This window comes from Molossus molossus, unplaced genomic scaffold, assembly GCF_014108415.1.
Source record: "Molossus molossus isolate mMolMol1 unplaced genomic scaffold, mMolMol1.p scaffold_m16_p_17, whole genome shotgun sequence".
Taxonomy (NCBI): domain Eukaryota; kingdom Metazoa; phylum Chordata; class Mammalia; order Chiroptera; family Molossidae; genus Molossus; species Molossus molossus.
This window is the reverse complement of record NW_023425352.1, coordinates 13,645,265-13,931,723: the sequence shown is the minus strand read 5'-3', so window position 1 is coordinate 13,931,723 and position 286,459 is coordinate 13,645,265. Positions and strand designations below refer to the sequence as shown.

General features: G+C 48.5%; 1 protein-coding gene across 12 annotated transcripts; it reads left to right on the top strand.

Moving 5' to 3' along the window:
• The first annotated feature begins 69,487 nt into the window (after positions 1 to 69,487).
• TCF7L2 (transcription factor 7 like 2) lies at positions 69,488 to 259,148 on the top strand. Of its 12 annotated transcripts, none has more exons than XM_036264601.1 (15): positions 69,919 to 70,195; positions 70,472 to 70,538; positions 70,749 to 70,873; positions 140,578 to 140,679; positions 232,804 to 232,936; positions 234,806 to 234,908; positions 236,871 to 236,957; positions 242,581 to 242,721; positions 243,275 to 243,434; positions 243,830 to 243,937; positions 249,782 to 249,830; positions 250,368 to 250,418; positions 251,696 to 251,768; positions 252,374 to 252,446; positions 256,955 to 256,998. In XM_036264601.1, the coding sequence occupies exons 1-14, from the start codon at positions 70,007 to 70,009 to the stop codon at positions 252,414 to 252,416; spliced, it is 1,431 nt and encodes a 476-aa protein (XP_036120494.1). In that variant the 5' UTR covers positions 69,919 to 70,006; the 3' UTR covers positions 252,417 to 252,446; positions 256,955 to 256,998. The 12 variants fall into 12 exon arrangements, with proteins under 12 accessions (XP_036120491.1, XP_036120496.1, XP_036120492.1 ...); XM_036264596.1 differs by lacking the exon at positions 252,374 to 252,446 and adding an exon at positions 186,975 to 187,115 and having other exon boundaries at positions 69,984 to 70,195; positions 256,955 to 259,148; XM_036264598.1 differs by lacking the exon at positions 252,374 to 252,446 and having other exon boundaries at positions 69,488 to 70,195; positions 242,596 to 242,721; positions 256,955 to 259,148.
• Positions 259,149 to 286,459: the final 27,311 nt, after the last annotated feature.

The window sequence follows — 286,459 nt, the reverse complement described above, 5'->3', positions numbered from 1 at the left end:
GCCTTTCTAGCAGGAACTATATTTCAGAATAACTAAACCGCTGCTATAGGAAAGTTCTTATTTATAGAAGATTTTCAGCCAATCAATGCAAAAGGAGGACAGAATTGGAGGACCGCCTTTTACAACCACTGATGAGAAAATGCACGCAGGCCATGGCCAACAATCGCTCCGCAGATCACTCAGGAAAAACAGACAGGAAACCTCCACTGAGTGGGTCGGCTGGCAGCAGCTGGGGTCACTACCCCTTGTGCCAAGTAGTACACGAACACAGGCCTATTTATGGAAGAGTCTTGCCCAAAAATCAAGCCTGAATTGGATCTTGTTTCTAGCTCTAATAACCCATTTGCAGAAATTATAGGGGACAGAGGAACATGTTAAACAGGACCCTGGTCACAGTCAGTAAAATCCAGAATGTGGGAAACTCGACAAGACAACAACCCAGATTTTTCAACAAATAAAGTTCAAGAAAAAGAAAAGTGGGAGGAATCTGTTGATTTAAAGAAAACTTAAGATCAGACACGACAGATCACTTATATGATTCCTTTATATAAAACATCCAGAGTCCGGCCAGTGTGGCTCAGTGGTTGAGCATTGACCATGCACCAAGAGGCTGCCAGTGCGATTCCCAGTCAGGGCTCATGCCCAGGTTGTGGGCCCGATCCCCAGTGGGGGGCATGCAGGAGGCGGCCAATCCATGTTCTCTCTCATCGATGTTTCTACCTCTCCCTCTCCCTTCCTCTCTGTTTAAAAATCAATAAAGAAAAAAAAATTTTTTTAACGTCTAGAATAGGAAAGTTCATAGAGACAGAAAGTAGATTGGTGATTGCCAGGGGCTAGGGGCAGGAGGAACGGGGCATCATTACTCACAGGGCACAGGGCGTTCTTCCCGACTGGTGAAGGAATTTTGAAACTAGAGAGGTGGCAGCTGCCCAACACTGGGGATGCACTAAGTACTAGTGAGTTTCATGTTAAAATGCTTAATAGCATGTTATGCAAATTTACTTCAATTTTTTTTAAACAAAGACTTAAAAGGCATATCAACCACATATAAATGTGTGAGCATTACATGGTCACCATTCAAACTAACCAACTATTTAAAAAAGGACCAGAGGCCCTGGACGGTTTGGTTCAGTGATCAGAACATTGGCCTTCAGACCAAAGGGTCGCAGATTTGATTCCCAGTCCAGGGCACGTACCTGGGTTGCAGGTTTGATCCCTGCCCTTGGTTGGGGTTGTGCAGGAGGCAAGCAATTGATGTGTCTCTCTCACATTGATGTTTCTCTCTCTCTCTCCTTCCCCCTCCCTCCCTTCCACTGTATCTAAAAATAATAGAAAAATATCCTCGGGTGAGGATTAACCAAAAAAAAAAGACCATGAACAATCAGAGATATCTGAACACTGAATACTTGCTGGTTTTTTCACAAATTATTGTTATTTTTAAGTTTACTAATAATATGATGGTTGTATTATCACAAAATAAAGAATCCTTTTATATTTAAAATGTATACTGAAAATGTGTAATTGACATTATTTCGGGGACTTGTTTTGAAATAATCTGGTATATTTGTGTGAAGGAGGAAGATGTAAGAGAAACAAGATTGGTCATGTTTTGTTAAATGTTGAAGTTGGTTGATGACCACATACTGGATCGTCTCTACTTCTGTTATTTTTTTTAATTTCCATTAATAGAGTTAAAAAATCAATCTAAAATGTTGGCCAACCAACATTTGAAAAATAGGTAACCTCCCTCGTGATCAAAGAAATGCAAATTAAAATGACTTTCAACCTATCAGATTGGCGAAGAATGCGCATACTCCTTTCTGGCCAGGGTGGTGGTGAGGCGCTCGGCCTCTCTGGTCTGTGCGCCGTGGCCCTGTGCCGCGTACTAGAAAGCGTCTGGCAATATGAATAAAAAGCCTTAAATATGTGGGTGTCCTTTGCCCCAAAAAGTCTACATCTAGTAATTTAGTCAAAGAAAATGATCAAACAAAGGTACAAGCTATCTTGTCCAAAATGTTTATTACAGTATAATTATAATAGCAAAAGAATTTAAAATAACGCCACTGCACACCAATATGAAAATGGTTTAAAGACTAAGAAATAGCCACATATAGATACAGCCATTAAGAACTATGACACAGTCCTGGCCGGTTTGGCTCAGCAGTTGGAGCGTCGGCCTGCGGTCCAGAGAGACCCGGGTTCGGTTCCCGCTAAGGGCATGTACCTCGGTTGCAGTTTGTCCCCAGCCCTGGTTGGGTCGTGTGGGTGGCAACCAGTCGATGTGTCCCTTTCACGTCGATGTTTCTCTCTCTCTCTCTCCCTCCCACTCTATCTGAACAAAAAAAAGAACTATGACACAGATGTGTATTTAATTAGCATGGAAAGATGTGTCGTAGATATATCAAGAAGGGGGGAAATTAAGTTCAATGGCTATCGATAGTAAGATACTTTTTTTTGTTTTTTTTTAAATATGGAAGGAAAAACTGTTTACAATGATTATCTCTTGATGATGAAAACATGAGTTATGTTTATTGCTTTTCTTTTGCTTACCTTTATTTTTTCATTTACCTAAATAAGTTTTGAGTAGTTTGGGAATTCTAAATAATGAATTCTTTGTAAATAAAATCACCTTTGCCTAATGAAATGACATGATATCTAGAAGTTATTCCAGAGTCATCTGGGTTTGGGCATGGATGAAACAAGTTGGCTATGAGTTGACAGCCCTTGAAGTTGGGTGACTGGGTACCTACAGGTTCGTTTTAGTTTGTTTTCTACTCTGAATATGTTTGGAATTTTTCATTCCAAAGTTCTGGGTTTTTTAAATAATCTTTTTCAGTAAAACATGGCATCTTGTCACCTTTGGTCTCTGACCCTCCTACAACGCACCCCCAGAGATCACAAAGAGCCAGCATTATGCTCAGAGACATTAATACTGTCTGATATTTTGATTATTAAAATGACTGACCTCCCCTGTGATCATAAAGACATTAAGTAGGAAATAATCCTCTTGTGACATTCCACCGCCAAACCCCCCCTTCCCACCACCTTTTGTACCTATGCTGCCTGGGGCCAGGGGCACACACTTCAGCCGAGAACCATTGGCCCGTGCAAGTAAACAAACTCACAGCCTTAGCAGCTACATCTGTCTGATTCCTGTGTCACTCTATCTGCAACAGCCTGCCATTGCTTCCTCCTGCATGGGGCCAACTCTTTCTCAGGGGAGGGAAGTGTGAAGAGGGTAGTGGAGTTGACATTCCCAACCTAAAGATGGGTTCTTATTTGGCTACTGCCCGATGCTTTCTTACCCAGGCATGTTATATGCCCTTGAGAATGAATGGTCTTCTGGCTAGTCTCCCTGGAAAGTGAATCCTTCTCCCACACTTGGAGTCACTTGGAGATTATTAATAGCAGCGGCCAGCAAATCATAGCCCATAGGCCAAATCTGATCCACCATCTATTTTCATAGGGCCTGCAAGCCAAGAATGGCTTTTAAGTTTATGTAGTTGAAAAAAAACCAAAGGAATAGTATTTTGTGATACATTAAATTCAAATTTCAGAGTCCATAAATACAGTTTTATTGGAATATAAGCCACATGTATTCGTTTACATATTGCCTATGTCTGATTTCACGATACAATGACAGAGATGAATACTTGCAATAGAAATCATATGGCCCAGGAAGCCTAAACTATTTATTATCCGGCCCTTTAGGGAAAATGTTTGCTGACCTCTGGTCTATAGGCTTGAGGTTCTCTTGTGATTCCCTCTTGTCTAATAGAGCTGAACTGCAATGCCATATATCACCAGTAGGTGATGCTGTCCTCCATACATCAGCCTAAAACCACCCACATTGGAGGCTTTGAGTTTTAGAAAATTCATTTACCCACTCAACAAAAATGTAATGAATGTCAACTTTGTGGAACAGTTTTAAGTTCTGGATTTACAGCAGTACACAAAATAAGCAAATACCTCTGCTTTTGTGGAGTTGAGGAAAATTGACCACAAATAAGATGAATAATAACACTCAGTATGCTAAGTGGCATTAAATGCCATAGAGAAAAATAAAGGCAGGCAGGGGATACAGAGGGTCAGGAAACAGAGAGTAGCAATTTTAAATCAGATTAGGAAAAACTTTGTTATCAAGGTAACATTTGAGTAAAGAAGGAGGTGAACCCTGGGCAGTTTTGTTCAGCATTTAGAGCCTTGGCCTGCAGACCAAAGGGTCATGGGTTCGATTCCCAATCAAGGGCACGTACCTGAGTTTCAGGTTAGATCCCAGCCCCAGTCGGGGTCGTGCGGGAGGCAGTCAATCGATGTGTGTGTCTGTGTGTGTGTGTGTGTGTGTGTGTGTGTGTGTGTGTCTCACCCTCCCTCCCACTCTATCTGAACATCAATGGGAAAACATCCTTGGGTGAAGATAGAAGAAGAAGAAGGAGGAGGAGGAGGAGGAGAAGGAGGAGGAGGAGGAGGAGGAGGAGGAGGAGGAGGAGGAGGAGGAAATGAAAGAGCAAGTCATGAATATGTCTAGGAGAAGAACATTCCAGGCACAAGGAACAGCAAATACAAAGGTCTTGATATGCACTGGGCCTATCACATTCCAGGAATAGTAAAGGCGGTGAGTAGTGGAAGGGGAGGTCAGGGAGGCAAAGGGTGGAGAACAAATCACTTGGGGTCTGGCTTTTATTCGGAGTGGGACAGGAAGGCAAGGGAGGAATAGAGCAGAGCAGTAACACCACCTGGTTTCCAATTCCTTACTTAATATCTGTCTGAAATAGCTTACAACTTTATATACATGAGGCACACCCTCCATTTTATTCTGATTTCTTCCGTTTAAAAACAGAGTTGAAATGTATGAGGTCAGTTATAAAAAATGGAATGGGGAAAAAAAGAGTGTCCCAGTTATCCATTGCTGTGTAACAAATCAACCCAAAGCTTCGTGGTTTAAAAAGAACAATGGTGTATTATTTCCCATGATGCTGTGGGTTGGGTGGGACCCACTGGGTGATTCTGCTGCTTTTTTGGCATCAGCTGAGATCGCTCATTCAGCTAACCTGGGCTGGAAGGAAGGCTTTGCTCCCGTAACTGGAGCGTCCTTGCTCCTCCGCCAGGCCTCTCCTCAGCCGGCTCAGGTTTCCTCACAGCGAGGGGGGGGTCTCGGGGTCTAGAAGATTCCACAACTTCTCCCAACGCAGGCTTCAGGAGGAAAGCAGAGCCACCGGAAGTCTAGACCCAGAACAGGCACAGCCTCATTTCTGTCCCATTTTATTGGTCAAAACAAGTCCAAAGCCAACCCAAATTCAAGACTGGGAGGAAAGAGATCTCATGTAGTGGTGCTTGCTTGACGGGTTGGGTTGTGTGCGTACGCCTGGAGAGAAACGGATGGTGACCGTCACTGGGCTCCATCAGAGTGGGCAGGAAACACTGATCCCCCCCCCCCCGGATCCACAAAACTCTTGGGGTCTCCTCCTTTCCTTTTGAACATGCTATTGACACCTTTGATTGGTGAACTGTGATTAACTCTATCTTCTGGAATCGTGAGACTCCCTACGTCTTGGAAACCATTCTGAGTACCATCTTGAGACCTATGTCCATTGAGCCTATGTTCACCCTCCTGCCCAGCTCTGCGGGCCTGCATGTCTAGCTGAGTCTCCTTGACGTTCCTGGACCGTCACACTTCAACAGGCATCCAGGCTGATCTCAGAAACGGACGACAGTCTACAGAATCCAGGGAGTGTGATGCAGAAGAAGCCAAAGAGGCCCAGAGTGACCGAATATGCCCCTGACCCACGCCAATAGTCTCAGTGCCCCGCCCTTCCTCAGGGAGAAACGGGGAGCACTGGGCATTTAAATGACCTCTGGACCTTAAAAGTAAAACAAAAACTGTTTTTGGAAATAATTTGACTTACAGGAGAGTTACAAAGACAGAACAGACTTCCCTTCACCCAGTTTCAGCTAATGTTATCAAGAACCACAGTGCATTATCAATACTAAGACATTAACACTGGGGTGACACTATCAACTAAACAGCAGGCTTGTGCAGATGTCCCCAGCTTTCCCACTAATGGCCTTTCCTCTGTTAGGAGCCCACTTGGGATCCCACATAACATTTAGCCATTATGTCCCCTTCGTCCCCTCCGATCTATGACCGTTTCTCCATCTTTCCTCAGCTTTCATGACCTTGACCCCTTCAAAGAGTAGCGGTCAGGCGTTTTTTTGTTAGAATACCCCTCAACTTGGGGTCGACTGATGTTTTCTCGAACTAAACTGAGGTTATAGAATTCGAGAAGAATATTAGAGAGATTGTGTGTCTTTCTCGTTGCATTGTGTCAGGAGCACATGACATCAGCCTATCTTATTCCTCATGATGTTAACTTTGATATCAGCCACAGTGAACGTGGGGTTTGTGAGGTTTCTCTGCTGTAAAGTTAATACATTTTCCTTTCTGTCTTTTGTTCCTGAGAGTCCAGCCCACACTCAAGGACCAGAGAATTGAGCTTCTAGAGGGAGAAACTGCGGAGACTTTTAAAATACACAGCACACTAGGGCAGGGTTGCCGGCGAGGGAGGGCCTCCGGCCTGCCCACGGACTTGCTGGTGACCTTGGATGAGTCACTGAGACTCTCAGATCTGGGCCTTCCCTCCCTCTTGTAAAATCCAGGACGGCATGCCTGCCCCACGGCTGTCTCCAGGAGCCTCAGGAGGTGTGAACTGGTGACCCGTTGAGCTGCTGGAGTATAGATCTGATGGAGAACATTTCCTAAGCCTGGTGGTCATCATCCCCCCAGCAGGAGCACCCCCTAAAAGTGATGAGGACATCACTATTTTTATGAAATGGTCTCATGTTATTAACATGCTAAGGAGGGCTTGGTGTGGAAGGAAATACTTCAGGGAAATATTTTTGTCAAGTGAAGTATTATTCTGTAAAGTAAATAAGTCCCCTGAATTAGCCTTTTTGTATAAAGTCACCTTTCACTTATTGGATTTGCTTTAACCCAGAAGGTCCAGGAATTCCTTCCAAAGTACACACTGTCTTCATGCAAATGCTTGTGAACAGACAGAATGTTTTCTACATTGATGGTGATGAATTACCTTAAAATTGTCAATTAGAGTAATTATTTCAGTTCCTTGGAGGTTGATTTTGCTGGTGGAGAATCCTGGCCAACCTGTATTTCTGACACTCGGCAGCAGGGAGAACTCAACCCGCCCAGGATTGCCGTGCGGTGGTTTTGCTGAGATGTGGCGGGTGCACCGTGTTTTCTGAGGGTGGGTGTAGCTGCTGGAATTGGATGCCTTTTTCCATCTCTTTGGAAACCATAACATTCTATCTGGGCCACCATGACGGGGTACACAGGCTCTGCCCTGCACAACTCAAGGACATCCTTCAGGTGGGCTCTGGTGTGGATGGTGCCCCCTGGAGCTCAGCAACGTGACAGCCCTGTCTGCCGCCTGCAGAGAGCATGAAACCAAACTGGCATTGCCACACTCACCCAGGGTCCAGTCCACTGATGAGCCCAGAGTAGGAATGCCATTTGGCCAAGAGGTGGCTGTTATCTCCAGATGTAGCTCCACAGTCACTGAGGTTCTGAACTAAGACGAGAGACGTCCTTCCTCCTGCACCTTTTCCTCGTGGGCATGACCGGACCACACAGCTCCAGTGAGACGCAACGACACAACGTCTACATCCTCGTGCGGTCTTGAGAATGGGACAGTTACCTGGGTTGTGTCGGGGGGAGGGTGTTCAAGTGTTTCTTTCTTGAATGTAAAGAGTTGAAATAGATAAGGCTGTTTAGTACACTTTGGGCATGTCTTCCTTTTACCTTTCAAGAACCTCCAAAGTGGAAGTGACCGGTGTCATCTTTCACCCCCTGAAGGGCTCAGGCCAAAAACTCACCCTCACCGTCTGTCTTCTGGCTCCGCAGCCCGTGTGGCTCCGCTCTCTGTCCCTGCGCTCCCCCTGCCCCGTCGGAAGCCTCTCCCTTCCTCCCTGCGGATCTAACCGAGTACTTTGCTTCAAGACTCCGTTCATCCGCGTGGTCTGTGGGAGCCCTCCAACCTCACATATTCTAGGACTGTCTCTTTGAAGGGAACAAGCCCCCTCTTATCTGTCGCCCCTTCTTGTTAAGTGCAGTGCAGCGACGGACGTGCGTTGTTTTTGTCAACCAGTGTCCACTCCCCTTCCACTGGGAAAGGATCCACTTCTCCTTTAGGATCTACTTTTACATCTGTCTCTCCTTCCTCCGTCCCAGCCCCGTCCAGGAAAGCACTGTGCCTCCGGCCAATCAGGGGGTCCCATTCCTCTGGTCACACGGTTGGCTCTGGGGCTGTCCAGAGTCACCTTAGGGAAATGGTCCACCTGGGAATGGAGCCAGGTCAGGGAAAGCAGAGGAAAGAGAGTGACAGACACCCAGACGGATGGAAAGGGAGATGATGGCCGTGGCCGAGACCCTGAACTCCGCCGTTCCGAAGTCAGAATTACACTTCGGACGTTTCTGGGAGCTAAGCCTACATGTTCCTCGTTTGTTTTAGCCGCTTGGGTTTCTGCCACTTGCTGTATCAATCACGTCCTTGGCAGGCAGGGGTTGTGTCTTATCTACCTTGACATTCTACTTAGGGCAAGTGTAGTGCTTTGACTGTATATAGTATGTGCTTCATAAATGGTCACTGCAGTCCAGGGGGAAATACACCAGCCTAGACCATTCAGAGGGGGAATTTTTATTTTCTTAAAAAAACAAAAACAAATCACAGTGGGTTTTGTTTGTGTTTTGTTTTTCACCTCTCACCTAGTGACTCGGAGGTCAGGGAGGTCACCAGCAGCCCTGGGTGCTGCTCTCTGCTTCCCCACCCTGCACCCCTCTGGACGATGGCTTCTCAGTTAGGCTGCGGGTTCGGGAGGCCTGGCCTGGAATCCATGTTCTGCTGCTCATAAGACCTGCGTCCTCGGAGCAGGTACTTAGCCTCTCTAATCTTCAGTTTCTTCGAATGGAAAATGGAAAAAATAATAGTACTTATCTCTTGGGCGTCATGTCAATTAAATGAGCTATGCCTCATCAGTAGAAAGGGGTGACTTAATGTTATTATTATAATTCTTAAAACACCAACATCTTTTTCCGTTCCAAACCCTTTTGCCTTCCCCTGTGGCCTTCTAGGTGGGACTCTGGGGCCGGGCCACCGGTGTGTGGAGAGGGGTGGGAACGGTGTGAGACAGGGGAGAACCGTCCCAAGGCACAGATAAAGAAGACGCCGGGCCCACGACTCTGGTCAGTCTCTGCCAGGAATCAGGACACCACATCCTCGGGCTTTACAGACCTTTTGTTCTCCTTATGGCCAAGGCAATAGAATGGATCTAGAGCAAGACCGATGGTTCAAATTCCAGGTGGTCCTTCACAGCACTAAGGCCTCCCCAAGTCCCAGTTTCCTCTTGTGTAAAATGAGGGTTATTTCTTACCTTTAGTAAGGAAATCACTTAGAATAGCAGGTGCTAGGGTTGTGATACAACACGGATGCTCTGGGCCTGGTCAGTGCGGTCGACCTCTGACACATGACAGTGTGAACAGTACACCCGGCCCTCTACCCTCCAGGACCTTAGACTGATGATAAAGAGAGTCATCAGTCAACAAGCTCCAGTAAAACTTGGTGAGTAATTTCATAGAGGAAATACAAGGAACTCAAGAACGTATCATGGGAGGTTTGGCATACATTAAGTATTTGAGAAATGAGTAGAAGAGGAGGAGGAGTTGAACTGATAAGGAGCAGAGAGTATAGAGAAAAACAAGGAGAGTCATAGGGTGTGGGACATTATGACCATTTCTCCAACATCCATTCTGCCTCTCCACCTTGTGCTTTGAAAGAGATAGCTCCAGGTATAATCCAGTAATTGGATGAGGTAGCCCAGACTTAAGCTAAGCAGCACCTGGCATTCCCCTGGCCTTAGCAATTAGTTAAGGATGATACAATTAGAACAAAGATAAAAACTCTTTTATCCCCTAGATACGGCCTATAAAGCTTCATTTATTGTTGGAAGCCATTTTACAACCATCAGGGAAATCAGACTGAAGACAAAGGCAGTACATCATCAAAAGCAAAGCTAAGAGAATCGCAGAGCCAGAGCCCTGATCAAACTGTACCTGAAGACCACTTACCACTGGTCTTTTGACATATATACAAGCCAGTAAATCCCCTCTGTTGTTTAAGCCAGCTTGATCTGAGCATTCTCTCACTTTCAATGTAATTGCTCTAATACCCAAGGGAAGAGTAGTTTGAAAAGTAAGGGGCAAGGACAACAGTGCCTGATAGCCACATGTCAAACAAGACAAGGACCAAAAAAAAAAAGTCCACTAGATTTAGCAACATGGAGGTCATCTGTGACTAAAGTGAGCTCAGTTTCAGTGGTGAGGTCGAGGTGGCAGGGAAAAGGCTGTGCCGGCTCCTCTGGATGCTGAGTGGGCAGAGGACCCCTGACACCCTGAACCCTTGGCCACTTTGGGACAATTCTAGTATCTGTCTCTACAGAGCAATTAAATATTTAAGATTTTAGACATTCTATCCTATTGTCCTCACTATCCATCAAAATATTTCCCCCCAGCCCTGGCCGGTTTGGCTCAGCGGTTAGAGCGTCGGCCTGCGGTCCAGAGAGACCCGGGTTCGGTTCCCACTAAGGGCACGTACCTCGGTTGCAGTTTGTCCCCGGCCCTGGTTGGTCGTGCGGGTGGCAGCCACTCGATGTGTCCCTTTCACATCTATGTTTCTCTCTCTCCTCCTCTCTCTCCCTCCCACTCTATCTGAACAAACAATGGAGAAATGTCCATGGGTGAATTAAAAAAAAAAAAAATTAAAAAGAAAATATTTCCCCCAAAATCCTTTAACTATTTGGGTTCTGTGCTGTCCTGTAGGTTCCATTATAGAAACAACAGGATTTAGAGTAAACTGTGCAAGAGGCTTCCATCACAGTTGACCAGATGGATTAAGCTCTGGCTTTTCCCCTCAAAGGTAGTTACTGCTTCTTAGTTCTTTGGGGGCAGGGAGTCACACAGCCCTTGGGGAACTATGTCTAAAACTATGAACCCTCACCCTGGTCAGTCTGGCTCAGCGGTAGAGTGTCGGCTGGCGGACCACAGAGCGGCACGTTCGATTCCAGTCAAGGGCAGGTACCTTGGTTGAGGTTCGTCCCAGCCCTGGTTGGGCTCATGCAGGAGGCAGCCAGTCTATGTTTCTCTCTCTCTCTCTCCCTTTCTCTCCCTCCCACTCTGTCTGAAGATAAATAGAAAAATGTTCTCAGGTGAGGATTTAAAAAACTGTGAACCCTCTTCATAGGAGGGAAAATGCCCCAAATTCTGCACACAGTTCAGGCCTTGGTGACTCCGGTGAAGCTGGCCCGCAGATGACGCGGGACACTGGCCACGCGCCCTCTGCCCTCACAAGCTCTAGTGAACCAAAGTTCCCTACCTGGGATGTTGTTCAGATGAGAAAGGATTCCAACCCATCGAACTAGTCCCCTCTCCTTGCCTGTAGCTCCCAGAAGCCCAGCTCCCCCTGTAGCCTTCAGGAATCGGTCAGGGAAGGTTTTCTCTTTCATACCCTGTCGACACTCACACCAGCATCCCCTCTCCGGTTCCTCTCCCAGTCCGTTTCCCACGGCTCAGCTCTCCAGTCAGGGCCTTGTGAAGGCTTTGGATTGAGAAGGTGTGTGTATGGTGATGGCTCTCATTCGTTCGTACCTTTATTCCAAGGATCCTACCTGCAGCGTGAGCCCCGGGTCTCAGACATCTGTCCACACAGCCCCCGGGCACCAGCCTTAGGGGTCAGATGGTGGCGAAGACATTCAAGTCCCAAACATGACCTGCACCTTCCCTGCCTACGACTTCAATATTTCTCCGTATGATGAAGAATTCTCATCAGCATAAAGAATCCACTCGTCCCGAAGTGCTGGTTCCAGCCTCGTGCAGGGACTCGCTGGTGAGGGGTGAAGGGGTGAAGAATCTGAAGGCGGCTCTGGTCTGAAGCAAACTCCTTTGCCCTAAAGGTGCACACTTTCCACCGGAGCAGGAGAAAGGGTCTAACATGTTTTGTGTTAACCTCTATTAGCATAATTATGCCCTGATTGTTTGCACACTCGCCAGCCATCCTCACTAGATCCTGGCGGATGAATAACTCACCCTTGTGCCCTGCGGAGTTTCACAGATGATAACATTAAGGAGCTGAGCTCCCTCTGCTCTGAGAAAGAAGCCAGCTTCTCTCCCTCACAACACCATGCAGGCCCATCTACCACTAACCCCACTTACATTTTTTCTAATTGTCACTTGCAAATAAATTCAGACTTACAGAAAAGTTTCAAAATTAGTATAAGGAATCCTCAAATTTCCTTCCAGTACCCTGCCCCCCATGTTAACATCTTGCATAACCACAACAAAATAGTCCAAATCAGGAAATTAACTCTGATACAATCCTATTAACTCATTAACTCTACAGACCATATTCAAATGTCACCAATTATACCACTACTGTACCTTTTCTGGCACAGAATCCAGGCTCTCCTGTTCCATGTGGCTGTCATGTCTCTAGTTCCCTTTCGTCTGAGACAGATCCTCATTCTTTCCTTGTCTTTCAAGTCCTTAACCCTTTTTTTTTTTAGATTACAATGGAGTTTGCGCTGAAACAGATGTAAGACATGTGAGGTGGGGAAAAAATACAAATGAAACTCAAATTGGGTTGGATATTTAACACTTTTGAAGAGTATTAGACTATTTGTAGAATAGCCTCCCACTGGGATTGGTCTGATGTTTCCTCTAGATTAGATTCAGATGACACATTTGGGACAAGAATACCGCGAAAGCAATGCTGTGTCCCTTCTAATGCATTGTGTTGAGTGGTACGAGATGGCAAAATATCTCATTACCGGGAATGGCAACTGTGGTCCCCAGGGATGTGGTGTCTTCCAGGTTTCTCTAGTAGAAAGTTGCTGTTGGGCCCTGGCCAGTTTGGCTCAGCGGTTAGAGCGTCTGCCTGCAGTCCAGAGAGACCCGGGTTCGGTTCCCGCTAAGGGCATGTACCTCGGTTGCAGTTTGTCCCCGGCCCTGGTTGGTCGTGCGGGTGGCAGCCACTCGATGTGTCTCTTTCACATTGATGTTTCCCTCTCTCTCTTTTCCTCTCTCTCCCTCCCACTCTGTCTGTACAAAAAATGGAAAAATGTCCTCGGGTGAGGATAAAAATAAAAAATAAAAAAAATTAAAAATTAAAAAATTTAAAAAAAAATTTAAAAAAAAAGAAAGTTGCTGTTGGTTCTTTGTACATAATACATATCCTGCGGGAAATACCCTGAGACTATATGAATATCCTGTTTCCATCATCCTTTGGCTACTATGTCAGCATCTATTGGTGATCCTTGCTTGAAAACAATTACTATTGTGATATTTCCTTTTATATTGAGAATTGAAGATCTTAGGAAGATCTTTCCTCTTCTCCCTTTGAGTTACTTATTTACTTATTCATTTACATCAGTATAGACTCCTAGAATATCAGTCTCACTTTTCAGGTGGGAAAACGGAGGCTGAGAGCTATTAGACCAGGCGCACAGAGCTACGACGCGAGGATGAGGGAGAGCCAGGGTCTAGTCGTGGCCAACCTGAGTCCTTCACCGCCGCATCCTGCCTTCCGGCGTGTATCCGGTCACTCGGCCGAGTCACCTTTCTTGCTTTGGTTACCACGAAGTTCACATTTGAAGCACCTTTAGTGATACTGCTGGTTCTCACAACATGCAAACTTTGCCTCCAATATCCTCGTTTTATTAGATCCTACTTCTCCCCTGCTCCCATGTCTTTATCTAGGTTTATTTTGTTACCCCTTTTTGGGATTATTTTTTGTTTGTTTGGTTGGTTTTGGTAAATCACCTTAAATCCCTCTTTGACAGAAAATTAGTAATAAATAAAAACATCTCTGAGACTAGAACATAGTAGACTTTTTATTATTGTTTGAAGTAAATCAATATGTGTTGAAGGATTGTCTCTTGACATCAGTGTCCGCGGAGAGGTCGTTAAGACTGGTCCAAGTGGACAACTTCACCAGCAGGTAGAAACACACACCTTCCCTCTGTGCCACCAAGTAAACGTGGGTGCCCAGATAGGGTTATCGGAGGGCGTAACTATGGCGGCTGGGTACCAGGCGCTGAATGCCTGAAGGTGACATGTGGAGGGACCATCGACAATGCTGCCCAAGCATATTTAAAATAAAACTCCAAATGGCTACTTGTGGGGCCCCGTTTGAAGACTAAAGGGCCTGAGGAGCAAGCAGTGAGCTCTCTGAGGTTGCATGTATACAAGCAGAGGCCTCCAGAAGATGAGATGCAGGGGCTCTGACAGGGCATGGCGTGTCGCTGGGAGGACATGGATGGTGAGCCTGCGCTTTGCTTCCAGGATCCGTGTTCCATCCTTCTTGGAAGTATGTCTAAGTTCCTCTGGAAATGTATCTCTCCTTCACTCTCAGCTGTGTGGTTAAGGTAAGCTGAATTCACTCACAGTGCCAGGCGTTTAAGCCAATAAGCCTAACCCATCCTCTGCCATAATGACTGTTCAGGTATGGGCAGGTGACAAAGTCAGAGCCAGAGACATGGCAGCCAGTTCCTGGGGCCTTCGAAGAAAGAGGCGCTCATCTCCTTCATGGGACTTTATGAAGAGATGCCTCTCTTCTCCAGTGATGGGGTGAGGGTGTGAGGTCAGGAGCTACTGCAGCCATCCTGTGATCCTATGATGGTGTTTGCCCGAGAAGAAGAAGAGACCAGAGAACTGGAGCTGAGAAATGGAAACGTGGTCTGGGCTGTGTCTCTAGCTCCGTCAGAAGCCAGATTATCTCCTGACTGTTATGAGAGCCAGTGGATTGCCATTTTTTTATTGTAACAGTTTGGGTAAAGTTGTCTATTATTTGCAAATAAAAGAATCCAAAATGATAAAACTAGATGGACTAAAAGTCTGATCTAGGTTTAGAATCACTGGGGGAGTTCATTAAACACACAGATGTCCAGAGACACTGAGCGTTTGTTCAGTAAACACCGGCAGTAATTCTTGCGCACACCCAAGCCTGAGAATCTCAGATTTCTGCTCATACACATGAGGATTGGCCTTTAGGAAGTCCTCAGTGTGTCCTTTCTACTTCCTACCCTTCCCCCGCTCCTCTACCAGGTAAGAGACCCCCGGGGGGAGCCCTGGCCCAGCAACAGAGCTTCAGTGCTTTCTATTTATATGGGAAATTACTTGCATTTTCATAGTTAGTGGCAGATCTGCCTTTTGATGTTAATGAGTTTGTGAACCCAACAAAAACATAAAAGCCGAGGTTCCTCCAAAGAGAGAAAACAGAAAATAAAGTGCCATCCAGATGGGGTGGGCTCGAAATCCGCCTTGAATCTTCCCAAAGGGCCCCTTTCATCCAACTGCAGAAATCAAGATAAAATGCCATCCTGGTGAATATCCTGCAAAACCAACCAATCTGATTTGTCCGGACAAAGAAAATGAGGAATTTGGCTGATCAAAGTGGGCACGGCTCCCCCTTAAACTTCTCCCACCCCATCAGCGCTCCTGTAGACAGAGACAGGTTTCTCACGCCTCGGTGCTACTCCAGGACTCATTTCAAATAGACCCTTACATCCCGGTGCAAATCTCAGCTGTCTCCTAATAACCCACTTTAGGACATGGATGTTCTGATCTGATATTATGAGATGGAAAGTAGCTGCTTTCTAATCTAGAGAGAGGCAGGGCATTTGTAACAGCTAGAATCAAAGGCCTGGTCTCTTCTGTTCCTAATTATCAATAGTGTTTTATAATCTTATTAATATTGATACTCAGTATACTGAAGATCTGTTAAGGCGTAATGTATGTGGAAGATAATTAACAAGATCCGAGTCAGATCAATCGCCTATTTGACAGCCAACGGTGTGTGGCTTATAAATTATACATATTCTAGGTATTGCTCAAAATGTTTCAAGTTTCAGCCCGATCCTTCGGCTCCAGCGCTGGGGGAAGGCGTGAACCTGAAGGCACCGTCCCCAGCCCATTGGAGCCGCCTGCGCACACGGGACTCACTCTCACTTACAAATCAAAGCACTCCATTAACCACCGCGATCCACACGCATCCACACGCGGCGGAAAACGCGTCCTCTCCTTGTAAAGTGCGGAAAAACAAAAGGTGAAATCTTGTAAGAAAAAAGATGATTAATAAAAGGGAGGAAATCCGCCTTTTGAATTCTGGAAGAAGGTAACAGTTGGATGTTTCAAAGGGCAATGCCGATCTTGCCTGCTGGTGCTAATTTGTAGCAGGGCGAGGTGCCTGGTTGCAGTAAATACAAGGAATAATCCCAATTAATGTGTATCTCTAGGTAGGTTTAAGAGCTTAAAGTCACTTGTCAAGTACAGTGTGTGTGTGTGTGTGCATGCACGCGTGTGTGTACGTTTGCACACAGGTATTGTGAAGGCAGTGAACATTATTTTTTCTCTCAGACAGCATCCCTTTAGGGACACCCCAACCCCATTCTGCAATAATCCCATTCAGTCCACAGGGTTGAGATGGGGCTGACCCTACCCTGGCCCCAGGGGCAGGCACGTGCCCCTTCTCGTGATGTATTTTTCAGAGCCATTGGAAAGGATGGGTCAGTGTCCCACAGGGTCTTCAGCAGGACGGGCACGAGCCTCCTGCTGCTGGCAGTCACCTCGCCACAAGGTCTGAGAAGAAGCAATCCGGAGGAGAGCACAGCCATGCCGTGAGGGGACTGAGTCCTGCCGGTATCACTTGAACCCCTGGAGTCAGCTGTACCTGAAGCTCACACTGGGGCTCACTATTATCTGAGCCAATCATGACTTCCCTTTTCTGCTTAAGGAACACAGATTAGGTTTCTGTCACTTAACTGGTGGAATTCTGGCTGACACAAGCAATTAAGGCAAGATTTGGGGCCCCTCGACTCCCCTTCACATCTCAGATGAGAAAGCTAAGCAAGACATGGAGGGTCAAGAAATAAGGGTGAACCAAGAAAACATAGGGTTCAGCAGGCTTACCAAGATAGCAGGCTGTGATGAAGAAGCTTCAACCTGGTGCTAACCCTGGTGCTAATCTTGGCATCCGTCAGATTTAACTGGGGAGACTGAGGCATTGGACTACGGAGCTTACAGCTCCCATCGGAGGGGAGTCAGGGACCCGGGGAGCCCCCAAGTCCTTGAGCTGAGGAAGTCACAACTCCAAAGGGACAGCTCCAGGAGCTTAGATACTCCTTGGGTCGTTGTGAGGACATTGAGTGCTATTGGGGTACCCCATACACACTGGGGTTAGGCTCACAGAAGATGGCCATGACGATACAGGGAGGCCTCATCTTAGTTGCTGGCCAGGCTCCAAGAGCAGTATTAAGGTCCGAACCACAGAGAGAGGACAGTGTGCTGCTCCCAGGGCCTTTGCACAAATTAGAAAAAGGCACCCACGCTGGGCGGACGAGCTAGAATAATGGTGCCCCTTCTGGACAGAAGAATGAGCAGGGCTTGGAAAAACAAGCTCTGGTGCAGTCTTCACCTCCGTTGCCCCATCAGCTGACGCCGTGTGAAGTCAAGAATCTTTGGGCGTGGATGGAGACACATGGTTCCATACAGCTGTGTGAAACACGTACGCAGCTGTTAAAACTCGTCGAATTGTGCGCTCTGACTAGATGTCATTGACTAGATGTGAATTGTTTCTCCATAAAGTTGATAAGAAAAATATTATGTGTAAGCGAGATGATACGAAAGAGCGGGGAGCACAAAACGTAAAATTCCTCCACGGGTCTCGCGTCCTGATGGTTCTGCAAGTGTCTGCGGTCTCACGGCGAGATCCTCGCTTTCAGAAAAGCAGGAGGGGATCTGGTGATGTGCAGTTGGCTTGGGCAAGCAAGAGGAGCCGGAAGTGCAAAGAGCAGACCCAGCCCCAAGGAGAGCCTTGGTTCCACATCAACAGGTTGGCAAAGAAAAGGCACATTTATCATGTCGAAATTTTTCAAAGTGTTTAAACTTTGTATGACGTATGTCTACGTATTGTTTCAGAACGGTTCCTCATTTCAGCTGCCGTTTTTGTGATTAACTACCAACTTCTGGCCAAGTCCCACCAACAGCAAGCCTCCCACAGAGGTCTCCGTCACCCTGAAGGCCCTCCAGCAGTCCTTGAAGCGTGCACTGGTGCCATGTTCCAGTAAACCCAGCACAGCCTATTTTTCCTCCTTCCGAAAAGGGGCCCGGGCTGCCGCTTCTCCCGCTGATCTTGTGCACGCTGGCGCCCACCCTCGGTGTGGTGAGGTGCTGGCACTGTGGGCAGCCTCTGACCAAGCCCAGGCTCGCCCAGCAAAACACAATGAGCTCTACTGCTCACGCTACACACTGGTGCTGTCTCTGCATCTCTCTCTCTGTCGCCGAGAACTCGTAACTCCAACCTTTGTATAATCAGAATCCACCACGTGTCCTCTCACATACAGCAGCTCATTCTTTATTGCTTCCACCAGCTCCTGAGTACACAGTGGAATGCCGGGATCTCCCACTCGGAATCACTGGGCATTCACAACGGGAGTGTGGTCAATGAAGCATTGTTCCCGAGACTTCCCTCCCTTACAGCAAGTCCAGCTCTCGCTCCCATGGCGTCACAGGCCACACTACCTCTGCCTCAACCCTGGGCCGAACCACCGAGTTGGCCAATGCAGACCGGCCATGAGTAGGACTGACTGCACTTGTGCTTCCTGCCATCTTCTGTTTCCGCCCTGTGCCGTGAAAGCCACGTGCCCTGGGAAGCCACTGGTCCAAGGAGGGCAAGAGACACACGAGGCAAGCCGAGACCCACCCCACTGCCTGGAACGGGCTGCCTTGGTCAGCTCGTTTAACCATGAGCCAGACAGAAACACACTGGTGGTTGTAATCCAGGGAGACTTAGGAGGCATTTCTGGGCAGCATTGTCAAGTAACGATTTAACCGATACAGAGTGATGATGGTGATGGTGGTGATGGTGGTGATGGTGGTGATGGTGGTGGGGGTGGGGGTGCTAAAAAGCTTCTCGTCCGATCCACTGATTTTATAAATGTAATTACTTACTAACTCTGTGATACTGGGCTAGACAGTTTCTGGTCTCAGTTCTTCAATCTGTGAAATGAAAAGACAGTACCCGTTTCACCCAGCTCCCAGGGATGTGATAGGGATACAGTGATAACTTTGAGAAACTTGGCCTCACGTCATCATCACCAAAATGCCTCTGTGGACACTGCGCGGCTGCTAGCTCCCCATTGCCTACAGAGCAAAGCCAGCATCGCACACCGCGACAGCAGTCCCCCATGTCCGTCCTTCCTCCACAGTCCCCATGTCGCGGTGCAGCCACGAGAATCATGTCCTGCTCCCCAGACGGTCTGTGATCTTTCTTCTCTCTGTGCCTTTCCTCCCTCTGGACCCTTCCCTCAGGATGCTTTTCTCGTCACCTCACCTTTTGGAAATCCCCACTGTGTCACTTAACTGTCACATCCTCCAAATGGCTTCCGCAATCCCTTTGGCTCGAACCAAGTCCTACTTCCTTAACACAGTTGAACATATTGCCTTAACCTGTTACACATAACGCATGTCAGTCATGTTGCAGGCATTGAACCCAAGTCCGTCGTCCACGCCGAGTGAGAGTAAACTTTCTGAGCACAAGGACCCATTTTTGCTTATTTCCGTCTCCCATGGCCCCAGCCTGTGACGTACGGTACATATGCTCAGTGTGCATCGGTGTGAAGGGAGGTATCGTACCCCAGCTCCAGGAAGCGAAGCCACGCAGCAGACTCTGGTGGTGTAATTCTGCCTTGTTCTAGCACATGTACTCCACAGTCAAAACAAAAAAAAAAAACGGTGGTGATGCCCCTGAAAGATGACCTAAATACTGTCACTTATTGAACACTTACTCCTAGGACAGGATCTGCACTAAACACTCTGCACACCTGGTCTTATTTAAATCTCCCAACAGTCCTCTTTGACATTTGCCTCACTCACCCACGACGTGGCAGAGATGCTATGAATGTTCCCTCTTCTCCCTGGTGCCCAGCTAGACCACGTTTCCCAGATTCCCTAGCAGTTCCGTGTAACCATGTGACCAGGTTCTGCCCAATGAAATTCGAGAGGAGGTTGCATGTGCATTTCCAGACCAGGTCTCTAAAAATCTCTCCTGCACTGCTCCCTCTTCTCTTTTGATAGTAGATGTAAAGGACCCAACCAATGACCTTGACGCCTACAGGATGGTGGAGCCACAGGACGAACAGAGCTTGCCTTCACGATTCATGCTCCGGGTGCAAGGTCGCCTGCTGAGTACTCCTCTATGGGACTGTAATGTGATTGTGAAATAAATGTCTATTTGGTTAAGCCACTGAGATTTTACTTATTTGCAGCTGTTACGTGAGGAAAATGAGATTCAGGTTAAGTGACTTCCGGTAAGTTACATAAAAGTTGGAGGCTGGAGTTGAACTCAAACCTAGCTGTTTCCAATGCCTATGATTCTAACTACTCTGAATACTACCTCTCAGCTACGGAAAAAATACAGATAGACGGAAACAAACCTCCTACTGGAGTAAAGTCAAGGTTTCGCAAATCACGGCGTCCTGTGATTCTGGGATGTACACCAGTATGGTTCCCATGAGGTGTTTTGTAACGTTACGGCATTGCCTACTTCGAGGCAAGGGAGGAGCCGAAGGGAAATGATGTGTACTGAGTGCCCGCACATGCCAGGCACTTGATACATGTGCTATCTCATTTACTCTTCGCAATAACCCTCCGCCAAGGTATTATTATCCTCAGGCTCAGAAAGCTAGTGACTTGTTCATGGTTCTACCACTAATGAGCAGCAACATTGAGATTCAAACCCATGGCCATCTGATTCCAAGTCTAGTACTTATTCTTTCCATTATCACCCTAAGGCAAACACCATTTCAGGGTCCATTTCATCCATCCATCCATCCATCCATCCATCCATCCATCCAATATTTGTTGGGTGCCTACTGTGGGCCAGGCCCTCTGTGGTCTCTATGGATGAAGGCCAGGACTAGGTTGGTGCAAGAAGGGCATGAAAAGTACTAAATTTAAGGAGGCACTAACTGTCGGGTGTTCACCCTGCACTCCCACGACCCTGACAGTGAAGGCCTCCTTCAATTTTGTGCCTTAGGCACCTGGCTTACTGCACCCTAGTGCCAGACCTGATAGAGCAGTAAGCAAAACCAGACATGGACTCTGCCCTCAGAGAGCTTACAGCTTAGAGTAAAAGACAAGCTACCAACATTCCAGTAATTGTAACTCACCCGAATGTAGCACCACAGCGCTATAAAACTACACCATTTTATTATGTTCAGAGTCTGTGGTCAAGAATTCAGACAGGCACGGAGGGAATGGTTTGTCTCTGCTTCACGATATTTGGAGATTCAGCTGGAAGACGAGAACAGGGTGACCAGAACAGATCCAAAGCTTAGTCTTGCACAGATCTTGTCTCTTGACTGTGATGAATCGAGGCTAGGCTGAGCTGAGACTGTGTCAACTGGATCATTGTGCGAGGCCATCGCTGCCTGTGTCCTGGGATTCTGGTTCAATCAGTCATGAGAGGAAGAAACAGAGCCCCATCTTTCAATGGAAGGAGTATCAAAATATTGGTAGCCATTTTTAAAACCACAAACAATAATTTTTAAAAAATGAATGACTAGCCCTGGCCAGTTTGGCTCAGCGGTAAAGCATCGGCCTGCGGACCAGAGAGTCTCAGGTTCAGTTCCCACTAAGGGCACATACCAAAAAAAAGAATGACTAAATCTTCTTATAAAAGAGAGGAGCAAAAAGGCAACCTACTGAATGGGAGAAGATATTTGCAAATCATATATCTGACAAGGGGTTAATATTCTAAATACATAAAGAACACATACAACTTGTCCTGGCAGGTTTGGCTCAGCGGTAGAGCATTGGCCTGCGGACCAAGGAGCCATGGGTTCGATTCCAGTCAAGTGCACGTACCTCGGTTGCGGTTCATCCCCAACCCTGGTCAGGGTCATGCGGGAGGCAACCAGTCGATGTGTCCCTCTCACGTCAATGATTCTCTCTCTCCCTTTCTCTCCCTCCCACTCTATCTGAGGATAAATGGGAAAATACCCTCGGGTGAGGATTTGAAAAAAAAGAACACATACAACTCAATAGCCAAAAAAATCTGATTATAAAATGGGCAGAGGATCTAAATAGGCATTTTTCCAAAGACATACAGATTGCCAACAGACATATGAAACGATGTTCAACATCACTAGTCATCAAGGAAATGCAAATGAAAACCACAATGAGATTCACATCTGTTAGAATGGCTAGTATCAAAAAAAAAAAAAAAAAAAAAACAAGTGTCCGTCAGGATGTGGACCAGAGGGAACCCTCAATGCACTGTCGGTGGGAATGTGAACTGGTGCGGCTACTGCAGAAAACCGTATGGAGGGTCCTCAAAAAATTAAACATACAACTACCATATGATCCTAGCAATTCCACTTCTGGGTATTTAGCTGAAGAAAATGAAAACACTAATTCAAAAAGATGTATGTACCCCATGTTCATTGCAGCATTATGTACCATGGCCAAGATATGCCAATAACCTAGGTATCCATTGATGGATGAATGGATAATGAAATTGTGGTGATACACACACACACACACACACACACACACACACCATATGATCTCATTTTTTTGTGAAATTTAATAGACAAAACAAAAAATGAAGCTCATAGATACAGATTGGTGGTTGCCAGAGGAAAATGGGGTGCAGGAGGGGGCTGAAATGGATGAACAAGGTCAAAGGTATAAACTTCCAGTTATAAAAGAAATCAGTCAGAGAGAGATAATGTACAGCATGGAGACTATAGTTAATAATATTGTATTGCCTATTTGAAAGTTGCTAAAAGAGTAAATCTTAGAAATCCTCATCACAAGAAAAAAATGTTTGTGACTATGTACGTTGATGAATAACTAGACTTATTGTAGTGATTATTTTACAATGTATACAAATTGAATCGTGTTATACACCTGAAAATAATATAATGTTGCATGTCAGTTACACTTCAATTAAAAATATATATATAAATAATTTTTAAATAATAAAAGTTGGAAAATCTGGCACTTAATCCAGGACATATAGACAGTTATTTGTCATGACTTAGGACATACAGACAGCTGTTTATCATGACTTTCCTCTTCAGAACACAGTATAACAAGCAATATGTTTTATTTTAATTTTATGTATTGATTTTGAGAGAGAGAGAGAGAAAATGGGTTTGCTCTTCCACATATTTATGTATTCATTGGTTGATTCTTGTACATGCCCTGACCGGGGATTGAACCCAAAACTTTGGCATATTGGGATGATGCTCTAACCAACTGAGGTACCGACCAGGGCTCAGTTTTATTTTGATCATTATTTTCAGTAGTTTGGCTTCTACCCACAAAAGAAAGAGCAAAATAAAAGATTATCCGGTCAATTAGTTGCAAGAACCACCACCATATTTTCCCAAAAGTTATTGCATAGATAGAGGGTGTAGCAAAAATAGGTTTACAGTTGTTCATATGGAAAATAATACAATAATTAATAAATAATAATACAAGAATATACTCTGTGTTTTGCATACTCACAACTATAAATCTTACTTTCGCCGCACCCTTTATGTATGTACAGGTACCTTCCTAGTCAAGATTAGACAGGTAGAACTCAAAAGCAGAAGAAAGGAGCATTACTCTATGAAAATGAGTCACAGGGAATTCTTGTAGGGGGGCTGAACTGGTAACAGCCACCACGCCTCGTTTATCCATCCATTCGTTCAACCAACAAGCTAACATTTATCGAAGACCTACCAGGCCCCAGGCCCTCACTGGTTACCAGGAGGAAGATTCTGCCTCGGGACAGGAGTGCAGGGGCTGCCCTTCCTGTTGTGTGGCTTGTTGTCTAGCCTAGTCTGACAGGTGGTATTGACCTATCATGCAGGATGGGTTCAAGTGCATATGAAAATTGTGTCCGAGTCCCTCACATATGCTTGCCCTGGGAAGTGGATGAGGGTGACACAGACCTATAGCCCTTGACCCTGGAGAACTTTTTTCCTGCTGCCTCAGCCCAGGTGACAAGGGTTTGGGCCTGGAGTCCAGTGTTATCACCGGCAGCACTATTGTCAGGAGTGCAGTGCAATCGATGGTACTTGGACGACTTTAAAACCTGGCGTTTGTAAGGAAAGTGAGCACCAAAGCCGGTTCACATCCCCCCCTCACCACAAACCCGCAGGGCGAGGAGGACAGCATCCCTCACACCCCTGTTTCACAGATGAGAAAACTGAGCTGTCAAACCCAATAAGACAAATGATGGCAGTTCTGCATTGGCCTGTGCCCGCAGGGTTCTCAAATTCTTAAGTCCCTTTTCTCCCAAATTCTTGTCTGTTCCCTGCCATTCCTACACCTCATGTGCCTTCAGGGCCAACCACTGAGAAGTAAAAGGATCAAGCTACTCGCACCTGTGTGCCAAGCATCCGAAAAGCATGCAGCCTATACTAGCTCATGAAATCTTCAGGACAGAGGTAGACCTGCTGTGGACGCCAGCTTATAGGTGGGGGAACCAGGTTTGGGGAGTTAGAGTTGACTTTCTCAAGGCCACCCCCAAAAGAAGGACGTTGTACAGGGAAAACTCAAGCCCCCGGTCAGCCTGACTTGAAGCCAAGTCGGCCACCTCTGCACTGGGCAGTGCCCAGGGCTGTGCCTCCTCCACCTGCAGCCCCAGGGAGGCTTGTTCCCAGAAGTGCCGGACTGCGGAGGGTGCTCAGCACCCCAGCCTAGGCTGTCCTGCCCGTCCCTGTGACAGGGTGAATATTCCCTGGCATTGCCAGCTTGGGGAGAGAGGCCTGGCTGATGTTATCCAGTATACATGGTCCTGGGCGAAGCCTGCACCCCAGGAATTGAGGGAGAAGGTCCTTCCAACGGGACAGTGGAGCCCGTTGCGTCACTCACCTCTCACTATACTTTTCTCCTGCTGCCTCAGCCCAGGTGACAAGGGTTTGGGCCTGGAGTCCGGCGTTGTGTGTCTCTGCCAGGGTGTGTGTTGGGCAAGCAACAGCTGGACTTCCACTCCCGGTGTCTCAGCACACAGGCCTGGCCAGTAGCCTTGGCGCTTCCATTCACGTCAGGCCTCATTCGAACCCATAACTCGGATTTACACAGATGTAAATCAGGTCCTTAGCACCTCACAGTTTGGCCAGGAGGCGTGGCCAAAAGGGGATTCAAGGGCGGGACTTAGGGGGTAGGGAGCAAACTTTGAGCCCGATTTAATGTTTAACCTCTCTGACAATGGGATTGCGAGCTTCCCTACCCTTATCCCGGGCAGCTTTTCCGGCGAAAGGGTTGATAGATACACGCAGAAACATGGGGCTGGGGGCGAGGAAAGGGGTACTAAACCCTACATCGGAGGCTGGGGGAGCCAGCCTGGGCCCACAGGGAGCAACCAGCAGAGAAAGGCTAAGAGCCTCCACAGGGCCTGTCCGTCTCCAAGGGAAGCCCAGTGCGTCTCACACTGTAGAGTCCTGGGAGGAGGGGATGTGGAAGGGGAGGGGATATTACAGGAGGAGGGAATGAAAGGGAGACCAACGAGAGACCCATTTCTGGTAAATAATTAACAACAAATGTCTCCCTAAAAAAAAAGTGCCCTGCAGAACTTTCAACTTCTCTAATTTGGAAAGTCAAAAGTTCAACTAGGCGCCAGGGTGCTGATGACAAGACCAGGTTCCAGCCCACTCATGTCACCACAGCTGTGCCCATCTCCTTCTGGGGAAGGGTAGAGGCCTCCAGCCTTCCCTCGGGGGTGGTGGGCGGAAAGCACGACTTCGGTCCCCCGCCTCCACCGGACTAGACGAGTCTCAAATCAAGACACCGGATGCATCCGTTTTGGAGTCAAACCTGGGTTTTGATTTTGGCTTGGCCATCACCTGCTGGGTGACCTCGCACAAGACACTTAACTTCTCTGGGCCAGTGTACTGAGCTCTGGAATGGAACCAGCAGAACTGCTTTTGCAGAGTTGATGTTAGATACAATGTATGTCAGGGGTCAGCAAACTATGGCCTGTGGGCCAAATCCAGCCGCTGCCTGTTCTTTTAAATAAAGTTTTATTAGAAAACAGCCCCATCCATTAAATTACTTACAGTCGATTGCTGCTTTCATGCTCCAAAGGTCGAATTGAGCAGTTGCGGCAGTGACTGTATGGCCCACAAAGCCTAAAATATTTACTCTCAGACCCTTTGCAGAAAAGGGTTCTGATCCCTGGTATATGTAAAGAATGCAGCCTGGAGCCTCATAAAAGTTTGACATGCAGTCCAGCCGGTATGGCTCAGCAGCTGAGCATCGACCCATGCACCAAGAGGTTGCAGGTTCAATTTTTGGTCAGGACACATGCCCAGGTTGTGGGCCCGATCCCCACTGAGGGGCATGCAGGAGGCAGCCAGTCGATGTTCTTTTTCATCGATGTTTCTATTTCTCTCTCCCTCTCACTTCCTCTCTCTCTAAAATCAATAAAGGAAAAAATATTTTTTTAGAAAAGTTTGACATGCAGTAGAGGCAGAAGTTAATTTTGTTGATATCATCCTCGGCATTCGAGAGCTGGTCCTTCACTTTCAGAAGTGTGGGTCTTGCTTCTCTTGCGTATCTCTCTCCTGTTGGCCCTGGGCCCTTCCTCACAGTGCTGGTAATTGCACTGGGAACGGGGTCTTTCCTTATGTTGTGGGGCACGAAGTAGGTGCTAATAATAGCACCCGTCACCCTTGTTAGGACCAGGAGGGCCTTGGCCCTTAGAAGCCACCAAGTCACTTGACAGATGGCACCACCGGCACAAGGAAGAAGAGACCAGGAGCAGGTGAGAGCGGAGCAGGCTCCGGAGGCCGAGCTGCGGACTCAGTTTGGCCACAGCTGAACTCGGGAGCCAGTGTTTGCCTTGGGATGAGGGTCGCGAAAAAAGAAGGAAGCGGCCCAGTTCTCTAGACCAGTCACTGGAGCACAGCAGGCTGGGCCGCTCCGGCTGGAAGTACAGTGCAGACCCCCCTGCAGAGGAGCAGCGCCGGCCCAGGGCCAGCACCACCCACACCGCGCCTGCCTTTGAACCCAGCGCCAAACTCGGCAAATCCCTGTGAAGTCAACTAAAGCAACTGTTGCATTTGCCCCCTGAGAAAGATCCTCTCAATAAACTCTGGTGATTAGTAGTATCTCCTTTCCTTTGCACGATGTGCCCTGCCCACCGGGGTGTCTCATTTCGTTCTCACGGCACCTCCGGAGGTACACATTGCCGCCTGGGGAAACTGAGGTTCGTGCAGTTGAGACCAGGACCAGGCCGCAACATTCAAGTGGAGGGCCTGGAAGGCTCGTCGGCCGCCTTTCTCTGTTTCTGCTTGCTTTCTGCGATGCTATGCACTGGCCTAGCCTACACGAATGCTTCTCCCCCAGTAGCAACAGAAACTTGAAAAGTAGCCTCGCCAGCCCTGCTGGCCCACAGATGCCTCCAGGTGGCTCTCCCAGCCCACTGGGCCTGCTGCTGAGCTCCCCCTGTAGACCTCCGGGGAGAGACACGGGCACAGAGGGTGGCCAGGCGAAAGAGTCTCCCATAAGTGTGTTTCCACTCCCGTAAGTGTGTAAGGCCCACACACCTGTCCAGTTATGCCAGCTGGAAGTGCCAAGTCCCTGGACCCTAACCACTGGCCATTGGCACCATAACCGTCACCTACCATGTTTGAGGTGTTACATTAAGGGCTTTGGCACACACGAGTACAGCATTTCTTTTTTTTTTTTAATTAATTTATTTTTGTTACAGATGTTTCTCCTTTTCCCCCCACTGATTTCCCCCCTCCCTCTCCCTCCCTGCCCTGTCCCCAGTTTGTTGTCCATGTCCATTGTTCATGCATACATGCATATAAGTTCTGTGGTTTACCTATCCCCCCCAACCCTCTTCTGGGGATTGTCAGTCTGTACCCCACTTCCACGTCTCTGGGACTACGCCATTCCTCAGACGGTTATGTTCATTATATTCCACAAATAAGTGAGATCATATGATACTTGTCTTTCTCTGTTTGGCTTGTTTCGCTTAGGATAATACTTTCCAGGTCCCTCCATGTCATCTCAAAGGATAAGAGATCTTTCTTTCTTACAGCTGCATAGTACTCCATTGTGTACATGTACCACTGCTTTTTTATCCATTCGTCTACTGATGGACACTTGGGCTGTTTCCAGATCTTAGCTATTGTAAATAGTGCTGCTACAAACATGGGGGTACATATATTCTTTCTGATTGGTGTTTCAGGCTCCTTAGGGTATATTCCTAGAAGTGGGATCACTGGGTCAAATGGAAGTTCAATTTTTAATTTTTTGACCATATTGTTTTCCATAGTGGTTGCACCAGTCTGCATTCCCACCAGCAGTGTACTAGAGTCCCCTGTTCTCCACACCCAGTACAGCACTTCCTAAAGTCCCTAAGACCCTCTCAGGGATCTGAGAAGTCAAAGCTATTTTATAGTATTTTTTTTTTTTATCCTCACTCGAGGACATTTTTTCATTTTTTGTTCAGATAGAGCAGGAGGGAGAGAGAGGAAGAGAGAGAGAGAGAGAGAGAGGTGAAAGGGACACGTTGAGTGGCTGCCACCCGCACAACCCAACCAGGCCGGGGACAAACTGCAACTGAGGAATGTGCCCTTAGCGGGAACCGAACCTGGGTCTCTTTGGACCACAGGCCGACACTCTAACTGCTGAGCCAAACCAGCCAGGGCTATTTTATAGTATTTTCATAATATCGCTAAGGCAGTATTGGCTTTTTTTCACTCTCATTCTGTCTGAAGTACGCAATAGAATTTCCCAGAAGCCACATGATGTGTGATGATGTCATCACTCTGATGGCCAATGGGATGCATTTTCTAGAACTTTCTCAAGGGAGGTCTGTGGGGTGCTCAGTAATTTTTAAGAGTGCAAAGGGGTCCTGAGATCACAGTGTTTGCAAATGGCTTTACTATTGTTCTTTGTTTTTTTATTGTTGAAAGTGTTACAGATGTCCCTCCTTTTTCCCCCATTGATACCTTCCTCCCCGCTCCCCCCCCCCAACCTTCATGGCACTGTTGTCTGTGTCCCTGGTTATGCGTATGCGCATTTACATTCTTTGGCTTATCTCTTCCCACCTGCCACGCCCCTTTCCTCTGAAGTTTGTCAATCTGTTTCCTACTTTTAATTAATTAATTAATTAATTTACTTATTCATTTTATCCTCACCTGAGGACATTTTTCCATTTTTGTGTTCAGATAGAGAGAGAGAGAGAAAGAGAAAAACATTGACGTGAAAGAAACACATCGAGTGGCTGCCACCCGCACAACCCAACCAGGGCCGGGGACAAACTGCAACCGAGGTACGTGCCCTTAGCGGGAACCGAACCCAGCTCTCTCTGGACCACAGGCCAATGCTCCAACCCTGAGCCAAACCGGCCAGGGCTGTTCCCTACTTTTAAACCCTCACCACAGCCCTGTGCAGTTGGTACCATCAGCTCTAGTTTACAGATGAGGAAACTCCCAGAGGCTAAGTGACGAGCCCTAGGTCACACGGGAAGGAGGCTGCTGAGCTGGGATCAGAAGCTGGTGCTGGGTGGCCAAGGATAAGCTCCTGTGGTCCATACGGGACGACCTTTGTCCTGCTGCCAGAAGACCCCACTCTGCAGGTGGAGATCATGACTCACGGAGCCTGAAGTGGTTTACTTGGCTGGTCCTTCCCTTCTGGGAATTCAGGAAATGCCAGACACTTTGCCTGTTTTCTGCTCATTCAGACAAGACAAGGGGAGTGGTTCCTGAGGTGACCCCTGAGGTCCTTTCTAACTGGAACTCCTCCAGGCACAGAACTCAAATTGCCATCCTGTGAGGACAGGTCAGGGCCGACGACAGAAGGGCCCGCAGGGTGGGGTCAAGGAGGTCATGAGAGCCACCATATCTGCCTAGTGTTGCCTTCCCTCCGAGTTCAACTTTCCTTTTTATTTATCCTCACCTGAGGACATTTTTGCATCTGTTTTCAGATAGAGCAGGAGGAAGAGAGAGAGAGAAACATCGATGTGAGAGAGACACATAGACTGGTTGCCACCCACAGGGCCGGGGCTGGGGACAAACTGTAACTGAGGTACGTGCCCTTAGTGGGAACCGAACCCAGGACTCTCTGGCCCACGGGCCAACACGCTAACCACTGAGCCAAACCGGCCAGGGCAACTTTCCCTTTTTAAATTTATTTTATTTTATTATTATTTTTTGGTTGTTAATCCTCACCTGAGGATACTTTTCCATTGATTTTTAGAGAGGGGAGGAAGGAAGAAGGAGGGAGGGAGGGGGTGAAAGAGACACATCGATTGGTTGCCTCCTGCACAACCCTGACCCGGGGCCAGGGATGGAACCTGCAACCCAGGTGCATGCTCTTGACTGGGAATCGAACCCAAGACCCTTTGGTCTGTGGGCCGATGATCTAACTGCTGAGCCAAACTGGCCAGGGCAACTTTCCCTTTTATAAAATTTGGATGCAGAGTCTAGTCAGATTTCAATCCAGTGGCTTTGCCAACAAGGAATTACTTTATTAAAATCATCAAAACAAAAGCAAATCTTTTCACCATTGAAAGGTTGGCCCAGCCTTCCCTGCCCTCCGTTCCCTCACTGCTAATGGCTGTCCCCAGCAGCCTAGGCCAGCACTCGGCTTTGTCCCCGGCGTGAATGAGAGAGACCACCTGCTCGTCTCTTACACAAACGGCACCATTTAAAATGGGCACCCGCGTCATAATGGTCTAAGGAGCCCGAGACGCGGCGTCCCTGACTTTTGTTGGGGTGTGTGTGTGTGTTTCATGTTGTTTTGTTTTGGATATTTTGTCATTCTGCATGCTTCAAAAGAGGCTTGGGTGGCCCCGGGAAGGCCAGTGTTCTTAGCTCGTTTCCCTCCCATAGGGCTTTTGTAGACTTGCTTCTTGTGTTGGTCTTATTGTTCTTGCCCGGAGAGTCAGACTGCAAAATGAAGAGACTGGATGTTTCCAAAGGGAACAAATGTGGCTGGAAGGGAGGTGCCCTGAGCAGCTAAGTCACACCTGCAGACGTACCGTCACCGGAGCCCCTGGGGTCTGCGTCCTCTCCGGCCAACGCTGCCCCGTCCCCCGGTCAAGTCAGCCTGAAACCTGGGACTCACCTCTGACCCCGCTCTTCCTCACCAGCCCCTTCATTCCGCTGCCAAGGCCTGTGGATTCTGACTCCTTCATTGGTCCTCAGCGTTCGATGTCACAGGAAGAAAATGAGTTTTGACATGAAACAGGCCTGAGTTTAAATGTCAGTTGGCTCCTTCAGCTCTCAGCATGACCTTGAGCAAGCATGACCTTGAGCAAGCTTGCCCCGCATTGCCCCAGCTCACCTTCAAGTGCATCCACTTGACCGTCTTCCCCGGCAAGACCCAGGGTCTCTCTCTGCTTGGTGGCCAGAGGGCTTTGCCTGGTACCAAGGGAGCTTGCCCGACCCTGCAGCCGGGTGACTGACGTGCTCTGGGCTCAGCCCCTCCAGACAACACATCTCCCAATGAGAGAAAATGGCTGGTAGCATCTCAGCATCTGTGTCCCTTTGGGGGTTGGAATGATACGGGGCACAAGTTTGCTCAGAGGGGCCCCAGCAGGCTTAAGCCCCGGCGGTACGTAGCAACGCCAGCATTATCTCTCGCACCTCCTCACTCCCTCACTCACACTTCCTGAGGTCGCCTCCCAAATAAACTGCCTGCTCCCAAGGCCTTGTCTTGAGATCTGCCTTGGGGGTGATGCCCAAGCTATCGTAGCAGGTTACTTAAACTCCACAAACCTCAGTTTCCTCACTCGTACGAGGGCTGGCAATCCACCCTCTCGGGATCGTAAATGAGTAATCATGTGGAAGAAAACTTACAATGGCAAAATCCAGAAGTGCACCCCTGTCTGCTGCGGGCTCTACACAAGCGAGCTGGGGATTTATGAAGTCTCATTATCTCTTAATCACTGCGGGTTAACACCGGTGCACATGCTCTTGGGTTTGGAGACTCCGTGTTACACGCCTGTGCCAATGTACTGATGTTCTTATTTGGGCCCCTGTGACAAATGAAAAATGGCTACTGTAGCAGAGAAGGGGAATGCAGGTCTCCGGGTGAGAAGACAAATTCACTATGCATTTGTCAAAAAGATTTCTGATCCTCTCAGAAGTAGCATGGAAAAGCCGAGAGAGGGGGGGTGAATCTGGCCCCACCACTTAATGGCTGTGTAAGTTTGAGCAATTTATTTGCTGAGTTTCCGTTTTCTGCCTCGCGGAATTGTCGTGAACATTATAAATAATATCTCTAAACCCTCAGAGGCAATTTCATCGTGGATAGAAATGAATGATATAGTCTCTGCTTTCGCGGATCTTAGAATCAGTCTCGCTGGGAGATAAGATCAGACACTGTGTCAGCAGAAGCAGGGTGTGACTGGCCTCCTGGACACCAGTTTACCGAGACTCTACTACCCCCGGGCACTGGAAGGGAAGTGCCTGCCGGAGGCACCCTCCCGGAGCATCCCTCTCCCCTACTACCGCCTCGTGAGTCTCCTTTGCTCCTTCCTCCTTCCCGTCCCTCCCTCCCTTTCTCTCCTGCCTTTTTTTCTCTCTCCCTCTTTTCCTCTTCTCACCCATATCCTTTCTTTCTGTTCTCTCCAAATCTGCATTTCACTTCTTTCCTGCCAGCATCACAGGCGTCTAACCAGTGACAGTACTTGACCCTTGAGGAACCCGGAGTTTAGGACATCCCAGGCCTGGTAGGTCCCATCCCTCTCTCAGTGTAAACTGGGGCAGGCTCCTTCCACCCCCAGGGGACTTGGATGGCTGGAAACATTATAATCACTGAGTTCATCAACTGTCTCTTGCCGGTTACTTTGCAAACAGTGGTATGCTGGAGGCAGCTCATCCTGGCTTAGAAGAGCTGATTATTACGTGTTTAGGAATTTTGCAAGGAGTTGATTTCACACTGAGCGCTTGGAATCGGTCTTGGTGGAAGTATTTGCACTACAGAAATTGGCAAACACTGCAGATCAGGGACTTCTTTCTTCTCAGAGAGCCGGTTGTTAAACATTCACCAGCACACTGCGGTGTAAAGGTAGCTAACAGAGCAGGGATGGATTTGTACAGAAACACACCCTGCCTTCAAGGAGCTACATAGCAGCCTTGATGATCACGTGGAGAATGTCACTGATTGAAGTTAGCAAATACATTTTTCGTTCCAGCTGAGTGACCCAGGGCAGGTCACTTTCCTTCTTTGGAACTCAAGTTTCTTGTCTGGTCCTGCCGGTGTGGCTCAGTGGGTGAGCATCGACCCAGGCACCAAGAGGCCGCCAGTTCGATTCCCGGTCAGGGTACATGCCCAGGTTGTGGGCCCGATCCCCAGTGGGGGGCATGCAGGAGGCATCCAATCAATGTTCTCTCTCATCGATGTTTCTCTCTCTCTCCCATCGATGTTTCTCTCTCTCTCCCTCTTCCTTCCTCTCTCTCTAAAATCAATACAGGGGAAAAAAATTTTTTTTAAGTTTCTTGTCTGCTAACTGGGGATTCTAGTGACACCTCCTGCCCTTTCTTACTGGGTTGTTGGGTGACTCGCCAGAAATTATACCGAACAAAGAAACCCCATTGTGATCTATACAGGGCTGTTCCAACCATCATAGAAATACCTGGACACTGAGACTATCTTCTTGAGTTCCTCCAGGTAATGACCGAACCACACACAGGAAACCAAGACAAACAGCAGTCCGGTCTCATCTGCCTGGGCCGGGCTAGCAGCAGCCTGACAGCATGGCCCTGGCCCGGTCTGTTTCTTTGTCCTCCTCAGTACCACAGCTGAGCAGATGAGGAAGGACGAGGGCGTGGGGACCTGTGGTGAGGCCACCCGCAAAAGCTGTGCTCACGGGTCGGGGCAGAGAAAGTTCTGTCCTCTGGTCCTCTGTGGGGTGGCTGTGGGGTTCGCGCAGCTATCTGAAGGCTTGAGTGGGATGTCCACAGATCTGTAAGCGTGCGGCTTTGCTCCGGAGTCTGTTTTTAAAAATGCTGATCTAAAGCGCGAGGCTAGAGTGATCCACCTTAGCCCTTGCTGGTGTGGCTCATTGGTTGAGGGTTGTCTGTGCACCGAAAGGTTCCTGGTCAGAGCACACGCCCAGGTTGTGGATTCAATCCCCAGTCAGGGCGCATGCAGAAGGCGGCCAATCAATGTTTCTCTCCCACACTGAGGTCTCTCTCTCTCTCTCTCTCTCTCTCTCTCTCTCTCTCTCTCCCTGTCCTTCTCTCTTACTTTTTAAAATCAATTTAAAAACATTAAAAAAAAACGACTCCTTTTATAGAGTGGGATCTCTCCTTGGATCACTGGTTTAGCATCATCTCTAAGGTCACGCAGTCAGTCACCCGATGGCCCCACTCACCTTCTCCCAGCCCCTGGCACCCAGCCCCCAGCCCCCGGCACCCAGCCCCCAGTACCTGGCACCCAGTCCCCAGCCCCTGGCACCCAGCCCCCGGCCCCCGGCCCCCAGCCCCCAGCCCCCGGGACCCAGCCCCCAGCCCCCGGCACCCAGCCCCCAGCACATGGCACCCAGCCCCCGGCACCCAGCCCCCAGCCCCCAGCCCCCAGCCCCCAGCACCCACTCTCCCCTTCACCACCGAAAGCCTCAGGCCGAGGTGTTTACGTTGGGAACCACGCATTCTGCAGTTTAATTATAAGAAAGTACTTATGTCTTTTTCCCTAATGATTGAATAATCTGTCTTCCCCACTCAATCGTACACCCTCCAGGGCATGGCACACTGTCAACTGGGCCTGTTTCTCCGAGCTTCTCTGTGGCCTGGGAGAGCTCAGCACTTCCTGGGAGCGGCCACGGGAGGGGACCCCACTTGCACTTGGAATTAAAAAATGTTTTTAATCCTCACTCGAGGATATATTTTTAAATTAATGTTGAGAGAGAGAGAGAGAAACATTGATGTGAGATGTGCCTCCCTTATGGGTCCTGTCTGGGGATCGAACCCCCAGCCCAGGCACGTGCCCCCACCAGGGATGGAACCTGCCACTTTTTGGTGCACAGGAGGACGCTCCACCCGACTGAGCCACCACCAGTGCCCACTTGGCACTTTGGGTGCAGCCTACAGGGAGCTCCGAAGGCAGCCCACCTGACTGCTGGCTGGTTCTGCAACGACCCAGAGGCGGGAGGTGTACGCGGGTCCTTTCTACGGCCAAGGAAACTGAGGCCTGGAGAGGCCCGAAGCATGAAGTGGCAGAGCCAGAATTCAAACTTCAGTCTTTCTTAGAACCCCACACTCTTAGCTACCGTGTCGTTAAGCAAAACCGAAGTAAAGCCATGAGGTTAATGAGTAGCATCGTGGAGTTACCCCGACATCATGAACTGAGAGACGAAGGCAGCGGGTGGGTAAGACCACCTGCCCGCGCCTACCGGGCAGCCTGTGCCCACCGGGCAGCCCGCGGGCAGGTGTGGGCAGTTAGTACGAAGTACAAAGAGCTGCTGGGAAGGCAGGGCCAGGAAGTCGGGCCGAAGGTGCTGGAGTCTCAGCGGATGGCACTTGGGTGAGCGGGCAGCGTTTCTGGAGGGGGGCTGGGGCTGGCCGGCCACGTGGTCCTCTCGGGCGGGTGGGCACGGAAATCAGTGTGACTTGCTGCAAACCTTCCTTTTGGATTTTCTTCCTTCCCTCCTGCTCTTCCTCATGGAGAGCCCACGGCGTTTTTCGTTTTATGTGTTCTCACTTTCTCTCCTGCACTGTGTGACCAAGGCAGAATGTTCTGGAAGCATTCTGTCAGAGGGCACTCAGTGTGCTCCAAGGCCTGGGTATGCGTAGGTAGGCCTGGCCTCCAGACGAAAGTGGAGCTGGTGGGGGGTGGGGGCAGCCCAGACCCTGAGGGCAGCCCCTGAGGCTCTGGGGACAGATGGGACACCAGGGTGTGGTGGGTGTTGAAAACCCAGCCACCCAGCAGGGCCAGAACTGAGGTGAAGGTCAAAGACTCTGCATCAAAAAGTGTCATTTCTCCCCCGCCTGCCCCTGCTCTAGGCTCCTCCTCGGCCAGCCAGCGAGGTCCTAGACCAGTCCCGGTGACTCAGTGTCTCCCTCCGGTCCCCCCCCACCCTCCCCGCCTTCTCTCAGAGCTCAGTTCCCAGCAAGGACACCTGTGGCTTCCTGACACTCCTGACAGTCCAGGCCCTATGCGAAGTCAGGACACCCAGTTAAACTGGAAATTTCAGAGAAATAAAGAATAGTGTTTCATTATAAATATATCTCAGATATATTTTTTAATTTTTTTCTTTATTAATTTTTTAGAGAGAGAGGAAGGGAGAGAAAGAGAGAGATAGAAACATTGATGAGAGAGAACATCGATTGGCCGCCTCCTGCATGCCCCCCACTGGGGATCGAGCCCACAGCCTGGGCATGTGCCCTGGCCGGGAATCCAACCAGCGACCTCTTGGTGCATGGGCCGATGCTCAACCACTGGGCCACACTGACCTGGCTGTCTCAAATATTTTGTGGGACATACTTATACTTAAAAAAAAAAATCTATTTATTGTTTATCTAAGTTCAAATTTAACTGGGTATGCTGATTTTTTATTTTTTGTTGCTAAATCTGGCAACAAAATCCTAGGTCTTAACTCAGTTAGTCCTCACAATAACTGTACCATTAGTTACTATTAATAATTTCATTTTACAGAAAAGAAAACTGAGTACAGAGTTAGAGCCAGGATTGGAACCCTGTGTGTGTGTCTGACTTCAAAGCCCAGGGGACATCCCTTTATCGGGAGGACCTCAAGGATGGCATTGTGTCCTGATTAAGCCTGAGGTCCCTGAAGTCAGCCTGAAGTAAGAAACCACTTTCTGCCTCAGTTTCCTCACCTGTAAATAGTGACCATAGCATCTGCCTCATGGGTGTGAGAATTGAATGTGTTCATACATGTCATGGACTTAGATCCCAGCCTGGCCCATGGTAAGTGCTCAATAGATGTGAACTAAAATTGCCTCTTTAAAACAAGACAAAGATTTCAGAATCCTCACAGCACCTTGCGGAGGGAGGATGAGCAGTCATTACCCTCAGATTCTTTTTAAAATTTATCTTTATTGTTGAAAGTATTACAAATGTCCCTCTTCTGTCCCCCCACTGACACCCTCCTCCCCACCCCACCCCACCCTCAGGTTTCTTATGCGTGGGGCACAGAGCAGCTGGGTGGGGTCCATGGAGATTTGGGGCTACAGCTGGGATTAGAGCCCCATTGTAATATTTCCTGGTCCAACCCTCATTTCCCTGTAAAACCACCAGGAGCCAATATCTTTGTTGGGCCAGATGAAAAGGTATAAAAAAATGGAAAACCATCATAGGAGTCCCCTCCGAGTGAGGAGAAACAGTCGCGATTTTTCTGTCTCACATTTCCCCCTTGGGGGTGGGCCGCGCATGTGTGTATCCACAGAACTAAAATTCGAAGTAAAATATGAAGCAACTTGTTGGGCTCAGAAACAACTAATCAGAATGGACCCTGGGTCCAGAGCTGGAGCAGTTCTGAGACTCCTCCCGCAAGCCAGGCGTTAACCCTGCAATGACTAGACACGTAGGAGGTCTGGAGGGGGGGTCCAGGGTGAAGGGCAGGGGGCAGCGGGGCCCTGGGGGCAGTGGCCCTTTGCCAGCCAGGACAGACAGGTTTCAGTACTTGAACAGCCAGCACACTCACAGCCACATGTGTTGGTGAAGCTGAGACCCATATATCAGGGTGTTCACCTAACGAGTGGTCTCCCCCCACCGAAGAAGAAAGGTCGAGGGCTGATGCGTGTGAGCCACGCTTGGCTGCGTCCCCCGTGAACTGTGGCGCATGCAGGCGCCATCCTGAGGTCCTTGCCATCACGGTCTCATAAAGCACCGTTAGCTCACGTGTGATTTCCGCAGATCTAGGGTGACCGTGCCGTGCTGCCTCAGACAGGAGGGATGACTGTGAAAGGCTTTGCGAGCACCCTAGTTAGGGCATCAGGGGGCTTGGATGCTAGTCCAGTTCTGTCCCGATCATGAGACCTCAGGCAGTCCATCCCCTGACTTGGGCTTGTAGAATGTGAGAACCAGGTAGAATATAAGCTAGCTACGGTCCTTTGGTCACAAATGAAAAACAACCAACTCAGAGAGGCGTAAGCCCCAAACTGGATTTATCAGCTCACGTAACTGAAAAATTCAGAGATAATGTTGGCTTCAGGAACAGCTGAATCCAGGGGCTCAAATAGAACACCTATGACTTGGTCTTTTCCTCATACTTTCCTTCTTAGACATGCTCATTCTTTGTGGCGACTCCAATAGCTCCAGCATGACGTTATCCTTACAGCCAGCAATTCCATCACAAATAGACCTTCTATATCCCAATAGCTCCAAAAAAAAAAAAAATCATTGGACTAATGTGAGTTATGTGTATATCCGAATATGCCCATTGGCCAGGCCTTGGAGCCCAGGGATAGGCTGATCCTATCCAGTGATCAAAGGGTGCAAGGGTGTTGGTTTCCCAGAGAAAAATCAGGGTCCTCTGAGCAAAAGGAGGGAGAAGGGGTGTTGGGAAGGCATGACTAACAGGTGTCCGCTACAGATGGCTCTCAGGTGACTCCCAGCTCTAGGAGTGTGTGATGGTAGGGAAGCAAGTTTCCCGCATTCTGCCCTTTGGGAGCTTACGAAGAGTAGCAGAGGGGTGAGAGGTAATGTCTTTTTGGCTTCTTATCCTACCCATTTTATCACTGTCATGTGTCCCCTTGAGAAGAGAGAAGTAGAGGGTAAAATGTCAAAAAGCCACTCCTCCGTGGGATTTATGGGAGACGCTCTGGATTATCCTTCCTGAAAAGTGGGTTTCTGCGCAAGCAGCTGCCGTACTGATCATTACGCACAGGGAGGGTGGCCTGCCTTCAGCACCCACGGCCATCTGAGCACCCACATTTCACTCGGACGGCAGCAACGTCTGCTCTTCTCCTGTCCCTCAGCATTCGCCTCTGGTCCTTAAATCAGCTCGGCCTGATCGCTGAGCCGTAACGGTGAGATGAGCTGGCTGCCTATAGCCAGATGCAGGCTCCGCATCGTGAACTTGCTGAGGTTCTGTGAGCAACGGTAGGAGGAAAATGTTAACCAAGGGCAGTCCGCTGAAGGGAGGTTAAATACCTGCGGACTTCTCAGCTAACCCAGAAACTTCCCTGCATTCTCATTAAAAACAAGAAAAAAAGTTCTCTGTAATCTGATGTTTTCCCTCATTAAATGCTGCAATCTGAGAAACAAGAAAAGGGCTGAAATGAACACTGGCCCTGGTTCGGGTCCCCGAGCCTGCTTCCCCTGCAGGAAGGGCTCACACAGTGGAGGGAATAACTGGGCCGGGCTGGAGGCTTCCCCCCAGCCAGCCCAGGAGCCCATGGCCCTCCTCCGCCACCCCCCACCGGTCCACCTGCCTCTGGGGGCCGATTTTTGAATCCTGGTTCCAAGACTAACAAATACAGAGGCAGTCGGCAACTCTTCTTCGGAAATGTTGACTTCCATTTATTCTGCCTTGTTTTCTGTACGTCTACTATTATTTTCTTCCCTTCCTCAGTCGTAGTCTTGAGATTTTTAAATTTTTTTGTTGTTGTTGTTCAGATAGAGTGGGAGGGGGAGAGAGAGAGAGAGAAACATCGACGTGAAAGGGACACATCGAGTGGCTGCCACCCACACGACCGACCAGGGCCGGGGACAAACTGCAACCGACGTACGTGCCCTTAGCGGGAACCGAACCCGGGTCTCTCCGGACCGCAGGCCGACGCTCTAACTGCTGAGCCAAACCGGCCAGGGCAGCCTTGAGATTTTTAATAAGAAAATATGGGCCAATTAAAAAATCGATGTAGCCCTGGCCAGTTTGGCTCAGCGGTTAGAGCATCGGCCTGTGGTCCAGAGAGACCCGGATTCGGTTCCCGCTAAGGGCACGTACGTCGGTTGCAGTTTGTCCCCGGCCCTGGTCAGTCGTGTAGGAGGCAGCCACTCGATGTGTCCCTTTCACATCGATGTTTCTCTCTCTCTCTCTCTCTCTGTTCCTCTCTCTCCCTCCCACTCTACCTAAACAAAAAATGGAAAAATGTCCTTGGGTGAGGATAAAAAAAAAAAAAAAATCGATGTAATATACTAAGAGCCATTGAATGGTACACTTGAAACGGGTGAATTGTGTGACATGGAGTTTCTATCTTGATTAGAGTTTTTTAAAAAGGGTGGGTGTGCTCGGCCAGTGTGGCTGTGGTTGAGCGTCGACCCATGCACTAAGTGGTCGCCGGTTCGATTCCCGGTCAGGGCACATGCCCAGGTGGTGGGCCAGATCCCCAGTGGGGGGCGTGTTCTCTCTCATCGATGCTTCTGTCTCTCTCTACCTCTCCCTTCCTCTCTCTCTAAAATCAATAAGAAAAAAAATTTAATAATAATAATAACAAAATAAAACAAAAGGGGTGGAGGTGGGGTAGGAACTACAGTCTGGCTGATTGGAGACTGAAGCTGCGTTTCCATGGAGAAGACTGAGGAGTCACTCACCACCCACATCGAAAGATGCAGAAGGTGGTTCTCTTGCTCCACGGAGAGCAACTCTCCTTCTTTCTCCCTTCCAAAGGCCGAAATGGCAGGTGACTTTGGTTACAGCCAAAATGGGAGGGAGCATCTGCGTGCAGAATATATTTCTGTGGGTGCAGTTTCCCACCACTACATGAAGTCCTGTCTCCTGGGTGTTTGGAATCTGAGAGGTTAAATTCGAGTAACAGTGGCTTCCCTTTCCCAGAACTAGGTGGTTAAAAGGTGCATGACTCATGTCAGGGACAATTTGCTTTTATCTGTCTTCTTTTCCTCGTTGACATCACTTCCTCCTCCTTTTCATTTCTCAGAGGTGGCGATGGGATTTGGCCAGGTGAGCACAATTTACAGGGAAGTTGCACAGTCTCTCGTTTGGCTGCATGGCATACCCAGAGAGGTCTCGGGGCTCCCTCGTGCTACCCCAGGCTTCCACACACCACCTGCCCCGACTCACACACTCTCAGCCTTGAATAGGAAATTCACCACTTTATGGCCTCGCGTAAAAGTGCCATTCTGAATAAACACGAAAGCAATCAAATGCTCTTGAGTTGTTGGTCTTAAATATCAGTCATGCTTCATCGCAGGCATACGGGACCTGTTCCTTGCATGATATCGTCATATAACGAGTGAGGGCCTTAGGGGCATCTTAATGAGGTGATAACGAGGAAAATAATGTTCTGGTTTGGGGGGGCCTGGTATTCACTATAACATTCAAAGTGGGTTTAATCTTACATTGGACTCCTTTCTGTACAGTATTAAGAAAGAGGAGGCAGCGCTGGCCGGGTAGCTCAGTTGGTTAGAGCGTTGTCCTGATACGCTAAGGTTGCAGGTTCAATCCCCTATCAGGGCACCTACAAGAATCAACCAACGAATCCATAAATAAATGGAGCAACAAATCAACGCTTCTCTTTTTCTTTTTCTGTCTCAGATCAACAAATAGAAATTTTAAAAAGCCCTGGCCGGTGTGGCTCAGTTGGTTGGAGCAAAATTCGGGGCACCAAAGGGTCTTGGGTTCCATTCCTGGTCAGGGGTTCGATCTCTAGTTGGCACAAATGCATGAGGCAACCGATTGATGTTTCTCTCTCACACTGATGTTTCTCCTTCTCCCTCTCTCTTCCTCTCTCTCTAGAATCAATGAAAAACATATCCTTAGGTGAGGATTTTTTTTTTTAATTAAAAAAAAAAAACAAACCACAGAGGAGGGAGAGGAAATGAAGATGGTGTTGAGGTAGGGGTGTGTATGTGTGTGTGTGCGCATGCACACGCACACAACACACACTCATGCAGTGTTTTGAATTTTGTTTTGTTTTTTTTATCCTCACCCGAGGACATTTTTCCATTTTTTGTTCAGGTAGAGTGGGAGGGAGAGAGAGGAAGAGAGAGAGAGAGAGAAACATCGATGTGAAAGGAACACATCGAGTGGCTGCCACCCACACGACTGACCAGGGCCGGGGACAAACTACAACCGAAGTACATGCCCTTAGCGGGAACCGAACCCAGGTCTCTCAGGACCGCAGGCCGACGCTTTAACTACTGAGCCAAACCGGCCAGGGCAGAATTTTGTTTCTTAATCTGCCTTTTATTGTTCTTGAAAACCTTCCCATAATGTCACGTAGGCTTTTGTTTTTACAGAGTACCAAGTCCTAGCGCCATGGCTCCAAGGAGCTTCCTTCTCCGACATCCAGAGCTCTTTATTCCCTTCCTCTACATTCTGCTGCCTTCCTTTCTGCATTATGCTGCTGTTGTTTTCGCTTTGTTTCCTAAGATACCCTCTGTTACTCTTGAAGATCTGCCATTATTTTGAAACCCTTTCTCTTTATATGATCCCTTATGGAGCAGGAGGGCCAGGGAGCTTCCAGTTGCCATACAGATGGTCTTTATTCTCCCTTCCCGGTTCTTTCTTTTCAGACACTTGGAATAACCAGATAGTCGAGAAAGTTCTTTGAAATGGGAAGTGACAAACTCCGTTCTTTACTGAGTGATTTAACCTCTTGCGGGGAAGATTGCCTAGAAACCAAGGTGGCATTGTTGTTACTGTTGAACAAGAACAATATATGAGTTAAGTCATTCCTTCATTCATCGGTAACTTAAATACTCACGTGGGGGTGGGGGCTTCGGAAGTCTTATTTATATTTAGGCCAGAAATCATGTTTGATCTGAGTCTACACCCATTTTCCTAACAGGATTCAAGAGTCTGTGTGTGTGTGTGTGTGTGTGTGTGTGTGTGTGTGATTCTCCTATTTCAAGAATTCCAGTTTCCTTAGTCATTCCCCCACATCAGTCCTCATTTTTGTTCCCTTGCTGCTGTTCGAGTTAGTTCCGCCCACACTCATCCATTTAGTCATCCAGCCAGCCAGCCATCCATCCATTCATTCAACAAATATTTACGGAACACTTAGTATCAGCTAGGTACTCAGCTTGGTGACTTTTTAGGGATACAGGGGTGAGTGTGGATATCTACCCTCTAGGAAGATATAGTCTTGTGAGGAATACAGACAAAGACATAGACAATATGGTACCAGGTCCAGTGCCACACTCATTGGGAACACAGATAAGGGGAAGCTGGCCAGAGGGTCTCAGAAAGCTCCCCTAAGGAAATTCTAATTAAGCCTAGACCTAAAGCATAAGGAGGAGGAGAGAGAGGAGTGGGACGTTTTTATTTATTTTTATTGATTTTTGAGAGAGAGGAAGGGAGGAGAGAGAGATAGAAACATCAATGAGGGAGAACATCGATTGGCCGCCTCCTGCATGCCCCTCACTGGGGATCAGGCCCACAACCTGGGCATGTGCCCTGACTGGGAATCCAACCAGCGACCTCTTGGTACATGGGTCGATGCTCAACCACTGAGCCACACCGGCTCAGCGAGTGGGACCTTTTTAGAAAAAAAAAAAATATCCCCCAGCCCACCAGTGTAACTGCTACTCCTACTGAGCAAAGGAATTTATCTCCCAGACCCATGAGCCTCTTAAATAATGATGGATTTTCATGGAATAAGAACTTATTTTTGGAGACAAACAGATCTCAGTGACTTAGAACAAGTTGCTTCAACTTTCCTGGGCCCAGTTGTCTATTTGTAATACGAGCAGGATAATTCCTGGTTTACAGTGTTGTTGGAATAACTAGATGTGTTATAGGCAAACCCCCAAACACATGAGAGGCTTTCACAAATGAGGTGGGGGTGGGTGGGTACTCCCGGGAAGCTTTCAAAGAAAAAAGTAAGAACAAATAAACAAACACACCCAGACTCCAGCCCAGGAGATGGTGAGTCACTAGGTCTGGGGTGGGTCTCGACATCTGGATTTTTCTAAAAGCTCAGTAGGTGATTCTGTTATTGGCCATGGTGGTGAACTGCTGCCTGTTCTCCTGCATACAGCTGCCACTTTAAGTACAGTAAAACCACAACTGAGAACCCAGTAACCATGATTTACAGTAACTATTAAACAGAGTGGGAATCGCATGCTGATGACCAGTAACCGTCCTCCCGGGTAATTGAGAAGGGACGTACCAATCAGTGAATGTGAAACGGTAGAATTTCTCAGTTCCTTAGAAATGATGTCTGTAAAAATGTCTGGCTTGAGCCAGTCAGCATGGAATTAGCTGTCATATTTCTCTTGACTGACCACCATAACCCTTTGGTGATTGATCTAGTAAATTAGTAACTCATATCATAACAGTAGCTTAAACTTTCTAGAGTTCATGATCGCTTGCTAAAAATAGACATCTGGCAGGAGAATTTGCAGCATGACTAGTAAAGAAGAATCCAGACAGGCATTTGCTCATGAAAAGTCTCAATATTTTAATCCATGTTCTGAAATGTCAGTTGTTCATGGTAAAATTCTTAAGGGTCTGTTTGTAAATGTTCCCCTAATGGAGGGTGTCCTAGCTGCCTGTCTCCTTTCTTTTTCTTTATTGATTTTAGAGAGAGAGAAAGAGAAAGGGGAAGAGAGATAGAAACATAGATGAGAGAGACCATCAATCAGCTGCCTCCGGTACACCCCCAATGGGGATGGGGCCACAACCTGGGCATGTGCCCTGACTGGGAATCAAACCGGGGACTCTTGGTGCATGAGTCGAGGCTCAACCACTGAGCCACACCGGCCGAGCCTGGCTGTCTTATTCACTCCCTCCCTGGAAGACAATACAATTCAATATGGCTGAAGTTCAAATTTGCCTGGATGGTCACTACCTACACATTGCTGGAAAGGTCTCAGGAATGAGCAAGCTTTGATCTTCAGAGGTGGCCTTGTTTCTCTGGAGATAGAATAAGAGGAGACAAAATATTCTTGATTTGGCCTGAATCAATCGAGAAAAGAAGAAGCCTAATATCCAACTCTGTCCAAATATGGTTCAAGAAACCTGTTTGAGAATCACTTGGAGGAACTCGAGAAACCTGTGAATTCCTGGGCACCAGCCTCAATGAATCTGAATTTCTGGGGATGAGGGTCAAAGCCCCCCAGGTGATTTTTATAGTCATAATCACTTTATGAGGCGGTGAAAAATCTCTTTTCAGTATGCCCTTAGTTTGGTACATTTCATTTTGGTATATTTCTGCATTTAGATGTTTTAAAATGTATGTGTTGAGGGCGTGAGACCTGGAGTCATCCACTTCTCCTCCCTGTTTCTTTGCTAGTTTCCATGGCAAAGTCCCATTCATGTTTTGGACTTCAGTTTCCTTTTCCATAAATGGCACTAATAAGTATCATAATTAATAGGGGAGTTATCATTCCTGTCCTCCTTACCTTAAAGACCAAATGAAAAGATGGGTATGAAAATACTTTAAGCCCTGGCCAGTTTGGCTCAGCGGTTAGAGCGTCGGCCTGCGGTCCGGAGAGACCCGGGTTCGGTTCCCGCTAAGGGCACGTACTTTGGTTGCAGTTTGTCCCCGGCCCTGGTTGGTCGTGCGGGTGGCAGCCACTCGATGTGTCCCTTCACGTCGATGTTTCTCTCTCTCTCTCCCTTCCTCTCTCTCCCTCCCACTCTATCTGTACAAAAAATGGAAAAATATCCTCGGGTGAGGATAAAAAAAAGAAAAAAAGAAAATACTTTAAAAACTAAAAATACACAGCTCTAGCATTACAGTCACTTTCCAAATGAAAGATCTACATTTCAGATGCCCAGCTCACATTTTTCCTGGCCAAATACTAAACACACTCCTCAATCTGGCTGCTTTTACTTTTATACAAAGGGAGAGGGATGTTTCAATGCACGGTGAGCCATCTAGCCCTAAGCATCAATAAGAAGGTTTAGATGTCGCAAAGAAACAGGTATCACTAAAGACCTTAACATACCAACCCAAGATTGCATAATTCACATCTAGAGCCCCTCCCAAGGGTCAGGGGGCAGGCAGCTGACTGTTTCCAGAAGCCTATCATGTTATCCACATCCAGGATGCTGCTGAAGCCGGGGTTTCTCAAACCAAAGCAATGTCCACTATCCTCGACTGCTTGCCTGCTGAGATTTCTTTTCTTCTGGCAAATAAGTACCTGGCTCTAGAACAAGCCAGCTTGATGCATTTTGTGACAGCTTTCCTAATATTCTAATCTCTCAGGCCCCAGACATAAGTCCTCAATAGAGGTAGAAAGATGTTTGTCTAACATTTAATTGATATATTAAGAACCCTCTATTATCTGCCTTCAATTTCCCACCAGAGGCTCCAGTCTGAAAAAGGAGGCCTCCTTGACATTTTTGCAAGTTTACAAGAAGGTTGACGGAGATGGGGCGATGCACTCGATCGTCCTGTGTACAGCTCACGTTTAGGCCGCCGAGATCTCAGTACTCGGTCTCCGGCAGAACTGTCCAATTTCTTGCTTTGAATAGATCGGTTTCTCAGGCCTAAGGGAACAACCACTGATGATGGAACTCTTGAAAGGTCCTACCCAGGCCTGGTAGAAAACAGGCTGGAGGGCAGGGAAGAGAAAGGGATGGGGACCCCCTGCTTAGACTCTGGAGCATGAAATGATGGCCTGGACTCCACGGAGGCCTCACATTCATTCCACTCATCCACTCGGTCATTCACTCCACTCGTTTGTTCAGAGGCACAGAAGAGGGGGCTCTGCTCTCCTCCAGTGACTGTTGCTTAGCTCACTGCCATGGTCAGGGTTTGTCGCTATAGTGTTTACAAGCTGGGGAGGTTTTCCTCTCGCTTTGTTTGGGAGAACAAAGGCCTATAAGACAAATGCGCTGAAATAACAGAAGAAGAATATCCAGTTCCACCTGGCTTCTCCTTAAAAGGCTGCTGCCCCACTCGGGGGCAGATGCAGCAGTCAGAGCCCCTGACCACTGGCAAGGAAAGGAAGGCCCTGGGGTCACTGGATGCCAGTTCTTAGAGCTGCTTTTACCAGGAACTAGAGGTGCCTTCCAGAGACTTAACCCTTTCATTCAGGGTGCAAGACTTTCAAGGTACTGAGAGGACACACAAATGAACTTGAAAAAGATGATTCTGATAAACAGCTCCCATTTACTGAGCCTTTACCACATGGTAGGCACTACGTGCATTACATGTATGATCTCATTGCATCCTCACAACAAACATTTGAAGTAGATGCCGTTATTATCCCCATTTTACAGACAAGAAAACTGAGGATCAGTAAAGTTAAGAATCTTGTTCAAAGTCATGCCACCAGTAGGTGATAGAGTAGGCCAGTGTCTATTTACCTTCTCTGTTCCTTGGGTCCACAGGGATTATAAAATAAAATGTGCTTCCTTCTCCTTACCACCCCGCGTGGCTCCTACTCCGTTTTTCTGCGTCAGGTTATCTGGAGTTTTCTGCATGGCACACGTGCCCCTCAGGTCTGTTACACTTTCTTGGTCCTGGAAGTCCTCTCATGTCAGTTACTCAGTGGTGAAGGGGGACAAAGACAATGTGAACTTGGAGATTCTTTTGTCAGAGTCTTGAGGACTCCCAAGGACCAGGCTAGTTCTCAGCCCTGCAGACCCAACAACTCAAGATCCCAGTGGGATAATTTCAGGCAGTGAGTGGCATGAACCAAAGAACAGGCAAGGACAAAAGAGGAAGCAGGGAGGAAACCCATGCGAGCCAAGGAGAAAGCAGAAAGCAGAGACTGGCCCGAGTACCAGCACTACCTCTTCGCAGATTCTTCAGTGGTGACAAGTGGTGCTCTTTTCAGAGAGGGAGTTGCCTTCAGAGCGAGTCTGGTCAAACAGGCTGGGGAGAGAGGTGAGAAATGCTGCCACATGTTAAACGTCTTTTTAATTCATGACAACTGATGAGTTCTTAAGAAACTGTGAACCAGGGCACAATTCTGGAATGAATGTTTGACTTCCTTTGAAAGGAAACAGTGTCTACCCAGATATATTACATGGGTGTCTCTGTTAACAGACTGAATGTAAGACTCCCATGTTCTGTCCTGTTGGAAGTAGAATGCAGGGTTCGTAGACTAAGTACCTGACTGAGGACCGGAGAATGAACAGATACTCCCTAAGTGTGTGTGGTTTAAACGAAGAGCACAGCGCCCTGGCCTGTTTGGCTCAGCGGTTAGAGTGTAGGCCTGCGGTCCAGAGAGACCCGGGTTCGGTTCCCACTAAGGGCATGTACCTCGGTTGCAGTTTGTCCCTGGCTCTGGTTGGGTCGTGTGGGTGGCAGCCACTCGATGTGTCCCTTTCACTTCGATGTTTCTCTCTCTCTCTCCCTCCCGCTCTGTCTGAACAAAAAATAGAAAATGTCCTCAGGTAAGGATAAAATAAATAAATAAAAATAAATGAAGAGCACAGCATTTACATGGGGAAGGGATTGAGCTTGGGAGATGACGGAGCAGCCTAGGAGGACCTAGAAGTGCCAGCGAACAGGCAGCCATGGCCAGGCCACTGACGAGGCAGGTAGAGAAGGATTAAGTGGATGGTCTCAGGTAGAAGGTTCAATGGTGTGAGAAAAAGTGACAGGGAGCATAAGTCTAAGGCATGAGGCCAGATTGTGAGCTGGGGATCAAAATAGAGAAGGCCATGGTCGTGCATGGATATTAAGGAAGGACCCAGACATTATAGTGTAATGGGAAGAGTCTTGGTTGTGGAGTTAGACAAATCAGGATTGAATCCTGCCCCTGCTATTTGTTGGCCTGAGTCTAGTTATTCCTGTCTTCAACATAGAAGTAATAAAGCAAAGCTATATTAATTATTGTTGGGTAGCCAAGTATCTCAAGAATTTAGTGGCTTAAAACAAGAACCATTTTATTATATCTTGCAATTCTAGGCAGCACTTGGCTAAGTAATTCTTCTGTTTCATGTGACATCAATGGAGGTTACTTTGATACGATTGAACTAGTTGATGGTAGGCTGCTCTGGAGGGTCTTGATGGCATCATCATATGTCTAGAGCCTTAGCATGGATGACTGGTAGGCTGGGTTCATCTGGGACTTCCAGCAAGAGCACCTACACCAGGACTTCCAGCGTGGTAGTCTTAGGATATTGATCTTCTGACATGACTCCATGAACCGGAGAAAGTAGCACAGCTTTTAATGACTGGGCCTTTTACTGTATTCTGTTTGTTGAAGTACTCACAGCTCTATCCAGATCCAAGAGGGAAGGACATAGACCCTACCCTTTTTTTAAAAAGGAATCATTTTATTTAAGAGAAGAATCCGATTGGTATGATTTGTACATACAACTTCATAAATCATTGTTGAGCTCTGTGATTATAAAATTTAATGGATTACATATGAGGAAAAAGATTAGTTATGAAAGAATGTCCCTACGTCTTGATGGGAGAAGGATGAAAGAATTTGCGGCCATGTTTTGAAACTGATACAGTACTTCACAGTATGGATTAAGTGGAGAGTATTTAACACAACGTTTTGCACAAAGTAGGTGCTGACAATGTTAGTGTCTATTCCTTATCTTCTGTTCATAGGTAGAAGAATATTTAAGTATATGATCTGGGATTTCAAAACAAGAGAGCCTGTATAATTTAGGATGTTTTAGTCATAAGCAATAGAAAATTTACATAAAGTGATTTTAAACAATAAGATCATTGCCCTGACTGGTGTGGCTCAGTTGGTTGAACATCTTCCCATGCACCAAGAGGTCCAAGGTTTGATTTTTGGTCAGGACACATGCCCGGGTTGAGGACTCAGTCCCCAAGAGGGGGCAGGAGACAGCCAACCCATGTTTCTCTCTCTGCCTCACTTTGTCTCTCTCTCTAAAATATCAATAAAAACATATTTTTAAAAACCAATAAGCCCTAGCTGGTTTGTCTCAGCACTTAGAGCATCGGTCTGTGGACCAAAGTGTCAAGGGATCGATCGCTGGTCAAGGGCATGTACCTAGGTTGCAAGTTCCATTCCTCGCCCCGGTCAGGGTCGTGCAGGAGGTAACCAATCAATGTGTCTCTCTCACATCATGTTTCTCTCTTTCACTCTATTCAAAAAGTCAGTGAAAAAATATCCTCAGGTGAGGATTAACCAAAAACAAACAAGATCATTTATCTTATATAACAAGTAGGCTACAGTTAGAATGAGTCCAGGGTTGGTAATTTCATTGCTCAATGATAATTTCAAGGAAGCAGGTAATTGTCATCTATTCGTTTTATTATTCTCAGCCTACTAACTTGTCCTCTTAGGTGAGATAACCTCATAGTCCCCCAATAGCTGCTATAGGTCTGAGAGTCTTATGAGAATGAAAACATCCACTAAGCAATCCGTGTGAACATTGTGGTGAGGCTCTTGTGTTCCATTTCATGCGCAAGGACAATTTCCTGGGAGCGCCCCAGCTGACTCCTCCTAACATCTCATTGGTTCGAGTTGAGAAAATTCATTTGGCAAGGAGGAGGAGACACCGGAACTGGCATAGATTAGTGATTTTCAAAATTTTTCTTTTTCCTTTTAAATATTTTTATTAATTTTTAGAGAGAGAAGAAGGGAGAGGGAGAGAGAGAAACCGTGATGTGAGAGAGAAACATCGATGTGAGAGAGAAACATCGATGTGAGAGAGAAACATCCGTCTGCTGCCTCCTGCATGTCCTCTACTGGGGATGGAGCCTGCAACCTGAAACCCAGGCGTGTGCCCTGATGGAGAATTGAGCCATCAACCCTCTGGTGCACGAGACAGTGCCCAGCCAACTGAGCCACACCAGCCAGGGCTTCTTTTTGCAAGTTGACGACTTTGCTATGTCTACTACAACACACTATTTTTTATTGATGACACTATTACAGATGCCCTCCATTCCCCCTCCCTGGCACACATAAACTAATTACTAAAATTCTGCAGCACACCAAAAAATATGTTTGCCAATCTGATGAAGAAAATAGACATAATTTTGATTCATTCACGCCGGACGGCTATTGTTGTGTTGGCTGTTGTCATTTTTTAATTTGACAGTCTAAGGGACAAGAGGTCAGTCCCCCGACTAAATGGTAAGGTACTGCATGTTTTAAAAATTCTTGGGGCACACCGGTTGAAAATCGCTGGCTTAGACCAATCAAGCGTCAAAGCCCTGGGCTTGGGGAGGAGTCCGACCTTCTGGAAAGGTTGTAATCACCTGGGTAAGGTGGACAAAATCAGGATTCTATTAGCCAGGAAGATAGGAGAGGGTGGCATTGAGCAGACAGCCAAAGTGTCTCCCATAGTCCACCCCACGGTTTCTTCAGCACTCACTTTGTTCCGCGTGTGGCCTCATCGATCACGGACCACAGCTTGAACATGTTCTTGGCGGGCACCGGAGGTTGTTCTCTTAGTGAGCAGGTCACAGGAACAGAGACGGAAGGGAAGAGAATACAAAGGTCAGAGCAGAAATCTGAACCCAAAGTATCGAGACATGGGGTCAGACCCACGCCTTGAAAAAACCAAGGGACCAGATTTCAGTATGATCTTGATCTTTAGCCATCTTTTATCTAGTCTGGGTCAGGCCTGGACTGAGATTAGTACATAGAAAGAGTGAGTCTGTAAGTGGGGAAAATTACCCCCTCCTTTCATAGAAGGGAAATATTAAAGAACAGGAAGCTGACTTTTCTGGCCCCATTTTCTCCTTGAAAATGACATCTATGGACAGTAGCCATTGGAAGTTTCTAGGGAGCCGCTGAACGTAAGTGGTAGGAATCACGTCCCTGGTCCCTTTACCTGGTCCCCATAGGTCCTAGAATAAAGACCAGCGTCCCTGAGCCCACCTCTGAGGCCTTCATGATCGATGTAGCCACGGCCCCAAGTGTGATGGGGTCAGTAGGCCCTGGACAGGCGCACTTTGCCGAGGGGTGAGATCCAGCCCTCACTCAGATGGCAGACCACGAGCCTCAGGTCTTTGTTGGTGCTGAGGGGGCTGCTTGGGCCCTGCCCCGCTCCCTGGCGTATTCCCAGCTCCCGAGGAGTGCTCTGAGCTGTGTGTGTTCTTTCCCACTGGCCTGGTCATCCCGCCCTGCACGCTTTATCCACACTACAGCACGAACACCCCGACACTTAGTGCTTCAAAACGATGACAATATGTACTGTGCTCACAGTTATGCAGTTTGGGCAGGGCCTGGTGGGCCAGTTCGTCTCTGCTCCCTTTACCTTAGCTGCAGCTGCCCAAAGACCGGGATCATCTGAAGGCTGGTTCACTCACGTGTCTGGAAGATGACACCCTTTGCCAGCTGGGTCTTCAGCTGGGACTTGTCCGTGTGGCTGCATGGCTGCTGCACAGCATGGTGGCTCGGTCTCAAGGGACCAGGTAGAGGTTTAGATTTAGTCTTGAAAGTCATATGGCATCTGCCCTGCTGTAGTCAGAGGCCCACCGAAATTCAAGAGGAGGAGACATGGACCTCCACCTCAGAGTCACGTTGTAGGAAGAGCTGGGGGTATCCCGTAGTGGTGCAGTCGTCATTGAAAAGTACAGTCAGACGCACACACCTGCTTCCTCAGCCCACAGGGCCTTTGCACATTCTGTTTCTTCTACCTGCAACATCCCTTCTCCTCTTTCCCTACGTAAGGCCTACTCATCCTTCATTTCTCAGCTGAGTTATCTTTTTTTTTTTCAGGGAATCCTTCCCAAGCTCCCTAGCCAGGTCAGTTCCCCCTAATTTCTGATTTGTAGCACAGTTCTATTTTACATATGTGTGTATGCAAATATATACAGGGTGGGGCAAAAGTAGGTTTACAGTTGTTCATAGGGAAAAGAATATAGTGGTTAATAAATAATAATACAAGAATAAACTGTGTTTCACATACTCATAACTGTAAACCTACTTTTCCCCACCCTGCACATATAATTACATGTATGTATAGATGAGTGTGGACAGACATACACACGAATGTCTGTCTCTCAGTTAGATAGATGGTAAGCCCCACATAAAGAGGAAATGCAGAGTTTGGTTTTGCTCATCACTCTGCCCTCAGTGCCTAGAACAAGATCTAGGATAGAGCAGGTGCTCATATATTTATTGAATAAAGAAAAAAAAATGCATTGCCCAGCTGATGTGGCTCAGTGGTTGAACATCGACCCACGCACCAAGAGGTTGCTGGTTCAATTCCCGGTCAGGGCACATGTCCAGGTTGTGGGCCAAATCCCCAGTGGGGGGCGTGCAAAAGGCAACCAATTGATGTTCTCTCTCGCCCATGTTTCCCCCTCTCTCTCTCCCTCTCCTTTCTTCTCTCTCTCTAATCAATAAAGACAAAAACATTAAAAAAAACAACAATGTGTGGATGTCCAGGCTGGATTTTGGAGCCCTGTGTGCTAGGCTATGATTTGCTATGGCTGTGTCAGCCCTGCGGCAGGTCCATTAAATCCAGGCAAGAAGAGAGATTCAGAGAAAGATGCTTCTGAGATTGATGCTGGAGTAGCAGTTTAGCTCAACTTTGGGGCTTTCTCAGTGTTAACCTCTGCAGAATGAATCCCTCCTGCCTGGCTCTCACAGACCTGCTTACAAAGGCTAATGTGTTCATTTCATTTGTCTGTACAAAGCAGCCCAGGTAGTTCCAGTCTTCCAAAAGGAATTAGAAGAACCTTGGAATACTAGGCAAAATACAGGACTAATGAATGGTTTCCAGGTGGGAGCCAGCCCTGCCTCCAGCTCCTTTGTCAGTCAGAGGCAGGGGAGACCTCCAACCTGTTCTGACTTTGCACCAGGATTAACAAAACACCCTGTGCTAGGGTGTGTGTAGATTCCTTCACCAGGCAAAGGATCAGGAAGCTTAAGCACTAATTATGGAGGAGGGGAAAGTGGGCAGAGTTTGCATTGGGATGGGGTTTCCAGGAGGGGCATGGAGAGAAAAGAAGAGCTTCGTCGCCAGTTTGCTGTGAAATTAAAACTCCATGATACGTTTGCCCACAGCATGCAGAAGATTTACAAATATCTCTGCAAGAAGCAACGGAGACGCAACCAACGCAGAGAGACATGGTGCAGTGTGGAAATCTGGTTCCTCCTACCCCTACCCTGGGGGGATACTCAGGAGCCCAGGCCTCCCAGGGACAGGCTCCTGTTCTCACCCATGCTGGGACCCCAGCTTCTGAGGGCCTTACAGCAGAGCGGGCCTTGTCTCGCCTGTCCCAGGCAAAATCTGTGCATGTGAGAAAGAAAGAGACAAAAAATACATGTGAACTAATACCTGAGGTGTGAGCAGCAGTTCTTAACCATTTTTTGTGTCATGGTCTCCTCTGGCCATCTGGTGAAGGATATAGACACCTTCTCAGAGTCCATATTTTTGTTTAATGCATTAAGTAAAATATATATCATTGATTGCAGTCTTCTACTACTGACCAAGATTGTAAAGGAATCAGATTTACCCCTTTGCCTGAAACAACTAAAAAGCCACACAAAGTAGGTGAAACAGTAGTTTTTAAAACCTTGACTCTCAGTCAACGAAGGGCAATGATCCCCGGGAGCTGGGAATATGGCCCAGCTTACGGCCTGGGGAGTTTCCAAACCCTGTGCCAGGATAGGGAGCTGGTGGTGCCTCTGAGCTGAGGGGAGAAGCTGGAAGAAAGGGGAGGCCAAGGTGGCCAGTTTGCAAAGCAGAATACGCAAGAGAAGAGAACTGTGTAAGGACAGACCTCGAGGTCCTCAGAGCATCTCCCGAGTCTTCAGCTGAACGCTGACCAGCACCCTGAGTGTGAAGAAACTGCTCACCCGAAAGGATTAGAGGGAACAATTCCTGGAGCTCACACAGGATCAGGAACAGTTCCTTCCCCTACCTCGTCATCCAGACGAGCAAACTTCATAATCCACAGAGCACCAGGTAGTGTACTCAGGGTGGTTTTGTCTCAGTGGTTGGGGAAATCTTAGCTTTAAACTAAATGCTGCTCTGTTCTCACCCAACAAAGCTTTAAAAAAAATCAAACTTGGCCCTGGCCAGGTAGCTCAGTTGGTTACAGCATCATCCCAATACACCAAGGTTGCTGGTTCAATTCCTGGTTAGGGCACATACAAGAAGCAACCAATGAATGCATAAATAAGTGGACCAATAAATGTTGCTCTCTCTTTCTCTCTCTCTCTTAAATCAATAAATTAAAAACTTTTTTTTTCCCTTTATTGATTTTAGAGAGAGGAAGGGAGAGGGAGAGAGAGATAGAAACATCCGTGAGAGAGAACATTGAATGGCCACCTCCTGCATGCCCCCTACTAGGGATCAGGCCCACAACCTGGGCATGTGCCCTGACCAGGAATCGAACCAGCGACCCCTTGGTGCATGGGTCAACGCTCAAACACCGAGCCACACTGGATGGGAAAATTTTAAAAAATTTTTTATCAAACGTAACCATGTCTTAAAGCAAAGCCAAGAGTATTTAGAATATTTATAAGAATACCAAAATAGCCCTGGCTGGTTTGGCTCAGTGGTTGGAGCATCGGCCTGCGGACCAGAGAGTCTCGGGTTCAGTTCCCGCTAGAGGTACATACCAAAAAAAAAAAAAGAATACTAAAATATCCGGTATCCAAAAAAGTAAAATTCACAATGTCTAGCAATTGTGATAAAAAGTTACCAGGTGTACCTCAAAGGGAAAGGGGGTGGAGGTGGGGAAAAAAATAAACCAAAGAACTTACATGCATATATGCATAACTGATGGACACAGACAATAGTGTGGGGAAAGGCAGGAGGGGGTGGGAGTGGGGAGGAGGGCGTCAATAGGGGGAAAAGGAGGAACATCTGTAATACATTCAACAATAAAGATAAGTTAAAAAAAGTTACCAGGCATGCAAAGAAGCAAGAAAATACAACCCATAATGAATCTAAAAATCAATCAATCAAAACTGATTCAGAAACAATACTGATGATAGAATTAGTATACGGGGACATTAAAACAGCTATATTCAAGAAGCTATAGGAAAGATTGAGCATATTAAGCAGAGACATCAAAGATATATATAAAGAAAGACCTTATTTGAAATTCTAGGGATGAGAACTATAATGTCTGAGATAAAAAATACACTAGATGTGAGTGATAGCAGATTACATACTGCCGAGGAATAATTAGTGGACTTGCAAACAGCAGTACAAACTATCTAAAATAAAACACAAAGAAAGAAAAGACCTTAAAATATAGACAAAGCATCACTGAGCTATGGGACAACTTCAAGCAGTCCAAAAATATGTAATTAGAGTCCCCAAGGAATAAATTATTTGAAGAAATAATGATCAAACACATTTCAAATTTGATGAAAAAAATAAACCCAAAGATCCAAGCTCAACAAACCCACACACAAGAACCATGAATAAAATTACACCACCAAGGCATATCTTAACAAAACTGCCTAAATCCAGTGAGAAAAAAGAAACATTTAAAGGCAGCCAGAGATGAAAAAACAAAAACACATACTACTACACAATAGGAACAAAGATAAAGATAATGGTAGAATTCTTTCCTTGTCTGACACAATACAGGTCAGCAGAAGACAATGAAGCCAAAGCTTTTTTTTTTTTTTTTTTTTTTTAACAACTGAGCCATACCAGCCAGGGGTTTCTGACTATTTATTTATTTATTTATTTATTTATTTATTTACTTATTTTTATCCACGCCTGAGGACATTTTTCCATTTTTTGTTCAGATAGAGTGGGAGGGAGAGAGAAACATCGACATGAAAGGGACACATTGAGTGGTTGCCAACCTCACAACCAACCAGGGCCGGGGACAAACTGCAACCAAGGTACATGCCCTTAGTGGGAACCGAACCCGGGTCTCTCTGGACCGTAGGCCGATGCTCTAACCACTGATCTAACAGGCCAGGGCTGAAGCCATGTCTTTAAAGTACTGAAAATTAAATAAAATAAAATAACCCACACTGGCAACTTAGAATTCTATACTTGGCAAAAATATCTTTCAATGACAAAACTGAAATCAATACCTTTTTAGATATGTAAAAGTTGGAAGAATTCATCACTAGCAGACCCGTATTACAAGAGGGGTTAAAGGAAGCCCCTCAGGAAGAACTGTATCAGTTGGAAATCCGGATCTGCCCAAAGGAATAAGGAGTAACAGAAATGTTAACTACATAGGTGAATATGAGACTTATTCCTTATTAAGTGTTTTTAAAAGATATTTGACTGTTTAAAGTGAAAATACTAATAATGCATTGTGAAGTTTGTAATAAATGTGGTGGTAAAATATTTGACAATAATAACACGAAGCCTGCATGAGGAGAAATGGAAGAATATTATTGTGTTTTATTGTAAGTCCTTAGTATATTATTGTAAGTACAGAGGAATAATATCACTTAAAGGTAGACTGTGATATGTTAAATATATATATACTGTAAACCCTAAAGCAACATCAAAATAATAATTAGTTATAGCTAATAAGCCAACACAGGTGATAAGTGAAATCATGAAAATGGTCAATTAATCCAAAAGAAAGAGGAAAAAAGGAACAAACAGATATGGCAAATAGCAAACAAATAGCAAGATGGTAGATTTAAACCCATCATAGCAATATTCACATTAAACATAAATGATCTAAACACTCCAATTAAAAGGCAGAATTTGTCAGTTGGATAAAAAAGCCAGACATCTGTATGATGCCTACAAGATATGACTTTAAATGTAAAGACACACGAATAGAGTAAAAGCTAAAGTATTGAAAAGTATTTTTAATGCTAGCATGAATCTAGATTATGTAAGAATTTTCTAAATCAATAGGAGAAAGATGGACAAACTTTTTTAAAATGGGCAAAAGACTACCCTGGCTGGTTTGGCTCAGTGATTAGAGTGTCGGCTTGGGGACTGAAGGGTCATGGGTTTGATTCCCAGTCAAAGGCACATACCTGGGTTTCAGGTTCATCCCAGCTCCTGTCTGGGTCATGTGGGAGGCAACCAATAATGTGTCTCTTTCATATCGATGTTTCCCCCCCACCCCCCTTCTACTCTATCCAAAAAGCAATGGGAAAATGTCCTTGGGTGAGGATTAACAAACAAAAAATAGAATAATTAAAATGGGCAAAATACTTAAACAGGAATTTAACTAAAAAGAACATCCAACTAGCCAATAGGCATGTGAAAAGATGCTTTAGTCATCAGGGAAATGCAAATTAAAGTCATAGTGAGATACTACTCCATGCTCACCATAAGAGGGGGAAGCTGCCAATACCAGGTAAAGCAACTGGATTCTCTGTACATTCTTGAATAAATTGCTTCAATAGCTTTGGAGAAATTTGGTACTATCTGTTAAAGAGGAACACATGCATACCCTGATGTCAAAGGAATTTTACTCCTAGGTATATACCCAATACAGATGCCTTCATATATTAAAAAAAAAAATTATGGCCCTGGCCGGTTTGGCTCAGCGGTTAGAGTGTTGGCCTGCGGTCCCGAGAGACCCGGGTTCGGTTCCTGCTAAGGGCACGTACCTCGGTTGCGGTTTGTCCCCAGCCCTGGTTGGGTCGTGTGGGTGGCAGCCACTCGATGTGTCTCTTTCACGTCTATGCTTCTCTCTCTCTCTCTCTCTCTCCCCCCTACTCTATCTGAATAAAAATGTGAAAAAATGTCCTCGGGTGAGGATTAAAAAAAAAAAAAGTTATATACTTATAGTAGCCCTGTTCATCTTGTCTTATAAACAACCCAAACTTTCATCTACAGTAGGGTGGATACATAAATTTCTATTTGTTGTACATGTATATATTTATAAATTTATATTCCATTGTGTACATGAAAAAAAGCTACTGCTACATTGTTGACTCTCATGGAGATAACACTAAACAAAAGAAGCCAGAACCAAAAGAGTACATATTATATTATTCCATTTCTATGATATATGAAAATAGGCAAAACTAAAGCCATAAAAGTCAGAATAGTGGTACAGACCATCTAGTTGAATTTAATTTTAGATTAACAACAAACAGTTTTATTTAAAATTGATTTTAGAGCGAGGAAGGGAGAGAGAGAAACATCAATGTGAGAGAGAAACACTGATTAGTTGTTTCTGAACATGCCCTAACTCAGGATCTAACCCAAAACCTGGGTATGTGCCCTGATTGGGAATTGAACCTGCAACATTTTGGTGTATGGGAGGACACTCAACCAACTGAGCCACCTGGCCAGGGCTACAACAACAAATACTTTTTAAAAAATTATTATTATAAGTGTGTCCTAGGCAATATTTTTATTTGCTAAATCTGGCAATTCTACTGTGGTGGGGGGGGTGTATATTGACTTAGAGAGCACACGAGGTTTCAGTGGATGGTTTCGGTGGATTTGGTAATGTTCTATTATCTTGATCTAGATAGTAGTTACATGGGTGTGTTTGTTCTAAACATTCATCATGGTAAATGTTTAAGTTTTTTTTTTAATCCTCACCCGAGGACATGCTTATTGATTTGGGAGAGAGAGGAAAAGGCGGGGGGTGGGGGAGGGGGGAGAAACACTAATGTGGGAGAAACATTGATCAGTTGCCTCCTGTACGCACCCTGACTGGGGCCCTGACCAGGGATCAAATCTACAAACTTTCAGTGTACAGGATGACGCTCCAACCAATTGAGCAACCCGGGCAGGGCGTGTTTAAGATTTTTACATTTTACTATATGAATGTTATATATACTTCAACAAAAAGTTTTAAGTCTTAATAGAGAGAGTGATATATAAAGGGTCAGGAGTCCTGGGTTCAAATCATAGCCCTGACTGACTTCAGTGAGTTTGGCCCAATTTTTCCCAAGTCTCGGTTTTTTTCATGTATAAAATGGAAATAATTTTAATCAGAGCCATCCTGCCCACCCCACGTTAGGCATGAGTGAATAGAAGTGTTGGGTGGTAAAGTATGTTGTCAAGGCAACCGGCCAATGAGTGGCATGGACAGGTTCCAACCCATCATTCCAGAACCCACTAGTTCACTTCCACACGCAACTGCTTGCCCACTGGAAACTGCTTCTAAAATTGTAAAGGACTCAACAAACATAAGACTTCCTTTATGATTATTTGGGGCAAAAAAATTTAACAAAATGTCTGCAGAGTATTTGCAAACATTGAAGTGTGAGTCATTTTCCTGGTGAGAGAGACTTACCCTCGCTTCAGTGTCTCCCAGGGTTCTCTGACACCCTCCTCTAAGGCCGGGAAGAGCTGGAGGGGCCCCAGTTCTAAAGGACAGCCACCAGCCCAAGTCGCCAGTAGCAGCCTTGCCTGGCCCAAGCCTCTAACGTCCCGGGACGGGAAAGTCCTCTCTCTCTTGAACCAGCCTCCTCCTTCGCTTCTCTTTAGCCCCAGGCAAACCACTTTTGCTGGGATACACCTCTCCGTTGCCTCCCATTTGAAAGCAGGGGCCAAGGGATGGGAGGGTGGCCAGCTGCCCTCACCAGGGAGTTGTGCTCTTGCTTAATTAGTGTTTGCAAAGGGCTGTGGGTTATTAAATTACTAGACAATTGAGATGAAGCCTTGGGGGCTTTTGAAATCTGTCCTGTGCTGCCCTAACTGGGTGAGAGGGACTTGCCTGGAGGGAGAGAGAGGAGGGTAATTGGGGACTCTTAGGGTGGGGCTGGCCCCCTCTCAATGGACAGGATCAGGAGAGACCTAAAGTCTTTGCTGTCCTTCCCAGCTTGTCTTTGGTGCTGAAAGCCCCGCTCCAGATGTGTTTGCTTTGAGTTTAGGTACCTTCCCTTTTTGTAATGCAGCTACTCTTGAGGAGATAGAGTAACAGTGATAAGAGCTAAGGTGCGCTGTGCGAACTCCTGGCACTGGACGCCGGAGGGGAGGGGAGGGGAGGCAGGAAAGGAAGTCTGCCCTAATGGAAAACCTCTCTGATGGAGCGATTTTACATGTTATTCCCTGAATCCTCATGACAACACAGAGATATAGTAGGTGTCCCGCCCCATTTCGTAGATGAGGAAAGAGAGGCAGAGTGACTTATGGATGGGGCCCCAAGTCATTCATACACGGCAGAGCCAAGGTTTGAACCCTTCTGGGGAGATCAAGATGCCCTCTTGCACAGGGCTTATATTTGCAGCAGGGAGTGAAGGTGGCAGTTTGAAAAAATGCCCCAGGCCATCCTGATGCAGCCTCTGGTTGGCTGAGGGGGATGGGGGATGGTGCCCCCTCACGAGTAGAGAACTGGCTTACTAATTACTAAAGTGAATGAGTTCATCTTATTCCGTGCAGAGAGGGGGTTCAGCGTAGAGCAGTGACTCTCCACTGGGGGTAGTTTTGCTTCCCCCTCAAAGGGGACATATGTCAATTTCTGGAGACATGTTTCCTATCACAACTTGGGGGGAGGTGCCTGTCAACGGGTTGGGGAGAGATCACAGAAGCTGCTCTATATCTGACAGCCCATAGGACAGCCCTGCACAACAAAGAGTTATTCAGCCCACAAGGTCTGTAGCACCAGGCTGAGAAACCCAGCACTATTTTGGGGTGAGGGGGTGAGGGAGGGGGTAGATGGATGAGTGAGTCCTGGGCATTCCAGAAAAAGCACAGGTAGGGGAGGAAGGGGTGGGCCTTGAGGACAAATGTCATCTCCTTCACAGAGTAGCTGAGGGCTAGGTACCGTGTTTTGCCTAGATCTTCTTTATACCACCAGAACACCCCAGAAAAATGGTGAGGGTGATTCTGCTGTCTGTCGATCCAAGAGCCAGTAGCAAAAGAAGACCTGGACTTGGAGTCAAAACACTTGAATTCCAATCATGGCCTGGCTATGTGATGCCTCAGTTCATATAGAAACTGAGCCTCAGTTTCCTTACCTGTAAAATGGGGATATAATTATATTTGCCCTCTCTACCTCATAAAGTGTTGTTGTGAGTAGCAAGTCAACAAGGCATGAGAAAGGGCTTTATAGAAGGGTAGTCCCCTTAAAGGACAGAAGATACTGCCACCAGGACACCTGCAGGCAAGTCTCAAAGCACATTTGAGTACATGGGGTTCATTATTTGGTCTTAAATTAAAGAAGTGAAATGGAACCCTTTGTCATCCATGTGCTTTGAACCTCAAGTATGAGAGCAACTATGCCAAACAGCTTTAAAATTCTATATCAGATGCAGTGTAAGGAATAGCTACCTTGAAATAAACCCATTTTGAGTGGGGATGGTGTGGATATGAGGAGGAGAAAAGCCAAAGCATTTATTTCTTAAAACAGAAAAAAGAGCATTCTCTTTCTCTCTGGTTATGCAAATAATCCATGCCCAGTTGTTAAAACCAAACAAAACTAGATAGTATAGAAAAGTATAAAAATAAAAGTGAAAAGTACCCCAGCCCTGGCCAGTTAGAACATCAGCCCTTGGACCAAAGAGTCACAGGTTCAATTCCCAGTCAAGGGCATGTACTTCGGTTGCAGGTTCGATCCTGGCCCTGTTGGGGCGTGTGTGAGAGGCAAGCCATAGATATGTCTCTTTCACATCGATGTCTCTTTCTCTCCCTCTCTCCCCCTCCCTTCTACTCTATCTAATCATCAATGGAAAAATATCCTCCAGTGAGGACTAACAATAACAAAAGTACCCCAGATTTTATCATCTAAACAAAAAGCTTGATATTTTGAAGCATCCTTTTAAGTATTTTAAATAAATAATTATACTTTGTATATTTTAAGGAAGAACTCTATTGTACCTGCTGTTTTGTTAACAGCAATAAAATAACATGAACAGAGGCCCTGCTGGGGAGTTCAGTTGGTTAAAGCATCATCCTGATACGCCAAGGTTGTGGGTTCAATCCTCCATCGGGGCACATAAAGAATCATCCAATGGCTCTGGCCAGTTTGGCTCAGTGGTAGAGTGTCAGCCTGTGGACCAATGAGTCCCGGGTTTGATTCCAGCCAAGAGCGTGTAGCTTGGTTGTGGTTCATCCCTGGCCCTGGTCAGGGTCGTGCAGGAGGCAACCAGTCGATGTGTCCCTCTCACGTTGATGTTTCTCTCTCCCCTCCTTTTTCTCCCTCTCTCTCTCTACCTGGAGATAAATGGAAAAATATCCTCAGGTAAGGATAAAAAAACAAACAAAGAATCAACCAATGAATTGCTAAATAAGTGGAATAACAAATCGATGTTTCTCTCTCTCTCCCTTCCTCTCTCTCTCTCTCTCTCAAACCAATTGAAAAAAAATTACATGAACAGCCAGAAGACCACATTAGAAAGTTGCTTCTTATATGACTATCCAACCACTATACTGTACACCTGAGACTAATATAAAATAACATTGAATATAAACTAGAATTGAAAAATAAAATTTTAAATAAATAAGTAAAAATAAAATAGAAAGATGCTTCTTGTACAGAGGGGGGTGTGAGTTTCCTTCCAAGAAGAAAAGGCTGAAAGATTCATTCTTATGAGATCCTTCCCTAGGAAATAACCCCATCTGGTTTCCGATAGTCATCACCTTTGCTTTGGGGGGTAGGGTGGGCAGCAGAGGCTGGAGGGGGTTAGGAGGGTCTCCCAGGTCACATAGACACCATCACTCACAAGGCCTGCAGGCTCTGGACACTGGTAAGGAGAAGGAAGAGTGGGTGAGGCCTCCAGTGGTTCTTCCCCACCCAGGACTTGGGTTTCTCCAGGAGCTGAGGCCTTGGCTGGTGGAGCAAGGAGAGGGCATGCCTGTGCTGTCACAGGAATCCGGCCATGGAGAAGGCGTGGGAGAATCGGGGTCTGAGAGCACGCCTAGAAAAAGACCATCTTTCCACTGGAGGGGTTGCTGGGAATGATACCTGTGCTTCTTATGGGGTTTGGGGTCATTATAATCTCTCATTCTCGGCATCCTGGAACCTTTAAGAAATAACGATTAATGCCTTCCCTCCAGCTCTAGGTATTTACAGTGTGCCCTGAGGCTACCAAGAAACGGAGTTTGCTCAAGATGACAGTCAACCAGAAGCCTCGCGCCTTGTTGCTGAGCCCTGTGCTGCAGGCTGCGGTCTTACCACCACATTCATTCCGGACCCTCAAGCTCCTCATTTATCCTTCTTCCCCAACCCCGTCCAAATGAGTGTTTCATTAGGCAGTATCATCCACCAACATCATTGGAATTCACAGAAACAATTGGGACTTTTGCGAGGGGGGGGGAGCTGATTCTAATCCAGTCTCCAGTGATTTGATCAACATAGATTTAGTACTTCCTCAAGGACAGACTCGAGCTCAGAGCTGCTGTGTGTTTCTGCAGGGACCACGCCTGAATCACACTCTGGGAGTCCGCCTGGATCCTTCACTTCCTGCATCCCATGATGCTTTTGGCCAGAAGCAGGTGTGTCAGCCCACACCTAGATAAACTACAAGAGGGAACAATGGTATTGTCTCCTCCTGGAATTTCACCTGCTCTGACCCTTGAAAAGACATAAACCACCTTGTGAGATTGCTCAATGCTGGCCCACATCATCTCTGCCTCTTTCAAGCGTCCATGTTCTGGTGGAGGGGGCTTTGGTATCCATGACATTTCTGAACATAACAATGGGATTTGAGCCGGCAAGGATGCTCCATAAAAAAGGATGGAGTCACTGGAGCGATTTTTTTTTTTTTTTTTAAGAAAAGAAAAGAAAACCTCAGGCATTTTAATATGTTAAATACACACTCAATTGTTAATTCTAAAGACTTCTACAAATCAACCTAGATGAAACTTTTTAAAAACTGCCTTTTCCCCCCTTCTCAGAAACATTTAGACCTACCCTATGGCAATGACTATCGGGAAGTCTCTGCCCTGTATATCAGGGCAGCACAAATAATTCTGCATAAAGCAGCCAGTTCCTGTAGCCTGGCATTAGGATAAGTATATCTTAAGAAAGTTCTTATGCAGACTTGGCTTCAGGCAATAAAACGTCATAGACGTATAACTGTAGCAAGCGAAATTTCTAGGGAGCAAATTAGGCTGAAAACATCTTCTAGAGATGGCTAGAAAGGAATCGTACACCACCCCAAAATAAGGCAAGTTATGCAGTAAATGTTTCATTTATTGGCCTTCTTCCATTACTATTAGGGTTAAAAGACATCTTGTCAATAGGAAAGGTATACTTATGGAGGACTGATGTCTTTGGAAAGGCTGTCACAAATGCCTATAGCGGCAGTGATCGGCTTGTGAAGGCAGGTGATGAAACCCTGTGCAAATGCATACATCTCCCCATTAACCCTTGGATCATCAGGCATTATTGTCACTCTATTACCCAGACCTGTCATTAGCTGAAGCAAGGTGATCAAGCCCCGCACTGCAGAAAAATGCCCGAACAGAACAGTGTTCCTTAGGGTTTCAAGAAGAGGGTGTGTGCCTCTCCACACCCCTTGACAGAATCACTGGGGGGAAACAAAAGGATGCCTGTGAAGTGGTCCTTTTTACCTACCTCTTCTTCCTGCTAAAATTGAAAACTCTCAGGTGTCCAATTTTTAGTGTTCGTATGTTGGTTAAGGGAGTAGCTTTCCTTAAGGTCCAAATAAGGAACCATCACCCACGCAGAACAAAAAGCAAACAGAAAATCTCACAGTGAAATCAGGACTTTGGCTTCTAAACATTTCCCCATTTTATAGCTTCCTTATGTTTTCAGATTCTTTTTTTTTTTTTGGCTTCCATCAGTTCTGCACACTCCCTGCATAGATAAGCCCAACACAGTGGGTAACAGACCATCCATCTTGGAGCCCAGATCTTTAAAGAAAAACCACACAGAACACACATATACACACATGTACACATCACTGTCAAGGGTAATTTGGTAGAATCTTGCCAAGCGATTGGAGGAGCTGAATATGGTTGTCAACATGTATTCTCTGCTTCTGGTGAATATGAGCAGACTATCCTTGCTCCTCCTAAATTCCAGAGCCAAACTTCAATATGGTTTGTCTATTTTGCTGGTACACCTCTTTCTTGCACAATTGAGGCGGGGGCTGAAACTGGGGAATCATGGACTCTGATTGCTAAAAAGAACCTAAGAAAATATCCAATCCAACCACCTCAACTGCCAGGTGAGACAGGACGAAGGGGCCACAGGTAACATGGCCCATTTCTGTCCAGCACGTTTTTCAGAGCACCTAACACTCTGCCATAATGCCCCATGAGGAACCCATGCCTGAAAGGCGATTTATAAAACTGGACCATCCCAGTTTTTTTTTTTTTTTTTTTATCCTCACCCGAGGACATTTTTCCATTTTTTGTTCAGGTAGAGTGGGAGGGAGAGAGAGGAACAGAGAGAGAGAGAGGGAAACATCGACGTGAAGGGACACATCGAGTGGCTGCCACCCGCACGACCAACCAGGGCCGGGGACAAACTGCAACCGAGGTACGAGCCCTCAGCGGGAACCGAACCCGGGTCTCTCAGGACCGCAGGCCGACGCTCTAACCGCTGAGCCAAACCGGCCAGGGCTGGACCATCCCAGTTTTACACTCCCCAATAGGGATGGACAGGAAGTATGCCTAGGAAAGGTAACCTATTCACTTAACTTTATGTATATTACTAACATCAACATATATTCACAGATTTAATAGAGGGATGGCTGGAGGGAACCAGTAACAAGAGAAGTGAAGAAGTAGGGGGTGAGGAGACAGAGAAAGAAAGGGAGACTGAGGGACGGTCTACCTGGCATTCAGGACCTGGGCTGACCCCTGGTACAGGCTCCAAAGGAAGAGGTCACAGCTTCTCCTCCACTATGCACACAGCAAGATGGCAAAATCCCTTCGTGCAGGCTAAAGTCAGGACCGGTCTGGTTTCCTCCCTGTTTTCAGAATCCTTGCTATAGACCAGGTGCCATCAATATCTAGAGGGAGAAGTTGCCTTAAACTATAAAAGAAGTGTCTGAGTTGCCTCAACCTGGACACATGCCAACTGTTCTTTAAAATTTCACACCAAATCTATAAATCACATGTCCACTTTGTGGGCCAACTTGACTTAAAAAATATATATATATATAAGACCTCACTTTTGCCAGTTGCAGTTCTATGCCCAACTCCTTCCCCCACTCCCATCCTGACATCGCCAAAGCCCTTTAGGGGTTATTGACCTTCTGAGAGCCTGCTTATCTTCCCAAGCCTTTTTATGAAAGGAGGTAACGAAATTAAATGTGACACGTGTGCGATCATGAAATAACTTTTAATTGCTTGATTAAATCAGAGATATAAAGAAGGAAAGATTCAAGAGTTTCCTTTGAATGAGAAATACAAGGATATGCCAAAATGTATGAGGTTACTGATCACTGGAAGAAAGCCATTATATTTACATATGATAAAAATGCAGGCCAGGACATTAAAAACAATAAGTATACTCTAAAATTTCAAGTCAGTGTATTTATGAGCTTTTATCATCCAGGTAGTCCTATAAAGGACATAGAAGACCTCCTTATCCAACTTAATTCAGATCAGGGTTAGACTAAAAACAAAATACCACCACACTGAAGAAAGAAATTGCCATAAAATTGAATTACTATAAATGTGTTCCAGTTAAAGTAAATAAGCCCTTAAACTGGGCCTTAGGAAAGTCTAAACTGTATACAGACTTAGGTACACTAAGTATACAGGTGACAGAAAGTGTGAAACGCTATGGTCATTCGCTAAATGTATACATCTAAAGGCAACCAAGTGAACAGACCTAAAAAAAGGAAACTGTTAAATCCATTTGTACATGGATTTAACAGTGAAGCATTTCATTCTTCATGTTTTTACTTGGTGTCTTGAAATAATCCCCTTTCTGTCTCTACTCTCTCTCTTAGAAACTGTGCCCGCCTTATTTATTTATGAAGTCTGAAGGTTAGTCCTACCTGCTGAGACTAATTAGTCCTGTGCTTTGTATCCTATTCAGTCCTGTCTGATTGAATGTACACATTTGTTTTACTTCTTTTCAGGCTTCTTCTCACTCTACTCCTGATTTTCTGATTAATATTAGAGTTGGGAGTTACAGTGATTCTAGTCCTTCACCCTCCCCCCACTACATTTTTATTTTGCCGGTATCTTACTGTTTAGTGTGCAAATGTGGTGGTGAATTTTTTCCATAGCAGGGGAATTTATGGGCCTTGTCAATCTTGGTATCATTATTTTTAGTAGTCTTCTTTCTGAGACCTTAGCTTCTAAAACAGTTTTGCTGAAACCCCAAACTCTCTAAATATTACATGGTAAATTTGCTTTCTTTAGGAAATCTTAGGTGCTGATGGGCCTGGCTGAAAAGCAGGTGATGTTTTTTTTTTTTTAGGAAGAGGTGGGCTAATTTCATACAGCATGGACTCTAGACCAACACTTGTTTCTAACAGACAATTTGCTAATTCCTATAGATTTCTTTCCTTTTTTTTTTTTCCTCCTGATTTTTTTTGGTCCCCTTTTCATGTTGGAGTTTTCAGTCCACTTATCGGATATTTGCAAGAAAATGAGTGTTCTTGCTCCATCATCCAGGAACACTGTTTTGGAAGCCAGGCCTTTTCCCCTTTAACATAATTCTGTCCCCCAGTTTGTAGCAAGTCAATCTGCTCCCCCGGAGAGTGCCTAAAAACCAACAAATACCTGCTTCAAACCCCAGGTTTACCATCTCCTCCCTGAGGTCTTCCAGCATTAACTTGGTTAGCAATTTCCTGCCAGAGCCATCTACATCTTGATTATTTGGTCAGTCTTTCCGGGATTTCATTTCAGACCCCCTTGGAGAAAGACTCCAGTACCTCTGATCCCAGGGGTTGGTGAACTTTCAGTTTTATTTTCCCTGGTGGTGTTAACGCCCAAACTTTTCACCTCCCAAGTCAGAAAGGACTTTGAATCCTAGCTCATTTCCTACCACCTCCGACGTCAGTTAAAACACACACACACACACAACTCTACATTTAAAAGAATCATGTATTTTTCATGAAAGATATTTTTAATGTCCCTAAGAAACACTACAGTATTTGTTTGTTTTTTTGGATAAAAGGTCATCTTGGCATATTTGTTCTAGTGAGACAACACTTAATGAAATGATTCACCATTAAGAAACAAAAAAGGGAGGGAAGACCTCGCGGGGTTAATAGTTTCTTTTCACTGCAGATGACCAGGAACTCTGCCCAGCCCTCCACTTCCCCAAGCCCGCTGAAAGTGGAGGGCTGATCTGTTTTTTGACCACTTCTGTTACATCTTGCCCAAGAGTGGCTGGTTTCCCTGCTGGATTAACCACTAAGAACCCCTTCCCATCCCCACTCCTACACCCCTTCCCCACAATACTCTCCTCCTTTCTCCTTTCCTGAACACTTATTTCTAACATTTCTAAACTGCACTTTTTCTGGGCCTCTCCCCATCCCCGCCCCCCAAGTGGGCTTTCCTTCCGCCTTCCTCGGCTCGGATTCCTGACTTGGTCGCCACCCCTTCCCCTCTTCTCCCACTCCGCATTGTCTTTCCGAGGCCGCCCCCCTCCCGGAGCGAGTGGCGGTCCCCTCGCCCAGACTCCCGGGGTCGCACACTCAGCGCAGGCCTCTTCCCCTGCACACTCCTCCCTCCGTCTCCCTCCCCCTCTCCTCTCCTCCTCCCTCACCCGGCGCCCGAAAGGATCATTGTTAGCCGCCCCCGCCCCGCCCACCCCGGCTGTTTATTTATGCACACGTCACGGGGCCGGCCCCGCCCCCCGGCATCTCATTAAGCGAGTGTGTTCCTCTCGCCCTGTCAATAATCTCCGCTCCCAGACTACTCCGTTCCTCCGGATTTCGATCCCCCTTTTTCTATCTGTCAATCAGCGCCGCCTTTGAACTGAAAAGCTCTCAGTCTAACTTCAACTCACTCAAATTCGAGCGGCACGAGCTCCTCCTGTATCTTCGGCTTCCCCCCCCTTTGCTCTTTATATCTGACTTCTTGTTGTTGTTGGTGTTTTTTTTTTTTTTACCCCCCTTTTTTATTTATTATTTTTTTGCACATTGATCGGATCCTTGGGAACGAGAGAAAAAAGAAACCCAAACTCACGCGTGCAGAAGATCTCCCCCCCCTTCCCCTCCCCTCCTCCCTCTTTCCCCTCCCCAGGAGAAAAAGACCCCAAAGCTGAAAAAAAAAGTTCACCTTGGACTCGTCTTTTTCTTGCAATATTTTTTTTTGGGGGGGGGCAAAACTTTTTGGGTTTTTTTTTTTTTTTTTTTGCTTTTCTTCCTCCTTCATTTTTCTTCCAAAATTGCTGCTGGTGGGTGAAAAAAATGCCGCAGCTGAACGGCGGTGGAGGAGATGACCTAGGCGCCAACGACGAACTGATTTCCTTCAAAGACGAGGGCGAGCAGGAGGAGAAGAGCTCCGAAAACTCCTCGGCAGAGAGGGATTTAGCTGATGTCAAATCGTCTCTAGTCAATGAATCAGAAACGAATCAAAACAGCTCTTCCGATTCCGAGGTAGGAAAAGCCCCTCAGGCTGGTGGGGTTTTCAATCTATTTCCTGGGCTTGGCAAATGTTGCTGCAAGGGGAGAAATCGGGGCTGGGGGCGGCGGCGGGGCGCCGCGGGGCCGGGCGGGCGGCGTGTGCGTGCCGTGCCACCATTGCAAAAACTTGTAACCCTGTTTTTCTCTCCCCCCCAAACCCCCCACCCCGCTGGTTCTTTTTCTCCCCCCTTCTCCCCCCTCTGCGTGGCGTTTGCCCCTCGCCCTCCCCACCTCCATCCCTCCGGGAAGGCGGAAAGACGGCCTCCGCCTCGCTCCGAAAGTTTCCGAGATAAATCCAGGGAAAGTTTGGAAGAAGGTGAGTACGCCCCGCGCGCCCCGCAGTCGCCCGGAGCTGCCCCCCGGGCCCGCCGCCCCGCGCGCCCGGGCCCCGCGCCCCGCTCGGCCCGGCCTTGCGCCGGCCCGGCCGGGGCAGCCGGCCACTTGGGCCACTCTCTAAAAAAGTTTCTCCCCGCTCTCTCCCGCTCCGCGCGGCCGCCGCCGTCCCCTCGCCGCCCCGCCATGTTAGCGGCCAAGAGGCAAGATGGAGGGCTCTTTAAGGGGCCACCGTATCCCGGTTACCCCTTCATCATGATCCCCGACCTGACGAGCCCCTACCTCCCCAACGGATCGCTCTCGCCCACCGCCCGAACCGTAAGTACCTCCGCGCCCGGCCCCCGCCCGCTACTCGCCCGCCGGGCCCCGCATGCGGCCCCTGCCCTGCCCCCTCCTTCCCCCTCCTCTCCCTCCCCCTCCCCGCCTCCTCCCCTCCCCGCTTCCCCTCCCCCGCTCGTGGCCCAGGCCGCCCGAAACTCTCCAAACTTTTCTGCCTTTTGTGGACTGGATTTGTTTGCTCTTCGCCATGTTCTTGCTTTCAGTTTGCTGCCTCGTGATGTTGGGAGACCTTTCTTTCCAAGCAGGGCTTTGTCGGGGGGAAAAATCAGAACTTTTTTTTTGCGCTCTGATTGCCCCCTCCCCCTTTGGTGGTGGTGTTTGTTTCTTCACCCTGGGAAGATGACTGTGTGGCTCTTTCTTTCCCTCTCTCTCTCTTCCTTCCCTCTTCTGTGGCGTCTTGGGCTTTCCCCGGTTAACCCCTTGGCTGCCGCTGCCGGGGACGCAGTGACTGGGCTGCGCCCGACGCGCGGGGTAGAGAGTGGATTTTCCTCCAGGCGTTGGACTTGGGAACTAGCGAGCGAGCGCGCGGAGCCCGGGGCCCTGGAGAAGCGCCTGGGCTTTCTCTTTCGGCCGGTTATTTATTTAGCTTTCCAGTGCTGATCGTCGGCTCGTAGTCCTCCTCCCCCTTTGCCCTGCAAGGTCATGCTTGCCAGACTGGTCCCACTGTAAACTTGGGGCCTCAGGGCTTCCTCTCCTTTGGCCACCCCGCAGGGCCGTGAGCGCCCTGGGCGCCTTGGCGGGCTCGGCTTCCCCGCGCCGGCCGCGGGCTCTCCTGGGCCGCGCGGGGTGGGGAGGCCCCTGCGGCCGGGGTTCTGGATTTGTGGGCAGCTAGGATGGCCTCCTCTGAGCGGACTTGATGTATTTCTAGGGAATTTTGGTGCCTTGGGGCTTAGAGCGGGGTCTGCACTTGCCAGCTCAGTGGGCCCGGGGGAGTGGAGGCAGACACCAGGGTATGCGGGCCCATCGGGGTGCGGAGAAGAAGCCAAGGGCGCCTCTCCTTCAAGGGAGTGGGCTGCTGATCGTGAGCCTCCGAACTTTGGGGGCCCCAGAACGGCGTGGGGTGCCAGGTTCCTGGGCTGCTTCTCCGACCTTGCGTCCCGCACCCACCGTTGACATTTGTTGATAAGGCTCATCCCCCCTTCCCGGATCGGCCTGTGCCCCCTGCCCTTGCCCTGACCCCCCTCCCCCATCCTCTATAAAGCCTGGATTGAGAATCTCTGGACGCAGTCTAGCTGCTTGTGCCCGGTTTACCGAAATTGTCATTTGCACTTTCTCTGGTTTGGTCCCCTACCCCTTATTTACACACACTACTTTTGTTTTTTTCTTCTTCGGTAACTGGAGATAGCCATTTGAAATAATGCACCCACTGTTGTAGCAGCCTTGGATTCGATGCTAATGGCCTAGGGCTTGCCGGACGAGAGTTGATCAGATCTACAAGTGTTTTTAAGCATTAAAATATTAACTATCAGGTTTGACTTGTTTTTTTGGGCCCTGGCAAAAATGGTAAGGGCATGCTAGACCGGTCATTTTTTTATGGCTAGGAAAGAGAAATAATTATTCCCCCCTCCCCTGCGCTCAGGCTTCTGCATGCTTGGGAAGCTGGGAGAGCGATTCAGCCCGACCTCTTCCTGCAGGGCCAGCTCTTTCAGGCTGCAGGGGCCAGGCTGTGGGGGGGAAACACAGACCCGCTACGTTGTATTTTTCTTGGGAGCTTGAGGGCATCTTAAACCCGGAGCTTTCGGATGGTTTGTGTACTCACCAACCCGACCTAGCAACATTCCAAAGTAACCATGAGAATGTCTTACGCTGCTCCCCCTCCCCCTAAGATGGTATTTTAAAATCCGCTTGGCCATCTGAAAGGCCATCTGAATATTGATCTTGGATGGCGGGCTTGCAGGCTTTCTGGACTCTGCAAACTCCCCGTCCGTGACCGTTGGCAATCTGACCATACTGTCCCCGAAAACTTGAGCAGTTGTGTTGTGCTGTAATTAGGAAACAGGGAAATTGTTAGAGGGAAATAAATGGTTTCCTAGTTGAGAAAGGAAGGCTCCCAACCATCGGTCCCCTTTGTGGGCATTATAGGAATAGATGGAGTCTAGTTATTTTAATCGTGGACCTAGCGGGTGGCCTTGTGCTGTGTGACATCAGACTGAGTCTGAGAAGACATTTCTGAACTCAGTAGGCAGTTTTCAGTATTTGCATGTCAAACACCAACTGACATCTTTGTGTGCACTGCCCCTTCCGCCTTCCTTTCTGTTACCTGGGCTAGATTATGTGCTCCAAAATTAAAGTTATTTATTTAGGCCGGGCAGCAGAGCAATGGAAATGAGGACGAGAGGCTGTTGTGTGAGGCTGTTGTGTGTCACTCCTGACGTTTTCGATCAGAGGGGCCAGCTTGCAATTCCAGATTTGATACAGCTGCCGGAGGAATCTATAGGCAAGACAGCGGTCTTTTCATGCCTATCTGAAATTCTTAGTGCTTCATAGAGGGTGTTTTGGAGGGCAAAGTGTAAAGACAAATTAGCTGTATGCTTAATTCATATCCTGACCCTCCTTGTTGGTGGTATTTTTGCTACATTTTTCTGTTGCTTATGAGTGTACCTGTAAGCAGCTGCAGCCTTTAAAAAGCCAACTCTTTCGATCTCTGATTTCGGCTTTTCTATTTAAGAATGTAAAGAATTAAGGAGTATCATTAAATCGGCTTATGATGAATAATACATTATCTCAAGAATAATGCTTTAATTGCTGAAGACGCCATAAAGCTTGATAGTAATAATTTTATTTTAAAACGACAAAGATTTCTGCATAACATTAATTTAGCTTTGATACAGTAATAGGAACGACTTTTAAAAAGACAGATTTGAATACAAAAATGCATTAAGGAGAGAGGTCTAGTTAAGTAGATGGGAAGTGATAGAACTGCAAATATTAGAATTGTGGTAACATTTGTATGTTAAAAGATAAGAATACTGTTACCATATTAAAGTTGATAGGAAAAAGTAGTGTTACATTTCTTTTTCCCTCCTGCCAAACCAGAAATGGGAATATGGTGTGGTCGAAATTGTAGTTAGGTTTGAAATTTCTTTTTCAGGACTTGGTTGTTAGAGTTCTTGCATCTTTTACCCAAACTTACTTGCTTTTCAACTGAACTATTTGCTACTAGTTTGAACAAATAAATAAGCAGCATCTTGAATTCATTTTTGAGTTGGAATCCGGCATTTAAAGGAAACCAAGAGGGGCCTATTCACTGGGGTTCTATTTAACCAGGCAACTTCTCTTTCTGCCTTGTGAAAAATGGATGTTTTCTCCTCATTCAAACAACATAATCCTTTCTAATACAAAAGAGCTAGACTTTGGAGTGTGAAGGGTTAATGGTGGTCCTTCCCCGTTGTCCTCCCACCCCCCACCTTCACCCCTGATTGTTTTGACAACACTTTTCAAAGTGTGACATTCCAAGCCCCTACATAACAATGTAATATTACTGTAATTACACAGGTCATTACATTTTAAATAGAGAACAATAAAATGCTTATCACCCTGAAAAAGAACAGGTGTTCTTGCCCTTCTTTGGTATTTATGCTAATTGTTTTTCATCTCCTTCCGAAATATTTATGGGTAACATGTTTAGATTTCAATCTGACTGCCACAGAATTAATTCTGTGCTAATCTTTATAGGTTGGGGTTTAATGTCTGCAGTATGGATTATGGGTTCAACACTCACCCAGTAAGTCATATTTTAATGATTATAAATTTAATATGCCAGCGCTGTGCCGTTTGTTGAATTTAAAGCTTTCTGAAACCCCAGAAACAAACTATTAAGCAGTCGGGAGCCTAGAGTGCTTCTTTGGAAGAAGTGTTTTTGGAAACTTTTGACGGCTAAAGGGAAGTACCTTTCACTGATGCCCCCTATCTGATTGAGAAAAGATTTAGAGGAAGACAATCCCCGTTCTTGCTGAGGACTTTTGCATGTTGATTTGAATTTTACTGATAGGGATTTCATCCTGAATCCCTGCTGGAAGCCGGTCAGCTTTCTGTTTCTTAGCAAGCTGTGAAAAAGTTACAGGAAGGTGTCCGGTGGTTGGCAGATCCAGAAGGCTGTTCTGTGCGCAGCGCAAAAATATTTGCTTTAGAAAACTCACATTTTAATAGTTGTAGCAGAGGCTGTGCTTTTCAAGATTACAGTAGACGGCTTTCCAGGTTTTGAATGCCCCTTTCCTTCCCACGAGGTGCCCGTGTGCCCGGAAAATGTGCCCAGAGTTCTTGGTTGGGAAATCTTGGTGCCCCTTCTCTCACACAAGCACAGTGGGTCAACCAGGAGGTATCTAAGATGCTTTCACATTTTGTCAGATGCTTCACGAGAGGGGCCCCCCGAATCACATTAAAAATGCACTGGAGAGAAAGGACAGCTGCAAATTTTTGTGCGGACGCGTGTTTCTGGACCATGACTAAAACCCCGAGGACCTTTTCCCCAGCTGTCTGGAAGTTATGTGGAAGTTGGTTTATTGGCAGTTAAGTATGAGACAACCTGGATTTAGCAAAGCCTTTCTCCTGCACAGGAAGTAGATGACATTATATTGGGGGAGGGGATGAGACTTCAGGCAAGGAGTGATTTACTTTTTTTTTTTTTTTTTTAAACCATAGACTTGCCAAATAAATAAGCACTTTCCAAGGAAGTAGGTTGTAAGCTTTTTAGTCTTGGTAAGTGGAATTAGATAATATCTTTAACCGCATTTATAACTGTTTTGAGGTGACACAGTACAGAAGTTTTGAAAAGGAGGGGTCAGTCAGATTCTGGAGGCTTTTATTTTTGCAGGGGGGTGTGCTGGGGGCGTCTGAGTTTCTTCTGGGAGTGAATATTGGCACCCGTGTAAGTAAATCTTCAACTCTGACTTATAATTGAGCACATTTGTGAAGGAAATGGTTAATTTTACAACCAAAGGCAAACTTGCACCTCGACAGGTCTGCTGAAAGAAATGTGCCCCAGTCCTTTGCTGGCAAGCGCCACCGGGTCATAAATCCACAGGCTTTATTTACAGCCCATAACACTTATGAATGTTAAGATATTTGACGCCACGTTGGCCTTATAATATTCAAGGTCCGCAGACATTGGCAGTAGCTCAGATTTCTCTCACTAATTATAAGCAATGAGATGGGGGGGCAGCCCATCGCAAATGCTGCCCTCCCCCCTCTTGTGACCCCCACCTCTGCAATCTGAGCTGACTGAGGCAGACACCCCCTCCTTTGGCAGCTGACTTGTACTTTTCCTCTAGGCTATTGTTATACACATTTATAAAGAGCACTTTCAGGGATGGAAATCCAGTGGGGGGCTCTGCACAGATGCCTTTTTCAAAAGCAAAGATGCTCTAGGTGTTTGCATCTTTTTCCTTCTGCTTTCTCCCTTTTTTCTTTCTTCTTCTTCTGCTTTTTTTTTTTTTAAAGAGACTATGTTGCCTATATCGTGCATATTTCCCAGCATACTTACAGAAACTTGATAGGGGAGACTGTTTTGTAATTTATATGATGTTCCACCCAGCTAGAAGGGAAAATACACACGTTGCATAGTGCACTGGTTAAAGCAAGGGTTTACAAAAAAGTGAGGGTGAGGAGAGTTGATGAAAGGAAATTAACAGATGAGAAGAAACAATCCAGGTTCCTGTTGGGGATGGGAAGGCCACTCATTTGGGAACAGTGCACTGAAACGTCACCCAGGGAGGCAGAGTAGATGCTGGACAAGATTAAAAAGTATAAGAAGATAGGACACAGATTTGGGCTTGGGGAATGGCTTGATGGAAATTGGGGACTGGAAGTTTCTGAGAGGTGGGGGTACCCATGATGGGGTGCTGTTCGAAACTAGATTGCTTTGCTCAGCAGAGACTGGTTTCAGACCACTCCTCACATAAGTGAGGATCTTTCGGTTAATGTGTAATGATCTGGGGTGGGGCGTTTGTGGTCGAGACCCCAGTGAGGTCTTGAAGGCCAATTATTTTGCTGATTTTAATTTATTTTGAGCTGTTCTGTGTGTGTTATAAGCTGACCACTTGGTAAAGGGGAGTGGGGTTCCGAGTTGTGTGGGAAACCATTGAGGGGGGCTGGCTGATGGCTACATCATTTCTGGCCAGATTCTTCTCTCCATCCTACCCAAACTTAAAGACCAAGGCTGAAAGGTTTTATTTTCTAATCAATGGAATGCAGAAACTTACTAGCCCTCAGGGACAGATATGAATCCCTTAACAGCTCATTACAAAGATGGGGCTGTGGGATCTTTGAACGGGTTATCAGTCCTGGTGTTCTTAGGTTTTCCCAGGATAGCTTTTCCTTCCTTAGGCACAGCTGATTTCCGGTGGGTAATTCAGCCGTTATATTTTATTCTTTTTTTATTTTTTTTGTCGTGAGTTAGCCCCAAACGGTTTGGTCTACAGGGAAGGAATGACTATTAGTGGGGTCAGCTCTGAAGGAGTTAAAATCACTCACTAAAGTTTGGCATCATGAAAATAAATCTGAGGCCTGGTAGGCATTAGCAGGGCACAGCACATTTACAGAGCTTAATTAGTACGAACTGTAATTGTTCATGGTCTGCCAGAAGAAGTAATGTTCAGGAAAAGTGGAGTCCTCCTCTTGCAGTCTTCAGTTTGAAACCGATAAATCACTTGCATATTTGTGTAGTGATTCAAATGGAGCTAAGACCTCTCCCATCCCAACATGTGGTAAATTGTAAAGTCAATGAATTGCAGATGTAAGCTACAGTGAGATTCTCTAAGAAAATGCAGAATGAATGGGAAAGAGTGATGCTATAAATATTTACTGAGAAGATAACTAGGTTCCTGCGTGCTGGGCCAATTATGATGTACTAAATATATTAGTAAAATGTTTAAAAAATTGAGAGGATTTGGGTGGGTCTCGGGGTGGGTTGGTTTGTTTTAGAAAGTGAAATAAAAGGCACTGTGTTATTGTCCTGTCAGTTTTATTAAGCCTGAATCACAATGGTATACCCAGGGAAGGACACATGAAACCCACATTAATGCAAATTAATTCGTTATGAGTTGCAGCACTGTGACTGCTAAGTGGAGTAATGATGGGGCATCATTTTAAGAGTGTTAGTGTGGCAACTTTTAATGGAAATGCTGTGTTAGGAACATGTCTCAGCACTTGAGCCCTGTGCGTTTTGTATACTAGGATGTGTTTTGTTCAGGAGCAGGAAACTTGATTTGATTCACTTTATACCCCACCCCCGCCTGCCCCCAAGCCGTTTAAGAACTTTGTTTTAATGTTTAAAGAAAATCCTCTAGTTTGTCTTAAAAAAATCAACCCAGAAGTGCCGATCACCATCACCAAGTTCAACTTCAACATTTCTTTTTTTTTTATTTTGCAAGAGGTTGCAGTAGAAAGTGGAAAAACAATGAATGTGTAGCATCCCCCCATAGACCTATGGATGTAACTTTCTTGAAGCAATTTTTTCCCCTTTTTTTCTTCTTACAGGATTTTGGTCTCAGGCAATGTTGCAAGTCAATACTTCTTTCCCCAAATGTGAGTAGGTGGATGTGTGTGGAAGCTGTAAAAGTTAATGATCGCTCTCTGACTCATAGCTGATGGTTTCAGGTTGAGGAAAAAGAAAAGAAAAAAATTAATGAGGGTAAATAGACATTTGATGGAACATGGAGACAGTAGGAGAGGTTGTTCTTGCGTCTGAAGGCATGCATTTTGTTGCAGCAGGATTTCTGGAGAATGCCAGGAAGTGAAAAGGGGATGCCTTTGTTCAAGGTGTTGTTTCAGGGTGGAATCTGTTCAGTGTCTAGATCTTTGCAGGAATGCTCAAGCCCACGTACCGACCAGTCGCTGCTGGTCTCACCTTCCCAGGGGAGTTGGAGGCCCCCTTGACACTTTGCAAAAGGGCAGGCAGTAGCCCGAAGTCCTGGCCAGAAGTTTACTTCCCATATGGAAGGGGCTCCCAACAGAGGGGTGCTGTTCCTGTCCTGAAGATGACTCACGACATAAGGAAAAGTCATATATGTATAATGTATAAATAAAATAAGGTGTTCTGTCCTTTAAGCCGATGGCATGGAAATTATACTTCAGGTGGCTGATGATGGTAGCTACGGGGTAAAAAGGAAGGGAAGTGGACCAAAACACCCCTAAAACCAAAATCTTGTAGGAAATTGATCTGAATTTACTATCATTTTTTTTTTTTTAATAAAAGAGAAAGGTGATTCATTTAGCTGAAAATTAAGCAACTGCCTCACCTCTTCCCAATTTGGTGGGATGGACAGGCATCACAAATTAATCTCCTCCTGATTGGAAGTTCACTTAGAGCTGGAAAGACCAACATAGGGTTTTGATTTTCTTTTTAGTCACCTTTGAGGATGAGCGCTCTGTGGTTATAAAAGCCCGGTCTCTGGAAATCTCCGATGTCTTGTGTATGCGACATCGCATTTGGGACCGAAGGTGGTGATTAGAAATAAAATGAGAGAAATCAAGAAATGCTAATAATGAGGGAAGTGGTTAACCATAAAATGTTGGTTTTCCAGTTGCTGGGGAATTGTGCACACCTGTGCTGCGCACAGCCCCATCTTCCCGGTGCCTCCTCCGGACAGGCGAGGGCCAGGCACCTGCAGGTGTCCGAGTGGGTGGGTGGGCTTGGCCACTGGAAACAAACACGCAGGAAGGGAAGGGTTATTTTGCTGAGAGTTTCCCAGGAAGGAATGAAATGGAAAGTACCTTGGAGTTCTCATTTGGTGACACCCTGGGGAGGGGGGTACCATGGTGAGGGGCTGCTGCCTGCTCAGGGTCTACCAGCCACCATCTGGATGAAGTGATGTGAGCGCTAGTGGTGACCGACAGCAGCTGAGGATTGTGGGAACTGGTTCTGAGACTCAGATAAGCCGTGGATAAGCCTTAGATAGCCCTCTGTCTTGTCCTGGGTCTCTCAACCTCCCATCGCTTCCAAAAAGCAGAGAGCCAACCATCTCTTGTTCGCTGCTGCCGTATAGCTTTTTACAGAGATATAAATACACGATTGTTCCAGTTTAGAATGCCAAGTTTTTACAGGGTCCTTGTATTTTATCTTTGTCTTAAAAACCTAGACTATAACGGACAAGGCATCTTTGTGTTTTACAGGGACGGAAAAAGCCGTTTAAAATGTGTTTTAGAAAGGAGTATTTGGGGAAAGAGGGGGTGGAAACCCAGTGGACAAACCAGAAAAAGGTTAAGTCTTCGTCGCTGTAGCTGGGGGAAGTTGAGCTCAAAATCCCCCCAACACAGTGGAGTGAAGATGGATCGGGGCTTGAGCTGTGGGCATTTGTGAGCTGGTGAGGTGACACTGTGTGCTGGGCACCCGAGGAGGGAAGTGACATTGCTTGGGGGTGTCAGGACGGTGTGTGTGTGTGAAGGGTACATTAACTCTGTCCTGCTGGAGTCTTCAGGACCTGGCAGCCGCACCTTCGCTGTTTTAATTGCAGCCTTCTCCCTGGGTTGTGTTGTTGTTTGGGTGGTGATGAATGCCAGGATTAAGACTGGAACCCGACAAGTGAAAATTGAATTTGGATTAACTACAGTTTCATTAATGTATTCATAAGGCTGTGATTATATGAAATTTTGTTTCCACGACCTATACTTAGTTATCAGGTGTCCATTCAATTTTAATTGACAATATAAGATTCCTGTGGTTACCCTGAGTACAGATCGCCTAGGGCTCCACAGGGTCTGTGGGAAGCAGAGCTTGGACAAGTTTCCATTAAGCTCTGAATCAGGCAGTTGGAAAAGAGGAGAATAAAACCGGCTGAAAAGGGGGACACGTTGTTAGTGTTGCCTTCTCTGCTTAGAGTGAGACCCCCCTCCCCGACAAGAGCTGCTGTCTCGCCAAGAATTCCAAACTCGCAGAGGAACCTGTCTCTCGCACAAAAGTTGTTTTAACACGATGCCGAATTGTCACAGTAATTAGTGCAGTCTCCACTCACTGACGGGCAGTTTTCACTGAAAGGGTTGGGGGCAAAGGGTGCAAATTCATCTTTCTTTTTCAGCAGTTCACTTTGGATGACCTGCTTCTGAGTGTGTGTGGGGGCTGTGTGCGTGGGGGGCATACCTTCAGTGGCTCAGCATTTATCTTGGCTTGTGTGAGGGAGTGTGGTTCATTACTCTGCCTTGACAGGTGAGGAAATGCATTTTGGGGGCCCACCTTTATTGTACCCCCTTTTAACTTTGATTTAGATTATGTTCTGGGGCAAGCAGCCTCATAATATATCCAGCTAATATTTTTGTTTATTTGTGACAGATACAATGCTCCCAGAACCCGCTGTATGCAAAAATGGGAACTTCCCGCCTTATGCCACAGCAGTATGGCTTCAGACTGTTTCAAAAATTGGATTACTACTGTGTTGTGTTTATTTTGAGTTAGTTCTGAAGTTGTTACGTGAAATCCCTCCTCTTTTTTGTGAACTGAATAATTTTTCTGGCAGGGAGTAAGACAAACTAATTGGGTCTCAGTCTCTTGCAGGCTAGGTCACACTTTGCTAGCACAAGTGTTCTGGCAGTGGCCATGGCATAGTGGTAGTCGTAGCCGTCGTGTGTGATGATCATACGATCGTGTTTGGAAACACCACTGGTAAGCCTGTTGCTGCGAGGGGGATGGGCAGCAGTTTCTTAGGACCATCTGATTCTTCATCGTTTGTGCATCAATGGCAAGTTAAAATGCACGTTCAGATATTGTTGAGATCCTTTCGTGATTGTTGTGTTGTTTATAAAAGAAATCAGCAGATGGTGTCTGTTTACCCAGTTGGTAGGATTCCAAGATTAACAAGTGTTCTTTGGGAAAGGAAGAATTTGGTGAGGACTCTTGGTATTCTTTTCTCTCTGGGGATACACACTTCTTTGATGGGGAGTCTGTAGGTCTTCCCAGGGAAAGGCCTCGGAGAGACATCAACTTTGTCCTGTGCAGGGTCTGGGTGAACCAGGATGGACAGTCACTCAGGGGTCACCTAGTAGCTAGTCTTTCTTAAGAAAACTTGGTGGCTCTTTGACAGTGGTTGGACCCCTCTCTGGGGAAGTGTGTATACCTAGAGTTCGGGCTTCTGAGCTGTCCTGGGCTGCATAGCTTAGTTTTTGAAAGAATGTGTAAGGCATGGGGTGGCCCCTGAATTCTGCCTGACACATTTGTTTTCCGCCAAACAGAATTGTGTTGGAGAACTAGAGCTGTTATTCGAACTGTGGGGGCATGTATACCTGTGGCAGTCTGGTGGCTTCTCATAACCCTTTCTCTCACAAACTCTTCTTGCCTACATGTTGCAATTCTGATGACTTGTGCAGCACAGTTAATTTTTCTGCAGCATCCTGCTCAGCACACTGGCTTCTTATGTCTTAATGGGCATCCGTCTTCCCTTTTCATGTCACTGATTCTCACTCCTGGCCCCCTCCCCACTCCCTTTTTGCTTATTGAATAGGGCGTTTTAAAAAAACTTTACCTTAGATTATTATGATTATCTTATCCATAGCAACAAATAAAAATACATGGGTCTTGATTGAATGCCAATGCTGCAGTTCAATCTAGGAAGGTTTGTCTGCTATTCATAAACTGCTTAAGATGTTTCCTTGTAGTTTGTGACATAAGCAGACCGCTTTGATTTGGTTTCTTTCTACAGCTCCATTTTCAGTCCGGGAGCACACATTACTCTGCGTACAAAACGATTGAACACCAGATTGCAATTCAGGTAGGAAATGCAACAGAGCCTGAAGCTTGAATTGTCAATATGTAGGTCTCTTGTGTCTTTTATTCTGTAACCCTTCCCCCAACCTAAATGATGATGATGATGATGGTGATGACGATGGTGATGACAATGGTGGTGGTGACGATGACGATGGTGGCGACAGTGGCGGTGGTGATAATGATGGTGGTGGTGACGGTGGTGGATGGTGGTGGAGGTGTTGGAGGTGGTGATGGTGGTTGATTGGGGGAGGTAGGAAGCAAAGAATAAATAAGAGCAGAAAAAAAATACTGCTAAAATGATTTAAAGATATGGAAAGAAAGAGAAGCCTGTACTTTCTGTGAAGAGTCTCTTGTTCAGGCACAATGGGCACACAGACCCCAGCATGGCTACTGTGTTTTGCTTAGGGAGGGATTTTAAACTGGGAGTAAAATGAGGCAACTGAACGTGGACAGGAAGAGTGAAGCCGGGAGACGGGAGAGGAGGCCGTGTGACAGCCAAAGAGTTGTTTCCGGTGGATCAAAATCATGTTAAGTGGTGCTAAGAATATCACTTTTGACCTGATTGTCCTGAAATGTTGATTTCTCCTGGGCCTGTTGATATGTGACACTAACAGTGCTGGAAGGGAACGGCGACAGATCCCAGCTTCTGATGAGTGTCCTGTTTCCTGCTCACGTAGTGCCTCCATTCTCCCAAATCCAAAGGCTAAACAAATCATGAACTAATATAGACTCAGTGCTGACCTGCTGCCAGGGAACGCGGTAGTGGAGGGAGAGCAGACTAATACGATTTTCGTCTGTCTGCCTGGCCCTGCCTGCCTTTGCCAGGATGGCTGGACCTCATGGTGTAACTAATGGGACTCGAACTTCTTGAATCTCCTGGTTTAACCCATTGAAGGGCGGCTTTTGAAGCCGGTCATTGCAGTGTTCAAGCCTGGCCCTGGGTCTTCTGTTAGCAGTTGATGTCAGTTGGGGAAATGATTTTCTTGTTCCATCGTTCCCTGTCTTGTAGTTCCCCTTGAAGATAACTGGGGTATGTGCATGTGGTCTCACGAAACTCCAGCCACATGGCATCTTCTTGGATAAGACTTTCAAATAGCCAGTGCCCCAGGTAATCGTGCACAGTTCCCCAGGGAAAACTATGACTCGGCAGACATTTTTATTTGGTGGATTCCTAACGTTTTTATATATCAAGGTGACCGTAACTTATTTGCAAAATATTTCAGTTGCTTCTGAAGTTGTGCTGGCTGATCTGTGCGTATACTTGAGGGAAAAGTACGGCCCTGATTTTACCTCCAACCCCCACGTGTTTTCAAGACCAGTGTCTTTAGTTGGACGCTGCAGTTGTTCTTGCGGGCACACTTCCCATGGACCCTTCTCCCATTTGCTGCCAGAAACGGTTCGGACCCGGGGTTTGGCCAGAGAGCGTGCCCAGACCCCGACTCGCGCTGAATGGATGGGCGCAGTGTCCCGAGGCCGGCGACATCTCGGGGAGTGCGGGAAGAGCCTGTTGCCCGGGGTGTGGGAATTGTTGAGATTGAATAGCATAGCGATCCCTATCTCGGTGTGGAAAGGCTGGCTGGGGCCATGTCACTGGGAGACCAGCCGAGACCAGACCAGCTGTTGTGTCTTTACACCCGGTGCTGAAGCGTCCCTTGTTAGGCCGAGCAGCTCTCTTTTCTCCAAACCACCTGGCACGGCGCAGGCCATGGGAAGCTCTTTCTCAGGAGGAAGATGGAGTAAATTACAGAGCTCATTGTTTGGAGGACTGAAACCATTACTATTCCTCCATGAACAGGTAGTATTGTTCTCCCCTGCTTCTATTTGCTAAGGCTCGATGCCCATGTGGGCAAACAGAGAGACATTTTATCAGAGACCCAGCACCGCATGTGCTCAGTGCACATTCTCCCCCACTCCCTGCTAGGCCGGGAGAGGCCAAGCCAAGTGGCAGCTCGCTGTAATTCTAGTTTGATCATCAAAGGATAAATGGCAAAAACCAAAACAAAAGAAGCAAAGGGAAAAAAGAGAGACCTCAGACCCCAAAAATGGTTCCCAAGGCACATGGCAGCTCAGCTCTGAAGGGGGGTGGTGAGAGGAGAGGGTGGCCTTGCTGTGGTGAGCCGTCGAGCAGAAGGTCCCTTCGCTCTGTTCTCCAGTTTACGGCTTAAAGACAACGTGAGGGTCAGGGTTGTATTTTCTTTCCTGGAAACTTAAACCGGTTTAACTTTAATAAATACTATATTTCAGTATGAGCTGAGCTGGTTGCTCTCCTAAGCTATATCCTAAAATAACCTCGAGTAGTATGATACCATGTGTCACGGGATTCATAGCCTTCCATCCCTCCTGCAGCCTCGGGGCGTGGCCAGGCTCACCATTGACATGAATGGGCACCGAGTGCTTCTGGAGACAGGTCACCTTCTTGTGAAAGGTGTGGACGCGATGGCTGTTGGGATCTTCCCCCACTTTGGACGATCTCCTAACTCCTCTAAGTTTTGAAAAGACAAGAGGAACAAAAATGATTCTCCCTAAAGGGTTATCACAAATATAAATGGATTAAAAATTTAAAACCCTTTATTTTAGACATAGATATTTAACTTGATTGACTTATAAAAAGTTTTATTGAAGTACAGTACATCAGACCTTTAGTGGAGAGGTGGGTGAACTTTTACGTATAGTAATATTCACGAAAACGTTACCTAAGCCAGTACAGTATAGAATGGGTTTGGGATACTTTTTCAGTAAAGGGGCGGATAGTAAATATTTTAGGTTGGTGGGCCATACAATCTCTGTGGCAGCTACGCATTTCCACCATTGTGAGGTGTGGCCGTGTTCCAGTGAAACTATAAAATCAGTCAGTGGCTGGACTTCCCCATGGACTGTAGTTTGCTTCCCCTGATAAAGGATATTACCAACTCCCCAGAAATCTCTGTTGTTTCTTTCTTTTCCCAGTCATTCTTCTTCTCCCACCTTCAATAAAAATTCTTACCACGCCCTGGCCGGTTTGGCTCAGCGGTTAGAGCGTCAGCCTGTGGTCCAGAGAGACCCGGGTTCGGTTTCCGCTAAGGGCACGTATCTTGGTTGCAGTTTGTCCCCGGCTCTGGTTGGGTCGTGCGGGAGGCAGCCACTCGAGTGTCCCTTTCACATCGATGTTTCTCTCTCTCTCTTTCTCCCTCCCTCCCACTCTATCTGAACAAAAAATGGAAAAATGTCCTAGGGTGAGGATAAAAAAAAAAAAAGATTCTCACCATGATTAATTCTGCCTGTTCTTTAGCTTCTTAGAAATGGAATTGTGCACAATATACTATCTCAGGTGCGACTCCACTCAGCATCTTGTCTGTTAATTTTATCCCTGTTATTGTATGTAGCAATGATTTGCTTTTTTACAGCTGTATGGTATTCCATGCAGGAATATGCCACATTGCATGTAGTTTTTCTGTGTTGTTGGATATTTGGATTGCTTCCAGTTCTCTGCTGTTATGAAGAAGGCCCTGGTAACACATCTGTTCAGGAGTCAACTTGGAGAGGCACAGGGTACTGTATGTTATTAGCTTTGCACTGACCGTTTGACAGACCCAGACACTGGATTTCAAGTGCTGTCCTGGAGAGGCAGGCACTGCATAGTGGTTGTTAGGCATGTGAGTGATATTTATGAGGAGGAACAGGCTGCTTTGCCTGGAGTCCAGTGCAGGCCTCTTATCGTAGTTGTTTGGCCTCCGGCCCCAGCTCCTAGGAACTCCTCTCACTGACTCCATTAACCTGTAGAGATTTTGCAGGCTGCCTGCAGAGGTGGACCACACCTCAGAAGGCTCACAGGGATGCCCTGCAGGTGACTGTGGATCAGTGTTTAGGCCTCTCTGTTGCCTTCCCGAAGAGAACGCGCAGCACTCCTCCGCTCATCGTTATTCCAGCCCCACGAGCAGGGTTGTAAGCAAGGTCAAGACCCACAGATGTTTCCCTCGGTTTTCAGAAGGACTTCTTCAGGACCAATTAAGCCTTTGTTTTAAGAGTATTTTGGCCAAAGATTGATGTTTTAACACCAAGTCAGATGTGATTTAGGAAAAAAAACTCCACACCCAGAAAAAACAAGCCAAGTAGACCTTTCTTGGTTGTTTATCTTTTAAGATGTGAAGTGGTGTGTGTGCGCGCATGCGTCCGTGTGCACGCACACGCTTGTTGGTGTGCGCAAAGACAACTAGGAGAGGATCCAGAAGAAATGGACCATTTTATTTGTTTACACAGCTGAGTGGTGGAGACCTGGCAGTGGGTGTTGCCTTCCCTCTTGTCCTCAGGCTTGCAAGTTCCCATCCGAGCTGTTCCAGAGTGTACCCCTTCTGCTTGGTCTTGAGCTCACTGCCATGGTCCAGGGAGGCCCGAGGGAGAGAAGGATAAAAATGGGAGAGCATCCTTGCCCCGTACTGGCCCTTTATTCCTGCATGCGAACTTGACATTTGGTTTTGTCTGTGTCTTAAAATTGTTAAGATTCCTGAGGTGTTATGACTTAGAGTCCATCTCTTTGACCAAGAAGACCCTTGGCATTTGTGATTAAAAATACCCAGAGATGAGTACCAGTGTGTCCCAGGATGTTTGTGAGGGCCCCCGTGCTTCCTCCAGTCTGCGTTTCTGATGGTAGCGTCTTGTGTTCTAAGCTTGTCCTCATGTTCCCTGGCCCTTCAGCTTCCATGAGGATTTGCTGTCTCATTTGAGGAGCAAATTTGAGCTCAGTGCAAGAGCTCCCAGAAGCAGAGTCAGTTCTTGGTATAATCACTGCTTACTTTTCCTTTGGACCCGTTGCCACACCTGTCTGTGAGGATTCATTTCCGCTTTCCACAAAGAATGAAATGTGTGTGTGTGAGTGTGAGGGAGATGGAGAGAGATGTCATTTCACTAGAGTAGTTTGACACAGCCTGTGGATGCCACTTAACTCATTCAAAAGGTTCATTCACTTGTTACAGTGTTGCTATAGCCTAATTGTCTAATTTAAGCCCAAACCTCAGAATGCTCATTCATTCACTCAAAAATATTTATTGGGCATCTACTGCATGCCTGGGGAATTCATCAGTGAGTGAAACAGACAATAGTCACTTGCTGTCACCGAGTGGTATTTTATTTTTCATCCTCACTCAAGGACATTCTTGCATTTATGTTGAGATAGAGCGGGAGGGAGACAGGGAGGAAGAGAGAGAGAGAAACATCAATGCAAGAGAGACGCATCAAGTGGTCGCCACCCACACGGCCCCAACCGGGGCCGGGGACAAACTGCAACCGAAGTACGTGCCCTCAGCGAGAACCAAACCCGGGCCTCTCCGGTCCGCGGGCTGACGCTCCAACCGCTGAGCCAAACCGGCCAGGGCCCGAGTGGTGTCTTAAATATAGATTTCTAAGCACCCCACACTCCTGGTCTGATTTGAGTAGCTTTCGAATGCAGTTCAGGAGGTGGCATTTTCCATCTGGGTTCTGATTTTCAGCTTACTAAAATTACTAAAATTTGAGACTTGCTGCCCTAGAGTCCCCAGAAATCTGTCCGTTGATCATCTATTGGATGCTCAGTCACGCTCACTTGCTGAATAAAAATTGAGAGCTGGCCAAGTGCTGGGATAACTTTTTCTCATGTTGAGTAAGAACCTAGACTGCCCTTAGGTTCCCATGAGCTTTTGAGGCTTTTCCTTCTCCGTGGTATGTGGAGAAAGTCAGATGCTTTTGCAAGGCTCAGGAAGAGGCGTTTCTTTGTTTATGGAAGACTAGCTTGGACAGTAATATGCTTGGCCTTAGGGGTCAGAGGCAATAACAACGGTTAATAATAGCAGCTTATGCTTATTGAATTCTCCCTGTGCACTGGGTCTGGTGTTAAGTGCTATATGCGAATTATTTATTGGTTCTTCATAATAACATGGAAGGAAACCCAAAGGGTGTAAACTTATTATCACCATTATCCCATTTTGTAAATGAGGAAATGGAGACACAGACACACGAGGTATTTTGCCCGAGATGAAGGTATTAGGAACCCCAGCAGTCTGGGGAGAGACTAGAGCATACAGCCTTGTGCTAACTGCTGTCTGCTCACAATAATGCTGGAGAGGATTCAGGATTTCTTAAAGCAGTGGCGACCAACCAGGTTGTGGGGCTGTATACGGAGGAGTCACCTGGAGTGGCTAAAAAGTAGAGACTCTGGGTTTTACTGCTTGGACGGTCCCATTTATCAGGACTAGGGCAGTGTTTCATGAATTTGAACAGGCATTGCCTGGAGGGTTTGTTAAGATACGGATTATGGCCCCGCCCTCAGAGCTTCAGGTTCTGTAGGGCTAGAGTGGGTCCTGACATTGGCAGCTTGAGCACGTTTTCAGGGAACGTTGAGGCCCCTTATCTGGCGACAGCACTTTGGAAACTGCTGGACTAGGGCAATGGTTCTCATCTCTGGCTGCACATTTCAATCTACTGGGCAGCATGAAAACCAAGGCCTGGGCCCAGGCTTCCCTCCGGCCCACCTGGACTGGGTCTCTGGGGGTGGGGACTGGGCACCCCGGTGTCTAAAAAGCTTCTCAGGTGACTGTGCACAGGGGTGGGGTTGAGAGCACTGGTCTAGGGGATCTTGGACTCTGCACCCCTTCCCTACTCTTTGGATGAATCTGATACATGGCATCTTAGAGACGAGTGGTAAAGCCCTTTGCTTATGTTAGCTTGACTCTCTTTCCTGGGGCAGAAAAGTCTGGTTTGTTCAGAGTTCTAAAGGATGTCTGTTCAGTGGCAGGAGTCTTTAATGTGAGCATGTTGCATTAACAGATGAGTAGTGATGCCCACTGAGTTCGTAGCAGTGAGAGAAGGTGGGAATCTGCCGTCATACACAGGGGCTCTGGAGCCTGGAGCTCAGGTAGGCAGTCCAGTGCCGCTCACACCGTGGAGTCATGCTAAAATGCAGGTTTGGGTTCGGTGGTGCCAGGGCAGGGCCAGAGATTCTGCGTTTCTAAGACTCCCAAGGGGTGCTGATGGTGCTGGGCCCCACTTCACTCTTGGAGTGGAGCACAGGTTGAGTCTGTTTTTGAAAGTCATGGAAGCTGAGCTGCAACGAGGCGAATTGGTTTGTCTGAGGTCTCACGGCCTGGTGGAAACAGGGCCAAGACTAGAATCCAGGAGTCCAAGGTGGCCGTATGTCGGTCTTTCAAGGAGAAGTTATCATCTTGTCTACAAAGCCCATAGCAGTTGCATTACATTGGCCAGATAAAATAGAACAATCTGGTTTTGCTTTTTACTTATATCATTGTTTTAACTTATATCTGTTCTAATTATGTTTGTAGGAGTTGAGATATTTGCATCTGTTCATTCTCCACCATGTTAAGGCACGTGGGGCCCAGCCTGCATGAGAGGCTGGTGAGGATGCAGACAATGTCTGGTAGTCCTGACCAGACACCCGGAAAGAATGAAAACAACTGTTCTGTCAGCCACATGTGTCCCCCTTATGGCCCACAGCAAGTGCTGTAGAGGTCTGACCTGTGGCAGTCAGCTGGTGGGATTGTCTTTGCAACTGTCTTGTAAGTTACTTTATAACATTTACTTTTTCTAAAGTCCCTGAGAATCATGGGGCCATTTAGCTAAGCACAGAAATTTCTAAGTGGGTTGGTTGTAGCTGACGTTTGCAGGCTTATGAAGCTTAGCATTTCATTGGGTTTGGTTGCGTAGTATCAAATCTGATCAAACAGATACATGGTTGCACATTACTTTTTTAATGATTTACCTTCAAATCACAGCAAACTCTTCAATTAAACAGAAGTGATAGCCTCAAATAATGGTGGGCTTCCACCAAAACCACTGGGTAGCTGGCAATGTATTTCATATTTAATGAATAATAGATTGAAATGGAAAAAATTGTATAAAGCTTAAAAGTAGGTACCTGTACTATACAGGGGTGGGCAAAGGTAGGTTTACATTTGTGAATATGTGAAACAGTTTATTCTTGTGTTATTATTTATTAATGATCGTATTATTTATTTGTATTACAACTGTAAACCTACTTTTGCTCACTCCTGGATATTTCTATGTCTTTAACATGTTATCAAAAAGAACATTAGAATCAAAGAAACGTTTGTGGACTCTTTAAGTGTCTTCTCAGAACCCCAGTTTTGTAAGGGACACGGCTGGAGAAATACTTGGTTATACTGGAAGTTGGCATGTCTTTAGTTAGTCCTGGGGTGTGGATGAGATGGTTGGCTTAGTGCAGTGTTTCTCGACCTCAGCGCTATTGACAGCTTGGGCTGGGCAGTTGTTAGTGGCACAGGGGACTGGCCTGTGCATTGTAGGATGTTTGTCCTCTCTATGTCACTAGCGCTCAGTAAAAATGTGCGATGACCAAGAATGTCCCTAGACCTTACCAAATGTCTGCTGGGTGTCCAAATTGGCCCCAGTTGAGAACCACTGGCTTAGCACAACCATTTAAAGTGCGTACCTTGCCATCGAGGCTGTAGTACATTACTTTTGCATTAAAAAAAAAGGTTTTATTGATTTTGGTGGGGAGGAGACAGACAGAGAAACATCAATTGGCTCCCTCCCAAACCTACCCCATCCTGGGCATCAGCCTTGACCAGGAATTGAACCAGTGACCTTTCTTTGCACGGAATGACACTCAACCAACTGAGCCACACCAGCCAGGGCTACTTTGGCATTTTTCTTTTCTTTCTTTCTTTTTTTTTGTTATCCTCACCCGAGGACATTTTTCCATTTTTTACTCAGAGCGGGAAGGAGAGAGAGGGAGAGAGAGAAACATCGATGTGAAAGGGACACATCGAGTGGCCGCCACCCACACGACCCAACCAGGGCCAGGGACAAACTGCAGCCAAGGTACATGCCCTTAGCGGGAACCAAACCCGGGTCTCTGTGGACCGCAGGCTGACGCTCTAACCGCTGAGCCAAACCGGCCAGGGCTACTTTGGCATTTTAAAGGGATGACAGGTACAAGAGGAAGCGGGTGATTCCGCTCATGCTTCTGGAGTCAGGTACCCTGGGTTTAGGTCCCAGTTCTGCCAAGCCTCAGTTTCCTAATCTTGTAAAACGGGGGCAATGGTAGTACCTGTTTCCAGAAGGAGGCTGGGAGTTTAAATGAGATCTGGTATGTAATGAGGTGGGCAGTGCAGGGGCTTGTGGCAGGGTGCTTGATAAATGCGAACTCCTGTTTTTACCCCTGAGCACCATGTGAAGCACTTGTTTGCAGATTTAGAATATGCCTTATCCCGACATGCATTGTATATTTTTTATTTCCTGTCAAGAACATCACACATGATGAATTTGGTAACCTGGACTATGTTTGCTGGCATAACAAAGATTTATGACTCCTGTTGGTTGCTGTTTACATTTCTCTTATGTCACTTAAAAAATTCTGCTTAGTCCTTGTAACATTTGACTAGCATGTAAGCTCTTCTGAGAGTATGTGCAGTCGTCTTTTGTATAGCGCCATTCAGGAATGCCTGGGACACAGCAGGTGTACAACAAGGGGTGTGAATGTGTTTAAATATACACACTGTGGGCAGAAATGGGAGCAGGTACCTAAGTGAGTTCAGGATGGGTGTATATTAGAGGTAGTTTTTGCATTTTTCTTATAATAGTCCCTTTCATAATGAGAGGCCAATAATAATAAGTTTTGGTATTCAACCAAATACTTTGATTTTGAGATAGACCTTTAGCCCCTTTGTTAACTTGATGTTCTTTCCGAGGTATCTCAGATTTTAACTTAAGCTCTCCTTCAGTGTGTGGATTTGTACCACGTTTTAATGACTGTGGTGTCGCTCAAACCATGGTTGGACTGTTTATAGTTATATGATTGTCTTCTAATTTTCAAAATGCTTGGAGGTGAGTTGTTTTTAAAGCAACAGTAGCCTTTCTAAAAACAAAAACAAACACAACACATGATGGGTGTCGTGTTACCCATTGGATCATAACATTTTCTCAGACTTGGACCATTGTCATTGATTCCTGCAAGGGACTTCAACAGATTTAAACAAACGTCACACTACTTGTGGACGGATGAGCCTGCACAGGTGAACGCATTCCTTTCTAGTCCCACACCTTGTGCCTCCCTGCGTTTTGAGGTTGAGATGAGGACCGGAGTTGTCGCTTCGGTTGAGAATGGGAAACTGTCCAGGGCGTGGACTGGAGGAGCGTGCTGGTGGCCTGTCCTCATGGCGCTAGAGGACCCTTCCACCCGGGCTGTGGTGCGGCTGCTCCGCAGGGAAGACAGTCTGGTGTCAATAGTTTTTAAGTTGATTCAGTAAGCATTGTTGATGATTGAAATTGAAGAATTGTGAAGACAATTCATCTTCAGGAACAGAGAGCATCGAGTGTGAGCCGGGCTGCTGGGAGCCGACATTGACATACGGGCCGTCATCAAACTAATTGTTGTTTGAATTACCTGTTATGATCCGATGACAAATCTGCCTTGCTCCTGCCACTGGAGCAGAAAATGTAGCTTGAATTGGCGTGATGTTAGCAAGTGTAAACTGTACTTCAACAAGATGGATAAACCCAATTATGGGGCAGACCTGTAGAGAGAAAATCCATTTAAATCTCGTAATGTTAAGCAGAGCTGTGTTTAATTCATTTGGACCAATTTGGGAATGATGTATGAGTGTTGGTGGGCATTAGTCAAAGGGGGGACCACTTGGGGGAAAGGATGCGCCCGTGCTGCGGGCACCCCGGGAGGCAGCTGGGGTGTCGTCTCAGCAGCCTGCACTGATGGCGGGGAAGGGCAGAAATGACAAAACGATGGACTGACTGCGGTGGCGAGAGCAGCGCTGTGTAAATGAACCAATAAGGAAAACATATGAAGCAGAAATGAGAGGAGGTATTTCTCCTAAATGCTATTGACAGTCCAAAATAGAAAGGAAATTTGAGGTTCCTCTTCCGTGTTTCCAGTGCCTGACACCCGTAAGGGTTGTTCCAAGCCTTGTAATAGGAGGCCTAGGAAATGTTCTTTATTTTTGCTTAATGATTAAGAATGAGAGAGAGAGAGAGAGAGTGAAGGGACGGCCGAATTTAAAGAGATAATCCTGGGGCCTTCGATTCTTTATTGGAAAGCAGTTAAGAGGGGATTATTATTCTGAAATATGTATATGATTCATATTTGGAAGTTTGGAAGGTCTTGTCCATTTTTTTAGTCGCTATTGAGTGGTGACTCGGCTTTGCATGTTGTAGGTGCTCAGTATATACTGATTAGGTGAATGAAAACATTGGACTTCAGAGAAGTAATTTTCGGGGCTAAATCCTGGTGGTGTTTCCCACACCTCAAAGTTATTAAGAGCTGTAAGTGCCTTGCATCCCAGTTTAACCCAGTACTTTTCATTCCCAGGAATTTTATGATTTTATGTAAAGATTTATGATTTTACTTTTCACCCTTGCTTCTATAGTGTTGGTTTTGCCAAGGAAGTTCTTAGAAGACTTCTTTTCTTTTGGGAGGAGCCCATAAAGGGCCCCAATGAGTAGTTATTGTTTGTTTGTTTTTTTCTTTTTGGTTTGGGGGTTTTCTTTTCTTTTGTGATGTGGACTGGTCTTGGAGACTTTGGCTGTTAAAAGGAGAGTTGAGAAGGCTGGCGTGCCCAAGGACCTTGGCTAGGAAACTCATGGCTGTGCGCCCGTGAAGTCCCCCAGCGCCCAGACGTCTCCCCGTTGGGACTGCTGGGTGTCAGTGACGGTCAAGCCCTGAGCTGTGGCTGGGAGAGCTCCCTGCGTGGGGTTGGGGTGTGCACTCCGCGGGGTCGGGGGTGCACTCCGCGGGATCGGGGGTGCACTCAGTGGGGTCGGGGGGTGCACTCCGTGCGTTCCAGGCACATCTTTTCTCCCAGAGGCAGATGTGATGGGAGTTTACTTTCTGGCTTTCTCCAACTTGCAGCTCAGTTGAAGAACCAATAAGGGGGTGACAATAACAAATTAAGACTTTACAATTATGGGTCAATACTGAGTTCTGAGAATTTGAATATTCCAATCTAGTTTGCCAGTAGAATCCAGGTAGGCACACTTTGAGATAATTTAAACGACCATCTCGAGCAAAACCCGCCTGCACAGTTAGCCCTCATTTTGACCTTGCTGGATGGTTGACCTCCATGTTGCTTCAGAAGTAAGTCATGTAATTAAATGGATTTGGAGGAGACATGGAGGTGTGCTCGTACTGAAGGAAGGCGGGCATGTCCCTGCGTTCCCCGAGTGCTGGGGTTCTGTCTGGTTTGGCTGGCAAGCTTGGTCAGAGTCACACTGCGGTAGGCGTAGACAGTGTGAGTGGGCAGGCAGTGAAGACGGGATTTCTGGAGATCAGGGAAAAAAGCATCCACTCTGGGCAGAAGTGGCCTGTTGTGTGTTAGGGCCTCGAGAGGTGCTTTCTTGATTAATTTGTTGCTTTCTGGTGTTATAGCAGAGTCGAAATCTTGTAGAAATGTGTGCAAAGAGGAATTTTTGTCCTTTTGATTAGAACCTAAGACTTAGGAATACTTGAAATATGACACAGAAATGAAATAGTGAGATAATTACTCTTTGCTTAAAGTAATTTTCTGTGGAATTAAAAAAGTGGGCTCCCCTAAGGTAGCAGGTCCTAGATCATGGCTTTCGTGACGTGGACTCTGTGAGGCTCAGTTCAGCGGTGTTTTCTGTGTCCTGAACTCGTTCTCACCCTCCGAATCGGAGACACGCCTCCTGGTGCCCCTCGTGGTCTGCAGTCACTGGGGCTTGTTGCGGAGTCCGCGGCGTTCGTGTCTTAGTCATTGCTGAAGAAGCCAAGAGTTTCCCTGCTCATTTAAAAAAAAACTCCCTGACCCAACGTACACAAACGTGTTTCTGGAAAGGGAACTTTCAAAGGATGTTTGGAACTTGCCCCTGAGCAAAAGGACTCGTTGACCAAACCACCAGCTTCGTGCACTCTGTTGTGTTGTGTTTTTAAGAAAACTTGTCACTGAGGTTTCGTAATGGTGAGTGAAAGCAGATGACACATGGTTTGTGAAGAAGAATTGGCACTCAGGGCCTGGAGTCTCGAGCGAGAAGGCTGGTCTGTGTTGTAGGCCTCTTCCTTTGGAAGGGGGCCCCACCCCCACCCCCACCCCCACCCCCAGAGTAAGCTGTGTTCCGTTTGGGTGGCTTTTCAGGTGGGTTTACCTAGCTAGTTTATCCCTATTAGAAAATAAGTCCTAGTAGACATTCCCCCCCAAATGTGCTGCTCCTGCCATGATTTGGCCAATCATTTGGGGAAAGCACCGAGATGGTTGTTTGTAGGTTGGGTTGGTACCCTGCCCTCCCCACCCGCTGATGGAATAGTAATAGTCGAGAGGGGTGTTTCCTTCCTCGGCCTGGATGGGAATCTTTGGCCCACACGGTCCTCTCGAGGCCCCTGGCCTGCACCGTGGTGAAGGGAGCCCCACAGCGACTTACACGTGACGGGAACCAATGATCTAATGTGTAGAAAGTACAGACACAAAACCACATACCACATGCAAAGCAGATCTGGTTTTGATTTCGGTCTCAGTGGTTCTGTTATCGTTTCTGTTTTCATGAGAATGGATTTTTATCTTTTGGTCTGACTTTGGTTCGGTTCATGGTTTGTGGTTTCCATTTGCCATCACAGCTCACGGCTTCAGCCGCTTGGGAGCCAGAGTGACCAGGGCTGCCGGCCTGTGGAAACCCGGGGCGAGAGAGCCCTGGGGTGGCATTCCCCAGGAGTGTTCCCTGGCAGCGCCCGACCCTCATCTGTCACCTGCTCCCCACCCGGGCTCGCTCTCTCTCTTACTCATGTGATGCCTCTAAGGACTGTTTCGGACACATCTAGACCAGGTCGTGATTGATCTTCTGTCTGTGCATTTCCTGATTCCCCACCTTTCTCTCAGGCAGGAAATATTTTTCCTCATTACCTGGTTTCCAGGTCAGAATTTCCTCACAAAGAATGAACTTTTCTTTAGCCCAGTATTTAATTTATTTTTATTTATCCCCCTCCTCTATTTTTACCACTTTTACTCAATCCTTCCATTCCCGCTTTAGCCCGGTATTTGATTTCCACCACTTTTTTCTTTTTTACTTAAAGCTGAAAACTTTAAATTGAGCAAAATACTTAATGCTCTGTGCCTTTGTATTCCCACAGTGAAATATGGGCTTAGTCATAGGGCTTGTGCCCTGCGCAGGGTATTGTGGGACCGTGAGGGCCCGTCCGGTGCCTGGGACCCGAGAAAGGTTTAATGCTGTTATACTTTTACCGCCGGCCCCAGGATGACCGGGATGTTTGGTCACCCTGACAACACTGTTAAGGACACTCTTGCCAAGCTGACAAGCTGGTGATAGATGGTGTTGCATATCTTTCCAGACTTTTCTTTCCCACCCCCCCGGCCTCCCCCAGTATCTGGTTTTGAGTTATTCTCCGGTGTGAGAGTGGGCAGAGTCGGGGGCCGGAATACCTCTTGAAGAGTGCTTGGGGGAGGAGCCTGGATTGTACATAATTTATCTCTCCGGGGAGGGCAGACAAAAACCCATCCGGGAGACTGGACTTGGAATTATTCAACTTCTGATGGCCATGAAATTAGTGACAGCAAGACAGGAATTTGTGGCCTTTTGGTTGTAATGTCGGTTCTGTTGGTCGAATCTATTGCTTAGAACTTCATTAAAAAAAAAAAAAAAGATTTAAAAGGCATCCTTTTCGGTTCTTGAAAGGCAGGGGGCTGGCTCTTGGCCTTCGAACCTAATAACACTTACTTATTTCTTTATGAGGGAGTTTCCTTGGCCGCTGTGGTCTGGCTATTGTTTGTCTGAATTTGTAATAAGCGTGTAACAGCCCCCTCCTCCTCCAATTTGCTTCAAAGACAAGTAGCCCTAGTGGGTTACTAGGGACAAGAGACCTTTGGAACCTGTGATTGGAAGCTAACTGTTCAGGGGCCCCTAGGTGCCTGCTCCCGTGGGAACAGTGCCCATCTCTGCTGTTGAGGCTGCGCCCACAACACAGGTCAGCTCTCTGGACTTTTCTGTGGGTCTCTCCTGGGCAAGAAATTCGTTAGTGGACAGCAGACTCAGGCCTGCTCACGCTTCAACTTGGATAACAGCAATGCAGCCAGGAGCTTGTCCACAATGATTTATTCTCAGTGTTGGTTAAGAGATGACATTGATTCTCCCAATCGACTTGACAGCAGCTATTGTTTCTTTAATACCTGCTGGTTCTAGAAGGTACTGTTCAAACCTTGCTCATTTACCGAAGGCTGAATTAAAACACAGTGCTTGGAGGTTTGTCTGTTTTTATTGCTATCTTTAGCTTGCAGAGGCCAAAATGAAAAGAGCTGGAGCGAAACACGAGGAATCAGAAAGCAGTCTTAGTCAACAGACATTTTTTTAATCCTCACTACCCTCTTTATGGCTTTGGGAGGTGTAAAACAATAGATGAGTGCGATTATACCTTCCCACTCACCCCACCCACCCCCTTAAAAAATAGGATTTGTATTTCAGCAGGCTTTGTTAATCAGAAAACTAGGCTATTTTTTTTGGCATTGGCCAGACCTTTGCTGTTCAGCGGCCTTAGGCTGTGGAAGGTGCCTCCCCCCCCCCCCCCCCCGAAGTTTGTCCTGGGCATCTTGGTGGATCACAACTTTTAGCGAGAACGGCGCTGTGCCTTTTTAATTGGTTAGTTTTTTTTAAGTGATGATTTATTTCATACCTATCAGAAATGTCTTAGTATCCTTCATCTAATGGTTTTCTCCTCTTCAGCCCCACCCCACTAAAAAAAAAATTAACATCAATAACAAAACTGTTTCCCCAGGCGGCACTTGGTGAGATGAGACATTTTTCTTTGGGTATGGCTGTGGGGAGGAATTAATTAAGGGAGAGGATGAAGCTTAATAATTGCAATTACAGGCTGGGAGCCGGAACACTCCCAGGTCTATCACTAAACTAGCAGGTTGTGGTGCCCTGTGCCTGGGACTCAGCTTGCTCATCTGTGAAATGCCCCTACAGGAGTGTGCCATGGTGAGACCAACAATACGCCATAAAAGACTGTTATATCTGGACTGCAAAGTTTTTGCTGCGAAAGGAGGCTTTTTAGGCTGATGGACACACATGGAGCTTTAAGTCACATCCATTCACTGCGTGTGTGACCTTGGTCAGTGCTTAACCTCCCTGAGTCTCAGTTTTATCCATAAAATGGGGATAAACCAGTCTCAGAGGATTAAATGGGATAAGACACATACAGGTCTAACACAATGGCTGGCATGGGACAGCAGTGGCTCTTTTATTTAAAGAGGGATGGCCCTGGTTGGTTTGGCTCAGCGGTGAGAGCATCAGCCCGAGGACCAGAGAGACCCGGGTTCGGTTCCCGCTAGGGGCCTGTGCTTCGGTTGTGGTTTGTCCTCAGCCCAGTTGGGGTCATGCAGGTGGCAACCAGTTGATGTGTCTCTCTCACATCAATGTTTCTCTCTCTCTCTCTCTCCCCTCCTCTCCCTCCCACTCTATCTGAGGATGAATGCAAAAATGTCCTCGGGTGAGTATTAAAAAAAAAGAGGGGTGATAACTGTGATCCTAGCAAGTTCTGGCTGTGTCTGGGTTCCTTGGTTCATTTTGTACTAGTGAAGGCAAGTAGATGGACTTCGGTGGATTTTTATTGTGTCATTTCTGGTTGATTTTTTTTTGTTTCTCAGAAGCTATGAGAGATGAGCTGTATTCTGCTTGTCAAACAGAGATCCAAATAGGGCTTTGAAATAAACTTCAGGCTCCTTCCATGGAATAAAACAAATTCATTTGCTACTCAGGTTTTAACTCATAGTTTAGCGATCCCCTTACCCCAATACATATATAAACATGTACATTGATTTCTTTCTTTTTTCTTGTATTACTACAAGGATCAGTTTCCTCTGGCCTAATTCCAGAAACAACATGCCTGTCTTTTTTCATCGTTGAGGAAAAACAGTCTGAAGGCACCATAATTCCTTAAATTGGATTTCAGTTCTTGATCCCCTTATGTTCGGTAAACAGAGTGTTCTATGAAACAACATTGTTTGGGAGCACGAGGCTGGCAGCCTTGTTTTTTTCAGAGGGAAAGGCATTGTGTTGGAGCCTCCTGGGTGAGGCTGTGGGTGGGGTTCCCTAGAGGTGAAAGTTCACCTTTACTTGGGTTGGATACATGAATCCCTTTCCAAAAATGTTAGTGGAAGTTGGGAGGGCTGCCTGGTAGTGAGCAGAGCTCAGCTGGGAAGAAGTCTGTGGTTGTGTACATGTGAGTGTGTGTGTGTGTGTGTGTGCACGCGCGTGCGTGTTAACTCTATTAGTGCCACAGGCAGCTGCCACTTGAAAGTATTGGGATCCCTGCATTCAAATCAAAGGCACCAGAAGCAAAGATAAAGGGAAGGGGACAAGTGTGATCTTCAAAGATGAGGGAATGAAAAAGTAGTGGGGAATATTTTCTGGGTAATTCTGTCCCCCGATCCCCCCTTTTTAAAGACAGAAAGGAGTGTCAGCTGCTTCCTCTTTCTTGGTGGTTGGGCTCGTGGAGCAGGAGAGATGACTTTCAGAAAGCAAACGTCTCGGGCTGGTTCTGAGCTTGCTCGGGGACCAAGTCCGTCAGTGTTTCTTGGCTTCTCTCTTCCTCTGTCTCCTTCCTCCTTTCTTTGAGTGAGTCTCGCTCTGAGAGCGCAGGCTTGGCACCCACTTACCCAAGAACTGATTAGTTCCTGAAAGGGGCAGTAAGTAGATTGCTCGCAGAGATGATGCAAGCTTTGCTCTGGGGTACATCAACTTGGATTTCTCATGCTTTATCTTATAAAGCCTAAATTAACAGCTGGTTTGGTTTGAGTTCTCCGGGATCTGACTAAGGGATTAGAGTCCATTCTCAAGTGAGTCAATCTAGTTTAATTTATTTCAGGTCTATCAAAAAAGATCAATCAAAGCTCTTTTGAAAGTAAAGCTATAATCGGCCTGCACACTTAGAAGTCACTGTGGTTGCGCTTGGTGTTTCTCTCTGGTGGAGAAAGGCTTGGGCTGTGGTTAAGAGGGTGTATTAGAGCATTTTCCCCGTACCTCCCTTTCTGGAGGCCTCCACTGCTCCCGGGGAGGATTTTGAGAGGGTGTCGCGTTCAGGGACTCCTCCTCCAACGTGGGTGCCGCCCCGACCGCCTGCCGCCTGGTCGTGGGTGATGCTGGATCCCTGGTTTAGAGATTCCTAGTGCAGCCTGACTTAATACCTGGACCAGAACAGATCCAGCCAGTTTTATGCCATTGGTTTTGCTCCTGGGCTTTTTCTCACAGATTGGTAGGTGAAGACATGCGCTGAATTCTTTTTTCCCCAAAATGTCTGCAGGGAGGAATGGCTCACAGAGCTTGTGAGGTGAAGGTGAAGGTGAAGCCTTCCCAGCTGTGGCTGGGCCAAGGTTTGTGAGCACTGGAAGCGACAGCCTGAGCTACTGATTTCTTTTATGTTTCTGTGTAGAGAACACTTACTGTGCATTGTTTAGATGCACAGGATATACTGAGAAAAATCTCGAGAAGAAGGAAGTGCTTAAGAGCTTGAGAGACCCACCTTTGAATCTTGGCTTTGCTATTTTGTGACTTTGTATGACCTTGAACAAGTACTTTCCTAAATTTCAGTTTTCCTATCTGTAAAATAGGTTTAATAAAAATATCTTCTTCAAAAAAGTGTTGTAATAATGAAATGAAATAACACTATATCTTGTGTGTGTGTGTTTTTTAATAAAAACTTTAGGAGAGAGCAGGAAGTTGAAGGCCCCCCCCTCCAATGCATTCAGCAGAAACAAATATTTATTTAGGGTGTGCAGGGTGTCCATTTTTCTGGGGACACCTAGAAAGAAGATATAGATAGCCCTGTCCTGTAGGAACGTGCAGTCTATTGGGAAAGAAAACACCTGGCAGAGGAGCGTGTCCGGAGCTGTGACCCCTCTGTCTCATGTGCCACCCACCTGGGCCCAGGGAATGCTGTGTCTTTCTTCCATTTGCCAGAAAACAACGGGGGTCAGTCTTCCTGCCTTTCCGTTAGTGCTTCCTATGGGTCACTCACCCTCCCGCTGCTCTTCCTTCTGGTCTACCAGGTTTGAGCCTTAGCATGCCTTTTGGTGCCAATGTGTCTGGCCTCAGTTTTTCCGGCTGTGAAATGGGGCTGGCATTCCATAGAGTGTGTGTTAAGGAAGGGGGGCACTCAACATTTTTGAGATTCTTGTGTGGTTCTGTTGTGTGTGAGAATTTAGGCTTTGTTTATTCCATAATAATTGCAGAAAGAACCTTAATAGTGGTAGAAAAAGAAAGAATAGATGTATGTTGAGCCCTCACTCTGTGCCAGTTTCGAGAACATTCTATATATCTATAAACCCAATGCGTACAGCAGCTTTATACAGATGAGAAAACCGAAGAAAGTTAGGGGGCTCGCCCAAGGATACATGACCAGTAAGTGGCTATGCTGGGGTTTGACCCAAGGCCCAGCCATGCTGTATGGTGGCCACATTGACATGGGAACAGGGAGGCCACTTATAGGAACCGAGTTAGGCTCCTCCTTTAGAATTCTAGTGTAGACTTGGAAGGCAAATTAGAATTCTTTTGCAAGTGAGTAATTGGATGTGGGTACCCGTGTCTCCCCCCCAAATGGAAGCATCTTTTCACTCCATAGTCCAGTGTGGATCTGGATCCAGGCTCCTCTGGAGTTTCTGTCCCAGGCACGAGTGGCAGACGTCTGCTCGTGAACCAGCGGGTCCTTACCAGGCTGTGTGCACCTGGCACAGGTGAGGGTTCAGCAACCTAAAGTGTAGCTTTGCTTCACAACCCCTCCGTTCTGTCTCGGCCTCTGGGGTTAACCATTAGAAAAATAGCCAAAGCACTTTGGAAGTCACATGCTGGGTGTCCACTATGTCCTAGAAACTTTTAATTCATTTTCCTCTTTACTTTTACTTGAGTAGAAAGAAAAAAATTGATAGTACTAATAATTGTGGCATGTAGTGTAATTGGAAGTGTTTCATTGACACGAGCTTGCGAGTTTCCGGCTCATCTTCAGGCCGGGATGCAGCACTAGACTTGCCTTGCGTGTCGTGCGCAAGCCTTTGATGCAGGTAGACCATATTAGACATCGGCGCGTTGCTATGGTGAGGACGCAGTCATTGCTTGCTGTGGGTAACCTTTTCTACCTTCTTGGACACTGTTTTAAAACACAGCAGCGTGATAGCATTTCATTTAATTTGGACCGAGGTGGAGTAGATGAATCAGTGAAATGTAGGGCTAACATTTTTTGAGACGACGCTTTGGGGAGTTTCTGCTCACCTAGTGCTGTGGAATATTTTGCAAATTGGGCTTTCTCATTATTTATTTAGAAATATGTTTTCTAATGGACAGGGTAGGGAGGGGATGGTGGTGGGCAGAAGGCTGGGCTTTCCCCCCGCCCCCCTCCCTTCCCTGAGCATTTCTGTGAATTTGTTGGCTTTGATGCCCAGCAGCTCATCCAGTGACATGAAAGTTCAGGTTGGCATGAGATGCAGAAATGATTATTCCTAGTAGTGCGTCCCCATGACTGTTAATAATGTAAAGACAATTGCCTGCCTTTCAGGACTCCTGCATGTGGCCAACAGAGAGTTATTTCTGCACGGACTTGGACACACAGCAGCGGGGGCTGGAGTGTATTAGTGGTTGTCCCGTGTATCCCAGGGTAGCTCAGATTCGACATAGGTTTATTTATTGTTTTCCTGTTGCTCGAAAAAAATAAATTTTACATGTATGTTACTTATTTTACATTTAAAAGTTTTTTCAATTACTGTTCACAGTAAATATTATTTTGTATTAGTTTCAGGTGTACAGTGTAATGGTTAGACTCGAAGGGTAACTTTTAATTCCATCCATGAAATCTCAGAACAGTTCAGGTTTGTAAAATTCATCCCCTCCCCCCTTTTCCCAGCCGTACATTCCCATCCCTTAACATTTTGGGCAGATACATAATCTCAGGATCTGAAAGGATGTTAAAAATGACCTTGTCCACGGTTTATAGTCTTTTTTTCCATGGTTCCAAGTCTGTTTCTTTCCTTTAAAATGGGACTGTTTTCTTAATGGGGTAGTTTTGAGCCCCAAAAGTGACAAAGTTTGATGGGAACCTCGGGGGGGGAAACCGGTTTGAGACCATTCAGTGGCTTTTGTCACCCCGAGTCTGAAGCCTGCATTTTTACAGCCCCAAGCTGCCTGTCCCTCCGTGTAGCCCCCCATCACGGTGAGTGCTCTGGCTTCCTCAGGAGCCCACAGGCTCCGCACTACATGCCAAATTCGGGGTCCCAGAGCTGTGGCCACCTGGTGTCTCTCAGCACCTTCAGGACTCAGTTTCTCTCTCTGGGAAGTGGGAATCCTGCTAATGGGGTACGCAGCCTGTGTCTGGTGTGAGGATGTGCCCCAGGCTCCTGAGTGGTTCACAGAGTAGGGAGCTTCTTTCCAGGTTAAGAAGAACCATGGGGTGAGTCTCCCATTGCCGAGGGGTGTCAGGTGCAGAGACAGTGATATCTCTTCGGGGTGGTCCCAGTCAGCCTGGGGGGGGGGGCTGCATCACATCTGCAATAAAGTTGATGTGAGCTGCCATCTCCCTTCCTGTGAAGGCCTCTTGTCAACTGCTCAGCCACAGCCGACTCACTCCCTGTGCGTTTTGGGGAGGAGGCTTTGGAAGGAGAGGGGCTTAGCTGCTGTGCTAACCTCGTCTGTGGCTCTCACCTCCGGGCCCCGCACTGCCTCGAGGCCCCCCAGCAGAGGCGGCGGTCAGCGGGGTGCCGTGCCGTGGAGGTGAGCACTGTGCCCGAAGCTGGGCTGCATGTAGACCTCAGCACGAGCGGGCCTGCGTGTCTGTGGAAGCACACCCAGAGGGCCCGCACCGGCTGGAAAGCGTGTCTGAACAGGAGCCCGTTGTTCATTCCAGACCTGTTGCACGGGCAGGACGCAGACTCGGGCGGCCTGTTGGTCGAGCCTCGGATTCCGAGGGCAGTGGGCCTGGTGGGGCGGGCCTGGCTTCCCCCTGGACTCCCAGCCAGGCCCAGGGAAAGCGCTGCCCATCCGTCCCCTCGGGTGGTGGGATTGGGCAACCTGGAGCAGAAAATGCACGTTGGCGGCATGGATTTCATTCCACACACCACCCTCGCCTCCTCTCCCAGCCCTGGGAGGGAAATGTGCCCTCCAGGAGACACCCAAACCCCACAAAGAGACCTTTGTTGGAGCTGGAGGTGAGAATCTGTGGGCGTAGGGATTCCTGGGTTCAAGTTCCAGCTTACTGCCAATGCCTGGGCGCTGGGCTAACCATTTCTGGAATCAAAAGAGGTGCAGCCTGCCCAGCAAGGCCTTCGGGAGCGAGAGCTGCTGGGCTCTGAGATTGCCCTGCCTCTGCCAAGGGCTCGGAGCTTTGAGCAAAGTCCTAGGACCCAGGATGGGCTGGTTGGAGCAGCTGGAGAAAGACTTCAGGCTTCTGTCTGGCCCCTGGAAGCCTCTCCCAAGAATACACTTCTGGGTTGATCCTTCCCTCAGATTCCGGAATAAAGTGTTACTTTGTTACCCTTCTCAGCTCCCCAGACCTTCCTGATTAGGGAACTCTTTTTTACCTTGCCACACACTGATTCCTGGTTCGTCCTGTGTCCTTTCCCCACCCCATTGACTGAGTCAGAATCTTCTGGGGCGGGACCAGGGACTGTGTCTTAATTAACATGCACATAACAATGCATTTGCTGTGTGCCGGCTCCTGCTTACGCCCTGCATCGGGCCTCGCGGGCCTCAGACCGAGATGGGAAGGTTCTGGAGGGTATACTCGGACTTGGAGAAGGTTCTGGAGGGTATGCTCGGACTTGGAGTCGTGTGGAAGTTGTCCCACTCAGCGCTTGGCAGGTGTGAGTGTATTGGTGGGACTTACCAAGAGAGGGCTGCAGAAATCAAACCTCCTGCTTCTCAGCTGTTGTAAAGCCTCAGGTTTCTTTTGTGGAAGCAATAACTCTATTGAGATATTTACAAACCATAGACTTCTCTTATTTAAAGTATGTAATGTGTAGTGGTTTTTAGTATATTCACAGAGTGGTGTAATTATCAACACTATCTAATTCTAGAATATTTTCATCACATGCAAAAGGAAACCCCAGACCGATAGCAGTCACTCCCCATTTCCCCTCCCCCGCAGCCCCTGGCAGTCACTGTAGATTTGCCTATTCTTGACATTTCATGTAAATGGAATTGTCACATTTATGTCCTCTTGTGTTTGGCTGCTTTTACTGTGCATAATGCTTTCAAGGTTCATCCATGTTTTAGCATGTATCAGTCCTTCATTCCTTTTATGGCTGAATATTATTCCATTGTATGGATGTACCACAGTTTGTTTATCCATTCATCACATTTTGTATGGGCCTATGTTTTTATTTCTCCAAGTATATACCAATGAGTGGGATTGCTGAGTCATATGATAACTCTGGTTAACTTTTTGAGGACCTGCCAGACTTTTAAAACCTTGAATTCTGTGTGTGCCAAATGTGTTGGGCAAGACAGCAGAAAGGGACTTTTGTTTGCCAGAGACAATATAAAGATTGCCTGCCTGTAAAAATAAAGCAGTCATGCCCTGGCCAGTTTGGCTCAGCGGCTAGAGTGTTAGCCTGTGGTCCAGAGAGACCCGGGTTCGGTTCCCGTTAAGGGCATGTACCTTGGTTGCAGTTTGTTCCCAGCCCTGGTTGGGTCATGCGGGTGGCAGCCACTCAATGTGTTCCTTTCCCGTCGATGTTTCTCTCTCTCTCTCTCTCTCTCTCTCTCTCTCTCTCTCTCTCTGTCTCTCTCTCTTTCTTTCTCCCCCTCCCACTCTGTCTGAACAAAGAATGGAAAAAAGTCCTCCAGTGAGGATTAAAAAAGAAAGTGGCTCTATGGGGAGGTCCAGTGTGTCAGGCCATGGGGGACTCCCCAGGTCCCAGAGTGTTCACATTGTTCACCGCTACCCAGACCAGGGCTTCCTGAGTATTCAGTGACGGCCACAGAAAGCCATGGCACGAGCTTGGTGCGGCCTTGGTGGAGACTGCAGTGCTCGAGTGATCTTGACCTCGGAAGGCCAGGACTGCCCACCGCTGCTTCTGCTGGCTTCTGGGGGCACTGGCCTCTCCCACCAGCCACCGTGAGTGTGAAGCCAGTGGGCAGTGGGGGGTGTGTGGCATGCCGTGTAGCACCTTCTAGCTGAAAGGGGCCAGAGACATGGTTTCATTCAACCTCCTCGTTTTCAGATCAGGGAACTGGGGCCCAGAGAGGTGAAGGTCATCGCTCCTTTGAGGCTGAGCTAGGGCTAGAGAGGTGGACATTTCTGCAGATTCAGGGGGTTTTACACGGGTGTTCTTTTTTGAGACTGTGGGAGACCGTCTTCCTCAGAGATCTTAGCATTTAGCCTGGGAGAAGATAAAACAGAAAAGGTGAGGTTTGTGCTCTGCCGGGACTGGGTAGTGATGGTGGTGGCTGTCATGAGCTGAGTTCAAATCCGGGGTGGGGGAGGGTTCCAGGGAGCTTAGCAAGGCCGCTCAGGTACCCTTTTCTACAAATGTAATAAAGCATGGGTTTCGTAGTTAAATGGTTAATTAGGCAATTTCCTCCCGCACTCCCACTATTGGGGTGACTTATCCTTGGTAGCTACAAGTCTTTGAGGATCATGTACAGCTGGTAGAGTATTTCTCGACCTGGAGCAAACCCCAGTCTAATGGGGGTAGGTTTGTGTAGACAGACCGACCACAGGTCCATCAGCATGTGAAAAAGCAGATGGAGAAATTGTGCTTGTTTTGGTTTGAGTCACAATATTTTGTTTTGAAATTTGAAATAACACTAAGGGAAGATTGGCAAGGTGTTTTGTTCATCCAGAGGGCAATGAATGGATTGAAGGCTGAGGGACACCGGGCCGGGGATTCGCTGTGAGACGGGAGATACGGGGATGCCATCTGTTGATGGTCACTTTCCCGTCACCCAGAGGCCAGAAAACAGGCAAGAGACCTGTGGGCCTCACGGGAGGGGAGTTGTTAGATCCCTCCCCTGGGGAAACAGGACCAGGGGCCGGAGGAGACCGGCAGGCCACGTGATTACCCTGTAGAGCGTCTCCTGCTCTCACCCACTCGTCCAGGTCCTCCTCTGGGGATTTCTGATCTCAGGCATGGGATCAAGCTGGACAAGATTCCAGATTGGTTTCTTTTCCATCAAGTCTTTGGTGTCACAGAGATCCAGTCCCATAGGGAGTCCCCCGTGGACTCCCGGACTGCTATTGGAGGTAAAGGGATCCTCTTGGCTGAGCAACTTTTTCTCTGTGTGTTGTCATCCAAGGACACCTGCGTATTTCCCTGTGCATGGCTGTTCCTGGTCTTTCCAGGGCGTCGCAGCCCCCAGTGGAGAGGGTTTGTCAGTTGCCTTGACAGTTAAAGGGAAAAGGGGGGGCATTTTAATGATTTACTGTAGAGCCTGTGAGTTCTAGGGAGGAGTCTTTGGTAGTGGGAGTAGCCCTGACCATGACACCAGAGCCTAGTCCTGCTCTTGGTAAGTCACTTTCTGGTTGTACAAACTGGGACCTTTGTTCTGGGCCCGCTTTCTTAATTGTGAATTGAATTGGACTAAAGCAAACATTTCCAGACTTTTCACAGATGGAGACCTGCCTGCTGCCCCACCTCTGTAGGTATACATAGGTTTCATTGGAGAGTAGCAAAGGATAAGAAGGGAAGGTAGGATTGGGGGGCATCAGATGGCGATACAAACATGATAAAGTCTCTGCCAGCCCCGTGAACCAGAAGACCCATTTTTAAATGGTGAAAATTACACTGACTCTCTCTGCATCAAAATGTAAAACCGCCATTTATGGAGTGGTTACCAAGCTGAGCGCCTGATGGACATTATGCAGGTTAATACCTTGCAAGGCAGGGCATGCTCCTTTCCCGGGCGAGGGAACACTGGCACAGGAAAGCAAGGTGGTGTTCACAGCCACGGTTAGGAGGGACTTCGAAGCCTGAGTGCTGAGCTGCTATATTTCTGCTCATCACTGTACGTTTTCAGTGTGTGCATTTGTTGACTGGGAACAAGGCACAGTGACCAGAAGTTCCAATAATTTGGTAATGCTTTTGAACGGCTTTGCATCTTGATCAGTCATCACAACATCTGCGTCCAGTTAGGGGGTGGTGTACAGCAGTGTGAGAGGCTATTTTTCACGGCCACGCCCTCAGTATAGCTTGTGGATGGATTTTGGCCCCTCAAGAATGCCGAACCTTCACCAGGCTTTGCCCAGTTGCATAGGGCTCTCCTTCAGGAAGACCCTGTGTGTCCAGGCCTGTGTAGCAGACTGATCGAAATGGTTCTGTGTTGTCTGTGTTCCACGTGGCTGAGTGGCAGCCTTTCTGCGACTTGGGAGGGGCAGGGAAGTGCCTTGCAGCACACTGGGCACTGGGCTGGGTCCGCAGGCTGCCGAGGACTTGTGGTGGGTTATGAGCCTCTGTGATCGTACAAGAGTACCTTGTCTTAGCTTGGTGACGACCATCTCAGAAGGTCTCTGCATTCTGCAGATACTGTCTCAGTTTGCTTTTTGGGAGGAAAGGGAGGGAGCTGCCCAAGAAAGAGATGAGTGACTGTGAGGAGTCTGAACACAGGTAAGTGGGTACTGGTTAATTCTTCCCATGGTCTGCATGAAAAATTGTCAACTGAAATTTCAGTTATTCGTCACATAAGTAAGGCTAAGTGATTCTGGGGGATTCTTGGAGAATTCAGATGCTCATCCAAAGGTCTAGACAGTCCGACAACTAGAGAGAATCTGGACAGCTCTTTGTAGGACCGAATAATGCATCCTGGAGTCTGTGGGATTAGATAATGCTTGAGCATCCTCCCTGGGATTAGACAATGCTTGAGCATCCTTCCAGATCTAAGACAGTCTTAGTCCCCATTTATTTTTTTCTGTCTGTGGCAGGTCACAGGCCTCTGCTCAGTCAGGGCAGGCCACTGTCTTGGGAAACCTGTGATAGGTAGCACTGCATGATTAGTGCTTGTCTAGTTCCTGCCCCCGGGCTCATGGGGACCAAGCTCTGGGGGCAAGAAGGCACAGCGAGACCCATCTGGATTGGGCTTGCGACCACAGACAAGTAGAAGTATGTCGTTGTGTGAGTGGAAGGGAGTTGCCATTTCTGGCCAGTCTCTTCCTTTTAAAGGTGAGTATCTTTAGGTCCAGAGAGGCGAAGTGACTTGCCCGAGATCCTGCAGTGGCCCAGATATGACTGACACCAGAGCTGTTTGATCTGCCAAATGATGTTAGGATGATGTCTTTTCTGGACTGTGCAAGCAGTGATGTTTGCTTAGGAGGGCAGCCTGGTTGTCCTGCCACTGGCAAGCCACCTTTCGGGCCGGAGGGGAGGGCAGGAAACCCTACCTCTGGTGGAAGGCTCTGAGCACATGAGCACATCACACGGGGACGTTGGCCCTGCCCATGTGATCGATGGCTGAAGATTTCCTGCACCGCCTTTGGTTGGACAGGCATCTTTATTTTTCTGTCTCTGGATATTTGATGTGGTTGGGTCAGATTTCTCCTCCTCCACTCTCCACCCCCCAGCCCTCCGCTGAGCCAGTTGGCTAGAGCCTCCTCGTCTTTATGTGCAAACTGGGTTTTGACAAACATGATTAACTGGGTATTTTTGGAAGGCTCCGGAGGGCAGGCCTGGAGTCAGGAATGTTTCCTGCAACCCGTGCGTCCAGTAGGCGTGCCTCCCTCACCCTGCCCTCGGCCGGAATGCGCGGCTGGAGGGCGGGCGCCAGGGAAGGGTTGAGGACTCCGGGCTCTCCCAGGTCTTCGGGTGGCTGATAGAAAGGAGGGCCTGGGACTTTGATCACCACGACCACAGGTGAAAGGCTTTCATTTGGCTGTGCTGGTCCAAGAAAGATTATTTTATTTATGTGTTTCCAAGCCCTTAAAAATTCTTTTAGGGCACATCAGTGGGGAGTTAATAGAAACTTTGAAATAAGAAAAATGCCTGCAGGGTAAGTAGAACCCTAGCCAGCCAGCTCCGAATTGTGTGCTGAGAGCCGGCAGGTTGGTTCTCGAGGCGGCTGGCAGATGGGTTACTGAGCCACGGACGTTCTTTCCAGCGCCTTCGTTTTCAGTGATCAGTGGGTTTTCTTCCCCTTCCGGTGCGGAGGAAGGACTACCCTAAACTTTTCTCTGGGCACGTTAGCTCCTGACAAGGTCCTCTAACATTTCTGGTTTGTGCCACAAAGGAAGCTTGTGGGGTGGGTGGGGTGGCTGGGTGGGTTGTGTATATAAGAGAAGGTGTGTGAGTATGTGTGTGTGTGGGGGGGTGTGTGTGTGTGTCTGTCCAGAACTAAATCACCCTGAAGATACTGGTTAACGAGAAGGGACTTCTAATTGTCTTCCGAGTGTCATATTTAAACAGAAGAGATGTGAATCTAATCCAGGCATCACTAAGATAATCAGTTTGTTTGTTTTCTCCCAAAGTAATTTCCTCAAGAATTAAAAACCCCTTTGTAACCCGACACTGCATTGTTTGGGTTATTGGCATAGACAGGAGGTGGTTTGGGGTCTGAGCCCAGCTGCTGAGAGGTTAGGAAACATGAGGAAAGTCTCTGCACCTCTCACGGCCGCAGGTCTGCATCTGTGGATGACTCGGTGATACGTACTACGGGTGATGATGGCGAGCATTAAGTGGACGACAGGTTCCCTCCTGCAGCTCCTGGGAAAGAGAAAACTGTGACTTCTGAAACCTGTCAGCTGTATTCAGCTTCGTTTGAGGCCTGGGACAAATCAAGGTGGCAGGACACGTCAGCCCCAGATGTTTTGGGTTCAGTTAACGGGTCCTTGAGTGCCTATGGTGTGTGCCCTTGGAGCTGGCCACCAGGAAGCTGGCAGGTGGCTCAGGTTCTCTGTTCCTTGGAGCTGCTGGGTCCAAATTGTTTAGTTCAGTGATTTTTTAAATGGAGGTGATCTTGCTCCCCAGGGGGCATTTAGCAATGTCTGGAGACTTTTAGGCTTGTCACTCCTGGGGGCAGAGGGGTTGCTATTGTCATCTAGTGGGCAGAGGCCAGGGATGCTGCTAAACATCCTTCAGTGCACAGGATGTTCCTCACAACGAAGAATTAATTACCCAGCCCAGGATGTCAGTAGTGCTGAGGCCGAGGCTCCCGGGCTGAGTGTCTGGTGTGAGTGAGCATGTGTGTGTGTGTGTGTGTGTGTGTGTGTGTGCGTGCGCGTGTGGGTGTGTGCCACCTGCTCTCCATTTGGTGAAGGAGACTTACACATGCTACCCTGGTGATCATGGTGGAAGATGCTCACCAGTGCCCCAGTCCTGGTGTTGGTTGCAGGAACATCGAGATTAAAGCAGGCCTGTGAATAGCCCTTAGATCCAACAGGACAAAGAATTTAATATGATTTGTTTCGTGGTTCTATGAAATTGTCTTTACTTCTATTTTGAGACTTTCTCTTTGAAAAATACAGTAAAACACAAACGGAAATAAAAATCGTGTTATCCTTCCGCTGTGTCTTGGAAGGGGGGTATAGTGAAGAAGTCAGAGCCCCACCTCCCCACTTTTAACAATTCGGTATGTCTGTGAATCTCACTCATCTCTGAATTTCATTTTAGAGCTTTTATTCTTGTATACAGATACGTAAGAATTTATATATGTTGTATATATTTATATGTATGAATATATTCTTATGAATAAGTACAGGAAGGGATTAGTTTATATTGAGTTTGCATATATTTGAGTACATCCTTACTCATATATATGAACAAGTATAGAGAGAGATTAATTCTGGAGTCTCAGGCCGTTGGAGACTATGGAAGAACCAGAGGCAGCCCTGACTATGTGGATGGGTGAAGCATTTGGACAATGTCTGCTTTGTGTGACACACAAAACAAGCTTTTCTTCAACATTGGACGAGCTAGTCGGCCTTCTCCAGTGAGGGCCTCTCTGTCCTGCCCACCTTTGCACAAACATTATTTATTGTGGCCGGTGTGTGATCAGGTCTTGATTTGGGGCTTCTTTTTGATGCTCTTCCTTTGTGGGATCTCACCCACATGCCCCTGGAGACCCTGTGGTGCCAGGACCTTTCTTTGCTAAGCACCCGTGCGGGTCCAGTGGCATCTGCTTTGTGGCACGCCGTCCCCTGAGCCCCGCATGGCATAGGGATGGTCTCTGTGATGGGACTTGGATGTCTCCAGGAGGGATTTTGGGGCTCAGAAATAATGGCTGTGCTCTGTTCTTCCTCCCCTCGCTGACCCCCTTTCCCAGCCTGAACCGCCGTTTTCGCTTTGTTTCTAGTAACTTACCACATAGTTTATGGACAAGCAGGGGAGGGGGAGGGGAGCTCATCTAAGATAACCTACTTTGTGCCAACCACTGAGCCCTGTCATTGTGCCTTCTCCCGTCCTCTGAGGCCAGCAGATGGGTTTTATGAAATGGTTGAGGAACCGGACTTCAGCTTCTGTTTGGGAACTTGCCCCTGGTTCCACAGACAGCAAATGTAAATGACAGGATTTGATGCAGACCCCGAGGTCCCCCCCGCCCCCAGTGGTGGTGGGCCACCATCACTTTTAGGTGGCTCTGCACTTGTGGGACATACGCTGAAGCTGGAGGTGCCATGCATTTCCACAGGGGACAAGGGCCTGGATGTGTGCCTTTTAAATAGGTGTTTTTCTTTTAATTGATTTTTTTTTTTTTTTAGAGAGACAGAGCGAAACATCAATGAGAGAATCATCTATTAGTTGCCTCCTGCGCGCCTCCCACTGGGGATTAAGCTTGTAACCGGGGCATGTGCCCTGACCAGTAATCGAACCGGGACCTCTCAGTCCTTGGGATGACGCTCAGTCCACTGGGCCACACTGGCTGGGCCTGGATGTGTGTCTTCTGTGTGGGAACCTGGAGAGTGGGCAAATTCAGGGGCTTTTTAGGTCCCCTTGGGGCTGAAAAACTTGAGAAGCCTAGAGCTGGTTTACCATTGGGACTTCACAGACAGGAGAAACTGAGGCTGAGAAAGGGAAGTTGGTCACCCACGATCAGTCAGTTAGCTTGTCCTTCACCAGCGAGCAGACAGTTCCCCAGTTCCCTGCGAGGGTAGACTTTGGCTCTGTAGGTGGAGTGCCAGGGAGGGGGAGGCTCTGGGGTGGGGTGCTGTTGGGGCAGGAAGTGCAGTGTGAGCCACTCTGGCCGGAAGTGGAGGTGTGGGAGGGGAGGGGCAGCAAGGATTCGAGGCCAGGTGGCGCCTTGGGTCTCCATAGACTCCGAAGGAGCTTCACCAGGATTTTAGGGGCTGAGGGAGCTGCAGATGAGTGCAGAAGTTAGGGTGTACTCTGGGTCACCCACTGCTCCTTCCCCTGGACAACATGCGGCTCAGTGGACAGTGGTGCTTTTTAAAAAATATATTTTTTTATTGATTTTTCTTAGAGAGAGAGGAAGGGAGAAGTAGAAACACTGATGTGAGAGGAAACATCTATCGGCTGCCTCCTTCACGCCCCCTACTGGGGATCAAGCCCACAACCCGGGCATGTGCTCTACAGAATCTAACCGGGACCTCTCAGTCCATGGGATGATGCTCAGTCCACTGAGCCACACCCACCAGGCCTGGACGGTGGTACGTTTGAGGCCCTTTGGTCATTATTCACACTGAGAGATTAATAGAGTCCAGGTATGTCACAGATCAGAGATGGTCGCTGGTGGCAGTGAAATAAGAATCCTCCTTTCAAAAAAAAAAAAAAAAAATCCCCTTTTTTTATAGGAATACTTCCTTGTCTGAAATTGAGATGGTATTTTTCTTCTCCCAGCTGCTACTCACCATATGTTTTTAAACAATTCACACACAGTTTCCCACACTGAATAGCAGTGGGCTTTTGGGCGTGGGTTTTTGCACAGCTTCGTTTTTTTAGAAGTCTCTCCTTGATCCCTCCGTAGCTGTCGTGGTTTAAGGGAATGGGGAGAGATGGGAGTGGGGGTGCAGGCTTTGGTCTATGATGCTCAGATCCGAGACATCTTTCCCAGTGCCTGGCAGGTGCTGGGCCAGAGGCGAATGGTCAAACGAGCAAATGAATGATTAAGGCACTCGGTTCACAAGGAGGTTGCACAGATGGTCCGAGGTGCTTTTTGATCATTCTCATGGTGCATGGTGAGTGGGTGATCGAGGACCTTTTCCCTGTGCAGTTATCATGGTGTCTCCATGGTGGTGGTGTGCTGGGGGATGGGTCTGAGGTCTGTCTCTGGCATTGGCTGGCAGGGTCACTAGAGAGGAGGTGCCTTATCCCTGTGAGCTTGAACTGGCAGAATTCTAAGCCCTCTCCTACTCTGAGGTGCATGTTGGTGTGGCCTGCCGGGCTGGTGACCCTCCCCCTGGGAGCATGACGCCTGATGTGCCCTGAACTGAGGGCTGCAGGCTCCTTCTGAGAGTCACACACTCCCTGCCTTGTCACCCCTGCCACCCTGTTGTGTCGGAGGGTTTTAGGTCGAATGGCCAACTGCCTGCACTGGGGGGTGGGGGGTGGGGTGAGGACCGCTCCGGAAAGGTGGTCTGCAAAGGGGCAGCAGGAGGAAGTCCCCCCCTCAGTGTCTGTCCTTGTCCACTGCGTGCCTGCCTGGAGTCAGAAGGAATGAAAGAGGAAACCGGTCTTGGTTTGGACAGGGCACACTACCTGTTGATGGAGCTGGTGGTTCCCCTCTGTTCAAATTGTTTTCTTTTGACTAGAGTGCCGTGGTGTCATTGTCCCAATGTGGAAGGTAGCTGCTCTGGTTCTAGGAAATCAAAACCAGGACTCGTTTGGGACCCACAGAGGTAGAAGGATGGGGACCAATAGGAACATCCCCGAGCGGGGAGGGGAGGGGAGGAAAACGGCTCGGCTGATACCCCAGAGAAAGAACGTGTTAGATTTTGAGAGAGGGAAGACAAATTTGGCCCAAAGGGCCTCCGATTCCTTTTAGAGACTTTTTCTTGTACAAAATAAAATAGAACTCAGGAGATGTAGCAAATTGGAAACAGCACACTCTGTCCATAATGAAAGTTTTCCCACAAGAGTTTCTTCATTTTATCCCTTTAGCTAAATTTCTGTTTCTAAAAGGGGCTAGAGATAGGCTTGTTTATTTTCTTAGTTGAAATCTCAGCTTTCGTATTTCAGGCCCATTCTCCTGGGTCACAAGAAGCCCAGCCCCAGGGTTGGTTCACTGGCGATGGAGAAGCTGTCTCTACGCCCTCCCTCCCTGGAGGGGCTGCAGCAGGGTGCTGTCCCTCCCACTTCTCTTCTTTGCCCCCTCTTCGCTCCCTGCGCACGAACCTCCGTGTCGGTGCCGGTGCCATGTGCCCACAGCCCAGATCAAGGCAAAGGACATGGTTTTCAGCATCCAGAGACTTGCTCATGTCCCTTCCCAGAGAACCACTTCAGGGTTTCGTAGCTGTAGCTCAGCTTTTCTCTTTTTGAACTTCATGTACATTGAATGAATCATCATTGGTGTCTTAAATTTAATTTCATGCCCCTCTTCCCTGTCAAAAGCCAGTCTGTTGGAATCTTTGGATTTTTTTTTTTTTATAAGAATGCTTTTTGTATCTTGTCTGTGTTTAAGGCTGGCAGGAGGAAAAGCCAAAGGCACATTTTTGCCTGGGACACTCAAGTCCCCAGGGCTCTGGAAGCCCTGTGGGCCGGGCTCCCCTGCATGCTGTCCCTACAGCCTGACCTGCCTCTTCCCTCCCACCTTCAACTCCCCTGTCCTCAAGGGGACGCCCAGCACCCCCGTGGACTACAGAGCTTTTCCTGCAGCATCGGCGCCTGTCATCGGTGTTGCCTGGTGTGATGATTTGGTTAACACGCTCTTTCCCCTCGTTGGAGAGCAGGCGATGCCTGGCACTCGGTGGATAGCCAGTTCACGTTGGTTGATGATTGGTTGAGGGGTCCGTTGTGAAAGAGAAGGGCTCACGGAGCAGTGTTTGGCTCTTTTGGGGGTGTGTGTACTGGGGTGGGGCTGATGCCTGTCAAGGTGGTTTTGTTCTGCGGGGGGGGTCTGTGTGTTTCCAGGTAGGAGATGTTTTAAGCACACAGGTTGTCATTGTCCCGATGTCTGTGTCACAAGTGACCTAATTTCTTGTCCGGCCTTATTCCTGCACCCCCTGCCCGGCCCAGGCCTCTCTGGAGCAGCTTCCTCTCCTGCCTGCTCTCTTGGCCAGGATTTTAACATATATCACAGGCTGGTAGGCTAAGAGCTTGGGACTTCCCCTCACCACACTCAAAGCCTTTGATCTTTGCTTTGGAGGTAACATCAAAAGGAAGTCTGAGGAAGACAGCCAGGCTGTGAAGTTCAACGTTCAAGTTAATAGCTTGACTGAAGGTTGTGCTGCGTCCTGGCAGCATCACCGTGGCCGAAGCAAACACGGCGATTCCGCCACATTTTCCTGGAAATGGAGCCTGATGTTGTGAAAGCTTCGTTTGCATGTGGAATGAACTGGGGCCGTAGTGACAGGTTCTTCCCCCTTTCTCCCCTTTCCTGGGAAGTGTGAAAACATGGGGAGCAGTGTGTATCCAGGGTATGGGGAAGGGGTGAGGAAGGCCAGAGTGAGGCTCAGAGGGGTGACCCCATGGAGCGGCACCCGGGAAGTCCCCGGCCCGGTTCCAGGGTTCGTGCCTGTCTGTGGGCATGCTCCTCCACCTGGCACCTCTGCAGCACGGACTGCTCCTGGTTTGGCTGCTTGCGTCTGCGCTCTGATGGACTTCAGAGAAGGTGCAGGCAGGCAGGCAGGCAGGCAGCTTGGCGCTCGGGGAAGCAGTGTGCAGCCTGAACCTTGCAGCGTGAGCCCCGAGAGGGGAAGTGGATGGCACGGGGCGCGAGAGCGAGAGCAGCCCGATGGCCTCCTCCGCGGCGTCTCTGCTGAGCTGCGCGGACCCTTGTTTGGTGGTTTCGTTGAATATTTCATGGACACTCCTTTTGTAGATTTTTATCCAAAGCTGAGTTTGAGTGGTTTTCTAACACCATTTTGGCAAATGATTCATTTTGGGGGGACAGTTTGGCTTTCTTGGGCTGGTCATCTTTCTCACATGTGCCTTGGGGACCTTTCTGTTGGGTGCACAGAGCTTCCTGGGATATCTGGCCCTGTCACCGCCTGGCAGCATAAGCCAGTGTTCCTCGCTCCCAGGCCCCTAGCGCCCACCTGTCTTCCCCGCAGCTCCAGCCTGTCCCCTCAGTGGGGTCTCCCAGCCCTGAGGATGTCAGCACCGGCAGCCAGAATTCCCGCCGCGTGTCTTCAGTGGTTTCTCAGGCCCCTCGCCTCCCCACCCCCCTGCGTGAGTTTTGGCATAACTGTGTACCGCCCACGCTAGTCTTTATTTAATGCGTTCAAACATTTGATTTCACTTATTTAAACTCAGCCTTGCTGTAAGCCTTAACATCTGTGAAATTATAAGTTTGATGTGCTAGTTATTTTTCTCTAACACACATTAATATAATCCTGTAACTCCTCAAGTAACACCTTGTCCCGCCTGAAGTCGTGCTCGGTAGCCCCACAGTTTGGGAAACGCTGCTGAAGGAAAGGGGTCCCCTTTCCTCTCCCTCCTTAGTGGTTTGCAGGTGGCACCTGTTGACACCTACCCTCTCCTTTTCCCGTTCCTGAGCCAGGTGCCTCCCGCTCAGCTCACGAGTCGATTAAAAACTCTGCACACAGAATGGTCTTACGCTGCTGGGAATCAGTGTTATAGTGACTGGACCCCATTCTGGACCCGATGGGTCCCTGCGGCACTTGGTGAGCTGCCGCCCTGCAGCTGCTGGACGCCTCCTCCAAGTGCTCACAGTTTTCAGGTCGCCCCCATTTTTCGAGGTGGATGGTGAAGCTGGCCTGGAGCAGTCTGCCATCTCTGGGTTGAGTTACCTTTTGAAAGGTCTCGGCAAATCCCTGCCACCTCTTGATCAGAGCTGTTGGCACCAGTACCCCGCGGTTCTAGGTTTTCAGCCCTTGAGACTCAGCGGCATTCATTATGCATGTCCATGTGGTGCCTTGTTGGAAAGGCACCTCCTGCCACCGACGGGCGTGGGCTTCCGGAAGCTGCTCAGCAAACAAGATGGCAGCCTCTGCACAGAGGTCCCCAGAGCTCCAGGGACACGTCCGGGTGTCGAGGGAATGCTGCTCTGGGAGAGGAGCTGGATGCCCAGACTGGCTTCCCTGAGTTTGGGGCACCCCACCCCCACACTTAAGGCTGTACAGGGCCATTGTCAAGTTTGTTTAGCCTCTCAATTCATGATCATAGAGGATGGGGAACTGAAGTTAGTATTCCTGGACAGAGCCTTTCATACACTTAAGAAAACCTGTAGAGTCTCCTGGCGGGTTGGGGGGCGGGGGGGAGATGAAAGGGTTTCTCCAGACCTGCTCCATAGCATGGCCTGTTCTTGTCAGTAATTAAGGGAGATCATAAAAGATGAGCACATGTGTCCATTTATCTATCGCTTGGGGGTCTTAAATCTTTGCTTGGTTTGTTTTAAGTGTATACCATTATGTCACCCAGGGCTCCCGTGGGCGCCGTGTCCATTGTCCCCCTGTCTGTGCTGGAATGCCCCATTGGGGACTGGAGAATGGGGTTTGGGGGTCTTTGGGAATTTTGAGTTTTCCTACCAAGTCCTGTAGAAGTTTGCTTCTGTGTTTGCTGGGCGGGGCCTTCTAGTGAGAGGCTGGGGTGGGTCCGCCAGGTGAGGGGACGCAGAGCAGATGTGAAGGGAGCGTGTCTGACTCGTTCTTTGTGACATTAGCTCCCACTCAAGGGTGGCTCCTGCCTGTGCCTCGGCTTTTTGTAAAAGCCCCAGAGCTCAGGTCCCACTGCGGGAGGAGCCAGGACCCCCAGTGAGCGTACGGCTCCGAAGCGATTGCAGGGTTTAGGGACCACTGTGCTAGGGTAACAAGACTCGAGTCACTTGCATCCTGAGTCCCTTCACTAGTCATTCACCTGGCCCTTTCCTAAGCATTTTACATCCATCATCGCAGTTAATACTCGTGCAGTTAAGGAGGTAGGTGGCATCGTCCTCATTTTGTAGACAACAGCTGGAGCTCAGAGAGGTTTAAGCCCCTTGACCAAGGTCACTGAGTTAGTCTGTGGTGGAAGTAAGGTTTATGTGCCTCCAGTGTCCATGTCATCGTCCTGGATTAGTCCTCATCCTGAAGGGCAGCTTTGGCTGACATATGCTTGCCGGTAAAGGGCATGGTGGGTGGAGGTGGGAGGAATTGTTCCTGGTAGACTGGAAAAATCTGGTGTCTGAATGCTTAAGCCTTGGCATATGAATAGTAGTATTTACCCTCAGGTTAGGGAAGGGCCTCCCAGGTGGAGGAAGCTGCATGAGGAAAGGCATGGAGTCATGGAGTAGCGGTGGCAGATGGCCCGACGCTGGAGTTGTCGGGATTCTCCCAGGAAGGGCCTTGAGTGCTGTGTGCTTCAGAGACCTCGGGTTCTAATGGGCACCCGGGGCCTGGGGCTGCAGTTGAGGTGTGGAGGGAGGGGCAGCAGGCCTGGGCTGGGGCCACGAGTCTGCATTTCCCCAAGCTCCTGGCGGTGGCTGCGGCTGTCATACCTTGAGCAGGAGGCTTTTTGGCAGTGGTTCCTCACCTTTGCTGCTGGCAGTCACCTGGGAAGCTTTCAGAATCCTAGTGCCAAGACGGCACTCCATTCCCGTTAGGTCAGAACGTCTGGAAGATGGGAACTCGGCATCAGGATGGTTAAAGGATACCTGGGGGACTCCCGAGCCGGAGTGATTGAGAAACACTGTTCTAGGTGGCAGGGTGGTCTGTGCTGAATTTGCACCAGGGGCTGACTGCTCCACTGCTCGAAGGGGAGTGGAGTGGAGAGCCGTCGAGGTTGTTTTCTCAGGTATTAGTGGAGTCTGCCACGTTTGCCGAGTGCCTGCAGCAGCGGGTCCTGCTCTCAGCGCTGGGCCCAGCACTGTGCTGGGGACCTGGCTGGGGGCGCGCAGGGAAGGCAGGCAGTGTTCCCAGAGCAGAAGCGTTTTAGGAAGCAGGGTACCCAGGACTTTTGAATTACAGGTAATTTGGTTAGGACCCCAAATAAAAAAATTTTTTTTTCTGTATGATGAAAGGGTCTGCTGGCCCTAAGTAATGAGCTAGCAGAGGGCCGACGAACGTGTGCCTGGCCAACCACGTCACCTCGCAGCTTCCTGCGGATCCCGTCTTGGGAATCTTTGCTTTGCTTCTTTTGGGTTAAGTTTTGAAGGTCCCAAAACACTTCTCTAAAAAAATAACACTCATCTGCCAGTCACTTTTTTCATTCATTTCGGCTGATCTGTGCGAACCATGGGTGCTGAGGCCCCTGTGCATTCAGGACTCTGTAACCCCTAGGTGTGCTGGAACTTGGCGTGGACGCCGAAAGCAGTAGAGCAGGTGAGGACAGGCTGTGGGCGGTGCCTGCCCTCTCGGTGGTGGGGGTGGCTCGGCAGGGGATGTGTTCGTTTCCAGGCTAGGGTTCAGCCGAGACAGGTGGTTACAACCCCGAAATGTGCCATGCTCTCATTCCCAACTCTCCACCATCTAGTAACGCTCTCAAGGACATGGTAGGGGGATTCCCAACCCTGGTGGGCCCTGTGGGGGGGCCATCTGGCAGTTACTTCTTTTGAGAATCACTCCGGCTGGAACCAGATGAAGACTGTCTGGGGGTAGTGTTGTGAGGTTTAAAGCCAAGGCCCGGTGATGCTTCTAGAATGGAAGGACATTCTTGGCACTGGGCGCTTTCTTGGTTGCTCCTGTCAGTGGGTGAATTCAGGAATCCCTGTGCTCAGCCTTAATCCTGGAGTCAGTGGGTTTCACGTAGGGCCAGTCTCTCTCTCTGCCCAGACCTTTCTACATTGTGCCCGTTATTAATAGCGCACCCCTTTATTCTTAACAAGCGCCCTGGTTTGGACGAGGCATTACATGGTTGCCCCTAGGTGTTGTCACAGATGGCTGCAGCCAGTGACTTTGGTGTCGCTCTGAGGAAGCCACTGAGTCAGCATCAGGGCCAGAAAGGGTGGCCGGGCGGCTTCTGTCCGATCCCTCGCTCCTGCCTTGCCTCCGCCCTCCGAGGGGCTTTGTCCTGGGGGGTGTTTCGAATCTGTGAACGGTAGAAATCCTGGACCGCCTGCGAGTCCAGGCTGTGTCAGTCCCCTGCCCCTGCCATCTCTGCAGGATTCTGGAGGAATAATTAGCTAATGTTTGCAGAGCACTTTGAAAGTCTCAGATGAAAGGCACCAGAGAAGCAGAGTATGATTATCTATTATTATTCTGAACCAGAGTGGGTGCCTCTGCCTTGTGCCAGGCCCATTCCTCCTGCTGGTCTTTTTCCGCCCGATGGGCTTTCTGCATAAAACAACCCAAACTGAAGACAGTCTCGGGATCGGAAGCAGGAATGCATTGTCTGCTCAAGACTGCGGACAGGTGACAGGAAAGAAACGGACGCGTGGTCCCAGGGCGGAGGTCTCCACCCCGCAGCCTGGGCTCCGTGTGTTGTGTGGGCAGCTTCCATTTCACTTGATTTATGATATTAATGATCAGGCATCTGCTTTCCGACCACCCACATGTACTTGTGTCAAGAGGCTAGGGATTGAGAATTGTCTTTTGCTATGGTAGAATGTTCCGGATTGATTCATGTAGGCCTCAAATGGATGTGTGTCAATATTTCATTTCTTCATGAAATTTTGACATGCCAAGACAGGTACCCCGAAGCTCAGGGCAGAGCAAGGAGCCCCAAAGGGGAGCTCTCTGGCACGTTTCTCCCTCTTCACCCCAGCTTGCTTAGGCTGGGATTGAATTCATCAGCTGCAGAGAAAAGGAAAATCCTTGGGCCAGTCTTTTTTGAAATGAAAGATTTGGTTTGTTTTCTACTTATCAGCAGAATGATCTGCTAGCACCTCTCCCGTCCACCCCCTCAAAAAACAAAAAACCTGAAGTAATCAGAAATGGTTGTGCCCTTAATAAATACCACCCTGACCCAGGAGCACCCGTGTGGCCCCCGGCAGCCTCTGCTGCCTGGTGTTCGGTAAACTTGATGGTGTCTCTCTGCCCCGAGGCTCAGAAACCCGGAGGACTGACCACTTCTTGAGGCTTATCTCCAGTTTGCAAAGAGCCCCTGGCTAGCTGAGCTGGGGATTTCTGTACCTGCAACTTCCTCCTCCCCACCCCCGTAACCCCCCCACCCCCCAAATACAGCCCCTTTTACTCTTGGTCTCCTGTTAACTCTGAACAGCCAGGAATATTCAGATCCTAGTTTGCCACGAAGCCAAAAATTGATATGTGTTTTCTATACCTGAACAGTTTCTCATGTGAAGCCTGGATTTAGTTATAAGACTTCCCTAAACCATGGGGATTTGAGTCCCATGGAGCTGTAGTTTCTGGGGCAGGACTGAGCATTTTCTGAATGAGTGTCTCCGTGAGCCAGGCGTGGCTGCTTGAGTGCAGAATCCCAGGCGCTGGTGGGTAGGAGCAGGCATCATCCCCTTTTGCCCATGAGGACCCCGAGAAACCGCCCAGTGACGGATGAGAGCTAGCTATCCGTGTTCCTGATTCTTCCTCGGCTGTACGTGTCAGCTGCCCACGCTGTCTCCTGCACCGCTTTCCGGTGGCCGCAGAGACATCTTCAAATGGAAATTTGTGGGGGGAACGCTGCTCCCCTTGGCTGGAGCAGGGGACGGGGGCTCTCTTGCATGTGGCCCTTTGCAGTTGAGCCAAGGGAAAAGCTGGCCACCTTGGGACACCCCTGTGGTCACTGTGGACTGTCCCCCTTCCACCTAACGCCCTCCTACTTGGAGGTCGGCGCCTTGTAGAATCTCCTAAAGACGTATCTGGTTATTGGGGGAACCCAACCATTCCTGCCACCTTACTTCTAAGAGAAAGGATGGAGGAACCAGCTTTCTAGTGAACCCCACACTGGGCCCATTAATTGGGTGTCGTTTACTTTGCCCAGCAGCGCTGGAAGTGGAGTTATATTTGTATTCATGTTACATATGAGAACACTGAGGGCCAGAGAGGTTCAGTGTAGACCTTTGGTATTGAAAATGCATCTTTTTTTGCAAACCAAGAAATGCAGTGTATTTAAGAGGGCCAAAGAGAGCTGAGGAGGTGACATTTGGGCTGTCAACACATAACGATGGAGCAGACCCGAGTGCCGGTGTGTGGGCAGTGAGGTGTCTTCTCCGTCCTTGATGTGACGCCTGTGACACCTTGGAAGGGAGAAGGGGTGGGACGCTGCTGGCCAGAGACTGGGCCTCCCCTGCAGGCTTTCTGCTGAGTCTTCGGTTAGTACCTGCTGGAGTGGCTGGCCAGGTCCACTCCCTGTGCACCCAGTGCTAGGAGCTGGAGACGGGGGTGAGCAGGACGCGAGAACCAGGAAGTGGAAAGGTCATTATGGGTGTCATTGTGGCAATCCGAGCAGCATTCAGATGGGACACAAGAGTGAGAGTGGGTTTCTGGGGCCAGCAGGACACCATCCCTGAGACGGCCACCGTCGCGTCAATCCCAGAACGGTCCTGTGTGCACCTGCATCGCCTGGCGGAAGTCCTTGTGGGGGACGGGAGGAGACCGGCCCGCTCGCACCGGAGCGGTGGTACTGGAGGCCTGGGAGTCCCCTGCAGAGGGAGTTCTGCAAGCAGATCCCAGCGCCCTGTCCGGTGGCCCCGCTCCTCTTCATGCCCCGCGGAAACTGCAGCTACCTGATCGTTTACTGAAGAAATCTTTTCTTAAAAATTTTTACTTTTAAGATTAAAATATTGGCTTAGAAAGTATAAAGCAACAAGAAAGAATTGTCCATAATCCTGTTCCTGAAGGAAACCATTGTGCAAGGTGGTTGATTTTTTTCCTTTTTTCTCTTCTGAAGTAGTAAATAGGTGTGTGTTTTGGATACAGTGACTTTTCAGGTGTGCATGTGGTCACATGGGCAGCCAGCGTTCTGTCCTGTGGATTTCAGCCAGGCCCGACACCACCCAGTCTGGCAGCTGGTTTAGGTGGATGGCTTCGAGGGAGGTGGGTTTACTACCTAATGACCTGCCGACCCAGAGCCTCTCTGCTGGTGTCTTTGTTGTAACCTTTGCCCCTCTTTAAAAACAGGAATAATAGGTGGTGGCTAGATGGATGCCTCTTAAAATATTGGGATGTGCCGTGGCCCTAGGGTAAGCTTTTAAGAAGTTAGTGTGTGCACTGTGTTGTTTTAACTAATGAACCTTCTGGGCCTGAAGATAATGAGGTCAGCGAGGGCAGTGGTACTGCCTTACCACTTACCCGAGGGTCGCGGTCACCCAGAGTGTGTCTGGCCTTCTGTAGGGAATGCTTCTTTGATTGATCCTGGGGTTGGCAGACGGATGTAGTGGCTGCCATGCTGGTGGGGAGCGAGTTGAGAAGAAGGTCACGGCTCTGTCATGGGAGCCTGCAGACCACCTCCCCTCCCCCCGCCCCCGGCCAGTGCCTCCAGTCTCTACCTGGGCCTGTGCGCGCCTCTTTCCCACCTGGAAGTTCAAATGTCAGGCACGCTTGGAGCTCCTTGCTCTCTCCTCCCACGCCCCTCCTCTCCCCCGGGCCCCCAAGGCTGGAGGACCAGGTGGGCTTGACCTGATGGGAGCATGCTTCTCCGCCACCGGTCAGATAGTAAGCTCCTAGAGACAGTGGGGCAGCTGGATGCAGAGGGGGGTGCTTTCCTCTCTGATAACAGTCACCGTGTTTTTGTCATATAATTTACAGCCTAAATGCTTTTCAGCTACCTTACTATTGTCTTTATTTTATAGATGTGTTCATTGGGCTTCTTTTGGGACCCGAGGGCGATGTGATTCCAGAAGCGCTGCCGGCAGCTGCCGAGTAGCTAGACACTGGGGAGTGGGGTCCTCGCCTCTTCTCTGCGAGGGGGTGAGGCCAGGGGAAGGTACTTCACAGGGATGGGGTCCGAGAGGTGGAATCTCTGCTCGTAGTCTCACAGCAAGTGGGGCGAGAGCTGGGAATTTTCGCCCAGGTCACCTGAATTTTAGGCTCTGATCTTTCTTTCTCTGTCTAGCACCCAGCATAATGCCCAGCCAAGAGCCGGTGTCAATAAATATTTGTTGAATGTTAAATGAGGCTTAAAGAGACCATTCATGCTTGGCACAGGGGCAGAGGGAGACAAACATGTTTCCTGCCCTCATAACCTTCACTTCCAAGTCCTGTGACCTTGGGCTGCTTGCCTAACATTCCCAGCTCAGTTTCCTGAAAACACATCTGAAAAATGGACTTAGCCAAGGCATTTCCTACAGTTAGATCGCCAGTGTTACAGGATTTTTACTACTCCTTGTTTTCATTTTCCTACACACAGCTTCCTTTTTAAATTTCCACCTTCTAGAAAATACATTTCTGATGACAAACTAGCATTGGATGACAGCAACAAAGGCCTTCCGACATGATGCCCAGATCATCCAATGCCAGCTTCACAGTGACAGCAGCCGTGGTCACAGTGCAGGTGTTTCTTGAGCGCCTAGCCCTATGTGAGGTGCTGCTCTGAGCAGCTGCCCGAGTCGCGATTTGGCAAAAGCTCCGATGCAAAGAGTTGTTTTTAGCTCCCATTTCAGAAGAGGAAATTGAAGCTCAGAGAGGTTAAGTAATCTGCCCGAGGCCTCTAAGGACATAGGTGGTCTGGGATTCAGACATCAGAATCTGTCTGACTTCCTGCTCTTTAAACTGCACTTAAAGTGTAACTCCCATGAGCGTTTGTTCTGGGCATTTTTGTTTCTCCTTCGGCTCCTCCTCCAGGCCTTCGCTGTCCCCTTTCTCAGAGCACATGGCCACAACCGGGCCTGGTGTCGGTCCCAGTCAGGGGGCCACGTGGCTGACCCTTGTTTTTCTGCCTGCCAGTGGTAAGGAAGGTCTGTGAATTTCCCTTGACTGTCTATCCCTTGACTGTCTGTCTCTTATTTAGGCAATGTTGTTTTTTTATTTTTATTTTTTCTTTATTGATTTTAGAGAGAGAGGAAGGGAGAGGGAGAGAGAGATAGAAACATCAATGAGAGAGAACATTGATTGGCCACCTCCTGCCTGCCCCTCACTGGTGATTGGACCCACAACCTGGGCTTGTGTCTTGACTGGGAATCGAATTGGTGACCTCTTGGTGCATGGGTCAACACCCAACCACTGAGCCACCCTGGCCGGGCAAGGCAGTGTTTTAAACAGGTGACATTTTAAATCTTATTGACATCTCTAAAGAGAGATGGAGGAGGCAGAAAACATTAAGTCATGGCCTAGGAGCAAAGTGGCAGTTTATTTTCGAGATTTTAGTTTTTCTCTTTCTTTTTTTTCCTTTTTTTTTTGTGCACTTGTAAAATCTCTTGGATGCAATTTTTGTGTGGTTTCTTCATCGCCCTTGAGCTGCTGCCGCTGGGTTTATCCTAGCACATTGCAACCCTGTGTTCAGTGGGCCAACCTGTGCTTTGTGAGTCTGCTGTTTGCAGGGCACGAGCGGCAAGAATCAGAATGCTGCTGGCGTTGCAGACATTTCAGGAATCTCTTTCAGTTGGAGCGATGCAGTGGCCCACAGCCGAGCATCATGGGGCTAAGAGAGCAGGCACAGAGAAGACCAGTTGCAGTAACAGGAAAATTCCACTTACCCGGGAGGCTGGGAATGAGTGCATTGGAGGGTTTGGCGGGGAGTGACCTGGAGAGGCGAGGCTGGTTAACTAGGAATGTTTTGGTCACTTTGCTTTACTTCAGGTTAAGTGTTTGTTTCCCGTTAAGCACTGGGTCATACACATAGCTGGGGATTTGCTTTTTTGGATGCTTTAGAACCACGCACTATCTCGAGGAGTTTTATTCTGATGGCACTGATTATATTAATAGCAATATAATAGCTAGCTAATAATATAATAGCTAGCATTTACTCAGCACTTAGCATATGCCAGGCAGCGTGCCAAGCGTTTGATCCTTACGAGAACTCGGAGAGATGGCTATTGTTCATATTCCCGTTTTACAGATGGGGAAACCAGTGCTCAGACAGGTGAGGTCATTTGACCAAGCTCACCCCACTTTTAGACGGTCTACTTTGACATCTTCTCTTAAAGAACCCAATTCGTTTGGGTGCCAGTACTTGGCCCGTATTAGGTACTCGATAAATGTTGTGGTTCAGAAAGGGAGTTACGGAGCGGGGGTTTGAACCTGGGTCTGAGCCGCCCCTGGATGTGACCCGGGAACTTGATCTGAATGCATGTAGACCCCACGATTCCTATTTTGCTGCTTTGGGTCCTCATACTAGGAGATTGGATGAACCCACTGGGGCCTCAGGTCTCAAGGAGAAGGAGCAAGGGCACGTTGCGGAGGCAAGAACACGGCCCCTGGGGTATGTCCTGGGCACGTCGGCATTAAAGGCGTAGCTTGAATGGTCTTTCCAGAGAACTTGCGAGTTAGCTTTTCCCTCTTCGATGGGGCGGTGTGGGGTTCACTTTTTGCTCCCGAGTCTGCAGAGTGTGTTGGGCTGAACTCCGGAAGACCTTTCGGTTGAACGGCGGTAGATTCTCCTGTACCTGAGCAGACTGAGTGGAAGGACCCCGTGAACTTGGCTTCTCCTTTTTCAGGGGCGTGGAAAACTTGAGGCAGCTGGAGTTGCGTCCTCAAGGCAAAGCCCCTGGACAGGAATGGTGGCTCACTGTCATTGTCAGCTGGTTGCGTATCAGGTGCCCAACTCGGGCTCATTAATTACTCGTATGCATCTGAGGAGGGAGGACTGTGGTCATCGCACGTATGGCCCTCCCTTTGCAGGCAGGGGTCGGGAGGCATCGTGAGGCAAAGCCATTTGTCCAAGGCTCCAGAAGTAGGGAGCTGCAGATGCTGGATTTGAACCAGGCGTTCCAGGCCCTGGCCTGTGCTGTTAACCATTCTGCTGTACCGCCTCGCCTTGAATTAAGAGGTTTTAAGTTGATTATTGAATCAACCTGCTTCTTCTAGAACCTTCTGTCTGCCACAGGGAGATAACACGGTGACTTCTATCCATACGGTTTGCTCAGGCTGCAGAAGCGAGTATAGGAGCTGGTTAGATGGGCAGACAGACTTGACTTGGTCCCCCTCACAGCTCAGCTCGTTCCTGGGGTCCAGTCTTCTTTGACCTGAGTTCAGCCCACCTTCCGCCTCTTTCCACTGTCGTCAAACTGGGATGTGAAGTTCATCTCCCAGACTGCGGGAGCTCTGCATGTGGAGATGGCCACGTTCCGTGGTCGGAGCTGGTTGGGCTCACAAATAAACCGAAGCCTGGGAAACTTTCTTCTATTAATAGTGGAGACCTTTAGGGGAGGGAATAACCAGATTTGATGCTGTTGGAATTGATTTTGCCTGTCCAGAGGACATACTAATGAGCTAAGTGGTTAGCTTCAGATCATTATTGCTCCTTCCCAGGCCAAGTTCTTTTAAAGACTAAAACCACAAAAGCAGGGAGCGCGTTGGTTTGGCCCGGCAGGGGCCTGGGCAGGAGGGGCCCAGCGGCCCGAGGCCTGCGTGGAGGAAGCGGAGGCGGGCCTGCCTGCGGGTCGCGGTGTGCCGCCTACGCCCATGTTTTCAGCCTGCTCCTTTCTCCTGGAACAGGAATGGGATTGGGTGTCTGGGTTTTTGATGGGGGTATTTCTGTTCCTGTAGTGCCATTGGATCGTTTCAGAAAGTTCCTCTCCCAGCCATATGTGTCAGAGTATGCTGTCAGCCATCCTCTGGGGAGAAAGTGTTGCCTAAAACAACCCTGAGATCCCTATCTCTTCAAATCACCCACTTCGAGTGTAACATCCATTGTTCTGCTCCTCGCTTCTTGGCAGATACTGGTCCTTCCATGTATACAATTAAAAACACACCACAGCCCTTCACGTCTGAGGTGCCTGGAGTATCCTGGTGTTCGGAGGAGACCTTGGAAGTGGACAGAACTGTATTTCCTTCCCCAAACGAGGTTATTGTGCTCGAAATATCTCCTGGTAGTTTATTAAAGAAAACCACAGGCCGGGGTCAGAGGCAGCTTCTCCTGCCTGGAGCCTGCTGTCTTGCCTCTTCTTCTGGATTTTTCTCCCTCCCCCATGGCCTGCCCCTACCTTCCTTCAGCCGACCCCCAAATGGCATGCTCTTCCTTGGGGGGCAGCCCTGCTGTAGGGTGGAGCTTGAGCAGGATGGCTTATGGCAGCCGGTCCTCACTTGTCCCTCCGGAACATTAGGAAGGAATTTGGGGTGTGGACTTCCTTGAGTGACTGGGATTAGACTCGTTGAGTCTGCAGTCAGACGAGAAGTGTGTGGGCAAAGGGATCTATTGTGCGCGGCTCCTCGGGACAGAAAGCCTGCCTTCATCTTTCACTGTGCCTGATGGACAATTGAGACATTCAGCTCATGTCTGAAAGGAAAGAGGGCCGGAATGGTCTAGCAGACCTCCCAGACGAGGGCTTGTAGCAGAAGCAAATAGAGACAAGGATTACCAACGGGAAACAACCGGGGCAGAGTCCTGGGAGAGAATGTTTATTTCCTTGCTCTCTAGGAGGGATTTGGAAAGAGCCATAATCCTGGGTTAGGAGTAATTTGTTACAGCAAGATGATACTTGAGTGACAGGCCACTTCTGGCCGAGGCAGCAAGACTGGTGTGCAGGGGGGTCGGGGGCCTCCAGAAGGTCAGCCTCACTAAATCTTCACCCTGGCTCAGGGGCTTGTTCTTCCCTCAGCAAAATTAACCAGAGGTGCTGCTGACCTCTCGGCTTCCTGGGTGTAGTGTTACGAAGCGTCTCCACATGCTTGTCACAGCTAGAATCGGACAGTGAGAATTTGGGCAGAGAGAACTTGCTGGAGCCACCGACGTCGTTCAGATGTGACGGGAAACGAAAATAAAACGGGTATTCTGCGTGGTTCATGGTTTCAGTTGGAGTTTCAGGACACGAGCCAGGTCTGGGTTGCATTTGGTTCCTGCGTCCACCAACTGTAACGTGTCGATTGCGTGCTCGCTGGCTGCCAAGGCTTTTGCAGTTTTTTGCTGTGGATGGGGGGGGGGGGGACTACAGAATAGGAAAGGGGGCCTGATGAGAAAAACTCAGTTCTCTAGGGCTCATGGCTGTGGGAAAGGAAGGCATTTTTAGAAGTTTTTGATTTTAATGTCTGCTGCCATGGGATGAATTGTACATTTAAAATAACCCTGCCAGGTCACTGGGACCCTGCTGCTCCCCGGCTTTGTACCTCTCAAAGGTCATCTGATGGCCGCACGTCTAACAATTTACACGGTAGACCTGTGTAGCTTCTGGCTTGTAAATCCCTGTGCAGTTGGAGGAAGAAATAGCACATTTTAACCATCTTGGACCTCATAGAACTCTTTTCCTTGACTTCATTTACACAGTTTCTCCTCTGAGGTTGAAAAAGGATGAGGAAGTCAGATGGGAGGCTTTAGGCAACAAGCGATTCCAAGCCCATTTAAAAAAATACAGGAACGTATGTACTTTTTAAAACTTATTAAATTTCTTGGGGTGACATTGGTTAATAACTTTATGTTTCAAGTGTGCAATTCTGTAACATTCTCTATATGTTGCATTGTGGGTTCACCACCCAGAGTCTGGTCTCCTTCCGTTACCATGTATTTGACCCCCTGCACCCTCTTCATCCTCCCTGGCCCCCTTTCCCTCTGGTAACCATCTGTCTGTTGTCTGTGTCTATGGGGTTTTGTTTTTGTTTCTTTCTTTCTGTTTTATATCCCACATGGAAGTGAAGTCACATGGTTCTTGTCCTTTTCTGTCTGACTTGACTTAACACGATTGTCTCAATGGCAGCAAGTCGTCTCTTCCTCTGGCGGAGTGGTCTTCCACTGTGTGGACCACATCCTCTTCCCAGTCACCCGTCGAGGGCCACTTAGGTTGTCCCCCTGTCCTTCCATGCCCATGTTTTAGACAGAGAATTTGAGGTGCAGAGACACGACACAGTGACCTGCCCGCGGCCACAGGACAGTAGAGAGTGGACTCTAGGATTCAGGCTTCTGAGCTGTCCGCTCTTCTGTTGACTTGCAGCTCCACACTGTTTGTTCTTAGCCATGTGCCTTGAAACAGCTGCCACACACTCTGTCCCCCTGCCGTGTCTCCTCACCCACACTTCCAGCCCAGGGGTACCGTGCTCCCCTGTCCTCCAGGAAGCAGGCCTGTTCCTCTGCCCCAGATGCCATCCCCCCTCAAGACCCAACCCAGCAGCATCGCATTGGGAAATTTCTTGTTTCCCAAAAAGCTTTGGAGGGCATGGATTTTTCCTTTTTGTTTTTTGTTTTTTTTTAGGTTCACTTGTTTTTTAGTTCATTCTGGACACATTATGGCATTCTGGGTGGAGTCTGTACCCGTGACTGTGTTTCTCTCACCCATTTAAAGTACAATTCATTGGGTTTTAGTATATTTACAAAGTTGTGTAAACATCACACTATTTCCAGAACATTTCATCATCCCCCAAGAAACTCTGTGCCCACTAGCAGCCACTCCACACTCCCTCGCCCCCCAGTGCCTGACAGTCACTAATTTACTCTCTGTCTCTATGATTTACCTATTCTGCATATTTTATGTGGAAGGAATCACACAGCGTGTAGCCATTTTTGTCTGCCTTCTCTCTAAGTTAACATGATGATTGCAAGGGCCACATCATAGCCCGTTGTGTGGATATGGCCCATTTCCCTTACCCTTTCATCCGCTGAGGCATGGGACACTCTCATCCTAATACACTGCACGTGCACTGAGCCCCCGGGAGCGTCCACCTCTGGTCCCCGAGCTGCTCCACGTCGCCCAGCTTATTTGGCTGGCCTTAGGTGCCTGCCTGCATCCATCTCAGCATGCGGGTAGAGAAGCATCCCAGTTAACTGGACTAACTTGGCCTTTTCATAAGAAGCAGTAATAAAAAAATGTGGCGACCACAGGTAGTTGTCTCTGGTCTGTCTCTCCCGTGAGTTTCCCACAGCAGCGTGCTCGATCTCATCATCGGTTAGACGCCGTCTGGGGGCCATGGGGAACCACTTGCACTGCCTTGTCTGGAGGCTGAAGATGGGGCGCGCCAGACCGGAGGGCCAGGGCTCCTCCTCCCAGTTCTTCCTGTGGCTTCCTGTCTTCTGCCCGAGGCTCAGGGACGTGGGTGCTTATGGGAGGGCTGATACTCGGTTGGAGTACATAGCCTTTGGTGGCGAACTCAGTCTTGAGGCTGCTATAAGATGTGAAAGTGGCGGGTGCTGGGCTGCTTTTGGTTACGCCAGTGTGCTTGGTCTCGGAGGCTGACTTCCGGCTGGCCCCCGTTGTAGGGTGGGACAGCACCATTACCTTTAAGGGCACCCATTACCCATTCATCTCAGTCTTGGGGGGGGGGTGTCTTGAAGAGCTCTGGCTTGAAAATAGCAAAGGTCTGCACTCTGGTTCAGAATCCCTAGGAATGCATGGCTAAGTCCCTTCATTTCTCTCTGCCTACTTTCTTCTCTTCCATAATGTGTTTGGAGATTGTCTGCTTTGACTACCTAAGAAGAATGTACCGGCAATCAATTTAGAAGGTCATATGGGATCTGCAGATGTACTACATGCTTAGCACTGGCACTGGCCCAGCACTGATAGTGTATGCTAATGACCGGTCATCTGAGTCGCCTGGCAGGTTAGGAAACAAACACAGACCCCTACCTACTCCCAGGCAGTTTGATTTAGCAAGTCCGAATGGATCAGGAGAAAAGTCTCTAGACAAACCAGTGAAGTTTGGGACCTTTGGGACCATGTCACCTTCATGAGTTAAATCTAACTTGTATTAGTCCCTATGCCATTCATTAGCTTATCGTTCCATTGACTGGGTCTCAGAGGACTTTCCTAAGCCTCAACATTCAGTCTACACTGGACACAGAGCGCATGCTTGTAAATGCTGCAGGAACTCACGTATTGGAGTTGAGGGGGGTTTCTGAGATCATATTCCCCAATTTCCTACTCCAGGCAGAGGCCCAGCGTGGAGAACGGGTTGCCCAGGGAAGACGTGAAGCAGTTGCCCAGGTAGTGGCAGATCAGGGCCTGGAGAGTAGATTTCCGACTGTCCTCCCCTTTGCTGCTCCCAGAAGCACAGTCATAACTTTAAGTGACACTGGGGAGGGTGGGAGGAGGCCTGGGCCCCGGCCTAGGCTCATCTGGGATGCGAGGACGGGCCTGGTGAGATTCTCTTGAGTCTCTGCTCCCACAAGCAGCTCTGCCACCACCTCTCGCAAACCACCCACCTGGCAAATGCAAAAATACCTTGGGTGCTGGGGTATTGAATAATTGGCCAGGAAAAGAAAATGGTGAACCTGGTGGTTATTGAATTTTTGTTTGTTTATTTGCTTGTTTTGCTTTATAGCTCTGGTAGAAAGAATTTTTCTAGTAGCTTTGGAGGAAGATAATTTAATAGTTTACCCAGGTTCCGGGGGGAAAAGAGAGATGCTAGATGCTGGAGAAGGGTTATTTATTCCTTTGGGGACACTGAGATGTTCCCTTAGCCAGGCCCTTTGAGACCCTGACCCCTGGCTTGGGTTCAGGCGAGGATGCCCAGCAGTTGGTACGAAAACCAGGGCAAGCAGAGGAAGCTCTAAGGTAAGCTGGGCGAAGCGGAAAATGCCCGGTGGCCTGCAGTTCTGTGCGCTCCACCGCCAGCCGCCTCAGTGACCCCAGGCAGGCCGGGTCTTGCTCTGTTGGCTTTAGTTTCCTCCTTGGTAAATGTGAGTTGTAACTTCCTGTTCATAGGGTTATTGTGCATGTGGTTATGAACTCTAACAATAGTCTGTATATGTGAAGTGGTACTATTAGGACCCTTTAGATCATTATGATTAGGAAGAAAAGGTTAATTGTTATTTAAAAATTGTATAATGACCAACCCATAGAGATAGGAAGAAATTATTAAATTTTACAGCAGCCGGTGTGGCTCAGTGGTTGAGCGTTTATCCATGCACCAAGACATCACCAGTTCGATTCCCAGTCAGGGCACAAGCCCAGGTTGTGGGCCCAATCCTCAGTGAGGGGCATGTAGGAGGCAGCCAATCGATGTTCTCTCTCATCGGTGTTTCTGTCTCTTTACCTCTCTCTTCCTTTCTCTCTAAAATCAATAAAGAAAAAAATATTTAAGAGAATAAATCTCATTAAAAATTGATTTGCACAGGTGCCTTGATATCTCCCTCCCTCATTTCTTTTATGATGAAAAGTGGGATAGTGATTCAAAGGGAAACATTTCCAAGTCCGTACTGTATTTGGTTTTATTAAAAAAAAAAGAAAAAGTCAATCCTAACATCTTACTGAGTTTTTTCTGTGGCTTTCTTCCTTCTCCAAGTTCAGAGTGTACCCAGCCTTCTGAGATCTTATTTTTCTTTTCCTTGGTAACCATAGTAAATACTCCCAACCAGCAGAAACCATCCATTTCTGAATTTTCTTTCTCTATGGAGTCATGCTTTATAGGTATATAAAGCTTCTTTAAATAGAGCCTCTCTCATAGGCTCTCTGTGGACTTTTTGAAAGAAGAAATTCTGATAGTATGTTTTAACCTAGGACAAAGCAGCCTAATCTCCTATACCTTCTGCATCTTTGGGAAATTGGTCAAACATTTTGTAGTGGAGGCCCCAAGGATCCTGCAGAATTCTGAAAACTTCTGAAATAGTTTCACATAGTGTTACTGTTAGGTATATGTGATCAGTGCTAACTTTTGGAACCTGTTGGTATGTGTATGTTTCAGAGGGTAGGACAGAACAGTAAATTAATCACCGCTTCTTCTGTTTTAACCATTGGGATGAATTGGTATTCCCTGACACCCCAGGGCAAAGTTGCCTACTTGTAGAAGATGAGCTGAATTTTCCATCCTTCCATTTCTGAGAAATGAAGTAGGTTCCGAAGGAGACGACCAGTCCTGTGTGTGTGGATGCTCCGCACAGTCTGAGCTCCTGCAGACATGTGTCTGTGCTCTTGGCATTGCTAGTTGTGCCTCCTATTGTCTCCTTAAGTTGATCTACTTTGCTCTTAGGATGAGCGGCTTCTGGTGGCCTTTTCGTTTGTGAAATTCAGCGATGTGAACCTCATAATCATGGTGCGCATTTCCAGTAGAGTTGGCGTGGGCCTCACTGAGGCTGCACGGGAGGGTGGGGGCAAGTCACCTTGCAGGGGAGGAAGGATTCATCACTTTGGACGTGATGGGCCACGGCTGGCGGTACACTCAGTTTGGGGTGTTTTCCATCTTATAAGAAACACATGTACAACTTTTTAGCACTGGTGAGTGAGGAAGTCTTAGCTGCCAGTCTATCATGAGGATGGTTTCCAACTCATTTGAATTCTTGTAAGCTTTTCTAGGAAAAAGCACCCCTATTGAGAAAGAGCTTGGATTTTGTCCTTTGGTAAAGGATTGCCGATCTGCCAAGCTGGGGAGGGGAGCAAAACCTTTAAAGATGATAAAATCAGTCCTTTTCTGGGTGATAGGTTTTCCACAGGACCTAGTTTTCCAGAAGACATCGGTCTCATCTCCACTGAGCAGTCTGTTCAGGCCCTGCTGTGTCCCTCTGCCCCCTGAACCCTGCACTCTGCCTGAGCCGGCAGCTAATGCTACCTGTTGGTGGTGGACAGAGCCGGCCGCCTGGTCTGCGTCCCAGCTTCGGGATGCGGGGAGGGGCACACGTTGGAAAGCTCTTGCGAGAGCAGCGTCTCAGCCTGGAAAGTCGATCCCGACGGATATGAGGCCGGGCCGCGCGGCTGAGCGACTTCTGCCTGGCGTGCCTGTGGTGCTCTGATGCACGGGGCACGTTGCCGCGTCTCCTGGGAAGTGGGCGAGAAGGGTTAAGCACATGGACCTTTTCCAGTCAGGATTGCTAAGGGGTTTTCAAACTTCCATTTTAGAAAGGAAGGGATACTTAGTTCACTGAGACTGTGGTCTAGTGGCTAGAGCCTGTGACTGGGAGTCATGGCCAGAGAGCAGAATCTTTTCCACACTTTCCCGAGTCTGCCAGTGATGATTCAATCCAAAGTGTTGCTTTTGGGCCACTGACCCTGGAATCCTGCGTGACTGTGTTTGGCCGACTGGATGTAAGGCCCAGTGAAGGTATGTAGCCTGTCTGACATGGTCTTCAGGGATGCAAACCATTTTTATTATTTTCTATTATTTTTAAATGGTTGGGAAAAGGAACAGAAGAATAATATTTCCCAACACAAGAAAATCCAGATTTCAATGTCCATAAATAAAGTTTTATTAGAACACAGCCACGACATAATACATGTACTGCCTACGGCTGAGTTGAGTAGTTAGCAGAGAGGTGGTATGGTCGCAAAGCCTGAGCTATTTGCTGTGTGGCCCTTTACAGGAAGAGTTTGCCAACCCTGCCCTGAACAAATAAAGGGGCAGACTCCACTTGCCCGTCCATCTGTGGACCGGAGTGAATGAGAGGGAGTGGCGGGAAGCCGCTTTGGAGTTTTATCAAGGATGTGGGGTTCCCGGCAGTCTTTATCATCATCATCATTGTCCTTTGAATTGTCCTGTTTGTTTGAAAAATAAGTTTGTACCGAGGCCTTAGCGGCTCTCCGGTGGCAGGTTCTATGATCAGCCCCTCCGTGCTGTCCTCGCCGCCCAGTCCGGGGGTGTCTTCATGGGAGCAGGGTCTATCAGGTCCACTGGAACCTGATCCCGGAGGGGCCTTTGGATTTGGGAGACCCACCCCCATTTGCCTTTCCTATTCCTTTTTATTTTTATTGGAGTTGGAGGAGGAGAAATTCGAGATGTGTACCTTTCTCTTTTTTGCTGACAATTTAACAGGCTTTTAAATAGCCTTGATTCCTTTCCGGCCCATGGTATTGTATATGTTTCGAGACTTTGTCCACAGGTCCAAAAGCTTAACTTAAGCTCACTGAGACATATCATAAAATATGATTTTGGGAAAAACCCTAATGGGCCATGAGCAGAACATTATTAAACAAAGGATGAAATGCTTAAGCCGAGATGGATTTTTTTTTTTTTTTTTTTTTAAAAATGAAAGTCAAGCAGACTCCATTTCAACAGTTTTTAATGCAGGAATTCCCACAGCCCCATTTGATTGCAGTTTGTTGAAAAGTTTAATGTTTTTGTAGGCAATTCATAATTTCCATGTTGAACAGCCTAAAAGGAAGAGAGCTGGAGCCCATGTTGTTTTTATAGTGGGATGGTGGGAACTTTTTTCCTCTTCCCCAAAAAGGACATAAAACCGAAGTGGAACTGTTGGGAAACGTGGCTCTGCAGGCGGTTCGCAAGCTCGAGATGCTGCTTTCTCCAGGTCTTCCTTTAGGACCCAGCAGAATAAATAGAATTTCCTGCTGCTTAATGTCTCCAGGAAGGAAAAGATTTTCCTCTAGGCTCTAATAGTACCCAATTTCCTTTTTCTTCCCTTTATTTATTTATTTTCTCTATTAATAAGGACCGACTGTAGAAGATGAAGAGACCTGGGAAATCCATCACTTTTGGAGGAGGTTAATAACTTCCTTTAAAAAATCCTGACATAGTACTTACTTCCCCAAAAGGAACCTCGTCGGCCTGAATGCTGGTTAAGATCCGAGGGACAGGCATGGGTTTGCGGGGACCCAGCCCTTCTGTGGGATCAAGTTGCATTGGGACCCAGAGGTTGGGGCTGTCACTGTCGAGTCCCTGTGAGTCGTTGGGACTGGGGCTGTTGTCTTCCTCTGCCATCTGGATTTGGTTAGCTCTCTCTGGGCAGCAGGGCCGAGTCTCATTTCCTCCAACCAGTAATGTTATATAGGCAGTGATCCTGGGCTGCCCTAACATAATTGAAAATTATGTGTATTGTAGGCTCGGAGCGCTGAAATGTAGGCTCATAAAAATATGTGGTGCAGGTAGCCCGCGGAGATTGGAAATGGCACACAATGAAGCTTTTATGTAAAGTAAGAATTATAAGTCTCCGTATTAATACTGTATTATGGGTATGATAATTCTAGGGTGGGGTCCTCAGGGCAGGTCTGTCATGTTAAATAAAACCGAAATTTCCTAATCCTATGGAGCTGGTACTTGGATGCAGACAAGTCAGCGTTGTAGATGGCCAAAGACGAAGTCCATTACCCTGCCCTTCCCCACGGAGGGCCGCATGAGGCGTAGGCGTGCGGTAGATTCTGCTTGGCATTTTTCTTCACAGGTTTTTATGAGATGGAGGGGTGAGTGTTGGCAGGTGTCCATTTTGGTTGGCCTCAAGGAAATGACTCTGTTGAGTGGTTTTGACCGATGAGGCCCGTATATTTATGTGGCAAGTGAGAATGGGCCGAAGTCAGGATGAGACAGGGAAGCAGAGATGCCCAGGGCCCCCTAGCTTGGGGTATAGGGCTGAGAGAGGTCATTTACTTCAGGGGCGGTACTGCTCCCGAAGGAGGTAGTGGAAATGGTTTGATTGAGGGCGACGGGGGGGTGGGGGTGCCTGCTGGTATGTCCTGTCTGGAGGGTGGGACACTCCTTCAGCCTAGAGATACACGCCAGGCATCCGTGGAAGCCATGGTATTTGATGTAAGGTCTTGTGGCAAATTACCAGAACTAGCAGCCGGGTTCCCCGGCACAGGGTGCTTCTCGGTAAAGCGCCGAGGAGGTCCCCGCAGTCTGGTACAGCTCCAGGTTGGGACGGTGCCTTGGGTTTGGCAGGTAACCATGGGTTGGGGTGTTCCTCCTCTAGGTGGAACTGAGTCGGGCTTGAATTCGCCAGACGGTTGTGTCGTTGAGGAACCCACGGAAAGGCTTGTGGGTGGCTTCGGCCCTTTTCTGTCACATGGGATTTGAGCAAACCCTTCCTTCCTTCCGGACTGCCCTTTGCTGTCCTTTCTGTTGCAATCTTTTCTGTGTGGCCTTCCCCAGTCTCTTTCTCAGAAGTGCCTCCTTCTTGTTGGCATCCCCTGGGCACGATTGCCCGCGTCTGGGCCGCAGCCTCGCCGGCTCCTTGACCTGCGTGGGGCTGGCCGCCTCCTGCGTGCGTAAGCCCCCTGCGGGCACACAGTTTTGTCTCCATGACGCACGAAGCCAGCTCCAGTCGGTGTTCCCCGAGTAAGATTTTCTGAGGGATTAATATTAAAACTAGCCTCTTTCTCACCACCACCCCCTTTTGCTGTGGGTTTCTGAACCATCAAAATGGCCCCTCGTGTACCCTCCAAGCATTAACACACGCCTCCATCAACTGGCCTTGGAAGCACAAAGGCCGGTATCGATGTCCGCATGCAAACCTCAGCAGGGTCTGAGTTCTGTTTGGAAACTGTTGTAATGTCACCAACAAAGTCAGGGGCCCGGGACTTGCTGCTACATGTGCTGAAAGTCTCGGTGACCAGACAGGCCACCTTACCTCAGCGTCTCTTATCTGCACCGTGGGGAGTTGGATCAGTTGATTAAGTCCCTCCGAAAGCTGCACTTTGGACAGAAGTAGCTCCCTTCCCTCATGCCATGTATTTCTTTTCTACCCTAGAGAAGGGCAGAGATAAACACAATTAGCTTATATTTTTATTTCTCTCTCTGTGGTAAACCTGTATGTATTGAAGAATTTCTCCAGCCTTTTGAGATGAGGGTATAAATTGCATTGTGCCCTGTTTGTGCATCCTTTACCTAACATATTTTTGTTCTGTAAGCTCTCGGTTTGGATGAGGAGTCCCATCCTCACCTTACGCAGGTAGCTTCCAGTAGAGGACAGTTGCACACAGATGCTCTGCTTTCTTGCGAGTGAAGGATGATGGCATTTTAGAAATGAAGGTTCCTGAAAGAGCACATTCAAACTTGATGGCCTCCTACGACACTGGCTTGAGACTCCGTTTGCTTTTTTCTTCTGGAAGATCTCTGTGTTTCTTCCCTTCTTCCATCTCTCCTTCCCCACTGCTCCTTCTAAATGAGGTAGTACTGACGAGTTCATTTTATCTGAAGCCACCTGTCGCTTGAATGCTAATGATATTGATGTATACACGTACCTACCGGACGTGAACTCTAAGGAAGCACCTGTCGGTGTTGCATGGTTTTTCTGTTGTTGATGTTAATTGCATGCTTTTCCCTTTTTCAGTGTCTGATCCATGTATCACGGACCCTAAGAGTCATCTCTCGGGGTAGCTGTTTTGCATTTCTTTTCTAAATTCATTTTCCATGTTCGTTTTGTTTGCTCTCCAGTATCTGCAGATGAAATGGCCGCTGCTCGATGTCCAGGCGGGGACGCTGCAGAGCAGACAAGCCCTCAAGGATGCCCGCTCTCCGTCGCCGGCACACATTGTTGTAAGTGACCTTACAAAGACAATCGCTTCCTTTATTGGGGTGGGGGGAGATGAAGAAAACGCTCTTTGGTTGATAACAGGCCTTGTTTATCAGTCTCTCTTTCTTTAAAAATATTTTGTTTGGCATGTTCTTGGATATGGTTTATATCTAGAAGGTGATTGTTTTCTTCTATTGGACACTGGAGATTACTGCCTACCCAGAACATTTCCCATCTGTCCTTTCTCCTAGTATTGGGTTAGAGCTGAGCTACCTTGGCTCCAGGTAATAGGCACAGTCACCATGGTGTGGGCAGACTGGAAATGGTAGCAATTTTAAACACTACAATACCCCAGATCTTTCCTGAAAAAGGTCATTGAGGGAGGTAGTGGCAGAGGAGGGAATTCGAAAACTCTAAGGAAGCCCTGGATTGGAGACTTTTCCCAGTATCCCTCGCAATTTACCTTAATTGTTGGAAAGGACTGTTTTACACGAACGTCAGAAAAGTATCTTCTGGGCTGATTGATTGACCCAAGAACTGAACGTAGAAAGGCTTAAATTAAATTAAATTTAATTTGTACATCCATGACTTTGAAAGCATGGGGGTCTAATATAGGAGCCATTTGTTTATAGTACTAAGAGATGACTATATATCATGTCTACATATATTTTTAATGCACTTTTGTAGACTCTGAAAGTGGAATTTATAAATTAACCTCTTGAGAAGATAGCTTAGCCTCATTAGAATATTCTCTTCTATATATTTATACCATGAGCTGGACTTGATACTTTTGAAACAATGAATGGGAGACATCTTTATAATAAATTGATGACAGGTAGAATTATGCAAAGCACAAAACAATTCATGTATTTTTTATTTAAGTATTACAGAATGTTATCCATTAATATATTTTGCCTCTGTGTTACTTGTAATTTCTAAAAATGGCAAAATAATTAAGTAGAAAAATCTCAGGACGCATTGTGTGAACATTCAGGCTAACGGCCTCCTTATTGTGTAGCTTGCTATCATTGAGAATATATTATTTAATGAATTATGCCTCTGTTATAGGAATTTTGAATATCTATGTGTATGTGTGTATATATATCACAAAATAATTTATTTCTGTAAAGCCACATCTTGGGTCATTGCTTGTGAAAATGTCTTACCAATTTTTGTTGTAAATAAGGCACATAGAAAGAAGGCTCATTCTCCAGAAACTTCCTCCTTCCTCTAACTCCACAATAAAAAGGATGCTTATGATTACACACGCTCGTACAATGCCAGGATCTCAGGACTGGAAGTGACCTTAGATCAGTTAGGCCCAACCTGCCCTCAGAAAAGGAAACAGGCCCAGAGATGCCTTAACTGAATTGCCCAATGTCACACGCTGTGTTGGTGGCCAGAGCGAGGACCGGACCCAGCTCTCTGCTCCCTTCCCGGGGCCTGTGGGATGTTTTCTCCTTAGGGAGAGAAAGTGACTTTCCATGGCGGGTGTTTTGCTTACTGTAAACCAGGTCTTCCTCAGGGACAGCGTGGGGGCTGTAAAGACGCTGCTGGCTCGGTTCTGACGCACCTCCTGGGAAAGGGAATGCGTGTCAGACGGTGTTACCAGCGCCCCAGGGTCTCTAAGGAGTGTGATTGTTGGAGTCCTCAGGGTAGGGTGAGGAAGCCGGTCACGGCACGTCTCCTGCCTCCCCGGGTTTCCCGGTGTGGGTCTGGGCTCGGACATTTATTTCTCTGCTTTTTGGAAATGCTTGGCAGGACATGTCTACATTTTTTTTTTTTTAATGTACGGAGAAAAGATTTATCTTGAAACTCTCTTGGAGGCTCTTCTCTCTCTGAATGTGGAGAGAAGATGCGATTCCTAGAAGTGGCTCGGAGTGCACACAGCAGTCCTAGGTGTGGCGGGGGTGTCCGTGGCCATACTCAGGAGCAAGAGTGGGAAAGAGGTAGATGATGGCCCCCCTTCTCTCTAGCCCCTACCCCCAAATTCCATAAGAACAAATGCCCCAATTTAGGTTTTAAGCATCTTATTTTCATTTGCAAAATTAGCCATCTGAGCAGTTGTTAAACCAGTTTTCTTCAGAGCAGTGTGGGTTCTGGCGAGGAATGCAGCGAGGGGACCTAGGTTTTTCCCCTCTGCTGTTTACTGAAGGCATATTTACCATAGCAACCACTTTGGAGAGCACCACCCTTAAGATGGAGACCCTTGTCCAAAGGAGCCACAGCTAGCAACGGTTGTGTTTTCTGCTCTGTTCCTGGAGACCTGGGGAAGGGCCATTGCATAGAGATTATGGGGGGAAGGGCCATTGCATAGAGATTATGGGTTGGTGGAGGGACAGGCTCTGGGGACTGGAGAGAAGAGGAGAGCCAGATCTTGGACAAAAGGAAACCAAATTTGTGAAATACTTAATGCCTGTGGCAGCTGACTGGTGTCTTTGGTTATATGAGTCAGCCCTAGAACTGTGCATTTCTGCAATCTTCACCTGACACTAAGGTTTTGGAGGGGGTTGTTGGGTGCTGGGGGCGGGGTGGGGGTATTAGTAGGGGGAGATGGGAAAGTAGGGTGGAAAAGGCTGGAGATTGCTGACCACATACAGTTTGGGGGATTGAGGAGTCATATACCTTGGGGGGCTACATTTACGATTGCATTTTCATTGGCCATAGAGTGCTTGTGCCCACCAAAGCGGGCTTGGCAGGTAGAGTATGGGTAAAGGGGGCATTCTGCATCATGGTTGATGTGCCATTAGGCTCAGCATTGACCAGAAGAATGTATGCAGTTCATGTTCAGATTCACTGATGAATGGCTGACTTTTCTCCAGACCCTGGACTCTTCCTTACATTTTATGTTTCATTCTTTTAAGTAAAACATTGTCACATCACAGTGTTTCATCAGAAATGTTTCAAAATAATTGTCTAAGGATTGCTTCCTAATTTCTGCGAAATTTGGATTTATTGTGATTTCTGGGCCAAGCTGTTTCATAATGATCTCTAATGATTTCTTTTGAAAATAGAGAAGTGTTCGGTGTTTGTTAGTAATCACTGGAGGCTATAACTATCACAGTCTGTTAAGGAAATAACTTTTCCCCGGTCCATATATAGGGCTGAATTTTCACATGGGAATTAAAAGCATTTTGTCTGAATATTTCAGTTTGAATTTTTTTTCATGTGGTCTGTGGGTTACCACATTATAAAAAATGGATGTGTAGAATAAATGTTCTTAATAAGTGGAGTTCAATTGATCAAATAGTATTTAAATTGAGAAGCAAGCCCCACAAACTTAGTTCCTGTAATGGATACAGCATCTTGTTTATTGTATCCCAGTGACTCCTGATCTGTGATTTAAAGAAAGAGGAATTTATCCCTCAAGGATGATGTCTTGATTGGCAGGGGGCGGCGGGAAGAATAGGAATTTACACAACACATCCATCTCTCTCTCCCTCTTCTCTGTCCCTTTCAATACCCCACCCCTGAAATTCATCTACTTCCTAAAAGTCTCAAAGAAGGTCCAGATTCTTCCTCCCCTCCCCAATCTCCCCAGTCCCATTTTCAAATTCACTTAAGTAGCTCATATTTCTTTCTCTGTGGTGGTTCTCCATTTATATTTTTAATTTTTTGTCTCTCTCTGCCTCCAAAATGAGTGCCAGGCAGTTGGCCGGGTGAGTGGTGGTGCCTGAGTCCTGGCCGGGCGCCTCCAGCGCCGGTGCGCGGTGGGGCTCTGAGCTGCTCCCTGGACGCCGCCCCCAGCGTCCTTACTCTACAAAGACTTTCATTTAACTTCCTTTGTACCCAGCAAACAAAGCTTCTGTACCAGAAATGGTGGTATTTTGGTACAGTATGTATCTTACAAAACGGCAAAAGGCTTCAAAAGTTCCTACCATTTTATCTTGGGGGTTTCCTTTTGAAGTGGATGTGGAATTCCACCTTGGGGTACGTTTCCAAGTGGTTCTTGGTCTCGTGTGCTTGCTGTGTAATGAGCGCCGAGGGGGGATGAGAAGCCGCCCGCATCCCGAGGAGCAAAGCCCTCCAGACTGTGTTGCACTTTTTGTTGCTGTTGTTATTGCTTAAACGTGAAAGCGAGCGGAAAACTTAAGAAATCCAGCGTGTGATGGTTAGAACTTCAGATGATCCTCTGCTGTCTGCGGCGAGCATTTTCAAGTAAACTCAGAGGGCATGGCGGACCTTTTGCTTTTGTGTCTGAAGAGTTCGGGGGGGGGGGGGGGTCTACTCATAGTTAATAACAAAAAACTACTTTGAGAGCATCCCCTCGGTGAGTAAGTGCATGCGGATGTTTTGATCGGTTACTTGACTTGCGTTGCATGCTGTCTCTGCCCCTGCTGCTTGGCAGTGGTGTGTGCTAGGACGCCCTGTTGCTGGCTGAGGCCCAGCACCACCTCTGCACCCCCTACCTGCGTGGGAGCCGTTGTTCCAGGTGCCATGCAGTGTACCGGGTGCGAGCGGGTACGGCCAGGGAGATGGGATTCTGACTGAGAAATTGGTGAGGGTCATAGGCCCGGACAGCCCCTTGGGAAATGGCATTTAAAATGACATCTGATGGCTTCACTGGAGTTAGCCAGGTGAAGGTATGAGAGAAGGGATGAAAAGTAGCAGAACATTCCAGCAGATCTTGAGGGAACAAGGAGAGTGGCCGGGGGGGGGGGGGGGGGGGATAGGGTGTGGTGGGCTTGGTGTTTAATCCTAACCGTGTGGGAAATCGTTGAGGGGTTTGGCTTGTGTTGACCCAATGGCTGCAGGGATGGTGAAGCAGACGGACGTGCAGGGGACAGCACACAGCTTGCTGATGGGTTAGATGTTGGCACTGAAGGAGAAAGGGGGAGTCTGAGGTTCGTGGCTGGAGAAGGCCATCCACTGAGTGGGGGATATTGGAGGGGAGCAGTCTGGGGTGGAAGACTTGTGGTTTTAAGTTTTTATCCATTCCAGCCTTATTGATATATAATTCCTTCGTAATATTGTGCATGTCTAAGGTATACAGTGTGTTGATTTGATACACGTATATTGTAAAATGATCACTGCCATAGTCTTAGTTAACGGCCCCCATCAGGATACATAGTTTTCATTTTCTTGGGTGGTGAGAACATTTAAGATCTGCTTTCTTCACCTGGCCGGTATGGCTCAGTGGATTGAGCATCGACTGAGAGGTCCCGGTTTGATTCTGGGTCAGGGCACAGGCCTGGGTTTTGGGCTCCATCCCCAGTGGGGGGCATGCAGGAGGCAGCCCATCGATGTTTCTCTTTCACATCAATATTTCTCTCTCTCCCTCCCTTCCTTCTCTCTCTTAAAAGTCAATAAAAACCATATTTAAATAACTGTCTTTGCAACTTTCAAGTGTATAATAGAGTACTGTTAATTATAATTACCATGCTGTACATTAGATTTCCAGAACTTATACATTTTTTAACTGGGAGTTTGTACCCTTTAACCAACATCTCCCCATTTCCCCGACTCTCAGCCCCTGGTAACGGGCACTCTACTCCCCATTTCTGTGAGTTCGGCCCTTGTGATTCCACATATAAGTAATGTCACTGTCGGTCTCTCTCCTAGTTTACATAATGCCTTTGAGACCCATCCATGTTGCATACGGCAGGGTTTCTTGCTTTCTCATGGCTGAATAATAGTCCGTTGTGTGTGCTCACACACAGACACACACACACACTTTCTTCATCTGTTTATCTGTTGATGAAGAGGTATATTGTTTCTGTATCTTGGCTATTGTGAATAATGCTGCAGTAAATTTGGCAGCACAGCCCTGGCCAGTTTGGCTGAGCAGTTAGAGCATTGGCCTGCGGACCAAAGAGTCGCGGGTTCAATTCCAGTCATGGGCATGTGCGTTGGTTGCAGTTCAGTCCCCGGCCCTGGTTGGGGTCATGTGGGAGGCAACCAGTCGATGTGTCTCTCTCACATCGATGTTTCTCTCTTTCCCTCTCCCTCCCTCCCTCCCACTCTATCTGAAAATCAATGGGAAAATATCCTCAGGTGAGGATTAAAATATTTTTTTTGGCAGTACAGCTATCTCTTCAAGATCCTGTTTTCATTTCCTCTGGATATACCTGGACGTGGGTTTGCTGGATCATGTGGTAGTTCTATTTTTAATTTTTTGAAGAGCCGCTATGCTGTTGTCCATAGTGGCTGTACTAGTTTACATTAACACATTATCTCTTATCTTTTGATGATAACTAGAAATTATTGCGGTTTTGATTAGCATTTCCCTGATGATTAGTGATACTGAGCTTCTTTCCATGTATCTGTTGGTACAGTTCATGTACCTGTTTTTGGAACAATGTCTATTCAGTTTAAGAGCTATCATTTTAGAGAGACTAGGTTTCACGAACCCCCAAAGCAACATGGCAGGAAGAAATGGGAACAAACCAAACTTTGAATTGGCTCCTTAAGAGTAATGTCAATTATCTATCCATCCATCCATTTATTCAGAATGTACTTGGGGAAGGGTAGAGGACGCTTTCTTTCCTTTAGATAAGTAGTTTTAATTGGCTTTCTCTTGGTCTTATGCTCACTGTTGATTCAGTCATTGATTCACATGTATTGATCTGTGATCACAAACATTTAGTGACTCTTTACCACAGGGGGAAAAGTATTCTAGATGTCGTGAGAAAGTGGAGCCAGTGGTGAATGATAATAGCCACGAGAGCAGATCTGCCTGTGGCCTTCCTGTGTGCCAGGCATGTTCTCGGTGCTTTACCGATGCCTTGTTACCCCTTCTTTACAGTGGGGGACTCCGCCCCGGAGGGTAAGCATTTGTCCAATTGTGGGAGTCAGGACGTGACTGAAGGCAGCCTGGCCCTAGAGCATGCTGGCTCGTGACCCCACTGGCCCCCAAGACATGAGTAAATGGGCACAGTATGGTATGCTGAGGGCTCTGGGGCACCCCCGCCCCAGCTGTACTGGGTGCAGGGCTGCAGAGACCTGCCAGTGAGGCACCAGGTTGGTCAGGGACTTGCTTTCTGGGTGTGGCGACCTCAGAGGACTCAGGATATGTTGGGAACGGGGAGGGGCTTGGGGGATGCGATCTCTAAGGGGCCAGTGAGCTTGGGGGATGCGATCTCTAAGGGGCCAGTGAGCTTGGGGGATGCGATCTCTAAGGGGCCAGTGAGCTTGGGGGATGCGATCTCTAAGGGGGCAGGTGGGCTTGGGGGATGCGATCTCTAAGGGGGCAGGTGGGCTTGGGGGATGCGATCTCTAAGGGGGCAGGTGGGCTTGGGGGATGCGATCTCTAAGGGGGCAGGTGGGCTTGGGGGATGCGATCTCTAAGGGGGCAGGTGGGCTTGGGGGATGCGATCTCTAAGGGGGCAGGTGGGCTTGGGGGATGCGATCTCTAAGGGGACAGGTGGGCTTGGGGGATGTGATCTCTAAGGGGACAGTGAGCTTGGGGGATGCGATCTGTAAGGGGACAGGTGGGCTTGGGGGATGCGATCTCTAAGGGGACAGTGAGCTTGGGGGATGCGATCTCTAAGGGGGCAGGTGGGCTTGGGGGATGCGATCTCTAAGGGGGCAGGTGGGCTTGGGGGATGCGATCTCTAAGGGGGCAGGTGGGCTTGGGGGATGCGATCTCTAAGGGGGCAGGTGGGCTTGGGGGATGCGATCTCTAAGGGGACAGGTGGGCTTGGGGGATGTGATCTCTAAGGGGACAGTGAGCTTGGGGGATGCGATCTCTAAGGGGACAGGTGGGCTTGGGGGTGCGATCTCTAAGGGGGCAGGTGGGCTTGGGGGATGTGATCTCTAAGGGGGCAGTGGGCTTGGGGGTGCGATCTCTAAGGGGGCAGGTGGGCTTGGGGGATGAGACGTGGGAACCTGAGCTGATCTCCCAGCAGCTTGTCCCCGGGCACTGTCTTCACTCTCTCCTCTACATGCACACTTTCTCCTTGTTTTTCGTTTTTTTCCACTTAGCTATGACTCAACCAGACTTTCTAGAATACTTGGCATGTGTTTCCTAGTAGCGACTGAGTCAGAACTTTCCCATTTCGCAGACAGAACCATGGTGAGGGTGTGTATTTGGTCTAAGAACATAAAGCAAGCCGGTGAGCACAGTGAAATGATTATAAGGAGACTTAAGAGTGTCTAGTACTGAGAAGCAGGCAAGCAGGTTGTCCTTTTTTCGGGCAAGTATGGCCAGGATGAGGAGCGCTTTGAATCGAAGGGGAGAGTGGAGGAAACCCAAGATGTACTAGGCTGTGGCTGAAAGTCCAGAAAAGACGCCGTGGTGAGGAGCCCCGAAGTTCCTGAGGTCCGGGGTGACGGCGTGGCCTCTGGCCCCCACAGTGACGGCAAGTGTTCTCCCGGGAAGGATTGTGTAAATTCGGTTCTGTCCCCTTCAGTTAGAATCACAAGAAGTTTCCCAACCGTGAGGTCACATGTCACACACCCACAGCTGTCCCGTCTGCTGTTTAAGCCACTGTTCCGAAGTCTCCTGTGGTCCCTACTGTTCTTGACTAGAGAGATGGGTACTTAGTTCATATTTTTCGTTTCCTTTGGGTATAATACGGGCTCTTGAGGAAGTCCCGCCTTTCTGGGGCGACGAGATCCCTCTCGAAACACTCCCCCGTGACCGTGTTTCGCTGTCCTGCTCTGCGAGGCCTCTCCTGTACCCACCTTGAGGCCTGCAGGCCGATCGACCCCGTTGCGGGCCTTCTCAGTTATCCCCGCTGCGGCCCGTCCGCGGTGACTGACCGGGACGGGGAGGGGTGCGAACTGCTGCTTTTCTGTTGAAAACCTACCTCTAAAGTCAGTGAAATCCATGTTTAAATGTAGCCTGTAAAGTCTGTGTTCATTGTAAGCAGCTTGGAAGCTCGCCCATAATTTCGCCATTCAAAACTTAGGTTATGAATAACTTGGTGTACTGGGCGTGTTTCCTTCTAGACTTTTCCCTCCAGTGTATTAATATTTACACTGGTTTTTAGCATCTGTGAGCTCATCGTAGTGCTCCGTGGTTGCAGCCCTGCATTTGTTTAAAATGATAATTGATGCAGTGACTACGTGCTTCTTCCACGTCATTAAAAAATTCTTGAGGATTTTTGACCACATAACAGCCCCTAACATTATACCCTGATTTGCTTAATTAGTGCCCTGTTGTCGGGCCTTCAGAGCACCTCCTTCTGCTTCTGCCAGTCTAACGAACCCTGTGATGGGCATCTTTGAGCCCTCTCTCGTTCGTGATTTTCTTAGGACGGGTTCCTAGGAAGAAAGGCAGGCGGACAGGACAAGATGTATACAAATTCCCTGATACACAGCTACAGGTGTCTTCCTGAAAGGTCTCCATTTTTACGACTGTAAGGAGTGTGTGCGAGTTAGACTTGCTGTGATGGGAATGCTTTCAATGTATCTGGGGGGTTTGCACCTCGCTCCAGAGGAGGCCCGGGCACCCCACCTCCAAGCCGTGTCTCCAGGCCTTCACCTTTGAACCAGGGCAGCTGCGAAATGAGTGTCAGTAGGTTTAAAGTCAGCTGATGTTGCTGTGACTTTTCAGAACTACGCTTACTCTTTTTAGATACCTCACAGCATAACTCTTTGGAAGCACCTCAACAGTCTCCTTCTCTATGCAGCACACATTAGGGAGATTATAGAAGTCTTGGAGTATAATTTTTTTTCAAATCCTCAGCTGAGGATATTTTTCCGTTTATTGTCGGGGGGGGGGGGAGAGGGAGGAGGAGAAACATTGATGTGAGAGAGACACATTGACTGGCTGCCTCCCCCACAACCCCAACCAGAGCTGGGGATAAACCGGAACCAAGGTACGTGCCCTTGACCGGAATTGAACCTGAACCTTTTTGGTCTGCGGGCCGGCGCTCTAACTGCTGAGCCAAACCGGCCAGGGCTTGGAGTACACCTTTTTTTTTGGAGTACATTTTTATAACTTCACATCATTGTAGAGTTTTTTTAGTTTTAGTATCACTTTTCTTAATGGCATGTATTTTTTTCATGCTGCATGTGACCTTGTTTGGGATATGACTCTGGACGATGGTTTTTGGGAAAACATAGGTATTTTTCAAAGATGCCCATCACTGTGTTTAGGATCAGCCCACAGAAGTGTGGGAAGGCGGGCAGCCTCCGGTCAGTCCTGGGTGTTTCTCGGTCCTGTGTCCTGTGCTTGGGAGAAAGTCTTGAGCAGCTCTGGGCCAACATTTCCTGACGTTTGTTTCACCGGGTGTCAGTGGGTTACTGGAAAAACGGGTCCCTCCTAAAGTAGGGTTAGGGAAGCACTGGGTCACGCGGTCAGTCCTTTCTTTAGGGGCAGGACCTGGATTCCTCCGGGCACCGGAAGCTTTGTGAGGAGGAGGCCCAGAGCGGCCGTCTGCGACCTCTTCTCCAGCGCCATCGGGGGCAAGGTTGGAACATACTTTGGAAAATTGTTTTAGTTTCAGCACCTGCTCTGTTTAACAAGCGTGGGAGCCTGTTTTAAATTAACATGGATCGACTCAGAGCTCAACTCATGGTTCTGCCTATGTTTATTTTCCCAGTAAATAAAACAGAAGTGTTCGCTTGGCGCCCATCCTGTCCGGCTGTCGCTTCTTGTCTTCTGATGGGCTCTGTGGATGGGGCTCTCTCCCACCAGACTGCGTTTCTGGAAGCCAAGAGGCCCCATGGTTTATTTCTTTGCCTGCGGCTTTCTCCCCACCTATTGTGGTGCTTTGTTAATTAAGCAGAAAACCAGTCTCTGGTGAGGGACTGACGCTGATTTAGTCTGGAGTGAATGTGCTCCGTCGTTACCTTGGAGTGTTCAGAAGCATCCCGGGGAGCACAGGTGGTAGCATGCTTTGCAGAAACATAATTTTGGATTACGACCTTGTGCGAGGTCTTCCCGTGACTTGATAACCCGCCCGGAGTGGAGCAGGGCGAGTCGCCGCAGTGGCGTCTGTGTGGCACGTGGTCAGCACCAGCGCTCCAGGTCAGGCTTGTCGGGGGTCTGCTGCTTTGCATCTTTGTTTAAACTGGGAATCCTGGGACGGGGTGACTGGACTTTTTAGGAGAGTGGCCATTGGGAAGTCAGCACTTGGTTATCACGGGAAACGGGTCTCTTTCAGCAGTGATGCCATAGGGCACAGGAGGTGTTTCTGTGGTTGGTTCGTTCGTGGCTCGCAGGTCAGCTTTTCAGCCCTTTTAGTAAATTAATGTGGAGGGAACACCTAGGTTTCAGGAGCGTCCCTTGGAGCATGCTGGGATTGAGGGAGGGAGGCTGCCCGAGTGTCTGGTTAGGACATGCGTGCTGCCTGTACGGATGCGAACACGCAGCACGTGCGCGGAGGTGCGCAGGGTTCCATGGGCAGGGATGCCGCATTCAGACAGTGACTCGGGTCAGTCCTCCAGCCCCATGCTTTCCCCGGAGTGCCAGATTCAGCTTTCTTTTGGATATTAAATAGAAGGGGGAAGTGGTTAGCACAACATGTCCAGATTTAGAATCTTTATTTCCCACCCTTTCCCACCACCATCCCCGGCGCTCCCAGGATTTAACGGACAGGAGAGATGAACAACATTCACCAATGGCATGGGCCCCCAGCATTGCATCCTCGAATCCTCTTCTTCTCTCTCCGCCCACATTCAATCCATCAGCCTATCATTCCCGTATCCTGTTAGCTCTGCCTTCCTAGTGTTTGTGGAATCTGACCCCTTTTCACCATTGCCGTTGTTTCCTCTGGGGTCCAGTCTGCTGTCATCTCTCACTTGGGTGTTGCTGGAGTGTCTACACTGGTCTCCCCACCTCCCACCCTTGTAACTTCCCATCTTCCATCTTTGGTCCCTTAATTTTTTCCCACTCCCGAGATGACCTTTTAAATCCTTAGATCCTATCATATCCCTTTACTGATACTCTGCAGGATAGATTTTGTCTTTTGAAAGGGACCCAAAGCACTTGGCCCTGTCACCACATTGAAAGGTGGGACTTGGAGACTCAAGGGCTCAGGATGGAGGGCATAAAGGTCAGTGTGTTGGCTGGAGGTGGGATCCAGGAGAGCATGTAGGCTGAGCGAGCCCCACTCACCAGCCCTTTGCCAGTGTAGCAGGATGTGCAGGTGTCTTGCTTATACCCCCAGTGGGACCCAATGCCTCCTGACTGCACCAAGTCTGAGCCCTGCCCTTCCCTGAAAGCGTGCGGTGTGTCCAGCCATAGCTTGTCTGCAATGAGAAGCTCGTGAAGAACTCTGAGCAGTGTGATGCAATCTGTTTTCCAGCCAGAGCCTGCATAGCGGGTAGATCCGGGCAGTGATTAAGTGCATCGCCCAGCCTGTTTCATTGGCTTGAATGAGATGGGGTTACCATGTGTCCAAGTGCAGTGGACCAAAGCCCTCTTGTTCTTCCTGCTCCAAGGGCACAAGCTGCCTGTTTCTCTTACTGGTACACTGTCTATGTTGCTCAGGTGCTGGTGTTTAAAAAGCAAGTGTTTAAAAAGGCCGAAGAAAGAAAGCCCATGCTGCAAGGCTGAGGGCTGGACCGTCCTGACGTCCAGAGACCACTTCAGGTGCAGGGGCCCCACCTCTGATTCTCCCCCTTTCTGTTGCTCCTGAATTCAGGCCTGACTTGGACACACGTAGGATTCTAAGAGAAGTGTTTTTTCCCCCAGCCCTTTCAGACTCCAGGGAGAAGCCAACCTTGATGGGTGGAGGTAGAACATAACATCTAATAAAAGTGTCTCAGTAACAGAAGGGGAGCAGGGCTGGGCAGAAGGGCTCCCTGGGTTAACCTTTGGGATGATTCAGTTGAAACTCAGGAAAAAAACATTGTTTTGGAAAGAGGTAGCAGCCCCCTTCAGCCAGAAAGCCTATAAATGAAGGAATGTCTGAAACCGAGAATTGCAATGACCAAGGCAAGACACCGTCAATGATCAAATTAGTAAGTTTGACTGTTAGAAACCATTTTCATTTTTAGAATATAGCCAAGCATCTTTCCTCCATTATTTTCCTCCAGCCCCTTCCCATCGCTTTCCACAAAGCACTTACTGGTATCTTTATTGTGCTTTTCTCATAAATCATCAGGTTGTTTTCGGGTATTGAGAGTAACACCTACATGCAATGCAGACCTTCCAGTATAAGAAACCACATGTTAAACATGGAGTAGAGCTCCGAGGACGACACTCGTCTCTTCACCAGCGTTTCCTTGCTAACAGCATTCTTCTCTACCGCCTGACTGTGGGGAATACCTTTGCCCTAGTCTCCTGGTCCTGGGAGACGTGATTGGGCAAGGGGCAGGCATGTGATTTAAGCGAAGATGCTTGTGAGTCTTCACTAGGAAGAGAAGATCTAAATCGGTGGCCCTTTGCATGCAGCAACTCTGACACACACTGAGTGTGCACGTGCGTGTGCCGCCGCACGGAGGGGACACGTGTGCAGCAGATTGAGGTGTGTGGGAGGAATGTCTGGATGATACCATTTCATTCTGTGTAGACAGTTCAGTCCTGGACTGTCCAGTGAGGGAGCCCGCTAGTTTGAGGTGGTTTTCTCTCCAAGTACTGTTTTCCAACTTTTAATCAAAAAGTTGTTCTTTTTCTTCTGAATTAGAAATGCTGGACTTTGAACTGATTCTTCCGTGTCAAGAGGGACCAACGTGAGCAGAACACGCTTGTCTTCTTTACAGACGGGTTGGTCTGTGCTCATCTGGGAGGTGCTCTCGGAGGTGCACGTTCCTCCTACACACGTTTTAGAGGGAGGTTGTGCGAAGACACACCCCAGTTTCCATGGTTTCCTCCTGTGGTCATGGGGGATTTTTGAAAATGAACTTTAGGTAGTTTCATGAAATTCCAGTTTTCAAACTTCAGTTTCTCTGAGTTTTCTTTTCTGGCTGCTACTTAACGTACTCGTCTTTGCCCTAAAGCTCTCTCATGATTGTTCCTTAGGACTATTAAGAGACAACCAGCTCATGATACTAAGTCCTGCCCTTTTTGTTGAAAATGTGATAATAACCTACGCAGATAAGGGGGTGTCACTGTAACCTCAGTGATTTCCCCTTATTAACACATTCTTTTAGGAGCACCGCTTTCTTATGGACAATTGATGGCAAAATGAGCACACAGGTGTTTATTTCTGTTTGATTTATTGATTATTACAACTTGACTATTGGATGAAGTGTCTGTTCATTTCCTTTAAAAAACACACCTAAACCATGGGAAGATCCTGCAACTCCAAAAGACTAAAGCTGCTGCTCCAAGGACGCGGAGCAGAGTGCAGTGTTTGTACTTAGGCTGTAGGCTGGGCAGGTCAGCTTGGAGCTTGGAGCATTGTGTTGAGAGATTCTGAGGCCGTAGGGCCCAAGGGAAAGCACGGACACATGGACAGATTAACATCAGCCGAAGGTGAAGGAGGACAGAGTGCGGACCGTAGAGGTGTCAGCATGAACCAAAAGCCAAGGAGGTATTCCATCACCAGAAAGGATTTATTCCCGAAAAAGAAAGGAATGAAGCCTTGGCCAGCCATGTGGCAGAAGTGGAGGAAGTAGTTGTTAGAGGGGAAGAGGAAGTTTAGGGGAGGAGCTATTACAACCATACATCTCTGTAGTAACTAGAGGGTCCTTGCTGTAGGCCTTACGATGACATAGGACGTGAGAGCTCCCCCTACAGGCCTCGATTCTGTCTAGGTTAAGATGTCTGTCTTAAATTTTAAGACATGTCACAGCTGTCATTTCTGCTTTAGGTAATTAACTTTTTGGGGAAGTGTCAAAAATCGAGACTCCATACTGGATCTATCAGAGCCCAGTCAAATGTCCACTAAGATGTCATGGTGAAGAAATCGCTTACTGACGGACCACTTGAACACATGTTCCAAGTGCAGTGATAGGAAAGAGGAACATTTTTCATTAAAACCAGGAATTCGAATGTGCCCAAGTGAATGATCTTAGGCATAGGATCTGGGCTGTGGCTTAGCCGTCTTAATCTAGTCCACGTAGTTCTTCCCGGGGATGGGACGCCTCCTTGCTGTCCACAGTCGATGATCCTGCAGGACGTGACGTGGACACTCTTTACGTGCAGCCTCAGCCCCCTTTCCTGCATCACACCCGTGCATGTTTGCTGGACGTCAGCCAGGTTTCTGACAGCTACCGAGACGTGGGCTTCAGGAGTGACCTTCACACGGCTTCCTCCCACGCTACAGTTCAAAGTTGTATGATCAAAAATCAGATGTGTCTAAAGAGGGTGATGATTTTAATGCTCTCTAAACATTTAGTTTGGAACGTTTTAGGCTTATTTTTTGTTTTTTTTTTTTTAAATGAACCAACTCCTCCTTTATCCAGTTTGTTTTAGGTGCATACCTGTGATGACTCTTGTCCCAATTCATTTTCCGCACTGTGAATCCAGGCCAGATGTGAGACATAAGCACGACTCTCAGGCCAGCAGCCTCATGGTTAAGTTTTAGAACATGATTTGAAAATATCACCCGTTGAGAGGCAGTAAGGACATATGGTGAGCTAGCGCACAGTTGGACATCTGTGTGGAGTAAGTGAGTGGGCAGAGAGAGCGTTTGTCAGAGAGGGAGGGCGGGCCATTGGCTCAGGGAAGTGGGCTGGGGTTCCAGGGGTGGCCAGCGCCGCATACAGAGGCCAGCAGGGTTGGGTTTGGCCAAGTGTTCTGGTGTCTGGATGCCTATGTGAATTTCCTCCAAAAGTTTTCATTTGGCAACGTGGAATCAGCTGGATATGCAGCCAAGGGTGGGGATTGTTGGTATCCTGTTAGGCCCAGGGGTGTGATGCCAGAGGTCAGAACAGAAGCCAGGGGAAGGAGCTTGGGGAACCTTCTGTCATGCACCGTCCTAGAGCCTCAATTCCAATAGGATTAGAAATTATAGACCAGAGTCTTGTTCTCTTGCGCTAGCTCTCCCAGTCCTGGTTTTTCTTTTAACCTCAGACTGAATCCTGGACCTGGCGCATTGAAAGGCGGATCCATAGTTCTCTTGGTGTACAGCCCTCATTGTGATAGTTAAGAAATGGGTGCATTGAGAAATGAACAGATGAACTCGAAAGCATGATAATGCTAGAGGTTGACTGAGCACTTACTAGTTTCAGTAACTTTATGGCTCTACTAATTTACTGATTTTCTGTTCTAAGTCATTTATGTGATTGCCACATTTAATCCTCATAGACCTTTATGACTTAGCCATTGTTACCGTCCCATTTTACAGATGAGGAAACTGAGGCTTAACCAAGGTCACACAGGTGGTAAGTGACAAGCTGGCATTTGAACGCAGGGAGTGTGACTCCAGTGCTGGGACTCTCACCTGCAGGTGCTGCATTGCTTCCATCAGGAACAGGGACACAGCCAGGGCGGGGCAGCTTCCCAGACACAAAGCAGCCTGGTGCTGGCCGGGCCACACTAGGAGACTCTGGGAGGCCTGCAGTGCCATTGCGATGCTGTGAGTGCCTGTGGAGGAAGTGAGGCTGGGTGGGCTTCAAGGAGGAGAGGTGTGAACTCGTGGCCAAAGAACAGAACCAACAAAAGAGATTTGCATCAAGAGGAGCCTTCCCTTCTCTCAGCTGCACCCCCTTCACACAGAGTGGGTGTGTGTCTGCGAACTGGAGGGGAGATGCCAGGTCTTATGGTGAGTTATGTTGGATGGAAGGTTTTTGTGAGTATTTTTTTTTTTACACATTTTTTCTTTATTGATTTTAGTGAGAGAGGAAGGGAGAGGGAGAGAGAAACATCGATGAGAGAGAACATCGATTGCCCGCCTCCTGCATGTCCCCCACTGGGGATCAAGCCCACAACCTGGGCATGTGCCCTGACTAGAAATTGAACCAGCAACCTCTTGGTGCATGGGTTGACGCTCAACCACTGAGCCACACCGGCCAGGCTTCGTGAGTATTTTAGTGCCAGGCATAGTCACTCTAATTTATCTTTTGTACAAATTTGGATTTTTTAAGTATTGAAGTATTCCAAGATGGCTGGCAGTTTTTAAACCAAAAACAGTGTAAGGCACAAAGGATAATATAACACACACACTCAGGTGCCTGCCACCAACTATAATAATAATTATCTTTCTCTCTTGTATTTCAAAGAACAAAACTAAACCTATGTTCCCTTCCCTAGTGCACGATTTTCCCTCTAGAGAGAACCGTTATAATACGGTGTCTCCCCAGTCCAAATTTTTTTTTTTTTTTTTATCCTCACCCGAGGATATTTTTCCATTTTTTGTACAGATAGAGTGGGAGAGAGAGAGAGAGAGAAACATCGATGTGAAGGGACACATCGAGTGGCTGCCACCCGCACGACCAACCAGGGCCGGGGACAAACTGCAACCGAAGTACGTGCCCTTAGCGGGAACCGAACCCGGGTCTCTCCGGACCGCAGGCTGACGCTCTAACCGCTGAGCCAAACTGGCTAGGGCCAAATTTTTTTTTTTATTGATTTTAGAGATAGAGAAAGGGAGAGGGAGAGAGAGAAATGGAAACACTGATGAGAGAGAACATCGATTGGCCACCTCCTCCATGCCCCCCATGGGGATTTGGCCCACAACCTGGGCCAAGTGTGCAAATGCAACATTGCACTTGAATTTTACTCATGTTGTGCATTTAAATCTAGGTCACCCATTTTAATTGCTGTGTACTATTCCATTGTATGGATATACCACAATTTCTCCATTTCTATATTGATAGTTGTTCTGGTTGCTGACAGTTTTATAGGATTACAAGTAGTGCTACAGTAACTCTCTGGGGGTAGGTGTACATATGCACAGGCATGTGTATAAGTGTTTCTCTGGGGTTCATACTGTAGAGGAATTGGTAGGACACAATTGCTGGTTTTCAGCTGTAGTTCACAAGGCATCATGAAGCTCTTCAAAATGATGGGATCAGTGCGTAAGTGCATCACCAGTGTGTAACCACTTTCTTTCTCCACAATCTCACCAGCACTTTATCTTGTCAGATTTAAAATTTTTGCCAGTCTGATGAGTGTGCAGTGACATCTTATGTCGTCATTTGCATTTATATTTATATTTACTTCTAAGGTTGACAGTCTTGTCATTTATTTTCTGTTTCCTCTGTGGCTTGCCTAGTTTACTCCTCTGCTTGTGTTAAAGAATCAGACAGTTTTCTCCTTATTGATTTATAGAAACTCTTTATATAACCTGGAGATTTGAGTATGTGTTGGAAATTCTTTCTCTCATGCTGTGATGTTTTAAAATTTTGCTTAGATGGTTTTTCAGATGCTCAAGTTCTAAATTCTACGGCTGTCAAATTCATTGTCTTTCCCTCTGCTTTCATTTCGTACCTGCTCTAAGAGGCTCCCCATTCTGCAGACTGTTGGTGCAGTGGTTGTGGTTTTGATTGGACATTGGCTATCTAAAAGCCACATTTAAGGACATTACTTTCCTTTGGTAGGAATCTAAGCCAGAGGATTAGCTTGAAACTAGAATTTAAATATGATGAAAACAACTCTCTTGGAGCAGGATGCAGAGACTGTATACTGGACCATGTCTGGACAACACGGGAGTGCAGGGCACTGTACACTGTGGTCCTGTATTAAGGAGGTGCCCTCCGGGTACCTGGCTCTGGGACAGAAGGAAGCTTCACCTCCTCGGTCTTCCCGGCAGCCCTCTCGAAGTGGGCGACTTTTCCTATTTCTAAGATAAGAAAACCATAGTTGAAAGACGTGAATGTACGACGCACATGGCAGAGCCAACGTTCAAATCCAGATCTTTATGCCCACAGAGCTCATGTGCTTAACTTTATTGCCTTTTTTTTCCTTGAAAGCGACTTGGCATTCATTTGAGTTCTAACTTCTTGATATGTTATTTTCAGTTTGAATCTATCTGGAAAGAAGGGGGTAAGAGTGGAAGGCAAGAAGGAACAGGGGTGGGACTTGAGATTCAATAATAAAAACTAAAAGCCCATCACTAGGAGGGCAGTTCCAAAGAAATAATTCCATGTTCATATAACTAAAACGTTAAGAGCCCAAGTAATTGCATCATGCAGGTCTGATGCTGAGTAATCACCGTCTTCTGTATCACTGGGGCATGTGTGGGGGGCAAGAAGTCTGGCAAGCTGTTTTTGCCTAAGGAATTACATTCCAGGGGACTCTGAGGATTTGGGTAACCACAAAAGCCATTTATTTCGAGTACACCGAGACTTCTACCACTTTGATCCCTAATCCATGGCATAATTAATAAATGAAATGTGCTGGGTAGTGTGAGTTTTTTACAAAGTGTACTTTTAAAATGGCTTTTGGTCTGACATGATTCATTTACCACTTGGAAAAGCATCGTCACTTGAAGTGGGCAGGCCAGGGGACGGCGCCTGGTGGGTAGTTACCGGTTGTTTCCTGGGACGTGGTCCATGATTCTGTGTTGGGCCTCGGCGGAGCAGGTCCTTCCAAACCTTCCCCCGACTCTTTCTCCTTCAGAAGCGTGATCAGGTCTGAGTGTGTCTGAAGACCACAGACCTCATCACCCACGAAGACCCTTCTGTTTGTGTGAGGAAAGTTGCTGGAGGAGGTGAGGATAATCAGACTGCCCTAGTGGAAGAGCCAAGCGTCTGCCTCGGTTTCCTCTGCCCTCCCTTCTTTCCTTTTCGTCCCATCCCGCCAGCCAGTGTCCAGTGATTCCCCATGAGGACACAGGCCAGGAAAATACCAGTGGGCAAGAAAAGAGCCATGCTCTCATGGAGCTTCTATTCTGCATTGGCGGGGAGTCGGGGAAGGGAGGCAGAGAGGCCCACGCCAGTAAACAAATGCTGGGAAGAAAAGACAAATTAAGAAATACTAAAAGTAAAATAAAAATGAATGCTATTTTGACCACTTCTATTTTATGCCAGATTCTACATCTGTTACCTCAGTCCTTACAGTCTTTTGGAGACCCGTATTAGTAGTGTTCTTGTTCCCATTTTACAGATGAAGCCACTGAAGCCCACAGGGAAAGGAAGCGGTTCCGCGTTAGCTGGAAAGCCAGACCTTGCAGTGCTGGTTTGGTCCGTGGCTGGGCTCTCACTCACTGTGAAGTCGAGCACGGTCATTGTAGACGGACGTAGGAGCTGTAGGGCCAGTGGAGCAGGGGAAGCGACAGAAGGACCACGGCCCGGGCTGCTGCAGACAGGCTGTCAGGACACTGTCCGCACTAAGATCTGAACAGCGGGTGGTGCTCGCCAAGTGGGCAGATGGGAGCTTCTGGCAGGAAGGGGTTAATGCCTTGCATGGGCCTCAGGCTGGTGCATTAGGGCCTCAGGAGGAAGGAGGTGGCTGAAATTGTTACCTCTGGCCCTCGGGGCTCCTGTCTTTCAACCTGGGCTCAATAATAACTGGTGACTGCTCTACAGGGCTTCCTTTTAGGAAACCAGGGGGAATGGCCTGTCAGACACAAATATGCCATAAAGGTTTCACCATTTACTTCAGTGTCTGTTGGTCCGAGCCTGGGAAGGCTCCGAAAGGGTCTTGAAGGAGCAGGATGAAACGGGTGGGGGTCCCTCATGCTGAACAAAGTCGGCAGTGGGAAGACAGCCGAGCGCTGCTTTGGGAGAGGGTGAGAGGGGAAAGAAGGTACAGCTGGTGCGTTGGAAAAGGTGGTTCTATTCAGAGAATGGAGGGCAATACAGCCCTCTCCCCGGTCCTCTGGGAGAGCCCACAGCCCCAGCCCAACCTTTCACTGGTTGGTTGGCTCACTGGTGAAAAGAGAGGGCTGTGTATCCAATTTGAGCAATCAAGGGGGTCTGAGGGGGGCTGGAGCCCTGTGGCTTTCAAGTTCTCAAGTATCCTGTTCCTTGTAAAAGTTCCAGGTTTGGAGTCTGGGACTGTGTGCATGGGGGTGGGGGGACCTTAATGTGGAGAGATGATGGGCTTGGGCCGGTAGGAAAGAGAGAGAGACCTCCGAGCACAGTGTCAGGATTTGATAGGCGGCAGCAGGGAGCTTTGCTTGCTCTCTTCCATCACAGATCCTTGCACAACGCCACATGCGGTTGGATTGTGCGGCTGCCGCATAGGGTGTGATTTGGTTCATGCCCATTCTGCAAACAGGAAACAGTGCTGGCTGCTGTCGATGCTTTTCATGGAGATAAAGTGTCGGGGGCAGGGCCCAGAGTATCACTAATGTAACCCCCCATGTCCAAAAAGGGGTGGTGTTGGGGCCAGAGAGAGAGCTTTGGGGCTGTAATTCCTACAATTAGCTGAGCAGTGGCCTTGGTTGGGAGGAAAATATTGACGTTCCGTTTTTGTTTTGGAGCCTGAAGTTTGGGTTTTTCAGACCTATCTGTGGCTGTTTCAGTGTTCTGAGAGCCCGCGTTCGGATGTCAGGTCACCGTAGGGGTCCATTCCTATGGACACCGTGAAGCGGAATATTTTTAAGGCTCCACAGACCCACGAGGTTTTTAAGGTTGGGTGACTTGTTCAGGGTCCCCACCCCAGTCCCCCACCCCCCTTTGGCAAAACCACGCAAAAACATTGGTATTCAAAAATATTTTGTTACTTTTCTTGGCAACGTGTCCCAAGAAGGAATTGCAACACAGCCTCCTAGTTAGGAGGCAACTTTCTGGGGAAAAGGCGGGGGTGGGGAGGTTTGGAGTTTGAATCAAAAACAGACACCGAAACTTTAATAAAATAAATGAAGCGGAGCCCTTTCAGCTCAGGGCTGACGGTATTGGTGCGGGTCAGGCAGCCTGGTGGAAATTGACAGGCTGAGAACGGGGACATAAACAAAAATGCCAGTCCCTGGGAGTCTTGTTCACTGGACAATGTCTCAATTGTTCCCTCCGTTTTCAAGGCAGCAGGGGAGAGTGGGATATTAACTGTTTACTGCCCAAGGCTGGCTGCGAAATGCTCTGAGAAGGAAAAATAAAGCCAGAAAATCGTATTTTTATTTAGAAACTATTAAACATGTCAGTAAGCCATAGGAAAAGAGCAGATTGTTTTCTCCTTAATTTACCTGCCATTCAACGCCACGTTCCTGGATGCAGATATTTTTGGGGGGTGGGTGGGTGTTTGTGTGTGAAGGGAGTCTTTTTAAAGTTGAATGTTACCCTCGCCTGTTGTCAGTTTTTAAAGCTAGCTGTCCTGTAGGTTATGCGTCCCCAGTGGACATGACATTGGGGGTGGGGAAGGAAGTGTGATGTCGGATAACACTTTTAGCTTTCAGCCGATATCCTGTTAGTGTCCGTTCCTCTTAAAAATGCCTCGATGGAATTCCATCGGAATTTTCTGAAACAGAACAAATTCTGCAACCCATGGAAACACACCCAATGCTAAAAAAAAGGGGGGAAAGTAACCATATCTTAGAGAGAGAACTGGGTACAAAGAAGGTCCAGAAGTCTATTCACACTTGAATTTAGTTGATTAGAGAAACAAACAGCAAAGCCTGGTGTATCAGCCTTTATCTGGGCAAAGTTCAAAACTCGCTGGTAATTATGTCCTTAGAAGCTTTAACAGCACTGCGTTGTTACAAAAGCAAGCCCAGGCTTACTTCTTCGGGACAGAATGCACTGCAGTTGTTTGTTAGATAAACTTGTTTTAATAAATAGGGGTCAGGGGAAAGGTTCATGTTCTTGGAAGACGCGGGCTCTGACTCCCTGATAAGTGGAAGTGGTTGTCTTTCTCCCTTTTAACTTTTAAGCCAGAGGTTTGCAGCAGCTAAAGTCAGCTCTGGCCCCTGCTTCCTGTCAGAGAGGAAATCACTTCCTTAGCCAAAATTACAAGCTGTGGCAAAACTCCCCGGCACACTGGAAAGAGCATGTTTTTCCCAGAAGACCGTGTTTCTAGATGCGGAAGCATAACTTGGTACGCCATGTGATCGTGGTGTGCCCAAAATACCCGGGGAAGAGTGTGTGTGTGTGGGGGGGAGGGGGCTCCACGGCAGGCCCTCCTGGGAGGGCTGTGTGGCTGCTGTGGAGGGGGCTGCCCTGGGCAGCCTGCCTCCCTGGCATGGAAGTTGTTCACATCTGGCGTGCTGTTTGGGGCCCCGAGGTCATTAGGGTGGTAGTCAGGTGACCTGCCCTTGATATCCTCACAGACAGGAGGTCGTGGGAATCCCGTGTCAAGCTTTATGTAGGTGATTATTCCTCTTCCCAGTTATTCTGGGGTCTAACCCCCTCCCTCCTTCAGGTAAGTCCAGTTCTCAAACTCCTGGCTTCCTTTAGAAGACACTCCAGTGACTTTTGGGGTGCTGGTTGGCACGGCCCCCAGTTGCCGGAGAAGGTAGGGATTGTGGTTCTTGGTCATTTCTCAGAGAGCTCACGGATTACAACATTTTTTTTCTGTCGCCTGGGAGTGATGTATTCCGATGACCACAGTCTGTGTGGGACCTGCTCACCCTTTGCCTGGGATGCTCAGGAGATAAACCACATTCCTGCATTTCCTTAATTTAAGGGAAAGGCATGAACTCTGCCAATAGGAGGGATTAACCTCTGCGATGATTTATAAACCTTCCGTCTCTAGTTTCCCTCCACGTCTAGGTATTAATGAGTCCGCGTGTAATGATTGTTGCAGGCATAGTGCAAAGTGTCCAGATCGTGTTCCTGTGGTCCTAGCTGGACACAGCGGGCAAGAGGAGGCCGTGTCGCCTAGGAAATCTGCTCTTCGGTTGCGATGAAGGGCCGGGGTTCAGTGCCTGCTGTCTCCCTTTTCTCCCTCTGCCGGTTATTGGTTCTCCGGGGCCCCGGCAGCCCACACCCCGATCTCGTTCCGCCCGAGGGAATTCCCAGCTTGTCGGCGGGCGTCTCACCAGCAGGTTAGGAGTTCAACTAGCCCTACGTGCCCCCTCCAGAGCCTCCCTCCCCTGCTGCTCAGGAGCTAGAAGATGTTTCTAAAAGAGTCTCTGGTGACGGAGAAGGGGGGGGAGCTTTGGAAGCCTGACCAGAAGAAATGGGAGGCAGGGGCAAACCGGTCCTCCTGCATCTGTTTGCTTTGTTGTTAACACAGGGAAGGCGATTCCTCTTACCCAACTTTTGTTGGGTGGAAAGCAAATGTTTAGACTGACACTATGGCTCAGATAGTTTGGACATACTGTGCAGTGGAAGTGTCATTCCCGTGGAAGAAGTGAGGTCTATGAAGAGGACCGATAGACGCCATTCAGTGAGTCACCTTCAGAGGGTCCCCGCAGCCCCCGTGTCCTCTGCCCGGCCTGTGTTCTTCAAGCTGCCGCGGCGACTCGCTGCCTTGTCCCTGGACTGGAAGCTCCTTAGTGGCCACATAGTTTTTCTTTTGTTTTAAATTCTCACCTGAGGACATGCTTATTGATTACAGAGAGACATCGACATGGGAAAGAAGCATCAATCCGTTGCCCTCCATACGCTCCCCGACTGGAGATTGAACCCGCAGGCTAGGTGTGTGCCCTGACCAGGAATCAAACCCGCAGCCTGGGGTGTGGGGTGACGCGCCGGCTGAGCGCTGGCCAGGGTGCCAGTCAGGTCTCCGCTCTCTGTTGCCTTGTGCTCCCAGAACACATCAGTGGAGCCCCAGGGAAACGGAACACAGCTCGTTCCCGAAGGCCTCAGCCCCGGTGTAACCCAGCCGAAGCACAGTGAACGTTTTTCTGTTGGATCGGGGTTTCTTTTCCTGCTTTTGGTCACATTTGTTTCTTGTGTGGTTCTTTCATGGCCCTAGCACATTCTCCAAAAATTTTGTTTCCTTCCCCTTTTGGGGGGTTGTGGCAAGTGAGGGGATAACAGATAATGGTTAAGAGAAAGTATAGTCTTTCTGGGCCAGGAAAAATAATCAACCCAATTAAGGGCCCATTAGGTGTTTTAATAGTGATTAAGTTGTATAAGCCGGGGAAGGAGTTGACCCGAGACCTGGAGGTCAAGGCTTTGTGGTCTGTTACAATTCCCCAGGAGTCTTGGCCTGAGGGACGCTCCGGGCTCCTAATAAATGAGTGAGGGTTTCATTTTGAGCTCTTTACTACCAAAGACTGAATAATAAATTGGGTGTGATGCTTTTGCCCTAAATCCTAATAGCCAGAGAGAGAGAGAGAGAGAGAGAAACAGAGAATGTGTGTGGATGTTTCTAGATACACATATATCATGAATAATTTGTTGGGGACTATGCATAAAACGTCTCATTTTACGTTAAGGAGAGCAGTGCGCAGGGTGACTCCGGGCCTGGTAACGGAGTGTCTGTCCTCCCGTCACTGCTCGACCACAGGGCTCAGGGCTAGGCCAGCGCGGTCCCTGTGCAGCCGCACACTTCCTGTCGTCTCCCTGGGGCGGCCCCCCTAAGTAGGCCCAGCTTTGGGAACTAGTTCTAACTGAGCTCAGGAGCACCGCCCCTCCCCCTCGCCTAGAAGTCTTTCATCCTTGGGTGGCAGTGTTCGGAGACGTAAATTTGACCTTAGGGAGAAACACGCTAAGATAGGCTAAGGCTTGTATTTACTAATCAACTTCCCCTTTGACAGCCATTGGCTTCCAGGCCCCAAACCAAACCATGTGGCTGCTTTTATGTCTGGCCAAGAAACATACTCCTTGTTTCCTCCCCGGTTCTTAAACAATGAGGCAGTGACAGTGTGCGGTGCTGTCTGTGAATGGAGCTGGGGCCCTGCTCAGCCGGACCGAGAGGGAGCGCGCGCTGCGGGCGAAAGTCAAGGCGCCGGATGAGACATCGCCGGAACTCTGTCATCTGAAGCTGTTGACTCGAGCCTGCTGCCTCCCTGTCCTCCCTTTCCTTGGCACTTGCTTCTCGAGACCCTCAGTGGCTGATCCCGAGCCCCTTCCAAGGCGCCAGAGGCTGGAGGAAGAAAAAGGGGCCAAGAAAAGAGCAATGAAAGAGTTTTTCTTTAGCAAAGAGGGACATGTGCCAAGAGATTTGGTAAATACAAGCCAAAGGGCCGAGCAGGGGAAGATGAGAGAGAGGGAGAGAGAGAACATGGATGTGTCTGCACGCCTGCACGAGTGTCTTGTGTGTCTTGTTGGATGGGTGGATTATGGGGGTTTCTGAAATTGACAAGTCTCGAAAACCCCTGGGAGGAAGGAGGGGAGTAGGGGTACGTGCTACGTGGAGGACTGGTGAGGACTGGCTGGCCCTGCACCATTTTGATTCTTGTCTCCTCGACGGGGACCGTTTCCTTGGGAAGGTCTACCAAGTCTTCCAGTTGGGCATCCAGCCTGTCTTGCTTGGGATTCTTGAGTTTTGACTCAAGGGGCTGTAGAAACCCTCGTACCTGTGAAGGACGAGCCTGCTCTGGCTGGAAGGGAGGGACCGGCCGGGCCGGCTCTGAATGGTGGCCGTAGCGGTGTTTTCGAGTCGGTTCCAGCTTTGCAGGAGGTTGCTGAACATTTAAAGGGGGTAGTACGTTCACATCTGCTTTTATTTTTCCCATTTCTGCAGGCCAGACTGAAAAGTTAATAAATTGTATGAAACCCAAGTAAGCATGGATGTTAAAGAACATTAAATAAATTACATAAGTATGCCTACCTGTAACACTTTTATAAGGTAAATGCATGTGGGTTATTTTGCCATAAATGTGCACACAGACCAAGATTTATTCCAAAGCCCCTTGTTCCAGCCCTGCTGCTGGTGAAGGTCCTACTGTTCCTCGGCCCTTCGCTCCCCGGCAGCCGGCAGCCGGCCTTGGGAAACGCGATAATGATGCCGTAAGTACCCTGGTGCAAAAGCTGTTTTTTGTTCCAAAACATTGCCAGTTCACGGCGCATAAAACTACCATGGATGCTGCAGCCAGTATTTCTTTTTCCCCAAATAAGGCCAGCATTAATGAAGCAGCCGAGGGCCTGGGAAAGTATGTTGTCATTTCTTAAAGTGAAGTCCCGTCCCCTCTCTAGACAGGCCCGGGATTTTCAGCTGAAGTGTAACTGTCTAGCCAGAGCCTGTGGAGTAGTAGGCCAGGCAGTCGAACTCGTGGTGACTATTGTTCCGAGTGACCGTGGGCGGAAGTAGATGCTCAGCCTTCGGAGTCCCGCACACGAGCGCCCAGTGACTGGGTGGCTGTCAGTAGATGGCGGATGCGCGTCCCATTCTGCAGAGAGAAAAGTAAAGGCCAGCAGGTTCCCCGACCTGCCTCTCGAACACAAGCCAGAGAGCTGGGCCAGGCTGGGCTGCAGCTCCCCGAGGCCACGGCCACTCCGGTGCCAGCCGCTCCTTCCAGAGCCCAGTGCAAGGCCTGGATGCGCTTTGCCGGGCCAGCGTCATCATGCCCGGGCAGAAGGCCTATTCTGAATGTGGCAAAGGAGGCTCCTGCTTAGGAGTGTGAAATGTGATATTCAAACACCAGGGAAACATTGGGGGGTGGTGTTGAGGCAGAGAATCCACAGATTCATTCTTACGGGTGGAGACTGTGTCCCTAGTACTTATGGTATGCGAAAGAAAGGACACAAAGCTTTTTAAAAAAATGTTTAGCCCAGCTGGTGTGGCTCAGTGATGGAGTGTCAGCCCACGCACCAAGATGTCGCCGTTTCGATTCCTGGTCAGGGCACATGCCGAGGTTGTGGGCCAAATTCCCAGTGGGGAGCATGCAGGAGGCGGCCAGTCGATGTTCTCTCTCATCGATGTTTCTGTCTCTCTCTTCCTCTCTCTCTAAAATCAATCAAGAAAAAAATAACCGTTTAACCGGAAGGGTGGTATTTGGGACCGTACCATGTCTTTGCCTAGTGCATGGAGAAAGTACGTCCAGCCTCCAGATTCCCACAGCTCACATGGTACGAAGCTCCCACTGCTTGGCCTCTCCACTCGCAGCTGTGTGATCTTTGTCTTGATGACTTAATCTGGAACCTCAGTTCTTTCGTCTGTGAGGAGCGGGATAGCGTGGCTCCGGAAGGGGGCGGCCGTGTCGCCTCGTGGTCACCAGCACGGCTTTGGAGATGGACACACTTCGGCCCCCACCCCGGCCAGTCGCCTCCTCGCTGTGTCAGCTTGGCGAGTCGCTCGTCTTCCAGTTTTCTTATCAGGAAATCGAGGGAAAAAGACCTCCTTTCCTCATGGGTCAGAGTCAGGAATGAGAGATGTTGTGGGGTCAGGAGTCTCGTACAGAAACGCGTTTCAAACAGGGTGTTGCTTGGCCCAGTGTCCCCGAGAGGGGTGCCGTGAACACGTGGAGTGCCCAGCGAGTGCCAAGTCTTCTGCAGCAGTACCAGGCCATGAGGACTCTGGCTTGGTCTGTGCAGCGTAGGAAGGCAAGATGCCAGAGAAATGCATGTTTCAAGGGCATGGGAATGTCTGTTTGTAATACCATGTTTTCTAAATCCTAATACATCATCAGTTGTAAGATATGCCTTTAATCTAATAACAAATTTCAGGGAGTCAAGAAACACTATTGTGGTAAATTTGTCTACCTATCGTATGCATCAAACTGTCAGAAATGTAAAAATGTAGAAACCACACAAGCCTTAGAGTGGAGGAGCTATGTCTGGATGCGTATATATATAATTTGAATAAAAGCTGTGCTGTTTGAAGCTCTAAATTTCAAAAGGATGCTATGTAAGAAGCTTCCCAAACCCACTTTTGATCACCTGAGGGTGTGGGATTGGCGTGGACCGGATTTTTAAGCTACACGAAAGGGGTAAAAGCAAACAAGAGCCATTAGATATTACCATGCCAGAGGACAGCAGTTAGATCACGAGGACCACGTACGTTTGCAGGATTCTGTTAATGAAGATTTTGCAGTTTCCGGTTTTCACATGGTTTTTGACCATGAAAGGGAGTTGCTGGTGTTGATGGTAGAGGGGGAGGCCGGCTGCCGTGCGAGGCTTGCTTCTCCATAAGCACCCCGTGGAAAGTGTGTCCGCACTGCAGCCTCCCCTCGGCCCACCTCCGCGCTGGAGGAGTTGGGCTGCAGCGTGAATGGGAACAGTGAGCTCAGAGGCTGCCCCAGAAGGCAATCCCGGGGCATTTACTGTACGGCCGTTCCTGGGCGTTCCGATGGGGGCTCGGGCACTGCACACGACCCTTCCTGCAAGTGCGATGTGTTTGAACAGAGTCAAAGAACAGCCCGGAGAATATGCATTTCTGCTGTGAGCGGTGTTGAATAAACCGACATAATAGCCCACAGTTATTAACATATTATGTGAATTGGACAAGATACATACTTGGAGGACCTTGAACAAAATCCACCGGTTAAGAGCCTGTAGGATGGGCTCCAGGAGGACCAAAGTTCTGGGCACTGAGGTTGTCATGCAAAGAAATGAGCTGCAGACCACTGGCGGAGGATCTTCTGGTAATACACAGCCCAAAGTAAATTGTCAAGTGCTGGACGGCAGCGCGGAATTGACTAATGTCAGATTAATTGGATCTGGACTTCTGAATGTGGGTCAGTTTGGGTTGGAAGTGATTTTGTTATCCACAAACTTGTCCGTACCTCGTCCCCCCTCCAGAAATACTCAGCCCGTAATTTTTCTCTGCTGCTAGGCCTCTCACACGAAGCTTCGGAGACAAAATACATTCTTCTGTTAGATTTCATTACGAGGCTTTCCGTGTCGAGTTCAGGTTCCACAGAGACTCTAGTGTGTTGGCAGCTACATTCCAGGGCAGGAAGGAATGAGTCTCAGCGCAGACCCAGGGAGCCCGAGCCTCTATCCCATCAGAAACTTGCCGTGCGACCTTGGGCAAGTCTTGGCATGTTTTCCCTCCTGGCTTGAAAAACAGGTTATTTGTGATTTTTCTTGGCTTCTGATAGCTTGGAAAATAGACTACATGGACAGAGCCTCATAATCTTTGAGGACCGGGATTTTCCTCAAATCATTCCTTTCTTTTCCATTGCTGGGTACCATTTAAAAACCTCTTCAGCTGCGTGCGAGTCTTCCCCCGTGGCATTTCGTGGGACTTTGTGACTTCAGGTAGACTCTGGAGTTCCTTTCAGAAGTTGTTATTTCTTTGTCTGAGGTGCGTTATTAACCCTGCTGAGATGCCGTCCTGGGAGACCAGTGACCACGGAAAAACAGCTGGACCTAACTGTCCTTAAGGAAAATGCTAATGAAGCTCACAAGTATCCATTTGGACAGAAAGCTCCAACTGGACAAAGCTAATGATTTTTTTGTACAAAAAGGTTTTGTGGCCTCTCTGTATGTTCTTGCTTATTGTTGACAGCTGACAGCAATGTACTTATTTAAAAGTTGGCCCCCCTGAGCAGCTGTTACCCAGAAGCCCTTGTGAGCGATCCAGCATGCTGGAAAGGGGTGGGTCGGGCTTCAGGGGACAAGGGGGTGCAGGTCAGCTAGTGTGAGTCACGTGGAGTTAAGGCTACAGAGAGAGTCGGGAAGAAGAGATGCTGCCAGGGCGTGAGGCCTCACGGAGACACGGACAGAATCACAGCCACCAGCACTCAGAAGCTGAGCAGGTGGTGCTGGGTGTTGGCCGTGTGGGGCCCAGCAGCAGTGTCACCCCAGGCTGTCCTTCGTGCTTAGTGGCAATGTTCCTCAGCCCTTTGCTGTCTCCTCTCACCTGTGGTGTCGTCTCATGACCCTGCAGGCTGGGCTCACCCCGCTGCCCCTCACGCTCTCCCCTCTCAGACCGCCACACGCTCACCTTGGCCTTGCACCCCCTGGGCCGCCCCTCTCTCCCTTCACCTTTGGTTCCCGTTTCCTTCTGAGTTCCCAATGGGAAAAAAACAACAACAACAAAGTCCCAAAGAACCAAGAACAAGAATTTGGCCCTACTCACCCTTGTCTGGATGGGGTGTTTGTGCTGGTGACATCACTGGCCACTGGCCAGCCTTGGCCATCTGTCCTTCGGCCTGTGAGCAGGGAGGGGCCGTCACATGGGTCAGAGTGTGCAGCCCAGTGGGGTTAGACCCCTAAGAGGGGCCAGTGGGTGTGGTGGGCACTGGGATCGGCCTGTCTGCTCAGAGGTGGAAGTGGGCACGTCTCAGGCAGAAGGCTGTTTTCTCTCTGCCCCCCGGCGAAGGCAGCCTTCCAGGAGGGTGTGCTGGGACATCCAAACCGCGAGCACTCAGACGTTATTCAGAAATGGAGCTGGGGTGTGCTTGAAGACATGGGTCAGTCCAGCCTTCTGCCCGTTGAGGGACGCGTGCATACAGTTGGTGCTCACTGTATCCCCAAGAGGGTCTTTTCTGTCCTCACACCTGCTTATTAGCACAGATCTGCAGAGATGGGTGCGGCAGCCTGGCTGAGGTTCTTTCTAAGCCCGGTGGGGCCCCGGTGGAGGGCCCCGGTGGAGGGCCCTGGTGGTGCTCTCAGGAGGCAGAGAGAGACCTGTGTGCGCGTTCTGCACGCCAGGCCCCAGGCACGGTTCCACAGAGATGGGGTGGGAACGGTACATTCCTTATCTGCTTAAAAATGCTCAGCTGAGGATACTTTTTCATTTATTTTCAGTCAGAGTGGGAGGAGGGAGAGAGAAACATCAGTTTGAGAGAGACACACCGACTGGCTGCCTCCCGCACGACCCCAATCAGGGCCGGGGACCCAACTGCAACTGAGGTGCATGCCCTTGACTGGAATCGAACCCACAACTCATTGGTCCTCGGGCCGATGCTCTGACCACTGAGCCACACCGGCCAGGGCTATTCCTTATCTTTCAACATTTACTTTCACAGTGTAGAGACCCTGTGTTCTATCAGATCCAGTAAAATAACCGTTGCGGGGGAGGGGCCGTGCACATAAAGCCACACGCAGGCGCGGGCCTCAAGGGGTGCAGTGGAACCATCTGGCGCTGACTTGGGAGAAGGGGCCTCTGGTTTGCCGTTGACTGGTTCCAGTGTGCACACGTGTATTTTGGAGTCAACCTCTGTGAAACCGAAGCCCGCTCGGGTCCCCCGTGTGCTGTGGGGTCCTCTTCAGGCAGAGCAGGTTTGGGGAGCAGCGTGGGCTGGTGGAGTGGAGTGGGGTGGAGCAGACAGGCAGACAGGGATTTGGGCCCCATTCTGTTTACCTTTGTGGTACAGAAAACTCACCACATTTGGGCTCCCCTTCCCCTTTAAAACCTAACAACACCCCCCCCCCCACCCCGGGAATGGAACTCTGTACTGATAGGTTAGCCTGAGTGAGGGTAAATAAGGAAAATGTGGGGGTGGGTTTTTTGATCCCCACAACCAGCTTTTGGGAATGGCAGACGGAGAACTTGCCAGAGGGACCACCACAATGCTATCCCCATGAGGGAACATCACCCTTGTGAATGTGTCCTGTCTCCTGCTTGTCATCACTTCCTCCCACGGCAGCTCTTGGGTGGGACGCCTGGATGATTGGTGGTCATTGGCTTTCATCTTCAGCCAGGGATTGGTGGGACTTCTGCCCCAGCTTCACTGAGAACAAATCCTGGGGCAGGATTCTGATTGGTCTGGCTTGGGTCACGTGCCATTTCTGTACCAATCAGTGAGGCTAGGAATGGGGGGGGGGGCAGGTAAAATGTCAGCTTCCATTGGGTGGTGTTAGATCCCTGGGGCAATTGGGAGTCAGTCTTTAAAAAAATAATTATTGATAATTGAATTTTGCAGTAAATGAGTGCATGATGTTCTTAGTTTAGTACCTACTAGATGCTCACATACCATGCAGTTCAACCATCTAAGTGTACAATTCATGGTTGTGGTATATTCGGTGTACCATCACTTATAGAACATTTCCATCTCCCTCCCAAACACCTCATACCCTTTAGTAGGTGTTCCCCGTACCCCCATCTCTCCCAATCCTAGGCAAGCACGTATTTTCTCTCTGGGTGTGATTGTTCTGGACATTTCGTAGAACATGCGATAGGCGGTCCTCTGTGCCGGTCCTTTCACACAGCAAAGTGAAGACCTTCCGATGGAGACCTGCCCACAACGTCCTCCTGGGCTCGGCCTTCTGGAATCATGTCTGTCTGCTCCCTCTGCTCTGCCTCCTGTTTACAAGAAGCCAGAAGAGAGAAACACCCCTTTTGAGTGCTAAGAGCATGCTAGAATCAGTAGTGGGATGCTTGGTGGGCAGATCTGGACTGGGATGGAGTGGGAGAGGGTTACATGCTGTGTGAACTGGGACCCTTAGGAAATGAACATTCCCTAGCTCCCCCTTCCAGGGGAATTCCTGCTTCGAGAGCTCCGGGCAGGAGGGGCTTGAGTGCCTGTCTCTTGTGATGTTAGAGCAGACTAGAAATGTGTGACCGATGCCCTTGGTGCAGAGAGGGGCTCCAGGGGAGCTTCGGGAAACCTCTCCTCTGCTCTCTGTTCCCCACCCCCGGCTTTTCTCCCCTAGCTCACCCTGTGGAGAGAGGAATCCTTTATCTTTTATTCTGGGTGTGGCCACGGCAGGGATGCTATCAGCGTTGGCACTGGGCATGGGGCCAGGCTGCTGATGCTGAAACCAAAGCTGCGCCTGAATCGGCTGGGCAGCTGGCGTGCGAGCTGGCAGCCACAGAGCCCCTCGGCTGTCCCGCGGACGTTTGTCCTCGCCAGCCTGGCACATTGGGTCGCCTGACAGTGGGGCTGGTGTGAGCCCTGTCAGGAAGGTCACATTGGTCTAGCTCCACGGGACTGTCACCCCTCTCAGAATGAGGGGGTCGTCTGGGTCAGGGGACTGGCCTGGGGCACTGTGTGGATGCTGGGGGTGGTGGAGTCAGTGCACCCCGTCAGGAACGCTCACCAACGCGGTGACTGTTCAGGAGAGTTGCTCTTGGTAAATGGGGGGAAGTGCTGTGCAGATCTCTCCACAGCTTCTAAACTAGTCACTGAAGGGCCAGTGCGGATGTTCACGCCTGGACACTGGGTGGAGAATACGAGAAGCTTTCAGCTGCGGTGAAAGCAGGCGACTTGGTGGCGCTCACAGCCTGGTTCTTCTCTTGGTCTCTAGTCGTCCTTTGTTTGTTGTCTGCTCTTTGGAAAGAAAAGACACAGGAGGCTCTGCTTTCCCTAACATGTAACGGTGATAATGCTGTGGGGGGTTGGCTCGGGGTCCAAGACCTTTCTAGTGTCTTAAGTAAAAGTGCGGAGACCTGGGTTCTCCAAGTTTCTTAATACGTTCAGATGTTTGGTGATGAGCCTCGCCCCTGAGTTAGAGTCCCTGCACTGTTCATGTCCCCAGGGGTGGATCTGATGTGGTCCCTGGGATGCTGCAGCTGGCCATGTTCCCACAGGGCAGAGCCAGGTGGCCTGGTGTGTTGAGATGGAAGTCCACGGCCGTCGGACATCCTGGGCTGTCAAACAGGAGTCTTTCCCGTCTAGAACTCAGAGTGGGCAGAGTTCCTGCTCCCTTCCCACTTGGGGTCTATAGAGAAAGAACCATTGAGTTATCATGGGGACTGTCAATCGACCCTGAAAGTCTAGGTTTTGTTGACCATGAAGGTGTTTGGGTTTTAATGGGTCACATGATGTTCTTGACTCTTCCCGATCCTGTTTTCATTCTCTAAAGCCTTCCCAACCTGTGAGCTTCAGTGTGAGTCACTTAACCAGACAGTGCCCTTCCCTGTGGCCTGGATGACTCCCAGCGTCCAGAAAACAAACCACACCCCAGGAGCGATGATGCGTTGCAGCATTTCTCCGCTCTGGACCAGAGGCCCCGGAGTGTTGCCATGGGTCTGGGGTTTGTCCCTCCTGCACTTGAGGCTGCTCTTGCCTCTTGTGCCCACTGCTGGTGAGTTGGCCTCGGCCATCAGCAGAGGTGGTCTGGAGGGCACCCTGGTTGGCAGGTGCAGGTCTTGAGACTGGCCCCTCTTCCTTGGGTGCAGTATCAGATCGAATCTCCTTGATTCTTACTTTAAGCAGAACATTCTGGATTTATGAATTAGACATGGGCTCATTTTTTAATTTTGTACTTTGGATCCCTTCATTAAGGAGATGAGAGATAAAATGTTACTGTTTTACCAGGAACCTGGCTACCAGCAGTCTCCCCCAACTTAGAAAAGGGGGTGGTTTGAGTTTTCTTGAGTAACCGGGGTATCTGTTATAGATCAGCAGATTTCTACAGTTCTGTGATTTTAAAGAGACCGAAATACACCTCCTTCCCGCTTAGACCACACCGGTCTTCTACTATTGTCACTTCGTACATTTGTAGATGACAACATTAGGGACACTTAAAAGAGTTGTGGGGCTCTGTGGGACTTCAGCACATAGCAGAAGGTCACACTGGAGCCGCTGGGGGGCTCGTGGGGATGTTGACATCAGTGCCATATCTTGTCCGGTTTCCTGATCGCTGTCGGAGGATTTGGGTTAGGGTTGGAAGGTGAGTTGCTGCTGCAGTGATTTGGGTCGTCTGGTGGGTGGAGGCCAGAGATGCTGCCAGGATGACCCTCACCACAAAGAATTGTCAAGGTGTCAGCAGTGTCCAGTGGAGAAGTCCTGCCTTCACATGTTAATTGAGCAACTCCCCTTCCAGTATTCCGGAAACTGAAGAACAGACTGAGGTATGGGAAAGACTAAAAATAAAGGACACCTCGGTTTGCAATGTACGTTTAAGTTGTCTTTGTTTTTGGTCTGTTATGTATTTAAAAATGTCCCAGCCCTGGCCAGTTTGGCTCAGCGGTTAGAGCGTCGGCCTGCGGTCTGGAGAGACCCGGGTTCGGTTCCTGCTAAGGGCACGTACTTCAGTTGCAGTTTGTCCCCGGCCCTGGTTGGTCGTGCAGGTGGCAGCCACTCGATGTGTCCCTTTCACATCGATGTTTCCCTCTCTCTCTCTGTTCCTCTCTCTCCCTCCCACTCTACCTGAACAAAAAATGGAAAAATGTCCTCGGGTGAGGATAAAAAAACAACAACATAAAAATGTTCCAGTGGTTTTCCAGAATATGCTTTAAAAACGAGAGAGAAATTAAAACGAGACAACATGATGATATAAACACTTCACGAAGGCCCGCGGTGCCGCCGGGCCTTGCGCCCTCTGTCTGCGGAGTCCCGCGTGCCTTCACCCCCACCCGGCCAGCGGGGGGTCCTGTGGCGTCGCTGTAACCCCCCTCGTGGTCTCTTTTGTGTTTTAAGTGAGAGACCCAAACCAGATCCTCTTGCTTCTCCTAGAACACTAAAAGTTTTATTATTTTTTTTTAAGGGTACAGCTCTAGTTTACTTTCTAGGATCTAAATCCTGTTCTTAAAAGGAATCATCTATTGACCGTACTTCATACATTTTGTGGCTCCTCCATGACACTCCTGGGGAAGTAATGGAAGGTGTAAATTAAGAAAAGCGAGTAGTTGTGGTCCCCACTTTAACCTTCTGCTCCGTGAAGTGACTTTGTTGAAGAGGCTGTCACTGCTCTTGAAAACTTGGGAAAATCCACAGCCCACGAGTGCCTTTCGTTGCCTAGGGGAGCACAGGATGTTTGATGAGAAAATTATATGGCAACATCTAATTGGCTGTGTTTTCACCCCCCCTGCCTTTTTAGCTAAATGGTTTAACCTGAATTTCATGCTGTTAACTGCATTCTAGTATAGCAATCCAGGTGCCGCTTTTCAATGTCTCTTGTTTAGTAGCCTGTCTGTATGACCCAACCCCAACCTTATAAATTTCTAGACATCTGGCAAGAGCTGGTTATCAATCCCTCCCTGATGTGGGGGATGATAAGGCCTTTGACCCCCACTCTTCCCCATAATTTACACCCTTTCTTCCTTGCCCTGCAGAAGCCAAGCCCGCTTACGGAAAGAAAACAGAAGCTCTCGGGACCTCTGTTTCCTGTGAAATGGGAATGATAATTTTTATCCTGCCTGTTTCCCAGAGTTGTGTATTTATTTCAAAGAAAATGTGTCAGAATTCAAATAGAAAGCAGTCAGGCAGAGAGATAAGATAATGGCAGTTTCAACCGATTGAAACTCATTTTTTAAAAATAAGTTTACTCACATACCATACAGTACATCCATTTAAAGTGGGAATTTAAGGGTTTTTAGTATATTTACAGAGTTTTGCAACCATCACCACAATCAATATTAGAAAATTTTCATCATCCCAAAAAGAAACTCCTCACCCTTTTCCTCCAGTTTTCCCCTCATCCCCCACATCTGCGTTCTGTCCATGGATCTGTCTGTCTGGGTGTTTTGTGTTTGTGGAATTGTACAATACGTGGTCCTTTGTGACTGGCTTCTTCACTTAGCGTAATGTTTTCAAGTTTCATTCATGTTGTGGCATATATCAGTGATTCACACCTTTTTAATTGGCAAATAATATTCCATTGTGTAGGTAGATCATATTTTATTGATCCATCATGAGTTGATGGGTAAGCTTCAGAATTTTAAAAACATGAAGCTAGATCACATTTGTTTTAATTTTTAAAACGATCCTTTTATTGGAAGTGAAGTGGTCTCACGGTAAATACTGTTTCAGCACAAACGTCTCCAAGTCTGCGTGGTCTGCGTATTTGACCAATTACTTACCTCGGTAGACGCTCCCTGAAACCAGACGTTGGATAAAGGTGACTTCAGAGTCTGTGGCCCCTAGAAACACTGGAAACTTTTAATCTATGAAAGTAGTCGCAGTTGCTAGGAACTTTCTCTGTAGTTTGTCTGAGGAGTAAGACATTATCCCCGTGACTCAGACTCGTCCCTGCGGGCTCTGTCTCTGTCTTCATGTTCTCCTCTGTGGTAAGCACTGCAGTGGCATCGGAAGAATGTGATCAGATGGAGTTACAACCAGCCTAGGGTCGTTCTGTTAGTCTCTGGATTGCTTGTTACTGTTCTGTTGTTGGTTTTACCTGTTGTCATATGAAGAGGCCCAGGCATGTTTACATCCTGGAGATAGGAGAGAACCTTCCCTCGTCCGGATTGGCGCACGGGCTCTCATCCTCAGCGTCGCTGCTGTGGCCGAATGCAGAGCCCCTCTGCGGGGCGGACCCAGCCTGGGTCAGCTGTTCCGATCACCACCCTCCAGCACTGGCTTGGGCATTCATGTCCCCTAATTTGAGGAGGAACTTTTCAAGGAAAATCTGAATTGTTTTCCTTGATTGGCTGCACATGTTAGACATATGAAAATGATTTTCATTTTAAGAATCAGGGAGCCCTTAGGGATTTTTAAGGGAACTCTGAAAGCTGCATGTTCTCTTAGGGCCTTCTAAATGGGGATGGGCGAGTTCGTATTCTGGGCGCTACACTTGGACAGGTGGGCCCATCTGTTAGCAGTGGGAAGAAATGGGAGCAAGATGGCATGGACTCTAGTTGATGTGTGAACCGTTGCTGCTCACACACACACCACACACACACCACACACACTTAGGGTTGTCGTTTCTCTTTCAAGATTCTCTTCGACCTGATTTTTACTAACAGATCCAGACGTTTGGGAGGGAAGGAGACAGCCTGGGGTAGTCAGAGGGTAATTTACCCCAGACCCTTATCCCTTCTATCCATCTCACTTCCCCTTTTAAGCGGAGAAACCCCAATACTGTAGGACTGAGAACTCATTACAGACCCGCTGACTCAGTCTGTGTCTCCCCTGCCTTGTGCCACATCAGAGCCCAGGCAGGACCCAGTATGATTGCCCGAGGCACGTGCCCAGTGACAACAGAGGTGGCTGCTTCAGTTCTCCAGTTGGCAACGTGTGATTCCTTCTGAGGATGACACATTGGGGGCGAGTGTCATTTTGGAACCAGGGATGTTAGTGACTGGAGCTGGTGCGCGTTCCCCGCAGTTCATCGGTGACTTGGGGAGAATAGCAATGAGACGGTGTGAGGGCTGGTCCTGCCTGCGAGAATCCACTGTTTTGAACGTATCCTTATATCCTTCCAGTGTGACTCCTCCTTTCATAATAAGCTTTTTTCCAAATCAGTTTAATACATTTTTATGCAATTAGTATAGTGCATTTCAACCAATATGGTTTATATCCAAAATACCTGAGAAGGTTTAAATAACATTTTCTCATTTGCACAGTTATTCAGTCATTACACACGAAGACCCTCTGGAGTTTGATGTTGTCAGGAAACATATTAGCAGAAAATAATAGTATGTTATTATCTAATGCTAATAATTGGTTAGTAGAAATGAGAAAAGAAGACATGTAATTGGGGCTCCCATGGCTAACGAGATGTGAATTATGAAAACATTTCCAGGAGAAATTCCAGGGTTGTTCTAGAAACCTGTTAATTTGCATTTTAAAACGTTTGGTCGGCATTGATGGGGAGGAGGGCGCTGTCTGTCAGCACAGCTTTCGTTCCCAGAGCCCAGCTTTCGGCATTTCCTGAGCGGTAACAGGTCCCCACACACACCCCTGCCTGTGTTGCCTTTACGACCTGAGTCTCATCGAGGCTGCTCCCTGTCTTCGGAGGTGATGTGTGGGTTTCTGAAGACTGCCCCGTGGGCTTCTCAAGGCCGATCGGCCTCTCTGCCCACGGCCCCTCCGTTCAACACCGCGCGGGCCACGATGGCCTAGCGCAGCTCCACAGTCCTCCCCAAGGCTTGTTTGGAGAAGACACTTCCCTTTAGCCAGAATCTCAAGAGCACGGTGTTCCGTGTACTCTAATAGCTGGATTCACAAAGCTTTCTGTGGCCCGCGGTTCTTGAACCCAAACTTGTGCCTCTAGACCTTCCACTGTGGTCACTGCTGGTTAGAGCATATGGGCTTAATAATTTTTGTCTGAACATGGGAATCAACCCCTTTTCTTTCAGAGTCACGTGACGAGCACCCTTTTTCCTGGGCTCGCTGGCATTTTGCTTGTCTGGAGGAAGTACGCTGTTCAGGGCAAGGACCCTCCAGTCCGCAGATGGTAGACGGGGAGGTTTCAGGGAGAAGCTTCACTTTCACTGCTGGTGTTGGCATCTCAGCCATCAGAGGAAACAGAGAGACTGACTCACTGGTGCTCTGTAGCGGACCTGGTGTCCAGGGAGCGCGGTGGCCTTAGACGGGACTTCAGTTAGCGGCCCAGCCATGTTTGTTCAGAACCTCATTCATGTTCTGCGTGCCTTGCCCGATTTCCCAGCCGGATCGTGCTGATGTTAGCCATTTCCAGCTGTTACCTTTCATCGCAGCAAAGCCTAGGCCTTCAATTTCACTTAAAGGGTTAAATTCGTGTTGCTCTCAGCTAAAAAGTAAAAGCATCTCCTTTATTCAAAATTACCCAAATGAAATTTTAAAAACTTTATTCCACACTCTTCAACAAACGTTTTCATACCTACTTTTCCTTTGCTGCTTATGATACTGTAATGGTAAAAGTATGTTTTACTTCCTGCTTCTCAGTATTTGCGATTAAGAAATTTTTATCCCTAGAAAACAAAACAAGTTGGCAGAGTTTTCCTTTAACCCGTAGCACCTTTGGAACTGGTGCTGCCCACTCCCATCGTGACCCCTGTCCCTGGGGTGTCTTCCTCAGCCGTGGAGGGCTCGGACCGAAAAAGACGACGGTGCGCGCATGTGTCGCGTCTCCTCGAACGCAGCTTTCTTCAGTAGATGTGCCTGCTCGTTGTGTGACAGCCATGTCTGTCACCGGTGCCGTGGACCTGCACTGGCAGCGCGTCGAGGACCTCGTGCGCCCCTCGCTCTGTGCTCTGCTGGCCCTGCAGAGCTGGAGCCCACTGGAGGTGGGCAGGCCGTGCCCTGGGCCCCAGAGACACAGGCCGCACAGCCAGTGACGGGGGTGACAGCGACACTGAGGCCCCGTCTGTTTCTCTGACGAGCCTGAGAAGAGGGGAGCTGTGCTTGGTAAAAGGCCACGTTGGCCCCTTTGGTGTTCATTCTGGTTTGCCTTCATTTGGGTCCCATTCTCTGTCACTAAGATGAGGTCCTTGAGGGCCATGTAGACCTCCGTTCTGCATCCCTTCATTGTAGGGCTGGTCAGGCCGCTTCTCCTGATGCCGCTCTGTGCAGGTTGGCTGAGTGACTACCTCGGCGAAGGGGGGGGGTGCAGTGTGTCAGCCGGTGCTTGCCATCCCCGACGGGAGCCCCTTTGCTTCCATCTTTGATGGCACCACCTACCTCTGCATACATGTGCACATACACACACCACGCACAGACTCGCGCACCTTGTCACTCATGTGTGCTCAATGACAGTGTCTAGGTTTGGGGAAGGCTCGCCTTTGATGACAAACATGGTAGCCGGTCTGCAGCCCTGGTTACCGTTTCTTGGCATCTGTGTTAGGTTGTGTGACAACATATTTCAGAGTGAGTGGTTCCCATCATAGTCACCTCACTTTCAGGGCTGAGAATTACCGATGGAGCTTAAACCAGATCAGCGTAACCCGGACAGACTTAGTTCTCTCCCAGGCCATATACGCGCACGGGGGGGGGGGTGGTTGGTTGCACTTGCTTATTATTTATTTATTTATTGTATCTTTATTTATACATACTTATGTATATGTGAGTAAATGATAAGAGGTATGAGGATTTTACCCTCTTAACAATTTTTAAAAAATTGGTCATTTTACTAATTTGCTTTTTTGTGGACTGGCTCTTGCCAATGCCCTTTTCTTTTTTTTTTTTTTTTTATCCTCACCCAAGGACATTTTTTTCCATTTTTTGTTCAGATAGAGTGGGAGGGAGAGAGAGGAAGAGAGAGAGAGAGACAGAGAAACATTGACGTGAAAGGGACACATCGAGCGGCTGCCACCCGCATGACCAACCAGGGCCGGGGACAAACTGCAACCGAGGCACACGCTATTGGCGGGAACCGAACCCAGGTCTCTCTGGACCGCAGGCTGACGCTCTATCCGCTGAGCCAAACTAGGCAGGGCTCCAATGCCCTTTTCTTTCTTTTTTTTTTTAATCCTCACCCAAGTATATTTTTCCATTTTTTGTACAGATAGAGTGGGAGGGAGAGAGAGGAAGAGAGAGAAAGAGAGAGAGAAACATCGATGTGAAAGGGACACATCGAGTGGCTGCCACCCGCACGACCAACCAGGGCCGGGGACAAACTGCAACCGAAGTACGTGCCCTTAGCGGGAACCGAACCCGGGTCTCTCCAGACCGCAGGCCCACGCTCTAACCGCTGAGCCAAACCGGCCAGGGCCAATGCCCTTTTCTTAAGTGGATTTTAAATTCCATTCAAGATGCTGTGCTTTTGAAATAAAACTCTTGCATGTCATGCATAGAACCCCAACTTCTCGTTTCAGAATCTGGGCTTTAGTTCTGTCCTACTATAGTCCTGAGTGTGTCTAGAGGTAGGGATTAAAAAAAAATCATAGAGCATTCAGTTATATGATTTCTAAGACCCCATTCCATTGCACAGTTCTGATTTATTTTAGAGGTCCACAGATAATACTTTCCCACTAGCTGTGGGGAAGAAAACCCCTAAAAAACACAACCCAAATGTATCAGGGTTCTTCATAGAAACAGAACCAATAGGGTGTGTGTGTGTGTGTGTGTGTGTGTGTGTGTGTGTGTGGTTTATTATAAGGAATTGGCTCATGCCATTATGAAGACTGACAAATCCCAAGATCTGCAGTCAGCAAGCTGGACACCCAGGAGATAGTGGGGCAGGGTCGTTCCTCCAGAGGCCGGCAGGCTGGACACCTAGGAGAGCCACTGTTTCAGTGCAAGACAGAAGGCAGTGAAAACCGATGAATCAGCTCGAAGGCAGGAGGAATTCTCCCTTATTTGGGGGAAAGATCAGCCTTTTGTTCTACTTCAGCGGATCAGCTGAGTTCCGTCCACATTAGGGAGGGCAGCCGGTTTTACCCAGTCTGTCGGTTTAAATGTTGACTTCATCCCAAAGCACAGAACAACACTCAGAATAGTGTTTCACTTTACATGGCCTAGTCAAGTTGACACACAAAATTAACCATCACACCAAACTTTCCTGAGACAGAATTGAAAACTTTTGTTTTTTACTTTCTGCCTTAGAGCTAGGCTCAGAATTCTCCCAACAGCCAACAACTATTGGCTAGATTGGGTCTGAATACCATTATTTTATACAAAGTCTTTATCTCTGGGGGCTTTATTCTCTTAGGGTTTTGTTTTTTAAAATGCTTTTTAGCACCTTCTTCTATACTCTTTTCTTTTTTTGTTTATTTTTCCTGGCAGAGCAAATTGTACTTTCTAGCTCATTGGGTTTCATTCTGTTGTGCTAACATTTGAATATCGCCCAGCCACCTGTTGAGGGTGGGGGTGGGGTTTGTAAGCTCATAAAGAAACAAAACAGTAGAATGCACCAATATTGCTGCTTTTCTGGTGGCACATCTTCACCCTTGATCCATGTGGTCATGTCCAGAGCTGGTCAATACACCGTGTCCAGGTGCGGAGTCACTGGTGAAAATGAGACCCACCATTCTCTGCCTCCCTTCTCTCTCGACACCGCACCTTTCCTGGAGGTGGTGCACCTCTGGAAGTGCTCTGTCATAAATAGGCAGTGCTTCCAGAAAGCCTAGGAGACAGATTCAGCACCAGTGTTTGTGGCCGCTACTTTCTGGAGACTGCACGTTGAAGTAGGTCAGTGCAGCCAGCGGCCTCGGAGGAGGCGGCGGGCCGAGGGGCCCTTCTAGCAGGTGTGTGGTCGCTCAAGGTCCCCCTCCTCCATCCCAGACATTCTTATTTCAAAAAGTACCCGGCGCCTACTCCGGTACATTGCCTTGCGACAACCCCCTCGTCATGGCCAGGAGCATGAACCTCACGAGCCTTTGTTTACTCTTCCTGGATGGCTCCAGTGTGCTCCACATTACTGCTCGATTTGTGGGTGGCCAGTTACTGAGGTCAGTCTGACCAAGGCGACTAGACTGCTGCAGTCAGGATGCCTCTCTCCCTTCAAACCCAACTCAAATGGGTGTATTGACCCATAACTGAAAAGTCCGCGATTCAGACTCAGGCATGGCTGGATCCAGGGGCTCATAAATCAGGATACCATCATCACCCACACACACACTTTTGGCTCTGCTTTTCTCCAGGCTGACTTCATTGTATGGGGGCAGGTTCAAGTCCAGAGAGATCTTACCTTCCCTCACAGCTCTGAAGCAGTAGCGGGGGTAGGGGCTGTAATACACTGAGTGCATTTGGACTGAGAAAATGGGCCCACCCCTGGAGCTGGGGATGGGATCCACTCCATCCAAACTGCATGGCTTGAGAGTTGGGGGTGCCTCCTCGATAATTCAGGGTGTACCATTAAGAGAAGAAGCACAAGTGGGTGCCGAGCAGAACACTCAGCAGACATCTCGTTGTGATTCTGGTTCAGATTTTTGGGATCCATCCAAGAGTTTTCTGCTCGTTGGGGAGACCGAACTGTCGTTGCTTCATGGCATAGAGTGCATTTGAATTTATTGTTAAGGCATCTGCGCCCCCCCCCCCCCCCAATTTGAAGTGGCTTTCAGAACTTCACATTTTGCACAAGGATTAGGAATGAGTAATTAAGAAAATCAGGATAAAGAGAAAAGCAGGGTAGGCCCGTGAAATAAGAGGGGAATAAGCTGACTCAGAGCCTCAAAGCTGGCCGGTAGCTCCTGCGGGACGGGGACCGGGAGCTGCAGCTTGGCTCTCGGCTTCCCAGGCATGCGAGTACCTAGACCTCGGCGGGCGTGGGGGGTGGGGGGTGTAACGTTCTCCGGTCACCTTAGGTCCTTCTCCTCTGGGCACTGGGCCTCTGCAACCTGCCCCTTTTCTCTCAGCATTGTGTTGGGAAACAGAGCAAGCAGACAAGGATGGAAACCTCTGTATTGCTGGGTTCCTTCCAGGAACAACTGGAAGGTTAAACTGTGTCACCTTTGGTGGGCGGCAGTCAGGTGAGTCACAACTGTGACCAGGCAGAATGGCATCACCTTAGTTGTAAAGCTGGGCCGGTCTTGCAGATGGACTTATACTTGCCTAGTGACTCACGTTCCTATTTCCAGATGACCAAGGGTGTGCTGTGGAGACCAGAGACCCCCGGGGTGGGCCACCGGGGTTTCCTCCGGGCCTTGGGCAGCCCTTACTGTGGGGCAGAGACCCCCGGGGTGGGCCACCGGGGTTTCCTCCGGGCCTTGGGCAGCCCTTACTGTGGGGCAGAGACCCCCGGGGTGGGCCACCGGGGTTTCCTCCGGGCCTTGGGCAGCCCTTACTGTGGGGCAGAGACCCCCGGGGTGGGCCACCGGGGTTTCCTCCGGGCCTTGGGCAGCCCTTACTGTGGGGCAGAGACCCCCGGGGTGGGCCACCGGGGTTTCCTCCGGGCCTTGGGCAGCCCTTACTGTGGGGCAGAGACCCCCGGGGTGGGCAACTGGGGTTTCCTCCGGGCCTTGGGCAGCCCTTACTGTGGGGCAGACCTCTGGGCTCCTGTCGTTGGTGGCTTTCCGAGTGAAGACACAGGGACAGCATCGCCAGTAGAAGGCCCTGGAGTGGCACCAGTTGGTAGGTGGTGTGGCCCCGTCTTATTTGGGGAGTTCACGTGGCCTTTGGATGATTTTACATCAACTGGATAAACCCCCCAAGGGAGGAAGGAAATATGATAACCATGTAAATTATTCTAGAACTGTGGCTACAGTGTTTTTGTAGATTTGTCCTTATGTCTTTGATTTTCTGTCTCCTTGTCTGCAGTATTCATTGAGTTCTTCTGCTATTAGTGACTGTCAGGACATAAGATTCTGGGTCTTGTGTTCAATCTCATATTCTTCACCCTGAGTTCCGTTACTCAGGATTCAGAAGGGTGAGAAATTTGTTCATGGGATTTTCCTCCATACAAAACAGAACAGAGAAGGCATACATTCTTCACAGTGAACAGAAAGGACACAGATATTTTTTTTTTTAAAGAAAATTAGAATGATATTTCTTTGTTGTGAAATAGCTCTTCTCGGACCTCAGGTTGCCCTTTCCACCCCTAAATTTCCCACCCTATCTAGAGAGCAGTGGCCAACCTCTGGACAGGCTGACACATCTGCACAGATGCACCGAGTTGACTGAGACCTGGTCCAGACTCCCCTCTGCCATTCACTAGCTGTGTGACCTTGGGCATGCTTCTTAACGTCTCTGAGTCAGGTCCCTCCTCTTCGCAGTGAGTGACAGTACCTACCTCACAGGTGGTTGTGAGGTGCAGTGGCAGAACAGACACAGCCTGTTCGAGCCCCAGACGGCACGCAGTGAGCCGAGGCGGCTGGCGCAACGGGCTCCGGCCGGGGAGGAGTCCGGGCAGCCTGTGCTCAGGGTGTGAGCTGCCGGCCTGTAAGGGGTCTGGAGAGGTCCCTGCAGTTCCTTCTCTCCAAAAGACTGCTGCCCGGTGGGGGAAGGCGTTAAGACAGATTCCCGTAGCTGCACCAGAACCATATGTAATCACACTTTTGTAGGGTAGAGATATCAGCAGTATCACGTGGTGTAAACTATTAGGAGGTTCAGTAAGGTAAGTGGACAGAAAGGGAGAGAGAAATGGTAGCCAGCTGGCCCCCTGGAGGCCAGAGGCAGGAGCGGCTGCGCCCGTCGGGGTAACGATGGGCAGAGGTGGGGACAGCGGGAAGGGCCGTGACCAAGTCTGCATGGAGGAGGTTGTGTTTACGATGCCACTAGAGGGGTCCCCAGGCTGGATGGCAGGGAGGTGGAAGAGTTCTGGGTTCGAGTGGGAGCCATAGTCCTCCTCGCTTGGAGTTTGTAGCGGAGTGTGGGTTAGGGTAGGGAACCAGGCTGGGGGCCGCGAATGCCGTGGTTGACTGCGCCCCTCCTCCCGAGCCTCACTCTGTTCCCCTTTCTTCCTGGCACAGTGCCCCCTCCCTTGCTGCACTCAGGGACATGACTGTCAGCACCTCTACCCCCCCTCAGACTTCACTGTCAGCACTCAAGTCTTCAGGGACATGAAAAGGAGCCACTCCTTACAAAAGGTTGGGGAGCCCTGGTGTTTGGAGGTAGGTCGCGGAGCAAAATGACGGTATGAGACGAGCCAGCTCTGAAATGAAACCGCCCATCCAAAGTTTACCTCGTGCTAGGGCAGGGCCCATCCGCCATGGTCCCTGACTTCCCGCCGGGTCACTGTCGTATCGGGTGCCATGATGTCTGGGTGTACTGACCACTGATCGCTTTATCATGGCCATAAAAATGCTAGTTTACCGGAAGAGGTGGAGGGTGGTGCTCCCGGGAACTCAAGGTGCCTGGCTCCCAGGGGAGGCCATCGGTCCAGTGTCATGTGTAGCTTCTGTTAGCCCATTAAACTTGACCCCCCAGGAAATAATTTTCTGGGCCTATTTCCAGCTCCCAGTGGAAGAGAAGTTATCACCTCAACTTTGCTTTTGTTATCAGTCATTTAGAACTTACGGATTTTCCTTTGGGATTCAGGGCGCTGAGAAAGGCCCAGACCCCCTCCCCCCTTTGGGATTCACGGGGCTGAGAAAGGCCCGGGCCCCCCTTTGGGATTCGGGGGCTGAAAAAGGCCCGGACCCCCCGTTGGGATTCAGGGCGCTGAGAGAGGCCCAGACCCCCCCTTTGGGATTCAGGGGGTTGAGAAAGGCCCAGACCCTTCCTGTGGGATTCAGGGGGCTGAGGAAGGCCCGGGCTCCGCAGTGCCACCTTCCCGAGGTCGCCGTGAGGGGCTCTCCAAGGACGGGAAGCATTGTTAATTTCTTTTAAATAATTCAATATGTTGTCAATACCCCACACTGCTCCATGCTGGGGAGTGACAGTCTTCAGATTAGTGGTCCCAAGGAATAAAGAACATCGAGAACATGCTTTCATCTTCAGAAAAGCAAAAGTCAATGCAGATAAAAATTTTAAAGTAACTCTTTAGACTTCAACAGCAAATGATTTCATACTAATGCTAGCTTCTTTTCTTAAAGAAAAGTGAAAATGCAAGAGCCAATTCGTAAAGTCCTCTGTGTTTCTAAAGCATTTATTGTACACCTGCTCTGTGCTGTGCCAGTGTTCAGGGTCCAAGGACAGAAGGCCTAGGGAGGATTTACATGTGTCCATGTGTCTTGCCTTTGGAGCAAGACCAGGGGACAGTATCCTTTTTAAAAGCTCGTTCTGATTTAAGAAGCAGTGCATGGCCCTTGAAGAGAACTGGAGACATGTAGAGAACCATGCAGAAGAAATGTAACCACCCACACCCTGTTTACCAGTTTCTAATTTCTTAGTATTTGGATGCATTTCTTTCTCACTGTTCATGTGTCTAAACTTTAAAAGTCTTTTCACAAAATTGGAATTGCACTTTCTCCAGTTTTGTATTTTCTTTTCATTCGACATAGCCCCAAGGATGCTCTACACGCTAGTGTGTCTTCGTTCTGTTGGCCAGGCCAAGGCCTGGGGTCTTGTGGGAAGCTTCCTGTGTGACCACTCCCTTCGGGCCAGGTGGGAGTGAGACTGGCGGTTCTGCACTGTGGTGGGCTCCCTGGCTCCCAGTGTACGTGGACAGCCCGTGTCCTTCACCGGCCTGGGCCTGCCAGAGCGGGGTCCCCCTTCTGTGCAGCACGGAAGCCTTTTCTCCGCAGCCCCTCCACAGTTCACCTTTAATAAGTGCGGTCGGTCATTCTGACTGTGGACGAGAAGGCCACGGAGCTGGTCCTTTAACAGGGCCTGGCAGACGCTGACTCATTCGTCTTTGATCCGAGTTGCGAGACAGATAAAGGGGCACCAGGCACCCATTTTGAGTGAGGAAAATGGAAGAGAAAACTGGATTCCTGCCCTGCACCCCCAGACGCACACGCTCGATCCCTGCTGCCACACCAGCCACCTCCCTCTGGCCGAAGGCGAAGGTGCTGGCTATTGTTCAGCACCTCAGCCTTCCCGAGCCGGGACGAAACTCCTGATCCAGGACATCGAAAGTCCCTTTTTTGCTTCCCAGGCACTGTGTTCTGGGGACCGTCCACCCATCCACATTTAGCTTTCAGTGCCCCCTCCTCTCTTTCCTCGCAGTTCACTCAGCTCGACTCCAGCCCTTTCGTTCTCTCCTGCAGGGAATTAAGGCTGGTTGACCAACTGAGTAAATATGACTAAGAAAGTCAATACCCACCTGGGCAGGCGTGACTCACTTCTTTCTAGTTAGCTATTCCCGTAAGTTTTAAAGCTAGCCATACAAAGTCATTACATTGGGGCTATTAACCTGTTTAATAGTGACAATAATAGGGTGTGACCCGTGGCATAAATGCATTCAGATAAAAAGAAAGTGTTTTTTCCTGTAATTGCTTAGTCAATACCATTTTCACGGAAATGCTTGCAAACAATCTTTTAGAAAGTTCTTTGTCCCAGTCCCCCCTCGTCCGGGCTTCCTTCCTCTTCGGGGCTCTGCAGATTTTCTCATCCATGGAGGTTAGCAGGACGGCGCCCTGCGTCCCTGCTGAGGTTCTGATTGACCTGCCTTTGGGCTGGTGTTGAGCCATTTCTGTTCAATTTTTAGGGATACGTGACTGTGTGTGTGTGTGTGCGCGCGCCCGCGCAAGAGGAACACATTATTGTTGGTACTGGCTTATTAGCCTGTCAAGTCATACATTTAAGGAAAAAAAGAGACTTCTGCTAACTTTGCAAAGCTAGTGGCATAGACAGGGAGTTAACCATTTTGGTGAGAGGAAATGAAACTTTTCTTAGGTTTATTAGACCACATCCTATAAATCTGTGGCTTAATATATGTCTGATTTCTAAAAAGGGTGGCATCACGGCCGAAATTTTGTGTTTGCTTGTAAGTCATTGAAACAAATAGAGATGTTGCTTCATTTCCTTGGCGCTCTGTTTTTCAATACATGTTACGTGTGGAAAATCCGGATTTTCACAACAAAGTGCATTAGAAGGGAATTATCTGCTTTATAAATCCCTGCATCAGAACTGTGGACCGGCAAGCGTCCCATTAGGCCGAAATGCCGAATTTGCCCTCTGTCTCTGTCAGCGGAGCAGGGGCAGTGGCCTGCAGGGGCACCACGCGAGCCCACGATGCCTGATGTGACTTCCCTGAGGTGTCCTGGCGGCACAGGGAAGCACTTCTCAAAGGCAGAGCTGACAGACTTCCAGTCTTTTATTTATTTATTTTTCTTAATCCTTACCTGAGGATATTTTTCCATTGATTTTCTTTTTCTTTTTTTTTTAGGTAGAGTGGAAGGGAGGGAGAGGGAGAGAAACATTGATGTGAGAGAGACATCGATTGGTTGCCTCCCGCAGGACCCAAACTGGGGCTGGGAATCGAGCCCGAGACCCTTAGGTCCACGGGCCACGCTCTGACTGCTGAGCCAGACCTGCCAGGCCTTCTAGTCTTTTCAAAGACGTGTCAAAAAATCATCGGTGGGTTCAGAGCATATATGCATTGTTTTCTGTTTATATTTCATCACTAGTCATAGAAATACTGTCCTATGTCTGCCTCGGAAGGCTCTTTGTCAAACCTCTAACGAGTGTCCATTCCAGAAATGGGTGGCCCACAGTCTGCTTGGTCACCACTCTGGTGCAAACAGACTTTCCCGGAGTTTCCCTGTTAGGTGCATCTCACGTGGGAGAGGGTGGGGGTTGAAAACAGCGAAGACAGAATGACTCTGGACATTCCAGAAGGCCCTCGCGCTCGGCGTACGCATAGCTTCGCCCTGGCCCGTCCTGGCGAGTGGAGCAGGTGCTCACCCCTCCCTTAGTTCACTCTCAGGATCGGAACAGTGCGGGGCCACCCATACTCATTTGTTACTTCTCTCTCTCTCTCATTCTCTATTTGCAAAGCTTCCTTGTTGAATTCTTCTAGGTTCAGTGAGCACCTGAATTTCCTCTGCCTATTGACTGCTCCAGAACTATAAATGGATACCTTAGTGCCCAACTTGGAATTTCTGACACCTTGGTGAAGCCACATTCCCAGGGCATTGTGACCATGATGTAGCTCCCCACTTACCAGCACCCCCTACGTGATTGGCACAGCCTGGACCCAGCTTGCGCTGCGCTCTGCACTGGGCAAACAGGCCAGCGAGGGTAAGGGTCCCAGCCCTCCCCTCGGGCCCTGTGGCCATGTTGTTTGTTCTTCTCACTTCTTCCACTTTCCTCCCACCCTGTGAAGCCGGAACTGCAGGTGGGAAGCCCAGGCGGAGTGCCTGGGGGTCCTTTGGGGAGCTCCACCCACGAGGAGGATTGGGGAGTCCTCTCGCCCTGGGCCCGGCCCCTTGGGCTGCCTGCATCCGCCAAGACGCCACAGGCCGATCACAGCTCCTATCTCTGTGGCTGCCTGCCTTTTCTCCAGTCTCTGTGAGTCACATGTTTTCTTTGCATCCCGTGTGACAAAGGTCATTAATAGAGAAGACTTGGGCCTTTGATGTGTGACCTGTTGTCATCCGCACAGTTTATTGTTTTGGGCGCTCCCCTCTGGTCATTCTGTGATGTGACACATCCGTTTTTAACGGGCTTTATAAACTGTGTCAAGGGTGCGTTTAAGTTAGCTTTAAAACTTGTTCCTCCTCCAGGGCCCCCAGGTCAAAATATTGGTCAGCCCTGGAAAGAGGGAGTGGATGCTTTTCACTAGTGGTTTCTTCGTCATCCCTCGGGCAGGCCGCTGTCTCTTGCTGTGACTTCTTTCTGGAGCGCGTTCCTGTTACCAGTGTCTTCAGTGTTGGTGGATGTCTGGAGTCGGAACAGAGAGGAGCCACAGTTCAACTCAGACTCCAAAACTTAGTCGACTCATTTGTATTAAGGGAAATTACCGCCTGGTGAGCCCAGGAGCCGAGCTCGGTTTGCTCCATCCTTAGCAGGCCGGTCTCGTGCTCCTTACTCGAAAAGTTTGTGCTCATCAGCGGCTGCTCGTGACGCGGGAGAGGGCACCAGGACCTGTCTCATCGTCTTCCTTTCTCCATTCTTCCCAGCTTCTCCACAGTGGCCCCAGAAGTCCACATCAGACCTCTTTGCATAGCAAAATGCAATAGTGGAAGCAAATGCTTCTGGTTCGTTTCGGGGAGCCAGGCGGTAGAAGAGGCGTGTCGGCCCTGTGAGGCCAGGTCCAAGCCGAGCCCTCTTCGGGGGGCTGTCCTTTCCCAGTCGGTGGCTGGCGCCCGTCCTCGAGCGGGAAACGGGGACCGAGGCGGCGTCTGGACAGCCATGGGTGTCCGTCGTCGTGGCGGACCTCGTGGGCCGTGGGCCTGCCCCTGCACTCCCACACGTCTGGGGGCACACCGTCTCGCACGTCCCGGGGCACACCGTCTCGCACGTCCCGGGGCACACCGCCTCGCACGCGCTCACTGTTGGCTCGGCCACCAGTGCAGCAGGAGAGACGGTTGTCTCTGGGAAAATCTAAACGAGAGGCCTGTTTGTTCTCAGAGGGAAAGTTTCTGTTTTGGAAAAGTCAGTTCCTTCTGACACGGGAGGGTGGGGACAAGGAAGGAACTAAAGACACCAGAGAAAGAAGAAGTGAGAGTGAAGGGAGGTGGGAAGGAGTTGGGGTGACCAAAGGGCACACAGCTGCCCCACTCAGTTCATTTCCCAACCCCACCGGTCACTTGGTCTGCCAGGCTTTGCCGGAGCCCCCGGCCGCAGCCCTGGGCCCTGGCGTGGCCTCTTGCTGCTTAGGAAAGCTGAGCTGGCAGAGATGGTGTTGGCTAGAACTTGAGCTGGGGTGGGGGTCGGAGGGGTCACAGGAGCTCCCAATCACTGTGCGCTCAGCCTGGCAGGCCTGGTGATTCACCAGGGGCCAGGGTGACGGGAGGAGAGGCCCACTCTTCCTGGGAAGTGAGCAGCCCCTCCACCAGAACGGGCACCAAGTGGGTCGCCCTCCGGAAGGAGATCTGCACTGTCGGCTGTACAGCTCTGTCTCTCAGACACGTTGTCTCTCCTCCTCCCACTTAGGCAAGAACGCATGAGAAGGTGGGCGGAGGTGAGAGGGCGGGCAGCTGGGCGCCTGCTTGTGGCATCTCCCAGTGGCTTCAGAACCACAGGCAGCTCCTGCGTGGGGTGGGCCTCCCTCTGGGTCGGCGTGGAACCTGGCTCTCGGGGTGTGGGAGCTCTCTCCACGCAGCCTCGCGTGGCCGGGTCACCTGCAGCTGCCTGGCTTTCACGTGGGCGCTGACTACGGACACTTCTGTGTCCCTGATACTTGGTTGTTTGTGTTGGTTCGGTTAGGGTTTTTTTGTTTTTTGATTTTTTTTCTTCTGGGAACCAGGTTTCTCTTGAGATGTGGGATTTTAGAAAGATTCTATTTAAAAATATATCATACAACAAAATTGACTTTTCCGCCCTGGCCGGTTTGGCTCAGCGGTTGGAGTGTCGGCCTGCGGTACAGAGAGACCCGGGTTCGGTTCCCGCTAAGGGCACGTACCTCGGTTGCAGTTTGTCCCCGGCCCTGGTTGGTCGTGCGGGTGGCAGCCACTCGATGTGTCCCTTCACGTCGATATTTCTCTCTCTCTCACTTCCTCTCTCTCCCTCCCGCTCTATCTGAACCAAAAATTGAAAAATGTCCTCGGGTGAGGATAAAAAAAAAAAAAAAAAAAAAATTGACTTTTCCTTTTGGTCTACAGTCCCATGAATTTTAGCATCAGTTCATAGCACCATCATCCCCATCAGGGTGCATCGCTTGGCACACCCTCATGCTGCCCCTCCAGTCACGGGAGAGGGTGGGTTTTATCTCTTATCATCTCTGCTGCTTGAAAGGTAGTGTTAACTTGATTCATCTGTTTCATTCGGAGGCTCATTTTTCACTGTTGATGATCTGAGTCTGCTCCTTCTCCACAGCGTCTGCCGCGGAAGAGCTGTGACCAGGATGCCTGGTGTTGCCAGCTCGTTAGTTACTGTTAGTTATTGGGAGTCGCAGTAGGATGGTTTTTTGGGGCACTGGCTCTTCTTGCCTGCGGACCCAGAGGATGCTTCGGGCCACTTTGTGGATTTAGGAGAATTCTAGCTAATTCTGACCATCGCCAAAGAAAAATATGATTAGCAAGGGACATATGTTATTGCTAACCATGCAGGCAGCAGAGTGAAACAAACCAACTTCTGGAATATTCTGCTTTGAATTACCTTTATTTTTCTTTCCCTGATGTCAAGGCAGATTATCAAGGTTTGGGCATCAAGTGTGAAATCAGGATTGTAGCGTGGTTCTTCCGGACTGTCCTCACTTGTCCTGTTGCTCAGGTGAGAGCAGGAATGGAGAGCCTAGAGCCCCCGAGATGCTTCCGTGTCACGGGTGCCCCCACCCAGGTGCCCGGACCAGCTGGGAACTCAGAGGGGCCAGGCTGCCGTCTACCCACTGTGGTTCAGTCTGCACTTACTTCGGGGAAGGGGTGCAGGGAGATTTGCGTGGTGAGGACCCCGTGCGTGCTTGCCCGCCTCTCCACGCAGTGGAGGGACAGCAGGAGAGGTGACCTCAGGTCCCAGTGCAGTCCCACCCTCGACTGAACAGTAGGTGACTTGGCCAGGAAAGGTAGCAGCAGCCACACACGTATGAATTCCTGTGTAATCCAATTCCCGTCTTTGTAATGACTTGGAGACTTGCCCCTGTAGCCCGTTGAGAAGTGGGAACAGTGACCCAGAGCGGAAAGCGGAAATCGTAGGGGAGATGGAGGGAGGCAACCTCCAGAAACACCACCGTGGCCCTTCTGGCTTCCCGACATCTAAAACCGCTTTAGGAGCAGGACAAAGAATGATAGCCGCCTTCTACAAGAGTGACCCAGCTTTCCTGTCTGTAGCCCGCTTCCCCTCCTCCTCGCCCGGGGAAGGAAGGCATCTCCGAGTCGGGCACAGTCAGGGCCTCCGTGCTTCAGCTGAGAGCAGGGAGTTTTGCTGATAAGAAGCTACCATTGTGTGGCAACAGGTTGTAGGGGAATGTCCTCCAAGTGGAAGCAGAATGGTTTTCATTTAAAAAACAAATCACACGGTGAACGAAGCAGCACAAGCACCACAATCACGGGTACTTGGGCAAAGCAAGAGGAACAAAAGCCTAGGAACAGGTTGCCTGTGTGCATGCTGGTGGACATGATAGGGGTGCTTTAGAGAGCCAGGCTGGCACTATGTTCACAAGCAGAGCAAACATGACCACGGGCCCGGGCACCTTCACCGTGGACAGACCTCTGGCCTGCGGAATGACAGCCCGCTCTGGGCGTGCTCACCATTTGCCTGATGGACACCCGAAACGTGATATCACTCTACAAACACCCACATGAGAGGGCTTTTTGTTTTTTTCCTTATTTGGGTGACAGATTGCATGTTAGGGCACTAAAAGATGAAAGCAATAAATATTTGCTTTAGAAAAACAGCGAAAGATTCTCTCATCCTCTCAGCTGAAAAATGATGGGCTTAGAGTTCCATTAACAAAGTGACTGACTGCAGTTTACCTTATTGCTACCCTCTGGGCCTGATTAACAAGGGGACAGACAGCAGAGGCTGGACAGTGGAGACCTGGACTGCATTCTTTGTCCTGTTGAGTGGAATAGGGCTACCTCGTTGAAATTGAGGGCAAGTTCGCCAAAAGACATTCCTTCCTTCAGTGTTGATTTCCTCCTCTGGGTCTTTAATAGGAAGGTTATCTCAGTGGGTTTCCTCTCCCTAAAAAAGAATGCATTTGTTATTCCCTCTTTCAGATTTAATGTCAGTCGCAGTCTAGCAGACTCTCGGGCATGCCATGTCTTGCCTCGGAAGAAGAGAGAATGTGGCTTTGGCACTTGGCTCTGATTACTCGGGGGTCAAGATTCCATGAATTCAAACCCTGGCTTTGCTGCTGGCCAGCCGAGTGACCAGGTGCCTCTCACTGACACACGGCTTGTCCTTCTACAAACAGGGACGTTTTTGTACCAACTTTCCTTCACTTACTGGGTGATTTCAGTGAGTTAATGTATACTTGGCAGATGGTATACTTGGAACCTGGTGAACATCTGTCCACCTTCGCTCTTGCTTATTGACTAATTCTCGGTGGATATCTTAACACTTGTCTTTGGTGTGGGAGGAAAGAAACAGGAACCCCGTCCCTGGTCTTGGGGTCGGGGTGTGGTTTAATAGTAACACTACCCACCGTTTATTAAAAATGTCTTTCAGGCATTGGGTTCAGTTTTTCCTCTTGTTTTACCCTTGCAGCTCCCGGGAAATGCTAATATTATTCTAATTTTATGTCTAAATAAGCTAGTGGTCACATTTATTAACTGCTTTCTAAGTACCCGTTCTGGTTTAAGTGGTTTTCAAATATTAACTAATTTATTCCTCCCTACAGGTAGCAACTGTTTTCCCTTAATCCTCACCCAAGGACATTTTTCCATTTTTTGTTCAGATAGAGTGGGAGGGAGAGAGAGGAAGAGAGAGAGAGAGAAACATCGACGTTAAAGGGACACATTGAGTGGCAGCCACCCGCACGAACCAACCAGGGCTGGGGACAAACTGCAACCGAGGTACATGCCCTTAGCGGGAACCGAACCCGGGTCTCTCTGGACCGCAGGCTGACACTCTAACCACTGAGCCAAACTGGCCAGGGCTTCCCTATTTTTAAAGAGAGGAAAAATGTGGCACAAAACTTTAAAAAATGTTTTGTTTTGGTCCTTGGTTCCACTGAGAATAACTGTTTGGGGCTGGGATGTGAAGGGGGGGTGCTCCGCTCCCCACCCCGCTGCCACCCTCTGCTCTGAGACCTGTGACCTGTGACCCCAGCCCGCCGCCATCGTGCAGGAGAAGCGTTGAGCAGACACACAGATGCTCTCCAGATCTCCTGGTTTATGACAGTTGGGAAGAAAAATCTTTATTACCGGAAGTTGTGGCTTCTGAGTCTCTCAGCAATTGGCAGCGTAGATTTCTGTTTTGTTTTTGTGTGTGTGGTTTTGTTTTTTCAATAATTAGAAACAGTTAAGCTCTTGTTACCACCCACAGTAAAAATTGCTTGGATCCCACAAATTAAGGGGGGAAAATTTGACCGTTTGTTAGAATGATGAGGACGGCTTTAAAGAGGAAAGGTCAGTTTGGAGGGTGAGCTTCAGGGGTGCACACGCCAGGGAGCCTGGTTCTCTGCCTCCCCTGGTCTGAATGTAGAATCCTTCATGTCAGCGGTGGTTGCCAGCGATGGGAGGGATTTTGCACATGATGGCTCTGGGAGGAAACCCACATTTTTTTGTACTTATTAATGGTATGTCTTTTGTGCGAGTGGGTGTGAGGACTGAGAGCATATATTCACACGGTGTGTGGTCCTTTCTGCTGCATTCCAGGAGTCATGATGGTGGGCTAAGTCAGGAGGGGAGAAGGAAGAGGACCCAGAGCAGCTCCAGCAGCTTCCATTGTGTGGACTGCACTGTTGAGGCAGGAGTGACCTGGGCTTCTCTCTGGGCCAGGAGCATCGCGTATAGCCCAGGCTCGGTGGCTTAGGATCGCGCTCTGATTATCCAAGCTGTGCGCCCACTTTTGTGCAGATAAAATCGGTGTCCTTGTGTATATGTAATATAGTTCCCCTCACCTGTCTTCTAAGGAGGAGGATAGGCAGAATCTGGGTTGATGCCTTTGGTCAGCCGTGCTGTCCATGGAGATCCTTTTCCACTCCCATCCCCACCACAGCCTTCCTTGTACCTCTAAGACTGGAAGTGGTCCCGTGGTGAAGAAATGGTTTCCTAATCCTCGTGGGAGCTCGAGGAGCTGCCTTTGTAAGAGAAGGCACACCCACCGGAGGGTGTCTGTCTGTGTGTTCCATTTTGAACCACATTGCTTTTGACTTCTTTCCTATGATGATTCCCAGGCAGTGTCTACTTGCCATCCTGACTTGTTTAAATTTATGGGTTGTTGGCAAGCAGTTTTTTGATGCTATTGTTCTCATAGCCAGAGGCCAAGATCCCTTGCGGAGCAGTGCCTGGATGTAATAGATGTCATCTGGACACCAGGGAGGGGCAGAGGGGGGAAAGTCTTGAGTGAGATTCTACCCCAGCTCTACTGTGTCCCAGCCTCTTCTTTATCCCTCTTGGGGGAGTGCATCCAGTGTAATTGTGTCAGTGGTACCTCAATATTGTGTACCGTACCCTACAGTTTTAGGACAAAGGGGCCAGTGTCCCGATGGACTTGCAGAGGATCTAAAAACACATGGTAGGCTACCCGTTCACCTTGATCTTAAAGGTGTGGCATCACCGAGCCCCCGCCCCTGGTTGTTTACAGTGCACGAAGAGCTGTCCGCATCTGCTGACACTCCAGGAATGCGCACTCTACTCTCCTGCTGTCTGGGGCTGGGTTCTCGGGAAGACAGGGCACTACCATCTTTGTAACTTGGCAGATGAAGATGAAAGCAGACTAGAAGTTACGGGTGTAAGTAGGGATTCAGGCCGTCTCTCCAACACCAGACTTGTGACTGACTGAGAGCCTTCACAGTGGCCATTCACTTGGCTTTGTGGGACAGAGGTCTCTCTTTACTGCTTCTGAACACATTATGAAAAAGCCTGAAACCTAGGTCTTGTTGATTCCCAGAGTGGCCCACCAGGGGCAGTGCCTGGGCAGCACGAGGCGCATTTAGCACGGTCCAGGGAGCACTGCTGGGCCAGGCGCTGTTCCTCGCTGGGGACAGGGTGTGAGCGAGCTGGGTGAGTCCTTCCCTTCCAGGAGTGTACCCTCTAGCTGGAAAGATTGACTTGAGTTTTTGGGAGATTCTGCCCCCTTTTGGTCTTCCCCGGAGACCCAGTTCACCCTCCCTGTTCCTTATGAGGCAAGAAGCTGTCCCCAGAACTCCTGGAGAACTCAGAACTCCCTCAAGGTTGGGTCCTTCCATCTCGGTGTGAATGGTTTTGGCATCGAGGCCGCCAAGCAAAGCCCTGTAAGAGGGTGTTTTGTGGACAAGTCCACCTTTGAAGTTGGGGCGTTACCAGGGCTGTGGCTCTGACCACAGCCTGGAGGCTGCCAGACCCATTTCTCTGCTTCTTCACTTCTCACTTCGGCCTGGTGGCCAGGATCCTTTTGATCCCCCTCCCCCCCTCTCCTCCAGCTGCCCATCTAATGGGCTTTCTCACCACATTTCTGTTCTTGCTCATTCAGCATCGAGCCTTGGCCCTGTCACCAAGATCTAAGACACATACCTGCAGACACGGCCCACGTAGGCTCCAGGCACAGGGGGGTCTCTGGGCCTTCCGGCTTCATGCAGCTCCACAGAGGGGAGAGCAAGGAAACTTTAGAGTAGGACAGACAGCCCTTAGGACTCCAGTAGTCAATGTTTTTAACGAGAGCTCTGATTTATTAAGAAAAGTTTAGGATCTTCAAGATTAAAAAAAAAAAAAAAAAAAGGAGAAGGTTATCTAGGCAGATTGACAGACGATCCTGTGGGCAAGGAGAGAGTGATACATTGACTGTTACCTGACAGATACTAGGCTCTTGCTAAGGTTCTAGTACAAATGGACCTGGGCTTCAGGTACAAGATCTGTAGAATGACTCAGGTCAGAGAAATGGACCTGGGTGACCTAAAAGTATTACACAAACAGTTCCTTGAGCAACTGATCCCAACCAGAATCTTAGAATTATGAGAGCTGACTGATAAGTGAGAATGACATATCCCGGCATCCTCTCTGTTAACCTGGGGAAACTGAGGCCCAGCGAGGGGCGGACCACGGGAGGTCATGCAGTCGTGTAGCTAGATAGCCATAGAATCGAGACCTTGGCTTTTCCTCTTTTTATCCTGCTACCTCTGCTTCAAGGTGCGGTGTGATTCATGTTCAGTGCCATTAATTTCAAACTCTCTGGATTAGTGTGTGAGGTTCGGTGCTTTCAGTGTGAACCTGTCTATTTCCCACTTGAGAAATCCCGATTTTCTGGGATGCCCCGAGTGCTGACCTAGTGACCAGGAGGCTCATGATGGCGACGAGCATGGACTAACACGATCATCTGCTGGAGGTGAGCTAGGCAGAGGTGAGCTGGAGTTCAGACATCAAGAGTACTGGGAATGAATGTGCTTTAGTAATACATAGAAAATCAGACCTTGCCGTTCATATGTGTATTTTGACTGAAGGAAGAGCAGCTAGTTGATGGCAGGGAATTTTGCCCTCTTACATAACCTTATCCCCTTCTTTCCCAGAGGTTTGGGATTTGGGGATCCTTTGACAGGGTTGTTTTTGGGGCTTTTGTTAAAAACTCAAGCCTAGCAATGTGTGAAAGAGATCCTTTGAAAGCAAATTTGACATCAGTACTATGTGATAAAACTTGGAAAGCATCTAGGTTGGGGATCATCAATACTTGAACTCAAAGCAACCCTGACCGAGTTGACCACAGTAAGAATGGATTCAAGATTTCACCTGTGATTTTAAAATCTACTAAGAGCCCTGTTCTGCCCCTTGTGCTCCCCTGTCCTGTCATAAGCTGGTGCCCTGGTCGAGTTCAGCAAGTTTGTTTTGACTTGCAGCCGTGATGGAGTGAAGTGCTCATTATGTAATGTTAAACTGGGCCTGGGATGGAATGTCAGCTGGGCCCGACCTGCCAAAGCCCCATGAGTTGGTTGGGAATGGGCTATGTTTAGTATGACTAATCCAGCTTGGCTGGGGAAGGGGGGTGTGTCTCTCTTAGGAGGGAGGCATGACTTGAGCTATTTCAAATCTTAGCACCACACCCCCACCCCCCTAAAAAAATATTGAGCCTTAGGACCAACTAGTAAAATCGGGCTGTTGACTGATAAGATTGTTGTGGAAATCTGTGGTCAAGACATTAAAGTATTCACTTACAGTTAAGGAAATGACATTTATGGTTTATGTGAAATAGTGTTTCTTAAAGTAACCTATATTGGTCAAGAGTTGCTGTTAGAGATACTTAGTAATTAAATCAGTTCTACAAAGTAAATATTAGGTTACTTAATCAAAATACAGTGTACCCTAATGACAATGATAAAAATTTAAAGCAAAGGAAGAGGTTGGCTATTTTCCTAAAAAAAGTTTCAGAGTATAATTTAAGGTCTTTCCAGTGACCTTGGTCTTATTCCGGAGCCCTTTCTCCCTTTGCCCTCTTGTGCTCCCCCCCCCCTAGTTTCCTCTTGGCTCTTCTTAGGGGACAAAAGGACCCCATTTTTATGCAAATGTCTTGTGATGAAGGTAGAAATAATCTGGAACCACGGCTGCACAGTGATCCTGAGACAATGTGGTCTTCACCCCACCAGAAGAGGTTGAGGTTTTGGTGGGGATGGTTTGGGTGGGATCGGCGGAGCTCAGCCTCTGCCCTGCCCGAGGTACAGGGGGTATTGTTTTTGTTCCCTTTCCAATGAATGGAAGCAAAGTGTGCACTGAACCTGGAAACACCTCCTTTTGTGTCCAGTGCTCTCCTCACACAGGCTGTTAAACTTGGGCAGTCTCCTTGGGGGGGGCAGCATTGAATGGGGCCATTGTGGGGGGGAGGGGCTCACACTGATGCCATTGAGGGCACAGAGATGCCATTGTTTTCTGAGTATTAAGCAAAGGAGGAAGACTCCAGACCTCCGGGCAGCAGTGTGGCCGCGGCACTGGCGGCTTTCCTAGGTTTGGTTGTCCCCAGGCACCTCTCTACCAGAGCGCTTGGGTGGGGTCCGCCTAGATGCGAAGCCCCCTGGAGCCCCCTGCAGTGTGTCCCCCCTGTGCCCCCCAGCAGGATGCTGCTGCCTTGGGCCAGCCATCATTTCTGCAGGGAGGTGGCTCTTTCCCTCCAGGCATCGGAGTTAAAAACATTTGTTACAAATCACTTCTTCCACCTTAGGAATAACAAACTCGCCCAGTTCCCTGCCAGTGCCTGTCCTGTGTACCTTTGCTGTTGCCATCTGGTCTTTCAGGGGCACTTCTGATCTTAATTATAGCATTCAGCCTTTGTTTATTTAAAAATCAGAAGACAAATAGGCTATTGAGGGTTTATCTGTACTAATTGTGCCAACATACCTGCCAACTGTCCCCTCAGTTGGTAAAGGGAACCGCTACAAACCCTACCGACAGTGTTTACACATGCGCACACACGTGCCTGACCCGAGCGATCGGAGGCAGGAGGGGACTTCCAGCTTTAGAATTGCTGAGCCAGCACTTTCCACTCTGCCCTGTAGTAATGACTCAGGGGGATTCAGCCACGGGGCTGGGAGAGTTAGAAGACCTGGGTTCAAATTCAGACTCTGCCTCGACTGTGTTATCCTGAGGGAATTATTTTATTTTGGGAGCCTTAGTTTTGCCATTTATGAAACTAGGGACTGCGGTACCGACATCTGGGACTGGTATGGGATTTAAGTGAGATGTTTAGGAAAGTCTGGAGAATGAGGCAGGCATCGTTGCTCGGGGCCACCCAGTGTTCGGGGTACAGAGTCAGGTTCCAGAACCCTCTGTAAACTAGAGGCTCAGATGCAGTGGGTCCATAGTCTGTCTTTTGAAACATAATATGTATGTAGTTCATTTTGTAGTTTGTAACCAGTCTCTTCGATAATTTTGATATTCTGATTAAACAGTGGTTCATTTTACAATGTATAATATTTTATAGATATCACAACGTTTCATTTGGAAATTAGCTTTACTGGCTTACACTTTGAAAATACCCTCGTTGAAGCCACTAAAGAGACATGTTTAGGAAATTTTACAAACATCAGTCTGATTCTTATTTTAAAACAAGCATTGTAATTCTGGGCTTCTTCCTCTGAATTTAAGAAACTGTATCAGAGGAATCATTTCTCATAGATCTCCGTGATGTCTGAGTAAAGTATGAATTTTTAGAAAAATAGTATCTTTTTAGGTAATAATGAATTTTTAATTGTTACACTAGGTTCTGACACCTTTTTCCTCAGACTATCAGTCTGAACAACTGTTTAAAAAAAAATCAGATTTAGGAACTGTACTTAAAGAATTTCCGATCCTGCCCAGTCGGTGTGGCTCAGTGGTTGAGCGCCAACCCGTGGACCAAGAGCTCGCTGGTTCGATTCCCGGTCAGGGCACATGCCCAGGTTGTGGGCCCGATCCCCAGTGGGGGGGGCGTGCAGGAGGCAGTCAATCGATGTTTCTATCTCTCTCTTCCTCTCCCTTCCTTTCTCTCTTAAAGCAATAAATGAAAAAAAGAATTTTTTTTTTTTTATCCTCACCCGAGGACATTTTCCCATTTTTTGTACAGAGAGAGTAGGAGGGAGAGAGAGGAAGAGAGAGAGTGAGAAACATCGATGTGAAAGGGACACATCGAGTGGCTGCCACCCGCACGACCAACCAGAGCCGGGGACAAACTGCAACCAAGGTACATGCCCTTAGCAGGAACCGAACCCGGGTCTCTCTGGACTGCAGGCGGGCGCTCTAACTGCTGAGCCAAACCGGCCAGGGCGAAAAAAAGAATTTTTGATCCCAACATGTTCTCTGAATATTTTGAGACTGTCTACTGGAGATGTTTTTTAAAAGATTTTTTTCTTTGAAAGCATTCTGATGATGATGAGTGTGAGTGTGTGTGTGTGTGTGTATAAATTCCTGAAACAAACATTTCTTAAGCATCTGCCCGGGGCTTAATTTGGTCCGTATATTTATACTCAGGACACGGCAATAACCATGTAATATACACACATTTTTGGTAAAAGAAGCTCTTCCCTTTATAAGTTTAACTGCCCCAAATCACAGTGAAAGATGAGGTGGATTCTAATTGTTGGCTCTTGACCTCTATATCTATATAGTTTATCTAATTTATAGTTGGAAAAGCAGCTAAAAATGTTAAGAGTTCATGCCAGTAGTTTGAGGAGTTGTAGTTTATATGACCCTGGAATTAAGTACCGAAGTACCAGGAAGCCCACACCATGTATTGGATCAAAGAGAAGAAATCCGAATTAGTATCAGTTGCTCTACACGATAGTTCCCAGAACACCAGTGATGTTTCTGCCCCAAGCATAGACTGATTTGGCGAAGTCTGTGGGTCAAACAAAATAGCCAGCACCTTCTAGTCGAGAGTAGTGTGAAAACCACAACAGCTGATTGTCGACACCATAATCTGAGTCTGTGACGTTTCCTGATCTCCAGTGCAAATAGCTGCTCGTCTGTAGATGATTTGACAGCATAATTTAGCATGTGGAGTTCTTTAAAAGACACCAAAATGGGGTGATTAAAAACTTAGGCTGCTTTTCTAGCATGTAAAGCAAGCTTTTCAATTACATTTTTCAGGGGACAGAATAATTGGAGTTGAACGTTGAGCCTGGTAGTTATAAACTGGTTCTGTATGAGGTTAGGTGACTTTGACTAGATTACACCATCAAAGTATTCCAGGAGTGTATCTGTTAGCTCTCTGACCGTTGTAAATAATTATCGCCTTCTCTCATTATAAGCTCCCTAAGGACAAGGACTTTTTGGTGTTTGGTTCACTGATCTATCCCTGGTGCCTAGGACAGTGTCGGGCATGAAGTAGACACTGCGTTAGTATTTCCTGAATCAATGAATGAATCTCGAAGGAAGAGTGTAAGGAAGATTTGTACTATATTCATTATAGCAACAGCAATCATTTCTCCTCCTTCCTTTTTTCATTGGCTAAAATGACTAGCCAGCTCATCTTGAATGAGTCCTAAATCCTCTGAGGTTGTTTGTTTTCTTCTGTCTGTAAAATGGGGCCGTTGCCCTGTGAGACCTGATTTGATTGTGAGAAACAGCCCCTCTTCGGCTTCCTTGGAGAGAGGTGCTAAACAAAAACAAGATGACTCTGGGAAAAAGAAACCACCGCAGTCCAGACTGTACTACGCTGCTCGGTTGCATTCAGAACCAGTTTCACAGTCTGCCTTAGACAGGCGATTGCAACACGCTCTCCCTCTGTGCTGATGCGAGGAGGGGTGCGCACTGCAACCCCACACTGGCGGGGACGTTGGCTCGGGTGCCCGGAGACAGCCAATGGGCGTTGCTATGGTGGAGGAATGACATAACTAATTTTACTTTGTTATTCGCTGGATGTGCCCATTGTACGTTAACCCCTGGGTGTGTTTACAAGGAGCTTAGGAAAGAGGTAGAGACTGTCTTGTCTATAAAAGCCATCCTGTCAGTGTCAGGGCCACGCGTGTTTACAGGCACACACATGCACTTCTTCCTTGGCATCCAGTACTGGGCCGGGGTAAAAACCACTGCCATCCAGCAAGTAGCTCGAAAGGCTCAGAAGGACCTGCCTCCCTGACATCCGCTCCCTTCGCCCTGTAATTCCCCGTGGCAGCAGCACGCGGCTTGCGTGTGCGCCGAGCTTCTCAGAGAACACACCCGTGTTGTAAAGGGCATGCCAGTTCCCACACTTACTGGGTTTTGGTGACTTTCCCTGGCAGTCTTTCTAAACTTGCTTGTGAAAGGCAAAGGTTCGAAGTCCACAAAAACATCATTTAGTGGTTAATGAAAACCAAGGCATTTCAGAACGGGATCCTGCTGTCCTGTTCTGTCACCTCCCGCTAACGTGTTGGTGGCAGGTTGTCTTTACCAGGTATTTTTAAGCACAAGAAGCGATAAAGGGAAGTTTGGCCAGTATTCATGTATTCAGAACCTCCCTCCCCTCCCCTTTAAAAGCGTTTTCCTTTTATGCTTTTCCGGTGAGTTTCCACATGTTGTATGATGTTTATGAAATGACTTCCCTTCCAGTGCATTTGTTAATTTCAGCTCTTGGTTCTAGCAAAGGTCACAGTTATCTGTGAAGCACCTTTATTCTCACCAAATTCCCTTATTTTTGTCACATTGTTGCAGCAGTACTTAATTAGGGGCCTCATGGGTGACAGGAGTCTTTGGTTCTGTAACCAAAAACCAGCCCTTGCTGGCCATCCAGGTCTGCCTTGTCCAGCCAGTGACACCCTGACAGCTCTCGGGTTCGCGAGCATCCCTCCCTGCAGTTCAGTGGAGATGCCTCGCAGGAAGTCCTGATACAGCAAGGAAGAGCAAAAAATCCCTGTAAGTGTGTTATTTTGAAATATTTTAATTTTGATCGGATCAACAACTTCTAACTTATCAAAGCGGTGTAATGTGGTTATTTAATCCCCCTGGTATTTAATTGACTGGTCAGTAGCTACGAAGGCCTGAATCAGAGGGACTAAGGCGTCTTCCCTTCCAAAGACAGCTGGCGTGGTCTGGGTGCAGTGGCCGGGTCGATAAGTTGTCCCTGCTGGCGGCTCAGCCTTGAGAAAGGTGTGCTCCCTTTGGAAATCACGGCCCTTCGTTCTCGTTAGTCTTCGCCCGCACTTCTAGGCCCAGGGAGATTTGTGTCCTCTCTTCTTGCCCACCAGCGTTTAAAGAAATTAGAATTAATTTCCTTTGTTTCCCTATGTTGAAATTAGAGAAGCCGACGATACGCGATGCCATTTTGGGCATCTTAAACCTAAGGATGTCTACTTTAGTCAGCCAGGAATCTCTCTTTAAGAGGGAGGGGGGACTAAATAATTGAGTCGGGCATTTAAAGATGCTCAGTCTAAAATCAGCCTTTAAAGAAGTAAACGCAAAGCCAGTCACTTAACCTCGCGTTTGCCACCATGATTCCGCTTTTCGAAACCTAGGGTGGTCATCAGGGTGGGTTTAGCTTGACCACCCTCTTTTACAGGTCAGAGACCGTCTGAGTAGTTGTTAAAAGCTTACTAATGACCTCTCTAAACCCGCAAGTTTTCAGAAGGAAATCCTGATGAACAGCCCTGGGGTTCCTTTGCCTGGTTCTTCTTTATTGACAGTTTCCCCAGTGAGCTCTCTCGGTCAGTGTGTTTGCTGTGGTGCTGTTGTTGTTGTCTTTCAATCAGAAATGCTTATCAGTAGGTTGCCCGGTTGGGGGAAATGTCATTTGGTGTAGCGTTTTCCCAAGGAGTGTGTGTGCAGTGTTTTTCTTTAATACCAAATACATAATGGTCCTTGTCCTTAGAACATAGTACCATTGTGGTTTTTGTGTAGGAATTTTTTTATTGATGCTGGTTTGTAGGTTCTAGGGACGCCGGTTGATGCTCTTTTGCTTCCTGATCAGAAGCCCTGACTTTCTGGTCCTTAGCAGAGAATTCATCCCTTGATAACCTGTGGGTGCCCTTAGAGGAGGCAGTGATGTGTGGTCTTGTGAGAAGTCAGAGCATTAGCAGGTCTGTGTTCTCCTCCGGCATGGAGTTCTGTCATTTCTAATGATGACAATCCATCAGTCCACACAGTTCAAAATGAAGATAAATTGAATTAATATACGTGAGTTAAATGACTCATTGATATAATTATACTGTGAGGATTTCTTTCCTGCAACCTAACGCATTTAGTGGTGTTAATTGTAACGGCTTTGCATGGGAGCATTTAATTTCATAAGCAAACAGAATAATTTATTAATTCTCAAAAAGCTATTTCAAGGCCTAGACTGAGAGAGAGCAGGAATGTGGATTTAACTTGATGTCGACTGTGGTCTTAGTATGCTTTGCCTCATCATATTGGAAATTGCTGAGGATTTTTTTTCCCCTCCGAATTCCAGCTTTCATTGGTACATAGCCTATGTGCCCAATTCAATAAGCTATCAAAATGAAAGTGGGAAATGGGCACCATCCAGTAAATCTTAGTAAGTCATCGAAAATTGAAGAGCACTGAATAGTAAAACAGTTCTAATTGCAGTTAAAACCGTGTTGGCGGCTGATATGTCTGAACATGGATGATAAAACAGCCGAGGGAGGCCACCGGATGGCAAAATCGAAGAAAGGGGAACAGATTAAATGCAAAACTCAATCCAAATGTTGTGTGAAATGTAGGCATGCTGTGTAAACCCATTTTTTGCTGAAAAGCATGTTTTCTCTCATGTCAGAAATGATCACAGGAATCCTTTTAATATTCATTTAAATAGTTTTTAATTGGCTTCAGAGAGTTTAAAGTTCAGCGTGAAGGTGAGATCTAAGCTTACTAATTAGATCGAATGCAGTTTGACTCAGAGAGCAGACTTGATAATTAAAGAATTTCTTACCAAATAACATGTTTTGAAAACATTCTTTTCACATCCTAGAGGTAAAAATGGTCTTCCTGAAAATGTGGTCTCCCCCCCCCCCCCATAGAAATTCCTCTTAAGAGAATGATTATAAAACCTCGTGCTGCCTGTTAGAAAATGACAGTCCGTTTTCCGGAGCAGACCTCCCATTTGTTTGTCATTGAGCCGACATCCCGTGCTCAGGTTATTCTGAAATTCTTTTCCCATCCGAGCGGAATTTTGACGTGCGTGGAACGTTGTGATGAACACAAGTTGTTGTGTCTTGTGTTTCCCCCACTAAGTTGTTTGATGCTGTTGAAATGGAAGGCTGAGTAGAAGGGGCACTTAAGCAGTGAAGGGTTTTTCTTTGTAAATAATAGATCAAGAGCACTGGATCTGTATCTAATGGAGCCGTGTGCGGCCTCCGTTCCAAGGACAGCGCGCGGTTTTAAAAACCGCAACTACCTACCATCCCATCCGCAACCTGTGGTCAGTTGTGTGACTGTGTCTGTGTGTGTCTCTGCTGGCTTTTTGTGATTCCCCCCTTAAACTGTTTGCTGGAATGCCATCCTTTATTTCATAAACTCAAAAAGACCCCAAATAATACTTAGACAGATCTTATATCTATTACTCATCTATATAGAGAGACAGAAGGATGCTTCCTTACCAATACCTGTCTTCTGTACTTGTGGAATGATTTAAGGAAGTTTGGTGCGGTTTACTAAAATGTGTAAACGAACCTATTTGACTCCGGTGTGCTCTACAAGAAAACATGGATGTATATAGCTGATATTAATGCAGAAAATAGTTTGTCATAACAGCAGAAAAATTGGGTTGGTTATGTTTGCAAACATGTCTTGATAATTTGATGAAAAATTTAATTTACCATTTTCTTTCCCTTTCCCCCTTTCCCTTTGGAGTTTGTAAATTTGTTTTTATATTTGCTGGTTTGAATCTACATTTCAAAATCATGGATAGAATCCTCAAAGTGTTGTTGGGATAGTTCATGCAATTCTTGAAAACATAATAGGGCTTTGTTCCTGTTGAGTTTGGATTGTATTTTATCGCTTGCAATCTAAATATTGCACCTAATTAATATTTTTCCTTGTATTGTAAGAATACAAATATGCACCAGTGTCTTAAAATATTTAATCTCTGTCAAAAGTGTCATTGAAAATAGAAAAATAAACATTAGATGTTAAATGTCAAGTAGGAGTCTATATAAGTACAACAGAAAAGGTAAAGACTAAATCTGGAGATTTCTGTGCTTATTTCTGAAATAGTTTATTGAAACAGTTCTTTTTTTCCCCTAAATGCATCCCATAAATTTGGGCCTATCTTTAAAAAGGGTTAAATATAATACCCCTATAAAATAGGTTGCTAGGTAATAGATTTTAACCCAAACATTTTAATATTTTCATTACATACAAAAATATATTCTGGAAACTAATGCCCCTAACGCACTGCTTCCTTGAAAGAAAATCATTAATCTTCTCAAATGTAAGTGTAAATTTGATCCATTTTAGCCTTCTTGTCTATAAATCGTTGATTATTGGTTTTGAAGGAAAGCGCAGTGTGAGTGTGTTTTGAATTTCAACTTTGAAATCATAGATGTACAACATGTTCGTTGCAGTCAAATCACAAGCAGAGAGAACCCATTTGAAATAATTTTTAAAGCATTTCTGCCAGGGCATTATTTATGGAAATGATAAGTTTCAGATTTTAGGTTTTAGAAAGTTGAGGTTGGCCGTACTTCAAATCTACAATTTAACTGCTTTGAAAGAATGGCTTTGCTTGTCTTCAGGGGGAAACAAATAACTTGGGGACATCAGTTCATTCTTTTGCAGTCTTTCATCCCTAAGTATAACAAATTGCTTCTTTTATTAATGTGGTTCTTGTATTATCGAAGCAGTTCTTAGGGGAAAATAATCAGGAAGATATGTTTTGCTTCTCAGATGCTACAACCTGAAATTTGTTATTACGTTCCTTGAAGGAATTCCCCCCACCCCCCAATAAATATAGCTAACATAATAGAAGAATTGCAGAAAAGGATACAATGTGATTCCTTCCCCTTCTCTCACAGCGTGGTTTGGTTGGCTAGGAGAAGCCAAGGTATTGGGATATGATTATCCCTATTTAAGGAAAAAAAAAAAAAAGATATAATTTGTCATCTTACCAGTTCTCGGCATTCTGTGTGGTGCTCGTTTAGTCAATGCCGGGAAAACGGCGGTCTGACAGCTAATAGATATCTCTGCCCTCAATTGTTTAGACATTTTTGCCTTTTGTGACATTGAAGAAAAGACAAGGGGGGGAATGGAAGCAACTAAAAAAAATGTCAAAAGATCAAAAAATCAATGGGCCGCAGGAATGCGATCTGTTTACCAGGGTGTAGCTGCTCTTTCTGCTCCGCCAGAAGTCCGAGGCGCGGTGTCCGGCCACCGAAGGCGCGTCGCCTCCTCCCTGGGAGATGTGACTCGGCGCCAGGCGACGCCTCACAAAGCAGGCGCGTTAGCACAGCGCTCCCGCTCCCCCCATGAATAAGTAATAAAATAAATAAAAGCTTTTCCTTTAAGACTATACAGACCAAGTTTTGGGCGCTGGGTTTTCCATCCATTTCCAGCCGTTTCCCAGATTCCCTGGCCTTAGCCCGGCAGATGGGGGCGTTAGGATGTGCTCGTGGGCATTTTAATTTGCCGGTCAGGGGAGAACACTTGACATTTTTATTATTTATTTATTTGATTTTGATGGGGGGGGGAGTCAATAAGAGTGAAATGGGTGATAATTAGGTGGGGCGCATCGGGCAGATGAGTAATTGTTTCGTCTCTGGCTTGGGCTGTTTGGACAAGGCTTAGTATGTCTTGGGGTGGTCTAGGGGGGTGTTGAGATTTTATTTGAGGACTTGTGTCTTAGAGAAGATGAGATAGGGTAGGTGGATGGTCAGACAGTTTTAATTTAAGAGAGAGATACAGTGTTGGTTGCTTTCCATAAAAACTTTTAGGTTTTGAACTATAGACCTTAGTTGCCCTTTTCTTTCCTATTTAAAACGTTTCAACCAGCTGGTTGTGTGTGTGTGTGTGTGTGTGTGTGTGTGTGTGTTCTCCTACATAGTGGCCTCACAAAACAGTGACAGCCCAGGAAAATGGATGAACCCTACAGAGCACGGCTGCCGTCTGTTGGAGAAATGTCTTTCCCAAGCCTTGTAGTTGCTATTTGATAGTAAGTGTGGTCCAGGCTGCATATTTTATAAACTTTCTATTAAAGTTGGGGCATGTTATCATAAAACTCAATTGCGATACTTTGTATTACGCTCTGGGATTGAGAGATAGACATAGGATTAAAAAAACAATTTCTAGGCATTTCTAGATGATAAATTTAATTTTCTTTGCTATTTGGAGGTCTTCTTTGAAAATGCAATTGTAATGAACGCATTCAGAACTGGAGAATAGATTTACCCTTGGCTTCAAATAGTCGACGTTATCAGGCGCTGTCATTCGTTCCTTCCTATTTTCGGGCTGCTAATTGATGTTTTTGATGTCAGCAAGAAAATTGAAGAAAATGTCATGTGTGAACCAGTGCGGAAGTTAATAAGATTGACTTCGTTGACAGAATTTACAATGAGAGCAGAGGCCGCATAATGGGACCGCTGCGAATTCTTTGGAGTCAAAATTGACACCTCACGCTAGGCCAGTGGTCGATAGGAGAGATGGAACATTTGGGAAAGTTCCTAATCTCATTTTTCCCCCTTTACCTTTTGGTCTCCGATGGTGATTTAGTTTCACCAGCAGCTGTTTATCCAGGGGCGATTGCTTCGGACCACGCCAGGGCCTTAGTTCAGGCTTCCCTGTGCCACCAACAATGCTTATTTTTTATGCTGTTTTGAGTTTGAAAGCAAAAGAGTCTTAAAAAGGTTAGATTAAGATGTGTCCTAAGGAAAGATATACTAATATCGGTCAGGGTCATTGCAGATGTTTGGGTTATGTGCAATAAAGCTGAAACGCAAATCCCTCTCTGAATAGAGAAACCAAGTTGGCACTAAGAATCCGTCCTTGAGCATAACAGAAGGCTGTAACTTGCAAGTAAAAAATAATAAAAGTTCTTGGCCACATGTCCCTGACCCCCAAAAGAAACATTTTAGCCATGGTGCCCCTTAAACTTTTTTTGTAAGTTATTGAAAGTTTAATATAATAGTTTAATTTTCCAGTAATGTGGCAAAGTTTATTGGATTTGTGTGTATAATTATGGATTGGATTAGTTGAGTTTGGTTCAGTGCATCTTATTATCTTCTGGCCTTTAGGGAAATGCGCTAAAACCCTAATATGTCCAGTACCCCCAAGCGGTCTCTTTTTGAAGGCGCCGCACAAAATGTGGTCTCTACCAGCACTAGGCCTCCAAGGATCTTCAGTGAGAGACATTATTCTTGGAATATCCAATTAATTCCACGGGCAGTGATCAGTTAGCGCTTCTTCTTCCTTTCTCGCCATTTGAAATGCTAACACAATGAATATTTTCTCATTGGTCTGTGTCCCTCGGCTAAGCTGTTGCCGCGGGCTGAGAATCTCATCGACTGATGAGACCAGAGGCTCCGCCAATGAAAGGTTACAGTACGTGATTTGCATGCCAAGTGGGGTTTGGTTTCATGAACTTTAAAGTTCTTTAACTTTTATTTGACTTTTTCCTTTTGTTCAAAGTAGGTTGAGGGGGCGAGTGTATTTGTGACTGTTTCAAGTATGAAAATTAACCAGGGACAGTGGGTCACAGCAATATTTTGGACCATCCTTATGGAGACGGTCAAGATGGCCTTTGTGTTACCAGCTTTTATGGAGAAAACCACCTCGACTCTCTCAGAGCAGGTCTACAGGAAAACATTTTTCAAGTGTTTCGGTTTAGCGTTGAGTCCCTTTTATACCCTTCAGTGGGTTGACATTTTGGGGAAGGGTAGTGTTGGAGTATCTTGTAGAACTAATAATCAGACACAGCATTATTTGAACTGATGAGGGAGCTGTGGAGTAGGACATTTGGAAAAGGAAGGATGCCCTTTTCTTTGGAGAGGTTGGTAATCAGAGTCTTGGGTACCAAGAAAATAATGCCTTCTAGAGAGTATTCAAAGGCAGAACATCTTCTGTTTTCAAGGGTAAGTTGGAGGTTGTTACAGAATATTGAGTTGCATTGAGCACAAGAAAATGTTTAGCAGAAACACTATCAGCACCACTTTGAACCAGAGTAGATGATAATGGATTAGATTGTAGCCTACGAAACAGAGTTTCAGAACCACTTCTCCCGTAGACAAAGCCCCGCGAGGTGTGAGGCCAACAGCACTGACATATTCGTTCAGTTGGCTGAACGCGTGGCTGAGAAAAATAACACCTGATCATGTCATCAGATCTCTTTCGTCTTCCAGAGTCTTCTAAACTTGAATTTTATGAAGTCAAGATGCTCCTTGTTGATTTAAAACCATAATAGATGTCTTCTGATCTAAGGCGTATTGGTTGACACAAAGGAGGAGGGAATAGTATAATAAAGGTACCCCAATCCCTTCTCTAAATGGGGGGAAAGGGATTGAGGTAGAAAGTCAGTCTTCAAACCACTGTTATCTTAGAGGAAGGGTAATATGATTGGAGACTTGACATATTTCAACCGAATGAAAAATCATGATACCTTTACCAAAATTGTTAGCAAAAGGGAACTGGCAGGGAGGGCTCGGGTGGAGAGCGTTTCCCTCTTCTCCCCTCCCGCCCTCTTCCTTCCTTCCTCTCCTAGCTGTCTGTCTGTGAGGAGCCAGGCAGGTGGCTCCCTGTGGCTGACTTTTCATGACAACATGCCATTAGAAATTGCCGTCCTGTTGATCAATCCTCTCGACATGACAGATTTGCCGCAAGGCCTGGCTCTTTGAGCGCCAGCACTGTGGCTTTTCCCTCCTTTTTTCCTGCACTAATTGGTGAAAGTTTTTTTACTGTGCTAGTGGCAGAGGAAATTTCTTTTGAACGTTGTCACAATCAAGTTTTGACTTCTTTAGAATCGCAAGTAGGTTAAGTGAGTATCAACATTGAGGGGGTGGGAGGAGGGAAACACCAATACAAAGTTACCACTACCTAAATTTTATGATTAGAGTCAGATTGGAAAACAAACTAATTGGATCACATACATACACCTGAAAATGAAGGCAAGTAGTAAAATTATGGTCCTTTTAAACTTCCATTGTGTTTTGTCATTTTAGGGGGTCCAACCCTGGCATTAGAAATGGAGAAAACATATCCATTGTGATTCCTTAGTTTCTTCCTGTAATAAATGGATTTAAAACAGCAATAACATAAACATTACATAACATACTATAAATATCAAAAGAGATGCATGAAGCTTAGCAGAGCACATTTGGCTCTTACATACTGACAATCTTCTGTCCAAAATCAACATACAAGGAATAACCTCTTGGCAAAGGATTTGTTCTCAGATATTGATTCTTCAATGGAGTATCAAGATGCAATTCTGTTTCAGTTTTGTTCTTCTGGTTGCACAGAAGATTATTTTTAAAATCTTGGCTATAATGACCTTTCACATTATTTAAATCTAAACTTCTCGGTGAGACTGAGAATCATTATGGTTTATCTTTCTTCTTAGAGAGAATTTGATTGAAATCTTTTAATAACAATGATTCAGATTATTTATTGAAGGAATTTGTAAAATTATGCTTAAAGACATATTTTTTTGGTGATAAAAATTATTGGATTAACTTTCTGTTTAGCCAGATTGAGGGAATATCAGTATTTAAAATTTCCATGCCACACAATCTGTGTAGTACATTGTGATTCTTGACTATACCATTTCAGATAATTCCTAATTGGAAAAAAAAAAAAATAACAGAGGTTCTGAAACACTCTGTACATGTTTCCTGTGGGTTTTTGATAACTATTGAGAAGAAATCCTACACAAAAATAAGGATTTTGTACTAACTCGTGATATAAACATAGAAACCTCATGTAAAAAAGAGAGGCGACTTCTGTTCCATAACAGTTATTTGTGAGAAAATTAGAATTATAGAATATAAGTTTCTAAAATTATTAGCAGAATGTCTAGCCAATTATTTTAATTCTAAGTACAAAATGCAAAGGTGAAAAAAGACAGTAAAACGTTGTCCAGATTTACCTGGGCCCCGTGTCCCTTCTTAGCCATCACAGTTGCTATAGTTGTTATAGGGAGAGAAGTGCAGACACCCCTATTGAAAGAAGCATCAATTCATATAATTAATTTTGCCATTGTAAAAATCATTTGTAAAATTTGCATTATTAACATTATCAAGTCACTAGTTGGTAAGACATCAGACATGACGAGAGTGAAGGGCAGCTTAGGGAGAGCTGGGCTTTAAACCCTCAGCAGATCGGAGTTAGGATCAAAGGCGCTTGCTTTATGTGGCTGTGCTAGACTTTGAAGTCATGACTGCACCTACAGCACTCATTTCATCAAGTTCACTGGTGTCTTAATAGCAGATCAATAAGTTTCAAAGTCGGAGAGTTAATTTGATACTAGTGCTGATGCGGTCATGCTGGGGAAGCCGAGAGAGAGGCAGAGAAAGCTGCCTATTAACAACTCCGGTACAGAGTGCACAAAGATGCAGATTACGGATCTATCCGTGACCCTGAAAAGACAGGCTCCAGCCAGGAATGGGGAAGCTGAGGATTGATAAAGCAAGGGGGTCCTTAATTTAGACGTCGCCGGTCACTTGGAAGCTAGTCGATGCCTGAAAAACCTTCCATTGGACACACACTCACGTGTGTTTGCACATATGTGCGTTTGGTGTACACAAACATGTGGCGTGCTGGGGGAGACATGCACACACCTTTCTGAAATGCAGGTGGGCATCTGCACGGGGACCGCCGCAGGTTCCCTTGGATGATGTGGGGGAAAGTGGTGCAGAGTCTGGTTTTCGAAGGGAGCTTTTAAAGTAAGCTTACATCACAGGGGCTGTGCTGATTTTCTTAACGTGGCACTGGGAATATCTCTTTAAGTGAGTAACACTTAGGCAATAATAATTTGATACATGTCCGTTTTGATAAAAAAGAGAGCTCTTCAAGAGAAGTCTTAGCCCCAGATTTCTTTCCTTCTTCACCTTGTTGCTTGATGTACGTGCAAACAAATGGGATTCTTTATTGAGCTCTCTCTTCACTCCCTTACCACATTTTGTGTCAAATCTCCCCATTTTTATGATATAATACATTTTAATGATATATTCCAAAGGTTTGTTGGTCATAAAGAGCCAGTAGGTAAAGGAACTGGTAAATTGAAACAGAGAGTAAAAGTTGGGCCAAAGGGGGATGTTTGCATGTATGTTGAGATTCTTTGATTTCAATGGTTTGGTTGAGGTTCTTCTTACAGGGGAAGCATAAACATTGTGGAATGTGTGGTAAAGATGACATCAGTGGCTTTTGCAGGAGGGGATCTGGGGAGAGGGTATTTTTGTGTGTGTGCAGAGGGGAGGGTGTAAAGATACAGAGTTCAAAGGTACAAATTGCGAGAAAGTAGAAACCTTTAAAATGCTTTTTTTAAAATATAAGAACTTTCCCATCTGTAGGTACAGCACCGGCTTCCCAGCATCGGAGGTCAGATTCACACCCTTTTCGAACAAAACTCTAATTTAGAATGTTCATCTAAGGGTTGATAATGGTATTAGAAGGCCAGTGGGGTGGTCAGTGGGTGTTGTAGATTAGCTCAGTGGCCATTACGGCTTTACCTAGACCCCCACGATTCATTGGGTAGATTAACCATCACATCTGTCATTTTATCCCTCTTAGTTCTCCCCTTTTTACCACATTTAAAATACGAAAAGGGGGGTGGAAATATCACCTCGAAGACAATTTATATGGAGCAGGCCCGCGAAGCATGCTATTCCTAAAACATCTAAGAAATCGCCGTGTATATCTGTGTGTGTATGTATCAGATAGGCATACGTGATATAACTTTGCATGACAGATGTAGATGTTGAAATGATGGTGAATTCAAATAAGTTGGTTATGCCAGGTAAGCCGCAAGTTCTTAAACTGAATTCCTTCTAGTGAGCCTTTTACCTATTTTATGAGAGAGTTTTGTGTTTTAATAATCTTGTAAGACATTTTCTGCTACTGGGCGGATGGCTTGTCCACTAAGATTCTGCTAGTTTATTTTCTGACCGAACTTCCATTTCAACTTTGCGGAGCCATGATCCAGATAGGTTTGGTTTCTCAGGAGCATAATGGCTATTCTCTCTGTAACAGCAACTCGAGTTCCGGTGTGTTTGTGAGCAGGCTTTTCTGTCGAGTTGTGTTGTTTCCTCTGTGTTTATTCCAGAAGGATGTCACTGTTAAAGGGAACCTAAGAGTTTCTGTAAATGTAATGGTTCATCCTGAATAAAGTGAGAGAGACAGTGCTTGGAATCTGGGGAATAGAGGTGGAAGGAGCTGAGCTGATGAAGGTGTTTCTTGTCAAATTTGTGTAGGAATTATTTACTGTGCTGTCTTTCCTGAGCTGCTACAGTAAAAGTGAAGACATGGAAAATTATCCCAGATGGGACGAATAGCTCGTTCTCTGTTCTTTTTTTAAAAAGGAAAAGATTTCAGGGAAAAAAAAAAAAAAAGTCGTCTTTTTCTTTAGAACAGTATGAATAAAATCTGGACAGCTGTCGAAAAAGATATGCCGTCTGCATTTTTAAAAAAAAAAATTTTCTAGCCGCCACCATAACTAAATAGCTTGAATAGTACATCTTTTTTTTTTTTTTTCCCCTTCATACATAATGATCTCTACTTCATTAAAAGCGTATTAATCTGGCTCCCAGTCTCTTGGGAGACACCTTAAGATGATGATATTGTGGGTTTTTTTCCCCCCGAATTGTTTTAAAAAAATTCTAGCAGATTTGGTCCCTGTCAGTCAGAAATAATTGTGTTCTTAATCTTGTCCCTGATGGATGACTCGGAGTTCAGCAACGGGCTGGCTCCAATGACAAATACAATATTAATATTCATTAACTGCTTTGACAATGCTAATTTTGATGCAGTAGTAAAGGGCCTTCCAAAGTTAGCGGCCAAAGCATCAGAGCTTCGCAAGGTGGCAAGATAATTTGTGCTGGTTTGCTGAGCTGAAGGCTTTTAAAGTCTATAGCAAAAAGCTAGGTACCACCAACAAAAAAGAGAAAGGGAAAAAAGTTCTGAAGCATTGGAAGGCAGGGCTGCGGAAATAATACGATCACAGTCCGCTAAAAAATTTGACACCTCTGATGCAGTTTCTTTGAGTGAAATTTCTACAAAGTTGCAACAAAAAAGCATAGCATGGTAAGTCAGCACATTCTTGATTTTGTTTAATCTTTTTGATCTTTTCAATTATCGCTATTTGAAGATCAATAGTCATTTTTTCCTACTATGCTTAGAAGATGCGCAGCGGTGGTTTAATATGTGTTAGGACCATTTGCTTTAAAGGAACACATCCACAAGTTTCGGTAGGTTTTTTTTTTTTTTTTTAAGTTAGTCATGACAAATGTTATACAGTAAATTGTTCTGAAATTTTTTTTTTTTTTTTTTACATATTGGTGTTTTTAATGGTCTATTTTGGCTTTTGTATTTCCTCTTCCCCCCAAAAGAATTCAGCAAGATAATTAAGCTCTGGATGTTGTCAAGAATTTTGAGGGACTTGCAGCCGGCAAAGAAACTTAGGAGTGAAGTGGTCCTCTAACTTTATCTAAATTCAGCCCGATTCCCCTCTTCCGTCTGTGAATGTGAGCATCAGATAGCTGCTATTAAAGCTTAACTTCACTGGAGAACTGCAGAGCATTACTTTCACCAACTTAGGTGAACTTCTGTGGACTATTGAAATTGCCTTTATGTTTGCCAAGTCGGCAAACAAAATATCAGGCTTTGTTCTTTTGATTGAATGCTGGGTTGGAGGGTGAAAAAAAAAAGTAAGAAAGCCCTGCCTTTTTTTTTTTTTTTTTTTAACACCCCTCCCATTTTTGGGGGGTGGGTTGTTGTGGAATCCGGGGAGATCCCAGTTATTGTGCCCTTCCCCATCAAGCGAGATAATTCTGTGAATGGAACTGTGCGTGAGCATCCTGTCTGGCGGCGCTGCTGGTGCTGGTGCGCGCGGCTCCCCTGTGCGGCGGGTGCGCCGCGCGGCTGCAGGGCGGGTGCTGCCCTCCAGTGGAGCCTGCGGCCGGCGCGGGCCCCGGGCGGCCATCGGGGCGCAGGGCAGCATGCCCGCGAGCCGGCGGCGCGAAGGACAGCTCCGCATCCCGCTCTAGATGGTAAGCGGCCCCGCGCGGGCGGGCGGTGGGCGCGGGTGCCGGGTCCGCCGCCCGCCCCGCCGCTCCCGCTTGGCCAAAGCCCTTGCATGCTCCTGGGCTCAGCCTCCTCGAGGTTTGCTGTCACTTTGCAGTAACTTTAAGATTGATGCCCCTTCACTGGCAAGTTGCCCGACAGAGTAAGCCTTTTTCTCTGTAAACTTCCCTTTAAAAAAAAAACAACGAAAAAAGAAAATGACATTACTTTTTTATTGTAAACTTTTAGCCCGTGACTATAGAAACCTGCTTTATTATCATTGTTAAGCTCAGAAATGCGTAGTTGGGGAGGGGGTTTCAGTTTTTTGTCTTTCGGTGGTTTTTTTTGTTTGTTTGTTTGTTTTTGTTTTTTTGCCCACCAAGTCACAGCCACAAACTCCACCCTCCTGGCTCCCCTCCTCCCTAGCCATCCCCAAATATTTCCCTAAAGGGTCCGAATTTTTTTACTTTTCATATATTTTTGTCCAAGACCCATTTCCCCTTCCTTCCATCTCAAACTTCTTTATTTAAAACACCAAAACAAAACTTTGCTCGGGATGTGGATGAGAACGTTTGGATGTTAAGGGACAGTCCCCGTTGCCTTTATTTCTTCTCCACATAATTGTAATTTCATGCTAAAAGGGAAGGAGGCTCTCTCCCGGATTTGGGAAAGTTTAAAAAAAATCCCACAGAACTTCGCAGCATTTGACCACCTTCTGGTTTTTTATGGAAATGTTCTAAGTGTGGGTGCCCTGGGGTCCGGTGGGGATCGGAGCAATAGGACAGCATAAATCCGGAACCAGGGTCTCCGGAGGAGTTAGTTTGAAGAAATTCTCGAGGTTCCCCCGGTCTGGATGAGGGAGCAGGTCTGTCTGGAATGTGTTGCCTCATCTTGCTGTTTTTCTTCTTGTCTTTTAAGAAAGCCAGAGAATAAATTCCGAGCCCACGCTGCCCATCCTGTGGGCTGCACTTTCTAAGTTATTGTTGCGGAGTGATTGGGAGCTGTCCATCAGTGGAGCGGGAACTAGCAGTTTACTTAAGAAATTGCGTGTGTGACAAAGGCAGCTGGCCGAATGTGGTGGTCCCCGTGAATAGAGGGAGGGGAGGCAATTAGGGGGCTGTGTGGTTGGGGCTTTTTACTTGTCAAACTGAGGCTCATTGCTTTTGTTACTGCCATGTAAAGGGAAATAGCAGGGTTTTGTTTTGGTATTAAGGGCCTTAAAGATTTCTGCCTTTATACAGGAAGGCCGGATAAGTCCAGAAAGAGGGGGCACGGAGCAGTATTTTACAGAAGAAGCAAATAAAGGATTCTTACGTTTTTGTTATGTTTAAGCCCTCCAGCCCTTATTTATTTATTTTGGGGGGTGGGGAGTGTTGAGGTTATTAACTTGTCCAGTATATTAACAGACCGCTTAAAGACCAACGTCGTGACAACAGCCCTGTGGTGGGTTTGGAGATAAACATCTGGGCAATCAGGTTGATAAATTAAAACCATCTCCTCTGATAGCTGTCCCGCAGCCAGAAAAAAACAACAACAAACCTTTGCCACTGGTCTTGCTTCAAGCAAGACAGGTTCACGGGTGTTTTCTTACCTGCACGCAAATGGGAGTTGTGTGTTTGCTTTTGAAGAGGGTGAAGCACTGGGGCAGGAAAGGCGTTCGGGCGAGTTTTGGCCTCTGTAACTTCTCTGCTGTCTTGAACTCCTCCTGGAGCTGCAGCCCTCCCACAATCCCCTCCTTCGTGTGAAATTGGATGATTTCAGGCTGTGATGTCTGAGTCTCTCAACTCCAATTAGGTTAAACCCACACAAATGTACCCGGCCCTGGATCCTATGCGAGCCCCAGGAAAAGTAAGTCGGGTTCGTGGGGTTCAGGGAATAGCCTTCGTGTTCTCTCTCTCTCTCTCTCTCTCTCTCTCTCTCTCTCTCTCTCTCTCTCCCCTTCTGGAGAAAGCTCACAAAACTCAGCAGTGGGAAAGTGAACAGTGTCCGACCGCTGGAATGCCAGCGAGCACAGGCAGCTTGCGTCCCCGTCTCCAGAGAGGTCAGTGGAGACGCTTTCGGGCGCAGGCTCCCATTCTAGAAGGAAAAGACGGGGTGTGTGTGTGTGGCAGGCAAGGCCCTGCCAAGTGTCACTCCCGTGTTACTGTGACAAGAAAATATACTTTTCCCCTCCCTCTCCCTCTCCCGTCGCAGCCCTCTCCCTAAGAAATTTGTTTTGAGGGATTTGACAATCTTGCAGATAAAGTGCCTGCCTCCCGCCTTCGGTTGATCATTTTCCCTCATGGCTGACCGTAATTTCTTAGCTACTCTTAGCGGTGGCTCTGTCCCTGCTGCCCAAGGTAACGGGTGAGGGAGGGGACTTTGCTTAGGTGCCCTGAGCTGGCTGGAAAGTGGGCCTTCCCCCTTCCTTCACGGATTGCGTGGTGGCACAGATTAGAAACTCGAAGGAGTTTTTAAATGAAAAACAATTTAAAAAAAGATGATCTGCAACAAAGTGAACTAGATTATTAGGTTCCTTTTTGTTTTTGGTTTTTTTTTTTTTCTTTTCTTTTTTATTTTTTGTTTTGGTTTTTGAGGGATGTACGTTCAGGGAAGAATTAACACAGCAATTACAGGCCACATGCAATAGAGCACTGAGCATTAGAGTGTCCAGGGCAGAAATTCGGAGCTATCTTCATCTGTTAGGATGTTTTTTTCCAGCTCTTTAAGTGAAAGGAGTAAAGGGAGGGGACGCTGGGAGGAAGAAGAGTGAGAAAGAAAAGCAGGGAGGGAGGAGGGAAAAGCTGGCCCAGTCCCATCTCCAAGGTACAGAGAAAGTTTTTGTGAGGTGGAGAGAAAGAAAACCAAAGCTATTATGTACCCTAGGGATGCAATTTTAGTGGGAATGGAATATTTGAGTGGGAAGGGAGGCACAGTGGCCTCCGGGCTCTCTCTCTTCCAGCAGTTGGGCAGTTGGCACCTCAATTTGAATTGCTGGGTGAGTAATGGTGTGTGTGTGTGTGTGTGTGTGTGTGTGTGTGTGTGTGTGTTCGTGTCCTTGCTTATGGTCTTGATCATTAAACCTCTGCTTTTTTTTTTTTTTTTTTTTTTAATTCAGACGCTGGGGAAGAAAAAAACAAAACGAGAATAAATGGTCAACTCAAGCTGTGCCCTTTATGATGTACTTTTCATAGCAGTTTTTGGGGGAGGGGGAGAAAGGGTTAAAAAAAGATGGGGTGGAGAGAAAGCTTGACTTCATCACAATCCTTAACAGTTATATAGCACGGAAGACCAGCTCCCCAAGTGCGCGTAAGCTGTAATCTGGAAAGGGGTGATGGGCTTGGGAGTTTCTTCTAACACATAAATGTGTTTTTCTTTCACCCACCAGGGTGGGCTTCATGGGAGAAAGAGAAGGAAAATGACAGTGCTTCACGAAGGACCATACTTTTTCAAAGCTCGAAATTTTTTTTTTCACACAATAAGGTTTTTACACTAGCAGTGCGCGTGTAAACTGTTTTATTTTGGTTTCATATTTAATGCTGACTCTCTGTGGCTCTGTCTTTAGTTGTTTTTATTTTCGATCTCCAAATTTAGATGCTGGCCTTTTAGGGCTACAATCTTGCTTGTGGTGTTTCGTATTTTCTAAACTTAATATAAAACGTGTTTTGGAAACCTGAGCAGAAGGCTGAGGGCAGCCCACTGTGCGTTCCTGGTTGGGAATGTGGCCTTTTCAGTACCATCTGGAGTTTAGGGGACACTGCACTGGGTTGAGATGCTGGGTCAGACCCTTTGCCACAAGCTGGAAGGGCATTCTCATGAATTTGGAGGTGATTCCTTAATTATCTTCATTATTACTTTCATTGTTTTTGTTGTTGAATGGCCAAACACAGAAACATTGGCAGTGGTCGACCAGCTCTTCGATCCGATATCTCAGGGAAGAGGAGGGAAATATACTAGAAACTATAAGTCCTTGTGTTTCCAAAACCATGATAAATGTTGCACGACGTATTACAGCACAGAGCGGGAGATCAGTTCTCTGGTCGGGCATGAAGAGATGACAGATGTAGTCTCCGTGTTCTTTTCTGGCTGCGTGCAACTTTCTCAGTTGAGTGTGCAATTGTGTGAACGTCCAGAGCTGTGGGGGAGACTGCAAGGCTGGCCCTGCAAATGGACACGTGGTGGTGCGAATTTCCCACTCAGCACACGTCTCCATTTTCAAGTTTGCTGGAAGGTCCCAGATCTTTGTTTACTCAAATTACTTGGGTTGCTTTATCCCAGCCTCACTGCTTTGGTGATGGTTAAATCTCCGTTCTTGACATCTTGTAGGAAGAGGGTTACTTTCAAAGGCTGAATTCCCGACTCCAATGATACAGCTATTATGATCTTTGTATTGTTACAACAGGCTGCTGCATAGGCATTTTCTGGAAGCAACAGAGCCTGCAACCTTATATTCTTAGGGAAACCTCCCATTTGTGGTTTGGGGCTGGTGGGGGAGCTGGCTGAGCTATGTAATGGAATTCTTTCCTTCTGTAATATTTTGGAAAATGATGAAATCCTGACATGCCCTCCAGATTACATACCTCTGCCCACATAGGAGGATTTTAAAGAAATTGAACTTTACCTGGGTCATTCCCTTGTTACTTTAAACTTCCAACTTGTCAGTTGGTGATCAGAGGGAGAAACAGTGGTGTGTCCTCCTCGCCCCATCAGCTCGGGGTCCTTTTCACGTGCGTCACTTATGGGGGCTGTAGGTATCCGATGAAGGATGCCCATGTTGGGATACTGACGGGACGAAATGGAGAGAACAATGCAGTTCCGCCTTTGCACTGTCTGCCTTTCAAGTCGGCTGTGCCGAATTCCCGCGGAATCCAGAGTTGGGGCGTTCGTGGTTTGGGGCCACATGAAGACAGTATCCTTGCTTTCAGGTTACTTGATCTTTTCTAGGGAGAAATATACCTGCTCTTTCAAGGAAACAGCTGTTTCTTGAGCTTTTATCAGACATCATGTAGCAGGCATGACTCGGCAATACGAAGCTTTAGATTTAAAACTTAGGTACAGGGTGTGTGTGAAAAACTAAAGACATTTTTTATACAGCTGTTCATTGTAAGTAAATGGGAAAGGTGGGATTGGATTCTGTTCACGATTTCTTTAAATCCCCAGGATGTAATAGCCATTATGTACTTACAGTTTACTCTAAATCAAAATTGGTGATTTCCTTTCCATTATTTTAGGATTCTGTAGATTTGGGTTGTTTTGTTTGAGGTTGCGGGGGAGTGGCCTGGAAATCGTTATTCTTTAAAAGTTGTTTTCAATTTGAGCTTTTGGGTTTCTTCATTTGGAATAGGTTAGCTTTATTCCTGGCACTGTTGTGAAAATCTGCTCCCCTGGAAACAGCCATACCCTCTAACCCAATTCCCAAACATTCTCTGCGCCTTGGACACTTCACAAGATTGATAATGTTAGCACTGATCATTGAATTCCCGAGGAGGAGAGAATATCTTGCAGGAAGGTGGAGATGGCAGGTTTCTGGGAACTTTCTTAGGGCTGAAGTGGCTGGGTCTTCATCTCTGAGAGCTGGTGGAGGATTAGGAAAGGAGAAAGTCTGTGGTGTGGCCACACCCCGTCGCTGACACTCGGGTACTGTGGCTTGCTCCTGCAGGGCAGCAAGACGAAACCCGCGAACTCACTGGTCAGGGCGCGCCTGGACGGGCAGGCCGAGGCTCCAGCTTCCAAGTGCTTTCAAGGGTAGTTGGGGTGGGGGTGGGGGGTTGTCACAATAGGATGCTTTCTTTTTTATTGGGAAATAAATGAGAATGAGTGGAAATAAATTATGTTTAATGAACTTAACTAGACATAATTGTTCAAGAGCCTGTGAAAGCACAGCTCTGCGGGCCGGGCTCTGGTCACCGCGTCACAAAGCCAGGCAGCTGGCCCACATCTCTATTTCCAGGTCGAAGTAAACGTTCCCCTGGTGCAGCCACGCCCCCACCCAGCACCTCAGGCCCCGCCCGCCTCTCCCTTCCTCCTCTTCGGGGATTAAGGAAAGGTCATGAAGAAGAGCTGTATTTGGCCCCCTCGACCCTTAATGCTTGACAATCTGTTTGGTGTGTTACCAGCTGGGTTTTTATATTATACAAGGGGCAAAAAAAAAAAAAAAAAGAGGCCAAGGGCTTAGGATGGTTTGAGTTAGCTCTGTGTATGTGCGTGTGTGTGAGAATTTGGATGAAAATTGACTGCACATTTATTCTCTCCCTGCCTGCCCTGTTCGATCATTTCCCTGCAAGAAGAATTTTAATGCCTGTGCGAGTACATGAGAAACTCTGAGTCGGCAGAATTTCGCAGTTGGCACAGAGAATTTTCTCTCTTCCCCTTCTTGCTGTCTAAACGGATTGGATGGGGAAGGGGGAGGAGTCAGCCATTGATAATTTACAAAACACATAAGTAGCACCCTGGAGTGTTGGCTCCCAGGGTTGCAGACCTGTAACTTGGCAGCCCTGAGGCTCCAGGGCCTTTAGCAACCAGGCCAGGGGGTGTCGCCGAGTGCTGAAGTTACAGGGTGGGTGTTTCTTTCTGCGCTTCACCGCAGACTCCTTTCCCGTAACCACCTCCTTTCTCCAAGCAAAACTCGAACCCCGTGAAGCCTTCTCTTTCTTATTTATTATTTTGAACAGGCAGTGTTGTAGCTATCAATAGAAGTCTTGTCCAGGGAAACAAAGTGCCATTAGCCAGGGCGAGGCCCCCGAGAGGGGCTTTGTCCAACTGTGGACGAACCCTGGGCACTGCCCTAGGTGGGTCCGTGCTGGCTGGCTGGGCTTCTGATAGCTGTGACCCCAGAAAGAGGGTAAAAGGGTGAAGGAAACCCATTTGGCCAAGGGCGGAAGCGTGCCTGCCACCTTCCTCTGTGTGCAAGGTTTGCAGGATGCAGAGCCGGGTGCTCACCTGCTGCATCGGGATGGGGCTGTGTGTGCAGGCCTGGGCGTGTGTCTCCTTGAGGTGGTTCGAGCAGCTGAAGTATTGCTAATTGTTGGGGTAATGTGTTGTTGAGGTAGGAGGCTTACCTTCGCCATCCATTCCTACTCTCTGGCACATCATCTGAAAAAACAATAGGACTACGTGAGTCATCAAGGGGTGTTGATGAGTAAGAAGCAGCCCCTCGGTCAGCCCCAGCTCCTCCTCTTCTCCCCACTCCCAGCAGTCCGTGGCGTGGCTCTGGTGACGTGCATCATCCATTAGCGTGCTGCTGGTCGCCACAGGCCTTGGTGCAGCCATAGTAAGTGGCATCTAAAAAATGCATCGGAGGTGAGCCATAAACCCATTTTTTATATAGACCCGGAGTGAACAGAGTCCCCTCCTGATGTCGATTTCAAACCCTGGGGGCGCTGGTAACCTAAGGCCACTGAAGACCTTCCACATCCACCCCGGGGATGGGGACGGGAGAGGGCTGACAAATGCTCCTCTGTGCTGCTTTTGTTTTATTGTGCTGGGTTCCTAAAGGCACTTTCTGGCCGCATTTTCTTCTGCAGAAGGGAGAGCAATAGGGGAGCATTGAAGAGGAGGCCGGCAGAGAGGCCCGGCCGGCACTGGCGCTGTTTGTTTTCAACGTCCTTGATTAATAGGTTGCGAGGTGAATGGCAAGCTTTCATTCCCTTTGGGTTCCCCACAGTTACAGAGGTTGAGGGTTGGGGTTAGAGGAGGGATGCAGGGGCCTAGAGGGCCCGGATGAGCCTTTCACTCGCCAGCTTCCCAGTCACGAGCAGCGTTCACGGGCGTGTGGGCGCTTGGCGACGAGGGTGGCATGGCCAAGTTGCAGAACACCATGCTGAAGGGTTCTCGAGAGGTCAGAGGTCAGCCGCGGGGGCACCCCCTCTACTTCCCCCACTGCAGTTGGATGAATGCTTCGGGTGGAAAGGCTTTGTGCTCCTCGAGGGCTGGTAAAGGCCCCTCTCTGTGTAACCTAACTATTCCGTGCTCAAAGCCCATAGAGCTCAACGAACAGAACCGGGAGGGCTTTGCCCTGGCTCACAGCCGCTTGGCCAGGTGGAAGCAGAGACCCTAATGATGTAAAAGTCAGACGAGGATTTCGGTTCCTTTCAAATAGATACTGTTTACTCCATTTTAATGGGTTCAGTTTTTGAGCTGACTTTTGTTTTTTTGTTTCTGGTCAGCTGGAGCTGACCACATAGAACGTGTGTCTGTCACCAGAATCCCGCTGGGCCCTGCAGTTGCTTGTCTGTACTGGGGAAGCAGAAACATCTCATCACATGTCTTGACGACCCTGCCTCCCATAGTCAGCCACATGCTGTAAACAGCCCTTGTAACACTACCTAGAGCCTGTGGCAAGGGTGTCCTGGCTGAGGCAGGTAACCTGGCACCAGTCCTAACTTGGGGTGTTTGTGTGGGGGTGCAGGGGACATTGTTTGCTAAAACTGGCCTGGGTTCCAGAGATTGGTAGGTAGGGGTTTGGGGACAGTTCCCGTTGTGAGTCCAGAAGCATCTGTATCCAGTAAGGAAGACTGCTGAGCTCACGGGGTGCAGCTCGCTTCAGCACAGTGCACCCCATCCCGATGCCGGTGTCTACAGCTGCGGTAGGGGTGGAGGAGTCAGGCAGGGGAGCACACAGGCCTAGAAACAACACCTTCCAAGGCTGTGACTCGGAATAGATGTTCTCACCTCTGTGGAATTAAAGACAGATGTCACCTCCTTCATGGGCTTGTTGTGAGGACTTGGTGGAGTGGAGTGTGTCACAGCCAGCACAGAGGCGGGGACAGAGCCCAGGCTCCCGAACAGTGGCAGCGGGGAGCTGTGCTGGTGTGGACTGGGGAGCTTCAGGAACAGCATCGGTCAGTGCTCATCTTCCCTGACCTCCCTCAGGTCATCTAGACAGGTTCTAGGAGGTTCCATGGGTGAGTTTCTGGTGCTGATGGTGTAGATGTGTGTGGGTGAGCTCATAACTCCTTGCGCGTGCGTGGACTAGTTCACGAAGGTCTGCTGTTTGTGGCTCCAGGCTTCCTAGTGTTCATCATGTTCTTAAAGGGTTAAATGCCAGCGACTCAGGCTCTCCAGGTAGCTTCCTGAGACAGCCACCACCATGACCTGGACTGTGGTTAGCGAGCCATCACTGGAGGTAGTGGTTTTGTCCCCCCAGGTAGTTTCGAAGCCACATTTAATTTTAGATAAAGCAGTTTACCTAAAAGGCACCTGGTTTAGTGCAGGTGTTAGCCTAAATGCCGGAGTCTGTAAAAAGATAAAAGGGGAGGAGATACTATTTCAGACTGTTTGTCCCGCCGGCCCTCTGAACATGGATTGCTGCTTTAGTTTAGATTTGCTTGGGTGCATTTCTGGAGGGTTATCCATGGCCCTCACCTAAGAGTGGCACTTCTTACATCTGCATTCTCTTAGGGCGATAGCTTCGAACCCTGTTCTTCAAGACCTATTTGAAAGTGGGAGTGGCTTGAAGGGAAGGTGGGAAGTCAGGGTATTTCCTGTTTGGGCCGTTTTGTGTTTCATTTCTGTCAGCTCTTACTTCAAGGTCCTCACCCTAATTCTGGAAGGGTCTTGGTCATCTTGAACTATGTTTATTCAACATTCAACTCTTCTCTGACAGCCTTACTCATTAGCATAATAAAGTGATTTTTTTTTTTCAAAAAGAGATCATGAAATATATTTTTAAGTTACATAGCACATTGTGGCTACGATATCACTGAGCACTCATCATTACTCTTCATGGGAGGGAATTTTTCAAAGCTTCCTTTGGTTGGCTCTGTGCCAGGCACTGTGCTAAGCACTGCACAGACTTCTCTTAATTTCACAACAACCCTGTGAGATAGACACAGTTCTTATCTGAGATTCATAGACATGGAAATGAAGGCCTGGGAGAGGTCGCACAGCTAGTCTGGCGAAGGAGAATTTAAACCCCACCTTTCCTGAATTCACAGATGTACCCTCAGTCACCATGGGCATGCAGTGGGCTCTAAGACCAGGTCCGAGCCTGTGATAACCAGGTGTTAGACTGGGTGCTTTCTGAAGCGCCCCTCCCCCCGGCTTCGTTCTGTTTTTCTGCATAGGCCCCATGTAAGGAGCACTGCCATTGGCTGAAGTGGATCTGTGAGCTCGGCTCTATCTTCTTGTAATACTTGCAACTGCAATTTGATGGTTCTTAGGCAATTTATGAGATTGTGCTCATCCCTCCCACAGGCTGGACATGACAGGGGACACAGAGTTCTAGAAGACATAGTCCTTGTCCTTAAGGAACTCAGCTACAGTAGGTCCAAGAAAGGTACATACATAACCACAGCAGTAGGCATAATGCAGCACAGGAAGGAAAGACTGGGGGGGGGGGGGTGGCGGCTCTGAGGCTGGAGAAACGGGGCATTTCCGAGGGGAACATCCTCCTGTTGTCAAAGCAGTCCAGGCGCAAGCGGGTCCAGTGGGAGCCACAGTTAGACCCTGGGCTTTGCATCTGCGACTGCACTCCTGCTTCGCTTGGGAACCAGTCAACCTGGAGAGACCTGCGGCCACATTGTTTCCAAGTGACCTGCCTGACATGCGGTCATGATCAAAAAAGAGAACCAGTCTATTTTCCCTCCAAAAGGTACCAGTGAAAACTTTAAATCCACCTGGCCAGTGTGTGGTTTGTTGAGTGTCGTCCTATGCACCAAGAGTTTGCCAGTTTGATTCCTGGTCAGGGTACATGGTTTTGGGCTCCATCCCCGGTGGGTGGTGTGCAGGAGGTAGCCAATGGATGTATCTCTCTCATTGGTGTTTCTCTCTCCCTCTCCCTTTTTCTCTCTCTAAAAAAATCAATAAGAACATATTAAAAAAAAAAAAAACTAACAAAAACACTTCAGATCCCCTTCACTGCACCCCTATGCTATAGAGTTTTGAGCAAACAGGAAAAAACCAGTTGGCCAGTCTCAGGTGCGCAGAGTAATAGGAGGGCGATGGCAGCCAGCACAGGCTCCTACCTTCTGTTGGGCTCACATCATGTCTAAGAGACAGGGCGAACTCACTTTTAAATTCTGCACGCACCTGAATAAACCCCGCTGTTGCCTAGTTGCTCTTTATTCTTTGCCGGACAAGCAGAAAGGTTCCCCCTCGTGCCCTGTCGGCCTTGCTTAGGACATCCGGGGCCTTCGCACTTCTGTGCTGCAGACAGAAAACTGCCAGGGCAGCTTCTCCCGGCACTGGCAGTACCAGTAGTAACCTCCATCCCTGTGCTTACCTGTGGCAGGGTTTGGCTAAGCCCTTTCCACGGGTTCTCTTACGGACTAGCACTGGATTGATGATTGGGACTCAGGTCTCCTAGGACCTTGTGCTTGTGCTTGTCTGTGCCTGCGTGGCTCTCTGGTCAAGGGATCGTGGCTGAATAGGAGAGCCACCAGTGGCACTCAATTGACAGACCCCAGATGCCTGGGTCCCAAGTCCAGACCTACTGACTCAGGTTCATACTGAAAGATCTCCTAGGATCAGGGATCTGAATTTGTGATAAGCTTCCTTAGAGATGCTTGACTCGCCCAGGGTTGAGAATGGCGAATCGCACTGCCTACTCCCAGCCCTTGTACCTGCTCGTGGATTTACACACTTGCTTCCTTCCATTGGGACGGCCGGCCATTCCCTGGAAGTTCTTCATCCTGAAGTGACCATCTTCCTTCCCTCCTGGGCCATCTGTGGTTCTTCCCTCTGGTCCCCCAGTTTTCCCGCAGTTGCTGTAAACTGCCTGGGACAGGTCTGCTTTCCTTCATTTCGGAGGGTGTGTATCTTTCCGACCAAACAGAAAACTGTAGAAGGCAGCAATGGCCATTTCCTTTCCTTTTAATGGTCTTCACTCCACGTGACCATGCCTGTCCCTGTCTCTCCCTCTGAAATGTTTCCTTCTGCACCCCAGCACGCAGTGGGGACTTACCTGATGGGGACCGCTCAGCGCCTGTCCAGACCCTCATGGCTGCGACTGAGGACATGTTTCTGGGTTTGGTGGTTTTAATTTCAGTGCTTTGATTGCAAACTGATGACTCACAATACAAGGCTCCTGTGAGCAGCTAGCTGGCCTCCTTCTCCCAAAGTGTCCAGTTGTTTATAGGCATCATTAAACCAGGCTGTTGGAAGGGTTGACCTCTTTTTCTGTAGTTTATTTTTATTTTTTTTCTGGAGCATCAGGAAGGCCATAGCTTTCTCCCAAACATACTCGTGAAAAAGTTAGAAGCACTAGTAAAGATGCCTTCCCACAGTTAACCGAGGTAGGAAATACCCTGTGTTACACCCCTTGCTCACCTCTTTGGTAAAAAAATGGATGAGAGGAGAAGCGGAGAGAACTAACTGCTGGGTGGTCCCTGAACTCGAGAGGCGCTAGTGAGCAGCCCGAGCCCCTCTCTTCCTTTCTTTTCATGCAGTTCCCTTTCCTTGATGCTAATGCAAGTTGTGCCCTCCTAAAAGTAATAAAAGGAGATGAAGACACGTTCTGAAATGAAACTTGACTCTAATCCATTCATCATCTAATACTAGCCTCTTTATCTTCCCTGGTACCTAATCTGGTTAAATGTCCCTGTTGTAGGATTTTAGTGAAAATCCTCTATTGGGAATAGGGTTTTTTGCAATTGGATTACTCTCAGTAAATGGCCCAGTAGTTCGCTTGTTTCAGCTTAATTTTTTCTTTGTGATCTTGCTGGGCTAAGTTATAGCATCCAGTAGTGGAGGGGGATGGGTGGGCTGATCGTGGGGCAGGGGAAGGAGAGAATAATTTGGAAAGGTCTGGTCATGGCAACTAGAAAAATCTTAAAAATGCTTTTCTTTTTTCCCCTTGCTTCTCTCCTGTCCACCCTTCCCAAACATAAAAACGCCTGCACTTGGGTTTTCTAGGACTGCCCGTTTCTAAAATGCATACCTTTTATTAGCCCAATTCATCATCATCCAGTTAATTTATTAGATTTCCCTGGTGACTTCCTAATGAAATTCCTAACGAATCAAGGCTGATGTAATCTGCATAAAATATTCAGGTGCTTGCCTGGCAGTGTAGAGCTTTCTGATAAAGTTCACACTCCCAGCCAGGCCAGGAGTGGGCTTTCATCCAAGCCCTCTGAAAGGGTCGTTTCGTGCCCCCTGGCCCCGGGGGCGGGGTGGGGGGGCAGGAGCTGGAGGGGGGGGGGGGGGAGGCTGAGTGGGTGGGATGTGGGCCCTGCCCGGTTTCTTGTAACCGAAGGTTTTCCTAGCCAGTCCCCGAGAAGCCTGCCTGTCCCCGAAGGGCCCTCTGCTGGGCCCCTGGGGCGGGAGATTCTCCCCCACCCCACACACGTGGGAACACAGTATGCCTGGGAGGTTCCAGTGCTCACCTCCGATTTACCTGCAGTCGGGAAAAGTGCAAACTCATGGGCTCCATGATGGGGGGTGGGGGGTGGAGCAGGTATTTTAAAGGCCAAGCTCAGTGGGGAGGAGAAAACTGAAGCGCACCTACTCAGAGAGCTGTCTCACAACTGTCTGTGATTTTTAATCCCTGGATTGGGGCCAGGGCCGAGCTCGGGATTGAGTGCATTTTATCAAGGCCAGGTGGAGGGTGTGGTCAGGGGAGCCCTGGGCCCTGGGCAGCTGGGGACCCGGCTTGATGGTGCCTCTCTCTGTTCTCCTCCCGCAGTCGAACAAAGTGCCCGTGGTGCAGCACCCTCACCATGTCCACCCTCTCACGCCTCTTATCACCTACAGCAACGAACACTTCACCCCAGGAAACCCGCCTCCACACTTACCAGCTGACGTAGACCCCAAAACAGGTAGGCTGTGTGCGCAAGAGGGGGTGCTGGTCCTGGGACCACCCTAGGACCTGCTGGGGGAGGGGCAGGGGGGCTGTGAGGAGGGGCTCCTGTTTCTCTCCTGGGTACTGAACGGAAGGCTGAGGGCCTGTTTTCTCTCTTCTGGGAAGTCTCTAGTGCTCTGGGTACCCTTCTGGCTCCTTGGGAGTCCAAGAGCCCAATGCCATGGCTCCCTGAAGCCCTGGTTCCCTTGGTGGCCAAGGGACTCCAGTCACTTGATGATGACATTTGGTGCAGCCTCAGGAAACTACATTGCTGGGCTCCGCATTCTCTGTGCTGGTTTATGTGGGTTCTTCCTCCCCTATACTTTCCTAGGTGTTACCAACCCATTTTACAGATGTGAAAACCGAATCCTCAGGGGTTCTCCATTGCATCGTACAACAGCCAATAGGATCTCAGCCAGAAGTTTCCATCTCCAGCCTTGTTCCCTCCTTTCCATCCCTGCTTTTCCCCAAAGGGGAGAGAGAGAACCTACAAGACTTAAAACAAGCAGGTGGCCACAGCTCGGGGTGGGGTGGTCCTGGGAGGGAGCTAAGGCCAGGGAGCTAGAGCCAGGGTGTGTCTTGCTGGCTGGGGTTTCTCTTCCCAGCTAGTCCATTAGGAGGATGGATTTGAACTGGCTGTTTGTGTCACTTTGTCGGAGGGAATTGTTTGGTGTCGGGCAGAGGTAGACTTCCTGTTCAGGCGGCCTCTGCTGCCCCTGAATGAAGCCACACATTAGCTGGTTTTCACCAGCCTCTGAGCCCCCTTTGTGCTGTGGGCGAGACTGGCAGGGTTGGCCGGAGGAGCGGCAGCGGCCAAGCTCCGGGAGAGAGTGGCAGCATCAGCGTCTCATCGAAATAATGGTAGCACAGGGACTCGCTTTTAAATGGTTATCGTAAAACATATGATGACCGTCTGCGGACTGTTTACTTTTCCTCCTCGAACATTGTGCGAACGGCCTGGTGTAGGGGTCCGAGCCCAGCTAATCCGTTCGGTGTTTGTAATAGAGAGAAAGCAGTGTCTGCAGGAAACGGTCACCCAGGGAGACTTAATTTACAGATTAAAAGCTTCCGGAATGAATTTTTTAAAAAATGAAATAGTTCTCATCCACGAACACGCAGTTCTCGGTCCCTTCCACGCTGTTTGAGTTCTGTGGAACTGTTCCTGCGAGGTGAGCCCCTGTGTCTGCGGCTCCCGCTGTGCTCGGACTCGGCTTCAGCCCCGGGCGCTGACTGTGCCCCGTGACTCAGCGGCACCCAGGTGGGGCTGACACCCGCTGGTGACTGTCCTTTAGAGGATCTGCGTCCGGCATTGGGGCTGCCTGGTCTCCAGCATCTCCCTGTCTCCAGTTCAGGTTTCCCTTGGATAAGATGCGTTGGCATTTGGTGAGGTTCTCCTACAGCGTATCTTCTAGGCTCGGGTGGAGACATTCTAGCGTTAACTTTTTTGAAAGAAGTCAAAAGCTGTTACTCAGAAAGTATGTCAGAAACCACAGTCCTGCAGGTAAGTCATTAGAGTTAAAGGGAGTGAGGGACAGGAAGTAACATGACTTGATCACCCACTGTGTGCCACACCCTCGAGATTAAAAGCATTTTTTTAATCACACCAGTCATAAAAGAGAGAAGTACCCAAGATGGCATTTCCGGGTCTGTCTGAATGAGCTCAGCCAACTCTTCGGCCTGAGGTAGAGGGACAGTGAGAGCAAGACCCCTATGCTTACAGCCAGGGAAGAGCCTCATGGCTAGGGTTACCGAGGACGTGTCTCCCTTCACCCTTTCCTGTTCCGGTCTCTCCACAGTTTCTCTTCCTTCCCTCCCCTTTGTACCTAAAATGCCGCTTCTTCCCCAGGAATCCCACGGCCTCCGCACCCTCCAGATATATCTCCGTATTACCCGCTGTCGCCCGGCACCGTAGGACAAATCCCCCATCCGCTAGGATGGTTAGTACCACAGTAAGGAGTTCCATTTTTTAATTTCCTTTTTGATTTTTACATGGGCATGCTTATTATTTCTTCTGTGCATGTGTGTGTGTTTCAGAAGACAGGGCTGGTGGGAGGGCACGGGGGTGTGGGGAGGTGCCTGCTGAGATGCCCTGTGGGAGAGAGGGCAGGTCAGTGGCACCCGTGGGTTAAGGAAAAGGGGACGGGGACTTAGCACTCTGAAGCCGTGGCCCCGAAGGCTCTGGGTTCCTCTCTGGGAACAGAGGTGCCCCGAGGTACTTAGGGAATCACAGAAGGCGCCGAGGGCTTACCCAGTGAAGCCGGCCATGGCCCCGCCGCTGTGGCCGCCCACATTGGGCCCCGCCGTCGGGGGCTCGGGGGAGGCAGCAGCCGAGTGGCAACGGGCACCCAGTTTTGAAACCCAGGGCTGGGGGCTGAGGACTGGGTTATACTGCCCCCCACCACCACCATCGGGACTGTGAATCTCAAGTTTGACATCAACAGTGGACAGTTTGTCTCTCAGTGAGCTCCATGTTATTTAACCAGCACCTCTCTGAGATCCTGCATGTCAAAGGCTTCGCCTAATGATGAGGGGTGGGGGTGGGGCAGCTACAGTCTCACTCCAGCCTGTGGGGCCTGCCTGATGCTAGCCCCCTGCAGCGCGCCCAGATCATCAGACTGCCTTCGACAATTTGTCTTCTGTCACCCCATCTTGCTTTTACAGGACCACCCATTAACCTTCCTCAGCCAACTTTGAAAAGTGTGTTTTCAAATCAGAGTAGAAAGGCCTTCAGTGCATAAGCATACTATGTGTATATGCATGTAACGTGTGTTTTGCGATTGCATGTTTTGTGTATGTATTTCTGCATGTTTATGTGATGTGCATGTGATCTCTACTGTTTAAAAAATGCAAAACACAGGACAATTTGTTGACTTTTAACCAGAATATTTGGCAAAACACTCAAGGTTGGGTCTTGGGGAAGACAGCCTTTCATAACCTTAGAGAAGACATAATTTTGGAGTGGTTTCCCACCTTCACCCCCATTCTACCCTTATTGCTCAAGTTGAACAGATTCTACAATTTTTTTTTAAACAGCTTGTATCATGTAGTAGTAACTACACTGAATTCCAACCCTGAGTGTAGTTTCTGTGTATTATTTCCCAATGTTGTTTGGGAAGGTAGCCATGGACCATGAACCTGAGCTTGGATCCCATTCCTTCTTCAGTCAACGGGCCATTCTTCCAATAGTTCTCAGTCATCACTTGCCCCGCTCAGCTGACGGGAAGATATTTGAAGGCTGGATAAAAAGGAATAGCCAACTCAGACAGTCCGCTGTCAGAAAAAGTTGTGTGTCTTTCATGAGGATGCTATTTTGCATGTTGCTGTATTTTTTAATTATTGTAATGAGGTGTGATTGTCTATTGGTTACCCACAATTCTTCTTGGGGACTCTCCCCCCGGTAACTCTTGTCAACACTTGTTAATTTGACAAAAGGCTACAAATTAAGCTCTGTTAATTTAATGTTTTCTCACCGAGATCTAAATACCGAAAGAGGCCCAAAGCGCAACTGAAGTCCTTTGATTCACTGTACTTTATTTTGGTATAAATTTACATTCATTATTGTTTTCCTTTGGATGTGTAGCCCTCAATTAGTGTGATGGCTCCATTAAAGCAAGCGAGACTTCGCCTTTAATTATTACAACAAAACACCTAGTTTCAGCTTGGGGAGAGGGTCTCTATTGACATAAGCAGAGGTTATAAAATTTAATTAGCCATTCCTATCAGATTTATGGCATTCAAATTGTTCTGTGTTTCTTCCCTTTGATCCTTCCTGTACAATCCCCAAGATTTTTGTTCTGATCAAATGAGAATAAAGCTTACTGTGCAGAGAGAACTTCTCCTTTTTCTTCTTTTTCTTTCCCCCACCCCCACCCTCAATGGCACGCTCTCACTTTGTACCCCCCTCTTTGTAGGCAAGGTCAGCCCGTGTACCCAATCACGACAGGAGGATTCCGCCACCCCTACCCCACAGCCCTGACTGTCAACGCTTCCATGTCCAGGTGAGTTCCAAGCGCTGTGGCCTTCAACCAAGGCCGTGGGTGACTTCTTGGGAAGTTCTCTAGGTGGCCACCAGGCTGTCAGGGCCTGCTGCAGCTTGAGCTTCTAGTGGTGTAAGACCCGTCCAGTGTTAGGGCTTTCCTCCTAGAAAACACTGAAAAATCATCCCAAACTTCCCCAGGTAGGTGATAGCAAAATTCCAAGGTGAAATTTTTGAGATGGTCAGTTGAACACTTATGTATGGATATATTTATGTTAATGTTTACCCAAGGGTATTTTTCCAGTAATTTTTTTTTAGATAGAGTGGAAGGGAAGAAGAGGTGGGGAGAGAGAGAAACATCGATGTGAGAGAGACACATTGACTGTTTGCCTCCTGCACAATCCTGACCGGGGCTGGGGATCGAACCTGCGACCCTTCAGTCCTCGGGCTGACGTTCCAACTACTGAGCCAAGCCAGCCAGGGCCAAACACGTATTTTATCTGAATTTAAAAGGGCAGGAAGAGGTAGTTAGAACATGCAGAGCTTCTTAAAGTGGTTGTTTCTCTGTTGCTCTAGACTTGGGTAAGGAAGGAACAGGTAGAGAATTTTACTTTTTTTTATTTTTTATTTTTATTCCTCACCCAAGGATACTTTTTTCTATTTATCATCAGATAGAGTTGGGAGAGAGAGAGAGAGACAGAGAGAGAAACATTGATGTGATAGAGCCACATCGACTGGTTGCCTCCTGCACAACCCAACCAGGGCCGGGGACACTGCAACTGAGGTACGTGCCCTCGTGGAATCAAACCCGTGACTCTGGTCCGCGGGCTGATGCTCTCACTGCTGAGCCAAACTGGCCAGGGTGAGAATTCTACTATTACACAAAGAAGAATTTGAGGAAAGGCTATTGGTCTTTTTTCAAAGCTGACACTTTAGTGTCAGTAAGAAAGGACACCCCTCTCTAAAGTAGCAACTGGCCAATAGAAATGTAAGGTGAGCCACACATGGAACTTTAAGTTTTCTAGTAGCCAAATTTAACAGACTATTAAAATAAAAAAACAGGTGAGCCCTGGCTGGTTTGGCTCAGGGGTTAGAGCATTGGCCTGCGGTCCAGAGAGATCCGGGTTTGGTTCCCACTAAGGGCACGTACCTCGGTTGCGGTTTGTCCCCGGCCCTGGTTGGTCGTGCGGGTGGCAGCCACTCGATGTGTCCCTTTCATATTGATGTTTCTCTCTCTCTCTCTCTCTCTCTCTCTCTCTTCCTCTCTCTCCCTCCCACTCTATCTGAACAAAAAATGGGAAAATGTCCTCGGGTAAGGATCAAAAACAAAAACAAAAAAACAAAAACAGGTGAAATTATGTTTAATGATATATTTTATTCAATTCAGTGTAGTCAAATACTATCATTCTGATATGTTATCCCTGCAAAGCAACTGTGAGTGAGATTTTACATTCTTTTTTGTACTTAGCTTTTGAAATGTGATGTGTATTTTCTGCTCACAGCGCATCTCAGTTAGAACTGGCCATATCTCAGGTACTCCGTAGCCACGTGTGGCTGGTGGCTACCACAGTGGCCCATGCAGCTCGAAAGCTCTGAATGTTCAAAGAACCACGTGTGTAAACATCATGTATCTTTAAGCATAGGGTACATATGCAGCGGGCACACACACCTACATGTGTGTGCCTAGATCCTCCCAGTGCCGCACCCCCCTTTCCTTCCCTCATTAATCCTGGCTAATTTTTCAGTGACTGCTAGTTTATTTACAAACTGGTTGGCAGCAGTCTGTTTAAGTAGTCACTAATTGCTCCTAATGATAGTTTTATTTTCTGTTCATCTGATTTTCAGTCGAGTTAATTAAATCGGTGGAGGTTTAGACTTTCCTGATGGGCTGCAACAACTAATCCATTTTGATGATGGCACATAATTCAATTAGCAGACATTACACAGCAAAGATGCCGACCCCAACCTCTTCCCCGGTCTCTAGCCAACATGGGAACCCCAGACCGAGGGGTGGCTGGAAAGACAGGCCGAGGTGTCTTTTCCTACAGTGCTTTGAGTGGGGGAGAGAGTAAGAGTCACATTCACTAAGAAAAACCAACTGTAGCATATCTTACATCTGTCATTATGCCATGGATATCAGGCAGTTACCAAGATCCATCTCCCACGTGTGATGAATCACGTCAGTTCCCAAAGCCACACCAGCATTGGTTAGGCAGGAGAATCCTTGGCGTGTCCTCTTCCCTAGCGAGAAGAGGAAGAGTGTATTCATTAGATAATGTCCACACAGCCTCACAAAGCCTGGGAACAAATGGGGAGGCCCCCAGGAGGAAAGCTGCTCTGAGCAGCTTAGAATCCTCAGCTCAGCCTCCCTCCATCCAGCATTTATATGATGTACCTGATTGCTTTTCATGTTTGTTTACTTGGTGCTTTTCAGGGGTTAAAAGCGGGGAAGTAATCGTAGGATAGGGATTGGGGTTAAGCTTATTGATTGAATTATCATTAGGAGGTTAGTGGATATTTATTGGTGGGCAGAGGGGTGGAGGAAAGGAGGGGAAGGGTGAGAGGAAAGGTTAGGGGCTCCGGGTGCAGGGGAGACGGTGATTCCCCAGGTAGGCCTTATGAAAGGTAGCTAGTTAAAAAGCGTATACAGCAAATTAAATACATTATTGTGGTAATGGGGCGACAGAAGTATAGGTCTATTATACTTATGGCAGTTATAGGAAATGTAGGCAGCTTGCCCTGTTCCAGAACACCCTTTGATATTCATTCTATTCAGCAGCGGGGCCAGGACTTCTCAGAATTAAGTGATGGGTCATTATACTTTAAACACCATGGAGAAGCCTAGATTGGCAATTAAACAGCTCTTGCTGACACTCACTTGTGCCACCCTGTGACCCCCTTTAGATTGAGATGTTGGAGCTCCGGGCCTCAGCCTGCTAAATTGGCGCAAGGCTCTTCTCCTGACGAGAGCGGGCTCTGAAATCCGCCGACTTCAAAGGGAGAGAGATCATGTATAAACCATAATGTGGGTGCACCGTGGCTCGCAAAAAATAAGGCAGGAAGAGATGAAATGTTACAAGTGCAAGGGGGAAAATGAGAGAATAATGACAAACCTAATGCAACTCAAAGCCGGGTTGTTGCACAGGAAAATGCATCCTACTGCTTGTGCATAAATCAAGGCCGGCAGATGACATCCAGTTAACAGAAACGTGTCAACAGTGAAATAAAGTGAGAGTGAGTGAGAGAGAAGCCCCTGAGACAGCCAGAAACAAAAATTAGTTGTCCTTAACAAGTTAAGATTCTGGCTTGGAGCCATGAAAGCAGACGGGGGCATATAATGAGATGCTTGGAATTTTTAGGGTGTTTATTGCATTTCATGGAACAGTTGTCCGCAGAAGGGAGTTTCTCAGGGAAGGTGCGTGTACAGCGCCCCACGTGCATGTGCGTGTACACACACACACAGACGGTTCCTGCTGTACATGTTTCAGATCTGTGAGTGTGTGTGCATACATGCACTAGGAAGGATTCGTTCTTCATGGCTGCACTGGAAAATTTTCTTCGCCCCAAAATGTACACAAGCTGTGGTGTCTCCCTGTGGTATTTGGTACGCATGCGCGCACACACACGCATATTTTAAAATTGGAGACAAGCTGCCCCTGCACCCACCCTTCACCCAAGGCTTCCAGGACCACACATTCTGAACCTGGGTTCCCCAGGTCTCCGGGCACTGGGAGGAACGGGTTGTAGTGGGGAGGCGGAGTGCCCGCATAGGTTCGCTTTCCATTTTTCCAGGGGAAGGGGATGGAGGTTGGTTGTTTATTTTTCTTTTGCTTATTCTCATAGTTTTTCATATTCTCTCTCGCTCTCAAGGATGTTTCTTTTCTTTTTTAAACCCTAAGAGGACTCGAATGATTTTTATGAAGCCATGGCATTCATACCAAACTGTGATACCGGCTTGCATTAGTGAAGACAGAGGCAGGGCAGGCCACATCGGGATGGAATTTCCTAGCGGTGTCCCTGGGATTCCGGGCCCCTGTCAAAGGCCCACATGACTCATTGGTATTTTCTCTGTTGATTGATGCAGATTCAGTTATTTCCTTACCTTTTCATCATTTTTCAACTCAACGTTTATTACATTATTTTGTTTAAATGGAAACTGTTTTCATCTCCAATCTACCTATGGAAAGAATGTACATAAATATAGATCCTTTTGAGAAACTGTCATGATGAACCCTCATTGGCACCTCCCATCAGGCTCCCCGAAGCGCAGGCTGGCATGTGGGGCTGCTCTGGTCTGGATTTGTCAGGAAAGCCTCAACTGCCTGCCCGCTTGCCCGCTCTGTCCCCTGAAGAGCACCCCTCTGCTCCCCTGCAGAACCTCGGCAGGTGGAGCCCGGAGGCTGCCGCTGCGCTTGCTCTCGGGGTTTGCTCCTTGCCCTGCGTTTCTCTGCAGTGGTGCACAGCAGGTCCTCAGACAACATGTTTTCTTTAAGTGCTGTTGTGCTGTGACATCACTGAGATGCCATGGTAACCTCACTCTTGTTGATATCAACTAGCCTATGGTAAAGTTGGTTTCAGTATGTGTCGTTTTGCTTGTCGTCTCAGAAAGTATCGGTGACTTTGAGGCTTACCCGTGTGTTCCTTTAGGAAGGGTGATTCTTGTGACTTAGTACAAATCATGGTGACTTCATGTATTTCAGAAAACGTGGAAGCTGTTTGTCTGACCCAGTTGTCAGTCTGCAGATGGGCCAAGGGTATTTTGAAATTCTCTCTGTATGTCCTGGCTAGTTTGCATGGTTGGGAAATGCCAATTCAGGGCATAAACAGTGTTTCAAAGGACTTTCCTAAGAATAAACAGCATTAGAGGAGACGACATAAACTTTATTATCTTTGTTTACACTTTGATAATGATTTAGAAGGTTAACGCATAGGCAGTATATTGAGTAAAGTAATCTAGAAATCCTAGAATTTTAGGGCAAGAATGGGCATACAAATCAGAATTAAAAGCTGTGTGTGTGTAAATAGTGCACTTTTTTTCACCTTTCTGTAAGACGATACAAACTTACTTGAAATGTCCAGACTTACATTGAGAACCAAATAGGAAATATTTGGACGTTCTCCATCTTTCTGCCTCACCATCTCCCGTCCCTGTCAGAACGATGGGGTCCAATGGAAAAGAAGATGGTGACGCAGCCCCGTCGGGGTGTGTGTATAATCGCCTGCGTTAATATTTCATTTAGCTGCAATACACAGCAAAAGATGTCACCTTTCATTCTGGTGCTGATTAGGACTTAGGAAATTGTCTTCTTAGAGGCCACTAATAACACCTGAAAAACCACGCGGACTTGTGATTTCCAGCAGGTCATCCAGTTGCCCCCCCCCCCCCCCAAGTACATCAGTTAAATTTGTCTTTTGCTCAAGATGTTAAAAATCATAATGTCTCGTGTCAGTAACCATAATGAAGGAGAAGATTGGCTTTAATGACATTATGAGAATCATTATGTTTAATTTATCGCTAATTAATGCTGACAGGTTTCATATGCCTTGGTTTGCTTTCATGTGAGTGTTACGTGCTTTTTTTTTTTTTTAATTGTGTGTACACATCCCTCCCCATTCATTCATTTTGATTCTGACGATTTACACAGCTTTCTGTCTTCCAGGTTTCCTCCCCATATGGTCCCACCACATCATACTCTCCATACGACCGGCATCCCCCACCCGGCCATTGTCACGCCCACCGTCAAACAGGAGTCCTCCCAGAGTGACGTCGGCTCCCTCCACAGCTCGTGAGTGTCGCTCTTCTCTCTTTCTCCTCTGCCATTGCATGTCGCCTGTGGTTGCTGGGATGGTGGCTCTGCCCAGGGCTGGCCTGCTGTGTGGGATTCCAGCAAAGCCCCAGCTCGGATGGGCTCTGGACTCTCAGAGAGGGAGGGATGCAGGGTCGGGAGAGAAGAGAACTCTCTGTGTATGCGGCTGGACTGGGATTCGCAACCAGGTCCCTGCCCCGAACCCTGTCTGAGCGCGTGGAGCTCTGTCCTTGACCACGAGCCGGGCGGGAGGTGGTGGCCACAGGTGCTTTCCCCTCCAGCCTGGGAAAATTGTGTATTTGTGCAACTTGAGGAAGTGATTACAAAACCTTCTGTTCCCCCAGCCCCTCCCCGGGCTGTGCTTGTTCCATTATCCAGAGTAGGGAAGACCAGACTGGAAGCTGCTTTTTGTTCCAAACTGCTGGGTGTGAGCATTGAGGAACCAACGCAATGGGTTGGTTCTGTGCTGGGGAGGAAGCTGGACCTTGCGATTGTTTATTGGGTGGTGTGTGTCTGTTTTGTCCACGTCCAGAAAACATCAGGACTCCAAAAAGGAAGAAGAAAAGAAGAAGCCCCACATAAAGAAGCCTCTTAACGCGTTCATGTTGTACATGAAGGAAATGAGAGCAAAGGTCGTTGCCGAGTGCACGTTGAAAGAGAGCGCGGCCATCAACCAGATCCTGGGGCGGAGGGTAGGTGGCTCCCTAGCAGGGGAAGAGCGGGAGTGGACTAGGATGCAGCGGGGCGACAAGGTGTCCCCATCCCCACGGGTTTGGAGAGTCCTTTTCCTGCAGCCACGCTGTGACTCCCTGGGTGGCCTCCCTGGAGTCAGGACCAGTCACTCCACAGTCACAGGAGGTTCAGAACAGCCACAGCCATGGTCTTCCCCCACCCCCAGCGGAGGGCAGTGATGGAATGACGTAGACGACAGGTTGTCTTATCTGAGCACTCCTGTTAGCGCCAGGACCCCAGGTTGGATCTGATGGACGGATCCGAAAAAGAAGCTCCATTCATGGCTCGGCCACAACGTAGTTGGTGATGTTTCTGCATGTCTCTCTCTGTCTCCCTCCCACCATGTCCCCTCCAGTGGCACGCCTTGTCGAGAGAGGAGCAAGCGAAATACTACGAGCTGGCCCGGAAGGAGCGACAGCTTCACATGCAGCTGTACCCCGGCTGGTCCGCACGGGATAACTATGTAGGTGGATCCTTGTCTCCGGGCTGGAGCCCCTGGACATGTGCTGGGTGTGCACATGGACAAAGGGACTGCCAGCTGGCATCCGGCCTCAGAGCCATTCGTTCTGCCCACTGCTGGCACTGGTAGCATCTCGTCCGAGCACGGGGTCTGGGGAGGGGCTCAGTGTGGCTACATCACCATTCAGGGAGGTGGTCCCTGGGGGGCCTTCCGGGGGTGGCTTCCGGGGAAGTGAGTGGGTGGAGGGAGAGAATTTAGTTCCTAGAAGATTTTCCAGCAGCGCCTTCATCCTTAAGAAGGAAAATCAAAACAATGCCTTGTTCTGTGGTGCAGTAGAAGTTGGGAGCCTAGTTCATCCTGAGAGGGGCATGATGGGAATATCTCTGAGAGCAGCCAGTGGAAGTCATCCTTTGGCAGGGACCCGGCAAGGGGTGTGTCTTGTGTGCTGTGTGTGTTCCTGGACTCTGGCTCCAGATTTGCCTAATTTCCTCTCCTGGGTTTTAGAAAACACTGTCAGATGATGTTTTACTAATTGCAGTGGTGGTGATGCTCATGATTCTTCTCCCAAAAACATTCTCCCCTGGGATGTTTGTAACCTCTCACTATTCTTTCTTATTCTCCATTTGCCCATTAGCTCAGGTTCTGGGCCCTCTCTCCTCTCTAGATGGATGACACGTCTCTTATTTTACCTGATGCCTTATTATATGGCATTTGGTTATGTGAGTGGTGTTACCATCCACTTTGGAGGGTGGGGAGCACAGCAATAGGCTCCTTGGTCTGTTCCGTGCTGGTGTCATGGAGCGTGGGTGGTGTTTCCACCTGTCCCCAGTCCTGCGCTGACTCCGTGGACATCCTCCGAGGTGCGCAGCTCTGTGTGCGGCTGCGGCCGCTCCGCCACGCTGACTGCGGACTCACTGTGCACGTGGTGGTGTGGGACTGAGTAAATCAGACAGGTGACTGTCAGAACCTAGCCGCCAGGAAGTCACAGCTGTGCGGGAACAGGCAGTCCCGGGGGAAGGCTGCCTCCGCGTGCTCTGAGGAGCGTGTTCAGATTCCTTCTCAGTTAGTCAGTCAGTCCTCACCCAAGGATACTTTTCCATTGATTTTTAGATAGAGTGGGAAGAGAAAGAGACAGAGAAACACCGATGTGAGAGAGACACATCAATTGGTTGCCTCCTGCATGACCCCGACCACGGGCCGGAGATCGAACGTGCAGCCAGGTACATGCCCTTGACAGGGCTTCGAACCCACGACCCTTTGGTCCGTGGGCCAACGCCCTAACTGCTGAGCCAATCCGACTCCCTTCTTATACTTTCACACACATGCTTGTTAGTCTGCTCTTTGCAGTGTGGGTGAGGGAGAAGGAAGAACTGAGACCGTTGGGCTTAACTCCCCTGTGTTCTCCCCTGCCCCTCCATCTGCCTCCAGGTGCCACCGCCCCTGGCTGGCAGCACTGGGCTGTGTCCTCTTGGGAGGTGGAACCAGAATTAGTGCTAGTGCATCCCCATGGCACAGGGCTCTGCTCAGCGCTCTTGTCATCCACAGAGGGTCCTGCACAGGGTCCGAGCTGCTTGCGGCCTTTCCACTTGTCCTCAGCATGTGGGCAGTGGGGCCTTTCTGTGGGAGTTGGAAGGAAGAGCGTGAGAAAGTGACTGCTCTTCCACAGGCTTGCAGCCCACCCCCCGCCCTCCAGGGGGCACCCTCCAGCCCCTCCCCCCACCCCCACCCCCACCCCGGGGGCCCTGGGGCTTCCACAGGGCAGCGGTCCTGTTTCAGAACAGCTGCTCTCCAGAAGTTCTTAGAGTTCAGCTCCAGCTTCTACCTGCTGCCAACCCGGTTCTCGGCGTAATCTAGAGTGGTACCACCAAGGGAGCCAGGTGCTCTGTGGATCCCATACCCCAGCAGGCACTTGGGTCCCAGTCGGGCCTTCAGGTGCAGTCGTGCCCGGTGAGCAGTGCACAGCTGGGTGTGGTGGTCTCGCTGTGGGCTGGCACTGGTGCCCCTGGAGTGGGAATCTCCACAGAGGCCCACGGCCCACTTGTGGCAGCTTCCACACAAGGCTGAGATGACTGACTCGATTGGACGAGGTATTGGCCAGGGCTTTTTGTGAATAGAAGAATAGCTTTCCAGGTTTGAGAAGGCCCGTGAGGCACTTGAAATGACTTTAGGTCTGAGTGTGGTGTAGGAGGGGACCCCGACAAGACGGAAGGGTTGAGAGGTAGACCTGGGTCTGCAGCTCTGGAGCCAAGCCCCCTGTGCCCTGTTGCCAGGTGCCTGTTCGAGGGGCGCAGGGCTCATGAGTGTGAACGCACCCTGCCCCTTCCTCCCTCCTCCTGTTCCTCCCTTCCCCTCTTCCCCATTCCCCCTCCACCCCGCCCCTCCCTCCTTCCTGTTCCTCCCTCCTTCCTGTTCCTCCTTCCTTCCTCCTCCCCATTTCCCCTCTTCCCCATTCCCCCTCCACCCCGTCCCTCCCTCCTTCCCGTTCCTCCCTCCTTCCTCCTCCCCATTTCCCCTCTTCCCCATTCCCCCTCCACCCCGTCCCTCCCTCCTTCCTGTTCCTCCCTCCTTCCTGTTCCTCTCTCCTTCCTCCTCCCCATTTCCCCTCTTCCCCATTCCCCCTCCACCCCGCCCTCCCTCCTTCCTGTTCCTCCCTCCTTCCTCCTCCCCATTTCCCCTCTTCCCCATTCCCCCTCCACCCCGTCCCTCCCTCCTTCCTGTTCCTCCCTCCTTCCTCCTCCCCATTTCCCCTCTTCCCCATTCCCCCTCCACCCCGTCCCTCCCTCCTTCCTGTTCCTCCCTCCTTCCTGTTCCTCTCTCCTTCCTCCTCCCCATTTCCCCTCTTCCCCATTCCCCCTCCACCCCATCCCTCCCTCCTTCCTGTTCCTCCCTCCTTCCTGTTCCTCCCTCCTTCCTCCTCCCCATTTCCCCTCTTCCCCATTCCCCCTCCACCCCATCCCTCCCTCCTTCCTGTTCCTCCCTCCTTCCTCCTCCCCATTTCCCCTCTTCCCCATTGCCCCCTCCACCTCACCCCTCCCTCCTTCCTGTTCCTCCCTCCTTCCTGTTCCTCCCTCCTTCCTCCTCCCCATTTCCCCTCTTCCCCATTGCCCCCTCCACCCCGTCCCTCCCTCCTTCCTGTTCCTCCCTCCTTCCTCCTCCCCATTTCCCCTCTTCCCCATTCCCCCCTCTTCCCCATCCCTCCCTCCTTCATCCCTCCCTCCTCCACATTTCTCCTTCCTCCCTCCATTCATTCATTCCTTCCTTCCTTCCTTCCTTCCTTCCTTCCTTCCTTCCTTCCTTCCTTCCTTCCTTCCTTCCTTCCTTCCTTCCTTCCCCCCCTCCCCCGAAAACAGTCTGTGGATCAAGAATCAAGACTTGAAGCTTTTATAAATTTGATCGTGACGTAAACGTGTTAGTATTTTTTAAACTGCTGACATGGAGGTTTACATCCATGTCTGGTGGTGTAAGGTCCAGAGCTCTCCTGGACAGCTTTCTGGGCTGACCGCGCAGCTCCTTCGCCCTCCTCCTCCAGCGCAGCGGCGACAGCCCCCTGTGGCGGCTCACCAGAGCAGGAGCGCTGGGACAGTCGCGGTGGGGCTGTGGGGAGGACACGTGGGTCCCGCAGGGACCTCGGGCCCCGGCATTGTGTTAGAGCACGGGTGCCTTCCACGCGACTAGAGTAGGTAGAGGAGAAACCCCAGGCCATTTGCTCATCCTGAATCTTCCCCACCACCATATTTCAGGGCTTTTCCCCCCTTAAACTTAGAGAATGGGGTGTCTGCCTCCCTGAAGCCACATCTCCCTCTTTGGTGACTAGTGTTTATTCAATTTCTTCGTGTCCTTTTCTGATTAAACAGTTGCTGCCCTTCAGCTCCTTAGTCCATACGATCCTTCCCTCGGTCATGGACGTCAGTTACCTGCCCTGACAGCTTCCCACGGGCAGTGAATTTTCCGCCCTTCTAGAATCTGTTGTGGGAGGTTGAAATCAGTGAAACTGTGTTAAAGACGATGGAGAAGCCCTTGGGTGTGCGCATGCGTACAAGCCTGCCTGCTAGTGTTCACTCCGGCTCCTAAATACACGGAACCAGACCCTCCCTCCGTTCCTCCTTCCCATCCCTCCTTCCTCTCCCTCCTTCCCTCCTTCTTTCCCTTCCCCCCACTTTCCCTCCCTCTTTCCCTCCCTCCTTCCTCTCTCCCTCCTCCCCTCCCTCCCTTCCTCCCTTCATCCTATTGTATATCTAGGCACATACAGTGTTTCCATTGGAAACAGTGAGCTGAAGGCCAAGACAAATCCCAAGTGTACAGGCCGGCGACCTGGGAAGGGCCTGCTCTGGAGCAGCGGGCTGACCGCCTAGGGTGCGGCTAAGACAGTGGTCCCTCCTCCCTGCTCCTGGCGGGCCTTCCGCGGTCTCAGGTTTCACCTGCCACAGGTTTCACCTGCCACCGTTCTCTTCTCTTCTGGACTCGATGTCAACGTACTGTGAGCCCCTTAGGCAGAGGTGGCGTTTAGATACCCAGAAGCAGGAGGCCGTGAGGCTGTGCCTGGGTTTGCGACGTTTCGGGTACACCAGGCAGCGGACCTACGGCTAGGACTGGCCCTGACGGGGTGAGGGAGAGAGCTTCAGGTCAGACTCCCTCCTGTTCCCACGCACAGCACGGCCACTGGCACACTGTCGAGATCTCAAGGAGGATCAGGCTGGAGAATGGGAATGACTCCATGCAGTGCGCCACCCATATCAATTAAAAACCTTCCTCAGAGGGTAAGGCAGTAAACGTGTCGGCAGCATAGCTTAGTGGGGAAGGGCTGCCCCCCATTTGTTAGCTTTGTGATCTCCGGAAGGTGATGGAACCCCTCTGTGCCTCAACTTCCTTATTTGTAAACCTGAAACGGTGATAATACCTGTTGTGTAGGATTGTGTGAGGATAAATGAGTCAATATAGATGGCACATAGCACGTGCTCAATAAATGTTAGCAGTTACCACGGGACTGTAATAATCATGACATCAGCGGGGAATGGAGGAGACAGCGTCCCTTCTTGTCTGGCTGTCCACTCAGCAGTTTTAAAAGGAGCTCAGCCCTGGCTGGTTTGGCTCAGCGGTTAGAGCGTCGGCCTGCGGACCAGAGTCCCAGGTTTGGTTCCCACTAGGTGCACTTACCTCAGTTGCAGTTTGTCCCCGACTCTGGTTGGGGTCATGTGGGTGGCAACCAGTCGGTGTGTCTCTCATGTCAATGTTTCTCTCTCTCTCTCTCTCTTCATCCCTCTTTCCCTCCTGCTCTATCTGAAGATAAGTGCAAGAAAATGTCCTCACGTGAGGATTAAAAAAGAAAGGAGCTCAGATGGTTTCTGGTTCTGTGTCACCTTTATTATTTCCCGTTCTGTCCTTCGAAACCAAGGCCTGTGCTACAGCTCTAAGAACCCTACCTCAGCTTTGGATTTGTTTCGGAATGAGGACCTTTGGTCTTAATGAGATTCAAATAAGGCAGAAGGCAGGGAGGCCCTGAGTCCCCACGGCCATCTCCACACGCCTCTGCCCGGCCCTGTCTGCCACGCCTCCCAGGTCCTCCTCGCCCCTTATGGAATCAGTGCCCTGGTCAGGTCTGAGGATGGACACGGTGTGTGGGAGGGGACTTGCCTTTCCCCCGAGTCCTCTGCTGCTGGGCGGGCGCCCTTCCGGCGGGCGCACGGTTCGTGGGGGTTCGGGGAGTGGGGGTTGGAAAACACTCAAGCTGTGGGTGTGGATGGAGAGAGCAGTAGGCTCCCCTCCTCCCGCCTCCTTTCCAGGTGAGCCCCTCACCCTCCTCCCATCTGTTCCTTGAAATAATTCCCTGTGTTTTATCTGTTCATCTAGGGGAAGAAGAAGAAGAGGAAAAGGGACAAGCAGCCCGGGGAGACCAATGGTAAGTTGGAATAATGAGGGTGCAGGGCGGAGCGGTACTTGAGGACCACTCTTTTATGTCAGGCTTCTGGGGGGGGAGGCAAGAGGAACTCAAGGCCAGGACATTGTGGGGGAGCCCATCTTAGCCAGCCTTTTTGTTTATGCATTTTAATTAATTGCTTCATGCCTGCCCTTTTAAAGCTAGTAACATTTATTGTTGCATGAAAAGCACATTGTAATCCTAGCGGAATGTGTTTTTAAAGAACCGGAGAGCGGGAGGCATACCTTTGCGGGATGTCTGCAGTCTGCTTCCTGTGTCTGAGCAGGGCGAGGGCGGGGGCAGGAGGGGTGCTGGGTGTTACCTGGGCTGGACCTGGATGTTCCGATGCATGCCTTTACAGTGGTGAACTGCACCCGACTTAAATTAAGGAGGTTTGTCATTCTCTAGCAGAAATTAGAAATACTGCATAGGCAATCTCAGTGGTCCCTTGGAGAAGGCCAGGCTTCGACAAAACAAAAACATTTTGAAGGCTTTGTATAATTTGTTCTTTTTTTTCAGAACACAGCGAATGTTTCCTAAATCCTTGCCTTTCACTTCCTCCGATTACAGGTGCTAATGTCATTTTGAGTCGTTAAAATAGTTGCTAAACTGTTTTTAATTTTTCTTGCCATTATAGTTTGATTAACATTAAACACGTATGACATTTGAACATTCTTTAAAATGATCATCTACTTGGTTTTGTATGTTTCAGTAGAATATTTTTTTCACTTGCTTTTGTTGTTTTGGTTTTTATTTTTTTAATTTAACTTTTGCTTTGTTTATTTATTTATTTTTCCCATAACAGTTGTTTAAGCAGTGATGACAGTGATCTAGACTTGAACTAACTGTGCAAATTGAATATGCAGTATTTCTTTAAAAGAGACTGGTTAAAACCAAAAAAATGGAAGGAATTCAGTCATAAACCTCCTTAATCTAATGGCATTTTTTTCATTGCTCACTAAGTTTTCTCACGCACGCATGCCTCTGCAGTATGATTATTTTTTCCTTCGCTTTTTTTTATTTTAGTTTTTTTTTCTTCCTTTTGCTTTTCTGCTTATGATTTGCAAGCCCACTAGCCTTTTACTGACGGTACCTGCTTCAGTGCTATGAGCTTCCAACTAACTCGTTAACAGCTCATTTACATAGCCTGTTCACCTTTCTCTCTTCCTCTCTCAATATTAATGAAAGTAGATTAAACAAGAAAAGATGAACATTCCAAAAGCTGCAATATCCCAGTACCACAGCCCTTTTCTTTCCTTATTTCTTTCTGTTTTGTTTCATTTTGTTCTGTTTTTATTTGTAGTATTTTTCTTTTTTTAAACTGTTGTTGTCTGAGAAGAAAAAAGCATGTTACAAACTTAATTCCCTCCTTTGCTTTATTTTCTTCTTTAAGAAAAACAAATTGAGAAAAAGAAAAGGAAAAGGAAAAAAAAAAAAAAGAAAAGAAAAAAAAAAAAAAAGAAAGCAGAACCCAAACTGGAAAAACATTATTGGAGAGTTAGTTTCAGGATCTAACGTCCCTGCACCAGCTCCACCGAATCTGAGCCTCAGTCCTTCATGAAGGGATACTGCAGCTTTATTTGCAACAGCTAATTTCACACGTTGAATAAGAATGTGATTTTTTTTACTTTTTTTTTTTTCTTTTTAAAGAAAGTTAAAAATCGAAAGTCGATATTTTGTAATTAGTAACCAGGTCATTGATTTATTCCCTTTTTTTATTTTTATTTTTTTCTTATTTGTATCTTTCTCTTTTCCCCTCCCTCTCTCCCTCCCTCTCTCTCTCTTCCTCTCTCTCTCCCTCTCCCATGTCCTCCTCCTCTGCTCGCTTCTCTCTTGAACTCATTCAGACCTGAGCGCTCCTAAGAAATGCCGAGCGCGCTTTGGCCTTGATCAACAGAATAACTGGTGCGGCCCTTGCAGGTGTGTATAGATTTCCCAGATTCGCTGTGCTGGTTTGCAGCTGGTCTCTTCGGTCCTTTCCCCTCTCTGGCCTGTCGCTTTGTAGCTCTGTGTGTGGATCTTAGGGACACGAGGGCGTGGGACACTGCTCTGTGCGGGACGTGCTCGTTCCCCGCTGCTGCTAGCCAAATGCCACTGTAAAACAGCATCACTGCCTCCGCGGTCAGCGACAGCAGCCCCAGCACGCCCCTCCCGCGACCAAGGTCTGCACCCTCCTCATGCCGGCCGGGAGGGGCTCAGGGACCTCTACTGTGACCCTGGCCTAGGCAGATGCCACGACGTCACCTCTCCCCCCTCTCCTCTCTCTGTTTTGGTTTTTTTTTTTCCCTCGTTGTTTTTTTGGTTTCTGGTTGTTGTTTTTTTGTGCGTGTGTGTGTTTTATCGTTTTATTTTATTTTTTTCTTTTGACTCATAGAAGTCCTTTCCTTTCATGCCCTTGGTGAGGGAAGACAATCAGTAGAGCCCAGGTGATGTAGAAGACAAGTCAGCTGTAGCTGAGATTTCACATCCAAATGAGCACGACCCACCATTGTGTTGTATTTTTTGTGTTTACCTTATGCTAACAGATGCAAATACTCCAAAGAAGTGTCGGGCACTGTTCGGGCTTGACCGACAGACTTTATGGTGCAAACCGTGCAGGTATATGACCACTGCGAGGCCTTTGGGAAAATCAGAGCATCTGTCCTTCTGGTACCTTAGTGTGTCGATACACTTGGACCCCATTCCCGTCTCTCCCCGCACTGGCATCGATGGCTAATGATCCTCATTCTTCAAAATTCCCTTGCTAATTTTATGCTCTCCCCACTTTCTCTTCCTCTCTTCCCACTTCCTCTTACGAAGAACAGAACCCTGGTGGTAGGGCCTCGCCCGCAACCCTAACAGACCAGGACGGGCACTTGCCCTTTTGCTGTGACAGCCAGCATCCTGGCACCGGCCCGCCCCACGGTGCTTCCGTGGCTGCGTGCTAGCGTAGAGCGAGCTACCGTGGGCAGCAGTAGCGTTCGGAGTCAGGACACTGGAGAAGTGCTCTGGGGCAGGCTTTTTTTGGTTTTGTTCTGTTGTTTTGTTTTATGTTAACAAACCACATCTGTCCAGAGGAGCTTGGCTAGCGGGCATTGTTTTACAGCGCCGCACAGAAGCGTGGCACTGAGCGGCGTGCACCAGCTGGCAGGGCTGCGCCGGGAGCCGCGCAGGCCCACGCTGCAGCCCTGCCAGCCTGCAGGAGGCGACACAGCTCTGGGAGCGAGAGCACCGCTCCCACAGTGACCGCAGTGTCCCGGCCCAACCCCCGCTTCCACCTGCAGGCTTCCGCCCCACCTGTAATTTTAGGGAAGGCGTAGGTATTTCCTTCTCGGTGGAGGGATGCCGACTAGTTCTGTCTCATTTCCTTTCCTTTAATGACCACCTTGGTTAAATTTGTTGTTTCTTTGTTCTGATACAAGCAGTCTTTGAATTTGGAATATTATGATGGTAGGTATCTCAACACCCAAACACGCCTTTCTGTGTGTGGTGCCTCCCTTGTCACGTGACCCTCTCCCATGCCTCTGCCATGTGTTCCGTGTTTAGACGTTAGATCAGATGTCCATCCCATTACGTGCATGCCCACGGCTCTCCTGTGTCTTCTCCCCGTCCCTGATGCCTTACACGAGATTGGCGAAGTGCCTGGCATTGACCACACCCGTAGGGGAGACAGGGCCTGAGTCTTGGTTGAGAGGGAGCCCCCCCAGGCAACCCTCCTCATTGCGTGAGGACGGGGCCTCCTGAGCACAGCCGGAGAGGGACTCAGCCATTCTCTGAGACGGCCGTGGTCACGGAGGTGACAGGTACCCCTTCCACACGGTCCTGGCGTCCGTGGGACAGAAAGGGCTTCATGATGAAGTTGACGAAAGTGTTAGGTATTTAATTAGGGCTAGCCTGGAAGTCAGGAACTCTGCCACCCTCGCCGTCCAGGCAGTGGACTGTCAGATTTATATGGCGAGGAGGAAGAGCCTGGCTGGGGAATCCCACCGAGGGCCCCCCAGGGCCGAGGGCAGCTCCCCTGAGCAGGGCCCGCCCTGAGGGTCTCTCCTGCTCCGGAGCCCCGTGACCCCGTGCACACCTTGCACCGTGGTGTTGCCTGGTTTGTGTATTTATTTCGTGGGAGGTGAGTGGTGGCACGTGAATCCCCTTTTTGTTTTGGAAGCAGTTACTGCGAGTTGACTTAGCTCTTTGGGGGGGGTGTTGAAAGTCAGTCGTTACTGACATTGACTGCAGGACATGTCCTCCCCAGACACAGCCCCCACGTGGCTCCCGGCTGGTGTGCTGTCTTCTCAGAGACTAGGATTTTTATGACGTTTTTACCCAAAACAAAAACCACCGAAGACCTTGGTAGCTGCTTCGCAAGCAGGGTTCCCAGCGTGCAGCTCTGGCGGCGGCCGCGTGGCGGCGCCCTGGGTGCCGAGGCCCGTCCCGTTCTTCCGCCCAGCCCCCTCCCGCGGTCCTGTGGCCGCTGCTCTGTTGGGGGTGTTTTTCATACCCTCCGAGCTGTTGGGGGATACATTTCTGCTCTCTTAAGGGTAGAACTCCCAAACAGGATCTTTTCCTTTCCGAATAAACCCAGAAGAAGCTAAAAATGGATTTTTAACAGGCCACCCCTTGATTAGAGATGGCGCCTAGGGTAGGGGAAGGTAAGAGGATGGGTTTTGTCCCTTTTCCCCTCAACTTTTCCACTTTACTTTGCCAGGATCTGGCTTGATGCTAAATCAGCAGGACAAAACGTGTTTTAAAAAAGAAGAGTGCAAAACAAGGCATTTCCGCCCGTCAGAAATGTGTGTTCTGCCTGCCATTTGCCCAGCCACCTGCTAGGAGGAGCGTCACTGTCCTTCATAGTCTTCATGTCCCATGATCACATGTCCCCACGCATCCCCACAGCACGGAACGTCCATGTCACAAGGCGGGCGGGAGGGGTGGGGAGCACTAGAAATGCTCCTGGCCAATCAGGGCTCCTCGCTCGCTGCACAGGGTTTCTCGTTTTATTGGACATTTGAGGACATTTTTAACAAGACTCTGTTTGGAGCCCACCAAGTTGCTTTCCCACCTTTCACTCTGCCCTAACAGCTTGGAGTGCTGCTGGATGCCCTTCCTGTCCCCTGTCACCCCTCTCTCCCACCCCCCCCTTCTCCCTGTTGCTTTCTCCATGTTGTGTGTGCCCCCACCTCCCCTCCTCCCATTTTTAAAATGCATGGACATCTTAGTTTTCTGAACATGTTTTGATCTGCAGGCTAAGGTGGTTTAAAACTCTGAGAGGCTTAATTATTTATCTTGGGCTTCTGGGATGGGAGCAGAACCCACAGTCCATTTGTCTATCCCAGAGGAGAGAAAGGAACCGTGTCAGTTTGAAGGTGAGGGGGCTGCCCTCACTCCCCTAGAGCTCCTTCCAACCCAGAGAGGGGATGGATAGACCCCAAGCCACCTGCTCATGGGTCCCCACCTCTGGGAGGCAGGGAAGACTGAGCATGTCCCTCCCGTTCTTCCCCTCCCCCGCCCTCCTCCTGCCATCACGCTGAGTCCACACCCCACGCACTCAGGGGCATGATCAGACAGCTCTGGGCACGGGCCCAGGGAGTAGCTCATCCCGCCCCCTTCCTTTCAGAAGCCAGTGGCATCTGACAGGGGCTGCCTTCAAGCAGGCAGCATCTGAGTTGCTTCCTAGCGTTGGAGGCCAGCCGGAGCGCATACCTGTTTTCAGACGGAGTGTTATGAGCCCGACAGACACCAGCAGTGTTGTCTGACCACCTTCCTCAGAGCAGCACATCCCCTGGGTCCGCAGTATTTTCATGTAGCACGACTGGGCCGATCCCAGGATCACCTTTCCTACCCAGTATTAATCCGGTGGGGCTGGGACTAATAGTAGGAGAAGCTTTGAAGTCACATGCTCAGTTTCTTGAATTGATTTCCCCAACTTTTGATGATAAGCAAGAGAGGCTCTGAAATTCTCATTCCTATTCCTCACATAAACAGGAAATAGAAAAGGGAGGTTCTGGTTTTGGTACAGGGCAAAAAAATGAGTCTCGGTGGTTCAGGTACCAGTCAGGATAACCCAGAGCCAGAAGGTCTGTGCTGTGGCCCCTGGCACTTCTCTGTCCTCACTTCCTTGTGACCTGCTGCGCCCTCCAGCTACTGGCCTCGGCCCCTCCATGCCATCCTCACCCTCTCTCCTTTCCAGCCTTCTCACTCTGGGGTGGGGGAGGGGAAGACCCCAAATCTTTAAAAAAAAAAAAAAAATCAAGTCTGAATCATAATTTAATCCACAACCTGCAGGCCATACAACCAGTTATTCTCGTTCCTTTGGATCATTTTCTGTTTTTCTTATTCTTCCCCCTCCTCCACCTTTGTTTATCCTCTTCTACCTGTCTTTTGGTGGTTTTTTTGTTTTGTTTTTTTTTTAATTTTTCGTTTTTGTTTTGTTTTTTTTTAGTTTATTTTATTTTTGTTTTCCCCCTCCTCTCACCTGATTCTGACCTCTCTTGATTTGGTGTGGTTCTTAACAGACGAGCCCGGCAGCTCTCTGGGCACCAGCAGCCTGGTGGTGGTGGTGGTGTGGTGGTGGTGGTGGTGGTGGTGTGTTGAAACTCTCAGCCTCTTGCTAGCGCTGCCTTCAGCTCTGTGGGCTCAGTAGTCAGCATTTTCTAAGAGTTTCATATTCATACGAGGTGCCTGGGAAGGAGCCCTGTCTTTCTCTACACACACACACACCATTGGGGGTGGGGTGGGGGTGGGGGGTGATGATGGGAGAGGGGGAATGTTTAAGCCCAAAGAGAAATACGTTTTTAGTTCATCTCACTGTCCAACAATTTTCTGCCGCCACCTACAGGTGGCACCTGTGAGTCGCTCACGTACCTCTGGGCAGGGGTGGGTGGGGTGCCTAGTGGGGTACCTAGTGGGGTAGGGGAAGCAGCGAGGTAGGCAGTCCTGTAGTTAAGTCTTCTGCTCACCAGAGCGGGCGTGGGCGTGGGCAGCAGGTACTGAGCACGGCACCTCGTGGACTTTAACAGAGGTCTGGCCACTGGGCGTGCCGCCCCCTCGGGGCACCGTTAGGTGACTTCAGCGTGACTCTTCCCGTGGCACCTTTGCCCGTTATTCACAGAAACTCTCTCCCCTGTTTCTAGGAGAAAAAAAAAGTGCGTTCGCTACATACAAGGTGAAGGCAGCTGCCTCAGTCCACCCTCTTCAGATGGAAGCTTACTAGACTCGCCTCCTCCCTCCCCCAACCTGCTAGGCTCCCCGCCCCAAGACGCCAAGTCACAGACTGAGCAGACCCAGCCTCTCTCGCTGTCCCTGAAGCCCGACCCCCTGGCCCACCTGCCCATGATGCCTCCGCCGCCCGCCCTCCTGCTTGCCGAGGCGCACGGCAAGGCCGCCGCCCTCTGTCCCAACGGGGCCCTGGACCTGCCGCCCGCCGCGCTGCAGCCGCCCGCCGCGCCCGCCCGCGCGCAGCCGTCGACCTCTTCCTTACATTCCCACGGCGCCCTCGGGGCGCAGCCCCAGCCCCTCTCCCTGGTCACCAAGTCTCTAGAATAGCTTTAGCTTCGTGAGCCCTGCTTGTTTCGTGGAGTGCTTCAGTTCGCGTTTCTTTCTTTCTCCCCCCTTTTGGAAAGGTTTCGTTTTGTACTCTTTAATTTTGTGCCACGTGGCTACATTAGTTAATGTTTATCGAGTTCATTGGTCAATATTTGACCCATTCTTATTTCAATTTCTCCTTTTAAATATGTAGATGAGAGAAGAACCTCATGATTCTACCAAAATTTTTATCAACAGCTGTTTAAAGTCTTTGTAGCGTTTAAAAATAAATAAATATATATATATATACATAACTGTTATGTAGTTCGGATAGCTTAGTTTTAAAAGACTGATTAAAAAATAAAAAGGAAAAAAAAAAAAAAGGAAGCAGTTTCGGAGCAGCCCTCCCGAAGGGGTTGGTTCTGTATTATTTGTATTAAATACGAGCCTGCGAACCAATCATTCACATCCCGTCTCCAACCCAGGGCACCCCGCGCCCGGTGCCGTCACTTTCTTTTCTGTGTGAGACAACTTTTATTGTGATGTTACTTGTTCTTGTTTAAATGTACAGAAGCAAAGGGTTAAAATGTGTTAATATACCTTGTCCCATGGTGTTGTTCTTTTGGGGGGAGGGATGCTACTCAACAATGAATGGACTCACAACGCCGTTGGACCAGTAGTATTTATTGCTTTAGAGATTGCTCGTCGAACCTGTACGTTGTCCCTTTTAAAATATGTTTTCCTTTTTCTTGAAACTGTATAAAGTCTTTTTTCCCCTTAGCATCAGCATCTTATATATAACAACTCATTTGTACAAGGTTTTTAAGTTTATATATAAAATGTGTATATATATTTTTTTGTTTCCATTTTCGACTTTTTTTTTTTCCTGTATGAAATCCAGATGCCGCCCAATGGACATGAATAGTTGCATTAAAGGATCAGTAGCATTAACAAAAGTTGCTTTAAAAGCCATTATGTGAAACAAGACTTGAAAATTAGTGAGGGAATTTTAGCGACGCTGTACGAGCAACGGTGGGAACCGTCCTGTTTCCCCTTTGAACTCACAGTCGAAGGCCCTGCACCCGAGGACGCGGACTGACTGTGCAAAACTTTATGTGCCAAAATTCTCGGTGACTCCAGCTTTCTCCCTCTTTTCGATGCTGTAATTTTTGTTCATCATGTTTTGCTGTGATGTTACATAGGTAGATTTGTGTGTAGTTTTAATGTCACCTATAACAAGATGTGTTTGGTAGCAGATTGTCCAGAAAAGCATTTTAAATGAAGAGGTATAAACCCTTAAGGGCCAAAATTCTGTATATTAGATTACTCTTAAAGGAGAAACCAGCTGCCGCTTTTATGTACACGTACGACATACAAGTAGGTAGCAAACTTTAAAAATAAAAAAAAAACCTAGGCATGTTGATGTTGCAAAATGCTGTATAAAGCTGAGACCTGTTCATGCGGTGCCACTGTAGTTGACATGAGCGATTGTGAAACTGTCTCCGACTTTTCTCTGGTTTATTAAGATGCTAACTATAACACTTTTTTTTGTGAATACTTTGAATGTTTCCTAACAGTTGTGATGTTACTGTTCCGTTTTATGCTCTTATTCCAATTTCATTTTCGATGGTTTGGAAGCCATTTTTGTAATGAATAAATGTTCACGATGTACAGTATCTGTAGCATGCCGTGCCGGATTAATAAAGCAACTTAGTGTGTGCAGATGAAGGCTGATCGCTGCTTTCTGTGAGTCGCATCTTATCTCCGGGGAAACGGCGTCTGCCTTCACTCAGAGATGTATTCCCCAGCTGGAACCTGAGGCCCGTGGATGGCATGGGTGGTGGGTGGTGACTTGGCTACCAGCACCGGGTCTTGAACTCCTCTGAGGGGTTGGTTCTCCCTCACTCGTGTATTTGCAATGCCTGTTTGGCCTGTTTTGTGTACTGTAAGTTTATTTCTGAAAGTAAAGCAGTTACAGACCACATGTGACTCTTCTGGTTATGAAACAGTCGCTCGGGTACAGCCCGGTTGTCCCATGCCCAGTATCGAGCCCAGGGGATGGGTTCTGGTTAAGGAGACAGTCCACCGGCAGTGGATGGAAGGAACCACGTCATTCCCCCTGCAGGACCTACGTTCTCGCAAGAGGTGCGGGCAGGTCGAGGTGCCGGGTGCCCACCCGAAACCCCTCTGGCAGTGAGCAGTGGTTGGGCAAGCTGCTCCTCCGGACGCTGGATCGAGGCGGTTCACCCAGGGGTTTGTGTGGAGGAGTGCGTGGGACTCAAGTTCCTGGGCTCTGCGCTGGCCAGGGTGCGAGGTCATCACCAGTGCTGGTCGGGCCACGATAAAGATCTTCCCAAGGTTTCTGTGGCGTTCCCCTCAGGCCGACTGGGCTGATGATGCATACGGTGCTCACTTCCCTGGGACACCCAAACCTTCCCGGGTGATTTCAGCGGGTGTGGAAGCTGTTCGTGTCACTGCCGCTGTCGCTCAGGGTTACACAGCGTGGGGGTCAGGAGCTTCAGGTCTGTCCGAGGCTCTGCTTTGCGCTGCTACTTCTTGCTTTGCAAAATCTCGGTATTTGTTTTCGCTTTTTGCTCTGGATTCCCGGGGAGGAGTGGTTCTGGGCGTCCGTCCCGCTCTTACTGTGCACACTGACCCCCGAGTGCCCTTTGGCAACACCAGGAAGGACAGTACCTGGCAGCGCGGAGGGAGCTGAGCAGTACCTGTGCGTCTGCTCGCTTCATCCCACGCTGCCACCCGAGGGGATGTTCTGCCCTCCGCCCTCTGCTTTAGGTCCTGAAACCTGCTTTAGACACTCAGGGTTTGTGTCCTGTCCAAGGTCACATAGCATGTAGGCTGGCGGAGCTGGGCTTTAAAGTAGTCTCTGACCCGAAGCCTGTGCTCTTAGCACAGTTGTGCCTCCTTGCTAGTCAAGGTGGGCCTTCTGCGGACCTGATGGGACAGCCCTGAAGCCCTTCTTGGTGCTCCTCCTCCGCTCCCCACACTCCCCCTCGAGCGAGGGACAGAGGTCAGCTTCCCGACAGCGTTCTTGCTTTTCCACATTCGGATGCTCTTCTCCTGCACTCCACTCCCCACCCTCGGGTCTCAGAGGGTCTCAGCGGAGACACTGCGGGAGACGGGGCCGGCTCCCTACGTGCTCTAACAGCTTCCCGTTCTCCCCCCTCAGCACCCTTGCCCAGTCATGTCACGTTGCGCCAGCTGTTGACACTTGGGGCTGCGTAATTCTTAGTGGTGGGGTGCTGTCCCTTGCATTGTAGGATGTTAACATTCCTGGCTTCTCCCCACTAGAAGCCAGTAGCCCCTCCCCCACCAGACATGCCAACCAGAAATGTCACCACACGTTGCCAGATGTCGCCTGGAGGTCAGAAGCTCATGGTTGAGCACCATTGCACTAGGGAGCCCTCCAGGAGGACAGGACCATGGCTGTTCTGTTCACTCCCGTACACACAGTTCTGGTTCAGTACTGGGCACCTGGGGGTGCTCCATAGATCTGTTTGCGAGAGAAGGAGTGAACAGAGTTGGCCAAGTCAACACCTGTATGCCGGGAAGCAGGAGAATGGAAATCTTCCATAAGCCTTCAAATTCTGTGTAGTCAGGACTTCCGAGGTGTCGGTGATTTCCGTCACCCTGTCAGCCATGCGGGTATGTAACTCAGTGTCCTTGTTACAAAGGCCAAAAGGAGAAGCCAGGTGGCAGTAGGGCCGGTCCCTCTGCCACCAGCCAGCACGCTCATCTCTGTAAAATTCAAAACAGTAGACCGCCTGGCCACATGCTTACTGTCCTCCCTCCAGCATTCGGTACACTTCAGGGACCTTCTTTACACCCTAATATGGAGTCCCCCCAAGCTTCTCATTCTCGGCAGTCCAGGTTCGAGTCTCCCAAATAGCCCAGGCCCAGGCCCTTCAGCACCCCTGTGTCCATCAGTGTGGTGTCTAAAGCTCGAGAGTTTATTTTAAAGGCAGTATCTTCCTATTGCAGCTATAATAAGGGGATCTGAGGGGTCTGGGTACTGCGAGACCCCAGATGACATCCAGGAGCTCGTAACTCCCAGTCTCAGCCATCACTTCCTCCTGATGGGGCCTGGCCAAGTCTGTTTGCACAGGAGGAGAGTGTATTAGTTTCCTGTGGCTGCTGTGACAAAGGAACACAGGCGGGTGGTTCCATCAGCAGCTGTCAGAGCCTGGAGCCGGAGGCTGGACGCAGATGGTCCTCCCTCCGGACATTCTAGAGCCTCGTCTGCTACGTCTCTTCCCGCTTCTGGTGGCCGCCTGCAGTCCTGGGTGTGCCTCATCTTTCAGCCAAACCGCTCAAATCTCTTCCCCTCTTCACATCGCGGCCTTCTGTGTGCCTGTCCCCCGGGTCCCTCTGCTTCTCATGAGGACACGTGTGACTGTATTTGTTTTTTGTTTTTTTTTATCCTCACCCAAGGATATTTTTCCATTTTTTGTACAGATAGAGTGGGAGGGAGAGAGAGGAAGGGAGAGAGAGAGAGAAACATCGACGTGAAGGGACACATCGAGTGGCTGCCACCCGCACGACCAACCAGGGCCGGGGACAAACTGCAACCGAAGTACGTGCCCTTAGCGGGAACCGAACCCGGGTCTCTCCGGACCGCAGGCCAACGCTCTAACCGCTGAGCCAAACCAGCCAGGGCCGTGTGACTGTATTTGGAGCCCACCTGGAAAACCCTGGTCCAGCACGATCTCTAGGTCATTCACTTAATCACGCTTGCCATATAACGAACACAGGTTGGAGGATTAACACGTGGATGTGTATTTTGGGGAGCCACCCTTCAGCCCGCTACCGAGGGTCTGCCGATTCTGCAACAACTGCAGCCTCTGCATAGAACCCCCAGAATGGGCTTTGGACAAGTACTGCGACAGTGATTTCTGTGGTAGGTGGCTTTCCATGCCAGGTGATGGCAGGTGCACTTTACTGTCGTGATGTGAATGCAGATAGCGTCAGCTGGGTTTTTCACCGGGCCCAGGAGTTGAAGAGGGGAAGCATCTGGAAGCCATGCGGGTAACCTGAGCTTGGAGAATCCTCACTGTGTGTCCGTGGGTGGTTCCTTCATCTCTCTGAGCCTCCGTGTCTTCAGCTGAGAAGTGGTGACAGTCGTCCTCGTTCTGACGGACTCTTAGGAGGGCTAGAATGCAGAGTGCCTGGAATAGCAAATAATAAGATGTTCGCGGTTCTCATAAAAGCAGAAGGCCCGTCACAGCTGTTTGTTTCCCCGCCTCTCTCTGGGATTCTGCAGGTCCTGCTCGTCAAAGCCAGGTTAGAGAATCACAGGATCTAGACAGAGACACGTCCTCGTTGTCAAGGGGTCAGTCCCCGGGACGCTGTGACTCACCTACAGTCATTGCCCTTACCTGAAATCGTATGGCCCTAGGAAAGTTTCTCCCACCTTTTGGGGAGCCACAGCTCTGGCTGGGGTGCTTTGTGGGCACAGAAATGTGTTCTTAATTAAAGCCCTTTGGAAAGAAACTCAGGAATAGCCTAAAAGTCTCTGGCAAATGCCAGAACCCGGAGTTGGGAATTACTCTAAAGGAGTCCCACCTGGGGTGGGCTTCTTCATCTCCCATTTCAGATCATGAGTGGCCGTGGCGGAGGTCTGCAGGAGTCCTGGCATGGCCCCGGGGCCAGCAACGACAAAGTCTGGCTCTGGAGCGTGTGGCTTCTTAAAGGTGGCACCTTGTGAGTACACTTGATGGGAGCTCTGAGTTGGCACATTGACTAGTTGGTTGATTGATTCACTATTCATTCAACAACTATTTCTCGAACACCTCTTTGCACCAGGTACTCTGCTCGGCACTGGCAGGAGGGTCTGGGTTTCTCCCACTGAGCTCAGTCCCCCACCATCCTTCAGGGCCACCAACATTCCCGAGGCCTGGACAGCTGCACAGCTGGGAAGTGACTTTATATAAGGATGGCAGGAGGATGTGCTGAAAACTCTGTGTTTCTCGTTTAATCCTAATGGGGATGAAAGTGCTTTTAGGTCCACTGTGCAGATGGGGAAAGTGAGGCTCAGGGAGGTTAAGAGGGTTTCTCAAAGGCACATGTGTGGGCAGTAGTAAGCCTGGGATTCGAACCCAGGCAGCCTGACTCGGGAGGCTGAATAGATAAATACCATGCGCACCTGCTCCTTAGGAAGACACAGACCATCTGAGTAGCAGGACAGAGGCGGAGGGTGGAGCTGATTTGATTCATGGCCTCTGCTATGAACCCGCCAGGTTCTTTCTCGCTGTCTGTGTGCAGGAATTTTTCCTCAGTCTGGTTTCTGTGCACATATTAACCATAAAGACAGCTGATAATTACATGGATCGAGCTATTTTGGACTCAGCACTAGAAGTTGTAGAACCCTAGAACTGGAAGAAAATTAGAAGTAATATGTGTTCCAACACTGTGCATGTATATTATATAAGTCTCTCAGATTGATAGGTTAGGAAATCAATTTAACCGATCAAGGCCAGCATTTTAAAAACATAAAATGGAATGACACAGAATCCATTGCTTTGCCCCTCCTCATATTTCAGTTTAAATGAGGTCTCTGGTATTAGTCAGAGTAGGCTAGATCAGAGATTATCAACCTTTTTCATCTCATGGCACACATAAACTAATTATTACAATTCTGCGGCACATTGAAAAATATATTTTTTGCCAATCTGACAAAATATTTTTTTCGATTCATTTACACGAGATGGCTATTTTGTGTTGGCTGTTATCATTTAAAAAATATTTTTTTTATTGTTGTGTTTTTTTTTAGAGAGAGAGGGATAGAAACATTGATGTGAAAGTGAAACATCAATCGGCTGCCTCCTGCACACCCCCTACTGGGGATCGAGCCCACAACCCAGGGATGTGCCCTGACCAGGAATTGAACCGGGATCTCTCAGTCCATGGGACAACGCTCAATTCACCAAGCCACACTGGCCGGGTGGCTGTGGTCATTTTTTTATTTGACAATCTAAGGGAAAAGAGGTCAGTGCCCCTGACTAAATAGTCAGGGATGGCATGTTTTAAAGATGATTGTGGCACACTGGTTGACAATTGCTGGGCTACACTATTCTGCTATTAACAAACAGACCCTAAAATATCAAGAGCTCACCCAAGACTACTTCTCAGCTGTCTCAGAGACACGTGCCAGCCCCATGGCTGAGGGAGAGAATGGAAGACCACCAGGACATCTTATAGACGTGGCAGTGACGAGCGTCCCTTCTGCACTAGCCCAGGGCGTAGAACCCAGTCACGAGGCCAACCCGACTCCAGAGGGGGCTGAGAAATGTTGAGCAGCACACAGATATGAATGAGCACGAATAACCCGCATCTTCCTTACTGATGCTGCTCCTCTGCACAGCTCCCGTTTGTTCCGTGCGTGACACTGCCTCACGCATATCACACGCGAATGGGAAGTTCCATGCTTCTTTATTTGTTTTTTTTTTGTTTTTTTCTTATTGTCAATTGTCCATTGTCTCCAGACCAGGGGTCATCAAACTGTAGCCTGCAGGCCAGACCAGCCTGTTTTGTAGGGCTGTGAATTAGGAACAATTTTACATTTTTAAAGAACTTGCAAAAGAATAATTATTTTCAACAGAGACTGTTTGTGGCTAATAAAGCCTAAAATATTTACTATCTGGCTTTTTACAGAGAAAGCGGTCACACCCCACCCTGGCAGGCAAGCTTCCGGAGGGACGGTGTCTCTTTGCCTCGCACTCTGTCCACAGAACCAAGAACAGTCCGATACCTGGTAAGTGCTCAATAGATATTGTTAATGAATGAATGAGCTTTATTATTAAAGAGTGTCTTTTGATGAGCAGAATTTTTCATTTTAATCAAGCCTGATTTATAAATCTTTTATGGATGATACATTTAAATCCCACTTAAATACTTTATCACTCCGAATTTATGAATTTATGCAAAGCTTTATTGCTCTACCTTTTTTTAAATTTAGGTCTATGATCCACCTGGAATTGATTTTGGTGTATGACATTGCTATTGGTGTTGGGGTTCTTGGGTTCCCCAAGATAAAAATCAAGAGGAAACTTCCAGACAGATTTGATTAAGCTTATGCTCGAACATACGGGAGGCAGCACAATGGGAAGGAAGTTTCCCCTGAACTGGCTCTGCTTGGCTACTTTTATAAGCTGGGGACAACGAGGGTTTGCACTAAAAGACAGGCCTTTTGAAAATGGCAGGCTTGCGGAATTTCCATGGAAAATCGAGTGGATAGAAGGGAGATAAAATTCCGCTTTTTTGGAGCAGGGAGTAGAGGGTGGTGACGTCCTACGATCAGCTCGTCCTTCTGGCCACCTCGTCTTAACCTGGCTTCCTGGCTACCTGCTCTTTTCCCATTCCCAGGCCCACGTTCCCACGCTGTCTCAGTATGAGGCAGTGGTCGCAGTCCATTCTTGTCTTTGTGGACATGCATTTTACGTAGCGTAATTCAAACGACAGTATGGCTGTGTATCTGTTTCTTGACACTCGATTCCACTGATCTTTTTCTAACTTGGTGCAAATACCACACTGTTGTAACTGCTCTATCTGTGTTATAAGTTTCACTCTCTGGCATATGAGTCCTTCAGGTTGGTTCCCCAAGACTATCATGACTTTCTTGGCCCTTTGCTTCTCCATATAAATATTGGAATTAGCTTGTCAATTTCCACACATGTACACAAGCACACAACCTGCTGGACTTGTCATTGTGATTGGGATGAATCTGTTGTACCATTTGAGGAGAACTGACATCTTAATAATATTGAGTCTTCTAATCCATGAACATGGTCTATCCCTCCATTTATCTAAGTGTTTCTTAATTTCCCTCAACAACGTCATATTAATTTGGTGGCGATGCCATAACAAAATGCCGCAGATGGGATGGCATCAGCAACAGAAATTTAGAATCTCACAGTTTTGGAGTCTAGAAGTCTGAGATCAAGATGTTGGCAGTTTTGGTTTCTTCTGAGACCTCTCTCCTTGGCTTGCAGATGGCTGTAACCTTCACATTGTATCTTCACATGGTCTTTCCTCTGTGTGTGTCTGTATCCAAATCTCCTTTTCTGATAAGGACACCAGGCATATAGGATGAGGGCCCACTGGTATGACCTCCTTTTACCTTAATTACCTCTTTAAGGACCCTATCTCCATATACAGTCACATTCTGAGCTACAGGGAATTAGGACTTCAACCTATGAATTGGAGGGGTGGGAGGTGGGTATGGAATTCAGGTCATAACAAATGTTTTATAGTTTTATGTATAGAGGTTTTGCTCACCTTTCATTAAATTTATTGTTAGATATTTAATGATTTTTGAAATTATAAGTAGTATTTAAAATTGTTTATGTTCTGATTGATTGTTGGTAGTATGTATTATTGTACTTGATTTTTGTATATTGACCTTTTACCCAACAGTCTTGCTAAACTCACATGTGAATTCTAATAGATTAGCTATAGCTTTTTTTGGGTGTTTCTACCCCCACAATTATATCATCTGAAAATACTAGCAATTTTATTTTTTCTTTCCCACCAATCTTCGTCCTCCCTTCCCCGCGTTATTGCGCTGGCAAGAGTCTTCAATAGGATGCTAACAAAAGTGGGATATTGGGCTTCCTGGTCTTTTTTCTGAACTAAGGGAAAAATATTCATTATTTCACTATTAAGTATAATGTCAGCTGTAAGGTTTTGTAGATACATGTTTTGAAATTAGGGAAATTCTTTTTTAGTTTAGATTGTTGAGAGTGTTTATCACAAATTCATCTAAAGAGTCAAAAGGCAAGCCACATTCAGAAGATAATATTTGTAACATTTACCATACAAAGGACGGACTGATATTGAGAATTATAAAAAGTTCCTAAAAATGGCCCTGGCTGGGTGGCTTGGTTAGAGCATCATCCCATACACCAAAAAGTTGCAAGTTTGATTTCTGGTCAGGGCATATACCTAGGTTGTGAGTTTGATCCCCAGTTGGGGTACATAGGGGAGGCAACTGATCGATGTTTCTCTCTCACATCAATGTTTCTCTCTCTCCCCGTCCTCTCTCTCTAAAAACCAAGAACAACATATTCTTGGGTGAGGATTTGTTTAAAAGTCCCTAAAAATCAAAAAAGAAGAATAGCTTTTAATCAATCAGAAATGGGCAAAAAAACAAAACAACAAAAATGTGACTAAGCAATTCACAAAAAAGGATGTCCCCACAGCCTATGTTCAACTTCAGCTGATGATTTTAGCAGCTTCATTCATAATGGCCCCAATCTGGACACAACCTAGCTGTCCATCAAGAGTAGAATGGATGCATAAATTAGGTTTTCATACAGTAGAGGGGCAGTTTTCATCCAAGGCTCTCAAGGTTCCTCTGGATTTTTCTCGTGGACGACATTGGCTCCAGTCCACTGACATGCTGAAGGTGCTGTTGGATGGGGGAGGGGGACAAAAGTCTTCCTGGTTGTGTGTATTCATGACGCAGGTAACAAAAGACTGTAGCTGTGACTATAGTATGGTGTATAGTGCAGGGCCTTGGGGACAAGTCACCCCACAAGTAAAAGTCACGAGACAAGCCTTAGGGGAAAAAGTTGAATGTACCCAATTCACTCATGGAGTTAGGAAGAAATCAGGTTAAGCAAAGCCAACTTCCTCTGGATTCTAAAGGTAGTGATGGTGGCTACTTAAAATGAGCTGTGCGTGCCCATGCCCTCAGCCACATTCCTGTTCGCTTTGTAACTCCAAGTGTAGGAGGAAATTCACAATGGCGTTCTGGACTGGTCTCTGAGGAGAAACAACAATAAAACAGATTACATTTCTATGCATGCGTTTTCAGGTAAGTCCCTCCAGAAACCATTCTGGTATCTGTATTTGTTTTCCAGGATGCAAAGGTTGAAGGGGAGAGTGGAAATGGGAAGTCGTGGGCGTGTTCGTGAGAGCCTACCCTTGGTGTTGGGGTGTGGAGGAGGCTCCATGTGTAGCCCCCGTCTCTTCCTGGGCATCGGAATTCCCAAGAGGGAGGATGGAGACATACGTTCTATCCTTCCGGGTGGGAACGTTGGAGGCGAGAGTAGCTGTTCTGAGTGGAATCAGGCTGCCTCTTCTCTGAGAGCTGGAGAGAAGGACCCGAGGAAGCGAGTCCAGAGGAGGAGCCCACCAGTGTCTTGCCTGAAGCCACACAGCTGGGAGCTGGCAGGGTCTAGGCTACATGCCACGATTCCTTGCAATCTCGACCCGGGATCTTTCCAGTAAGCACCTGCTGCCTCGAATTCTCCCCTAGCTGCTTTGATGTGGGGAATTTCCATCCCGCTGCCGGCTCTGAGACGTGTCCCCAGTCCTAGAGCCGTGTCCAGATTTACGGACTCCAGTGATGGAGGACTGCAGTGCAGAGTTCTCAGAAGTACGGCAGCCACCTGTTAGCGGGCACCTCCGACGTGCCAGGCACCACACTGGGCTCCCGGGCACCAGGCACAGCACGTGTTACTTGATTTGTTCTTCACCCAAATACTGTGATGGAAGTCTTCCTATTTCCATTGTCATGGGAAGAGGCTGAGTAACATGTTCAGCATCAGTTAGCTGAACGGTGGCAGACCTGGGGTTCAAATTAGGCCAATGGTTACGTTCTCTTCCATCACGGAGAGAATAAAAATCGTAAGTAGAAACTGAGTCTGGACATTTCCCTGGGGCTTGGGGAAAGCTGTCTGGACTACCCTGGACTGGACAGGGACATCTTTCCCCTCGGGAGAAATGGGGCTGCCCCTTCGGGAACCTATGTACTGTGGCTGGCATAGCCTTGAGTGAGGGTGGTGTGTGGCAGGCGGCTACTTACTGGCCCTGAAGTCAGGGCTAAGAGGGCCTGTGTGCTTTTCTTCTTGTATCGCAGCTGCCGTGCGCCACGGGGTGGGATCACCGCCCCATCCAGCCCTGGGTGCAACCCCGATGGTGATGCTGGAGGCCAGGTGGATACCAGCCCCCCACGCTCAGTGCGCCTCGCGGGTCGCACCTCTGCATGCCGCTCCCAAGGGGATCCTGGCCAGGCTGTCCGAGCCTGCAGGCTACTGGGTGTCTGAGGACAGGTTCCCCGGGAGCAGACGCCTGGCCTGGGCCGCGGCCCCTGTTCTCCGGGGAGGGGCCAGGCCACCAGGCCACATCCTCTCACCCGGCCGCCCCTCCACCGCCTGCACCTTATATAATGGCACATTATACAACATCGCAAAGCAGGTGGTATTTTTAAAGACAGCAAGTGAGCATTTTTTTGGCCTAAATTTGGGAATGAAACAGATGGATTTTTAAGACTCTGGGCTTTTCCTATGAATAGTAACCGTTGTTCTCTGCTTTTAAACACCAGTTTCAAGACCACCTCCAGCAACCAATCAGCACTCTATTTAATTATAACAAAATTCTTAGCTCTGTCTGCTGCTGCTCGGACAAGTGGGGGGCACTGGATCAATTTCTGGAGCCAGGCGGACTTGCCAACAACAATTTTCCTTTTCCCAGAGGGCCTCAGAGACCTGGAGCAGGCTCCAAGTCCTTCCTCTCCTCCTGCTCGGCGTGGGCTCCCTGACAGCGAGTTTGAAAAGGGTTATAGAGAGGCAGATAAATGCTGGGCTTGTTGCAGCCTTCCTGACAGGCGACCCCCACGCCAGTGAGCTCATGCCCGCCTCATTACGGTTGGTGCCAGATTTTTTCCATTAACAGGTAATTGAGTAGAAACTAAAATAAGCGAAGTTTGTTTCATCCCTTGGATTTTCTTGCTGGGGTTTGAAAGAAAAACACTTTAGCTTCGTTAGTGGAGGAGTGTCCTTGAAAAAGTATTTATGTTTTCCAAGTGATTTGTTGCTTGGGAGGTGTAATTAGTCCGTTCCCCTGGCCTCTCCCTCGGTTCTACTCTTTGAGGGCCACGGTTGTAAGAGAATAGGAGCTGGTTCCCTGGGTCCCGGCTGTCAGGCAGTTTTAGGAGTGGATAGTGAAGTGTGTTCTGTTCATGGTAGTGGCTGATTGTGGTGTCTCCTCTCTTCTCTGAAGTGGGCGCGCACGCACACACATACACACACACCCCTTGGAAAATCACCGTGGAGCCTGTTGATCACGCGGCCTCAGCATGCAGCCCCCAAAGCGCTGCTGTCAGGCCCCGCCCCAGGCGCGTCAGCCCCCCACGCTCACTGTGCCTCGCGGGGTCGCATAGGCTCCAGGTAGATGGTGTCCCTGGCTGAGGGGCAGGAAGCAAAGGGAGGTTTTCTCTCTTTGTGGTTTGCTTTATGGGTGCGCAGCGCAGGTTCCGATTTCACAATTTAATATTCCAGGAGCAGATGTGGAGCGAGCCTCGGGTCTCCGGCCTGCTTTGCATCTCCCTGGACTCCTGTCTCAGCAGCTCTGCCCTCCGTTCCAGGAAGACTCCCCACCAGGGCCGCCCCAAGTTCTCCCTTAAGGCTGGGGCTTCGGATGGTGTGTGTGTGTGTGTGTGAGAGAGAGAGAGAGAGAGAGAGACGGAGAGAGAGGGAAGTAGATGTGGGAGGGGGCGATTCCCATACTTAGGAGTTTTCATTCCACCTGCATCAGCAGAGAATAATGGCCTGATTTCCGTCATGATCCCCTCTGAGATTCGGGTAAGTGCTAATGACCGTCACCCCCCAAAGAAAATGAGCGCGCTTGAATACACAACACCCTGCTTATGTTTCCGTTTCCCGGCCCCCAGGATAAGAAGCACGGCAGCGGGCATGCAGGGCCAGTGGAGCCACATAATGAAGGCAGATTTCTTGTCCAGAACTGTTCACCCTCCACACACCTGCTATAGAATTCTTTCTGAAGAAGTCTCCAGAAATGTGTGGCTCTCAGATGCGCAGATCGAGCGCCTCCGCCTGCATTCATTTGCTATTCAACCAGTCATAACAATAATAACCGCAGTCGCACAGTTACCTCCCTGCTCTGCGACAGCGCAGGGTGCCCTCAGAGATGACCGACTCGGTCCCTGTGCCCGGAGCGGCATTCCAGTGGAGGGTGGGGAGACAGACAATGGCCAAATAAACAGAAGGGCCACTTGAGATTTCAGTAAGTGCTACAAGGAAATAAACACGGTGACATGCTGGGTAATAACCTCCGCAGGTCAAGGAAGGCTTCCCTGGGAGGTGAAAAGGAGGTCTTCTGGGTCCATCCCCCATGTAGACCCTCCCAGCACAGTGCTGAGGGTTGAGAGCCGTCACTGGGTCCGCACGGCCCCCCACAGCTCTCTGAGCACCCCCAGTACACCGGTGAGCACACAGGCCTGGTGTCACCTGCCTGGGCCTTCCGACGGGGGACTGGGACTGGAGCCAGGTCTCTCTGGTCCCCAAGCCTTTGTTCTTCCTATTTAAAAAGAAAAAAGAGAAAAAAAAAAAAAAAGCTTTAAAAAGTGTAATTTAAATGCCAGAAAATTCACTCATTTCCATGCACCACTCAATGACTTTGAGGAAATGTACAGAGTTGTGCAACCGCCACCACAATTCAATTCTAGAACATTTTCATCACCCCAGAAATATCCCTTTTTCCTCATTTGAACCCGTCCCGGTTCCCACGCCCGCCCCAGGCCGCCGATCTCCTCTCTCTCTGTGGGTTGGCCGTCACATGTCCTGTCCGAGAATCACACATTGCATGGGCCTGACGTCTGGTTTCTTTCACTTAGCACAGTGCGTCGCAGCCTTTTCTCCGTGATCTCCCACGTCTTCCCCGAGGGGGAGAATTAAATTTAATTAAAATTCTCTCTAAAGACAGAAATGAAACACATGCAATACGATTCTGTCAGGTACAGGTGAGCTTGGGAGGACCACAAACCATGGTCCGATTTAAAAACTTTTTTTGCCCCCAACAGAACCAATTTCCTCCCCCTTAGAGGTTAGTTTAATATTAAAACAAAGTTTTTAAAAATTTTATTCATTTTTAGATAGAGAGAGAGACATCCATTTGAGAGAGAAACACTGAACAGCTTTGCTGGGACAGGAGATGGAACTGTCTACCTTTCGGTGTACACAACGACACTCCGACCAGTTGAGCCACGCTAGCCAGCGCTTTTGTTAGTGTGATGTTTCTGAGGCCCATCCGGGTGGTAGTATGGATCAGCAGTGATTTCCTTTGGACTGGTGCATAGTATTCCACTGTGTGGACACACCGCATTTTGTGTCTCCATCCACTAGTTAATGGACTTTTTGTCTATCGAAGCCCTTGCTCTTAAACATGATACGGAATGGCTCTGCTTGCGCCCTGTCTGAGGAAGAGCCCTGGGCATCCCAGCACTGCTTTTGGAGGATGAAGTCGCCCCCGGTGCTCTGTGTCCTCACCTGTACACCGGAGGTAACACTACTTAGGCCACGGGGTTGGCATGGTGGTCATCTGAGATGCTATCTGCCTTAGCCGATGCCTAGTAGATGCTCCATCCATGTCAGGGGCCCTCCCTCACCCTTTCCATGGAGAAAGGGGCTCCCTTTGAAATCGACCCCACTCACTTTCTTCCAGCCCCAGCTTCGATCCGTCGCCGTGGGTTGTGCAACGTCTGACATTCTTTTCTCCGTATTCTCTGGCGTTATTCAGGTCAAGCCCAACATTGTTCCTTAACAGGAATCTCAAGTATTTCTCTCCTCTTGGTACTTTTCTGGTCTCAGCAGCTGACACATTTCCAGGGATCAATTGATTTCATCTGCAGCTAAGAAACTGGGCCCCTGCAGGGGTGGGGGAGGGTAGCGCGTGCTGGTGTCGCAGTCAAGTGAGCACTGGGCTTCGAGTCCAGAGACCGAGCTTTGGACCCAGCTGGGCTGAGCGGCCTCGGCCAAACCCCAGAGGCATGTGAAGGAACCTTCTCTTTCTGCAAAGCTATCCTCGGGGCGTGAGGCACGCTGGCCTCGCAAAATCGCAAAGAGCGGGCGAGAGCTGACTTTGAATGTGCCTTGCAGATGGCGGGGCTCTTGCGGGGTGGAGCTACCCAGTGATGCTGTCCTATCTGGGGGTGACGGGCAGGGGTGGAGGTGTGTGTGTCCGTGTTACGGGACACCTCGGGGACCGACCAAGTCTAGTTTGGAAGGAGAGCTGTGCCGTCAGCCTGCCGGGTCTGGGCCCCAGCCGTGTGGCTTCCTGGCTGAGCAGGCCGGCCAAGTGAAGGCTGTCTCAGCCGTGGCTGCGGACCGAGGCCGCCGCTGCCTGCTCCCGGGAGGCTCAGAGGAGATGAAAGTGCCTGGGCCAGTGTCTGACACTTGTCCCGTGGACATTAGCCATGGTCACTGATGCTATTGCTTGGGCTCTCTGGGGTAGGGGAGAGAAGGAGCCTGGCCGAGTGTAGCCTTCTAGCGGAGAAAAGGCAATGGCCCTCATGGTGTGATTCTGGAGGGTCACCCCGCTTTGTGGGGTGCTCTCAAGGCCTGAGATCCCACGAGAACTGTTTACTGCGGCCCTGACGGCCTTCTACCTCCCAGACCCCAGTGCAAATGCAGGTGCCCCACGGGAGGGCTAGCATCCTTAGCTTCCCAGCTGAGGGGCGGGGGCGAGAGAGAGGGAGACCATGTGAGGGCGCAGGCAGGCCTGAAGGGAGGCCATGTCCTCAGAGTCACGAACTGTTCCCTGTTCGCCCCCTTCCTGAGCCCAGCATGAAGTTCAACGTATTGGCCTTGAATTATCCTGATTAAAGGCAGATATTAGATCAGATTGTCATGAAGGGTCTCGGAGTTGGAAGTGACTTTTTTTTTCTTAGTACAGCGTTTTCCGAGAGAGCAGGAGAATGAATGACCGGACGCGTGCGTGAATGTGGGTCGGGGATCTCTGAGGCATCGTAGCCTCACACAGTGTGTCCTTGAAGCACTTTGTCATCCCACCTCTTCTCCCTCTTGTTGCAGAGAAAGTGACTTGGTCCAGTGACCAAGGTGCTGGGCCAGACCACCCCCGACCAGCGCACTGGTAAATGTTTAACAACCAGCCCTATGGGGAAAAAGCCCAGATATGGAGCACTTGCTGATCTCTGTGGGGAAAATACCTGACCATGGCCGGTTTCCATCTATTTGGGTGACATGCGTGCAACATTATACTAGTATCTCCACGACAGAGATACAGCACACACATAATCTCAAGAACTTGGGTACTAAGTGATGTGTTTTAAATGTTTATCAACTTGCTGTTGATGTGATTCATTTAGGTGTAAGTTTCTGTAGCTTGATTTTTATTTATCTTTTGTTTTTTATCCTTACCCAAGGACATTTTTGCATTTATCTTCAGACAGAGCGGGAAGGAGAGAGGGAGGGAGAGAGAGAGAGAAACATCGATGTGAAAGGGACACATTGGGTGACTGCCACCCACACGATCTCAGTTGGGGCCGGGGACAAACTGCAACCCAGGCACGTGCCCTCAGCGGGAACCGAACCCGGGACTCTCTGGTCCAAGGGCCGACGCTCTAACCGCTGAGCCAAACCGGCCAGGGCTGTAGCTGGATTTTTAAAGACTGGCTCACGGCACTCAGGCCAGCCGTGTGAAGAGGCCAGCGAAGGGGAGAGGCCTCCAGAGACACCAGCCTGCTGGCTCTGTGGTCTTGGACTTTAGCCTCCAGAACTGCGAGAACATAAATTTGTGCTGTTGAAGCGGGGCGAAGAAACGGGCTTGCGAAACGGCTGGAAATGGAACAGTCAGTCCTCACGAGCCAGCGTATCAGGCCTCCGAGGAACCCGAGGTCTAGGCCCCCCCGGAGGTTCTCCAAACCAGCTCCGAAGCCTGCCCCCTGCTGGTCGCTGAAGGAGCCCACGGTGCGTCCTCAGCCACACGCCACCTCCTCCCAGCAGGCTGGGTGTCCTGCCTGGACTACTTCAGAAAAAGGAGTCAAAGATACTCCACTTTGCAGTCTTTTCACTACTTGGGAAAATTCTAGAACCTCTCACAAAGGGAGATTCACAGGATAGAAGAAGTTCTCAGAGGTGCCCCCAAACCCTAAGTGGGGAATGCCGCTTTCCTTCAGGGACGGGGAAGATGTCCCAGAGGCCAGCCCTGCTTTCCGGACATCCTGACGGGAGCCGGGCATCGTGGGCAACGTGCTCCCAGGACGAGAATTGAGGTCCGGGCCGAGGCCCCGTGCGGGTTCGAGCCCCTGCTCCTGCGCTCGGTGCTGGCCTGGCCCCGGGGAGGTGGCTCAGCTCCCTCTCCCCCGCACCCGTGACTCCCCCGGGGCTTCGTCTGCTCCAGGGGCACCCACGGAGCATTTGTCCTGGAAGAAAGCCATCCTGGCTGAATGAGCCCCGCTTTCTGAAGGAGCCGCGCCCCGGTGACCGCCTGGCTCCTGGCCCCGGGCCATTGTGGGAGGACAAAGCTGACACACACCACAATCCGCCACAATCTCCTCTCAGCCCTTTCTTCTCCATTATTGTTATTATTACCTTTCAAGCACTTCGGGTCCTTGGGCTTGTTATCTCCGGTGAGGCCTCTGGCCGGAGCGTGTGGGGGCTCCGGCTCCCGCCTGGGCACCCCTGGCCCTCGTGGGCCCAGCCTCACTGATGTCCCTTTGACAAAATACATAAAACCGATACTGATCGGTTAACATACATGACATCCTGAAACTTTAATCCATTTTCCCTCTCTCGATGCGGCGGGCCGGCCCCCGTAGAGGTGCCCGTCCATTGTTCCCCGTCAAAGCCTTCTTGAGTGGGATTCCCACTGAGTCATTTTGTGTGAGTCAAATCAAGATTATAGGGAGCGGAGAAGAAAAAGCCAAGAAGAGAAGGTTAGCCCCTCATTTTAGACTTTAAGAAAAATCTGCCAGCAGGGGCCAGGCGGGGTGGGCACCGCACATGAAAGCCCAAGTCCGAGCTGGGTCGCCCGTGTCACATGAGGAGTTTTTCAGGGAGAAGCACACAAAACACGCATTGTCGTGGTCACACACAGAGACATAAATTTAGGAACATGTTCGCCCTTCGCCGGAACACAGTTAGCTCTGATAATGAGCAGCAATGAGCCGGAATGAAACCTCCCAGGTGGAGGGGAGAGAGCTCATCCTCGCATGAAAGTGTCTTCTCGCTCCCTCCTCCGAGCTCCCTCACGGTCCAGTGGCCCTCAGCTGCGGTCCTCCCGACCCTGGCGTGGTGGAATGGCAGAGAGGTCAGGGGTCCCAGGACAGGGGGCCTCCGGGGCGGTGCTGGCTCTTCCAAACGGCAGAAAATCCTTGGGCACCCCCTTCGGGGAGAGCTCCACAGAGGTGCGAGGCACCCAATGGACCAGGAGTGTGGCCGCCACGGCTCTCTCTCCAGAGGGCATTGGAAGCTGAGATGGAGCTGCCTGGGTTCAGCTCTGGCTCTACCGCTCAGCTGTGGCTCCTGGTGACTGACTTCATTTCTCGGTGCCGCCTGGAGGCCTGACGGCAGGATTCGGTGTCTGAAAGTCGCACAGCACGTCGTAGGTACTCAAGTCGTGTTTGCCGTTATCATTAGCGGTGTCAAATGACTCAGTCCCCTGGGATGAAAGAAAACAGTTGGATTCGATCATAAAGATCTAAAACTGTAGGTTCTATGGTTCTCATGGAATCTTTCCACTTCGTCTAGAAGTGGGTAACATTATCCTTACCTGGGGGACAAGGAAACTGGGGTCTGGAAGGAGTAAGTGACATATCTAAGGTGTCACAGCGAAGCGACCTAGGAAGATGGCCAGGTCCCCAGGTCTGGGCTGTGGCTCTGCACAATTCTCAAGCATTGGTTAGTGACCTGAGTGACGGTCACGGCAGGGTTCTCAGGCAAAATCAAAACATTTGTAGCAAGAGGGTTTCAAAGAAAAATCACTTGGAAATTACCGTTCAGTTACATTTTTTCAAAAGCCAGCTCCCCCCAGAACCTATTCCCTAGATCTGCTGGGGCGTCCAGTCCAGCTCCCTCAGTGACTGAGACTTGAACCAGGTGATCGGCATAGTGGTCAAAACGTTGGATTTAAAACTTGAGCCTGCCACTTCCTGGCTGGTTCTTGGGGAAACTTACCTGACCTTAAACTCTGATTTTTTTCCCATTAAAAAAAAGTATGTTTATTTTACATATAGTAATATTCATCTTTTTAGTGTACAGTTCTGTAAATTTTTTAAAAATATGTTTTTAGCCCGGTCAATGTGGCTCAGTGGTTGAGAGTCGACCCATGCACCAAGAGGTCGCCGGTTCAATTCCTTGTCAGGGCACATGCCCAGGTTGTGGGACCAATCCCCAGTGAGGGGCATGCAGGAGGCGGCCAATTGATGTTCTCTCTCATCGATGTTTCTATCTCTCTCTCCCTTTTACTTCCTCTCTCTAAAGTCAATAAAGAAAAAAAATGTCAAAAAAGTATGTTTTGCCCTGGCTGGTTTGGCTCAGCGGTTGGAGCATTGGCCTGCGGTACAGAGAGACCTGGGTTCGGTTCCCGCTAAGGGCACGTACCTCGGTTGCAGTTTGTCCCCGGCCCTGGTTGGTTGTGTGGGTGGCAGCCACTCGATGTGTCCCTTCACATCGATGTTTCTCTCTCTCTCTCTCCTGCTCTATCTGAACAAAAAATGGAAAAATGTCCTCGGGTGAGGATAAAAAAAAAAAAAATGTTTTTACTGATTTTTTTAGAGGGAGAGAGAGAGAGAAACATCGATGTGAGAGAAAAACATAGATCAGCTGCCTCCTGCACGCCCCCTACTGAGGATCCAGCCCACAACCTCCTCATGTGCCCTGTCCAAAAACTAACTGGGGACCTCTTGGTCCATGAGACGATGCTCAACCACTGAGCCACACTGGCGGAGCCAGTTCTGTAAGGTTTTTTTTTTATCCTCACCCGAGGACACTTTTTTCGATATTTTGTTCAGATAGAGTGGAAGGAAGAGAGAGAGAGAGAAACACCGACGTGAAAGGGACACATCGAGTGGTTGCCACCCGCACAACCCAACCAGGGCCGGGGACAAACTGCAACCGAGGTACATGCCCTTAGCAGGAACCGAAGCCAGGTCTCTCCAGACCGCAGGCCGACGCTCTAACCGCTGAGCCAAACTGGCCAGGGCCAGTTCTGTAAGTTTTGACAAACATATCCCGTGGTGGAACCACCACCAGAATCAAGAAATCCACCCATGCCCCTTTGCTCCTTTACATTCAATCCTCTCCACCCACCCCCTGGCAACTGAGCTGTTTTCTGTCCCTACGGCTGTTTCTTCATGAGAATGTCACCTCCATGGAGCCATACAACGTGTGATCATTTGATTCCAGTCTTCTTTCTATTTTTTTTTTTTTTTAATCCATTCCTCAGTTAAAGGACATTTAGCTTGTTTCCAGTTTCTGGTGATTGCGCATCCAGCCACTATAAACATTTACGTAGTTTCGTTTCCCTTGGATAGATCCCTAGGAGTGGGCTTGCTGGGTCGTATGGTTAGTATGTGTTTAACTGTGTGGGATGCTGCCACGTGGTTTCCACATGGCTGTGCCCCTGCACCTCACCGCAGCCTGTGAGTCCCCATCTGCTGCGTCCTTGCCGAAGCTTGACGTCGTCATGGTGTAAAACGTTAGCCGTGGCGATAGGACTGTGAACGTTGGTTCCTAATCTGGAAATGGAGCCCTCGTTGTGTCTTCTGGTATTCTTGTGCACGCCAGGTGACGTGGTCTGTGCGAAGCGCTCAGCTCAGTGCCTGCCAGGTAAGGGGGTGCTGCTGAACACCAGGTGCTTTATTTTTTATTCTATCCAAGCCCAACATTCTTGCATGCGATGGTTATTGCACCTGCTGCTTCTCAAGGCCCCTTTCCTCCGTGAGAACACCCGTCTGTGCTGGCCCAGATTGCTGCAGGGCTCTGTGAAGAGACCACTTTGTGTCTCTTTCAAAACTGGCCTCTGTTTTGTCTCCCTGGCTCTTTGTAAAGGGACAGAGCAACAGCTGCTGGCACCAGGCCAGGCCGGTCCCCGGGAGCTCTGGGCCAGGCTTCGGTGAGCAGGCTGTCCGGGCAGCCCTCCTGCCACCGCATGAGGCCTGGGGGTTGTTCTTGGCCTGCTCCCACCCGTGCTGCTGGCCCTCCTGGCCTGCACGCCTTGCCCGCACTGAGCTCCCGGCCAGAGGCCAGGGCGCTACACACTCGGCTCCCTATGAAACGTGGATTCTCAAAAAAAAAAAAAGGAGCAAAAATGGGTACACGAATCTGTCTCTGGGGGATTTGGCCTTGGAGGTATCGTGGAGGGAAACACACCATACAAACACTCCCTTTAAAGCGTGGCCGAGCCCTTGGACTAATCACCGTGGTCCCCACTGGAGGCCAGAGGTGGGGGCGTTGTGCCCTCCGGACAGCCGCCCCACGGGGCAGTGTCAGTGTGCCACGCAGCCCTGGTTCCGCAGCAGCCCAGGCTCCCAGCGCTTTGGGCAGTCTGGCAGCTGGCCTGGGGCTAGGACACACAGGCCTGCACAATCCAGACAGAGAACCGAGAGAAGCACGGGGTGGACCCGGAGATCAGGAGGCCAGCGCAGGCCGTCATCAACGCGGCTACGCAACCCGAGTGCTGGGCTTCACTGTGTCGGGCAACAGGCTGAGGAAGCCGGGCTGGAGCTCAGAGACGCTGAGTGTCAGGAGCAGGGAACACGGTGACGTGTAAGTGGGGTCACATGGCACTGCTTATATGACACTTTTGTACAAACTGGGAAAAGTCACCCCCTCTGGGCAAATGTAAATGTAGCCCTGGGGGTGCCCTACTTTGGGGAGCAGAGCACCCCTGTGACTGGGCACTCCGGGGCATGAATGTCATGCACAACCCACCCTTGCCCTGGGTCCAAGGCCCTTGCATTCCCTTGATCCTCCTCTGGGTTTCTTCCCAAGTGGTGCTTTGTGGTCATCGATGTCCACCTATGAGATTTGCTCTGAGCAGGCCCTCCTGGGCCTTTGGGGCTGCATGGTGCCTGCGGGAAAGAAGAGAGCTTGAGCTTGAGCTCTGAGCCAGACTTGGAGAGCCCTTGGCGTGGGGAGGGAGAGGCAGAGCCTGAAGTCATGTTGGCACAGGGAGCACCGTCAGCAAGGGCTCACCAGCTGCAGCCTCCTTGTTTGTCTGCAGAGGAGCTGGGAACCAGGAAGGGGCGTGGACCTGGCAAGGGCCACATGGCCATCTCGTGCCAGAAAGCTGAAGCGGGCAGAGAGGAACGGCACCGTGGGCTTGGTCCGCGGGCGGGAGGGGCACCCTGAGAACTGCTGACCCCAGGGGCAGGCGGGTGCTGTGTAGTTCAGGAGGATGTGCAGAGGATCTAGGGAGTTTGGGGGGTGTGTGTGGCTGGGAAGCTAATTACAGAAAAAGACAACGTGAACCTCCCTTCGGTTGGCCTCTGGGACCCAAGCTGACTTGGCTTTCCTCCTACCGCTCTGGCTGCCCCTTGGGTCTCTTTGCTGGCGGCTCCTCCTCTTCTGTAGATGGGCTGGCGTGCCCGAGTGCTGTCCTCGGCTCTGTGCTCCCTACACGTGTTCCCCCAGGCAGTCCCATCCAGACACATACCGCACACGTCACCTACAGCAGCTGATCCCCAGGTCTGCATACCCACCCCTGATCTCTCCCCAGAACTTCTTGTGTATTCAGCTGTTCTATTCCATGTAGCCTGTGTATTCCCTTTAGATAGTGAACAGGCATGTAAAAATTAACAGGACCCAATAAACCTAAGCCTTCTCCTCCAGTCTCCCCTCCCCCTCACAGTAAGGAGCACCCCCATCTACCCAGTCCCTTGAGTCCCTCTCCCTTCATCCCACCCCCAGATCCAATCCAGGAGCACTTTTTATCAATTCTTCGTTCTGAACACGAGCAAGTCGAAACAACTCTGCCCTCCAGCGTGGATTTGTCCACTTCTCTCCATCACCGCCACGAGCATCTCAGCTAAGCCAACGTTACCTCTTGCCTGAGCGGACACCATGGCCTCTTATCTCCATGTCTACTGATTTCTATACCGTGGTCAGGCTAATCTTCTGAAAACATGAGTTGTAGCACATCACGTCCAGCTGAAAACTCTCCGACGGACCCCATTCCACTCGACTGCAATAGAACCTCCTTATCATGGGCCGTGAGCCCTGCACGAACCAGCCCCTTCCTGCTCCACCAGCCTCATCTCACACACGCCCTGGTTGCCACCCATTGTTCTCCATCTCATTGACCTTCCTTCTGTCATGACTACCCACTGAAGTCCCATGCACCAGCTGTCCCTCCCCTGGAGTCTCTCCTCCACCCCCGCCACGGTGCTCAGTCCCATGTCCAGAGAGGCCCCCCTCTATCCAGTCTAAGGCTCCCACCGTGTCAAGCTCCATCTCATCAGCTCACTGTAGTTTCCCATGTCGCCTCACCATTCTCAGATTATTGTTCTCTCTGTTATATCCTGCCCTTCCCTTCCAGAATGCAAACTCCCTGAGAACAGCGGGCTGGTCCTTTTCCCTGCTGTGACCCCAGCATTTGGCAGGGCACCTGGCTTGGTGAAGGTGCTCAACAAAGATGTGTGTGAGGAAATGATGGAAGGAGGGAATACCGAATGAACACTGGACTCGTGGAAAGAGGGCCAGGCCCCATCTTTCTGCTCTGTGTCCTTGAGAAATATATACCGATGCATTCATTCAGTGCACATTTTCTGAGCCCCGACTTTAAGGGAGGCTGATGGATAAGAAGTCCCTGCCCTGAAAGCTCATAGCCCGAGGAGACAGACAATCATGGCTACCAGCCTAGGAGAACCCAGCGGAGTGGCCCCTCAACTAGCCCAGAGGAAATGATATCTAAGTTGGGACCCAAAAGACAAGGAGGTACAGTAAGAATGGTCCAGAGAGAGGGCACAGCAGGTGCAAATGTCCTGAGATGGGAGAGAGAGAGAGAGAGAGAGCGCATAATTTGTTTCAGGAATGAAGAGGAATTGTCAGTGGCTGGAGGCATACAGCAGAAAGAAGGAAAGAAGGAATAAGAAGGGACGGGTGGAGGAAAGGAAGAAAGAAGGGAAAAGATAAAGCAGAGAGAGAGAGAATTCGAACCCGTGTGGAAACAGGAGGAGGGAAGAGGTTCTGATTCTGTCCATGGCCTTCTCTTGTCCCAGTCCTGGGGGACAGTCCCCTTTGGCTCTCCCCTATGCCTGATGATAGCCAAAGAGGACATTCCAGGTAGTCTCAGGCTACTGTGATCTCCCACCCACCCGGACAACCCTTTACGGTTTACTAGGCTCTTTGAACCTTCACTACAACCTTCATTTACAGAAAGCTGAATCCCAGAGCCAGAGGGATGTGCTCGGGGTTGCAGAGCTGGGACGAGAGCCGGCTCTTTGGTTCTTGGGTGGGGCTCTCCTGGCTGCACCGACCTCTTTTCTTCTGAAACGTGTCTTCTTTGCCTCTGCTCTGGGGGTGTGCTCTGGAGGTCCTGACAGCCGGACCTGGCACCTCCCAAGTGGCCTCCCGCTGTCCCCTCTGCTCCCAGAGCTTTCTGCAAGTATTGGTGCCACCGATGGCCCTGGGCCAAGCTGACGGCATCTGTTCTGACTTAAAGTATTTATTTTGAGAGTCAAGTGTAGCTGAGCTGCATGCTTCTTGGCAGAGCCGGGCTGGCAATGGACTTGGCCCGTGGTGATGCCTGGCTCAGTGAGATGATGCTCGGTTGTGGAGAAGACCCAGAAGGGGGTCCTGTTTACATTGAGGAGGTCTCATCACCCTGCAATAGGCAGCTGCCCCATTCCTTCTGGGGTCCCTGCAAAGGGTGCTGTATTCATGACATACTAGCAAGGGGTGAGGGAAACCACGGAGGCGTTGTTCCACTTTGGGCTTTTTCTGAATCATCCTATGAACTCAGGTCAGTTTCTCCGTTTCCCTGGGCCTGTGTGGTGTTGCTTGCGTCCGAGCACCTGGAGTCTCTGCGTGTCCGTGAGCTGGGAGCCGTGCAGACTGCTGGCCGATCGCAGGAAGTCCTGGTGACGGGTCAGGGGGCAGGTGGGGCAGCCCGAGTGTTCCATGGCCCCGGCCCCAGTGTCCTGAAGAGACAATGACCCACTGAGAACTGGGTGAGCAAGAACACTGGGCAGGTGGCACTGTCCTCATCGTAAGAGCCCTCCCCGCCCACGTGAGCCTTTAACAGTGAGAGCAGTTTGATGGCGGACACCGGTAGCACCACGGGGCCAGGCGGTGTGCGTCACAGCTGTCGTCTCGTGTAATCCATGGAGCCAGCTCCAGAGGTCAGGATGGTATTCATGGGTTCCCGATAAGGAGCTGGGGCTCGGAGAAGTGTAGGGTACAACCCAGGTCTCTCTGATCCCAGAGCCCGTGTTCCTAGCCAGTCTCTAAAAAGGCAAATGCACAGCCCAAACTGTGCCTTACTAGACACGGGACAGGTGCTGGCCACCTAAGAACCCGTGTGGACAGAATGCAGATTGCCAGGGGGTGGGTTGGAGAAGGAAGGACGGGGGCGGAAGGTGCATACTCGTTTCAGCTCCACGGTGGGAACGGGTCTGTGAGCTGGAGTAGCAGCCGCAGCGGGAGGGCTGGAGTTCCCACGTGGCCATGTCTGCTGGCCAGCAACTTGTTAAGCACTTGGGTGTTGAAGCCAGAAATCTCTGCATTCGGACCTAGGTTCTGTGGCTAGGTAACCTCGGGTAATTTACCTAACCCGGTTGTGCCTCCAGTTCCTCCATTATAAAACGAGACGACAGCTTCTACCTTATCACTAACACCCACTGTTGTGAGGGGGGAAGGTGTTGACTCGCTGAAAGAATGCATCCCTGCCCGGATCGAACATCCTCTTCCCCCTGACCGGTCCTGCAGCACTTGCAGATGCGCTCGCACAACGAAAGTGGACCTCTCGGGGCAGCCCAGCCGTGCTTGTGGGGTGACACGCACGATGCATCCACATGAGCCCCCAACAGGGTGGCACGGTGGGCCTCCCGCGCGGGCTAAGAAAACGGAGTGCAGCCCTGGCTGGTTTGGCTCAGCGGTTAGAGCATCAGCCTGTGGTCCGGAGAGACCCGGGTTCGGTTCCCGCTAAGGGCACGTACCTCAGTTGCAATTTGTCCCCGGCCCTGGTTGGTCGTGCGGGTGGCAGCCACTCGATGTGTCCCTTTCACATCGATGTTTCCCTCTCTCTCTCTTCCTGTCTCTCCCTCCCACTCTGTCTGTACAAAAAATGGAAAAATGTCCTCGGATGAGGATTAAAAAAAAAAAGAAGAAGAAAACGGAGTGCGTGTTTACTTACTGGGAGCAGCAATTCGTTATCTGGGCCGAGGGCGGGTAAAAGGGACGCCAGGTTGAAGAAGGACTTGGGGAGAAACCCCGGGGTCTACTTTGAGTGATAAGGACTCTCAGAAGCAACCTTGAGACCGAGGTGGGAAGCATGGACACCCGGAGCAGTGTGTGTAGAGAAGACACAGGGACGGCTGCTGACTTCGAGCCCCAGAGGAGTGGGGGTGGAGGGGGAGGGAGGCCGCTCTCCAGGGTCTCTGGGATGAAGGGCCAGAGCAGAAGGTTTTCCTCTGTTGGCGCCAGGGCGGGTGGAGTGAGCTGCTGCAGCAGGGCTGGGCTGAGGGCACGTCCCTGCCGTTTTCTTGGACGGTGCGTTCATTCTATGGAATCCTTACAACTGCCACTGAGAAGGGTGCCCAATAGGGCCACTGTCTAGAGGGTTCCCCCTTTCTGGACAAAGGCTGCCCCAAGTGATCTTTTAAATAGGAATCCATCTGGGTGATCTTCCCATAGACAGATGCAAAATGTCGTTTGTTAAAACATAGATATCTGCACAAGGGGACTCACTAGAGATTTTGCGTTGGAAAACTCAGGAGACCCCAGGGGCAGGCTATCGAGTTGAGCTCAGAGAAACCCTTGTTTGACCTACAAACATCTGAAGGGCAGCGGTCAGTACCTCGTACCTGGCACACAGTATTTCTGTGCCTAGCACGATGCTTAGTACATAGAGGGTGTTCGATACGTACTTGTCGAATGAATACAGTTGTATCATTGTGCGAACATTCTATGGATATGTGTAGACATTGAAAAGAAAGCTTGGGGGCATCCTTTCTGAAAGACAACTAGACAGCCGCAGACGAGAGTGGTTGTTTCCATGTTCTCTCATCACCTAGGTATTATTTTTATTTTAAAAACTGTACAGATTTGTTAGATAATAGAATGTATCATGCTTCTAAATCTGTGTGTGTGTGTATATATATTTAAATATATTTTTATTGATTTTTTTAGAGAGAGAGGAAGGGAGAGAGAGATAGAAACATCAATGTGAGGGAGAAACAACCCGGGCATGTGCCCTGATCGGGAATCAAACCAGGCCCTCTCAGTCCATGGGACGAAGCTCAATCCACTGAGCTACACTGGCCGGGCTGTATATATATTTTAAAATAAAGTTTTTTTTCTTTTTCTAGTGAACTTGAAATTTCTTTTTATAATTTCTACCCATTGGTCCAATTCCACACAGAATAAATTCCACATATCAAGAGAGCTATCATGTCTCTTTTTTAAAATCATGTCCTTTTAAATCATATTCTTTTTTCCTGGCTAAACATTCTCATGATTTAAATGTTGAGCCTCAGCTATTATGACATTCCAGCTCTTTCATCATCCTGATTAGCATCGTCTGGATTTGATCCAATTTGTGGATGTCCTTCTTCAGCTGCGGTTGGTGCTCAGCAGTCGGGGTTGGACTGTGCTGATGTGCACAGCATAGAGAAAGACAGGCACCTCCTTTGTCTTAGACCCTCTGCCCCAGCGTGGAGCTGAAGAGTGCATGGACGTTAGTTTAGAGAGCTTATTCATTTTAAAATGTAGCACAATATATTGTTTTATAAAAGATTTAATTAACCGAAGTATTGGAGCAATGTATTAAACTTCTCATGACCCTTCCCTCATTCCCAATTCTACTCCCCACTCTACAGCCCATTTCTCTTCATGTGTATGTATGTATAAACATATGTAGCACTTTTCTTTTATATAAATGTGTTTCTTTTAACTCATATGTATTTTAAAAAATTTGTTTTCTTTATTGATTTTAGAGAGAGAGGAAGGGAGAGGGAGAGACAGACAAAAACATCGATGAGAGAGAACATTGATTGGCTGCCTCCTGCATGCCCCCCAGTGGGAATTTGGCTCACAACCTGGGCATGTGCCCTGACTGGGAATAGAACCGGCAACCTCTTGGTGCATGGGTTGACACTCAACCACTGAGCCACACTG

Bases quoted from the DNA above. Each gene is read 5' to 3' on its own strand.
- TCF7L2 (XM_036264596.1), top strand. From the start codon at position 70,007: ATGCCGCAGCTGAACGGCGGTGGAGGAGATGACCTAGGCGCCAACGAC. The intron at 70,539-70,748 runs GTGAGTACGCCC...CCGCCATGTTAG, and splicing joins CAGGGAAAGTTTGGAAGAAG to CGGCCAAGAGGCAAGATGGA. The intron at 250,419-251,695 runs GTGCTAATGTCA...GAACTCATTCAG, and splicing joins TTCACTTCCTCCGATTACAG to ACCTGAGCGCTCCTAAGAAA.